Source organism: Erigeron canadensis, chromosome 3 (genome assembly GCF_010389155.1).
Source record: "Erigeron canadensis isolate Cc75 chromosome 3, C_canadensis_v1, whole genome shotgun sequence".
NCBI classification, from domain to species: Eukaryota; Viridiplantae; Streptophyta; class Magnoliopsida; order Asterales; family Asteraceae; genus Erigeron; species Erigeron canadensis.
This window is the reverse complement of record NC_057763.1, coordinates 41,415,928-41,664,765: the sequence shown is the minus strand read 5'-3', so window position 1 is coordinate 41,664,765 and position 248,838 is coordinate 41,415,928. Positions and strand designations below refer to the sequence as shown.

At 32.5% G+C, this 248,838-nt stretch overlaps 29 protein-coding genes, 2 long non-coding RNA genes, 1 other non-coding gene and 4 pseudogenes across 45 annotated transcripts; 21 read left to right on the top strand and 15 right to left on the bottom strand.

Moving 5' to 3' along the window:
* Positions 1-14,495: 14,495 nt before the first annotated feature.
* On the top strand, positions 14,496-15,979 carry LOC122590949 (F-box protein PP2-A13-like). Its single transcript, XM_043763123.1, has 3 exons — positions 14,496-14,898; positions 15,019-15,137; positions 15,367-15,979. The coding sequence occupies exons 1-3, from the start codon at positions 14,578-14,580 to the stop codon at positions 15,788-15,790; spliced, it is 864 nt and encodes a 287-aa protein (XP_043619058.1). The 5' UTR covers positions 14,496-14,577; the 3' UTR covers positions 15,791-15,979.
* A 918-nt stretch (positions 15,980-16,897) lies between these two features.
* On the bottom strand, positions 16,898-19,644 carry LOC122590950 (peroxisomal membrane protein 11D-like). The gene is made up of 8 exons (XM_043763124.1): positions 19,464-19,644; positions 18,306-18,517; positions 18,141-18,215; positions 17,987-18,061; positions 17,707-17,787; positions 17,550-17,624; positions 17,293-17,466; positions 16,898-17,124 (listed from the first exon to the last, which is right to left on the bottom strand). Exons 2-8 carry the CDS (start codon positions 18,495-18,497, stop codon positions 17,089-17,091), a joined length of 708 nt encoding a protein of 235 aa, XP_043619059.1. The 5' UTR covers positions 18,498-18,517; positions 19,464-19,644; the 3' UTR covers positions 16,898-17,088.
* Positions 19,645-21,847: 2,203 nt separating this feature from the next.
* LOC122590948 (F-box protein At1g10780-like) lies at positions 21,848-23,881 on the bottom strand. The gene is made up of 3 exons (XM_043763122.1): positions 23,118-23,881; positions 22,387-22,667; positions 21,848-22,234 (listed from the first exon to the last, which is right to left on the bottom strand). Exons 1-3 carry the CDS (start codon positions 23,857-23,859, stop codon positions 21,992-21,994), a joined length of 1,266 nt encoding a protein of 421 aa, XP_043619057.1. The 5' UTR covers positions 23,860-23,881; the 3' UTR covers positions 21,848-21,991.
* Positions 23,882-25,613: 1,732 nt separating this feature from the next.
* Positions 25,614-28,661, bottom strand: LOC122591212 (protein CELLULOSE SYNTHASE INTERACTIVE 1-like). 2 transcript variants are annotated; one of them, XM_043763438.1, is made up of 2 exons: positions 28,622-28,661; positions 25,614-27,459 (listed from the first exon to the last, which is right to left on the bottom strand). In XM_043763438.1, exon 2 carries the CDS (start codon positions 27,397-27,399, stop codon positions 25,759-25,761), a length of 1,641 nt encoding a protein of 546 aa, XP_043619373.1. In that variant the 5' UTR covers positions 27,400-27,459; positions 28,622-28,661; the 3' UTR covers positions 25,614-25,758. The 2 variants fall into 2 exon arrangements, with proteins under 2 accessions (XP_043619373.1, XP_043619372.1); XM_043763437.1 differs by lacking the exon at positions 28,622-28,661 and adding an exon at positions 27,859-27,896.
* Positions 28,662-36,607: 7,946 nt separating this feature from the next.
* Positions 36,608-37,698, bottom strand: LOC122594681 (ethylene-responsive transcription factor ERN2-like). Its single transcript, XM_043767106.1, has one exon. It carries the CDS (start codon positions 37,647-37,649, stop codon positions 36,780-36,782), a length of 870 nt encoding a protein of 289 aa, XP_043623041.1. The 5' UTR covers positions 37,650-37,698; the 3' UTR covers positions 36,608-36,779.
* Positions 37,699-47,207: 9,509 nt separating this feature from the next.
* TRNAF-GAA lies at positions 47,208-47,280 on the bottom strand. The gene has a single exon. It is a non-coding gene; the product is annotated as a tRNA-Phe (tRNA).
* A 2,006-nt stretch (positions 47,281-49,286) lies between these two features.
* Positions 49,287-51,597, top strand: LOC122591336 (RING-H2 finger protein ATL7-like). The gene is made up of 3 exons (XM_043763599.1): positions 49,287-50,036; positions 50,847-50,944; positions 51,078-51,597. Exons 1-3 carry the CDS (start codon positions 49,878-49,880, stop codon positions 51,379-51,381), a joined length of 561 nt encoding a protein of 186 aa, XP_043619534.1. The 5' UTR covers positions 49,287-49,877; the 3' UTR covers positions 51,382-51,597.
* Positions 51,598-51,931: 334 nt separating this feature from the next.
* Positions 51,932-55,986, top strand: LOC122592152 (annotated as a pseudogene).
* Positions 55,987-59,298: 3,312 nt separating this feature from the next.
* On the bottom strand, positions 59,299-63,563 carry LOC122593378 (annotated as a pseudogene).
* Positions 63,564-69,430: 5,867 nt separating this feature from the next.
* On the top strand, positions 69,431-72,549 carry LOC122592633 (protein-ribulosamine 3-kinase, chloroplastic). Its single transcript, XM_043764915.1, has 9 exons — positions 69,431-69,627; positions 70,412-70,565; positions 70,712-70,802; positions 70,982-71,056; positions 71,129-71,217; positions 71,371-71,489; positions 71,800-71,940; positions 72,046-72,122; positions 72,286-72,549. The coding sequence occupies exons 1-9, from the start codon at positions 69,531-69,533 to the stop codon at positions 72,430-72,432; spliced, it is 990 nt and encodes a 329-aa protein (XP_043620850.1). The 5' UTR covers positions 69,431-69,530; the 3' UTR covers positions 72,433-72,549.
* Positions 72,550-73,582: 1,033 nt separating this feature from the next.
* On the top strand, positions 73,583-74,243 carry LOC122594177. Its single transcript, XM_043766644.1, has one exon. It carries the CDS (start codon positions 73,700-73,702, stop codon positions 74,165-74,167), a length of 468 nt encoding a protein of 155 aa, XP_043622579.1. The 5' UTR covers positions 73,583-73,699; the 3' UTR covers positions 74,168-74,243.
* Positions 74,244-74,447: 204 nt separating this feature from the next.
* On the bottom strand, positions 74,448-77,267 carry LOC122593521 (ribosomal RNA small subunit methyltransferase, chloroplastic). 2 transcript variants are annotated; one of them, XM_043765940.1, is made up of 10 exons: positions 76,987-77,267; positions 76,745-76,861; positions 76,594-76,650; positions 76,192-76,284; positions 75,988-76,083; positions 75,726-75,810; positions 75,538-75,590; positions 75,066-75,149; positions 74,782-74,892; positions 74,448-74,676 (listed from the first exon to the last, which is right to left on the bottom strand). In XM_043765940.1, exons 1-10 carry the CDS (start codon positions 77,227-77,229, stop codon positions 74,611-74,613), a joined length of 1,005 nt encoding a protein of 334 aa, XP_043621875.1. In that variant the 5' UTR covers positions 77,230-77,267; the 3' UTR covers positions 74,448-74,610. The 2 variants fall into 2 exon arrangements, with proteins under 2 accessions (XP_043621875.1, XP_043621874.1); XM_043765939.1 differs by having other exon boundaries at positions 76,745-76,894; positions 76,987-77,260.
* Positions 77,268-78,796: 1,529 nt separating this feature from the next.
* On the bottom strand, positions 78,797-81,186 carry LOC122594567 (two-component response regulator ARR1-like). The gene is made up of 3 exons (XM_043767005.1): positions 80,991-81,186; positions 80,644-80,720; positions 78,797-79,893 (listed from the first exon to the last, which is right to left on the bottom strand). The coding sequence occupies exons 1-3, from the start codon at positions 81,181-81,183 to the stop codon at positions 78,955-78,957; spliced, it is 1,209 nt and encodes a 402-aa protein (XP_043622940.1). The 5' UTR covers positions 81,184-81,186; the 3' UTR covers positions 78,797-78,954.
* Positions 81,187-88,458: 7,272 nt separating this feature from the next.
* LOC122593283 lies at positions 88,459-90,296 on the top strand. Its single transcript, XM_043765674.1, has 3 exons — positions 88,459-89,149; positions 89,230-89,344; positions 89,484-90,296. Exons 1-3 carry the CDS (start codon positions 88,598-88,600, stop codon positions 89,996-89,998), a joined length of 1,182 nt encoding a protein of 393 aa, XP_043621609.1. The 5' UTR covers positions 88,459-88,597; the 3' UTR covers positions 89,999-90,296.
* A 3,414-nt stretch (positions 90,297-93,710) lies between these two features.
* On the top strand, positions 93,711-98,883 carry LOC122592571. Of its 3 annotated transcripts, none has more exons than XM_043764830.1 (16): positions 93,711-93,798; positions 93,931-94,021; positions 94,847-95,021; positions 95,105-95,210; positions 95,285-95,367; positions 95,498-95,524; positions 95,611-95,723; positions 95,866-95,970; positions 96,069-96,149; positions 96,459-96,523; positions 96,679-96,735; positions 96,874-96,945; positions 97,159-97,398; positions 97,493-97,608; positions 97,840-97,935; positions 98,465-98,883. In XM_043764830.1, the coding sequence occupies exons 1-16, from the start codon at positions 93,748-93,750 to the stop codon at positions 98,604-98,606; spliced, it is 1,620 nt and encodes a 539-aa protein (XP_043620765.1). In that variant the 5' UTR covers positions 93,711-93,747; the 3' UTR covers positions 98,607-98,883. The 3 variants fall into 3 exon arrangements, 2 of the variants coding, with proteins under 2 accessions (XP_043620765.1, XP_043620764.1); XM_043764829.1 differs by having other exon boundaries at positions 97,159-97,426; positions 97,506-97,608; XR_006322739.1 differs by lacking the exon at positions 98,465-98,883 and having other exon boundaries at positions 97,506-97,608.
* Positions 98,884-99,446: 563 nt separating this feature from the next.
* On the bottom strand, positions 99,447-103,853 carry LOC122593240 (UDP-galactose/UDP-glucose transporter 4-like). The gene is made up of 7 exons (XM_043765625.1): positions 103,401-103,853; positions 101,918-101,946; positions 101,604-101,805; positions 101,007-101,249; positions 100,803-100,904; positions 100,053-100,160; positions 99,447-99,849 (listed from the first exon to the last, which is right to left on the bottom strand). The coding sequence occupies exons 1-7, from the start codon at positions 103,527-103,529 to the stop codon at positions 99,616-99,618; spliced, it is 1,047 nt and encodes a 348-aa protein (XP_043621560.1). The 5' UTR covers positions 103,530-103,853; the 3' UTR covers positions 99,447-99,615.
* A 12,251-nt stretch (positions 103,854-116,104) lies between these two features.
* LOC122592151 lies at positions 116,105-117,663 on the top strand. Its single transcript, XM_043764356.1, has 3 exons — positions 116,105-116,312; positions 116,702-116,913; positions 117,283-117,663. The coding sequence occupies exons 1-3, from the start codon at positions 116,105-116,107 to the stop codon at positions 117,661-117,663; spliced, it is 801 nt and encodes a 266-aa protein (XP_043620291.1).
* Positions 117,664-124,587: 6,924 nt separating this feature from the next.
* LOC122592922 (SPX domain-containing membrane protein At4g22990-like) lies at positions 124,588-129,383 on the top strand. Its single transcript, XM_043765255.1, has 11 exons — positions 124,588-124,631; positions 124,943-125,046; positions 125,139-125,259; positions 125,372-125,686; positions 125,774-125,878; positions 125,984-126,441; positions 126,595-126,893; positions 127,313-127,485; positions 128,020-128,210; positions 128,432-128,565; positions 129,013-129,383. The coding sequence occupies exons 2-11, from the start codon at positions 124,994-124,996 to the stop codon at positions 129,249-129,251; spliced, it is 2,088 nt and encodes a 695-aa protein (XP_043621190.1). The 5' UTR covers positions 124,588-124,631; positions 124,943-124,993; the 3' UTR covers positions 129,252-129,383.
* Positions 129,384-129,894: 511 nt separating this feature from the next.
* Positions 129,895-134,619, top strand: LOC122594169 (ATPase GET3A). Its single transcript, XM_043766639.1, has 7 exons — positions 129,895-130,419; positions 131,264-131,385; positions 131,599-131,749; positions 132,410-132,520; positions 132,596-132,734; positions 133,364-133,479; positions 134,225-134,619. The coding sequence occupies exons 1-7, from the start codon at positions 130,159-130,161 to the stop codon at positions 134,399-134,401; spliced, it is 1,077 nt and encodes a 358-aa protein (XP_043622574.1). The 5' UTR covers positions 129,895-130,158; the 3' UTR covers positions 134,402-134,619.
* A 1,532-nt stretch (positions 134,620-136,151) lies between these two features.
* LOC122592634 (peroxisome biogenesis protein 16) lies at positions 136,152-140,637 on the top strand. Of its 2 annotated transcripts, XM_043764916.1 has the most exons (8): positions 136,152-136,440; positions 138,019-138,076; positions 138,347-138,572; positions 138,858-139,129; positions 139,220-139,473; positions 139,591-139,658; positions 139,753-139,814; positions 140,301-140,637. In XM_043764916.1, the coding sequence occupies exons 1-8, from the start codon at positions 136,372-136,374 to the stop codon at positions 140,360-140,362; spliced, it is 1,071 nt and encodes a 356-aa protein (XP_043620851.1). In that variant the 5' UTR covers positions 136,152-136,371; the 3' UTR covers positions 140,363-140,637. The 2 variants fall into 2 exon arrangements, with proteins under 2 accessions (XP_043620851.1, XP_043620852.1); XM_043764917.1 differs by lacking the exon at positions 136,152-136,440 and having other exon boundaries at positions 138,036-138,092.
* A 15,051-nt stretch (positions 140,638-155,688) lies between these two features.
* LOC122593214 (transcription factor TCP9-like) lies at positions 155,689-157,329 on the bottom strand. The gene has a single exon (XM_043765593.1). It carries the CDS (start codon positions 157,236-157,238, stop codon positions 156,405-156,407), a length of 834 nt encoding a protein of 277 aa, XP_043621528.1. The 5' UTR covers positions 157,239-157,329; the 3' UTR covers positions 155,689-156,404.
* A 581-nt stretch (positions 157,330-157,910) lies between these two features.
* LOC122594451 lies at positions 157,911-163,187 on the bottom strand. The gene is made up of 6 exons (XM_043766902.1): positions 163,011-163,187; positions 162,732-162,904; positions 161,830-161,953; positions 161,578-161,745; positions 159,425-159,694; positions 157,911-158,631 (listed from the first exon to the last, which is right to left on the bottom strand). Exons 1-6 carry the CDS (start codon positions 163,164-163,166, stop codon positions 158,080-158,082), a joined length of 1,443 nt encoding a protein of 480 aa, XP_043622837.1. The 5' UTR covers positions 163,167-163,187; the 3' UTR covers positions 157,911-158,079.
* Positions 163,188-168,009: 4,822 nt separating this feature from the next.
* LOC122593658 (ataxin-10) lies at positions 168,010-171,523 on the top strand. Its single transcript, XM_043766090.1, has 4 exons — positions 168,010-168,090; positions 168,457-169,109; positions 169,423-170,283; positions 170,939-171,523. The coding sequence occupies exons 2-3, from the start codon at positions 168,524-168,526 to the stop codon at positions 170,244-170,246; spliced, it is 1,410 nt and encodes a 469-aa protein (XP_043622025.1). The 5' UTR covers positions 168,010-168,090; positions 168,457-168,523; the 3' UTR covers positions 170,247-170,283; positions 170,939-171,523.
* Positions 171,524-173,551: 2,028 nt separating this feature from the next.
* On the top strand, positions 173,552-177,099 carry LOC122590577 (pentatricopeptide repeat-containing protein At5g65560). 2 transcript variants are annotated; one of them, XM_043762771.1, is made up of 2 exons: positions 173,552-176,637; positions 176,729-177,099. In XM_043762771.1, the coding sequence occupies exon 1, from the start codon at positions 173,691-173,693 to the stop codon at positions 176,433-176,435; it is 2,745 nt and encodes a 914-aa protein (XP_043618706.1). In that variant the 5' UTR covers positions 173,552-173,690; the 3' UTR covers positions 176,436-176,637; positions 176,729-177,099. The 2 variants fall into 2 exon arrangements, with proteins under 2 accessions (XP_043618706.1, XP_043618707.1); XM_043762772.1 differs by lacking the exon at positions 176,729-177,099 and having other exon boundaries at positions 173,552-176,021; positions 176,206-176,386.
* A 1,450-nt stretch (positions 177,100-178,549) lies between these two features.
* LOC122594473 lies at positions 178,550-179,745 on the top strand. Of its 2 annotated transcripts, XR_006323013.1 has the most exons (5): positions 178,550-178,614; positions 178,856-179,060; positions 179,207-179,285; positions 179,391-179,488; positions 179,629-179,745. It is a non-coding gene; the product is annotated as an uncharacterized LOC122594473 (long non-coding RNA). The 2 variants fall into 2 exon arrangements; XR_006323012.1 differs by lacking the exons at positions 178,550-178,614; positions 178,856-179,060 and having other exon boundaries at positions 179,067-179,285.
* A 95-nt stretch (positions 179,746-179,840) lies between these two features.
* On the top strand, positions 179,841-183,852 carry LOC122594472. 2 transcript variants are annotated; one of them, XR_006323011.1, is made up of 9 exons: positions 179,841-180,039; positions 180,151-180,257; positions 180,340-180,398; positions 180,719-181,025; positions 181,125-181,269; positions 181,464-182,172; positions 182,334-182,449; positions 182,964-183,048; positions 183,541-183,852. It is a non-coding gene; the product is annotated as an uncharacterized LOC122594472 (long non-coding RNA). The 2 variants fall into 2 exon arrangements; XR_006323010.1 differs by having other exon boundaries at positions 179,841-180,257; positions 180,881-181,025.
* Positions 183,853-185,027: 1,175 nt separating this feature from the next.
* LOC122592499 (phospholipase D beta 1-like) lies at positions 185,028-189,941 on the bottom strand. Its single transcript, XM_043764741.1, has 10 exons — positions 188,670-189,941; positions 188,470-188,586; positions 188,184-188,378; positions 187,853-188,098; positions 187,416-187,484; positions 187,006-187,153; positions 186,752-186,900; positions 186,456-186,629; positions 185,640-185,837; positions 185,028-185,537 (listed from the first exon to the last, which is right to left on the bottom strand). The coding sequence occupies exons 1-10, from the start codon at positions 189,831-189,833 to the stop codon at positions 185,244-185,246; spliced, it is 2,754 nt and encodes a 917-aa protein (XP_043620676.1). The 5' UTR covers positions 189,834-189,941; the 3' UTR covers positions 185,028-185,243.
* A 2,596-nt stretch (positions 189,942-192,537) lies between these two features.
* LOC122592500 (lysophospholipid acyltransferase LPEAT2) lies at positions 192,538-198,411 on the top strand. Its single transcript, XM_043764742.1, has 14 exons — positions 192,538-193,181; positions 193,763-193,943; positions 194,055-194,114; positions 194,964-195,127; positions 195,208-195,271; positions 195,374-195,442; positions 195,885-195,980; positions 196,515-196,559; positions 196,972-197,042; positions 197,194-197,260; positions 197,374-197,424; positions 197,578-197,688; positions 197,795-197,842; positions 197,909-198,411. The coding sequence occupies exons 1-14, from the start codon at positions 192,670-192,672 to the stop codon at positions 198,071-198,073; spliced, it is 1,704 nt and encodes a 567-aa protein (XP_043620677.1). The 5' UTR covers positions 192,538-192,669; the 3' UTR covers positions 198,074-198,411.
* Positions 198,412-207,851: 9,440 nt separating this feature from the next.
* On the top strand, positions 207,852-213,982 carry LOC122592584 (MADS-box protein SOC1). 5 transcript variants are annotated; one of them, XM_043764849.1, is made up of 8 exons: positions 207,852-208,063; positions 208,569-208,787; positions 212,372-212,450; positions 212,569-212,630; positions 212,830-212,929; positions 213,077-213,118; positions 213,287-213,328; positions 213,472-213,982. In XM_043764849.1, the coding sequence occupies exons 2-8, from the start codon at positions 208,606-208,608 to the stop codon at positions 213,619-213,621; spliced, it is 657 nt and encodes a 218-aa protein (XP_043620784.1). In that variant the 5' UTR covers positions 207,852-208,063; positions 208,569-208,605; the 3' UTR covers positions 213,622-213,982. The 5 variants fall into 5 exon arrangements, with proteins under 5 accessions (XP_043620784.1, XP_043620785.1, XP_043620781.1 ...); XM_043764850.1 differs by having other exon boundaries at positions 208,563-208,787; XM_043764846.1 differs by lacking the exon at positions 207,852-208,063 and adding an exon at positions 208,094-208,200.
* A 4,580-nt stretch (positions 213,983-218,562) lies between these two features.
* Positions 218,563-223,449, top strand: LOC122592910 (histone deacetylase complex subunit SAP18). The gene is made up of 6 exons (XM_043765240.1): positions 218,563-218,774; positions 220,334-220,366; positions 220,478-220,588; positions 221,263-221,358; positions 222,579-222,656; positions 223,278-223,449. Exons 1-6 carry the CDS (start codon positions 218,625-218,627, stop codon positions 223,308-223,310), a joined length of 501 nt encoding a protein of 166 aa, XP_043621175.1. The 5' UTR covers positions 218,563-218,624; the 3' UTR covers positions 223,311-223,449.
* Positions 223,450-225,350: 1,901 nt separating this feature from the next.
* On the top strand, positions 225,351-227,158 carry LOC122593845 (gibberellin 20 oxidase 2-like). Its single transcript, XM_043766293.1, has 3 exons — positions 225,351-225,895; positions 226,380-226,701; positions 226,895-227,158. Exons 1-3 carry the CDS (start codon positions 225,351-225,353, stop codon positions 227,156-227,158), a joined length of 1,131 nt encoding a protein of 376 aa, XP_043622228.1.
* Positions 227,159-235,015: 7,857 nt separating this feature from the next.
* LOC122594342 (glyoxylate/hydroxypyruvate reductase HPR3-like) lies at positions 235,016-238,457 on the bottom strand. Of its 2 annotated transcripts, XR_006322968.1 has the most exons (4): positions 238,369-238,457; positions 236,800-237,292; positions 236,068-236,706; positions 235,016-235,403 (listed from the first exon to the last, which is right to left on the bottom strand). XR_006322968.1 is itself a non-coding variant. In XM_043766814.1 (3 exons), the coding sequence occupies exons 2-3, from the start codon at positions 237,271-237,273 to the stop codon at positions 236,188-236,190; spliced, it is 993 nt and encodes a 330-aa protein (XP_043622749.1). In that variant the 5' UTR covers positions 237,274-237,292; positions 238,369-238,457; the 3' UTR covers positions 235,918-236,187. The 2 variants fall into 2 exon arrangements, 1 of the variants encoding a protein (XP_043622749.1); XM_043766814.1 differs by lacking the exon at positions 235,016-235,403 and having other exon boundaries at positions 235,918-236,706.
* LOC122594730 lies at positions 235,803-235,898 on the bottom strand (annotated as a pseudogene).
* Positions 238,458-240,527: 2,070 nt separating the features above from the next.
* Positions 240,528-242,197, top strand: LOC122594073 (annotated as a pseudogene).
* A 1,351-nt stretch (positions 242,198-243,548) lies between these two features.
* Positions 243,549-245,020, top strand: LOC122593091 (glyoxylate/hydroxypyruvate reductase HPR3-like). The gene is made up of 2 exons (XM_043765442.1): positions 243,549-244,191; positions 244,300-245,020. Exons 1-2 carry the CDS (start codon positions 243,718-243,720, stop codon positions 244,825-244,827), a joined length of 1,002 nt encoding a protein of 333 aa, XP_043621377.1. The 5' UTR covers positions 243,549-243,717; the 3' UTR covers positions 244,828-245,020.
* Positions 245,021-247,493: 2,473 nt separating this feature from the next.
* Positions 247,494-248,636, bottom strand: LOC122593424 (probable carboxylesterase 8). The gene has a single exon (XM_043765833.1). The coding sequence runs from the start codon at positions 248,583-248,585 to the stop codon at positions 247,587-247,589; it is 999 nt and encodes a 332-aa protein (XP_043621768.1). The 5' UTR covers positions 248,586-248,636; the 3' UTR covers positions 247,494-247,586.
* Positions 248,637-248,838: the final 202 nt, after the last annotated feature.

Genomic DNA, 248,838 nt, shown 5'->3' with positions numbered 1-248,838 from the left:
ATGACCTATCACACTTTATGACATGTTGACATATAACTCCCACTAGCTACCCCTTATTACAGTTTGTAAAGGCGAAGCCCGTACCATACCCTTATATGTATAGCTCATTAATTCGGGTTAGATTTTAATTATTTTTTTTTTATGGATTGAGTTAGTTAAAAGAATGATACTGAAACTGAGTCTGATTCCACTTCTTTATGGCACCTTTAGCAAGTAATTCATCTATCTATTTTACTCTTTGGGAGTGTTGACTGCAGAGCAGTATGGAATGGTAAGGGCGTTTATCATGGAGCGTGTACGTCCATCAAACTTCAATGAAGTTGAAATTGATCGGATTCGTACTTTCTATGGTGACGCTGCAGATTGCATGTTTTAAAGATTTTTGAAAGAAAGATGGATGGAGTATCATCTCCGATACCAAGATACCAAGTGAATTAAAAAAAAAAAAACTTAAAAAAATCAAAACCGAACCTTTTCTTTTTTCTCTTCTTAAGAATCTTCCCTACATATATATAGCGAAAAACAACCCAAACTAAACTGACAAACCGAATCCAATGGTTTCTGATTTAAAAAACCAAAAGCTTTGATTCATGTTTCGATTTTGGGTAAAAACCAGCCCTAGCTCATCCTTACTTTCTAAATAGAAAAATACAAGGGAAATTTATGGCTCTGATTAGTCTTTTACATTTCTATATAGCTCAATTTGTCACGGCTTATGAGGGTAATTAAGTAACTTCGTGAGGAAGTGACATTTTGGGACTGCACCACATACATGTTGGTCACGTTCTTACTGCCTTCAGATACGTTGGCTTTTTGCCCTTTGTTAGATAAGTCCATGGAAAGAGACTCTTTATGTCATTCACTCATTTGCGTTGCCTTTCATTCCTTTCCAAAAACATCAGGACATCTTTAGTTGTATAAATTTTTATTTTTATTTTCATTTTAAAAAAATAATAGGGGTTATTCTAAAAAACAAATGAGAATTTTGAAAATACTTTCAAATTAAGAGAATGTTATTTTAATTTTTTATATTAGAAAACTAGAATACATGGAGATGTGAGGGAAAGGAGAATGAAAATGAAAATAATATTTAAATGTTAGTTTTTCCAAATCAATGTTATAAAATGGGAAAATGGTGTTTTCCATTTTTTGGAAAATTTTTATTGAAAACTTTGATTTGATCATATTTTATGTTTTTCATGTTTCCTTAAAAAAAAAATTAAAAATAACAGGTTTTTTCCACAACTAAACATGTTTTTCCTGCCTCAATAGACTTAGATAGCTTCACTAGAGGGAACTTTAAAAACAATTTTCAAATTAGAAAATGTTTTGCTACCTATTATTTCTCTGTATAACAATCATGTAAAGTTAAACAAAGTTGACTATTTAAGTTAATACATTTTTAACCCTTATTAAAATGAAGGTTAGGATTTAAAAATCAAGTTTGAGTTTTAACTTTTGATTTTAACCCTGCTTAAAATGAAGATAATTCAACTTGAACTTTAAAGTTGAATCAGCTTTATTGGATCCTTATACAACTCTAAGACGTAAGAATGACAATGGGTCGGGTTCGGGGCGGGTAATGCTAAACCCGAACCCGACTCGATACCCATCGGGTACCTTATCGGGGACCCCATCGGGGATAAAATCAAGCCCAAAACCCGAAATCCGACCCGATATGGATAGTATTTTTCATAAGTATTTACAAAATCTTGTATGATTTGAGAAATGATACTACTTAATCTCGATGTTTTGAGAAATGGATATGTAAGTTATTGAACATAGATACAAATTTTGTTGATATTAGTGTGGAATATAGATTCAAAACTAATTACTTATAAATATATAGATATATGTATTGATATCGGGTCGGGTCGGGGTAGACATGCTCCAGTCCCTGCCCCGAACAGGTTCGGGTATCGGGTTTCGAGTTTCCCCGCCGGGTTGGTTTTTTTTGTCATCCCTAGTAAGACGTAGTTATGATACATTTAATGAAATAAACTTTTATTGAAGTATAAAAAAAATATATAAATATACTTAATTTTTAACTATATACAACAAATATCGTATTTTATTGGAAGGTGCATAACTATATTAGATATTAGAAATACGGATTGTTGTGAATAATTAATACTCTAGTGTTGTGGAATATTAGAAAGTCATATATTTGTAGTTTTATTTTACATTTATAAGTTAAAACTTTTAGTTACTTTGTCCAACATATATACTACCGAAATCTCTAGCGGCTAGCTCCATTTACAAATTTTAGCTACCGATCGACTCCAACTGCAAGCTAATAAGATCAACCTTGTAGTGTGCCTAGTAATTTCCAATTTTCCATAAAAGTTGTACACTTAACAACACTGCGATCATTTAGGTATACATGATGTCAACCAGTTAGGACGCAGCTAGTTACATGGGCACAACATGTATGAGTTTATGCAATGTATACTTGTACTGTGCCAAAATGATAGCACAACTGCACAAGTATGATCTTAAAGCTAGGTATAACCCTGCCTGGAATGGGCAGTTGAAAAAAGAACACTCAACATTTTTAAGAAAGAAACATTCCAAACAAGATTACTGGTCCCATGAGAGTGTTAGGATATTTTTGTTATAAGAAAGAAAAAGAAAAATGAGCGTTAGGTTAGAGACTTTGGGGATTTGATAAGTGTGAAATCATGTGTTTCTATGGACCATATACACTGATACTTTGGAGTTTTGTCACTCCATCTTTTTGTTGAACTAATTTACATTTTTAATGTTTGTTTGGATATATATATTGGAATACATCATGAGCAACTTGTTTTGTTGGTTGGAGACTTGGAGCTCACCAAAATATACCATTTTACTTAGCTTCTGAAATTTAGTTAAATTGGAATGACACAAAATAGAAAATGATAATAGAAATAATAAAATAATAATAATTAAAAAAAAAAATGTCCATGAACTGACCAAGACTACACTCAACCATACTTATATATATTTGTCATACGAAATATCCTTCTTATCCATCAAATATATCACTCACATTGTGAAGGATATTTATTTTACATGACTTTATCTTTATCTTTATTGTATTGTATGCATTGGCAATTAAATATTAGTAATAAATGTGTGGAGTACTTACTTGGTGACTTGGTGATATTATATCAAATAAAAATTAAAATATATATCACTATTTTTTTTTTTTAAGGTGTAGATCATTTGCTCGCAACAGGGGATTTAACTTATATTGTTTTAACTGGTTCTACGCTAGAGAGCCCCCACACCCTCAATACCTAGGAGGAGGAAAAACTCCCAACTAAACCGTCCGAACGCACGACATTTAATTGGGATAAAACATTGTCCCTTCTGCAAGAGTCAAACCTGCTTCACTGGAAGACTTTATTGTGAAATTCTTTTAAATGTCATTCCCAAGTTTCGAACCCGAGACCTTCAGCATATAAAGCTGGTGCTCAACCACTGAGCTATAATGTACAGAAGCGAATATTTTTGTCAAATTATGCACATAAGTAGAGTTTTGTATTTGATGAAAATCTAAAATATTTCAGGTGGTTTTACTTTTAGCTGATTTAAAAAGGTTTTTGATTTTGGGAGGATCCATCTTCGAGTCCCACTTTTCACATTTGTGATGGTGGATTAATAGGGGTTTTCGAGAGTCCAAGTTTTCGAGTATATGTGTAATTTAGAAGTATAATTATAATAGAATGCTGTTAAAAAAAAAATTTTTGTACGCTATACATTAGGAAGGAAAGTTGTAAAAATTCAAAGGTAAGCCGTACGTGTCCGACTGTCCGGTGGCGGTAGGCTTAGAAATTTCGTAAAAAGTTTCATGACCTTCTGCATTGATGGATTTAGTAGCAATCACTCCAATCAGTAAACACAATCTTTCATTGAATCTACTTGGAGCCCACATTTCAAAGAATAGTTCGAAGCCCAAATGATAACTTTTGGGTTGGACCGGACCAACATGCCAGCCCACAGTCGCACTCCCACACCACAATTCCTGTTTTGACCAGTTTGTTGCTCGTCCCAATTCCTATCCAAACCAAATTTGGAGAAAATAAATAAACAGCTAGCGGCACTTATATAAATACTATCAACATTTTGTTTAGCCATCATGCGCATGATGTGTCTTTTGTAGTCCTGTGTATATTTAATTCTTTTTGGGGTTCTGATGTATATTAGATTCTATTGTTCGACACTGGATATCACTTTTTAATAGATTTATCATGTGCGGAACTGTCTGGAAACATAAATAACAAAATATAAGAACTGATATTTATATTATTATTCATAATTTATAATATAAAAAACTATTTGATTACGACTGATATAAATAATAAAATTATACTGTATGAATATATGATACACGTCAAATATTTTAAAGCATGACTAATGAAACATAAATATTTATAAATCATAAAAATCTTTTTTATTACATATATATTTTAAATATAATATAATAAATACTTTTCAAAAAAATAAACATAATATAACAAACAATCTCATTTGGAAAAAAAAATTATCATTCAATTAATAAAAAAATAATATAATATATATAAATATCTTTATACTCATATAAAAAACATGAAAAAAATTAATGATTAAGATTATGATTGATAATTAAGATAAGAATCGATTGTTTTTTATTTTAAAATGTCCGGATTAAACCTAGGTTAATTAGCTAGTAACTATATAAAAAAACTATAAGACTAATTTTTTAAATGCCCGTGTGCATATTATTCAACAAAACATTAAAAATTCATTACAATCTATGAACTTTATTTACAATCTTTAAGTTTGAATTATTTAAATTTAGTCACCGTATTACATGTTGACAATCACTACCATCTATAATGTGAATTTAATTTATAAGTTTCCAAATTATGGGCCGAACTAAATATATATGATGATTAGGCTTAAAAAAAATGAGTTTGCATTACAAATAATATTAAAATAAAAGATTATATTGAGAATTTTTGACAAATAAGCAAATATCCTATATAGCTAATAGATAGTGATGCCAAATTGCCAACTAAAACAAAAATTATCCTATATTAGTTATATAGAGTAATAATAATAATAAAATGAAACTCAACAATATCGTATTCAAGTTTTTAAAACTATGTTCATTTGTTATTTTGTTCAGTTTGAACAACTTTGAAATTTGACATCTTCATCTATCAGGATACTCAAACTTAACATGCTAGCATATATATTAATTTTAGTATTAGTATTTAGTTAATCACTTAGGGAGGGTTCGTTTTGGGCATCGGCGGATCTAGGACTATAAATTCAATTGCGGCAACAAAACCAAAAAGAAAAAGGTTAAATCCATAAAAAAGTAACCTATTTACACGAATTTCCTATTAAAGGTAACCTATTTTGTTAACGTCTATTTAAAGTATCTTATTTTCAAAAAATTCCTAATAAAGGGTATCTCGTTATTTTTTTTACAGACGGGACTCGTTAAGTGTCACATCATTGATGTCACGTCATCAGTTTTGCTGACGTGACACTTAACTTTGACCGGTCAAAGTCAAGTGAAGTCAAGTGTCACGTCAAAGTCAAGTGTCACGTCAGCAAAACAGATGATGTGACATCGATGACGTGGCACTTAACGAGCTCCATCTGTCAAAAACTAATGAGATACTCTTTATTAGGATTTTTTTTTTAAAATATGATCCTTTAAATAGACGAAAATAAAATAGGTTAACTTTAATAGGAAATTCATCTAAATAGGTTACATTTTTATAAAATTTTCAATTAAGAAAAGAGAAGAACAAAACCTAGGTCCAAATGTTTGGATAACACGTATGATATATGTATCCGGTCACAATGTTGCTAACGCTTACTAAAATAATTTAAACTTAGATATTTGATGTTTGCTAGACCTCCACAATCTGTTGTGGCTGCCGGACAAGGGATCTCAAGCATTATATTACACGAGAGATAGTGCTCACGCGTCGCGATGGTGAGATGGTTGAGGTGATAGGTCAAGTCATAGAGTGTGACAGCCAAATTTTTTAGCCGTACGGGATCTGTCATCGGATTTAAAAATTCATCGAAGGTATATCGAATATCATCTCTAATGAAAGAACATGAAATTTTAAAAACACCCAAACAATTTTTATAATGTATCGACATACGGTTTTTGAGATAAAAGTTTTGAATGAATTAGAGGAATAAAATGATTTATGGAGGAGAGAAAAAAAATGAGTGGTTGAGATTTGAGGAGAGAAAAAAAAATGAGTGGTTAAGATTTAAGAGTATCATAGCTATATTAGGTAGAGATGTTTAAATTAGTGAATAAATAAGATAATTAATTTAGGTAGTACAAATTATCTTTTCTTAAAAAAAAAAATGGGGCAAAATGCTTTATAATATAGTAAAGTAATTAGATATTAGATATATGGTGATCTGGTTTGTATGTATGGAAAAGAAAAGTGGCATTCTATCTAGGGGTGTAAACGAGCCGAGTCGAGCCGATACAGTGCCAAGCTCGAGCTCGACTCGGCTACAAAACTCGAAGCTCGACTCGAGCACTACCGAGCTTTAATTTTCAAGCTCGAACCCGAGCTCGCCTTATGTATCAACACTTTCGAGCTCGACTTAGCTCGACTCGATTAAGTATTAAACTAAGTTTTAAGTCAAATTAGTCCTTTAAGCTTGACAATTTCAAGCTCGACTCGATTAAGCTCGGCTCGGTAGAATAGTAATTATGTAAAAATATATAATATTCAAGGGTATAATTGTAAATAAGCACAAGCTCGATTAAGCTCGTGAGCTTTTCGAGTAAGTTATTTTGAGGCAAGAGCTCGACTAGAAAGTCTACTCGAGTAGCTCGAGCTCGGCTCGACTCAGACCGAGTCGATTTCGAATAATTTGCGAGTCAATTTCGAGTAGCTCGCGAACTGTCTCGTCTCGTTTGCGCCCCTAATTCTATCACTTTATATCGTTCTTAAATAAGAATATCTTAAATACCAATACTCATCTTTTAATATATCAAAGGGATTATGGCACCGGAGTGTAACCAACTATGGCCAAATGGTTACGTAATGTAGTGACCTTTCAAAATGGCTATGTAATGTAAGAACCTTATGTTTTTGTTCTCTTTATGTATCTTACCGGGTAACATATTATATCTTACTGGGTAACATATTATTTCTAACCGGTAATGCCATGTGGACTTAAAAAATATATATATAAAACCCTAATTTGCACCCTTTTTACCCAATTTCAGTTCCCCGCTCTTTATTCCCTCCATTTTTCTCCCAACTTTCCCTCTACCTTCTTCCATGGCGTCGAGTTCATCATCTTCTTCAGGAATCGAAATTTTCGTTATATGAAGTGTCACTGCGGACCCAAGATGTATATATTTACATCATGGACCACCAAGAATCCAGGTTGTCGATTTGTCAAATGCCCTAACTTAAGAACCCTAATTTTTTTCTCATTTATTTCTGAAATTAGTTTAGGGTTTATGTTCCTTGTGATTAAAAGTAACAATATATATATATATATATTTTTATGTGACGCTTTATAATATGTAAAACTGATGACGTGGCGCATTAAATATAGTTCTACTTCTTGATGCTAGTTTGCTGATGTATGGTTGAATTTTAGTGTCGTTATTGTGAAATCACTTATCGAAATATTATGGCTAATATACATGGTCTGCTGAGTTGCTGATGTTACTGTTGGTGATGTTATAACTTGTTTAGGAGGAAATGGTAGATGGTGATACTGACTGGACACATTTGTATGATTTGGGTGAACCACGCTCAAGAGAAGTTAGTCCTCCAAGAGTAGCTGCCAATATATCAGAGAGTGGTGGTTAGGAAACTAAAGCTGATGGAAAACATTCATTTGACAAGAAAGATGGACCAAAACTTCTTCCGTTTGAGTTCATTGCACTAGAGGTGTGCCTTGAGTTAGCTTGCAATTCTTTAGATAATGAAGTAAGTGAGAGGTTTTTCGGCTATATTCTTGTTCCATCTAGCACTAGATAAGCTGACCTCAAAGATTAGTACTCTTAATTTGGAACGTGTCCGTCAAATTAAAAGTCGGTTGGTTGTTATGACAAGCAAAATCATCTTTTGCAAATGGGTGTTAACTACTGCAACTCTGGTGGTGAGTGCATTTATGGTGGTTGCTGGAATGTTTGGAATGAACATTACTGTTGAAATATTTGCCAGTGACACTCAGGCACAGAAGGATGTTGGTATACCGAAATTTTTATGGACTGTGGATTGTGGTACAATTGGCAGTATCATCTTATATGTTATTGCCATTTTTTGATGCAAAAGCAAACGAATTCTGGAGTATATGTCTCCAAAGTCTAAATAAATAGTATAGCCAGGGGAATGCGTAGTATATGGACACTCATAAGAAGATTGTTTATTGGATGCTAATTATAAGTGTTTTATCCAGTCAGCATGCCACATCGACACTTTTTAAAATAGAATAAGTTCTATTACCTGTTACCGGTATAACAAGTCAATCGCTACATGAAAGGAACAAAAACATAAGGTCCATACATTACATAGTCATTTTGAGAGATCACTACATTACATAACCATTTGACCATAGTTGGTTACACTCCGGTGCCATACTCCCTATATCAAAATAGCCAATGTCTTCTGTATCAAAGATGGCTTGGGTCTAATTGTCATTGAAGGCGATGTTTTTTCTTTTCTATTGTCTTTTGTAGCTTGATTATCAATGATTAGGTCAACTTTTGGAAGATTAGTCCAACACAACGTATCCTTGATTGTGTGGGAGTATAAAATCTAGCTTCTATGTATCAGTTACATTTTCCCTATAGCTTGTGACCCACTTGAATACTGAATATATGGCATCAGTTAGTTTTAGGGAGCTTGATCGATTATATGATTTTGCTGATGTTTTTATGGTTTCCGGGTAGTGCTAAATCGATCATATTTGAATGTAGTAGCACATCTATGAATCGTGAAGTATCGTGTTAGATTATCGATCCATCCAACATGATATCTTGTAGTATAATTGGGTGGTTAGCAATCTGTGTCCATCCTTCTAGGCTAATATTCTCTGATTGCGTTGGATAATTGGTAAACTTGGATAATTTTAATTGTTAGACATCTTGGAACAAGGTGGGTTGATCTGGAACACTAGTTGACTAATGTTTTAATATTTATTTTTGAACAAGATTCAATAGCAAATACAATTAAGGACTTTAAGGGCATTGTATTGAAGATAGTCTCATGTCTAATTAATTTATCCACTTGTAATGAGCATTATTAATTTCAAATAAGCACAAAGATAATTACTTCTCATATATTGCTATATTTATACATTTTTAACAAGTTATTCATTCAAATAAAATAATCATTTAGTTACAAACATGTGATACAATATAAAATTAAGAGTTTTTGCGGTTCTTATAAAAAAATTGTTCTTGATATAAAAAAGTCTTCATATATATATATATGAAAAAGGTTCATGTGAGAACCATTTGAATTAGGATAACTATGAGAACCTCTAGATTTTAACTTGATGTTCATATATTAATGTATATGTTAACGTATTTGTTCATATATGAACAAATCAGGTTATACTTAATATTATCTATGTTCATATGTGAGCAGTTCTCACATGAAACTTACCATATATATATATATACACACACACTAGATAGGTGCTCACGCGTTGCGGCGACATTAACAAATTACAACATGTTCTACGCTTACCGTTCAATTCAAAGGCCATTTATAGAAGAGTTTCGTTGTATGTGCATGTGTATGTGATGTCAGTTTTGGTGGTATTCTATTCTAATTGTGGATGTGATATATATACAAGATGTTAAAGAAATAGAGTAATATAGTCTCTTTAAGTTCTTAATTACTTAAAGATGAAGGGTTCAATTTGATTTATAAGAGATTATAGATATAAATAATTATTAATAGAAAATGTTAACACTATTTTACTATACACGTATAAAAAAATGATAAGTATCTTGAAATGTAATAAGTTTTGGATGAATGTCTGTAGTGTGAAATAACTAAAGTTGTGTTTATTGTATGCAATCATCTTTAAATTATGTGTATTGTATGTAAGAATGCATACGTGACAACCATATATAGCTGACACTTGTTAGTTTTTCATTTGTCAGATACATTTTCTTACATACAATACACATAATTTAAAGATGATTACATATAATGAACATAACTTTATTCATTTTACACTATAGACATTCGTTCAAATTTTGTTACATTTTAGGATACTGATAAAAAAAAATATATACTCGTACAATAACGCAATAATCTATTTACACCATTCTGATTCTGTCGACCCTTCGCCGGCCCAATGAACCATTTATGTTGTAATCAAATGCTTTAATGAATGCTTAATTTGTGGTCCAATGTACAAATATCTTAAGCTATAGTAATAGATCATTTTTGGATAGACATAAATGGCCTAAAAGCACTTTTTGATGACTCACTTCCACATTGGCAAGAATATGTTTTTGCCCTTTTTTCACACGTGTCAACTTTCCTTTGGCTGTCAATTAGTTTAATCAAAAAAACCTAAACCACAATTAATTTTAATCATATTTTAAACAACTTTCATCATATGAATATGAATAAAATGTCGACAAAAATTATTAGGTTGGCATATTTATGGACAACGGATAATTCGCCAAAATGACTCGGCATAGAAGTTGTATTGATCAAGAATAGTGTGTATTTTTAAGAGATAATTGTCTTGAAAAAATTTGTTGTTCATACATTTTTTTAACATCTTTTATTAAAACATTCAAGCAAGATGTTAGCATCACAATTACAATATATTAAGCAAAGGATCATGTAACATCCAACCCAATTACAATCCGACTTACTTCTAGTATTACATCAGTTATACGACAAAGACAAAATCTCATCGAACATAACTGCCTTAACAGGAAGCTGACCACAAAAGATAACCTGATTATGAACTCTCCAAATATAAGAAAATACCTTCCAATACTTCTTTTAGCATACACCGAATTTTGAGGCTCATATACCATGACATCAGGCCCGTGCCATAAATTTTGGGTGCCCAGCTCGATAATATATTAATGGTGCCCATTAAACGTCAAAATTTGTCATTAACGGCTGAAGTATAGTAAATATATATAAAAAGGTATCAAAACAACCATAACAATAATGTCGTTCGAAAATATCTTTTATTATACTAAAGCATAGTTGGTCTAATAACTTATCGACCAATCATAGCTCTCGGTTTCTTAATGTTGACTATAGCAAAGTTTTCTAACTTATTTTTAAATGCATCAATATTTAAGTTTTGATAATTAATATCATAAGTTGTTTAAGTCTCACATAAAAAAATTAATCAAAGTATATAAATCAATATATATGTTTGAACAATGAACACTTCCAGTTTGCGTATTTACTCTTTGCGACTATCTGCATATATTAACGTCAAAAAATATAGGATGAGATTATTATGTATGGTATAATAATAAAACAATAATATAATTCATAAGATAGTGAACTCTAATATATAAGATAACAACAACATCTTTTGCCTATAGATATATCTTTAGCAGCAAAATTAATTTAATATATCAATATATAGAGTGACTCAGTGACGTATTATATACAAAATTTGGTGCCCTTTACTTTTTGGTGGGAGCCTTTCACACTTGTCCAAGACCGGGCCTGCATGACATCACTCCTCAATTTGTTTTTTGTAAGTTACAATTTCTGTGCTTAAATGTGAAGCTCGATCAGTTGGTATTGGAGGATCGACTATGTGACTATAATCATGTTTTGAAGTACGAAAACTAAACTTAGATAATGAACGGACTAGTCCATCTCGAAATATTGATTTTCATGCATTGTTGTTAAGGCTCGACTAGTAATTTAGTAAACTTTATTGTTATCAACAGTTTTGTGTATCAGCATAATTTGTGGTCATAAGTTGAAACACTAACCTTTTACATATTATATTATATACCATAATGTTGCATATATGTGACGACTATATAACTCTATAATCACCTTCTTTAAAATCAAATCACTATCAGTGTTGATTATATTTAAAGCATAGAGAAAACAAAAGCCCAACTAATAGGATTTCTTTTTGCTAATTCTTTACTATTTTCCTCTCCCTCTTTTTTCTTTATTTATCCACTAGGATTGGTTAGAAAATTTAGAGGTGGTATTGTGGTAATAAAAGTGTTTAGTTGAAGAAAAAGAAATCATTTTGATAGTTGAATGAGTAAAAAGTGCAAGCAAGACAAACGGTGGGGTCTATAATTAAGAAACCTTTAACATAAAATAAGCAAATATTATCATTTCTTTGGATTATGTTTCATAGTCATGGACAATTGGATCAAATGTCTTTCCATTATATGTAACTCCGTATTTGGGAAGTGATTTATTAACTAATGCTTGTGCCTTGTCATCACGTGTTTAGAGCACCTTCAATGGGTGAATCTGATACTAACCAATACATTGTCACATTAGCGTCATATCAAAAAAAAAATATTTTCCAATACATTTCTCCAATTCACACCCAATACCCATTACCCAATACATTTCAATACCCACCATTTAAATAAATAAATACTAATTATTCGTCAGCTAAAAGAATAAAAAAAGACCCAATATGAAGCTACCAATTCCGTGGTCACCACCACATTTTTTCCAATACATTCTACATTGTGAATGCTCTTAAAGAAATCTTTTTTTAAATAAATAAATTATAGATACACTTATTTTATTTTTATTTTTTCATATTTTCACCTCTTAATCTCACATGACACGTATCATGATCCTATGATTAAGATGATTATTAAAAGGATCTAACATTTTTTAAAATTTTTTTATTAGTTTTGATTGACTAACAGAGGGTTGATATACATGGAGCTGCCGATTGAATTGGCCGAGAGGAGGTCATCATATATTCGAAAATATATTATGTTTGATTTATTCCTCTTATTTGTTTAATGAAACCTAAAATCATAGTTATTACCAACATATATTAAAAATATAAAACATAACTAAAATCAGATAGCAACCATCAACCGAAAAGAGATACAAATATCGTGAAGATATTTTCGATGGATGTATATCTTTATTGTGAATACTTGCTTTTGCATCATTGTCAAAATGGCGCGTGAAACGCTTTTTCTCTCTTTTAATATTTTGTAATATGCTATAATGACCCTTCAACTATTTTACATCATCCATTTCTTCGAAAGTTAATTTTTTAAAATTTCTCTATAATGTCATTTTCGTTACCCATTATTCATGATTGTATTTTAGGGTAATTGTCAAAAGCTCATAGAGTAAGTAAAGAAGAAAGAACTAATGTTATTTATAGTTATATTCATCATCCACTACCTTGATCATTGGTACGGTTACTATTAATAAAATGTCATTTTGATTGAACAATGTTTAAGGATTTTAAAAAATCCCAATTATTCTACATCATTTTTAAACTAAAATATATCACGTGACATTTTGGTCAATAGTTGTGTCATTTTAATTTTAAGAAATGATCCATACACAACATTTTTTAGCCATACACAACACTGTATGCATTATACAGTTGTACAGTGCAATCATATAATGAATATAATGTAAATATTTGAAAAGTTTTGTAAGACGCATGTAATTCTGTGTTTAAAAACTTTAACATGTTGGGGACATAAAGTATAATGCGATTAAAATTGGACCTTTAACATACACTGGAAACATAAAACGTTTATAGATTAAATAACTTTGGTGGTTCACTTCAAATTATTTAACCTGATACAATCAGTGATTAATAAGTTTCTGTATATCTAGTTTGAGAGAGAACCAGAGAAGAAGAAAATAACCAGAGGAAAATATGTAAGCAAATGAATATAGTTAATGTTTCTTAACTACCAAAAAGGTAGTTAATCTTATAGCTTTCTCAAGTTGGCAAATTCAACCCCTTAATTACTCCGCACGAGTAAGCGGCTTTGTCCCTTGGACCCTACTCCCCGTGTTGCTTCCGGACCGCCGTCCCTTATAGGCTCCTAAGACCATAATAATTTATATAAGCGTGCACTTCACATTAATTAACATACTTATGTCATTTCTTATGACTAGTTTAGTTAAAGAATTCAAATCAATTACATTAAAATATTCAATATTCAACATAACATATTCTGTTTATAAATTCTAATAATACAAATTTGTAAAACACGTAATTTGTGTAATTCATTAAAAAAATTCTATCCCTAAATCTTATTGTTAAAAATTTATTTAAAAAGATAAATAATTACCCTTTCAAATTATGATCCCTAGGTCTAAAAGTATCATAAACTCGAAAGAAAAAATTAGTGCGTGTAGTCCACACATATTCAAAAGTAGTATAAAGCCACCCAAGAGAGTGGGCAATAAAATAACAAAAATATCCACGTCACCCAACCAATTATAAACTGATAAACCCGCGTATTTCTATATCCATACACAAACACACACACATTTCTATATCTATATATATATTATATCTCCCAAACCCACCACCGTACAACCACCATAATCCACCACCATGGGTGCCAACTCATCACTCTTAACTTCAAATACTTCATTCGGGTCGGACCATCCGTCAAGACTCAAACTTGGTGACATCCCAGAATCGTGCGTGGCCTTAATTTTATCTCAATTAGACCCACCTGAAATTTGCAAATTAGCAACATTAAGTCGATCTTTTAGATCAGCTTCTTCTGCTGATTTCATCTGGGATACTAAATTGCCATCTAATTACCTTAACTTGGTTAATGATTACATCATTCATGACGCGGAAATTTTGGGGAAATATGAAATTTATGCCCGTTTGACCCGACCCGTTTCGTTTGATTCCGGAAACAAGGTATGAATTTGACTGTTGTTTTGAATTTTGTTGAATTTTTATCTGTTTGACTGGATTTTGTAAAAAAAGGAAAAAAAAAAAAGTCAAATTTGGACTAATTGTGTTTGATTTTTGTTACAGGAATTTTGGGTGGATAAGAGAAGTGGGGGTGTTTGTTTGTCGGTTTCGTCTAAGGCGTTGGCGATCACTGGAATTGATGATCGGAGATATTGGAATTACATTCCTACCCATGAATCAAGGTGAATTGTGTTTTAACTTTTATTGTTCTTGCTAGAAATATGTAAAATATTTGGCGAAAATATATTTGGGGAGTGATGATTAATAAGTATTTTTTATTTATATAGTAAGTTTAATCATTAGGTTAACAAGATTTATAAATAGAAGATTTACTAAAAATGCTTTCAGTTACAATATGACATATACTTTTCTGTTGCTACCTTTGTTTCTAACTTGTAACTTATTGTCCAGATTTCGTACAATTGCATACCTTCAACAAATATGGTGGTTAGAGGTAGAAGGAGACATTGACTTCCAGTTTCCACCCGGGACGTACTCCTTGTTGTTCAGACTACGTCTCGGGAGGTTTACAAAACGACCAGGACGTCGGATGCCAAACCAGGAGGGCGTCCATGGTTGGGACATAAAGCCGGTCCAGTTCCAGCTCACATTACCAGATGGTCAGCATAGTGTCTCAAAGTGTTTCTTGGAAAACACGGCGAACTGGGAGTACCACCACGTTGGAGATTTTGTGGTTGATGGTTCGAATGTGTCTACAAAGATTAAGTTTTCTTTGACACAAATCGACTGCACACACACGAAAGGTGGTCTTTCTGTAGACTCGGTTCTTATATGTCCTAGTAGTTTGGTTAAAGATTTTAGGGCTTTGTTATAATGATAATGATCCGTTTTTAATCACATTTTTTTAGTGGTTGTAGACGTTAGCGAAGGTAGGTAGTTCGTAGAGGAAGTATGCCGCTATGGGTGCCTGCTTGATGTTGTAAACATTGTATGACACTCTGTTTTGACAGTTCTGTTTTTGATTAGTGTTGTAAAAAACACTGTATGACACTCGATTTTGACAGTTTTCAGTTTTTATTTATGTTGTAAAAACATCGTATGAAATTCGGTTCAACAATTTTAGTGTTCGGCAAAAGTACTATTCATGGGCTCTATGTTACTGATGCCGGTGGTATTATTTTCTTGTTGAGCTGCTGACTGCTGTTATATGATACCAAACAATGTTTTTTACGGAACAGACGACACAAGGAGTATTATACTATATATTAATGATTTACTAATAAGACTATTAGTTTGTCCGTTTTATCATCCATCTACATACTACTATGAAATGATCTTTACAAGAATTTGTTCGTGGTTATTTACAGTTGGAACGATAATTAGTTCATCTTGTTTTGATTATGAAAGTTTATATTGTTCACGAGATTTCAAGAGTAACCAACACTGAGCTACCATAGTGGTGAAATGCGTCTTAATGTACTCACAAGAAGTTTAAGATTCAAATCTTCTCAAGTGAACATCTTAGGTGACGAGAGAAAGTGCTCAAAACAGTGATGGTCAGAGACCTCTCTCTAGATGGAAATGAAGATTGAAGAGTCGTGACAACTGATTGGAGTGTTTGGGTGTTCCCTCATCCATTTTGGTTTTGTTTCAAACAATAACGGGCTGCAGACTTTAAGCACCAGATTTTGTAGTTGTTTGACATCCGACATCCATTTATCTTCACACAAAATGAACCTTTATTAGTGCAGATTTAACTCATGGCGTTTAAGTTCATAACATTCGGTAAATCTCAGTATCATTGTCTCGTGTATTCAAGATAAAGCAGTCATGCTTTTTAAAAAGGTGAATAGAGATTGTTGCAAGAAGACCAGCCTAGCTGAACCCAAGTCAAGTCGCCTTGTTTATGGCTATTTATCTGACTTCAAACGAATGAACGATAAAGGTCATTAGAACCTTCTTAAAAACGCCTTAACACATCTTTTTCAACAATATAATATTTTCAAAAGCTTAGAAGAAAGTCATACACAGGAGTACTAATATGGTAGAAACAGGCACGACATACATTATTGCAATTGTTCACTGCATATAAAAAATCATACATGCCATATATCCAAATGATTGTTTAAAGATGCTGAAAGCATGGTTGGGTGGTACCCGCCATCATCTGCTTCAAGATGCCTTCGCCTTGGGCGCTGAAGGAAGTAACTGCATAAATCAACGCAAGGTTATATCAATTATAGTCAACTCATGAACCAAATTACAAGCCATTGTACCCATCTCCTCACTATTTTTAAATGGATCGTGGAGAAAAGCACACAATGGAAACAGAATACCCTTGTAAATATAAATTCAAACCCAAGGTTATAGAAGTACCTGATAACAAGATATGAGTGACGTGGTAAATCCAAAGGCTCCTGTAACACGGGGAGTGATCTTTTTTGGAGACAGTTGAAGTAGCCCGGCAGCAACCACAATATCCATGGCTGCTTTGATCAAGGCCAGGGACCTCTCATTTGATGATTTAACTTTAGCACGATACTGTTCATTCTGCATTTCAAAGAGGCAAAGTAACCCTATAATTATCACAAACTAAAAAAAATCATTCCAGAAAAAAAAGAAACTATACAAACCTTGTATTTATCAGTGCCCTTAAGTTCCTTATCCAATTTCTTCATTGATTTTGAAAGCCTCCCAATCTCTCCTATCTGAATATAACAAATAAAGCATTCATTGATGAGAAAATAGCGACAAATGACATCGTATAAATGACGTTGGCCAGCTATATACCTCAACTAAAGTGGTACAGATTGAAGAGCCCATCCAACAGAAAAGTGATACCCTGCCAAGTACTTCTGCACGATCTTTGTTCTGTCAAAACCAACAAAAATCTATTAACACAACACAACATTCTAGTCGTGAATACAATCGTCTGTTTTTGTAGGTCCCATCTACATTTAGTAAGATACCATGTAAATGGACATCATGAAACAAAAACGTTAACTGGTAAAAGCATGTAAAGCTTAACATTGCTCAGAAGTAACACTATCCAGTTAGAAATGATTTGTACCTTGTAAATGCCTGATCTATGGAGCCAAACAATTTGGTCGAGGAACAAGAAAGTAGACAACAATGCATTTTTTGACTGAAACAAAACAATGTGATCAGAAATACTAGAAAGAGTAATCTCTACAAAACTAACATAAGAACAAAAGGATATGTACCTTCCCCAGTAGAACAATTGGAAGGGGAGTTCCTGGAGCAGTCGGACTGATAAGAGCATGCAAATCATTGACAAACTGTGTACATTATTAAATAACAGATCAGATTCTATATTTCTAGTCTGATTCATTAAGCAGATTATTTAATTATTCCAACATATAGTATACCTTAAATAGACGGAAGACCTTCCTGGCCAAGCTTGTTGATTTGTCCACATTCTGAGCAGTGCCTGGCTCACCATTACTCACGAACTTGGAACCATACTGTATCGCTCTGCAAATCTTGTCCCTTGCTTCAGCTTTGTTCAAATAGAGAACAGCAAGGGCGAGTTCTGTCCTGGCAACGTCTAGTGTACTCATTTCTTTAGTTAGTATTGTACCTAGAAAGCACAGATGACAACCTCATCAATCCAGGGTCAAAAACTCAATAGTAGATCGACTAAAATCTTGTTTTCTAATTCAAAATCCGGGTAATGCAAAAGTAAACGGTGTCAGGTCTTCATTACAAAAAAAACCCTCATAACTAGCTTATGTTCTGTATTAGATTTTATATTAACAATTTGTAGTAAAAATGAAAACAAAGGAGCATCACTTAACGCCAGTCGGACAGTCTAATTTTTTATTAACGGCACCAAGAAACAACTCTCCCTACGAATGCAAAAACTTATGAATGGTAGAATGAAACTCCATTGAAGCATCATAAACATTGTGGAAGCAACAAAGGTTTCTTCTTTTTTTACCTCTAGAAAACCAACAGTAAACTAAAAAACGCGAATACTTGTCTTCATTTTCCAATTTTTAAAAAAAGCAAAAAGCTTCCTATTTCGAGATAACAAAATAGTAGAAAGAAACTATAAAAAAAATTTTTTTTTTTTTTAAAAAGAGTTTTCGAAAACTTTAGCCACTCTCCAATAATTTCCATTTCTCCATCATAAACTACCCATTAAAGAGCATCTATGTAGAATATTCTTCCTCCGAAAACCCATACTCCATATATTTTTTACACCAGCTCAACTAAACTTGTAAAAATCTGGTAATCTTTTTTCTAAGAAATTCTAAAACAGATCTAACAACCAGCAATCAAAATTCTAATCTTCAATAATACTAATCAAAATACAAGTATTTGACTAAAAGTCAATCGTATCACAAAAATATGAATTCATATACAGAATCAAAACAAGGCAACAGTTGCATGTGTATCTATTCAACTTCCTTAACAAAATCAATAAAATAACAACTACATATATCTAATAAAATAAAGTCAAAAAGATAGTAAAATCACTGAAAAAAATTTTTCAGAAAATAAGTTAGAGAAATTTCGTATACCTTTGTATAAGTTTAAGATAATGATTCGGAGAGAGTAGAGATTTTAGGGCTCAATTTATTTTCCCCCTTTTTATTTATTTATTTGCTTATAGATTTATATATCATATATACACGACACATATATGTAAGTAAGTGTGTATGGGTGTGTGAGAGAGAAACGATCGGATTTGTATTGGCGTGTGTGCCGAGCCGTCTGTCTTTGTATATCACAAAAATAAATGTATGTTAAATTTAGAAAATATTTATCTTTTTCTTCTTTTTTTGTCTTTAAAAGAAAAAAAAAAACTAACTAATGAGATATGATAAGGCCATGTTTGGTCCTCTATTTTCTGAAACTAAAAATGGATAATACTAAACTTAATATTTTTCGTTTGCCTTTTATTTTACTTAATTGTTTGCCTTGTTATTTTTTTTCTTAAACCTATTATTATAAAATGAAAATTTGAATCTATATAAAAATGTACATATCCCTTCATATGAATATATATTATTTATCAATAATTATGACAATAAAGTGAGATTTTAGTCCCAATGTAATATATAATTTACTTAAACTTACCAATGACTAGAACAACTATAAATCAAGTTGGGAATGAAAACATGTTAACAAGTCTACACTCTACAACCGTTAAACATATTATATTGTCTTATTTTCTTATCGACACTCGCATGACGCATATACCCTTTAGTATATTGATCATTGAAAAAGTATACAAGCCCCCAAATACAATGACTTGGATTTAAAATTTTGTGTTCATTGTTTACCTGATACAAAAATGAGATTTATCGTATACAGTTTTTTAAACCATTAGATAGCTTCTTTTTTTTTCTTTTTTTTTTTTTATTGTTTGTAATATATAGGTATGGTGCATTTAAGTTAATGAATATTCTATATATCCGTTGATTATATAAAAAATTTGGAGTACATAATTAGATACATCATACATGATAAAGTTTACAAAAATTTTTTTACAGTCAATATTAATGTTACAAGATATACTTAATCTATATTATATTATAAAAAGTAATAGCCCATTTTATTTATGGAAGTGTTGAAAATACGTAATATTTTCACTTAGCACCCCTTAAAATATTTCAACATACACTACCCCATAACATTAATGATTAATTTACACTACCAATCCTTTATTCTTTAATATATTTTCATTAACCATTTACATCAATTATCCACACCACTCGACGCCGTCTCCACCACCAACACTCGGCCCCATTACAACGGCATTGTCACGACCACCGCCGCATTGCGCGGGTAACATGCTATTAACAGATTAACAACGATAACCATAATGTCACAAGACAGCCCTGCATCTTATCTATTCATCCTTATTATCAACCGATATTTAATTTGGGTATTGATTATGTTTCTATCTAAACCAATGGGATTTGTTAATAACAAATCAGTACAAGAAAATGATTTGTTATCCATAAATGAGCAGTTTCTCAAAGGCATTAAATACAAAGCTCTATAAGGAAACTGCCTAACAACATACATGTGCTTGAGACCAGCGACCATTTATTTGACATAAACTAAAGCATATGTTCCATTTCTTATGTATTTTTTGAACCATGAGTTCTTTGTTAGACGGTACCACAAGCGGACATCGAACCGACGCTCCACATGTTATACTCGTTACTTCCTCCTAGGGAGATACACATGTAGATTTTCAAGTCCTCCTTTTCACGTTATGAATACGATTAAAAAAAAAAAAGAGAGAGAGAGTATATTAAGGTGAAGTTAACACATATTTTCTGTAAACATTTAAGAAACTTGGTAAGTTGGTATACTAGGAAGTATTTGTGCTAGCGCAAAAGCTTATTCATAAAATGCTAACCATTTAGAAAAAACTGCATCTCTTGGTCTTTTATAAGAGAATAAGGTAATGAAAGGGGATAATAAATTGTTTGAATGAACAAGAGTAACAAGGAGCCAAAACATATATTGTTGGGATTTAAAGAATTGAATTAGGCAAGGAGCCAAAAAAAAAAATATATATCTATATATTGTTTGGGCCCTACGGAATTGTATTAGCCAGCTCATATAATCAAATGTAAAACTTAACTTTTTGTATGAATCATCAATAAAAATTAATTTAGATACTCCAATGCAAACAATGTACTATCTCGATTGTATTTTTTATTTTGTAAAGAAATTTATAAGTTATTATAATCATAAGTCGTAACTCATACAAATATAGTAGTATAGCACATCTAATACATTAATCACCTGCATCGTTCAAAATGGACAAAAAGTGATAGCACCTATTTACCTCTTAGACCCGTAAAGCATACAAGCCAACCCACCCAAAATACGACGTGCAGACTCATCTTCTAGTACAGAATGACACTAGTAAGTCGTGACCAAATAGCAGATGAAATTGAATATGATTATGTCAAAAATCATACAAGAAGTTGATCAAAGTTCTAAAGTCCACAAAAAAATGATAACATCCAATAATGCAATGAATTGAACAAATTTAAAATAAAAAAAACATGGATTTTTGATCTTATTATTCTATTGAGATTAGCCTGTGATTCATGAATCTAAATCTGCATATCTCCTCAAAAAAATCATCAGCACTGCTATGACCACTTCTCATCTGGAGAATCCTGATCTTCATCTTCTTTAACTTCGCCCCATACTTCACCAACGCCTCGAGTGTGCTCATTTTCTGCTCAGCGTTCAATGGTGATCTCACCGTGATCACAACTTCTTCAAGGCACGGAATCACAAAACTCGGGTCTACTTCTACCTGAAGAAGATATAATAATAAGTCAAATATCAAGCTTTAGGCTTGAAATAGTTGTATGATAATCTGTTGTACAAAATATAATGCAGAACATAGTGTTTGGATGTGTCTAAGTTGTAATAAAAAGATAATTTATGACGTTATAAGAGCTTTACATTCTTCAGACTGTTCTTCTGGCATAGAGCAGCAAACATTGCACCATGAATGTCGAAAGATTTGAGCATGGGGTGAGTTTTGAAGAAGTCAACAAAATCGATTTCTGGAAAAGGAAGAAGAGTTTCAAAGTCTCCAGTGAATTCAATTTTCATATAAAGATGTTTCACTTCGGTTGCAAGTTGAAGCATCTTGCTAATTGCATCCCAACACCATTGAACACCTCTGATAGACAATGATTCAAGTGCCATGAGCTTACCAAAATCCACCATGTATATTCTCCCTGCAAGTTAATTAGCAAATAAGTTCCACAAAATCATATCTCTATATGTTGACATAATATGAATGAGAATGAAGGGGTGTTGGAAAATATTATTCTGAAGTAATTATTGGAACATAAACCCAAAAAAAGTCATCTGTATCTTGCCATAAGAGGAGAATGAAGGGAAAATTAGATGGGCTCTATTTGAGTCACTATGGCAACTTGAAAAATTAACACAAAATGATCATTCATTTCACGAAAATTGTACATTATCTCAGTAATTAGTTTCCTAAAGAAACTTCTAACCCGTGTTTCCAAACTTGGTTATCTTGTCTAAATAATTCGCTAGAACGAACTAAATCACTTTTAATATTGCGACTTTAGTTTGAACACATCCAAACACCAACTACTCACAAAACTAATGATGACAAACTTACCTCAAGATTGTAATAAAATTCCAGAAATATTTACCTGCATTGTTTGCAATGGATAGATTCTTTAGGCAACTTGTCTCACGAACTTTAATCCAACTACACCCTTGAATCTCAAGATACCCGATCTTTGGAGCTCTAAGTGTAAGCAAGCAACTCCCTAGACCATAAAAATCTAATTTACAATGCTCAAGCTCGAGAAGCTCAATCCAAATATTCCTCAAACCCTCGCATCCAAGAAGTACCAGTTGGGCAAGGTTAGGAGTTGACCGAAGAGCCTCAGTCAACACTGAATCCTCAAGTTTTGCTCCTACAATTTCAAGATTCCTTAGTTTTTGAAACACGCCCCACTTTGGTGTACTCACCATTAACACACCCCAAAGTCTTAATGACTCCAAGTTTCTAGCAGCTTGAATGCATTCAAGTTTAGAAAGGCTGTCATTAGATGAGCTTTGGTCAACAAGATTATCCATACGTAGTTCAAGATTTTTCAATGAAGATCCCGTATGCAATAGCCATGAAGCCAGCCCTATGCTTGTAAACGGGCAGTAAACTACAAGCTCCTGAAGTCGATAAGTTGCTGAGATTATCTTCATTATAACGACGTTGGGAGTTTGACCATGTGCAAGATGGTCAAAAATGCCACGAGGGAAGTAGAGGCTCTTAATGTATGGCATTGAGTCTTTCCATCTCTTTGACACACAATTGCAAGATGCCACATCTTTGGCATTGTTCAAGTTTGATAAAATGTATTGGACAACAGCTTCTGGTAATGAGTCCATTTTCTCTTAAAAAAACTTACAAAGTTGACATCTAGTTAGTTCCTATTTGAACACTATTCATAATCCAATGAACAGAACAACAAAATGCATAAAGTATATTGTAGCAAACTTAGAATTTATATTAAAAAGGTTAGAGTCCAACAGTTAGACACAAAGGGGAATTGATACAAAATTAAAACATATACCTCAAATTGACCGGCTATTTTAGAGATGCTCAAAGTCCTCTCGAAGCTATTGTTTCTGTAAGAACAATCACAAGGTTATTGGTAAGTTTGTTGACTTTGTTCTATATCATAATGAGCTTGTTTTGTATCAGCATTGCTCTGAATTTGAACATTTTTGAATTTGTTGTTTGAACAAAAGCAATTAGAAAGGTTTCTTATAGGATTTGAGAATGCCCACCAAAGATTACATCTTTTAACCTCTATATCGCTCCCAATAAGTACCAGAAATTTGAAAAGTGCCTAGCTAGATTTGCTAACAGAAAGAATTTCAAAGAAATGTCGGATTCTGAAATTTTCATCTTTTAGATCCTATCTCTTCCAAATTAAAGCATGAAAAATGGTGAAATACACACAAAAGGTCTAATCTTTTACTGTAAAACACAAATACATATCCCAAAATAGAAGCCATAGACAACCCACTTAGATTTCATGTTTCTTACATTATTTGGCAAAAGAAGCCCACCAAAGATTCAAACTTTAAAACACCCTTTTGTAAGATAAACTATAATCAAAAATATATTTAACCAAAAAACTGAGCAACATGTAATCTACGAAATACAATCTTTAACTATGCAATGCGCTTAAAATAAGCTTTAAAAATCAAATGAAGAACAATGCTAGCAAGAATATTCAAATTGATAAAAGCTAAGATTATGTTAAAACAAAAAAAGTTTAAAACTTTTACCAGCCATGAAGAACAGAATGATGAAACTTGAACTTGGGGTGTAAAATACCAAAATGTAAATGGAGCTGAAAGAGTTGCATTCAAATTTTGAAAACCAGAAGATCCACTTTATTCATTAAGATGTGTAGAGTACCAGAGCTAAGGAGGCTAAAAACAACACAGTGTACAAGTTTTCTTACATAATGTGCAAGATATTGTTGACTTAGGTTTCTGGTTATATGGTTTATGGATGTGAAGAAAGTAGTCATTTTAAATATACATGTGAAAAATTGCAAGCACTGAAAGACCCTTCTTTTTTAGTAAATTGTCACTTACTTAGTCACTGGCAGTCCTGATTAATCTATGATTAGCATAATTTATCTTGTTAGTTTACTCCATTATTTTAAACAACGGCAATAATCTTTAATACATGTATGTAAGATTGTAAGGTATGAAAAACAAATATAAATCGTTAGAAAATTTGTGTATGATCATTTTATTTATGAAGAAAAATTTTTAAGTTATGCATAAAAAAATTTAAGAAACAAAAGTGGTGATCTAAATTTCTAAACACCTTGTTATTCTTCAAGCAGTTAGAGGATGTCAAATAGGCACATTCAATTTATTTTTATTTTTTTTGATGCACAGTCATTAGATTCAAGATAAAGAAACAACAATGTTAAAAATAGTACTCGTAAAAGATTCATCACTGGGATATGAGCTAGTAAGTCATTAATATTTTATTGATAGAAAAAAAAAAAAGTTCAACAAAGGGCCTATAAATCTATAACCAGGTGAGATGAAATCATGAAAAAATAATATATTAATCTGAATGTTACGATGTTCAATCATATATGTACAAGGGATAAGCAAATAAAAAGTACTCCTTAATAACAAGTTATTATTATTCCTTTTTCTTTTCAGAAACTTATGAATACATCCCAACAAAAGTTGATACATTCATTCATACATATGGGGGACGATCATACAAGATAATGAAACAATTTAAACCTATTTTTTCCCAAACAAGATTCTCAATCTCCCCCTTTCCAATTTCTCAAGCAACTTGGCAGAACCCAGTATCTCGGATTCAGTAAGTTTCTTGAGGTACCCGATTGCCCCGTAGGAAACCATCAGTTTCCTACATCGTTTGCTTGACGATAGCAAACCCAAGCAACTAACCGCATACTTTTTAGCTGTGTTTTGTGGACTAGGCTCGAGCAACTGAACCAAACTTGGGACGCTCTTGTCGTCCCTTTTTACTTGTCGACGGTTTTGTTGAAGTGTCATTAGGCTCGCGACAGCTTGAGCTGCAACCTCTCGAACCCCATTTGATTTAGCTTCAAGTAAACTTATTAGTAATGGAATACACCCGCTTTCACCCACGAGCCTTTTCACCTCCACCGTGTTGCATATACGACATATGGATGATGTGGCAGCCTTTTGGGCCCCAAGTGATCCGGATTTTAGTACATGGACGATTCTCGGGAGTAGTCCTAGTGAAAACAAGACTTCCACCGAGACCAACCCAACCAAATTGCGTAGGGCTGCGACTGCAGGTTCTTGAGGTAACGGGCCATCAAGATAAGCCAATAGACTGCGAACCCCGCCTTCAGCTATGACGGCCCGTTTAAGCTCATCATTAACTGAGGTGAGATTTCGCAAGCATTCAGCTGCATACTCTTTCGATCCTAACAAAATCCCACTATCAAGTACATTAATCATAATTTTTACAATGCCTTCTTCTACCAAGGTTTGGCGGAGTTCAGGAATAACCGACAAGTTTTTTAAAGTACAAGCAGCTGAAGCTTGAGAAACCGAATCACCGTGTGCACATATGTCGATTAAGGGGGGAACTCCACCGTGTCCCACTATCGACCGCGCGGTTTCTTCTGCCATAGACAACCTTTGTAGGGCAATGGTAGATTTCTCTTTGCCTACGGAACTTCCAGACTCAAGCAGCCTAATTAGAGGTGGAAGAACACCTTCTGAAACTAGCCAACTTTCACAGCCACCTGATTCCGCCAACGAGCAGATTAAAGTAACAGTCTTTTCTCGGATTCTTGGAGAGGTTGCAGTAAGGAGCTGTACCAAAGCCCCAATATTGCTACGTCCCACGATAGACAAAACCGTCTTTTCATCTTCTTTCATCACATCAACTAGACTGTCAAGAGCTTTATGCTTAGCTTCTAAATGACCAATCTGCAACCTAGCAAGTAATTCCCGAATATCACTGTTCCGATGACTTGTGCCTTCAAGATCTGATGACATAGTAACCTCACCAAGAACCCCGGTTTTTATCAAAAGCCCACAATCTCTTAAATTCAAATCGAGTTTCCCTGATAACGCGTCAAGATTGCTTTGCATTTGAAGCTTCCCATCATACTTTCCCTTTGAACAAATTTCTGCCAGCTCAATTGATTCTTTCAATGTCTTGGAAACTGCTTCTAATTGCTCGTTGCATAACGTGTTCTTTGAGAAGCATGGATGACTTGATAGATCTGACAAACGAGACGGGATTTGCTCTAATCGACTAATGATCATTTTCCACCTTCCTGGAAATTCTTTGACTTCATGTGCCTTCTCCAAAGCCACTGGAACAAGATCTTTTGCATATCCAAGCCACTCTTCAGCTAACTTTAAGTCAGTCATTTTACTTATTCTTCTTAACACTGTAGTCTTTCGTTAACTGCAAATTCGAACAAGCCTAACCTGCAAAAATTCCAAAACCCAATATTCTTAGCCTGTTTTATACTGAAATGACCTATAGAACCAAGAACTCAAATTTAAATCTTTTAAGTTTGAAGAAACCAACATCAAATAATTCAATTTTGATTCTTGAAGCTTTAAGAAGCCAATATGTCTAAGTTAAGTGATCTGTTATGAAATTGAGAATTGAAAATATCACAACCTTTTTATACAAAAATCAAAGATAAGTTGGCAATGCCCAACTTTAAATTATCAAATGATTAAATAAATTACTAAAATAAATAAAGAAAAAGAAACCAAGACATAAACAATTCAAGAATCATGCATGATCATATATAATTAAGTTACTTTAAATAAGGAAGACAAAGCAATCACAATGAAAATGCAAAACCCCACATGTACCTAATGACCATCAAGTACTACATACAAATTATACACACACACACACACACATATATATATATATACAAAAATGTTTATCCACAGTTCTTTTCTATTTATTTTCACTTAGTTGTAGTGTAAAGATGATGAAAGTGAAAGGAAGAACTTTCCTAGGCCAAGAAATAGCCGCCCATTTAAGGCTATCATCAAGAAAGTTATCATTTTTTGAGTATGAAAATGACATGTTTCATGTATGCCTTCTTCTTTTTGTGAGTAAACTTAAAAGGCCAGTGATGTCTAGAAAAGTACCACAAACTTATCCTAATCTTAAAGTGTAGTTCAATTACATAAAGTCCAAACCAAACTTTTTTCAGTCTTTGTAGTCATGTTTTTTTTAGCTTTTGGCATTAACAAAACATCATAGTTTATTTTTTAATTTCGAACTCTAAACTTGAAAAATATACACTATATTGCAAAAATATTTCAAAATTTGAAAATTCAAAAAGTTGGAAATGTTAGAAGTAAATTATTCAAAAATAAAGAAATTTATGCAAGACTTTGCTTTAAAGTGAGGACTTGAGAGGTCTTCGTCTACCTTCACTACAATCCAAGTATTTTACAAAATTGAAATGTCACCAAACTATCCATCAATTTATACATTAGCTAATTCTTTTATAAGTTTATGGGGCCATAAGTATAATTTCTTTAATAACCATGTCTAGTAAGCAGACCCACAAAATGAAAATGAAATTCCAAGGCAATAAATACAAGATGAATTCCATACCTGAATGTGACTGGTTTCTTGCAATCATTTGATATGCTCAACATTCATTCAAAGGTATTGCTTCTGTAGTAATAAGCACAAATGATCAATGACTTACGTCCAAATTGTGTGCGATTTTTAACTCGGATGAGAAACTAAAGGTTAAACTAAAACAAAAATATTACATACTACGTGGCAAAAGTAAAGAGGGTTCTTGTAGAAAAAGAACTTCAAGCATAAACCTTTGACAAAGATTCTCATTAAACTCACATTCACTCAAAAAAAGATTTGATCTTTATATGAAAAACAAGACTTTCTCAATGAAGAAAGCACAATCTAAAGATTCAACAAGTAATGTCTAAGAAATTTCTGAAATACCTACAAAGGATTAAACTTTAGCTCTTTTTGGAAACCGAGTAATGTACAAGTTTTTATACAATGTATTTTTCAAGTATCTAGTTATTACTTTGGATTTCAAATTTGTTGCTTTGTACAAAAGCAATACCAGGTTAAAGCTTCAAAAACAAATTTTCCCACTTCACATATAGTACAATCAAACATTAAACAATTAACTTGCAATAAATTACAGCAATAGCCAATTAGCCACTAACAATTTGAAATTTGAAACATAAACTTCCAGATTTAGAAAGCACAAAAATGGGCTTAAGAGTAGATTATTTGACAATTTGACATATGCCCACCATGGATGTGACCTTAATAACAAATTTAACCAAAACTATATCTGAAAATATAATTAAAAACAAATTTTAGAAATACACATTAAAGGTTTGACGTTTCAAACATTATTTAGTTAACTTGTGATTAATAGTATCAAAAATTTTGTCTTCAAAAGTAAAAACCAAATTTTCTCAAGTTAAAGTAAGTGTCAAATCTCAGAAGGACATAAACTGTTGACATTGAGAAATAGTGAAATACCCACAAAAGATTTGATCATAAATCATCATTTCAATAGAAAAGCATACATCTTGTTGAAATTTAAGAACACCCACCAAAGATTTGACCATAAAAATACTAACTTTGACCAGGAAATGCTAAACAAGTACAGTAAAAAACTCAACGGTCAAATAAGAACAATAAATTTAAAGAATATTGAAATAATTAACCTAAATTTATGTAAAAAGGCTAAAATTAAGAGATTTACCACGCATGAAGAAGATGAATCTTGAAAGTGGAAGAGAAAGGCAATTTTATACATTCAAAAATAAAAATTGCTCCTGTGTTTATTCTGCTTCGAATTTCTCTCTATTGTCAGAACTTACAAGCTCCAAGATTTTCACTTTATGAAACAACTGTTGCAGAATATTCAGACCTCAGAAAACTAAATCCAATAAATGTACAAGTTTTGATGAAGATTGTACAAGTTGTTCATAAATGATTGTTTTGACTTTAATGGTTGTATATATGGAGAAAGTAATTTTCTTTAAAATATTATTACCATATAAGTGAAAGATGGAAGACATCCTTGCATTTTATAAACTATTACTATTAGTCCTTATATTTCATTTTTTTGCATTGTAGACCTACAGTTTACATTTGAAGAATCCAAATTCCAAAATTTGATACACATGCAATTAGAAAAGTCATTACTAAAACGACATAATGTCAGTTTTTGTAGACAATGAAGGGTTTAAAACGGTCACAGGTATATTTTTATGTTAGTTAGATCGCATAATCCTAATTAAAAGATAAAGATAAAAGATAAAGCCGTTATATTTAAATAACGTCAATAGAAATAGGGCTGTAAACGGTTCGGTTTGGTTCGGTTAACTAAAGATTTCAAACCGTTTTTCGGGTTTTGGCTCGGTTCGGTTAGTTAGAAATTTCAAACCGTTAATTTCGGTTACCCGTAAAAGCCGGTTAATTGTGGTTTTATTTTCGGTTAACCATTTATTAAAGTTATGTTACTATAACGTTTAAGTTTTTAATTATAATAGTCAACTTACATTGTATTAATTAATTTTTCTATGTAAAATAGTTATTTAACTACATTAATATTTTGATTTATAAATAAATATCTAATTTTGAATAACTTTTTTGTAAAATTATATTTATGCAATGCAAGTTTATATCAAAAAGTATTATGATTTATTACTTAAAATGTCTTCGATACGATGTTACTAATATTTTTGATAAATATATTTTAAACAAAGTTAACAACTTTTTATTAACAAAAGTGTGTATATATATATATATATATATATATAACAAAATTACTTAGAATATCCAAAACTAATCATAGATTGCGAAATAAACTTAATAAAATTGTTAATATTTGAGGCAAAAAATTAGTTAAATAGATATGTAAATGATGTATTCATGTAATACATATATATGTATATATACATATATATGGTTATATGTAGACATATATCAAAATTCGGTCCGGTTCGGTTAACCGCGTGTAATGAATATTGAAAACCGTAACCGAACCGTTACACATCGTTTTTTTTGTTTTTGGTTTTTTCGGGTTTCAGATCACGCCGTTCAAACCGGTTTTTCGGTTCACTTCTTACACCCCTAACAGAAACCCATTAAAATGTTTATTTCAGATGTAGCATGTTAATAAGCAACTTCGTAGACTTTCTACATCTGTGTCACAACCACGATGCTTTATAAACAAACAATGAGGTAGATTATGTCGATCATGTTTTTGGTTCTTTTTTCAAATAATGTGTTTTTATTTTTGATTCTACTAAAATTATGTGGTACTATCAACCATTGAATGAGAATCGATCAAACATTGGTCATTTACTCATTTTACATCAAGCAAATTAATATAAAATGACATAATCTCAACAACAATCTCCTGTCATCCGCAAATTTTTATAAAAATAAAAAAATCAATATATTTATTGAAGGGTATGGAGTGGTAGTAGTCGCTTGATGATGTTTTTTCTATAAAAACTTTTCAGGACCTATCTGAGCAACTTGTAGTTACTTTAGTGTGTGTATAGTAGTTGTTGATTAGTTTTGTGTTTAAAATGATCGTACGGTATATAATGATTGACGGACAGCAGATCAGACCGTTGAATTGATTGAATTTTCAAAATTTACTTGACGGTCTCACATCAACAGACTGGTCTGCATGGGACCAACTTTGAAATGATGAAGTCATTATTTAAATTTGAACAAAAGATATGTCTAATAATAAAACCTCATAACCATACTTTTTGTATCCCAATTAAAAAATGTGGGCCCCATGTCTATAATGGTATATATGATAGAGTAAAAAGCAGCCCTCTGTTATTAATAATCTGGTCGGGTTACCAAAATAATGGTCGGGATACCAGACGCCTAATAAAATGGTAATATGTGAAAAAATTAAAATACAAGGAGTTAAAATTTAGATTAATTTTTAAACATATAAGTTAAGTAGCTTAATCATTTTTTCTTGAATAATAATAACAAGAATTGATTTACAACTCTACAAGAGTACAAGCCAATGAGGCAATGAAGCCATGATTCGTATAAAAGTATCACAATAAAATATTATGAGTATTTAATTATAATTATACACTCCGTTATAAAAATATAAAAATTGTTTTAGCAAAATAAACCAAAACTTGTAATGACTTTATCGTTTTTTAGAGAAACTCGATAGAGTCAATTCATTCTTACGATATCATTATATGGCTGTATTATTAAGGGAGTGATATTTATACAAGTTTTAGTCATTTACAATAAAGATATAAAATTTAGGGTTATTTACATAAATGGTACATGGACTATCTGTCATATTACTGGTTTCATACCTAAAACTTTAAAATTACTCTCGTCATACCCAAACTTATCAATTCTTCACTCGGACGATACCTGAACCTGACGGGCGTCAGTTTGGCGTTAATTTGGGGTTTGACTACCGTAAATTTTAAACTATAGGTAGGTAATTAGTAATATGGTGCATTGTCTAGGTACCATTTATATAATTAACCATTATTATTATTATTATTATTATTATTATTATTATTATTATTATTATTATTATTATTATTATTATTATTATTATTATTATTATTATGGTGGTGGTGGTGGTTGTTGTTGTTGTTTTAATTACATAAAGTGTTATTTAGGAATAAATAATTTTAAAAAGTTTGTTGATACATGTTGTGAATATCTACTTTTTTACTTATTAAAAGAATTCTTTAATTTTATATAAAATTTATTTTATTAAAAATTATTAATATATCAAATTATAGATCCATGATGATTTTAATTGTGTATTTTCATATTTATTTATTTTTAGCAATAAATTCGAGTTTTATAAAAAAACATACTATTATTTATAAAATTTATTTTCTAATAAAATAATATTTTATTTTATAAAAGATCATTTTTAGTACAAAGTTTTTACTTTTAAAGGGGTAAACCAGAAAAAATATCTTAATTTCTTGTATTGCAATAATACATGTACAACTACCATGTAATTAAGGTTTGAATTAGCTCAAATCGAATTTAATTAACTCCATGTGGTGGTATCCATTCAAGACTTCAAGTACATTTATCAATGCTTTACATGAAATTAAATATTTACAATAATTTTTTTTTATAAAAATAAAGTATTCTTTTATAAAATAAAAGTAAATAATAATAATAATAATAATGATAATAATAATAATAATAATGGTTAATTACATAAATAGTAGTTGGACTATGCATATATTATTGATTACCTACCTATAATTTAAAATTTTTGGTAGTCATACCCCAAATTAACGGTCAAACTGACGCCCGTCAGGTTCAGGTATCGTCCGAGTGGGGAATTGATAAGTTGGGGTATGATGAGAGTAATTTTAAAGTTTTAGGTATGAAACCTGTAATATGGTGGATAATCCAGGTACCATTTCAGTAAAAAAAAACCTTAAAATTTATTACACTGTGTACAACTGTAACATGCAGTAATTGTTGTAGATGGCTAAAACTTGTTGTATAAATATCACTTTCTGTATCACTAATTTGAAGTTTATTTAACTATTTTACCTTACTTTGCAACCTTGTTTTTTTTAGGGGATTGACATTGCCGCATTGAATTTTGTTTTTAGAGAAACTCGATAGAGTCAATTCATACTTCATTTTCACATCTTTCTCACTTATTTATACCAACCATTTTATGAGAAAAAAGCTTAACAAAAAAAGTGTTGGTAAAATCTAAGAAATACGAAAGGACAAAAACTAACCTTTACCACACACTTTGCCATGTGGTAAACTTTATCACACTTCTTTTATCTCGCCGCGAAATATAGTGTAGGTGACAGTATTCTTATAAGGCAAACTCCCATACCACCCTCATGATTCATTTGATGCCGACACCTTTATAGTTTATGGGGGATATTAACTTAAAAAAAAAATAATAAATGTGATTAATTGAATTGGTACATTTACAAAAATGCTTAAATATTTGATATTATATATGACCGATTAGAGGTTTTGAATTATAATAATTAAGAGAAAAATAATGAGTATAAATCATATGTCAATATCATATCATAGAAAGATATATGAAATCTAATAAACTTGCAGGAGGTTTATATATGTTTTTAGGTAACAATGAAAAAAAAAAGTAGTGCGGATGTGGGATAATGTTTTAAATACTGATATGTATCGGCTGGTATTATCAGTATCGGAGGATATTCTAGTACTTTAAGCCCGGTATTTTCTTACCGGTCGGTATTTTTGGTATCGCCGTTCCGGTATTTTTATTTTTTCTTTTGAATTTTTTAAAAATTGTTATTTTGATATATTAATGTTATTTTTTGTTATTTGTGAACTTTAAAACTTATATTTTGTTATGAAATATCTATTTTGCATTATTTTTGAGTACATTATAATTGTACTTTGACTATTTTCGTTAATTTGTAACAAGTTTTGTAAGATTTTTATCAATAGATTAAAATGGTCGTATCGGCTGGTATTTCCGGTAATACCGATAATACTGGAAAATGTTTCCACACCGGTATGACTAAGATACCGTTTTTTAAAACATTGATGTTGGATTATTGTAACTCAGTCAACATTCAAATTAGCATGGTTAGATATGCAACATGTCTTAGGCCTTGTTTTTTTTTTACTTAATAAACTTAATAATTAAAACTTAATCATTCAGTCAGATTTTGTGTTTATTTTGACTTAATAAACAAAATTAATCGTCAATTACTTAGGTTTTACTTAATATATATAGACACTATTATGCATTCACCCAATTAATACATTCAACACTTGATAAATAAAAGAAAACGCAACTGTATAACACAATTAAAAACACTTTTTTTATACAAATAATATGCTGGTATGGATTTGATAAATAATTTTATGATAAAACGTACAACTATTTAATTTATTTACAATTAGCCAAGATTAACCCTTTGTTTAACAAAATCCTTAATTTTCAAATTATCAAAAACGTGGACCAGTGCCTAGTGTCCACTAATTTAGAATGTTAAATGGGTGTCTATGAAAGTGGACCAATGCGCGTGGATTGGACATCTGCATACATAAGCGAGTTTGGGCCTTTGGTTTTTGGGCGACGGTGCATAGACGCTGTCTTCTGTCGGCCTAATGCTGTGCACTCGCACGGACACTACTTTTATCAAAATGTTCTCAAACAACAATTAGTCACGTATTCTTTTTATCTACTAATATTTTTTTATTGGATTTTTCATAGTATCCAGGTTTTATATCCACGATAATTGGGAACAATTTGGTTAAAACAATGGGTTCCTGTGGTTTGAGAATTGGGTGTAGACGGCTTAACCATTTTGGTGGTTCTAAGCGGAACTAATTTGGAGGCCTTTCCTTAAAGTATTTTACAAAAACTCTCCTTAATCCGGGATTAGAATCGACAACAATAAACTAAAAAACCGATAAACAAATGAGTTTTAAAAGTTCATCTACTTTATGTCGGTGTAAAAATCTTTTATATACTCATATAAGGTTTCATGTTCTAGCTTTTTGGGAAGTGAATTCTTTAATCAAATCTTCAAAGATAATTTCTTCTAATGGACAATGGTTGTTCATATTCACATAGGGATACTGTTATTTTTGTGATGTCGTAGTTTTAATTGTTAGTCTTTTAATTGATAAGTAGCTGTAAAAAGAAAAGAGCAGGATAATATTTTTAACACAATATATGTAAAACTGGAAGACGTGACTATTTAGGGGGCTAAAACGCTTGACTACCTCCCCCCCCCCCCCCCCCCCCCGCGATAGGCGGCTATCACCTAGTGTTAACAATATGAGCAACATAACATTTCTTATTATTGAAGTTGAAACATAGTCGATTAAATTATTTAGAAACTCGACTATTGACATATGAATTATGTTTTATTTCTTCTTAGCTTCACCTAGAACTTTTTTCATGTATTTAAATCTTTTCTTTAGACCAGTTTATACTAATGAATTTTAGTTATATCTATCATTATTGTAACCTAAGACCATTCGTGACCATTTATCTATAATTTTTTTCGCTACATCACCTTCTTACCTTTTTCACCTTCTTTTTTCCCCTTAACTGTTCTTTTGGATTTTTCAATGTTAAAATAGCGCATCTATGTTTATTACTTTATTCGAATGAAGGATTGTTTTTGATAATTAGAAGATGGGTAATTTGGTTTAATTTGATAGAAAGGGAATAGATATGTTGGTTATAAGAACAAGAGGATCATATTGATTTTAGAAAAATGCTACTATTGTTTAGTAGGAACGTATAAGGAAGATTAATAACTAATATTTTAAAATAAAAGATGAAAAAACTGAATGAAGCTTATAAATTAACAACAAGATGCTGAACCAAGAAGGCAAAGAACGAATGGACAATATAATTTTTACAAGTATATTGATTAATTATTAAAACAATATTAAACATATGTCTTTGATTGATTTCAAATAATATTTACTGAGTTAAGGAATTAGTGGGTTTTGAAACAGTAATTACAATGTTCGATCATATTCTTTAAACTTCAAATAATTTACCAAGTAGATTGTTATCTGGTCTCATAAGCAAAAACTATGATTGTATATAATTTCTATTTTACAAGAATTAAAACGTGATAAAACAAGAGGGGGTGCATCTTGACTTTTCCAAAGTTTGAAGAGAAACGCTTTAAGCCCTTCAACTTCTTGTAAACTTGACAAGCTTCCACTCAGTTTTATTTTAATAATAATCTCACCATGGAAAATCAGACTCATTAGTTTGATCACCGAACTTTGGAGGAACCAAAACCGACGATGAAACCTTAAACCTTTTACTCCTTGAACCACCATCACTAACGTCCGGACTACTCATCCACCCTCCCATCATTTGATCACCAAAGTAACTACCTTCACATACATCAGAGCTATCTGATGAGTCCAACCCGTGTTGTAAGTTAGTGAAACTCGTCCATTCATTGCTACAATCAGACACATTACTTGAGCTTTCCCAAGATGAGTTATAAGTTGTAGCAACATCTTTATCTGTGGATGTTTGTGATGGCACGATCACACTAGGTTGCACCACTTTTTCCATGTCACCCACAACATTTTGGCATGGGTAGTTGCCTTTGAAGTTGAATATACTTGCAAAAGTGAAATGATCGCTAACCCTGCTTTTTGGTGACGACCTATTTTCATTATTTCGAGCCATGATGCTTTGTATGTTTTTGCTTAGCCTTGCTTTCAACGAAGAAAAGCTAAGCGCGCGTCTTGAGTCTGATTCAGATAACGAACCAGCTGATATTGAGTCGATATGATGACTAGTATTAGAATATACCATGGGTGCAAAGTTGGTTCTTGCATTTTCACCTCTCAAGGCTCGAGCCGCCTCATCATAAGCTCGGGCTGCTTCTTCAGGTGTGTCATAAGTACCGAGCCACAACCTTACCTTTTGTGACGAGTCTTTAATTTCGGCTACCCAACGCCCTGATGGTCTTTGACGAACCCCAACAAATTTTCTCATTGTGGATTTCGTTTTCGTTGTACTAATTGTGGGTGTGGTGGTTATGGAAGTAGTGGCCTTAGTTAAATTCTTAGTACTTTCAGATGCTGCCATCATCATCTATACTTTTAGAGCAAAAAAGAAACTTCTATCTTGGTTTTTTGTTGAAATGATCTTTTGGTAGGAGGAAAGTTGCTCCATGGTTGCATGTGGTGTACGACTATATATAATGGTGTTCCATAGGTGTTTACAAATACTATACTAATTTTAATATTCTTCCATTATTTCACTTACATTTCTATTATTATTTTTCTAACTTTTTGTAACCTGTTGCACATTCACCTTTTGGCTTGGATCCCAACAACTGGGAATATACCCAATTGAGCTACTTATAAAATTCAATACATATACCCATATAAATTGATAATATATTTCTCTACATAGAGCATTATAATTTATTATAAATACCATTGGCTTGAATTACCTGTATAATATATACCCCTATAGTACCATCCTTGTCTCAATTCATACCGAGTAAATATTTCCAATAAGTTATAAGAAACAAAGTTTTTCCTAACATTTTAAAAGAAAACAATAGATATAATAGAAAAAATTGTGCTGACAACTTGAAAGTAGTCATTAAAATATGACCTTCATTGATATTGGCAATTTGGCATGCCAATACATATGTGAAAGTTGTTCTACAATACTTTTCGAAAGGTATCAAATGTTATTACTGTATTCACAATGCGATTGAGGCGATTACATACATGGTTAATAATTGCTTATCGGTAACTTAGTCATTTGTTTTGGTTTTTAATAGCTTTATTCGCCTCTCGGTAACTTAGTCATTTGTTTTGGTTTTTAATAGCATTGCTGGTTATATAAACCCATATATATCACGTTAGAAAAAGAATAAATTCTAACCATGTATATATATCGATTTCTTTTTACCGAATGAAGTCCTATTGCATTTTGACCCGTTTTCAATTATAACACTTAAATCTCTTTATTATTTCACTAAATCGATCACTAGCATCTTAATAATAGCACCAACTCTTGCGCGCGATCGTCCAATATTTCAATTTTACACATAGACTTATTGTCAATAAACAAATTCTAAAATTTGTTGTTGTTGTTACTCATCCAGTGTCAAATTTCCAAGCCAAGTAAGCAATATACTAATGATAAAAAAAAAAAAAAAAAAAAAAAAAAAAAGAAAGAAAAAAAGAAAAGATAATATCAGAAGGAAGCCAACAAACAACAGGCGGTCTTCGTTTGTCGATTTATATATGATTTGACGGAATTGGAACGTTGAGTTGCCATTATAAAATCCTTCTTTATTAACTTAGGTGTTTCTTATGTTGTTTTTACCTCATTTCCCAAAATACCATTCGAACTCATCGAATTAACACCCTTGAAAGCAAAAGGTTAACCCAACCCTTAATCGGAAGTACATCTTGAAAGTTAGAAGTACAAATTTGAGAGTTAGACAAAGAACCACTCGTATAAGATTAAACGTTATGGGCATATATGGCGGAGCCAGAATCTACAGTTTGGGGTCGCCGAACAGTTTTATTAATACTAACAAGTATATAATTAAATTACAAACTTAAATTACACTGATATGAGGTTGTCAATTATCTTTAACTTAAATAAATACATATAAATAATAATCTAGAGTTTTGTAGACATGGTAAAGTTATCATAGTCATCATTGACCACCACATAGCATTAATTATATATATATGTATATATATACATATATATATATGGCTACATAGCATTAATTATATATATATACATGGCCACATATCATTAATTATATATATATATATATATATATATGATCACCATAACTAAGAGAAAAAAATAAGTCTAACATTTGATCTTGACCATTCAAATTAATCTCAACCTTTGAAACCAAAAGTCAAACATAGATATTTTAAACATAGTAGCTCTTTTATGTATTTATTATACCTTCTTTAATCATGGTAATTTTTTTCAAAACTTATTGTAATGGACACCAATTTGAGACTTGTATTTAACAACTTTTTATTTTAATTGTCAGCACACGAAGTAACACATTTATAGACTAAAGTACTAAACAATATTTAAAATATGAACTTAACAAATAGTATATAAGAAGTGTGGCTTACAGATTTTTTAAATGATAAAAAAAACATTCCCATTTAATTGGGAGATCACATGTCAAAAAGTAAATATTTAAAGTTGTTTGAATCCTACTGTGATAAATTATAACATAAAAGTTTAATTAAGAGTTTACATGTCAAGTAAAAATATTAAAAATATCTAAATAGAAAGTCATAAGAAATAATAATTATTTGAGTTTACATTTTAAAGCTTTCTATACAATAATATTTTTTTTTTTTGCCATTTTATGTCATGTTTATATCAAAAAAAACATATTAGTTCAGTACTATATGCGGTAACAGGGTAATAGTAACCAACTTTATCAATCATCCATTTTGAATTTTGATTGTTATTTAATAGTGAAATGTTTAAAAGAGAAATGGTTACGTTGAATAATTATATACAGATCAGTGGCGAAACTTGAAAATTTTTAGTGGGGGTCGGGATCTAATTTTCTTTTTTCCCCTAACGCTAAAATGGGGGTCGAAACTGAGTATATCAAAATTTTTCTACACGAAAACAATATACAACCTACATCGCAAAAAAAAATTAGGGAGGGGGGGGTGGTGGCTTAAAAGCTACGCCCTTGATACATATAATATAAATATTATAGCTATAAGGTAGAGACTTAATATGGTATAATGACTATACTTAACGGTTTAAAACTAAGACGAATCATATACTTTATAGTAGGCCTATTAATTGGGTTGATCTGCATACGGTTGACGGATTGAAACTTTATGACCCCAACTTAACCTAATAAAAGTTTGAATAGAGTAACTTCAACTCGAACTTGAGTCAGGATCTACCTAAACGATCTGATTCATATATTGATTTTAGGTGGGTTGGTGGGTTGATTTCAGGTCACATGGGTTAGTAAAGGTAGGTAGCAAGTTAAATGGGTTTGCGGTTTGATCCCAGGTCATGTGCGTTGGTGGGTTGACAAGTTAACTCCAAGTCAAATGGGTTGTAGGATAAAATGAGTTGGTGGTCGACCTTTAAAAAAAATTAATTACATCTAAATATTTTTTGGGTTTGCAGGTTGAATTATTAACCCCAAAAGTCAACATGACCTCAACCCAAAAAAATCAAGTTCAAGTCGGTTTTACAACCCTAACCCAATTTTGCGAGTCGATTTCAAGTCAAAATTCGGGTAAGATCGAGTATTGACAATTTTAATATATATCAAAATGATTAAATTTGGGTAATTCTCTAAGGAGGATCTGGTTAGAACAATTAAATTTAAATCAATTTGTAGATTTTACAATGCATCTTATACCAATGACGACTTTAATGTAAGATTATCTGTTTAAGTTTTTATGAGATAAAGTTGATCGTGTTTTATATACTTATCAATATACTTTGTTGTTTCTAACCCGGGTATAGATCTAGTTGTTATGAGCAAGGGTACTCTTGAATCATTTTATATCATCACGTTAGTTACATCTTTCATCATTCATCTTTAGTTAGAAGTACTAAACTAAATTGAAGTTAAATTGGCCCACAACCACCTCCTCTTTCCTATAGTGAACCTCACATAGCCACCCGGTGGCTGGCTGACACTCCTCTTTTGCGTCACTAATCGACATATTATTTCTACATTTTAGTTGAAGCGAGACTTTTCAAAGTTATCAACATGTCTTAGGAGTAAAAGTCACATGATGTTCTATTTTGAGTTAGCAATTGATAAATAAATCATCCGGAGTTTAATATAAATTGTTTCATTCGAATTCGAATGCGGCCATAAGATTCCTTGGCCTCTCATTCCTCTAGAGGTGGAAGTGAGAATTTAGTTTCATAGCTTTTAACTTTTCTAGCAAGAGGTATGTTATGAAAATGACATGTTACATGTTTTAGATCTTAGATTAAAATGACCTTATTATCGTGTTGGTATAAAACTTTTCTTTTATCACTCTATCTTTTTATCCTTTCTTTGTTTTTATAATACAATTGGGATGTCAAACGATGTGCCTGCCTTATTGCATATATAATTTATAATGGAACTAGTCACGTGTCCACGCGATGCAACAGTATGATAGTGGTGGCGGCGACGGGTGGTTGTGACGGCGCAACGGTTTGATTATTAAAATAAGAGCATTTGATGTCAAATGAGATAATACAGTTATTTTAAGGGTGAAGGAAAGTAGGAAGTTATTTCATTAAGGTTAATTATTATAAATACGAGAGCAAGTGCCCGCACGTTGCAGCGGTGAAATAGTGAGGATGATAGATCATAGATTGTAATAGATCATAGGAAGTTATATGTCATAGAGTGTCATAGTCAAATGCCTTAGCTGTACAGGTTCCGCCCTGGGATATTAAAAATTCGTTGAAAGTATATATCGAAATAACATCTCTAATAAAAGAGCATTAATATTTAAGATACCAATATAATTTTTATAATTTATTGATGTTCGGTTTTTGAGATAAACGATTTTGAAAGAATTAGAGGAATAAAATGATTTATGAAAAAGAGAAAAAGTTGTAGGCATTGATGTATGATACATCATGTATTATTATGTGTACATTGTTAAAATTGAAACCTTATTTGCTTTATAATATAGTATAGATTTTATATTAAGATATTTAAATTAGTAAATAAATGAAAAGAATTATTTGGATAAATCAAGTTCTTAATGAATCAAATATTTTATAAGATAGTATAATATGAATATAAGGGGGTGTTTGTTATTGTGATTACAAAAAAGATTTTGCGTTTTCAAAATAGATTATGCGTTTTCAAAACTGCGTTTTGAAAAAACAGGTAGGTACATGCTTCTTTAAAACTGTATATTCATAGCAAATAATCACTTTTTCACACAAACACTTTTTTAAATTATTTGTGTTTTACAAACATAATAATCATATAATCACTTCAAAACGTATTCCCAACTACCCTCAATAGATATAGATAATTACTTCTTTCATAACAATTATTGGCAATTTCAATTCAAGCCGCAATAATAAAATTTGACAACCTTCAAAGCACCCCCTAAATGAAAGTAATTTATTTGACCAATATTTTTGTGCCTTTTAGTTACAAAGATGGCGAGAATTTCGTGGTTGATAATCATATGTATACATGGTGTTTAGAGTAATAAAATTGGTGTCAATTATTAGTCTGAATGTCAATTAGATTCATCTACGCAACCACACCTTAAAAAGAATTGTTATGATTGTGACAATAACTACTAGAAATATATACTCCGTGTAAATTTAGTACTTTATAAATAAGAAGTGCACGTATGGCAAGAGATTTACAGATTCTATGATAATTCTGTGCAAGTTCAAACAAAATGGTTTTGTATTTACTGTTTGGGCGACTCTACTATTTGCCTACATCTGTAATGTACCAGAGTACAAACAAACAAAACTATTTCGATCCTTTTCAACTTCATTAACTCGATGCATAACTCAAAACATTCAATTCAATCCCGATCGATATCCCTTTAATTATATTCGCTAGACTTAACTTGTAGCACCACGTACGGTGATATACTAATTAAGGACGACACATACTATGATCAAAGTATGGTTCTTTCGATCAGCAAACATGTGCCGTCTTTCCATTGTGTGGTACTGTGATTCACGGTTTGTGTGAAAATTGTCTTAAACTCTTAATCATATCTAATGTACAATTTTCGTAAATTGAACAATAATTTTGTTGCCAACATATAACACCTCTTTAAACGAAAACCGTCTTAATCGGCAAACATACATCTTATAAATAAGTGTAGTACGAGACTACGAGTAGTAGTAACACTCACAGAGTCACAGTAGTAAACTAATTAGTAATAGTAAAGTACAAGTAAAGTAACACAATACAATAATCCAAGAACTAAAAGGTCTATAAATTTTATATTCACGCAAAACTTTAGTTGACCAAGCTATTAAACTTTAATATTGTATCAGTTTATAAAACTTTCTTGGATCCTTTTGAATTTAAATTTGTGCTATGTGTGCTTCCCAAAATACTATCTTCATGACATGATCAACCTTCACTCATATAATTGTCTTATTTGATATTCCCGATCGAAATTTAACTAGCATACAACAAAACAAAATATTTTGTTTTATACCATCCACTTATATATTAATTAGTTAAACTAATTAAAATGATGATCACTACGGAAATTCCAAAATGATGTGTAGAATTTTGTTTTCTTGTTCATTTAATTAAGTTAAGCATTTGATTAAATTAAACCTTTACTACTTTGTTTTGTTTTGCTTGATGCTTGCCTTTGTGGGAACAAATCATTTAAGTTTAAAATAACTTATTCTACAATAATGTTTCAATTATACATAAAACTACATAAATATTATTTACCTTAACGGTATACGATTCCTATAGAAAATAGAAGACTCGTAACTGGCTTTCATTGTCTGGTAACTATATTTTATTTTCAATAGACTTGACTAATTTTTTTTTAAAATCATCTTGAACAATTTAATATCTTTTACGTTTTAATCGAGAAAAAACTTATGCACAACCTAACATATGGTTAAAATCATAGTTGTCAAATTCGTACGAGTCGAGTCAAAATCAAGTGAAAACGAGGCGAATCGGTGGATGACTAGTTTTTGCTAGCTCCTGACTCGTAGCATGACTCGTGTTTTGTCTGCGAGTAGGTCCGAGTCGTGTTCCGAGTCACGAGTCACAGAATAATTTTTTATTTTTAATTTTTTTTCTTTTTTTTTAAAAACATAATATGCTTTTAAATCTGATTTTATTTCATAAAATGTTTACTATATTTAGCGTAATATATCAATACAAACTATATTTCTACAATAAAAACTTATATATAATTATAAACTTATATATTATTAAATATCCCGACTCTTACGATTCGAGTCACGTTTCGATTCACCTGTCAAAAAATCAGATTTCGAGTCAAGTCAAAAATACCGAGTCGATAACTATGGTTAAAATCATCTTGAACAATTTAATTTTTTTTACGTTTTAATTGAGAAAAAAACTTATGTACAACCTAACATCCCTACATTATATAAATCTCACTTCAAAATTTATTAGTTATTGCCTATGTGGCATGCTTAAAAATGCAAGAAAGCCCAAAAATCATTACAATATTGCTCATTGGAAGGTCTACTGATTAGTTACTTTTATAAGAAGTTCAAATTTTCGAAAACGGATTAGTTATGCTTTCAAGAAGTTTAAATTTTCGAAAATTTGAATATGTAACCGTTCGTGTATTGCTTGTGGCGGTTACTTCCTTGCATGTCTATGTCTATATAAGGCCACTTCCATTCAGTTTTAAGGCATTTCAAAACGTAAACACATAACAAATCAATTTTAGCATGGCTTCACTAAACCATGTTTCAATTAGAAATTTGCGTCCAAATAATAAGCCATGTACGATAACGGTTAGAATTTGCGGCTATGGAAGCAACCTCTATATGGAGATGTTAATAACATAGGTAGTATTGAGATGATCCTGATGGACGAACATGTAAGTATTCATTGTTTGTGAATTTTTCTTTTTTGATTAGATTATTTTTTAACATAACTTTCTTTCGAATTTATAACTAGCTTTTTAACATTCTAATGTATAAACATTTTCATTTTGACAGTTTGATAAAGTGGTTGTTGTTGCAACAATCAGTTTTATTCCAACCGACCAGTTATGGTATTCAATGGAATGTGTGAACTGTTCTCAAAAAGTTTAGTTGACCGATCTCTACATGGATGCAGTCGACATTATTGATGCTTTAAGGGACAACAAAATGTTGATTTGTTGTTCATGTAACAAGGAAGGAGTCCTCATCAATCCTAGGTATATATTTATATTTCATATTAAAACTCTATAATCATTAAGTTGTGTGGTAAAATTGTATCTCCGTTTTTTTTTTGGTAGGTTTAATGTGCAAGTTAGGATTGTAGATGTCACTGGTGCTATTGGAGTTAAAATGAATGACCAACAAATTTCAAATCTTATACAAAGAACAGCCTATCAAATTTGTGATGAAAATTATGAGGTATATTTGGTTTATTTTAGTGCTAAATAAGACTTTTCTATGCATTTTAAGTCATTAATTTTTTTTAAAATGATCATTAGTTGTAATAAGAGTACATTTACTTCGCTACATACATGATTGAACTGGTGTTAAAGAAATTATTTAAAGTTATAGCGCATCTACGTGAGTCTATATATCAAAGTGGGGGAAAATTCATAATCCTATCACATCTAGGTAACCAACATAATCCTTCTTATATGCGCCTACTATGAACAATCAATTTTATAATTTCTTTCCGGCGTGCAATGTACGCGTTTTAAGCCCTCGTGTATCATTAATAAATCCCAAGGTATATCTAGCATTCTTTTTCTTTAAATTAATCAACTCATAAGAATATTTTTATTATGTCCAACTCAGTTATATATATTCATTGATACAATCTTAAAATAAAATTAAAAAAAAATTATTTAGGGTTGTCCGTACATCACACGGAATCTAAGCACTATATGTTATAAATCAAACACTTAGTTATTCGGTTAAAGGTATCTTCCAAAAATATATAGTTAAATCACTTGACACATCAGCCTTACCACAAATATTTAACTTATCAAACCTTTTTCTCAATCTTGTCAATTTCAATAAAAACAAGTTACTTTAGTTAATAAAAAACTGTCAAAAGGTTGCCAATACATGTATATGCCAGACAAATTTTCTTTTGTCGTCTCCTAGCCACTTTTAACAGCAACGTAAATACGAGTATATATTTTAACCACCGCTAACTTTTGCTAACAATATCCTCAACTCTACACAACAAACAATAATATAAGCTACAGTAAAGATTACAGATATATATACTCAACTTTAAATAACTTTTGTAATGCTTTTTAAAAAAAAAAAATAAACACTTGATATAAGTCCAAGATAGTTAAACAAATTTTGTTTACGTATAAACAAATTTGAGGTGGCACTAAAATAGAGGGTTAGGCCTATAATTTGTTAGCGGCTTTCAGTTGGTTCCACGACATTATCCATGTACAATTTCAAACATGTTATATTTCACTGAACAATACTATGTTTTTATTTATGAATTAGAGTTAACTTCGTATCCAAAATAATACGAGTATGCTTTTATTGCTTAATTAACTGATAGTTGTTGCGTAACTATTTGTTAGGTGGCAGCGTAAAACTGCCTATAGCTATTTTAATATGATGGAACCATATAAATTTTGCTTCATGAATCATAAAATTAGCTTTGGAAAATGAGATGTCGCAATGTTTTTATTTGTAGCTCTATTAATCGTATATCTCGTTTGTTCATATTTACAATTATTTTGTGGATTATTTATTTTCTCAAAATCAACCTGTTGAACCAAAATTGATAATCTAACCAGAATAACATAAATGAAATGGGCTTAGAAAGTTGATTTTAAATGGATTGATGAATACAACATGAATAGTTAGTATTAAGAGAGTATTAAAATTTGTGTTCGCATAATCGCATTGCAAGATCTTTTTAACAAAAAGGGGGGATAAAATAAAAATCATAAACTATGCGGTGAACGTGGATCGAACACGTGACCTTCAGATCTTCAGTCTGACGCTCTCCCAACTGAGCTATCCCCGCATCCATTATTCAAATAATTATCGAAGATTAATAATTGAGCATTCGTTAACGCATAATTATAAAAGTCCAGCTTTTATGATCTAGGTAGCGGCGGGCTTTGGGCTTTTCTTGGGTCTACTTTACTTGGTCCAAGATCAACTAAATATTTCTTTAAAAAGGGTCTCATGAGTCATGATCACTCGATGAAAAAAATAGACAAAGTAGATATTCTAAGATTAAGAAAGGGTTAATCGTATGCAAAACTTGGAACGTAACCAAAGCAAAGGAGATTAAGTTAATCACATTCTACTTTTTGGTTGGTTTGTATTTTAAATTACTATAACACTTTGGTCACATATATACATAATTTTGCTTTTCTTTCATATTTTCTCATTTAACTTAATCGAACTTACCAAGAAGTTACTTTTGCGTATTTGATCATAAATTAAACATACAATATTGTTCATATTAATTAAGATACTAGTTAATAGTTTTGTTCAATGAGTGATCCTTGTCTTTTTATGATTGTTCTTATCAAGTTATCATACTTGTTCATAGCCGTTAAAAAGAAAAAAAAAAAAGTTATTAGACTTGTTAATGAATTATGGATAGACATTTTAAAAGATTGTTATATTTTTTGAGTGATAGTTCCACTACTTGTGACATAATGTGATTATCAAACTCTATTTCTGATAGTTCGTAAACTAAAAATAAAAAATAAACTACAGTCGTAATTTGATATGTTATACATATATACGTGTGTATAGGCACTTGCAAATTTGTCACTATCTAATTAATTTCAATATAGACGATACCTCCAAAATAAGTTAATTAAAGTAGGTTTTGGTCTATTTGGTGGTCCTATTTGTATGGAATCCCAAATGACAAAGTTATTACTAGTATAAGATAAAGATGATATGTTAAAAATCTCATTTTAATATAATCGGTCTTGTCAGTCTACATGAACATTGACTATCAATCGTTTGTAGGTGAGATTAATGACTTAATGAAATCTTGCAAGTAATTAAGCTACCTAAAGACATTTTCATATTGGTAATTTGTATGTGTACAACTATGCACACTTCACATGAACGTGTTCATTACTCATTTAACAAGATGATATTATTGAGGGCATAAATAAAATAATCGAACTTCAAGGACTCAATGTAGATGAACTAGAAACTCAAGGGAGTTTAACATATTGGGAAACAACCCGGGAGCATCAACATAAAGTTAGAGAATCAAAGAATGATCACTAAAAAGTCTCCATCTTTGCCTCACCAAGAGCTAATATTTTCTTTTCTCAAGTAAAAATAGTACGAGTACTATTATTAAACGATTTTAAGTATATTTTAATTTAATTATTAGTAATTCTTACGGAGAATACTTTATAATATTGATTCAATAGATTACATACATGTACAATAAAACATTACACTTGATATTAGAAACGATGATATCATTATTTTATTTATTTATTTATTTTTTAATGATCTGGATCATTTGGGATCTAGTTTACGTTGTTTTAACCGGGTCCGCGCTAGGGAGCCCCCTCACCCTCATTATCATTACTATTTATATTTATTTCGGATGATAATATTTGTATTATAAGGATTAATAAATTTAACGCAGGTTACAAATGAAATAACAGATTATATATATATATATGAGCAGGTTATTTAGAGTCCAACTTATTTAGAGTTAAAAGGGGTCTATATAACTTACACATGTGTAAGTCGTGGTGGAGGTAGTCGCCGTCGCCGGAAAATCATGATGGTGATCAGAGATGATGGTGACAGTGGTAGTAGGTGGTTAGGATTTGAGTAGACGAAAGAAAATCAATGGCCCATAGTTGGTACTGGTATTGTATAATCCAATAATTGTATTGTAGATTGGAAATCCAGGCAACACTTTAAAATATGTGGGTCCTATCCTGTAACTATTGAAGTGGACCCACATTAGATACAAAGTCCAAGGAGCAAGCCAAGAAGAAAATGGTCTCAAATTTCATCTCTTCTTATTGTCATCCATCTATCTATCCATCAATGGCCCTCACACTCTTTAACTTTGAGTCCACCCAAAGAGAAGTGGATTCCATTTATTGGCCAATATTTTTTTCTGTAAATTTCATCATATTGGAGTGAATCTTGATCTGGGGTTTGGTCAATTCTCAGTCTTTCTGTTACCTTTTGTTGAATTTTTCATAAAGTCCCTTTCTTGGTTTGTTTCTTGAAATCTTGTATAACACACTTATAATGTTATATTCTTGATTTTATAGCTATTCTTGTAAGTTAAACAGGTTCATAATGTTGTTTCTTGTGTCTTTTCAATAGGAGTTGTTTTTCATAATCTTGATTAAAGATTGTGCTAATTGTTAATCTTGGATCTTAATCTTAATTTGTTTCTTAATGGTCATACTCTGTAGCTAGGGTTCTAAGTTTAGTTTTATAACCTTTTTATTATGGAAATTGTGCTCATTGTTAAGCTGGGTTTTTTATCTTGAAGTTTAGCTTGTAATTAGGATTTGGTTAGCTCTTTGTGCTCATAGATAATCCGGGTCTTGAATTTTTCTAGTCATTTTTTATATACTTTTTGTAGGAAAATAAATTAGACATTAGATGTTTAGCAAAAGTACGAATTTGGTTACGACAGTTATAGGCTTTGCAATGAGTGCCACTTTCATTGTATTTGTCTGTGCTAGACTGGTTTGCGGGCGGTTTCGTCGATACGAATCACGCCAATTGTTTGAGATTGACTCAAGGGTTGACCTTGAGAGGGTATGTTTTCAATCCTTTAAAACTTTATGCTTTACAATTTTTCATGTGTATGTCAAATGTCAATACATGATTGCCAACAACCTTTGCATATATGTAGCATATAAGGTATTGCTTGAACTAAATGGTTTCTTGCTTTAGTTTTGAAGTGATTATTGAAGTTTGACGTTTGGTAAATAGGATAGAGCACACACTGAAGAAGGATAATACGATTAGAATGTATAAAATTACCCTTTGTGCGGCTTGATCTAGTCATACAGACTCAAGGATACGTTATGCTTGTATTTTAAGCATATGATGTTCGATGCTAGATATATACTTTGTGTGTTCCATTGTAGAAGTCGGAACATGTTATAACGTCTATGTGAAGTCAATAGCTGTTTTTGTGCATATACTTCCTTTGTGTTAGAAGTTTAATGCCACATTTTAGTGGAGCACATAGTTGGCAGAGTATTTAACAATCGTTTAATAACATACCATTCAAGAAGATGATATACTGTAATATCCAAATACTGTGGATAACAGATAACAGTACATAGTATAGGCAAATATGTAATGTACAAATATTAGGAGTGAAATGTTTTGTAGATTTATCTTTACAAATATTTATGTTTGCAGTTCTATTCGTTTGTACAACAGATGCTGCCCGAGTCAAGTTTGATGTTACATAGTTGTTGCAATAGAGTAACCATATTATAAATTGAAATTCGGCATGGTTTCCATAGATATATTTTTGGTTTTTGATGTAATTATGATATTATCTCCGCATTTCACTGATGATTACATTCTAATTGTCTTAAAACACAATTACAGCAAGAGCATAGGGTCGTAGGCCTTGAGCCAGCCATGGTTGCAGCCATTCCCACAATGAAGTTTGACCGTGAAGCCTTTGCTTCCATGGAGGATGCTCAGTAAGTTTATCCCCCGCCCCACCTTCTCTCTCACACCCACATACACGCTCCCAGGGGCTGACTTGCATCTTTATTCCGTACCCTGGAGCTCCGCAATTAGAATTCTTACTTGACTTCTACTGAAAAACCGCAGGTGCACGATATGCTTAGGTGAGTATCAAGAGAAAGAAGTACTAAGAATCATGCCGAAATGTGGGCATAGCTTTCATCTTTCTTGCATAGATTTGTGGCTAAGAAAGCAATCGACTTGTCCTGTGTGTCGTCTCTCTGTTATTGCCCCAAGCAGCCCCGAGATTTCAAGGGAGATATCGATGGAGCTGTCTCGTCAGTGGCTCCTACCACACACTGGTCAAGGAAGTAGTCAAAGTCAAAGTGAAAATCGAGCAGCTTCAGCTGCAGGAAATGTAGTAGAAGCAGGAACAGAAGCAGAAAGATGACAGATAGTGAAAAAGCTGAAATATTTAGGCTTGTCTATCCTTCTTGAATGCTTGGAGGGTGTACAAGATTTAAGAGTGTTGTATAAATGTATGGATTGCCTTTGGTTCTGTATTGGTTTTCTTTATTTATATCTGTCGAATTTAACACAGAATACATTAGTGGAAGCCTGTAATCAGTATTTCTGAAAATTCAAAGTCATTGATGGTTTTCTACTAGCTTATATTGTTTGGAGTTGTGATTTTGGCCTCAAAAGGCTATCTTTTATATTTATTTTAAGTAAATCATCAGAAGTCCATCAAAAATATAAAAACATAAGTAAATAAATCATACAGATAACATCTTTGATTAATTGTATTTAACAACAAAAAATACAAGTAAATAAATCATACAAATATAAAAGTGACCACTTTTTTTTTTTTTCTAAAAAAAACAATAAAATTTTGATGACCCATATCATGTTTGACTAGTTTAATTCGTTGTTTCCATCCCCACTTTCAAACCCTAAAAAGATTGGATCTTTATTAACTGGGTTGGATTATTTTTGATGGGTTTTGTAAATTCGGATAAGATGTTGAATGTTTGGGTGTTTTCTTGTTGCTTTATGTGTTTTGTTATGGCTTATAGTGGGGTGTTTGCTAATGTCGTTTTGATGGGAAATATTCTTAGTTTATCTTTTGATGATATTGAAGCTAATTTTGGTGAGTTTTGATATCTATTTATTGTTTGAACTATTTGTGTTATGATCTATAGCTATGTATGTATATGACTATTTAGGGTGTTTGGAAATTGGAAGGATAATCAATTTAGGGTTTTCTTTTTGGTGATTTTGGTTTTACGATTATTTAGGATAAACGTTTGAGGTTTCCCTTATCCGGGGAGGGCGAGCTTTTGACTTAGTTGTATGTCGAGTATCGATATGACTCTTTCCGAATCTTTCCTTAGCCAACTGCTCACTGTTTAGGATCAAAGTAATAACAAAAATCATAAGTGGAGTTATTGTAAGAAGTTTTGATGAGTTTGATAGATAAAAACTTGATTGTATCAAGAATAAAATTAAGAACTCTTAGCCAAGTTGCATTAGTTGGTTAGCTCACCATATAAGGCTCTGAGCTTTGGCCTACAGCAGTCCGACATTGGCGGATTGTGGTTTATAAAAATTCAACCTTTTTGAAAATTAGCTAGCTATTGCTAACTTTAAGCATTATTTGTTAATATGTTTCTGCTCTGATGAATAGTATGAATGCTAAATCAAAGCTTATATTTTTGTGTTGTAATTTGTTGTAATTTTTGTAGCTCCACCTATGAAAAGTTCTGGGGAATGTGGAACATTGTTTTTAGCAGAGCCACTGGATGGTTGTTGTTACATATCAAATGAGAGAACACAACCCAAAAGACTAGCCTAATGGGTGAGAGAACCCATTTGGTATATAAACCCCACATTGGTTTCCCTTACAACCGATGTGGGACAAGTCTCATACCTTGCAATGGTTTTAATCCGTAACAATCGTTCCCCCTTAGAGACCGACGTCCTCGTTGGTCACGGCTATGTTGGGCACTGTTGGCACCTTTTTCTTTTTGGGTCCAAACCACCACTCTATAGGCCACCACTCCGAGCTGGCTCTGATACCATTGTTACATACCAAATGAGAGAACACAACCCAAAAGACTAGCCTAATGGGTGAGAGAGCCCATTTGGTATATAAACTCCACATTGGTTTCCCATACAACCGATGTGGGACAAGTTTCATACCTTGCAATGGTTTCGATCCGTAACAGTTGTGGACCTTTGAAAAATAATTCGATTGAAGATAGGGTGAACCCACTTTTTGTATTAATGATTAGAGGGGGATGTAGTTTTGAGAATAAAGTTCGAAGAGCACAATCTGCTGGATACAAGGCTGAAGGCTGCCATCGTTTATAACAACGATGATAGCGATCTAGTTGCAAGTATGTCCTTTTCTCTATCTGCTTTTACATTACTATCACACATAACATGTTAGTTCTATGTAGTTACATGTAGCCGTATGGACATTTTGATGGTTTTTTGCATCTGCATTGTTAGAGACACGCACAATGTTTTTCAAAAACACATTATCAACTACTTGTGCGTCTATGTGGGTGTTTTAGGTCTGCTTTACAAATCGAGTGCTGGTGTCAAGGACTCAATGTGTACGTCTCAGTTTATTTTTGGCAAAGTAGATGAAGTGATTACTGATCTTGTATCGTTTTCAATTAATTTGCATGGCTCAACAATTTATATAATTCATCTTTTGAGTCTGAGGAGTTAATTAAAACATTCAAATTTCAAACTTATATATTCAGTAGTGATTGAGATATATCTCTGTTTTTGTAACATTCTTTTCCACCTCACTTTTATGTTCCATTTTGATCATTTGCTTGATATGACTATATTGAAAAAACACAATTGCAAGGAAGAAAAAACACAAGTGTCCATTGAGCACCTTTTTTATTTAATTTTTAACCTAATATGTTCTTTTGTCTATATAGAAACTGATGCCATTTCATTGTAGATGGATTATGAATTTACCCACTTGTTAGTCTTTATAGGTATCAGTTTAGAACAACAGACTTGGTACTTAACATGGTCATGCGAGGGTTAACAGAAAAATTTGCTCTAAATTTTATGTGTATTTTATGTTTTAATTAAGGTGATGTATCAAATCTACTTAATAAAATATTTTCCTTGCTCAGCCTTAGAGGTAAGACTTAAGAGGTGGCCACTTCTAACAGGTCAAAGGTGTAAATTGTACAGATGGTTAAAAAAAGGGGGCGTGTTCAAAGTTATCCGCAATGTAATTTTAGTTTATAGTCTATAAGGATCACTCTCCTTACAATATCAAATAATGAGTTATTCAAATAATATAAATTTTGCAGTTATATATGAAACAAGTTATATGTACATAAAATTTTTTGAAGTTTCTAGTTCTATACAAAATAAATACGAGTAATTAAGTTTTGGATTCAAACCGAAGCTATGTCAACAAGTTGCATGTTTTGACCTGCACCTGCTCTGACCCTCCCATTTTGATACCTCTAAGAGCATTACTCTGTAAAATTGGTACAACATACAGTGATTTGTATTTACTTGACATACAAACCTTTAATCTAGGCTTCTTAAAATTGAAGTGGCAGGAAATACAGCCGGTATAGTGATACATGCTGTATTTGTTTCAAAAGCATCTGGTTTAAAGCTTAGCAAATACGTTGGTGTAACTTCAATGGAGTTGTGGATTATTCCAAGTTATGAAAACTCAGCATGGTCAATTATGGCCATATCTTTCATTTCATTGCTGGCTATGTCTGCGGTTTTGGCAACATGTTTCCATGTCCGTAGGCATCGTATCAGACGAGAGCGCCCGCAAGCTTCTCGTGTTCGGGAATTCCACGGGATGAGTAGTCGGTTAGTTAAAGCCATGCCAAGCCTAATATTTACAGCAGTTTTGGAAGATAATTGTACTTCAGCTACATGTGCTATATGTCTTGAGGATTATAGTGTCGGGGATAAGCTCTGAATTCTGCCATGCCACCACAGTAAGTATTCAATATCATCTTGTTTCTAATCAGTGAAAGCTAGTACCATACATATGTTTATAGCACTTATTTTGCTCTTATTTATGACAACTTCTGAGGACCATAACTTGTAACCAGCAAGTTTTGATGCTCACATGTTGTAATAGATTGAAGGGCAAGGGAATAAAACTATTTAACCAAGGTAGTGATATGTAGGTGTTTAGGCACGTGATACAAGCATTTCAAAATAGGTTGGTGGATTGACCCGTCAACTCTTTCTTTTAAATATGATCAGAAAAGCCTATTATTAAATTATCAGTCAGATTGTTTGAGTAAAGCAATATGTAAACATATGTTGGTTGACTTTCCAAGCATATGAATGGGTCCATTTGGATCTTTCATCCAAACAGGCTGAAAGTCATCCAACATTTATTTTCAATGCATGAAGTTTCCTAATTGTTTTAGTGTTAAAAAATTGGATTGTATGTAATAGAGTTCTTGCAACTATAATCTGACCAGACCTATTTCAAGTTTTTAACCAAACCTGTTTTGACCCCTTGCCCTTCTGTCCATCCTGCATTCATTTCATTTGCGGTTTGTTACATTTTTTTTAATGTTGGATTTGTACAGAATTTCACAGAATTTGTGTGGATGCTTGGCTGACTTCCTGGAGAACATTTTGTCCTGTATGCAAACGCGATACAAGGACTGCCACGGGTGAGCCACCAGCCTCAGAGCGGACACCATTACTTTCATCCAACCCAGCTTCAATGGCTTCGTCAACTATATTATCTTCTGCATATTCATCATCTTACGCATCATCGAGAGCAATCCAAATAGGTCAAACATCGCGTACAAATTCTAACATTCATTCTGTATCCAGTACACCTTACAATCTCCATTCCCTACAAAGCCATAATCAATCCCCTTATATTACTCCATCAAGAAGCTCATTAGACATTAGAAACCTTGCATCTTCTTCTAATAGATCTCGTGCGCCTCATTTCATATCTTCAAACTATATTTTATTTATAAAAACTAAGATATTTGACACGCTTCGCGGCGTCGTTTAATTTTTTTAAATAAAGGCATCATATTTTACCTATAGTATGTGTTACAGAAACGCATTCAAACTTTAAGAAGTTCACCAAATTGAAAGTAGCAAATGCGAGTTTAGTTTTTTTACCTTATCTTTCTCTGTCATTGTATGTCTTTCTGTCGTGTCAAGTCTATTAGGAGCTGGTGATGTTTGTGTTGCTGATGGAATTACTGTATTTGCTTGACTTGAGTGCCTGTTTGTGTCAGTTAATCTCTTTACAATGGTTCATAGTCTATTAGTTATGCTTTCTTGTTGAGCTTCAATATGGAATATCACAGACCTTCCTTTATATGATCGGAGATCAAAACATTGAATCCCAATCACTGCAGTTGCTGGCTCGTGGTTTATTATGACCTGAAATTCTCTAGTGTTGTCTTCAATCGTGGAAGAAATTGACTTCGTTAGTTGACTTTGTTAACAGTGTCTTAGATGGTCAAACGATCTGTGTAGTTAAGAACTTCAGGAAGCGATTATAAATAAAGGGCAGGTTTTAAAATCATAAATCTATTTAGACACCTAGATTGAAACCAAAAATATATATATTTATGTTGAGAAGACTCAACCAAAATGTCATGGGCTCCTATACAGATTGGGTATATCTTTAAATGAAACCATGAAATACCTCTATTTCGTCAAGGGACGATGGAGTAACAACTCTAACCCCTTTCTGTTTTAAAAAGAGGATAAGCGTCTCTAGAATAGCTTTTGGACCCATTATATGGGAATGCTCTTGCTCATAACTCTTTATCTAGTGAATAAACACAATTCTTGCACACAATAGGATGCAATTCAGAAGGAGGCTTAAGGTTTCTGCAAGTAAAGAGTAATAACAAAGATAAGACAATAGCCTGGTGATGACACGAACAAATTAAATAGCTTATAAAGGGGGAAACAGATGTAGCATTACAAACATTTAAGTAGTTACGAACTTTATATAGGCAGGTCAAGAGTTTCGAAGATGACTAAGCAAGGCTGAGACTTGAGGTTCAGTTGCTGTAATATTACCTATACTCATTACACAATTTGTGCATAATAACACAATACTAGTTGCATTTGGAAAACAATAATGATGCAAATTACTCGATCGTAGTAAAGATGCTGCACACACTCAATTTGTGGAGATTTCACTTGGGTGATTCCTCTCCACTGTAGTCTTCATCTAATACTCCTTGTCTTTATATCGTTTCTAACATATAGAATATTGTATAATAAAAGAAAATTTTTTTTACCCATTTAACTCGATACTGTTTGTTTAAGAAGATTACCAATATGTACTTTATATGTTCCAAGGTAAGGAATACCCAGTTACAGTACTGTAAAATATAAATAAATTGACCACAGCATCATTCATTAGTTGAAATTGACAAATCAAATTCTCTAAAATGGGAGTTCTTCGTTTATGATAAAGTTACTGAATAAATTAATAATTAAACCTGGGGATTTTTATTAACTGAATAAACTCCTCTTTTACTACAAAAAAAATCAATGAATATGAAAGTAACATTAAACCAGAAATAACAATAATAATTGAAGTAAAATAACAAAGAGGGAAAGAAATTTTCAAGAAAAAAAATGGGGGTCAAAACATCAAGCAATAGATTGTGGTTTGTGTATCATTACATGATTTTTGGAAGACATGATCAGAATTGATTTTATGCGGGTGATATGTTGGGGAAATTCGTGAATAACGAACAGATAACCGGATATAATCAAACTCTGAAAGGCATGTAATCACTTTCAGATTGAATCAATTTGGCGGTTCACCCAAACTATTCAATCGGATACAATTCAGAGAATTAAGTACGTTCTGTGTGTTTATTATTTGAGAGAAAAAAACCAGAAAGAAGGAAGAAAAGAATGATCAGAAAGTTTGTTACGGGTTGTATAAATCCACCAGAAGGCAGTTATTTGCAAGGTTTCGAAATTGCCATTTTTAGTCCCTCAAGCCCCTTGGACCCCACCCAAACTACAGCTCGACCCCAGCCAGGGGCTCTGCCCCTTGGACCCCGCTCCCAGGGGCGCTGCCCCCGGACCCCGTTTCGCTCCTAAGGTCATAATACATTCAAATAGGCGTGCACTCCGCACCACCAATCCTATATGATGTATTATTATGACAATACTGATCAAACAAGTTAACCCAATTACACTAAAATATCCAACATGATATATGTTGGATAGAATCAACTGCCAGACGGTTATACAAATTCAATTTCAGATTCAGTGGCCTACATACAAAAACCGTCACTTAGGATGTGTAGTACATAAAATCCCAATCTCCTTAATTTCCTCATTCTACAATCTAGACATATACATATATATACATATATATATCACATAAATTAAAGGATTGTGTGTATCTTCATTTTTAGAATCAAATGACTTGGGTTGGTGAAAATTGATCATGAGACGTACTAGGCAGTAGAAAAACGACACAATTAAAGCTAGTATGTGTCTTCGGTTACATTTTGTTGTTACTACTATCTTGAAATAATTCACTCTATCTCAAGTGTATTCGCTTGTTATATATGTGCAGTGTTTTATTGAAAATTTTTGGACAACTTGTTGAAAATATAAGTCACGAGAGTCATATCTAGGACGACTAGACGATGGGGAATCCATTTGGGGCGTTAGTTTCAGGCGTAGGACATATCTTCGGAAGTATATTTGGTCATCCACTCGATTTTCTTTCCGGCAAGTCTTGCAGGTATACAATCATCCTATGCAATGATCAATCTTGTAGTTATATAATTTAGTACTCTAAGTTCGTATATATACATGTGTTATTATAGAATGCCTACTGATTTGTTATTGTTTTCGATACTCATGGGATTTGGGATGTTACATTGAAAATTTCTGCATTGAACATCTTATTAAGTTTTTTGCTGTTTCTTTTTTGTTCTATATGGGTAAGTCTGCTGGCTACTTCAATTTCAGTTCCATTAAATGCCATCAAAATCTGTGAACCAAATGCGACTAATTATCCATCTCACCTGACTAGCCCATTTTGTATCTGTATTAAGCACATAACTTTTATGATTAAGGGACGAGAAGTTGTTTGTGGGTTGGTCTGTTTCAACCTAAACCAGTTATCCATCATGCCTGACTAGCCCATGTTGCCTGACTAACTATTTATCTTGTTACTAACAACTTTGTATTCTTTTGCAGTTCTAGTGTTGTTGTATATTATATACAAATTAGGGGTATTCCACTGCATTTTCAAAGTTATATTCAGAATGATCTGGACTTGCTTTATGACCATTTTCTTATTCTGGGAGAATGTGTCATATGCTGTTTAACATCCTGCTTAACACAAGCCTTAGAAACAGACGACGCAGGAGAGATATGGCGATGGCAGACATGATGAGTAATAGTGGTGACCGGGAGGATCTAGACATAGAAGCAAGTGTATCTTACGATAGAGAACCCCATAACCGCAAAAGGAGGTTTTGGTCAAGAAAAGACCGTAAACGAGATCATATGAGAAAATCTTTAAGGCCAAAGAACCATCGCGCACATGTAGGTATTGACGGCGGCGATTCAGTTTATGTCACGAAAAGGAAACATATCAAGCATGATGATGTTCGAGTTATGCGGTCATCAAATCACAAGAGAGCAAAACACCTGCAGAAGAAGTCTTGATTAACCTAGCTTTGTATACTAATAGCAGTTCTCATTAGCCAGATCCCCTTACTAAAATTGCTATGCATATCCATATGTAGCATCTCTATGACTATATACTTTTTTCTCCTTTCTGAATATATTAACATGGGCTCTCAGATGGAACCATTGACCCATGTGGTTCATCTGGCCCAAGATTTTGACGTTTTCTTGCAAAATCCTTGGCACGATGTTCTTTTTTTAGCATAAGTCGTTGTATATCATCTTGTTTTTCCAGCAATTGCCTTAAATTCATAGCGAAGTTATTCATTGCTTTGGAGACTCGTTCTTGTGAAAAGCTTTTGATTTCCTGCTGCCAATCGTTGCAAATGATGAAAATTGGAGGAGCTCCTAACCAACCCGGGGAATAAGGAACCTCACCATCAATAGTCATCTCGGGTTCATGATCAATGCATTGTAGTAACCACCCATTTAAGGAATCCACGTACGATTTCTGAGCATTAATCCAGCTATTAAAATGCTGGGCCCAAGTTAGAAGTCCTGTTTCGAGCTCAAACGTGGTTCTCAAGCTTGAATCTCTTTCAATGTTGGTGTTTGCCCTTAAAGTCCGGCTTCTGCTCTCCATGATGGCTTCAAACTGCTTTCGGTGACATTTCACAATTGATTGCCACATTCTTATCAGTCTGTAGAGAGCACAATTAGAAATAAAGTCATTTAATTTGTAAATGAGGGTCTAACGCAGTTATAATAAAGGCAGGGTCTAATTTTAACAGTTTGAGGCACAAATTCAGTCTCAAATCTGAAATAGCAATAGCATATCAAAATTTTGAAATCTGCATATCAAAATCTTAAAATCTAAGATACAGACAAATAGAGAAACCCAATAAGGAGGTACAAATTTAATTTTTGGGAGAAACACGAAATCATACCCGTAGTTCAGCTCACTGACTTGTGGCTGAAGTTCCATGTCCCTCACTTTGTGTATCTCGCTAGATATGGCATCAATAGTTTTGATTGATAAATTAAGTTAAGTCATCAAGTTTTTTATAGAAGCCTGTGCAGCTTCGATCTTGCTAGTTTATGCCCCAGATTTATCCAACTGAGTCAACCTCTTGTACATTTTTTCATACATCACTCTTATCCTCTCTTCATCCTAAAACCAGACCAACCACCTGACGTATCAATTCCAAATTGGTAAAATGAAGTCTGTAACATAACTACTAAATACAGAACCGTGGTCATAGTGACCCAGTATGTTTCTTTTTGTAACATACAGAAATAATCAAATGTATATGTATAACTATTCACTATTACGTTGATTATGATGTCTTACCTTTACTTCCTTGTATAACTTCTTTTCCCACATATGTAGCTTCTCCAAAGTAGAAGAAAGTTTAACAGACCTATCTTCTGGGACATCATCCACCTTATAGGATCCTGCTAACTTTATAACTTGAGATCTGGAGCTGGCAGATTGTATGGGGTGGTATGAAGATGTCGAGGAAGACGCCGCCGGATAGAAAGTCTTGGATAATACGACTACAAAATGACAATTATAATTAATCTGTGATACATTTGAAAACCATAAAGCAAATATCTACAGCATCACATGATGGGAAGTACATACAGCACAAGAAAATACAGGATCACATATTTTGTGATAATAGCTATTTCACATGAATAAAAGTTGTCGATACAAATTATCTAACTTACAACAGTTTATTAGATCATGAAGATTAAAAGTCCATTCTTACAATGAGAAGAAATGATTGGAGATCATGCAAGGAACCTATGAGAATTAAACTGTTTATATTAAATGGAAGGCCTGAAACAAACTAAACATTGTGCAAATTGTATCATATATCATGTAGCTTATTAAAAAACATTTTCAAGATACATACTTTTCTGTGAAACAAAAGGTATAGAAACAAATGCAGCAAAAACATGATTAAGAAATATAACTAAGACTAGGAAAATAGTAATAGTAATAGTCAATTATTAGTAGTAACAGTAAAGCCTTGGATGTACTACATATAATGGTGATATTTATAAATGATCTTTACCCTTAAGAACAGCAAACCTTGATTGGTATGGCAACTTCCCAGCTTCAAGCATCAAGGCGACCTCTTTCCCGTAACTAAACGCAGTCTCAAACTCATCCTTGATTTCATTAACTACTTCATGAAGATCCCGAGAACCATGAGCAGATAATGTAGTTAAACTACTTAGCATAGAGGATTCATTCTCTGGTGTTGACCCCTCATCTATATCAAAACTTCCCCCTTTTTTACCCTTACAACCCTCATCCATGCTACGTAAAACAACCGTCTCAGGGCTATGTTTGTCTAATTCAGTGTTAACCGAATGTGCCCCTTCATTATTTTCTGATGGTACTGAAGTATAATTACCTTCACTATGTGATGTCTTTGCATTACTTTCGCTTTTCCCAGGCGGCATTCTTCTAGAACTACCCTCAGTACTACTGGAAGGCTCCCTCCATGAACTGCCTTCACTATCTTCTTTTCGTTCACCTAAACTTCTCGTTGTACTAGATGTGTGCCCCTTCACAGCATCTTCATAATGAGACTCGGTTTCTGTTTCTTCTTCCAAATCAGGAATTCCCTCCCGCCTCCTCACTATACTGGAATCGGGACTACTACCCACTGACTCCTCATACCCATATTTAAACCCGTATTCATTATCATACGCGTCAAAAAAGTTGAGATAATCAGATTCCATTGGTGGAGGAGGTGGTGGAGGACTTTTGGGTTTCTTAGGTTCTTGGGGAGCAGGTGGCATGGGTCCCCCACCATAAGAAAACCCATACCCATATGCACTTCCATATGGATCATAATGTGAAGGATCAACCCATTGAGATGTTTCCTGAAATCCCCTTGTTTCCCCGGGTTGAATCACAGTACGGCTAGCTGGGGCAGATTTTTTCATATAATTAACATACTGATTTGAATATGAAGTTAAACCCGGGTTCCCATTATATCCATTGTAAGAATCGAAATTCTCTTGATACGTACCCTAAGGAGGTTGATATTGCGACGCGGATGGGTTAATCATATACGGGTCATCCCCACCCCCACCCCAACCAGTTTGGTTTAATCCCCAAGGAGGCTGATATGGCAGTACAGACGGATTCACCCCATAAGGTTGATACAGCAATTGTCCTCTGCAATTTAGAAATGGGTCACTCCAATTAGCCTGCTCAGGTCCTCTATAAACCGGTATCTCTCTATTAATCAAATACGGGTCATTCATATCCATCTCATTATACTCACGCGGCCTGTTATACGACGAAAATCCCTGTGGCTTATGTTCAATTCCACCATCATGCTCATGCTCATGCTAATCATCATCATCATGTATATGAATATGACCATTGCCATGACCATGAAAATCTGAACTCAATTCAGAATCAGACCCAGAACCCTGATGACCATGACCCCTATCATGAACATGAGAAATCGAGATCGAGCCCGACCCATTATGCTTAGCATTCTTATGATTCTTACTACTACTTTTACCTAAATCAGATGGCAATGTAAGTACAGGTGATGAAGCTGATGATGACAATGAAGGGGAAGGTATAACAAGCTGTTCATCTACAAATTTTGAAAGTGCATAACCTATATCTTTAAGTGAATGAAAATAAGCTAAATGTGAATTCGATAAATCATACCGATAATCAGCTGCATTCTTTATCAGTCTTTTTCTTTCTCTACACCTTATTACCAATGGCAGATCATCAACTTTTGAAGCTCTGCACCCCATTTATCCAAACACGCACACACACACAAAAATATCATCAAAACCCTAATCCAAACCCTAATTCTAATTTCTGTATCTATATATATAGCTGTATATATACTGAAATTATATTGTGGGTATGTAAATTCATGCTAAAAAGATCAGATCTGTAACATAAAGTTCAAAACTTGTAATGGGTAATGTGTATATATATATATATATATATGGGAAAAAGGAATATAAGGTTGTCCGATACCTAAGCTTAGGTGTGGAATCCCTCACATACTAATATTTTATTATTTCTTGTTTAATGAATAAATGCATGGCCCCCGTGATTTTTATGGATTAAAAAAACAATATGTGAGTGTTCCACACCTAAGCTTAGATACCCGACAGCCTTATATTCTCATCCCCATATATATATATATATATATATATATAGGTATTGGGTATTGTAAAACAAATATTATGGTAAAACAAATAAGGTAAGATCTTAACCCTTAGATCATGGTTAAATTGATGCACGAAGAATCACAAAACAATTGATGTGCGATGATTTTTATGATGCACGGTGGTTATCGCTGTAGAAAAACCTATTGTTTTATTTGTTTTACATTAATGCTTGTTTTATTTTACCTAAAACCTATATATATATATATATATGAGTTTTGTTAATGACCGCCCTTAGAGCTGTCTTAATTTGATGCATTAAAATTTGTACTTTGGCTTTCGAAAATTCAGGGGGCGGTTATTGATATATAAAGTACTACTCTTTATGCATGTAATAAGCTGTTAATGACAACCCTTAGGGCTGTCATTATCATTTTCCTATATATATATATATATATATATATATATATATAGGGGAACAATCAAATAAGAACACACGGGTGAGAACACTTAAAAACTACATTTTGATGCATTAAAAGTCCATAAAACCAACATGGTGTATAAATAATTATCATTATTTAAGAGTTTAACAACACATTGGTCTATCAAAATCGAGAAAATTAAGTTTTTTGTTTTGTGCATCCATCTTGGATGCATATTCATCAAAATGATGCATCCAACAAAAAACGTGATTTATTCAATTTTGACGGATTAATGTCTTGTTAAACACTTAAACAATGACAATTAGTTATGCACTATACGAGTATTATTTAATACAATATATTTATTATATACTATTTAAATGGGATTAAAATAATAAGATATTGAGATGTGTGATAATGGTCATGTGCTTGAACAGAGATTTGTAGAGTAGAACAAAAAAGAAGAAGAAGAAAGATGATGATCTGATGTGCATGGTTTTTTTTTTTAAATTAAAAATAGTGGCAATTTATATAAGGCAAAAAGCAACCTTTTATCTCTACTTTTCGAAAGTTTTCCAAATAAAAAAGCCTTATCATATTGATATTTTATATAGAGAAAATGTCATAAATGGTCCCGGTGGTTATTGGTATTTGCATTTTGCCCTCTATATTTTTTTCGATGTAAACAGTCCCTTGGTTTTTTATTCTCGTTACAAACAGTCCATGTCACTAACTTCTGCCGTTAAATCCCTCACGTGATATGCACGTGAGGGCATTTTGGTCTTTTGACATCATAATAAGCCTTTCTTCTTTCTTGTTCTTTCTTCCTGCTTCTCTCTCTCACTATCCCACCCATCTTCTTGCTTCTCTCTCTCAGACCCATCTTCTTCATTCTCCCACTCATCTCAATCCATCAATCATTAACAAAAAACATCTAACCAGAAAATTTCTAAAACCATATCTAACAAATTCATTATAATATCAGTAAATCATTAAAATCTCATTCATTTTATAACATAAATAAATACATATTGATAAATATACAAATATGTTGTTGTTCGATGTCAACAGAGGGGATCATTTATATTGCAAAAAGATGCCATAAATTATTACCGCACTGCATAAAAATAAAACAAATAAAGCTAATAGCAAGTTTCATCTAAATCTATATCATATATAAATCATAAATAAAGTGTTTGCCTAAGATTCACCACTGCCGTTTCCTCGTCGGAAACAATAACCACCATTTTTAATTTTTCCAATTTCATTCCTTTATCACACAATCCCACAATCATAATCTACCTCATTAACAATTGGGTGTCCAAAAAATCAAACGAATCGATGTGAGAAAATATCGGCGATTCCACCCCCACCTTACGTGGCGGCGGTGATAATAAGAACCATTCACCACCATCATCATCATCTTCTTTTTCAGAAGAAACGTGGCAGCAGGAGCCACATCAACAGCCGACAACCTTCGATCGCTAGTCCGATGGTGGTGGTGGTGGTTGGTCGGCGGCAAGTGTTGGTGGTGATTTTAAGGTTTTGAACAGATATGTTTGAACAAAGATGGTGCACGTAGGGAACCAATATCTGTATCCTCAACACTAGTTGCACCTTTTCCCAGATCCGCAAGACCGGAAATTGCTCCGAAGACATGATGATTGTGGCGTTAAATTCTTTTGTTTTGTGGCTTAAGTATGAGAACCTGATCCTCACATCCCCCCATGACTATTCTTATCATATGTAGATCATAATCTCACACCCACACCCACACACATGTGGGGGGTGGGGGGTGATTGGATACTTTGAATACATACCAGGAAGATAGATAGATTTAGAAAAAGAGAAATAGGTAAACTGGTAATTGATATAGAATGATAAATATACACGTGGTTTTATCACAAATAGTCTCTATGATTATAAAATGGATTAAAATGTCCTCATGTGCATATCATGTGAGAGATTTAATGACTAAAATTATGAAACGCCCAACTTTTTTTTTTTTATTTATAAAAACATTTTTTAATAAGATAAACATATAGTATACAACAGGTCCCGACTCTTGAACAAACTAAATAGGGTTAGTCGACTCTAGTAACAGTCATATAACAACTTATAAGTCGAATTTAATTCTGATACAGACTTCAATTCTATGACCATTACAAATTAGACTTCTTCCTCTTTCTGTGGATAGCTCATTTGTTAAAAACAGATTTATAGTTTGAAAGTTATGACCCTTTTTAACTTCTCGACTTACTACCTAACTGCACCAAGTGGCTGTTTTAGGACTCAGTTTTTACCTACTTAGGTGCATCCATTTTGAGCAAATCTTGTATCTTTTGAAAAGCCTAACCCTATACTTTACAAACCTACTTTCAGAATTTTCTAAAACAAAAGACACACAAAGTTACAGGCCTTCAGAAACGACACAGACACATTTCTGGTTGCTGAAATACTTGGAAAAAGTTGCTGAAAGACAGAAAACACCCCTGACTGGTTGTTTTACGACCCACTTTGAACCACTTTTCTTTGGACAAACCCAAACATATCCTATACTGTTTCGAAGCTCTCGGGGTCTACTTTCCAACTCAATAAGCCACTGCTGCTAGAACAGAACCATTGTGAAAATACAGACCTCCAAAGTTGACCCAAAAGTCATTTTTAACATTTTTCTCCAAAATGGACGACTCCTAATTCGACCAAAACTGAATTTTAAAACACCAAAACTTCCAGAAATAGTTAAAGTAATATATGTGATATGATTGAACCTTTCGTTCCTGAATTTGAGCTTAAACGGGCCAACCGGGCCAACCGTGCATTTTATGATTAATAAGACTTTGACTAATCACATTTACATCAAACGATCACCACTATTCCAGAAAAATGCATATCATATCTACTCCATATTCAAGATACGTCTGACTCAAAGTTAACCTTTTAGCTCATGGGATGACATGAATGGGTCATTTACCCAATTAGGGTACAAAACGGGTAAAAGACGACACATTCTTTTTACAAACTATATATGCCCATTACTTTGACCATATTGATACATGTTCTTTTACAAAATTGACACATTAGTTTAAGCCCATACATTGGGTACACAACATGGTTGTTTCCCAACCATTTCCAACAAACCACAAAATGAGTCAATCAACACAATACTAGTTTATCTTTTCTTTTATGGGCGATTTACTTCAAGTGATGCATCAACTCGGCAATTTAAAGAAACTTACAATATGTATAATCCAAATAAATCCACACTAAGCTTTCTTGCCTCTTTTTTCTTTTTCTTTGATCTTTCTTAACATCCGACCCGTTTGCACCTATTAGAATAAAACAACTAAAGGAATAAGCACAAAGCTTAGTGAGCAATATAAGCATCAAACACGCAACTTAACATCTTAACCATGGCAAACATAGGGATTTACAACTCTTATCTTGCAACGGATCCGTGCATATGCAACACATATAACAACTTAGCACATAACAACTTTAATCTAGCAATAAAGCTAGAATATCCCTATGATGCAAGCAACTCTTATCGCATTACACGTAACATAACTATCAAAGAACTATATGACACCTCGGGGTCATATAGTCTAACTGTAACTATCACATGACTACATGACACCTCGGGGTCATGTGGTCATGTGACCCGTCTAATCCCCATATTACTCACCTTTTACGAACAATAACAATGATCACCAAAATTGCTTCCGACTTGTCACCTATACACATTATCACATAGAATCATCAATATAAACAAATTAAAAAGTTTTCTTAACCAGCTTAACTCATCTAGCTTAACAAGACTAGTTTGACTTTTAAAGTCAAATGGTCTCATACTAGTAATACTTTGTCTATAATCCATTTCATTGATTATTCAACTATCACCTTACTTAGTTCATCTTAATAACATCATAAGCAACTTCTTAACACCACTTTACCCATACCCATTTGACGAGTTTGATTTTTTAAAGTTAAACTTAGCTCAACATCATTAGTTTTATCAATAATCTTCTTTATAAATTTGTTATTCCAAATTTCATTTTAATCATATCTATTAACCTATAAACCTTCTACACTAACAAATTCATGGGTTATCTTTATTTCATAAAAATCATACTTTTCCATGATAGTTATCTTGAACATATATCAAAATTCCACTCATATCTTCACTTTACATCAAAGACAACACTTGTTATATTCATAATATCATCTAATAACAAAAACCCATGAATTAATTGACTTAATATCATCATCTTATCTTATAATCATGAAAAACCCTCACTTTTAGGACAAAAGAATAAAGATGGAAGCTTACCTTGTGTTAGGAATGATTGACCTAGCTTGATATCAATATATGAATGATTAATTCAATGACTTATAATTTGAAATCCTTTCTTTCTTCTCTTTCTCGATCTCTCCCTCCTTTTCTCCTGATGTCTCTCTTTCCCTCTCGATCTTTCTTTCTTTTCCTTATATTCTAAAGAGTGTGTATGATATGTATATACCAATAGGTCGGTAAACAGCTCTCAATGTATAACATAAGTCTTGATACTTAAAAAATTCAACTTTTACATAATACAATTTCCACCACATGGACAGTTACTACCTTTTCTAAAATAATAACACAATCATTTTATAATATTAACAGTAATATTACAACCATTATTATAATACCTTAAAATTATGGGGTGTTACAAATTAACAAAAGTTAGTGACAGAGACTGTTGGCAATGAGAATGAAAAACCAAGAGACTGTTTGCAACGAAAAAAAGCACAAGGGGCAAAATGCGAATACCGACAACTACAAGGACCATTTGTAACATTTTCTCTTTTATATATGTTTAACTAACTTATGTAATTTTCGTATTTTCATATTTGAAATGTGTTTAGGAAAAAAAACTAAGTTATGTAAAAACTCCTACTTTCCGTATCTATAGTTTGTTTTATATAATAGAGTTGTGAAAATTGTTAAACTAAACATTTTAATTTTATAGTTAATATTGTAAGCTTAATAATTAAGATATTAAGATTAAGTTAAGCTATATGGTAAAAATGCTATTCCAGAAAAAAAGCTACATGGTAAGAAAAGGTTATTTACAGGGAAAACATGTGAGAAAGAAAATGACATGTAGACTTTATGGGGTTGGAGTCCATATGTTTTGTACGATTGAAGAGGAGGGTTTATATCAAAAGATAAAGTGATAGACCAAACCAAAACCTCCACCAATTGTTACTCATAATGATCAGGGATTAAAAAGGAAAAAAAAAAACATACACACAGTGAGTGTGAAAGTGTGTGTTGAAGACATAAAGAATGGTGGCACATTTAGGTGTCATCTCTTTCTCTACTTCTTGTCAATTCCACCATTCTTCATACCAAATTTCTTTCCGTCTGCATAAGCCCATGGCTAGTAAGTATCTCTGTATATATCAAGATGCTGCTTTTCTTTTTCAACTGTAGTTGCATAAAGTTTCAATTTTTAGCTTTTTCAGACCAAAATAACTTCCAGTTTCATGTGTTTTTGTATCAATTTAGTGAAAAAGATGAAATCTTTATTCAAGATTAGCCTATAGTAGCCAAAAAAGTTTCAATTTTTGAGCTTTTTGAAATCAATCCCACTTATGGTAATTTTTTTCGCAAAGGTAAGGGGTTCAAATTCCGACCCATGTCTTTTTAACCAGTGTTATGTGATTGACCTCTTTCATTTGGTCGTGGGTCGGGTTGGTGGGGGCGGATAATGGGTCGGTTTTCCATTAGTATTTTTTACTAAAGGACTATTAGTTAGATACATTCTGAGGAGATTAGCATTACACTTGATTAATTCCTGAAGATTCATTCCATATTGTTTAAGGTTATGGTTATGCTATACAGTATGATATTAATTTCTGAAACTTGAATGTATGTTTCTTAATGCTATTTGTTTAATGAACTGTCTTGTAATCTGCTGTTATGTTAGAACAATTTATTGAATTTGCTGTCTAAGATAAAAGCTCTCTAAGAACTGCCCTCCATAGTTTTCATGTGTCCCGACCTGTTTCTCGTTGGAAAAAGTGACATAATGATCTTGTAAAAATGTGACATTTATTTGATAAATATCAGATCAATTTATTGATTCACTCTTAATTGTGAAGACCTCAAGATCTTGTAAAACAGTGAACCATCATGATTTATTTAAATCGTTCTCCATTTGGCAGTGGCAACAGTGAGTACGGATCCAGTGCGAGAATGGATTCTAACCGAAGGAAAAGCAACTCAGATAACGGGGATCAGGCCTGTTGGTGGTGGTTGCATAAATCTTGCCAGCAAATACATTACTGATGCTGGTTCGTTCTTCGTTAAGACAAACAGGTTTCTTCTTTAATCCAGCCATGTCATGATCATGAGTTACCTTTTTGTTGATAATTGTATTTTCACTAAAGGAACTTGTTTTAGTCATATTACTTCATTGACATTTGACACAAGAGTTGTACACTTCTGCACAATTTTTTTTTTAGGAGTATTGGACCGGAGATGTTTGAAGGGGAGGCTTTGGGGTTAAGGGCCATGTATGATACAAAATCAATCCGTGTTCCTCAACCTTTCAAGGTGAGATTCCTACAACTGGATTGCTGATAAACAGGAGGAAATTTTGTGATAGTTGGAAAGGGTTGCCTATACAAATTCACACGACACAAACTTTTATCTCCTTGTTCTTTGTGAAATGACTCTTCCCTTTAGAATGATCGAACGCTGTTTTAACTTTATACTTTTTTTGGTACCTGAAGGTCGGTGCACTGCCAACAGGTGGGTCATATATCATTATGGAATTCATTGAATTTGGTTCATCGAGAGGGGATCAGGTAAAAACAGTTTTTGCTTTCTCTCTTTTCAATCATGGTTCAAATTTTATATTTAACTTGCTTTTAGTCTAGTCTATACTAGGGAGGAAGCTTGCAGAGATGCACAAAGCTGCAAAATCAGAAAAAGGTTTCGGGTTTCATGTCGACAATACCATTGGCAGGTATGGTTATCCTTACACACCTTCTGTAGGTTTCTTTTAATATGGTTTCCTTCTGTTATGAATCTTTGTTTTAAGGCACTTACACATACATCTGTTTTGGTATTCTGGACTTAATTGCTCTTAGTTTTAATACACTTGAGTGCCAACATGTAGCACACCGCAGATAAACACATGGACATCAGATTGGATTGAGTTTTACTCTGAGCATCGACTGAATTTTCAACTTAAGCTAGCACAGCAACAATATGGTGATTCATCTATTTACCAAAAAGGTTTGTGATTCTAAACTACCCTCACGGTGTCCATAAAGGATTTCAGTTTCAATATTAACTTTCAAAGTCAAACTAGCAAAAGTTCAACCACCGATTCAAATTGGGTTCTTGGAGTTTTCGTTTTTCATAAAGGAGATGGATTCAGGTTAACTTATTGTCTTACAGTTGCGTTGAATCTGAGATTTTGGTATAACCAAAATGTGGTCAGTTTTTAAATCTAGAAGGTGCATTGTTTGACTTAAATGTCAAACTGTATCTTTTGTTTTGGAACAGTTAAGGTTTCATAATATTGGTTTTCATCTAAATACAGGACAAAGATTAGTGAAAAATATAGGGGTTTTGTTTGAAGATGTGACAATTGAGCCTTGTTTATTACATGGAGATTTATGGAGTGGGAATATTAGTTCTGACAAAAACGGGGAGCCTGTTATACTTGATCCAGCTTGTTACTGTAAGTCCCCTTTCTATAATAAATAAAATGTAAACGCACCTGAAGAAATATTTAAGCCTTTTTCCTTCATATTTAGAATTCTATGTTCTTAAATGTTATATCCAGATGGGCATAATGAAGCAGAATTTGGAATGTCATGGTGTGCTGGATTTGGAGGGTCTTTCTACAATGCATATTTTGAGGTACATGCTTACATTTGCTATATCATTGATTAGTATGTGATATATAACAAATTAGCTATTTAAGTCATTTATAATTACAACATTACAACATAAACAAATGTAACATTCATTATTTATACTTGTGGCGAATGGTGATGTGAACTTAATATGTGTCTTCTTTAAGGTGATGCCGAAACAACCAGGATTCGAGAAAAGAAGAGATCTATATTTGCTATATCATTACTTGAACCATTACAATCTATTTGGTTCTGGTTACCGATCGTCGGCTATGTCTATCATTGATGATTATCTTAGGGTGTTAAAAGCTTAAGGGACTAGAGTATGTACATATTCAACCATTGTACCGTTCTGTTTCTAAACATCGAAATGTATCTTTTGAAGATATATCTATGTAAAATTGAGGCAAGTTAAGCTTGTAATTATTGCATGGTTAGTCTAAGTTACAAGTAGTTTAGTAGTTACCTTAGAGTAAATTTGATCATATTATACAAATTACAAAACATGCAATTTATGCTTAAGCTGCAAATTTTGGATATTGACACATCTTTGATATGCTTTTATATTTTTACATCGCATACATGATTTTTTAGAAGCTAGTGAACATTTTTATTCCCAACTTGATGCAACTTTTTTTTTTTGGATATTTCTGGGTATGAAAAATAATAAATTGGTGATTATCAAGTTCATCACAAAAGCTTTTATTTAAAAGAAAATCCTTTTTGTTGGAAAGGACAAATTATTTTCCAAAAGAAAAATAGGGTGTTCAAAAGTATTAAGTATGTTAAAAAGAGAGGAAAATGATATTGTTACAACAAAAAATTGATTTCTATAACAATACCTGTATCGTTTAGTTATACGATGTGCATTAAAATTTATATGTTTGTCGTAGATGGCTAAAAAAAAAATAGAGGTACTTATTTCACATATTTGAAATTTAAGTAGTTGAACATCTCAAATACAGTACAATTTTTATATCTATACTTTCCTGTTGAATATTACTCTTACTTCTTTAGGGATATATAAATAATCCAAATTGTCTTTCATTAATAAATTATATAATCAATCTTTTATCTTCCAAAATCTCTTTTAAAGCAAATATCGACACTACTTCCACGGCATCGCTACCATTGACATTCTCCGCCATTACTACCAATGGGCTGCTATCAGCACAGGTCGTCACTACCATTACGCACGGCAATGTGTAAGTTGACATGTAAATAAATGTAATAAAGGTTTTTGATCATATGAAATTCTGCTTTTCTTTTTCTTTCCCTTAATAACTGAAATATTGTTAATATAAGATTATCTATTGGCCTAGATCAAAATGGTACATTTGCTAAGTTTTTCAAGATGAAAAAATATCAATTTTACCCTTAGTCCATTACCCTTATTTGTGCGAGATAAAAGATATATAGAAAAAGATGGAAAAGGTAATAGACGTGTCATTCAACTATGATTTATTGTAGTGCAAAAAGGAAAATCCATTCACAAACCTAGAATCATGTCATCAAATTGGAATTGGAGCACCGAACACTAAACTACACGAACACATACACCGACCGTCAAAACATAATAACATGGAGACTGAAATTGAGGCAGTCACAAACCTTGTGACGGCATTAGAAAACGCAAGTTTCATGGCAAAACACCTGCTAACCTCAACCACAACCACACAAGACTCGGCCATCATACACGCTTCCCTAGAAGCCGCACACCGGCACCTTTCTGTCTTCCTCCTCGCTCACAATCCACAACCACACACCTCTGCAGATGATGATGATGATGATTCACCTATGCAATTAGAGCAAGATGAGGATTCGAAAATGATTACTATCGAAAAGGTGGAAGAAGGAATCAAGGATTGTTATATTCACAACAATAAAAATAAGAGACTCAAACGGTCCTTGTCTCCAGCTTCTTTGGCTGCTGGGGAGCTGAGCCAGAGGCTGGAACCGGAGCTCCAAAGTGAATTTGGTAATTATGGTTATGATCCTCATGTAGAAAAGTTGAGAGCTTTGGATCTCATTTATCAGTTTCATTCTTGAATTATTTGATGATATGTTTTTACCTTTGTATTAGATTGTTTTTATCCGTTTATTATCTCCTTTTTCCGATTGTTTTTATGAGTTTAGAACATATACAAATCTTTGAATTTACACTAAAATCGTTCAAATATGAATAACAATATCCAATCCAGACATTAACAGGGTATATGACACAGGTAGGATGTAGAAAAATTTTTCTTCAGAGACTGCCACCCAGATTTCTAATAAAATATTACTCACTAGACATTGGACGAACATCAAATACATTTCCACACACTTGTCTCCTCAAATCTACACAAATACTTCTTACAAGTTTACAACATTTGTACCATACAAGTATACAACTTTGAATGTTGTAGTAGCTTACAAGGATGAGAGATCCATCAAGTACAATTTTCCTACCTATGCTCAATACAAAGGAGTATCTATAAATACAATTTGTGTTATGCATCTACAATCAAATTATGCAACTTTACAAAATCTTCTAGTGTCAGTTCTTCTGGCCTTGACTGCATCAATCAATACATAGGTTAATCAGCATTCAAGTTAATTATTAAGTTGTGCTTTAAGCTAAAGATTGAGATCAAGATTGCACAAATATTGTAGATACTTACAGTAGCATGAAGACCAATGTTTACAAGAGCTTCCTCAATCTTTAGAGAGGATGTTATGTGTTGGAGTGTTTTCCGCAGCATCTTACGTTTCCCATTAAATGCAGAGTGAACCTACACAAACCAGACAATGATTATTTACAGGTTTGAATCATATGATGGTTCCCATTTTAATTTGTTAAAGCTAATTCGAAAAATGAGAGTCATGATCACATCACATGGATAAGATGCAGTAAACGAATTATTTCAGAAGTAGTATACGGAACAGACTATGTTCAAGTACAAACCATTGAAAAGAAGCTCTTGGTTGATGACACTTGGGGGTAGTCTACTTCTTGCTTCAGTCTAAACACAACAACAGCTGCATCTACCTACAGAAACAAAGGAAACATCACTATAACATGAACAGATTTAGCAAGAAAGTTTTAATAATATTCGCAGCATATAAGATACAAAAAAAAAAAAATTAAAAAATTAAAAAAAAATCGGTCAACTGTTTATGCAAGATGTTAATTGCTTGTGAATTTTATTTTTTTTATTTGTTGAGTTACTATTGATTACATGCTTCTCATAAAAGATTATGTAAAACTACATTTAAAGCAATACATATACAACTAAACAAGTCATTTCAAAACTTTCAATAACAAGGATTCAAATCTAACAATGAAATAGTTCTGGATTGTACAAATCTGTGTAAATTATAGATTGGTTGTTTAGTATTATTATCGATAACTCTAAAGAAAATCACTGATCACTTACTTTAGGTTGAGGAAAGAAGTTTTCCCTTGGGACCTTGAATATGTATTCAGGATCTGCAAGAAAAGGTTTAACCCAAACAACAAAAAATTACAAAAGAAGAAGAAAGTCTATTCAACCCCAAAGATAACCAACAGGCAACAACGGGTCGATGTTTTCTTTCACATGAACATTTGATAATGCAGCATTACCTGAGTAAAAGTTAATGAAGATATTGATGGGCCGGTATTCATGAGTCCTCAAAGATGAGTCCACCATACGCAAAGCGGTTTCATCCTAAACAATTTCAATCACAAAGAACATGGTAACAATTTCATATCAGAAAACATCATCCCGAATATAATGTGAGATAGGAAGTATTCCACATTTACCTATTTCAACATTGACAAGAAAACAGTTAATAAGAAACACGAGATGCTTAACAAAAAAAAAAGAAGAAAAAAAGAATCAAACCTGGAGTAATAAGACTACATCCGAGAAGATATCACCCATTGGAAGAAGTTGTTTAACTATATCAGTACTTATATTGAACGGTATATTGGCAACTACCTGCAATCCAATTAGAACAAAACAAAACGCATTTTGTTTAGAACCACCCATGAGGTTATCTATCTTATATAGTTATATAGCACATAAAATATCAAAAATTTCCTCCACCTTTGCATATGGATTTGAATCTGAGGAATCACTTCCCATGTATGACGACAACTCAGATCGGAGATGGCATTTTGTAAAGTCGTCTTGTATCACCTACAAAATCGATCTACATGTTCATGTAATTTGTTATGCCTAAACATTCAATGGTAATAGCTTATTTTAGTGGTTTCAACTTTGGCCAGCCCTTACGTAGCTCAGACGCTCAGTTGGTTCCAGGAGGAACGACTTTGTGAAAACGGTCAGGTTTTTCAGAATAGGCAAAAACTCTCCTCATATGGCCTATAAAGAACATAAGCTTCACATTGACATTCCCTTGGGGCGGTGTGTATGGACTGGTCAGTGTTGCCAGTCATCAAAGTTTTACGAGTAACATATCTAAGGTAAAAACATATACAAGAGTACCTTCACACGATTAGTACTAGCGAAACGATCTGTAACAAGTGCAGCCATATAAGGATCCTACATACATCACAAAGAAAAACAACATTCACAATGCACGCTCAAAGATTCAGCAGAACCGTTATAGAAAAAAGAAAGACCGAAGCTTTAGAACCTTTTCAATAGCAAGAACATTTGCACCAGACTCAACAAGAACATTCGTAAGCGACCCAGTTCCAGGACCGATTTCAAGAACAATATCACCATTACCCACATTGGCAGCATCAACAAGCTGTTCATTTACTTCACCATTTAACATATAATGCTACATAACAACAACAAAAACAAAAAATAAATGTCACCTTTTTCACACCCACTAACTGTTTGACGAAATGCCTCAAAGACAAAAACGATTACCTGACCAAGGGCCTTTCGTGGGGTTCGGCCTTTGGAATTGAGGGCTTTGAGAGTGGCATGATAATCGTCTGGTTCTTTGATTTTGATTTTGGTTATTCTGGGTTTTATTTTTCTGGGTTTATCTGTATTACTATTATTATTATTGACAATACATACAAGTGTGTGTGATATTGAGGAGGTGTAGCGAATGGGTGTCAAAGATGAAGGAACTGGCGGGAGGTTTTGTAACAGGAAAGTCGTCATCTTCTTCTTGTGTGGAATTGCAATGAAATTCCAACAAGGATATATATATGTGACCTTCCATATACTAAAGTAACCATAAGGAGTGAGGGTAAGATATTTTTCTTAGAAAAATTTATCTATCTGAAAACTCAACATGGTAAATGATATTGCTGTCATACAATTTAGATTTCTACAACAATATTTATATCATAGTTGTATTATATGCATTATAATTCGTATTTTTTATTTTGCATCATTCAATTATACTATTTGTATTATAATTCGTATTTTTTTTATTGTAAACGACTAAATTTTATTGTATGAATATCACTTCCCAAAATGTAAATATCAGTGCTAAACTGCCAACGAATTTTGAGGTATTACTCTTCAAGGAATTTCAATCATAAGTTTTTCATTACTAATACCATCTAAAATATCTTTCACAACGTATGATAATATAACCATTATAAATGAGCCTTTTTTACGAAGGTTTCACTCAAAACTTTTATGGAGGTTTCATCAAAATTTTATACTGTATGATCTTTGTAAAAATTTATTTCATGAAATAGCCATGTGTATAGCATATAATCTAGTGGATATGTGGACTCATGTTGAAATTTTTCTTAGTTTTAGCTTTATTGTTTTACAAAACGTATTATAAATATAAATTTGAGTCCATTTATGTATAGCGTGCTCACAAGAAAATGGATCGGGGAGAGTATTGTCATAGCCATAAAACAAACTTTTATTTATAACTAGAATATGCCGACTATGTGACATTTTCTTTCATGTTTAAGAAACTTGAAACTTTTTTCAAAGGATGACCTTCTAACTTCTAAGAGCATTTCTTTCACTTTTCATGATTATATTGAGAGTGTATCTAAAACAACTTTTACTTTAACAAGTTGAAATATGTCAATAATGATAACAAACTTTTCAATAATTATTTTAGATGAAAAAGTCTTTCATAAACTGACTATTGCCCTAAAAGACACAAAAGGTTGTACTTTGCATAACCTTTTTCTCTTCTGTGTGAAGATCCTCACAAGTTGGAAATAACTTGAGGGGTCAAGTTAGAACAATCTTGACATTTGACTTTAAATCAAGAGTTAAGATTAAAATATATTAAAGGTCAAAATTTTACAAACTTAACTAGTTGAGTTGGGTAAGTTAAAGAATCACATCCCCTCCTCATGTAAACGTGTGGTCTTCTGAGTTTGAATCTTAAAGGGACTTGTTAGCTTTTTTTTTTTTTTTTTTTTTTTTTTTTTTTACTTTGAAGAGCGAGTTAGTAATTAGTAGTTTGTAGTTGGCATTCGAAATATCACAGTGACATCCAATTGGGCCGTATGCGGTGTTCAAACCACGTATGTCTGTGATGAAATTCAGGACTCTCGGAAACCCCTCTAATAATTCCCTTCTACAAATGTAGAAAGTGAGATTTAAACCTTGTGAATTTCTCGAAACCTTACTAAATGTAGGACTTGTTAGCTTATTGGTACATTTCAAAGTTTCATGGGTGATTTTATATATAACTCGACAATTGACACAAACAAATGATCAAATGTTTCGCCATTTGCCATCCGTCTATATATTATTTCATGTTATTATTAAATCTACAGTGACTTTCGTACTTTATTTCATAGCCCCCAAAATGTATAATATGAAATTTTGGGAATGATGATATAGTTACTTGTTACATGTTTGACCCCAAGAACTCAAAATCAAATTACGTATTCCTTTGATCTAAGTCAACTCTTGATGATCAAAGAGTAAATCATCAAAAACAGATATTGCACTTGTATCAACTCCATAGTCATCTACTACTGTCCCCAGTTCACAAATATCCGGAGGAAGAGACGTTGAGGAGAAATCGCTAAAGATTTCAGCATTTGTATTGGTATCATTTCCTGATGGTGGCAGCTGAGGAGAAAAGGCGGGTGACTCAGCCCAGTTGGTCCACTGAAGTCCTGTAGATTGTGGCTGAGCCATGATGCCCGAATGCTGCTGCTCCTGACAAGTGAAACCAAACGGCTCATCACAGTTGGTCCATGGTGTGGCTACAGATGATGGCTGCTCAGTGAAGTTACTTGACCCTAGGGGTGGCATGGGTTCATCAAGGTCTAGAAGAGCAGCTAACGAAGACAGCTGAGCGTTGAATTTAACTGGCCCGTTCCCTGGTGGTGCAGAGCTGACTGAAAGTGACTGGCAATGGCTAGAATCACCCGTTCCAATTTCAGGAACAGAAACTTGTTGATGAACCGATGAGAATTGGATGCAACTCTTGTTTAAATGATTGTTTTCTCCAAACATGACGGATTTCCCATCACGGGTCAATCTAAATCCAGCAAAACTTGTATTTGACTGCACCAACCTACTGTCTCCAATACTAAAAAGAACGTTTTTCTTTTGGTCGCCATACACTCTGAAGTTATGGTCGGGTTTTAGCTGGATTGTACTTAGAAGGGATGTATAGTTTTGTTGAGGCAACCTTGCTCTTGATTTGTAACTATTTAAATCAAAATGCCTTGTAGTAGTAGTAGTGTTTCTTGGTCCCATTTGAAAAGGGTTCCAATGAGATTGTTGAAGATTTTCTTGTGGAATATTGAACCCGAAAGGGTAAGTGAGATCATATAATGAACCTGTAAAGCCTTCTTGTGCTCGTTTCATACACATTCGGTACTTCTGCAACATATGAACCATGTCATCAGCCCATCCTTTTCTTCAAATTATGTTAATATACATAAAACCATATGAATATATGCAATATTTTAGAGTGTTATGTTTCTTGTTATAAATTATAATGGTCTGTTTGCTATTTCCTACAAACTGAAACAATGGGCAATGGATTATAGATTATTAATAGAGGAGATCACCATCTAATTAGTAAACAATCCTAATTAACTTTAATGACCAGACATGTGAGTTACTATACGCTCAAACTGACTAATAAACTGGAATTGCTACAAGATTTAAATCCACAACGAAAACGTTGTATAATACTGATAGGTGAAGAGCTTGTTAGTAACACTTATGGATTTATTATTTTTCAAGCTACATTGGTGAACATCAGGAGTTCCTCACAATGCTTGAGAGTTTATATGTTGTTTTAATTAGAAACATATCATGTACCATGTTTCTAAAATGCTCATCACTCTATGAATTATTACCTCATATCTTTATATTTAATGACTAATAAATGTGTATATTTCATGATTGTATAATTGGTAAACATGATCCTCTTAATTACTCAGATATTTAATTACTTGTTTAATTGCTCTTAAGAAGTTATCACTATGCAGCATGCTTAATTAAATTTCCTTTTTACTTCTTCACTATTCCATATAAATCCCAAAACAAAAAAAATGCCAAACAATGTATAAACTGTAAATATAATGCATTTAAAACAGAAATTTAAAGTAGCAAGTTAAAGACCTGCAGATGACTAGCCACATTTTCTCTTGTCAATCCTGGAACATTCATGAGCTCAACTATCTTCTTTGGAAAAGCCTCTGAATCCCAAAACAAAGAAAATAAATATAACTGAATTGAGACACAAATTAAGAGAAAATAAAACTAAAACAACTTCATCATGTATCGATCTATAATGAATACGAAATGTTTTTGATCAAAATGCGTTCAATATTCAGTGACTCGTTTGTCGTTAGTCAGAATCAACAGAGAATCATCCACTAAGGACAAACGAGTCGAATCGCTTTATTTTCTATGACAACCAAATAAGCTCTTTTCATAGAAGAAGCATATCAAGGATTATATCTTACTATCATGCCCTAACTTAGCAACAGCTTCTAAGAATTTTTGATGCATCTCCTTAGTCCACACAACCCTTGGTTTCTTTTCAACACTTCCATTTTGTTCATCGTTCTCTGTTGTTCTTTTACTACCTGCATTTTCCACACGTACCATATTTGCAGATAATGATCCTCTTTTTATCTTTTTCTCGTGCCAACGCATTTGCCCAAAGATTATTCATTTCACTCACACTCAGAGATTTCATAAAATACACCGTTACACCGCTAGTATCGCCTCTTGAACCATTCTTTATATCATCCGCATCTGGGGACATCACTACATCATATATATTAAGCAAGTTATCAACAAAAAAAAAAAAAAAAAAAAAAGTAAAAGAAAAGAGAACATGGGACTATGCAAGAAACATCAACTATTGAAAGAATTTAGCATATGAACACAAAAAATAAGGATGATCATGAAACTTACAAATAACTTTCAGGTTGAATTTCTTTTCTATATGTTCAATAATCCCATATCTACTGGCATACGTTCTGTGAACGTTTGTTAATAATAATTCTATTGTATCCGCCTTCTCCCTGATAATATTCACTGCATCCGTTTCTCTGTCGTAACTAAAAGCTGTTTAGACAAATGGTTAATCAAATTAGAGCATCCCTAAAGCTAGAACCAATCTCTATAAAAAGAGATTTCACAAGAAACAAGTGATGTGATCAATAAATATAAGAGCTCTTATGGGCATACCTTCATAACGACAATGGTCAAGCATATCGGAAACAATATCACGACAAACATAGTCATCGTTCACTAGCAATATGCATATATCTTTAGCTTGAATAGATTGAGTGTATCTTCCAAGTGAATTAGTTCTCATTTTCTTGATTGAAAGGGGGATCAGAAGTGAAACAAGAATTATGTTAATTTGGTGACTAAGGTGTAACATATAGGGCATGTCTTGTTAAAGATTAGGAAGACATGATTATTGAGATTTATTTCCATTGAGTTGGTTCTTATATATGTATATATATGCATATATTGCTAGGAAATAAGGTTGTTTCTCATGCATAAGAGTTGGCTCTGACATTAATAAGGGTAATTAAGGACAGGGAAAAAGAATTACACTTTAACCACGTGATTTACTAATCTCTGAGGATTGATGGGTGTCATAGACACATTTCCTGTACTCTTTTGTCATACACAAATAGTTTGATCTATTTTTACTGTGTCGTTTGACCCCAAGTCGATCATTTCAGCTTAATAGATACTATTTTGTAGTTTATATATATGTGATACCATATTACTATTTCTTAATTTTTACTTAGTGAGATTGTAAAAAAAAAAAATTCCAAATTGTACCCATGGTAAGTGGGTGATATGTACACCACCAGTTTTTGACGATACATCATCAAATGTGATTTACTATATTGTACAGTACAACAATGCAAAAACACATTTGGTGTACGTCTATGAAAAAGGTAGAGATCCTAATGCTTGATTATTTTATGGGTTACAACAGATTATAAATACGTTACCACATCATCGAACGAGTGATCATCCATAATTGCTTGTACAAAAGCTTTGGTTAACTTGTAGTGTATTTAGTTTCACCAAAAAGAATCAATTATGAAAGATAGAAAAATTGGAATGTACGGTAATAAGTCATGACAAAATTGACATATCTGCCAGAAGTACCAGAAAAGCATCAAACTAAATATTTATGCCATATATAGCCCATCTAATAATTTTCTCAATATTTTAGATAGACTGCTACTATAGCTTTTTAGAGCAAAATTGAATAAGTAACAAGCAATTAAATTATGTTAAACTTTGTGAAATTAAGCACCATTCTAAAAGCCATGTAACTACGAGTATAATGTAAGGGGTGTTTAGTTCAAGACAAGGAATGGGAAAGGTAATAGGAATAAAAAAATATAATGAGCATTATATAATATTATTTCACCATTGATGTTGCTTGGTTAATAAAACTATCAACTATCCACATAATAACACATACACACGAACACAACTAATAACAACAACAACAACAATAATCATGATTTTTGTGATTACTTTGTTATCATTTTATTAACGTACATAAGGATAAATATACAAATATTTTAAATATCTAGATTTGTTATTTTTGCTTTACTGGGTGCCTTTGAAACATTTTATAGTTAACGCATAAGAATATAATTAGATTGCATATTACGTTCTATAACATATATGTGGTAGTATAGATCAATCAGATTGTATAGTAAAAATTATTTATAATTTACTATTATCATTTTATCAATAAAATAAAAACATATAAAAATTATTGTTAAACTTTTTGTGTAAAATAGAAAAAAAAAATCAAATATAGTAACCGTCAAATCGTCAATTATATTGGAGAGAAATAAGAAAGCATGGGATAGTTGTCATTACCTAGTCTATTACCCCCAATTTTATAGGTAATGGGGTATTACTTAGTAATGGGCAATGATTAATTAGGTTAAATCTAAACATGCAATATTAATGACTATGATTACCATTACTTACCTCTTAATACCTCCAACCAAGTATAATTAGGATTGTTAGCGCATATATTTTCAAGAAACGGGGATTTTTTAAGTTATACAACGAGGTGACTAGCTATGATGGTTTAGATTCAACATCTTGCTCGACTTAATTAATAGAAAATTGACAAGTGCGTAGTAAACTATAAACGAAATTGTTGTCGCTTTGTTTGAATTCTTTTAAGCAATGGAAACACAAAATATCTAAGAGTACATTACTACGTTTACAGCGATTTGCTTGATCCGACAATGTGTTGAAATAAAGTCGTTTTGGAAAGGGTAAACGGGCCTAACTGTAATTTAGTTCACATGATCTTTGGGCTCTCGATTCTTGGATCTATTTTTTTAATATACTTTTACTTTTGGGCTATGTTATGGTCTCTTGCGGGCCTGTTTAATCCAATGAAAGACATGATCCTTTAATCGGATTATTAAACACAATAACACATCGATACGAGGATACGAATATAATTTTTTTGATTTTATTTAGTTTTAAATAGAATTTTGAGACACTATATAAATATTCAAATTTTATTTTTTATTTTATTATTGTAAAGGATTAAGAGGCCACGTTATCTCACGCACGTATCACACAAAAATTTACTTGTATATCTACTAGGGAACATCCTCATGTTCTATAATATTTTCTTGTCATTACATTATTATAGATTGAGTTTGTGATTTTTGGTTTCATGTATGATTCTCGGACTAAAAACATTGTATTCGAATCATGTGTTGTATGACATTCTTCAATACATGTATTGAAAATAATAAGGATCCAATGTTTGACCATGCTTTTATCGTTTCCTATAACATAAAAAAATACCATTTCTTTAATTTATATGTACATAGGCGAATACACACAATAAATTTAATATAAATATATATATACGAATATATGTATACTAATATTTATGGGAGAGGATTTCTCCAACTTGCCTAAACATGATATAACGGGTTTAACTTTGTTATGTTAATGATATTTTGTTAGTAGATACTTGTAGAGTGACGTTTCTCTACTTTGAAGTGTGTATCTAAAAATAGTGACACAAACAAACACATACAAAAATGAATAAGAATATAATAAGAGATTAAATGTATATGACATATATCAATCAAATAAACATGTTTGTAGTCTGTAGAGTGTAGACATATTAATCTTATAGTTTAATTTCTAGACAGAGTAACAGACCCAAGCCATACTAGCTAGCATTTAGTGAAGCTCAAGCATACTTCAAAACCCAAACAAACATATGACATCAATACCGTCACATAAAGCAAATCAACACAACTGCTATGGACGGATTTTTTGAGGGGAAGGGGTTCCAGCCATCCAAGTATGGAAAAGGGAATATAAGGTTATCCGGCTTAGGTGTGGAACCCCTCACATATTAACAGTGGCGAAGCCAACATTGTGATTTAGGAAGGGCCAAAAAAAAAAAAATGTAGTCACACTAGTCGAACAATAACACAATATGAATTTAGTTTATATATATATAGTAGACATATATATTGACAAATAATAACAATATAAGATCACTATAAAACTGTACCAAGACACAACATTACAATAGCTAAACACTATTATTACAACAACCTAGCTACACTCTTTAGAAATATCTTGAAACCATAGTTGTCGAAACCGTATGAGTCACGAGTCGACTCCTACGAGTCAAGTCAAAACCAAGTAAAAACGATACCACTTGGTGGATGACTCAACCTTGCTCTAGACTCTTAGCATTATTCGTATTTTTGTTGTGCGAGTTGGTTTGAGTTATGTTTCAAGTCACGAGTTATAAACTAAATATGTTTTTAATCAACTATTTAAAATAAATTGAAACATTCCAGGCCAATTCTAAATAAAAAATACAATAAAATAATACAACACAAACAGCTAGTAAAATAATGACATTTTTATGATAAAAACTATACATAATACTTAGGACAGTATTTATTAATTAGATTAACTCTAATAATTATATTTAATGGACGAGTTAAAGTCGTAAATTCATAAAAATGAAGGTTCAATTTGCATGAGGTTCTGCCTTTTAGCTTTTTTAACTTGCAACCTAGCTTCCTTTGATACTTATACAGAGATCAGACCACGTAAACATTTTGACCAATGATAACAAGTAGTCAAATAGGAATACTCAATTAAATGAGTTGCTTAGAGTTTTCAAAATGCTTACATAGGATGGACCAAGTGAGTTGATAGATCATAAAATATAACAAATCCCATATAACATATTATTGTAGCTTGTAACCTTGGGATGGGCCGTGGCCCATTCTATGTCAAAGGTGGCTCCGCCACTGCATATTAATATTTTATTATTTCTTTTTTAATAAATAAATGCATGGCCCTCATATTTTCATGGAATAAAAAAACAATATGTGAGTGTTTCACACCTAAGCTTAGATACCCGACAACCTTATATTCCCATCCTCATATATATATAATATATATATATATATATATTTCTTTTTATTTAAGGAAAATGATAAATTCTCCTAAAATAATAGCTTAAGAATACTCTTAATTATTAGATTGTAACATGTGGCAAATTTAGGGGGTAAGATTAATAAAGAGAATTAGTAGATAACACTTATCATGTTTTAAAGCTTTTAAGAGGATTAATTATTTTTCTTTTTTTTGACTGTAGTTTTTTAATTAGGTAGTAACAATTTATTCTAGTTAATTTTGTTTTTTCTTATATTGCACTTTAGCTCTGCTCTTCAATAATAACTGCTCAAGTCCCATCAATTAATATCTAAGACTTTATGTAAAAATAGATACACAAGGTTTTGATTATTATTCATACAATTGATGACATTTTGGCTACATATATATTTGCATACCCAAGTGAGTCAATACTTGGGTGTTTGATATGATGGAATGGAAGGGGGGAAAAGGAATGAGAAAGACTTCACTTGTTTGTTTGGAATGAATAAAGAGAATGAGAAAGAAAAATGTGAATCAATTTCATTCCCCCTATTCTTTACAAATTGTAGAGAATGGGTGAGAATGAAAAAAAAAATCTTTTTAAGATGTTATATGTAATAAATGTACTATTATTTAAAAAAATTATTTTTTTATATATTCATTCTCTGTGAGTATCAAACAACAGAATCCATTATCTTTCCAAATATTCATTATCTTTCACTATTTTTATTTTCTATTACATTTTCATTCTTTATGATTCCCTCTTACCGAATACCAGGAAGCAACCGGAGCTATTTGGGGTACTTAATTAATTAGGTTTAATTTTAATATTTATATATCTACAAACATACATGCTTGTATAATAATAATATAATCACACTCAGGTAATTAAAACAATATAAAAACTATGTACACGTTTTCACCCGGTACGTAGTCAAAACCTTCACTCTCATCTTCTCTAGTAATGTAATAATTAAATTAAATTAAATTAATTAGGCTTTAAAATATACAGTTGGCATCAAGTACTTACACGTGAAAATGAGTTGGAAGTTGATGGGAATGAAGTTACTTTGCGTCTTCTCCTTCAATTCTTTTAACCCATGTCCCTATTTATATCAACACTATCCGTATTTTTTTAATCCAAACCTCGATTTTTGTCATCTCAAATAGTATCAAATTACGTGGCACTTGGTTTACTTCGATTCGTTTTATACATTGTCTGACGTTTAATAATTTAATTAGGATGAATTCAATTATCAAATACCGGATCGAGTATATCTAAATTGCCCTGTAGAATAATGTATGAACCATTTCCAATATTACTAGGATATATGTGACAATTTAATGTTGCATCTTGTTCAACAAAAACGAATATTTATAGCTCACGAAATGTTTATGAGAAATGATATTCTTATAACACATTTTTACCATCTACAATAATACCTGCACCATACAGTTGTATTATGTGTATAAAAATTTATACATTTACAGACAAAATTCTTTTGTAAAAATATCACTTCCCAATGTTCATAATCTACGTGGGTTTGACAACTTTAATGTGATAACCTTCAAAACGTACGTCTTGTGTAGGAAAATGATTATATACTAGTACTTATTCTACTATAGAGTAAATTAGTATTCACTCAACGCTGTTTTTTGTCTGGTTTCTGAAGAGTCAAAGGGCAGCACAATGCTTGTCCCCCCACCCATACTCACACATCTACAAATGAGAGTTTTTTTTTTTTTTTTTTGCCTAATTCAATGTAACAAAAATAATTTTGCATGCTTAGATTCTAATCACTATTAGTTGGAAAACAAAGATCACCGTATTTTGAAAAATAAAAATTGAATTTATTGGTTATTGTCTATAGCATACGAGTTTTTTGATAAATACTCTAGAATTCATAAACTTGTAGCTCTCTTGATAAGTTAATTCAAGGACCTCTATATATTTTGAGATAAATGATAAAAATAATTTCTTCAAAATGACTAGAGAATTTTATGCAACATCTTACAATCTTGATGATATTAATTCTAGTTGGTTAATTAACCACCTAATTATCTACAGAATTAAGGTGTTGACTTTGGGTATAAGTCTTGTCATCAACATTATCTGTTCATTGATATAATGCTCAATGAAAAAAGATTGACAGGGTTTTTGGCCAGGGCTCGATCCCAAGGGTGACCAAGATTTTTGGGTGGGTGGAAAGGTTTTCCCCGGGACATGAAATTAAGTGGGCTGGGAGTTTTGTACGTTTAAATTGGGCCAATATGTGCTTATCTTTAAACATTGGCGTGTCGCGTACAATATATTGATTGTTCTAGTTGGTTAAAGGAAAAAAACTCAACATGATTATTACTCGTATTATTATTATTATAGCGAACTTATAATAATGAGTCAACAATAAGTCAGTTGAATATTTGCCTCACTGGATATAAATTTGTCGTCTCATTGGTTGCTTCATTACACCTTCACACCCCAATTAATGAAAGATGTGTGTGTATATATATAATTAATCCGATCATATATTGTCAATTTGTCATCCGATCCTCATCTGGATTCATAAATAATACCTCGATCACCCCATCATTACAATAACACTAGAAACACATAGAGAAATTCATGGAACCACAATCAGAATCATCTATAATTAGTATGATTCAGCCTCGGAGGCTCATAGACTTCCTTGAAGACCAAAACCTCCCCTTCCCTCGTCGTCCCAAATCCAAAATCTCCGTCTTTATCCACGCCTTTTCTCGTCGTTTCTCCAACAAATTAAACAAATCGTCTTCCTCTCGTTGTCCTGCAGCTGAGCCTTCAATGTCCAGAACAACTTCGGTGACTGTCAAGGATATCCTACGCTGGAAATCATTTCGTGATCTAAACGAACCAATATTACTAATAGATAACAATAATAATGTTCCTCTACCACCATCAATAATGTCTCCTAAATGTACTAGTATTATAAGCACAACGTCCAGTGGTTCGTCGCCGAATAGTAGCTGGAGTAGTGATTTTACAGTCGGTGATTCCCCTGTATGGTGTCGCGGATTGATTTCTTCTAGTGATGTTGTTGTTGATGATGAGGTCACTAGTTGTAAGAAACATTTCCATGTTAATGTTGGTTGTGCCGAAAACGCCCATAACAACATCACCAAGTTAGCTCATCCAAAGGTATATATACAACTTCTTAACATATTTATGTGTTTAATTCGATTCTTCTTTGATGGCCTAATTATATCATTTGTATACAGGATCGTATTGTACACGAAGAAGAAGAACAATTTAGTCCAATTTCGGTCCTTGATTTTACACAACAACATGAAGAAACATTTTCTTCATTTCATCAAAGCCTTGTCAATATGCAAAGTATATATGTTTTTCATTCCATATATATCCATTTCTAATTATTTTCTTAAAACGTATATATATTGTTGATTAGGAGTTTTTATTAGTTCCTTATAGAAATTGAATTGACCAATGATTTTTTTTTTTTGTTAATTCCTAGGACGAAACATAATGCTAAAGCAACGAATTCAAGACTTTGAGAATCTCATTGGGGATGAAGAAGATCATTTTTTAGAGAATAATGATAAGTACGAATTAAATGATGATATCGAATCATTTCAAATCGAAGAAAAGGCAATCCAATTAATAGATCATGTCTTCAAATTAACAACTACAAGCTCTGGTAGTAAGGAATGGGACATAAACATGGATTGTATGCTACTAGATTTCTTTAGGGATGAATTGATCACATCCAAAGAAACGAAAAGCAATAGCCGCGAAATTGAATCAAAGATTTTGAGGATGGCAAAATCTTGGGTTAAAGGCGAAGATCATGACGGATCTTTGGAGTGGGCATTGGAGGGTACTAGACAAGTGTGTATTCAAGGAATGGAAAAGAACGAGAATTGGAGAGATTTCGAACAAGAGCAACGAGATATTGCCATTGAAATCGAGGAAATCATGCTTAATGATTTGTTAGACGAGTTATCAATAGATCTTCTTCTTAACATTTAGAACTTTAGATCCAACGTACTCTCCTTTGAAGTAATTGCATTGGATAAATAGTACTAGACTACTAGTATTCATGAATCCACAAACATCATATCGATGAGAATTAAGGAATGTCAAATGGCCTTTGATTAGATAGTACGGGCCTTGTGACCTTATAGTAATTGCGTCATTGTATTTGACGTTAGGACAAAAGATTGTAAATTATATGTATTATTAAGTAGCTAGTAAGTATTTGAGGTTTTCCAATTAATAATTCATTGTAAACGTTCATATTAGTAATACCATATTACTATTCAGATTCTTTGGTACGTACGTGCGATATATATATCAGTCTCGCAAAAACCAATTTTTGTAACATTGCTCTGATACCACTTTGGAGATATTAGATGTTCGTTTTCCTCATCCTTTTAACATTGCAATTTCAATAACTAGAAAAACATTAATGCACGTTATACATCAGATGCGGCTAATTAACATATAATAATCGAAGAAAATGCAAAGAGAAGTTTGAAAATTTATACAAGTATTATAAGAAGACTAAATAAGGCAAAGTTGGCAAAAATGATGGTAAACACTATCGATTTTTTCGCCAACTTGAAGCTCCCTTTGGAGATCATCAACATACGGCGAATAACAATAATAATATCAATATTGTTGATCCAAGCAGCCAATCGAATTATTCATCCGAATATGGAACAACACCATCTTATGAAAAGAACAAAAGAATTAGTAGTAGTGATATTCATCATTATGAATTCAAAAACAAAAGAATTATAGCCGCAATTGAGGCGTCAATCGAATTGCACTTTACAGAACTATTGAGTAAACAAGAAGAATGGGGGTGGGGAAGCCTATAGCACAAATTTTTTTCGTTAACATTGTATCGATGTAAAGTAACGATAACGCTTAGATTGTTACGATTTTTGGCAGGTTTTAATAGTTTTTGGCACTTTTATTCGAATTCTTTACATATTTATTTGCAGAGTTAATTGATTTTTGGTCCCTGTGGTTTGTATGTTTTTGCAGGTTCATGACCTTTACAGGTTTCATTGCTTTTTTGGTACCTATTTCGGAATCTTTTGCAAATTTGGTACAAATTAACGGTGGTTGTTAAATGAAACTGTTAAGTGCTGTTAGACTTGAAAATGATGTTTAATTGTAAATTTCCAAAAGTATATCGGGTATTTATCTTAATAGTGTTGGTCAAAAAGTTTAACCAAACTCGAAACTGGTACTAATCAACTCAGAATTCCACCGCGCACAAGGTTTTAAATATCGGTTATCGGTTTATTATCGGCCGACCCCAGATAAGCGATAAATAGGATATATTGGATACCCTAAAATGTAAAAGAATTTATCTAAATTTATATATATACTAACAATATATACAATTTGTAATGCAATACATCAATAATCAATAATTAGAATATAAAACTGTAGAAAAGAAAATAGTTACAATTAAAGTTTCGAAATTTAAGTATTTATAGACTATATTCAAACGGAAAAACAGTAGTAAAGAAAGTAATTACAATTTACAACTAGAAATTAAAAGATTATTAAAGATTAACTCAAAAATTAAAGAATTAATTTAAATTAGCTAGAGAAAATTGAATTAAAGAAAGTAATAAACCCTAATATTTGATAAAAACCCTTGTTTTTTATAAAAACAAAAAAGAGTGGTCAAATTTTTTTTTTACCGATATTGACCGATAAGTGCCGATATTGCCCGATAAGTGCCGAGTTTGACCGAAATTTGACCAAAACGATAAATTGCCCGATAAGTCATTTTTCTTATCGGTGAAGGGCCGATAACTGATATATTGTCGATATATCAGCCGCTAAATCCGATATTTATAACACTGACCGCGCAAAAATCCTAACCAAAATGAACCTCAGGAACCATGGAAAACTTAATTTGCGATTTCTCCTTTGTTTTTACAAACTAAAACACGTAACCGATACCAAAATGCTCAAGTTTGCATTCCGCACAAACCTTAGCCTATTATTTTGCCAAAAAGCTTTTTCCGAAAATTTGTCGAAAAAGTAATTGTCAACGAATCTCGATGAATCTTAAAACTTAAAATATGAATATGACCGGAATCGGATCGTGAACAAAACCTGACGTTTTTTAGATCAATTTGACAAATCGCGAAAACATAATCGAAGAAAGAAGTTTGCAGAAAAAAATTCTTTTTCTTCTTTTAAAAAAAAAAAAAAAGAAATAGATATGAAAACAATAAAAAGAATAAAGTGTGTTAATAGGACAAACTTTTTGACTACACTATTAACACAAATACCCCTTACACTTTTAGAAATTTACAATTAAACACCATTTTTATTTCTAACAACGCTTAACGACTTCATTTAACAACCACCGTTAATTTGTACCAAATTTGCAAAAGGATTTTGAAATAGGGACCAAAAATGCAATGAAACCTAAAAAGATCATGTACCTATCAAAACATGCAAACCACAGGGATCAACAATGCAATTAACTCTTATTGGCACAAATACTTCTTTATAAGGTATATTTTTAATAAACTTTTTTAAAAGTTTAAAATTAGTTACATTGATCGATATTCTATATTTTTTGACCTGTAGTACCAATAAAAAATACATCGTTTTTTAGATAAATTTTACTACACGAATTTAGCGGGCTCGTATATCCGACTACCCTCCTTTATAAGTAGTTCCGCCTATGTAATAATAGACCCAAGTGTATTAGAATAATCTTTTAGCATTCTTGACTTTTAAATGGTAACAAAAGAAACGAAAGGGAAAGAAAACGTATATAAAAAATTATTTGCGAGTTAATAGTAAATAAAAAAAGAAATAGAAAATTAAGGAAAACTAAAAATAATTTGAAAAAAAATATAACATGTCAAAAAAAGGTATCGTGAGACCAAAAATACATACATTTGATTTAGATATGAGAAGGTTTTGGCTATATATTTGTGCAGTAAATTATACGTTTGTTGTGTATGACTAAAAAGTGTTGTAGAAATATACTACATAAAATAAAATTTTATTTCAATAGCTGCTAGTGATAGGTAGACAGATGCGTTAGCTTAATTTAAGTTGTTTATATTTGTTTGAAACGACTCTCCAGTCGACCTTTGTCTCCCGATCATTTCAATCAAACAGAGATGCTAGCATATCCATTGCTTGTATTTTAAATAAATAAATAAATTTTTTTTGTTGGATTTTAAGTTCCAGGTATGGATTTGTTGAGATATTTTGCATCTTGTATTTTGATTATAGATTATTATGTCGTATATTTGTATGTTTGTTATTAATTTTAATTTTATTATTAAGAAAATTTTTGTTAATGATATTATCGTGTATAAAATGGTATACTTTTTTTTTAATCAAAAGTTCATGGTGCTGGAATCTATAATTATTTAATATGTTATTAACATCCTCTAAAGTTATCATTAAACAAAATCATTTAACTCTGAAATAACAAATTTGCTCTTATGTGTAAGACATGCGAGAACATTTAACTGCTTTATTAAATGGCCGTTAAAATGAAGTTTTGTACGTGAGCAACTTAACGAAGCAAAATTAACTACTTTGGACGCGATGACCATAGGGAAAAAAGTGACAAACTTAATATATATTTTTTTTTATAATTTTTGAGTTTAGTATCTGAAAGTAAACATGTCAAATTCGGGGGGAAAAATGTAATTTACCGAAAAAACTAAAACCCCAAAACACAAAAATTAAAATAGACACTCAATTTTTTTGCAGCCATGGGAAGCTATGAAGAAACGAAGCTTCAGCTTTTTCTTGAATGGTTAAAGGTAAACCCCCTCGATATTCTAAATCTTGTTATATACATATACATATGTTTGTATATGTATATTGTTATTAATCATGTTCATCTGATGTTATATCTTGCATAATAAAGTTTGAATTTTATATGGAAACCCCAGTTAAATGGAGTGGAATTGCGAGGCTGTAACATCAAGTACAGTGATTTCAATAAAGGGCTTGGTGTATATTCATCTCATGGTGTTGCTGATGGTAAAAAGTTTCAAACTTTATGCATCTAATATATGTTTTTAGTGAAGTTTTTATGATATACAAAATGTTAAGATACACGAGTACAAAAGTTTAATGTGCTTGTTTAACATAAGAAAAATAGATACTTTAAGGGTGTTGATGTATGTAACAAGAGATGATCAGTCTTCGTAAAATTTGATTTTAAGGAGTTTATGCAACATAAGTGAGACTTCTAGTTGCTAAATACAAATCTACAGACTTTTATCAAATCTAAGGCTTTTGAGAACATGGCCCTTGGGGCTACGTTTGTATGTTCAAACACAGCATATAAGGAATGTACGTAAAAAGTAACCACCCCTAAAGGATAGTGGTCGGGTGTAATCATGTCGCGGTACAAACCGCTAAAGGTAATTTTTTGGAGGTTTCCAAAGGGTATGGAAATGATCATTTGTATACCCCAGTGAGGCTGTGTGCATGATACTGAGTCAAAAACTAGCCCTTTCGAGTAACCTCAAACCTCCCCCGTCTAACCATTTACCCTAGGAGTTATGTTTAGGAAAATCTTAAACTTAATCTCTTCATTATTACCAATTAAATATTATGTTGGCTAGTAAATGTCGCCGTGATCACTTTGAAAATGCACATCCAAATGCCCAATCATTGTTTTGAGTATTGGTCACCAGAAAACAGTAGTTCTTGCCTTCTTGGGGAAATGTGTGAAGAAGCTATACAATTATATGATGATGAAATTTTATATATAAATTCAACTATATAAATAATAGCGTCATAATAGAGTAATAGACTTTCTTTGGAGATCAATGGTTTCTTATCAAGAATTTATTTCAGGGATTCCGCTGGTGGTTCCTCTTAATTTGGCTATAACTCCAATGAGGGTCTTACAAGATCCAATACTTGGACCCGAATGCTCTGCGATGTATGAGGATGGAGATGTGGACGATAGATTATTGATATTGTTGTTTCTTACTTTTGAGTATAAAAGAAAGAACTCTTCATGGAAACCGTATGTAACTGAACTTTGATTAGTGCTATTTATATTTCATTTCTGTACTGCTTTTTGTAACTGAAGAAAAATGGGAATGATAGGTACCTTGATATACTTCCCACTTCTTTCGGAAGTCCACTTTGGTTCTCCGATGATGAGCTTTTGGAGCTAAAAGGAACCACATTGTTTAAGGCAACTGAATTGCAGGTGTGATTTATTCAAATAAAAATATATAAAGTTTTGGGGTTCTCATTAAGTTTCTTAACGGGATTCTGTTGCAGAAGAAAAGTTTGCGGTCATTGTATGATGAGAAAGTGAAAAACTTAGTGAAGAAGCTTTTGGTTCTTGATGGTGACTTACAAAGGTGCACATCGGCTTTTAGTTTTAATGTAAATATATGATTTTTAAATCTTTATTTCTGTGCCAATCTTATGAGCAACTAATTGTGATCTTGTACATAAACTAATGTCAAATATCTTTTTTCTGTCCTGTAGTGAAGTTTCTTTCAATGACTTTCTCTGGTATGCATATCTCTCTAAAAGCTATAATGTTAGTTTCTATTTTGCGTCAAGAATGTAATTAGTTTCCAACAAAATTTTTGTTATAGGGCTAATTCAATATTTTGGACCCGTGCTCTGAGTATACCTCTTCCTCGCGCCTCTGTATTCCCTCAAGTTCAAGAAGAACAACAAAATTATATGGATGGTGATAATGGCAAAAGTGAGCTCTTATTATATGTGTCCATCCACCTAAGATCTCAATAATGAGAAAATTGAGATTACTTTCCTACTTAGGTTTTTTTGACTGAATTCTTTTTTCCCCCTACTACAATTCCATATATTGCATTTTTTCTCCATTACAGAAAACGAGGTTGAAAGTAATGCTGATGGGGTCAATTCATATTTGGTACAAGAAGAGACTGTTTGGGTCGAAGGTCTTGTCCCTGGCATTGACTTTTGCAACCACGGTACTCCAGTTATCTTTAACTGTTATTTTCGATATAAAAGCAGAATTTTTGTATATATCATTAATTTTATTAGAATACGTGTTAATATTATGTTGCAGATTTGAAGGCTGCAGCAACATGGGAAGTTGATGGAACAGGAGCAGCAACCGGTGTTCCTTTGTCCATGTATCTTCTTTCTGGTAGACTCTTATCCCCGCATTGATATCTTCATATCCCATCTTATCCATGAAATTGTGATGTTTGATGACTTGATGTAAACTGTAAACACACAATTTCATCCTTGACTATTTTTCAAGTTCCTATAATATTTTCAATAATAACAAGTAAAGACATCTTGTGATTTTGTTGGACTTTTTTCGCAAAAGGAAATGTTTTAAGTGTTGTAATTTCCATGGGGTTCAAGTAAAGTATTTGTTCTTTTTATTATAAAATATTAATCAATAGTCTATTATACATTGATGCACTGTTTACCCTTAACGATAAATTAGTTGAAGAAGCTCATCATCAAATTGGAGAAGAGATATCAATTAGCTATGGTAACAAAGGAAATGAGGTACAGTAATCTCCATCATTATAATTCTTTGACTTCTCAAATAAAATCATTTTTCTTCTTGCAAGTTGCGACGCATATTTGTTCAAATGGACTTTTACAATGAAAGTGCACACACTTTTTTCTATTTACAATCTTGCCGTTGTTTATCATTTCAGGAACTTCTATACCTATACGGGTTTGTCACTGATAATAATCCGGATGATTATATCATGGTAAAGTTTTCTTGTTTCTTGTTATTCTGAACTATATTATATGAGTTTTGTTCTTGGTCCTTAATGTCATTGAATTGAAATTCTGTTCATTCTCGAGGCAATATGGTAAACTCACTGTAGCATGTTACTCTTTTGCAGATTCACTATCCGGCAGAAGCTATTAAGGATGTACCATCGTCGGAAACCAAACTACAACTTCTGGGAGCACATGTCAGTAATATTTATCATTACAAATGCTAGCCTATTATCATCATCATGAGTAGTTCATGTAGTTTGACATTAGTAAAGGGCACATGTTATAGACATTTAATTAATAGACAAACACTTCAAGAACTTTGTGTCTTAAATCTATGCAGATTTTATGGGATGTTAATGCCATAGTAATGTGGTTTAACTAATGATGTTAATGCTATTATTGATCAGAAAGCTGAAATGAGGTGTCTTTTATCAAAGAGTTTACTTGATCGTGGGTTCTTCTCAAATAAAGAAGAAACCGATGATAAAGGTGAAGGGACTGGAGTTCCTGACTATAGTTGGAGTGGTCAACGCAAGACACCATCTTACTTGAAGAAGCTCGTTTTTCCTGAAGAGTTCCTGACCTGCTTGAGGACAATAGCCATGCGGGAAGATGAGATATTCGTGGTTACATCATTGCTCCAAGGGGTGAACACCTATTCGCACGCTTGTTATTGTATATGCTTCTTTGGTTGGACATCGTTTTTGTGATTTTTTGGATAACCTACATTTGTGTTTAAAGCTTGTTGATTCAGATGGGGAAAGACAACCATCAGATTTAGAAGTTCGTGCAGCTATATGGGAAGCTTGTGGGGATTCAGGCGCCCTACAATTGCTTGTTGATCTTCTTAATACGAGGTATTCTACCCGCATGATCCATTAGCTACTTGCACGGTGAACATACATGGAAGCCATGCATACTCTACAACAAGTTTTGTAATTCAAAAAATAAAATAGAGTATCTGTGATAGCCCAAAAATCCTGGTTCTACCACTACTATCAGTAACTCTTACACAAGATACCCAATCGATCCTTATTGTCTTATTAAAACATTTGAAAATGATTATTGTGGTTTCTTGAAATTTGAAGGATGATGGATCTTGAAGAGGGTTCGGGAACTGAAGATTCGGACACTCAACTACTTGAAAAGTATGCTTACTGTAAAACAACTGAAGATACCAAAAGGTATGTCCAGATCCAAAAGAGTTTATGCTTGACTTTTGACTTTTATTTGACTAGAATAATTTACTTTCTAAGAAAGGATTAAGCATTAATTATCTATGTAAAATATATTAGTTTAAAGAGCATTTGTGTACAAATATCTAATTAATATTTTGTCAAAATTGATTTTGTAAGAAAAATGTTTTGAATCTTCTGAAGGCAGAAAAGTGTATTCTTCATGTGGGCGGCTTATGCGAGCTTGCCTGCCACTTAAGTCTATCATTTTGCTTAGAAGTTACATTTCTTTCTGGCTTTTTTGCATATTGTATTCAACTTTTTAATACTGAGAGCACAAAGTCAATAGTGTATATTTCTAGACAGGCCAAACATGGCTAAAGATTTAACCGATTCTATGTATTGTTTAAGTCAGAATTCATGGAATATCTTTGAAGGTTACTTAGCATATTTCCCATGTACTTTGCATATGTTGTGTACTAAAAGACCTCCAAATGTGCCTTTTCTAACATTATTTTTTTGGTATTCCTAATTGAAGCAATAGCATTGATAAGAAGCAAGAACTGAGTAGAAACAAATGGGCAAGCATAGTGTACAGGCGAGGTCAAAAGCAACTCACGCGACAGTTCCTGAAAGAAGCAGAACATGCGTTGCAATTAGCTTTAAGCGAAGGCAATTAATTCACAGCAGGGGAAACTAATTTCACCGGATTTCTAACTACTAAATTAAAGACTTGATCTCGAAAGTCAGTCCATGTAAACTGATTATTGGTTCATCACTTTCTAGGACCATGATTTTGTAAGATGCTCAATGATTCAAAGTTACCGGGATTCAAATGCATTAAGTTGCTTGTTTTGTCGTACCAAGGCTGATGTGCAGTTTGCACTCGGCAGTATATGTAACTATCTGGATCAAATGTCATTATCAATAAATTGGCATGGAGTTTTGTAGGTTGTACATCAACTCTAGTATCTTTACATGATTGAACCTTTTTTGTGGAATCTCTTCCTATAAATAGGAACTTCAAACGACCCATGTTCTGCCTATATTTTGTTATTCAGCTTATTTGATCTTTTTCATAAATCATGTAAGATGTCAAATCTTTAAAGTGTTATATTCTTTATTTCTGGCATTGCCGTATAATGATATGGTATATGAAACCTGTCAAAATGTCTAATTTATACTCAAGATTGTCACGGTACTTGTAAAAAAAAAAACCCAAAAATTTAATAAGAATTCAAGACTATAAAAAGATCTTATGATAGCGAAATTTAGATGAGAAGCGTCTACCACCTTTTTTTTACCGTTTCAGATATGGATAGCTATCTTGATCCGCTCATAGTGAATTCAACAAAAATCAGGACATCAAAAAACCTGACCATTATGACACCTAAGTGAACAAAAGAAACAGCAATGTGTTCAATAGCCTGTATCAAACTTTCTCCATTAAATACAAATCACCAATCAAAATCTATATTTCTTTTATAAATTTGCTAATTTTAATGAAACAAATGAAAAGATTGTAGAAGAATAACTATATATGGATTTATTGTTGTGGACATTTGTAAGTTGAATTTACCAAAGAAAACCTAAAATTATAGTTCATGCCCACAAACTACCTCAAAGCAAGGCAGCAAACTGAATATAACTTTCCTAGACACCAAAACCAAGTAAATAATTATATAATGATCAAACCAAAGGTCTCTTTTCTTCTTCCTCTTCATTTCTTTGGTTTTCATCTTTGCCCAAAGGCAATTCTTTCATTTTCTGAACTTTTCTTGGAGCTGGTTTGTTCTCTGGTATCATCTTCAACACGATTCCCATTGCTATCAAAATCAAACCAGTCCCATGTTGCTCCGTTAATGGCTTTGTAAAGATCAAATAAGATAGCAGCAATGTGACCGCCTTTCTGGCCGTTGTTATCTGTCAACCATCATTAAGAGTTTAGAAGCAGATTGTACAAAAGATGATGCATGATCATTCAATAATGATGACGTGATATACAACCATACTTCCAGTCTTCTATGTACCACAATTTATGTCCAAAACGGTGAAATGTGTGACAGGCATTAATTGAAACTTCAAAAAGTTCAAGATTTATAAAAAAGGGTGCAAGGAATATGTACCATTGCGGTAGTGGCAGCTCCAAATATGGCAATGAGTGAAAGTACAGAGACTTGACCGATAAATGTTGCCATTGCTTCAAAGACTAGTACACCATAGACGTAAGGATGCTGCACCACAACCCAGAACTTATAGATAACAACAATGAAATCTTGAAGCATCAATATTAAATTTAAAGGGTAAAATCAGCGTCAACTCATATCATCTTGATTTTGAAAGGTAACATAATTGACTCACACGGGTCAAAGTGCCAAAACTTATAGTTTTTGGATTCAACTAATCAAGGTATTTTTGATGTTATCATCCTCTCAGTACTTGTAAAAAAGAAGTGCCAATACTTGTAAAAAAGTAATCGTACATTATTAAACCTGAAAGCTGATAGGATCGAATTTTTTGGTCAAACTATAGTTTTATAGATATTCAAAATAAACAATATAATTGTTTGACAACTGCCATAAACATTGCAACACTTATGAGTTATGGCAATAAAAAGGAAAAATGATAAATTAACCTAAGTCAAATGCCTAAAAATCATGTTTTGAGGCAATAAAGAAACAAACTATCATGTTTGCATGCTTGACCTTTTAGGTCAAACTAATAAGTAGCGTAGTTGCAAATTTGACATACAATAACGACATTTAGCAATACTAACATTACCACGAGAAAATACCAAATATATTAGTATACAAAACTCGTGTCAATTTCGAACTTGCAAAAGCTAAGATTGACTAGAAAGGCAAAAGAAAGTTCACCTGCCAACATGAACTCCATGCTTTGAATAATTCCCCTGTCAAAAGCATTGGAGGAATCAAAAAAGGCAAACCCACTACAGTTGAGCAAAATAGCATCTCCATCTGCACAAGACATCAAAGATTTTTATACAACAATAAACAAGAAAAAGCCCGCTTATTCACAATTCTGGGAACACGAAATAGATTAAGTAACGTGCAAATCACCTGTGTTGTATCGGGATTCATGGTAAAGATAGCTTCTTGAAAGTTTCCTAGAAATGAATCCATGATAAGAGCACCAGAAACCATCACAACACCGAGAATGCTAAAATTTGGGGAGGTATTTGCATCCGCAAGAGTGAATAGTATTAGACCCACTACCAAAAGCAATGCGGAAACGTATTCATGGGGAGGGTATTTTCTTCTTAAACCAGGAATAAACGCTCCCATGACCATCACCGGAAGAACCTTACAAAGTTAAGATAAAAGAATTCAACCACTGTGACATATAGTGAGAGACTATATGATCCAACACACAACATTCAGGGTTGTAAAAATACAAGTAAACAATGCAAGGACAAAATCAAGATATCCGATTCTTGAATACAATAAACAATTTTAATGGTGTCAATAATTAAGCGAGCATTTCATTGAACAAATCCAGATCTAAACTTTGTGTCATGAGTTACAGCTTTGAGATCAAGATCCAGACTTTATCCAAGATGCAATGTTTGGGGTGACATGATACAGCAAAATATAAATATTGCAATGGAACTGCGCAGGAGTACAACCAAGCAGTGAACCAAGAATATAAAGATTTACCTTGGTGGATTTAAACATAAGTTGAGCAGGGTAATTAAGGAAAGCCAAAGACCCTTTGGTAAGCCCATGAGAACCCATGAGTACTGCCGAGAGCTTGACATACGTTTTCCACGGATTCACCATTTGCTTGGTGGTGAAACCTTGCAGGTAAATCAATGCAATGTAAACCCATCCTTGTATGAAGGTAAAATACCAGCCATAACTACAAAAAATTAAAAAATGACAATACTATCAAGCAGAATTATAACATAGTGAATACAAAGTATGCACTTAAGAATGGATGAAAAACAGGTAAGAATGGATGAAAAACAGACCTGAATTTAAGCCTATTATATACATATTCCTGAAACAGAACAAAAGTTTCTTGTTAACATTAATCAACATCTATGAAATGAACAATGCATTACTCCTAAAAAACAACAGCACTGTTTTGACTTTTTCCTGGTCAAATGATATAACTTTGAACTTCGAAACTAACAATAACTATTCAATGTAAATGCAGATAACTAACTTCCATTAATCTATATATATTTAGGTGGTGCCATCACACATTCACACAACAGGAACATCAAAAAAATAAATGTTGCTTACCAACAAAAATCAACATTCTCTTGGCATGCAAAAAATCAAACTAGTTGACCAGTTTAAAAAAGTTAAACAACATGTTGTAACTAATTTACTACAAATTCACCACAAAAAGATCATATTTAGCCTTTCATATATTCACCAATGCTAAAACAACGCAACTGATTCCGCTTACAGCATTGTTGCTTTCAACACTAGTATTCTTTAAACAACGTTTTTTAAATAAGAATCATCACCAAAAAAACAAAACTTATTATCCTATACAACATTATAACAACTTGTACTCCAAGCAGTATAACTTGTACATTTAACCGATTCATACCGAACCTGCTACCAAACAAATTAAACATTGTGCAAAGATTACTTTATACATGTAGAATAACTTTAGACTGCATCCAAAAATGCACATGACATTAGAAATTAGTGGCTTAAAATTAATTATACGATTAGTATTTGGAAAACTGAAAGTCATTAATATTAATATATTAATATAATATAAAAACTATAAAATAAAAAATATATATATAATAAAATTAAAAAATAAAATAAAAGAAAGATGATGATATCATAAAAACTCTCAAAGACTCAAATAACAAACCTTATGCACGGATTGTATATATTCTTTGGTACCAAATTGAGATAAGAACTATTCTGTTAACTTGAGTAGGACCCATTTTAGATACACCAAAAAAATCAGGCAATAATCTATCAAGTCTTTGACATTTTTTATTTACTAAAAAATAGGCACACAATTAGGAATAACAAATAAAATTAAGATAAAAGAAAGAGTCAGCAAAGCCAGATAATAATCCCAATTTCTACAGACTAATTGCTTTAAACAGTTAAACTATTGCATGCAAAGCCATCAAAGAACAATCTAAACCCCCTTAAAGTTATTATTAATTTCTCTAATATTTTACAATTTAAAAAAAAAACACAAATTTTATAGAAATTACAATTTAATCAATTATGGGTCTTTCCAGAAACATCAAATTCTTCGAAACTATCATCAAATCAGATATGGGTTTTTCAAGAAACACCCAATAACACACATACATACATACATATATATATACTCAATTCCTGAAAAATGTCAAATGAATGATGGGTTTATGAAATTATAACATAACAAACACAACTAGCTAAAAAAGACAAGATTTTTACATTAAATAAGAAAAGCCCTAAAAAACAGGGGTTTACAGAAAAAATTACCTCACAAACACCATTAACAAGATATCCAAAGAAAAAACCAGAAGAACAAATGAGAAATTGCTGCCATTTTGGTCTGTCAGATAATGAAATTCCAAACAGAGATCGAGACTGTTCTTCATTATTCTTCATTTTCTATTTCTAAATATTTTGAATTATGAATAATAAAGTGAATAGCTTTTAATCTTGAATAATAATGTGAAGAGAGAATGTTTATGTATTTTAACTGAATTTTAATAAAAATGGAATGATCATCAACTGGGTTTTGTGCATGTTGACTTTATATATAAAAAAAGAAATAAAAAAAGGTTGATTAAAGAGAGCGTATCGGCTCAATCACGTTAAACATGTATCGATCACACATGAAACATAAATGGTTTTTATTATTTTTTTTGTATTTACTTTTTCTTTTTGTTAAGAGAGAAGAGAGAGAAGTGTTGAAAAGAGTGTGTGTTTTACAGGGTCTGGTTTTTGGAGAGGTGGCGCATATAAGGAGACGTTTTGTTACAGATATTTATTTATTTATTTGAAAAGAGAAAGTAATATTAAACATTTGATTAAATATCTAAAATAAGTTAGAATTAGTAATTTCCATATCATCACGATGCAGCGGGGTGGGTGGAAGTAACAGCGATTGATGGTAGTAATTTACATATCAGCGTTAACAAAATTGTGGGTTACAAAAAAGGGACAGTGGTTAAAGCATGCCTGATTTTAGGGTAAATAAGATATTTCAAAGACATAAATAATTAATAGGGATGGATTTACTTTATTAGGTAATATAGATTATTATTACGTAATCAAAATGATTATGAAGACTAACTAAAAGGTACAAAGTAAAGTGTAAAACAAATATATTATATTCTGTACGTAGGCGTAGAAATTGAAGGAATAAATTTAATGGTCAATTTGTTGTGGCATGTGAGGATGTTGACCATTAGTAATGTCTTTCTCATTAATAGCGAAATATTTATAAAAAAAACAAAAACAAAAAAGGTAAGTCCAAGGATAAATAAGTAATTTTAAAGACAGAGGAAATTTATTAAAGGGAGGGATAATTTCTTTTATTAGGTAGTAGAGATTACTCGTATAAAAATTACAACCAAAGTGCCTTGCTCCATTTTGGAAGTTAGGAATCGCCATGGTTATACATGCAAGTATCCCATTAAAAAATTAAAAGTAAACTTTATTCACAAAACTATCCGTAAAATTTGCAAGAAAAAAAACATGTACAAAGGCTTATGTTATATCATGTGTACACCAATTTTTTCAATAAATCATGCAATGCTTTGTTCTACTTTTATACTCGTATCATAAAAATTCGTGGGCTTCATATTGATATTTCATGACGGCAATCTTCAAAGACTTGTAGTAATTGTTCCTTCCCTCCCATGAACACTAAAACATCACCATAATTACGTTGTTTAAGCTTGTCGAACCCTTACATTGTTCATGGATCTAAATGTTAAACAAACTCATTTCCTCATTCAATCATTCCGTATCTATCAATCAAACACATCTTTACTCACCAGGTATCTTGAGTTCTTTCAAAATGTTTGATGAACCTTAAAAATGAATATATTAAAAGTAGTCAGAAAAATAATCAAAAATCGGTTACATAATATTTCGATTGTCATTATGTTACTTGCATCCGAGTCTATATATTTTAAGATGGTTATGATAAAACTTGAAAACTTGTTTTCGAGATTTATTATTTTTTTTATTTTTTTGGCAAAGTGAGTTTCGATTCAGATGTGTTGGAGACATGTTTAACCAGAGAATTTTTGGACCTCCAACCCCCTCCTCATGAAAAATACCTTTAAGATGAGAACCCCAAGACTCGAACTTGAGACCTTGGGTAAACTCACCTCGGGACCCACATGGTGGATTTAGAAGATATCCCTGCCCACTGGATTAGGCATGTATATTTGATCTAAACAATTTAACTTTGTTTTTAATAATATAAAAGAACATCTTATTTGTTAAGCTATTTAAATAATTTTTTTATTTTATCCTTTCTATAAATTTTTATCATTGAAATTAGATGAAACAGTAAACATATTTATATTTGATTTGATGCTATGGTAGCGACTTAAGTGAAAAAAATAAAAAGCAAATGTAAATTAGTATAGGTATCTATGACTACTTCCATTTCAAAAATCTACAACAATTAATGGCCTAAAATCTGTTAGCACATGGGTAGGAGAAAACCAACCAACTTAAGATAATTTGTTATTTACTTATTTCTGATTGATGCATTTTAAAGACATTTTGTGAAAAGCCAATATTTCAATTGACAATTCTCTATGTCAAGTCGCATTGGGTTCAATACTTAAATGTGACGAAAACATAACAATAATGAAAACCAAAATCACATTACAAATCATAAAACGGTATTGGGAGGTTTAGGACAATGGTATAGTGTCAAAACATGCCAATTGACAAGTTTCGGCATACAAAATCGACCAATCACAACGCCATACTATACACAATAAAATTTACCAGAAGCCAAAGTGTGGTGCTAAAAGCTTCAAACCGGAAAATAAAAACATTACTGGATTATGTAAAACTAGAATATATTTTTGTAAACAAATTTGGGCTCAAAAGTCGAAAATTCGAAAGTCGGAGATATCATGTTTGTCACCCCCCCCCCCCCCCCCCCCACACACACACACAAAAAGGAGATGTGAACCCCCAAAAACAACAACATTGAAACCTTCTAAATAGAGAAAACAAGGTTCGCTGGAAAAATAGAAAGGGGTCTTAAACCTCTTCAGAAGAGTAAGGGTGTACGTTGAGGAATATTGGCAAATTGGTTCCGACAAGAAAAACACAATATTAGCCTCAAATCCATAACTCCAAATTATAAATTAAGTTTCAGGGGAAAACTTTATTGGCACTGCAACCGATAAAAAACGGTCACAAAGCACGCTTCCAACGTTTACAAGCATCGACTCCATAGAGGTGGTATATATAATTGATGCTATTTGTTGTGTTGTGCCAGAAAAGATGGTATATGGTAACCGAAGTGCCAAAATGTACCGATAAGGAACCGAGAGAAGAACCGATTACACCATTACCCTTTGCAAACTCTTATTAGTGCTTTTATTGATGATTTTCACCGTAAAGGTCACATCCCCGGAGGATGTAACTCATCATTCATTACCTTGATTCTTAAGGTTGATAGTTCACTACTTGTCTCGTAATTTTGTCCAATTAGTCTTATTGGTGTCCAATGCAAAATACAAAATCTTAGCAAAGCTTTTGGTTAACAGGTTTGCTAAAATGGTAAATAAGGTTATTGGTGATGTTCAATCAGTATATATTAAAGGGCGTTAATTCCTTGTTATTTATTAAATTCTAAAACGTTCTAAACTCTAAACACATAGTTTGATAGCTTCATGATCTGATTTTTACGATTAAACTTTAAATGTTAGCTTAATGGCTTGGAATCTTGGTTTCGAGGTTCTTTAACGTAGATTCAAGTTTGGACCCGATGACTAGTAGGATCAACCGCTAATTGTCCTTTTTGTCAATGTAAATTTATCTTCCTTTTCCAATTTGAACGAACACTTTCTTTAATAAGAGATGATCCTTACACATTTTTTTCAAAGATAAAAGCGTATAAATTATATAATTACACAATACAACTATATTAGAATCAATATACTTTTATGTATAATAATTAAAAAAAGTTAGCTTGCTTAAAAAAATCACCTAATGAGTATTAACATTGCATCCCAATTCCCACATGTTATGATTAAAATGTGACATGTGAACCTATAACAATAGTCGGTTAATGTTATGTTATTTCTGAATAGCTGAATATTACAACCAAATGTCACTTAGGCTCTTAAGAATAAGGCGTTACTTCCATGTGACACGCCAAAAAAGTACGTTGAATGCCTCGGGAACGCTCCGAGAACGCCTGCTACACCGCTCCAAGGGGCGTTCCGGGCAAAAAAAATCTCCGCCCCGTTCGATTTTGGGCGCTACTCACTTCCTCTTTTCTTTTGACTTTATAGTACAAGAAGCAATCAATCATGATTTGATGGGATGACATGTGGCAAAGTGGGGCCACGAAAATGGGGTATGGGGAACCACTTACTCCAAAGAGAACTACTATTACCAAAGGAACTTCATGTGTCAACCATATAGCAAAAATGAAGGTTCTAAGAACCCTCACTCCTCAAAGCCTTAGCAGTAACTAATTAGCTCATCAAACAATTTATTGTGAATTGACTTCTCATTAACACGATGTTTGATAATTATGCAAGTTGCAAATATTTCAAGATTACAACTTAATTCAATGTTTATCATCATAGATAAATAGACTTCATTAAAAATTGACTTGGCTAAACTACACAAGTTTTATATACAATATAACGAAAATCGACCACAACTAATAAAATAGCAACAAAAGATTAACAACCAACAACTAAGTGACATCAATAGCTACAAAACCTCTCAATTGGAATCGAATAACCACCCCCTAAAGACCAAATACATGACTTCCTGCCAATTAACGTATTCAGGCACATAATAAGTAAATTGATTGCAAATGGTGGAATTCCAAGATACAAGTGGTCAAGTGCCACGTCATAAGTTACAAATAGAGCGTCATATATTCCCGAGGTAGTACCGAATTTGACGCAACGGATTGTTTGACACGTGGCGTAATTAGAGAGCAAGTGTGTCAGAGATGAGAAGTCATGTGTAAGTGATGTATTTGTTTTTGTCCTACTTTCCCAATTTTTATTTATGCTCCAAAATATTAAATATTTATTTTGGTCCAATAGAAATTAAAATTCTCCAATATGCAAAATTGGCAAATTGACAAATGCTACAAGTGAAGGGTTTTTGTTAAATTGACGTCGATATAAATGACAACGAACTGGGAAAGCTACCAAAATCAAAACTAGAGACCAAACTAACTTTTTAAGCTTACCTTCACTTATCGTTTTTTGAATCAATCATTGACTAAAAAAAAAGAGCTAGACAAATTCTATTGTCATGTTACAAAGTAGCTAAACAACTTGTTACCAAATACCAATATGTGTATTGTTCATACTTGAACCAACTATGAACTTTTTTATTACACAAAAAATACATTACAATTTAATAATTTCATGATTTATTTCCTATACATGATTTCTATGTACATTATATGTTTTTTTTTATTAATATACGAAAAATAAAAAATTAACCTAATTTATATATTTTTTTATTAAAAATCACTCATTAAATTTGAAGGATATTATAGTAATTTAAATTATTCAGTTGGTTAATTCAGCACACATAACAAACAACAATTATTTATTTATCGTCTTACCCATCTTAGATACACTAAATTCAGACAGATATTTAATCCACACAACACTTAATGGGAAAAAAAAAACAAACAGACCCTAAGTCTTTTTCCTAGTCTAATCTCTCAATTATACTATTTGTCATTATCTTATGATTAAATTGATTTTAGGTATATAAGTTAAGTTGATTTATTATTAATCTTTATATTTATATATATATTAAGTTATAAAAAAAATTGATATAATAATTATTTGAACAGTGTATGAAGCTATGAAAGTAAAATAGAAGAAAAGAAAGAAAGAAATAAAATAGAAGGAAAGCATCAAATTAGCTCCGTCATCAGACTTTTTCCTTTCATTAGTTTTGTTTTCGTATAAATAAATAATATTCCATGAACCGAAGTAAGTGTAAGATAATAAAAAACTAAAAAAATTACACCCATCTCAAGTCTAAATCCACTTGGCACATCTACAAGTGTGCTTGGATTATAGCATGTTAGTAATATCTTCATGAGATGTGATGATGACAGGTGATAGCGACAGTAACAATGTTAATGGTGTTGGTAGTGACAACGATAACAATATCATTGTTAACATAAAAGTAATTGATATATAATGATAAAAAATACACATTAATTCAATCTGATATTTTATATTAAGACAATTTGACTTAATTAAATAGTTAACAAATCTTTTGATATATATGGATAACTCTTATTTTGAAAAACAGGATGGGGGTATGCTTCATATAATTAATTGCTGGTTATTATCGAAAAAAGTAACTTATATTACTCGTAAATTATACTCGCGAAGTAATTAATGGTGATAGAGTTATAGTATTGTATGGCCACGACCTGTTGTTTAATGTTTAGTAGTCTTACAAGTTACAACCTAACACTCAAAACCGTTTCGGAAAACAAACGTAATAATAAGAGGATACCAACTCACGTGACGAATACAAAATGTATCCCTATTTAGTACCATGTAACTAAACCACCAATTAAGTTGACTTTTAGTGGCTTACTAACATAATGTACCAATTAAGTCACATGTAAAGCACGTCATGAAATTTGTAAAGCTTAAAGAAGAAATTTGTTTACTTGACATGTTAATTTTTTTTTTTTTTATTCCTACATGATTATCAACTGTATAAGTAACATTAAAGAGAATACCAAATAAGAATATGGATTTTACCATGACCTATTTTATTGTTAAATGTACTTACGATATACATAGATGTAATAACTAACAAACTCTTGGCATCGTGGTAGAAATTAAAACCGGTTCATTCTATTACATCATAAGAGCTTGCAAATTGCAATATAGTGGAACGTAAAATATGTTGTTCCATCCCTAAAAAATATATCAGGTGACATCTTTGATATTCTTAATTCTAATCAAAATAAGTGTTCTTCCCTTGGAGGAAGACGAATAATTTTTATGGTTAGACAGGAAAAAAAACCACATACATCGATAATTCCACGTGAATATTTATTTTAAGAATAAAGAGTAAAGAACTGAGCTATTTATCGATTTGCTATATCAATTAATTGTATAATGTAGTACATTAATTAAAGAAAAATACAGTAATACCTATAAATAGGCTTTCATAACTTGTAGAATAGAACTTATTTACCGGGCTTATAAATGAATAATTTAAGAATGCTATTGGGCTTTATAAAAGGTTTAGCATATAGAAAAACATGAATTGGAAATACCCGTAGGCTGTAGCCCAGTTATTACTTTTAGAATTTAAAATGGATCACATCTTTTACATTTAAGTTATCGGAGTTTTTTTTCTAAATTAGTATAATGAGAAGACTTATTTACCAATTAGAATTTAAAATGGATCACATCTTTTACATTAACAATATTACTGCACCGCCACCACTACCACCGCTGACACTACCACAACCGCTACTGCGACCACCACCTCCCCTCGTCGCCCTTATTGCCGCCACCATACCAGTCGAGATCGCTGCCACCACTTTTAGACCGTCTTATTGTGCGGGCATGTGTCGTAATTTATAATAACTAATTTATTTCATATATAGATGTAACATTCGAGAAATTTGACTTTTGTTGACCCATTAGTTTTGTGTACATTTGATTAATAATGATCATTTACTCTATATATGATCGAGTTTGGCTATGATTTAATTGTGTTCAAGGTGAATATACATTTTATATATATATAATGATCATTTTTAATCAAGTTGTGTTTACATAATATTCAAGGTGTTTTATGAGATCGAATGGTCGTTAATGTAACGGTCGATTGCTAACTTGTGGTGTAACTAGATTGATTAAGTAAATGAACTATCCATGGGTCAACCCATATCCTAGACCCATACCCATGACCCAACCAAAGTCTTACACCTCTCTCCCTCTCATTCATTCATTTTCCTTATCTCTTTCTCTATTAAATGCAAGAGCATTTAACTCTCTTGCACTCTCATCCTTCTCTCTAAAATTAATACATCAAATTAAATGTTTCAAACAAGATTTTGTTAGGGTTATTCATCTATATCATCATCTTATCAACATATCAAAATTTGGGTTTATAAGTGCAAGAAATCATCCAATTCGGGTCATTTTCGGGTTTGACACTTTGGTAGAAGATTTGGTAAGTTAAAACTATCTCATATTCACCATTACATGTTTATAATCATGTTTCTAATCATATTCAAGTGTTTCCGGGTCACGAATTGAGCCAAAAGTCGAATTAGGGTTCTTGTTGATAAATGGGTCAAAAACAAATTTTTCTTGTTAATTTGATAATGGGTCGAAATGATGAAGTGGGTTATGCCCAACCATGTCTAAGAATACTTGTGTATACCTTAAGTGAGTCTTTTTCCCTTCAAAAATTGGTTTAGGTCGATTTAGGGTTTTGGTGTTCTTGGTGAAGTCTTGGCCGAAAATCAACATCTAATTGATGTTATGGAATGAAATTGTGGGTTGGGAATTGTTTACCCACGTCCATTTATGTGTGTTTGAGCTTCACAAAGTCGAATTTGAGGTTAAGTGTTAGTTTTGGGGGTTCATGGGTCGGTTTTGAAGGTCTTGGGGTAGTGTTTGGCTCATTTGGGGGCTGCTGGTCGACCAGGTGCAGACCTGGGCTTGCTGGGCAATAATTCCAGGCTGCGGCGCAGTGGCTGGGCAGGATCCTTGACTGCGGCGCAGTGAAGAAACACTGCTGCGCAGTGAAGAAACACTGCTGCGCAGTCTGTTACTGTGGCGCAGTTGGTGCCTTTATTTATTGAAACATTTCCTAGCTCGACTTTAGTTATCCTAGGATCGTCCCGACCTTTTCGAAATGTCCTCTTATGACCTTATTGGTGCTCTACACAAGACAAACCATTCGTTCAAAGTCGTGAGTCAGTTTTGGAACCAAAATTGAGATTTTAACTCAAACTATATACATATATATACATATATCTTTTGATCCGTAAGTCCGTTTTGTACGTATGACCTATCGTTGAAATCGTGGGAGAGTCTACTTTCTCATGGTATAATCCTTTTGAAGTAAATCCATTTCCATTTCTAAAAATGTCTTGTCAAAGTGTCTTGTTCTTACTCGGAAGTTGTTTAAGCGTTTGTGGGTTTGTGACTCGGTTTAAACTTACTAAATCAACTTGTTTAGGGTTATAGAGTTGACTTTGATGATATTATGATATACATTCATAGGTTGTGGACTCGTAGCGGTCGGTGAGCGTTAATAACCCTTTGTTAACTCGTTATTGTTGCTTGGAAACCAAGGTGAGTTCATAGCCCCTTTCTTTACATGATTTTGGGGTGAAAAGTGTACATCGTGTTCATAGTGTAGTTTGATCGTTATATGTTCCTTTATGTATGTCATCAAGGTTGTGTGGTTGTTTGGTTAGTTTATCAAGGTTATATGCTCGTTTGAATCATGAATCAAGGTTATATGATTGTTTGGCTAGTGTATCAAGGTTATGTGTTCGTTTGAATTGTGAATCAAGGTTGTGTGATTGTATATGTTTGTATCAAGGTTATGGGGTTCATTAAATGATCCAATCAAGGTTTCAAGGCTTGGTGATCGTTTAACGATCCCAATTATGAGATCATTTAATGACCCAATCAAGGTTTCAAGGTTGTGTGATCGTTTATCGATCCAAATCAAGGTTTCAAGGTTTTATGATCATTTAATTATATAATTATGTTCATATCAAGGTTAAACGGTTATTATCCCGACACTTGTTTCTTATAGTCAAAACCTACGAACTCACCAACTTTATGTTGACGCTTTTTAGTACGCTTTTCAGGTAATCAAGTGAATCAAAGACGTGATGGATGATTGAATTGCATGTGATAGGATTGAGCTTGGACTTTGTGGATCCGTGATTCATTGCACCCGTTTATGGGTTATGCCTAGGATCGTTAGCCATCATTTGGACTATCTCTTTTGTAAACTATTGATGGTGTTGTGCTCCTTGTGCATTATTTGATCCGTAACTTGTAATTGTACTTGAATTATGTATGGATTACTCAATCCTTGAATGCATTTAGCACCTCTACTTAATTTCCATGTCACGCTAAGCTTTTCTACTAATGCCTCAAGTTTCCGCCTTGTTGGGGTGTTACAATAGAAGCCTAGTTGTGTCATCATTTCCTTATTTTTCAATAGAGTATATTTAATATTTTAATCGTACATATGGTCACCAAATACATTAGTACGTGCATTACTATTTATTGATTACGAGCATTATGTGTTGCAGACTTGCAGCGGCTGTGGAGATGAAGGACAGTGGTGAGACGACAACATAGAGTGATAAAAGGTCGATGAAATAGTGTTATAATTAGAGAGAATGGAGAAATGATGATATATAATGGTTTTATGTTTAAATTGGGGTATTTTAAGAAGAAAAAATATGCTTAAGGGATATTATTATGAGAATACTGAAAAAACTGTTTACTTTCTAAAATAAAAGGCCAATATGTTTAAATTATAGAGGTTTATAGATATAGATATAGATATAGATTACCATATTATTTAGAACATAGCACTTTATGTATGGAAAGTGATATTTGTATCATTTCTTTTGATGGTTGTATAACAATTATGTATTATCATCTTAATTACATAGTTAGATATACAATTTGTATATGATGGACGTTACTAAATAGTGATGGTAGTCAATGATGACTAGTCCAACTGGTTAGAGTCATCTCAGGTTTTACCCAAGGTCTTGAGTTCGATCCCTAGGGATGACAAGTCTTGGGGTTTTTCCTCTGAATACTTGTAACGGCCCATGGTCAACATCTCGTTGTCTCGGGTATGTGCAAGACTTTACCATTATACGGTGAGGTTTCCCTGATGTCGCATACCGACTGAATGTTCGGAAAAAAAAATAGTGATGGTACAAATATAACTTTCGTTTATATATATAAAACATAACATTAGGATTCTTATAACGATAAGAAACAACTTTTTATGTTCAAATTGTTTTTAAATAATATCAACAGTAAGATTGATCGATCTTTATTTTTAGTCCATATGTATTCAAATTATCCTCAATTTTTAAAGTTAAACTTATCGGTCCTAGCGTGGGATCGAGGTCACAGAGAATTTAGCTATTCATAGAGTGATCCTATGATCGATACATGATATAGACTATCTCTTTCTTGAATAACTATGTATTCGGTACATGATCGAGGTCCAACTATGTATTCGGTCTCAACAAAGTCCAACAAAGTCCATTTAAATGAAGGTTTTTATATCACTATGATTTCTAAATAAGGTTTTATAAATTTGACAACTTCTTTGGGTTATGAACCGATCCGTTTTGTGATTGATAGCCAAGTCAAACTTGAATAACTCAACTATTTATATATGTCCAATTTCTAGAAATAATAACCAAGTTTGCATGTATTTAGTGTAGGAACTAAGCTGCTTATAACTCAACTTATAAATACTTCATAAGGTCACCAACTACGTATATAAGGAGAAGATGAACACTATAAGCTGCTTGTCTAGTACTTGAATTACATGCAATTAACCATATATATATAATACATATAAAGTTTTTAGTAAAATACCTATACAAAAATGTTGGAGTGACTCTCTTGAAGTTCTTTCCGACATGTGCAAATACTCGTCTAGTTGGTCGCTAGCCAAACCGTATGCGAGTTGTCGTATTGCGGACGTACATTTTTGTATCGTAGTGAATCCAAGCTTCCCGGCACCATTATATCTTTGTTGAAAATACCTATACTCCCTCTCCAAGTCACCAGTAATCCTTAAAAATAAAGGTTTATGCATACGAAAACGACGTCTAAATTGCCTCGGGTTGAATGTTGGTGCATCAACAAAATAGTCTTGCATCAACCGTTGTTCGGCCTCCTCCCGTCGCCTATCAATAACAACCCTACGATGAAATCCCCTCGGTGGTGGTTCTTCATCATCATTTTCGGCCACAACATGTGTAACTAAGTTAAAGGCTAAAACTACCGCACTTTCGACGGCGTCATCGTATTCGTTCGAGCCCATAGAATTAATAGAAGAAGATGATGATGAAGATGAGGAAGAAATACCATTATCCATGGATGAAAGGATGAAAAATTATAAATGGAATAAAAATTTGGAAGATAGATGCTCCTATCTTAATTTTACACACGATGGAGCATAAAAATGTTCTGATAATTGTAGTATTACCTTCTGCTAGGGGAATATGTGTATATATATAAGAAATAAAATTGGGTAAATTGAAAAAAAAAAAACATTAAAAAACATTTGTAGATAGCCGTTCGGATTCTCCAACGTCTATTTCTTCTCAAATTGAAGCCTTCAATTATTTCACGCCTACCAAAGTGATTTGACCAATAACGCCCCACAGGGCAATGTTCATGACGTTTCACGGGCGTTTCAGAAGGAAAAAGTGGAAAAATAGCCCCGTTTGGCGCCTTGTTCCCTTTAGCCTTATTCGATTCTTTTTTGGAAAAAAAATAGCCTCTTGTGTTATTTAGAAGAGAAACTACGCCAAGCTACTCGTATAATATTATACTCGATCGATCGTATCAAATTAATTTGAAAATTAAGGAGCGATAGGGGCTTGTGCACACCACAAGCTTTGGTTCGTATGTTGACCCACTGCCAACATAACAAGCGAATCACAATGCATCACTACGTGTACTTATGGCCGATTAACATAAGTCAAACTAATTTGCCACGTGCAAAAGCTAGTACTATACATGCAAGCTGCCACAACATCCATCATCTACTATACGTACTACTCACTATACAACCTTTTTCAGTTTTGTTTTCACGTACGTACGTACTCTATTTTTAATTTCACACCATCTATCCTTTACATATATATATATATATATATACATATTCTTCTTTTATTTATTTAAAAGAAAATCCACTAAAAAGAAATGGCAGAAAACGGCGGGGACAGTACTACCATCCCTCTAATTCAAGATGCGATGGCGGAGAAGATCAGTGGCGGAAGAGAGAGGCGGCGGCCAAAAGAACCATTATGGAAAGGAGAAGTAGTGAAAAGTATAGTTTATGCAGGACTAGATGCCATTGTTACTTCCTTTTCCCTCATTTCTTCCATCTCTGCCGGCCGTTTATCTTCTGGTACGTACGTAATTTATTATATATATGAATATACATCTTAATTGGCCTATAATATGTTTATTAATGTATTGTATATATATATAGTGTTGTGATTATTTAAAAACAAAACTTAATTAATTTGTGTGAAAGCGAGCCGTTAAACTGACCAAACAGTCAAACACGCAGTAATTTGACACTACTTAACATAAAAATAAATATGCATATGTACGTACGTGTATGGCCGGTGTTGTATCAAAAATTAAAATATTAGTATCTGATCGAGCAGATCGATACCTAAGCGCTCACGAGTCTCACGTTTCCTAATATTATTATTCATTATATATGGAGATCATATCGATTAATTAATTGGTGTTTGGACAAAATATAATGCATGTGTTTGGTGTATGTAGTTGATGTGTTGGTTTTGGGGTTTGCAAACTTGGTGGCCGATGGGATATCAATGGGGTTTGGAGACTATGTTTCGAGCAACACTGAGCGAGATGTGGCGGCAAAAGAGCGGCTTGTGGCGGAATGGGAAGTAACCAACCGCCGGAGGAGACAAGAACAAGACTTACTTCTTCGCTATCAGGCTCTTGGCATGAACACCCAAGATGCAACCACGGTATATATAGTACGAGTAATTAATTAAACACTACTGCAAATTAATTACTAGCTTATTTAGGGGACTAATATATATCCCATCCATGTAATGAAAGAATATAATGCCTTGTATAAAATCTCAAAATACTATTTAAAATCTCAAAATACGATTGTCGAATCGCGACTCGAAGCTTTCAGCAAAATTCAAACTTTTAAGAAAAAAAAAAAAAAAAAAAAACAGAATGAACTCTGAATATATATAGAAAACGGGCCGGCGTTAAAGGGGTCATTTATTCGTCTTAAAAAGTAATGATATATTCTTTTAAAATAATATCCTAATTAACAATCCTCTTAACTATATATAATAATAATTATCATGTTTTTTTTGAAGGTTGTGAACATCTTTTCAAAGTATAGCAACATAATGATAGATGAAAACATGGTCCAAAACGGAATCCTATCACCAGACGAGGGTGAAAAGCCATGGAAAAAAGGCCTAGTAACCTTTGGTGCATTTTTAGTGTTTGGGAGTGCTCCAATCCTTGCATTCATCATCCTTATCCCGTTCACACACAACGATACTCACAAATTCATCGGTGCATGTGTTATGTCTGCCCTTGCCTTGGCCACACTTGGAATCGCTAAGGCGAGGATTGCTGGTCAAAATTACGCAATGTCGATCGTCGGAACCCTCTTCAATGGCGCAATTGCTGGTTTTGCAGCTTATGGAATTGGTTGGGTGTTAAGGGATGTGGCTGGCTTAGAAGATTAATTAATTTCGATGTAATGCTAGCTCTTTTTCATTTATTGGGCTAGCTACTAGGATGTTTTAGGCCCATCAGAGCTTACAGAAACCCAAATACATTACGTATTATTATGTAGGGCTGCAGGCTTAGAGCTTAGTTTGTTACTACTTGTTTACTTGGCATTTGACAATACTAAAATAGTAGTTGTGAAATATTCTACTCCGTATGTAACTTACTTTTCTTATTTACCACTAAGTACTAGTCTTATTTGGTGGATTTGCTTAGCAAAATGGTGTCAAATTCTCATAGGTTTAACAAAAAGAAAAAAATAATAAAGGATGTCATATTGTCATTTGTCTTGTTGATATTCAAAAAGCATTAGCATAGTTCCATCCAACAAATACTTTAAAAATGGAGTTACATCATAGCTCTTATTAGTAACGCTAATTATTATGTTACCCAAATTGTATTTTTTATAATAACTTAGGGGGCGAAGAAGCAATGATGTCGAGAACAAATCGATTATATACAAACCGGATAATGTACTGATCTTGAGTGTCAATATTTTACTTATTTGCAGGGTAAGATCGACAAGATTGAAATTGCTATGTAAGAACTTGCTTGTATGATCATCACCTTGAACCATTTGATCATAACTGCCGAGACAGTTTATGAGATGAAGAAATGAGTGTTTAATATGTTGTAATGTTTTTCTAAATTATGTTCTTATTTTTTTAAGTTAAGTTGTAATGTTAAGTACTTTTAATTATTTATGATGGTTTAAGTAGTTTTATATATGTTGTAATGTACTTTTTTTAACAAATAAAATGGCATTTTAAGAATTAATATGAAGTGTGTGTTGTGTTTTTGGAAGTTTAAATGGGTATATATATGTGTGTGTATATATATATATATATTTTGAGTGGGGCTTGATGGTTTCCCGAACTTCTTCTTTCATTTGCGGTATATATATATATATAGGGTAACACTCCGGTGAGAACACTCTTAAAATAAGAACGGTGAGAACACCTTAAAAACATCGTTTTGATGCATTAAAAGTCCATAAAACTAACATAGTGCAGAATTAATTATCTTTATTTAAGTGTTTAACAACACATTCATCCGTCAAAATCGAAATAATCATGTTTTTTGTTTTGTGCATCCATCTTGGATGCATAATCATCAAAATGATGCATCCAACAAAAAACGTGATTTTTTCGATTTTGATGAATCAATGTGTTGTTAAACACTTAAATAATGATAATTAGTTATGCACTATGTCAGTTTTATAGACTTTTAATGCATCAAAGTGATGTTTTTAAGGTGTTCTCACCGTTCTTATTTTAAAACTGTTCTTATTTGATTGTCCCCCTATATATATATATATAAGAAAAAAAAACTTTCAGCACAATTGCCATTTTGGTCTTTGTAACAGTTACTTTAAGGTTTCCAAACATGTCACCTTTAGTCCTTGTCTCCACCCCACACCACCATCTTCCTGCGAGCTTCAAGCTCGCTCACTCCGACTCCTTCCGAGCTCGCGACTCTGGTAACCGAATCTCCCCCATCTCCCTCCTCATCTTTCCTTCGAATCCCTCCCCCTTATAGACGGGAATCCCTACAAATCTTAAATAGGAAATTACTACGAGTAATTAGTAACGCTAACTATTTATTTAATTTTTTGAAAAGTAGTAACACTAATTATTATGTTACCTAAATTGCATTATGCTGGCATATGATTCGTATTTTTAAATGTTTACATAATGTTGTGATTCGACAAGTAATATTAAACATGTGCAATAGTGAAGAGAGGGGATTCCCACAAGTTACCTTAACATAAGGTAATCTTGACCTTTAAATGAAAATCAAGAGACAAAGATACAAAGATGATTTTTAAATCTTGGCTTTTAATTTTTAAACAAAGATTTTTCCAACCTAACTCAAATTGAGGAATTAATTTGAAAGGAATTCTTTGTCAGAATTATTGTCTTTAATGTGACTGTGTGTAACCATAATATACATTCTGATGTTTAATTGTTGGATGTAATTACAATTAATTAACCACTAAAATATACTCATGCTTTCACCAGTGCGAATTAGGAGTGTTCATTTGGTCGGGTTTTGGGTGAATAGAGTTATTTGGTTTGGGGTAATCGGTTTTTTAAGAATGAGAAAACCACCCAATACCCAATCCATATATATGACCACCCAATCCAAACCACCCAAATAAAGTTCGGGTTATTTGGTCGGTTCTTGAATTACCCAAATAAAAAACGTTTTCAAATTTTTATTTAATATATTTGAATAATCATGCAATCTGAATTTCAATTTACACCATTTTATTTATCCATGTGAGGTTATTCAACTAACTATATGCTATTAGATGTGTAGAACAACGTATTTAAATAACTAGAGTCATATTAATACCATTTAAATTAAGTTATTATAGTTTTTATTAAATCTTAATCAGGTTTTGGTTGGGCCTCAATTAAAATTTTTTAAACCAAAACCAAACCGTTTAACAATTTCCTTATTCGGTTTCATTCAAACAGCAAACCAAATCCAAATAATCCAATCCAAATAATACAAATGTCAAATGAATTGGGTGGGTTATTTGGTTAATCCGAATAATGAACACCCCTAGTGCGAATCTTAACTTTATCCTTTGAAAGGTGACCTTTACCAAAAAAATTCACATGTTACATCATTAACTTTTGGCTTTACTGATAATAAAATCTAAATTATTATTTTAATTAGTGTTTTAACTTTAAATTAAATTCTTTAAATTTTTTTTACAATTTCCTACCTTATAAAACAAACTCAACTCTCTCTTTACTTAATTAAGATTTTAAAATACTTGAATTACCCTCACAAATTCAACTTTTTTCTCATTGTACCTAAAATACCTCTAGTAATTTCAACCCACACAAATATACGGTTAAACCCTAATATAACTATTTATCTACATCTATATATATATATATATATATATTATATTGTAAAGCAAATATATTATAAATCAAATATCATTTTGTTGAATTTTAACTTTCAATATTCCACAATTCATCAAAACCACATTACACAATAATTTACCCTACTTGTCGCCGCCACCACCACCTAACGTAAGCCGCCAACACCGTCGCCATCGCTACTGCCATTAGATTCGTTACTGTCACCGTTGTCGCCATTATATCGCCACCACCTCCACCACCGCCGCACGCCACCACCACCCGTCACTGCCACCACCGCCGCATCGCGCGGTAACCTTCTAGTTTAAAGCAACTATAGGCTTATCGACATTGCTTTTGATACCAAGACCTTAAATTCTCAAGTTCAACTTAACGATACGTTGGTTAGGCTAAGGGGCAGACTTCATGTCTTCTATTATCATCACTATACTTACTCCTTACATTTCTGCTGAGTCTCTGATAGTTTGATGAGCGTCCATTTTGTGATAAAAATCCCTATTGAAAGGCTTCATTTCAATGCTTAAATGAGTTAATATTCCGGAACTATTGGTACTTAATGAAATCGTATGTTTACGCAGGTTCACGGAAGATGCGAGAGAAGGTAAATGACATCAAGTAACTTAAGAAGGAAGCCTATAAAGTTACAAGACACAAGGAAGTGATTCGGGCGCCGAACGAAGAAGTACGAGTACAAACAACAGCAACCAGCGCCGCTGGCCCAAAAAAGCCCACAGCCAGCGCCGCTAATCGGCCCTGATCAGCAACCGACTTAAATCACTATTTAAGCCGAACTAACCCTCAAAACCCTAAGAGAGAGCCGATTCAACAGCCCTAGCCGCTCAGCAACAACCCTAGATCGATTTGCAGCCTTAACAATGTCAGACGCAATCCAGTGACTTGTAACCGAGCACTGTGGTCACCGGAGAGAATTATTATTTGGTCATGGCTTAAGAGCCGGGTAACTAAAAGATGAATTAGTACACAAACTTTAGGTCATTAATGCTTAAACAATGAATCTAGCGAGAATTTGTTTATAGGGTAGTGTGAGTCTAGCGACAATACTAGTAATTAGACAAAGTGAATCTAACGAGAATCTGAGCCGTGATTAAGTTTCCAACAGTCTAACAAACAAGTAGAATAATATTTGGTCGTACCATGAGATCAGAGATGCCAAACAAGTATTTTAATTTAATTAATGTTATTTGCTTTTTCAATATTTTACTTTGTGTCTTCTGACGCAGTCTGCCCTAGTAATACCGGATAGTTACTGTTAGGTAGTAGTTTATTAGGAGTTAGTGACAAACCCCCAAAAACAAACTAGAACTACACGTATTATTAGATTAGGTAGTGCAAGCGTCCCTGCGAATGATCCTGTAATTTACCACTAGACTATACTACACAAACCGGGTTCTCTGCTCGTAAGTGTGTTAGTTTTAGGATAAATTACTTGTACAACATTATAAATTTAAAAGCTAGAATCAATAATAAAAACACACATCAGTCTCACGAGGCTCAGACGCGAAGCCTTCCAATGTCATTGTGGACTGAGACTACGCAAAAGCACAAGATTAGTTGATCACATGTCTATGTCGGGTGGTGCTTGTGTAGGTTTTGTGCCACCAGAAATTGGACTTAAAGCTTTCATCTTATCAGTGAGTCGACAGTTGATGGTTGTTGGTCACAATTACTACAAAAAAAAAAATACAAGATAGTTGCACTGCATCAAATCCTGGCTTCGACTAACTTAGACAAAAAAGAACAAGCCAATTAACGAAAATTGTTCAACGATCTCATACTAACAATCTTCGTCACCGCCTCAAATCAAATATCAAGTTTGGAAGTTTCTAACAATTTATTAGTTATATGTTAACACTTCATAAACTATTTGTTACGAATAGTTTTAATTCAGATGTTCACGTCTTTAAAGACTTTTAAGTTTTTTTGGAAGCTTAAACATCGTTTCTTTGTCTATTTAGGTTTACAGTTTTACAATGTTCAAAGTTTTGAAGTTCCAATGAAATGCAAAAGCATCATTGAAAAACATATATAGTGAGATATGATAATCCCTGTACAACATTTTTTTGTCATATACAACAATATATGTATTATATGATTGTACTAGTATAAAGTTATGTAGGGATCATTTTCCATTTTTTTATTTTCTGAACAGTATGTTAAACACTTATGTTTAACATAATTACTGTCGATCGAAATATGTTTTCAGTTACCAATTATGTCAAGTCCAAAGACAAACATATGTAAAAAGATCGGGTACTCTCTTGTATGTCCATGCATACAAATATATTTTATAACTCATTAACTCATTGTATGAATTATATATATTCTTTGAACGTTACAATTTGACGTTATAAATATATTATATCATCATGTAATATATTTTTAAATATACAATAGTCCCACGATAGATGTTTTAGGTTCAAGCTAGAAACTAAAAGAAAAAAATGTTGATTTAAGTAATGACTACCACTACTTTAAGATCAAATCACGTTAATACTTAGTTTTCATCCAACTCTATGTAGTTCAATGACAAATGTAGAATAACACTTATTATTATGTTACGTGATTAAATTAAAAAAAATAATAAATTCGGTTCTAAAAACTGCATTTAATGTGATAAAAAATTTTTGTACCTTTTATATAAAAAATCTATGATAAATATATAACCTTAAGGCGCGTTTGGTTCACAGAATGTTTTTGGAAGGAATGAAATCTTTAGAAGGAATTGAAATCTGAAGGAATGGAATTTGACGGAATGTTTTTGATTTTTTTGAGAATTCAAGTAACGGAAGGAGTGAAATTCCTTCCTCCATCCTCATGGAATGGAGATTCCATCAAATGATGGAATGTTTACATTCCTACGGAATGAGATTCCTCATTCTTTGAACAACCAAATGCACTAAGGAATAAAATTCAATTCCAATTCCATTAGATTCCATCAAATTCTGTGAAACAAACGCGACCTAAAGGTTATGTTTATCAAAACCTATAACTAGTGTGATAGCCTCATTTTAAGTGTAGAACATTCACTCTTGCCTCCGCATAAATTTTCATACAATTAGTCCCCGCTATCTTTTCATTTTTATTCTTTTTTGATCAAAGATAAAGTGGATGAAAACAAATGAAGATTAACAACCACATAAAAAATGAAAGTGGAGGACTTTACATCAGACGAAGACATTTAACCGGAAAAGATCGAACGCTATGTTCAATTATAGAATATCTATTGCTATATGTATTATCAAGGATAGGAAAAATGTAAAAGGAATATCCACACACACTTATATATGACTTGTGCCTAGGGGTGCAATGAATTCTATCCTTTTTTTTCGGTCCACTTTGATGTTAAAAGCACTTTTTGTTATATTAGATTTTCCCCAACCAATCAAAAATAAAAAATAACAAACATTTTGGTTATGCCGATCGACAAGTCTCGAAATTGAGGTTGCATAATATACAGTATGTACCAGAACCACAAAGTTACATAAGCATAAGTCTGTGCGCCTGATACTTATGACCCATATATATTGACATAGTATTATTATATTGCATGTTACTCGTATCTACTTTTTCTCCGGATTTGATATTTTTTTTTTTAACTTGTTCCCGTTAAAGAAAACACGATGATATATATTATGGTTAAAAATCATTTGTGGACAACCTATAACTTACCCCCACCCACAACGCCATGTCGATATAAAGTATTATGTGTCGGAAACTTTATGTGTTTTTTGGCATGATTGATTTTCCACCAGTGACACACACGTTTGTATATTTCTGTGATGATCAGATCGATATTTGGAATATACTACTACTGCCACTCATAACTACCGTACAAAAATCCACTGTCTCTTCTATATCTTGTCATTTTTATAAATGTATATTCACTTCGAATCTCCACAAAAAATAATTTCAATTGCACAAATATATATATATATATATATATATCCTGGCAATTTTACACCATAATGCTTAGTGTTACATACTAATTATAGTACGCACGCTAGGTAAATAAGCTTAATTCTTGTTCTAAATTTCTTTCTATAAAATAAAAACATTTAAATTATGCGCATACAGCTCGTTTGTGTATGTTAAGTGGTTAGCATGGTTTACGATTAAACCCATTGTCACTAAACTCGTGACTTTATGCTTAAACCAAGTGTGATGGCTTTTCGAGATTTATTGTTGTTAGAAATCGACTTTTTCTTAAAAAAATGTCCAAGTTATTTTTTGTTTTCATAGAGTTTAAAAGTTGTTGTAGCATATGGACTAATTCATATATACTTTTTTTTTTTGTATATATTTTACTACGGAGTAGTATTTTACAGAAGTTTGTAAAGTATATGTGTATCCTGTCAACTTATTCACAATGGTTGCATTTGGGAAAAAGTTGAAGGAATTGCAGATCCATGAATGGAAAGAGTAAGTATACATGATATTATTCACGAATTAATTCGTATATTTTCAAGATATATAGATGAATCACAGCTTTGCTTCTTGTGCAAAATCTCCAGATATTATATTGATTACAAGTTACTTAAGAAGAAACTTAAGCAATATGCTCAGCAAAACGAGATTGTTGTCCAGGATCGCGATTTTGTTCTTCGTGATTTCTCTCAATTGCTTGATGAACAGGTAGGTTTTGTCGGACTTATTAGTCTGCAATTAGGCTGTATTTCATGTATAGTAAAGAAGGTTAAAAAAAAAGTATATGTCATTTACTGAGCATCTTGTTTTGTTTCATCAGATTGAGAAGATTGTGTTATTTCTATTGAAACGACAAGGCCAACTCGCGACCAGGTTATCAGGTCTTGCAGACCATTCTGACGAGCCTTTCTTACATGAAGCATGTTATAGTTCGATAGCAGAACTAAGAGAATCATATAGAGAAGTGGGAAGAGATCTTTTGAGGCTCTTTTTCTTTGTTGAATTGAATGCCATAGGCCTAAGGAAGATTCTTAAAAAGTTTGATAAGCGATTTGGATTGAGGTTTACTAATTACTATGTCAAAACCCGAGCAAACCATCCTTATTCACAACTCCGGCAAGTGTTTAAGCATGTGGTATGATGCTAAAACATATAATACCAATGACTTCTTATCTTATATAGTTGCTTATTTACGTTCATCATTGCCTATACGTACGTGCAGGGTATCTCAGCAGTTGTTGGATCCATAACTCGGAATCTTGCTGATCTGCAAGATAAGCGAAGACATTATGTATCAATTTATGATCATCCGACCCTCAGTATCTCGGTATCTATGTAACTTTTTCATTTTTTCAGTCTCATCTTGGTATTTTTAGTCATGTTACATTGGTTATGTTTATAACTTAGATTCATTTCCTACTACAAATTACAGGACCCCATCATTGAATCAATCAAAGAAGCAGAAAATCGACTAATGAACTCAACGGATTTCCTTCACTATTTGGGAAAACACGCCTTTATAATGCAAGACGAGTTTCCATCCCCTGCATCTGAAGAACTTGTTGTTGATGAACGATATCATTTTATGTCGCTTCTTTTAAACTTGGTGAATACATTTCTGTACATGGTCAACACGTACATCATTGTCCCGACAGCAGATGACTACTCTATGAGCCTTGGAGCTGCAGCCACGGTTTGTGGTGTTGTGATTGGGTCAATGGCGGTGGCTCAGGTTTTTTCTTCGGTTTATTTCAGTGCATGGTCAAATAAGTCATACATCAAACCTCTTATATTCAGCAGCATTGTTCTCCTTATGGGCAACACTATGTATGCTTTGGCTTATGATCTTAACTCGATATATGTTCTTCTCGTTGGACGTCTGTTCTGTGGGTAAGCTGTTTTTTTCTAGGAAGTTTGATTTGTTAAACAGATATGCTTTGACTTTAAAAGTTGACTTATTTCAGAACAAAATGAATCTATTTGACCATAGAAAGATCAAATATTTTTGAAGAGACTGACAAGCGGAATTGATTGTTGGGTTAGACTAGGATCAGCCAGGGCTGTTAACAGGCGTTATATTAGCGATTGTGTGCCGCCAAAGCTAAGAATGAAAGCATCTGCTGGGTTCGTGAGCGCTAGTGCCCTAGGAATGGCTTGTGGTCCGGCTCTTGCTTGCCTATTTCAAACACAATTCAAAATCTTTCAACTCACTTTCAACCAAGATACTTTACCTGGATGGTTCATGGCATTTGCATGGTTCATCTATTTAGTATGGTTATGGGTGTTTTTTAGAGAGCCTGCACTTAATAAAGAAGAGATTGTCGTGCAACATGAAGTATCTGGTATCTTATATAATCTTAAATCTTATAAACCTCCATTAGTAAAGGTGGCAACATCGACCTATTAACCTATCAATTGGTCGTTCATGGTTATGATTTATTTCAGATGGGTCATTAGAAACATTAGCTAATACAAGGAAGGATCAAAGAGTGGAAAGTTGCTCAAAGTCTCTTTTTAATAGATACAACCTTATTTTTTGTGTAATAATAATGTTTTTGTAATTATAACTAACACATTAACTATAAATGTATAGCTCTTGATAAAGACAACAAAATACTCATCCTGGATGGCTGGATCTTTTCGATTCATATTAAAAAAGACCCGTTTTAATCGATTACCCAACCCACCCATTTGGCCACATCCACCCTTAGATTTTAAACAAACATGAACATATTATCTGCTAATTATGTTATTCTCGTAGATACGATTGTAGAAACCGGTTTCTCTGAGCCATTACTTTTGGGGTCGGAGAAAATTCAACAAGATGAAGATGGACAAGAAGGTGATGATCCTAGTGAAGAATCATCCGAGGAGAGCCGTAAGCCTGTGACTTCTATTATGTCTGCCTACCGGCTGCTTACTCCATCTGTCAAGGTTTATTTCCATTTTTAGTTTTTTATGTGAGACTAGGTGGGTTCAAAATTAGATCATCTTTAGAGTATTACGTACGGACGTACCTGATGGGGTCAAATGCCAGCAACCTGAATGCTAAACGCCTAAACTTATAGTTAGAGGTGGCGTTTTATATAGATTTCTTGATAATGGGTCAGTCCAATTTTAATTTGGTTTTGACGAATAAAATGGGTATATGTTGTAAACAAAAAAAGCAAAATGTAAACAGGATGGATGTGTCAAGCAGGTCAAACGGGTCGCAAGTCACCAAAAGTGCATTCAAAATTCACAGGATATTGGACCACCTTTCGTGATTCGTATTCATTATATAGTTACAATATTATCATGAAAATATAACTTTCAAAAATTTTATCAATTTATCCACAAAACTTAAAGGAAGGGAAGTGTTTGCGGTTGGCCTGACCCATTTTGACCACTCAAACTTGCCCAACTCCATTTTGCCACCTATGACTGGGTTTATATAGATACACATATCGCCTTAATTTATGTCAACAGGTTCAATTGATCATATACTTCATGCTCAAATACGCAATGGAGATTTTGCTTGCTGAATCGAGTGTAATCACGGAGTACTACTTTATATGGTCAACGAACAAAGTCGCCATGTTTCTTGCTTGTCTTGGGCTGACTGTTCTTCCAGTTAGCATCTTTGTTGGGAGCTACATCAGCAACTTGTTTGAAGAAAGGTAAAAACTTAAATACTTGAGCTGCAACATAATTGGAATGTTATATGCAACATTTAAAGACCTGATCAACCAACAAATTTGTTACCAATGGGACTCAAACCTATAGTCCCTTGGTTGTTGGGCCAACTCGAATAACTATTGGTCCAAAAGCACTTTGGTAAAAGGTACTGTACTATGTTTGGCTATCACTATTTATGTATAATGGTTTTGTAAACTTACAGGCAAGTTTTGTTGGCTTCGGAGTTAATGGTATGCTTGGGTATCGTTTTAAGCTTTCAAGTGATCATCCCTTATTCAGCACCCCAATACATACTCTCGGCTCTTTTAACATTCGTGTCTGCTGAAGTTCTTGAAGGTGCGTATACATCTTAGAGATTAGAAGATGGGTGGGTCAGATTAGGTTGACCCATAAACACTTTTTTTTCTTTCCATTTTGCACCTTTTATCTCATTAATTACCCAATAGTCTAATAATCTAAATCCTTAAAGAAAATGATTAGGAAGGGTTATATACTTGTATAGTTGTATGTGCACTAAAATTAGACTCTGGGTGTCTTTAACCAACATTAACTGGTTTCCTTTCGGCTACATTTTTTTTATGACTCGTTCCACTTGTTTGAGACGATAAAAATCATAATCAGCCCATTCATAAGCAAACGTGTCAAACGGGCCACCTCTAATCTATCTTTTTATCATGAATTTTTTACATGCACGGTCATAAATTCCTAAAACAGATGTAATTATATGATATGTATGAGCATTTGGACTATATTAACATCATGTATTTCATGTTTTATCCTTAGGTGTGAACTTGTCGCTCTTATCAAGGGTCATGTCATCCCGCCTGTCTCGTGGGACCTACAATGGTGGGCTGCTGTCAACAGAAGCTGGAACACTAGCCCGGGTGGTTGCAGATGGAACAATTACGCTAGCAGGATACTGGGGCATGAATAAACTGCTGAATATCACCTTAGTTCCGTCGCTAGTTATCTGCATCTCCACCATTATAGCTACCTTTTTTACTTACAACTCTCTTTATTGACCATCAAACCTTAGTGCTAATAACGAGTTTGTAGCTTATGTATGTAAGCGTAAATAGTAAGATCAACTATGTAACAAAAACAAACTATATGTGTATATAAAAATCTCAACCCGTTACTTTGATCTTCTGACATATTGGATTTGTCGGATACAAGATTATGTATGTCATCTGATGCATATGTTATGGAGGACAGTGTTACTGGTAAAGTGGAAGTTATCAAGTTTCAACTATGAGCGCGTTTTTTGTGGAACACCGGTATGAAGTTTGAACTTTTAGTATCAGATTCTCAGTCTCTTAAAACCTGAACTAACTTGAATAGGAGCTGGAAATATAACAAACAACGATATAAAAACATGTTAGTTTATAGATTTTCGTGTTAATCTATTTGTTTGGTTCGCCATAAAAGAACGTACACGAACAATCCCTGTTCGTGTTCATAAAACCTCACCTTGGCGAGATGGATATGGATAGGGGGCATTAGAACCCTCTGCCTTGGAATAATACCATAGTTAACAATGATCTTTTATATTTTATACACAAAGTTCATATTATATTTTCTAATTTGGCGCTAAACTTATAGAATTCACAATTATATGACATTTTCATAAAACGATCAAACGACACTAACAAAAATCAAGCCAACAGAATTCTTTGTTTCCAAACCAAATCTCTTCAATCACCCTTTTTTCAAACAAGCCCTAAAATCACCCAATGTGATCAAACACATACAAAGAAATTTTAAAAAATAGAAAAGATCAAAACTTTATCTTAATTTTTCAATTCCATTGCTACCCAGATCTCAATCTTGAAAACCCCATTAAAATAAACACGCATTTTCATTCCCATTTTCAAAAAATATTAGGGTTCGATTTTGTGCGATTAGATAATTTGATGAAACAAGGGCAAGATGGGTGGCAGAGACGACATGCCAGAAGGGACGATGAAAAACGTGTTGGAACAACAATCTTTGAAGTGGGTTTTTGTTGGTGGGAAAGGAGGTGTTGGGAAAACAACATGTAGTTCTATAATTTCGATACTTTTGGCGTCTGCGAGATCATCTGTTCTTATAATATCAACTGACCCTGCTCATAATTTAAGTGATGCTTTCCAACAAAGATTTACTAAAGCTCCTACTTTGGTTAATGGCTTTACCAATTTGTATGCCATGGTTAGTTTTTTGTTTTGTTTGAAAGACGAATAAATGTATAGATAAATAAATAAAAAACTAGCAAGACGACGAAAATTAGGTCGGCATTAACATGACATTACGGACCAAATTGATTCTAAACTTATAATGACGACCACCCTAAAACGTACAACACCACCAGGACCAAACAGGGACATGAGACTATTAGTCTTTTTATTCATTACATTGATTCTTGGTATTTATGATTATTTGGGGTCAATATATATGGATTGGGTTGGCAAGTTGGTTAATATCTGAGAAATGTGTTACTTGTGTGGATAAATGATTTCATAAAGTATGGTTTGCATATTGTTTTTATTTTCGAAGGGTTTCTGCATTATTTTAGAGACATGTCACTTGGAGAAGAGGACTTCTGCATTATCTTATGTTCTCAGATGTTTGATTAGGGGGTGTTTAGTACTTGGGGTTCAGACAAGTTGCAAACTTTAGCATGAACATGATTTCCTGATATTTGTTCCTAAAAATAAGATATAGACTAGAAAAGGATGTAAGACGTTTCTTCCAGAAAACCGACATGTAAGTGGTAAACATAAAGTTACTTAACTATCTCTATCTTTCATTAAACAATTATCTGATTTGATTCTAATTCTAGAAAAAGTTCTTGTAGTCGATGTAATCATCATGAAAACCCGCGTCTCTCTTGGTCGTTATGTGGAATGGATTGGTCAATTTCCCAAAACCAACTAACTGGTTTAAAGGATTCATACAACAGGCTAACTGTCTATTTACCTGGGAATAATGCTTTCGTTTCAGGTTTTCTTTCCCATTTATGATGTGAACTTACAGATAGGGTTTTCTTATTTAGGAGGTTGATCCCAATGTAGAGGAAGGAGATGATGCGCAAGAAGGAATGGACGGTTTCCTGTCAGATTTAGCAAATTCAATACCTGGGATCGATGAGGCTATGAGTTTTGCAGAGATGCTAAAGTAAGATTCTTATCTTATTTATAATTCAGTTAACAAACTATTTGTTTTTTAGCATAAATGTCACACAAGTTCACTTGCAACGTGTCCTTTTTAGTATGACGCCCATATATGAGCCTTCGTTTCAAGATCCTTAAAATAGGTGCTAAGTTTAATTTTCAAGTCCTGTTTAGTTGTAGTATCAAACGTTTTGATTCTTGTACAATATAATTTAAGGTTGGTGCAAACAATGGATTACTCGGTGATAGTTTTTGATACTGCTCCCACTGGTCACACACTTCGGCTGTTGCAATTTCCATCAACCTTGGAGAAAGGTCTTTCCAGAATGATGAGCTTAAAGAGTAAATTTGGTGGCTTGTTGGGTCAGGTATTCCTATTCACATTTGTAGTAATAGTATTAGTATTATACATATCTTTTTTTTTTTTTTTTTAAAAAGGAAAAGATATGTATAATACTAATACTATTACTACAAATGTGAATAGTATTATACATATCTTGTTAATGTATATATATACAAGTATTTGTTAGCGGATGTGAAATAGGTACAAGTGTACAACTATTAAGAGTAAAAAGGTGGTCAAATTTAAAGATAGAAGTGCTGTTCGGATGTGCTTCTAGCTCTAAATTTTTTATTTTTATAAACTTTTTAAATTTAGATAATGCAGTATCACTTTCTTATCCTAATCAATTACTTCTGAATTTTGATTATTCAAGTTGCTATAATTGCTCAATACAGGCACACCCAAATGCCTTATTTGAAATGAAAGGTTGATAGCTAAAACAAATGAAAATTTAAGTTTCTTTATTGTGATTATTTAAGGAAGTAGTAGATAAAATAAGGCCGGGTACAATAAATAAATTTACTCGACTCTGTGATACTCAGTTTTGTTGCATACACTCATAGCAGAGGCTTAGGTTACTAGAACACTAGAAACTGATTAGTTATTTTGAAGCATAAGTCCATTTCCTCTACTCTCTTTTGGTTGCTTGTCTTTATTATTAATCATAGGTAAAACTTAATGGCAGATGAGTCGTTTGTTTGGAGTTGGAGATGAGTTAGGAGAGGATGCAATCCTTGGAAGGCTTGAGGGCATGAAGGATGTGATTGAGCAAGTGAACAGGCAATTTAAAGATCCGGTACCAGTTTGACTTTTTCTTTTTCATGTAAATTATAAATTAAAGGGTTTGACAAACTTTTTTTTTTTATCACAGGACTTGACGACTTTTGTATGTGTATGCATCCCAGAGTTCCTTTCGCTATACGAGACAGAGAGATTGGTTCAGGAGCTCACTAAATTCGAGATAGATACACATAATATCATTATCAATCAAGTGCTTTTTGATGAAGAAGGTATATATGAATGCAATTTTTAATCTGAGCAGTTTATGATGAATTAATCAGCATAGTTAACAATGAAAAGAAAATTAGTCACCCACGTTCACAAAGTATGGACAAATTGGAAATGTAAATGCTGAAAAATGATCATACATGATGCCTTTTGTCCACAATCATTTGCATTTTTCAGTGTTGGTTCTGCATTTGGCCAACAACCAGAGTTTGTTTGTAACAAGTCAAGTAACATAGTTAGGCTGTCACTTACTCTTTTGATGTACATAGAGGCGGCAATGTTGATTTGTTAATGGGTAATTTTCAATATGGATTGTACTTTTTAGTTTATACAGGTCAAAACAGGTAAAAATTCAAAAATTAGCTGAAGGTGGAACGAGTAAGGTCACCCAAAGCGCATTGAAAGTATATAAAATACTAGAGCTAGTTTATCATCTCATTAATATACTTGTAAGTTGTGACCCTATATAAACTTTATGATTTGTAAAGTCAAGAAAAGAAAACTCAAAGAAGTGCTTGGGCAACCCAATCCATACTACAATTTTACATATTTTGAGCCTATTATGGGATACCTACCATTTTACTGCATCTTTGTTTTTCCCTAACAAGCCATTTTTCTAATGGTATTTTAGGTGTTGAATCCAAGTTGCTCAAAGCTAGAATGAAAATGCAACAAAAATATCTAGATCAGTTCTACATGTTATACGATGACTTCCATATTACAAAGTTGCCCTTGCTGCCAGAAGAGGTATGATTTCATTCTCTTCTAGCGCTGCCATTACCTTTTCATATCCATGGCGTTTGATGGTGAGTGTCAAATGTAATTTAGGAAAGAAATAGACGTGCTCCTATTTTACCAAAAATGAGTGCTACTCTCTTCTTTATGGGTTATCCAAAAGTAAATGATACGTTAGTATGTTACCAATTTGAAAGCGTTACTGTAAACAGTGACTTATTTTATAAATCTGAAGGAAACAATGATTTCATTGCAGCACAATTGCAAGATATTGGAGGTAAGAACATGGGTAGATTGTAATCTCACTCATAACCATTTTGGAGAAAGTTATTATTGTTGCCTGCATTGTACATCCGACTCAAGATATTGACCTTTTGGAAAGCCATGGCTAATACTAATCTTTTATAACTTGGATTTTCCCTAAGTCGTGAACTTAGTAACCAAAAATGACTAATCTACCTTAGAGGTTGATCCCTTATAATGAAATCAAAGTCTAAAATGCATGCACTTTCCATTTTTTTTGACGCTCGATGCTCTTTTCCTTATGGGACAGCTCAAGGTAAGCTGCCATGGTCCTGAATCATATTGACAAATCTATCCTTTGTATATGTCGCTGTTAAGTGTTGACCTTCGTCAAAATCATCAATCTCTTTATTTGTTGATCTCTATGAAAGACACTCATCTCAGGATGAAACTGCATACAATTTGGATGCTTGTATATTAGTTGTTCGATTATCTGACCTGATTTATCCAACAGGTTTGTGGAGTTGAAGCACTAAAAGCATTTTCAAAGCACTTCAGAAAACCATATGAATCTTCTATCACTCGAGGGACAGTAGAAGAGCTAGAACTGAGAGTTTCAAGGCTACAAGGACAACTTAGAGAAGTGGTATCAGAACTAGAAAAGGCCAGAAAAGGCAAACAAGTACTCTAAATATTTCCTTTAAATTTATTTCTCACATTATTTTTTTCCCCCAATAATCCAAATTATTCTTGTAAGATTGTTATCATTCTACACTGAACGTCGGTATGTAGTACATACAATTGCATAAAACATGTTTCATGTTCGTATTCAACAATCAACATACATATCTATGTATATGCATTTGTTGTATTATTACATTTGTATTTAAATAAATACATTTGTTGTAATTATTATCAGCGATATACTAATGTATATATATCACTACGATATAAACAAACATATTAATGAACGTTCACAAGTAAATTTTTATCAATGTTTTGAACCTATTTTTTACAATAATTTATTTATTAACCAATCAATCTAAAACAGTAACATAGTTTACGAACTAAACGGTATCATGACTCTACGAATGACGATAACACAAGTAATGAAAGATGTTAATTAAAAATCCTAATGATAAATGTTAGGTTACCATCGAGGAAATTAAATACAAGTAATAGATTGCTGTTAAAAAAATTATCACAAGTACAACAATCTGTCTATTATTTTATTTTTGTACGTATGTATTTGAAAACCATGGTTTGCTAAACAAAGCCATAAGGACTTTCGTTAAGGTGCATTAAATAGTTGTATACTTACCATAAAATTCAGGGTGAGTTTTTAATATGAAAATGTACGATTATTTCATGTATGTTAAGTGAAGCCCTAAAAGCTTCATTTAGCATTTTTCAATATATCTATATATCTAATAAAACAGTAGCTATCCTAGCATTCTAAAGTCATCCAACTCAACTTAAAACTATCTTTATACATTGCCACATAAGATTTTTTCTATGTGTCATCTCCATGAATTTTTCCATTTAATATATACTACATTCCTTTTTCGTTACAATATCAATAAAATAAAATAACAATATATTAAATAAAATAGTCAACTTTTTATTTGTTTCCAAATAAATAATTGTTAGCACCTTTTTTCAATATATAAGTTTGTTAATTACTAACCTATAAATACGTCTATATCAATATGTGTTTTGTACGAAGTGTCTAAGTTAGTATATCAAGTTTATTTCACAAAATTGTTATTACTAAATGTATGTATGTATTCTAATAGTTTGTTTTTTCACTCATTAATGTAGTGGATCTGATATTAAGAAAATTTTGAATATTAGATTTTTAAATACTTTCAATTAATTTTATATAATTTTTTATTTAAATGTTGTTTATTAGAAATTTTATTGATTAAATACTAAAAGTTTTGAAAATATAATTCAAGAACCGTGTATCGCACGAGATAAAAATCCTAATATATATATATATATATATATATATATATATATAGTTGGTTTCTACATCGTATAGGAGTTTAATTATATTTTTTCTTCTTATATCAATTCCGTTACTCCACAAAATTATATAGTTTGATCTTAACTTCTTAAGTATAAATAATAGACAAATGGTAAACTCCTTAAATAAATGATGATGACATATGTAAAACTCAAAAATTAAAAAAATTTTTTTTAATGAAATACATATGTTATCATGTTAAATTTTTTAGTTAAATATCTTTCCCTAAATAATACGAGTAATAATTACTCGTAAATCTTTTATCCTTTTCTATACGGATTGTCCGGCTAAAGCGGCTGGCTGATTTATCATCTCAAGGCTTCAATCCATCTCTTATGCATACGTCATAAATCTAATTTTAAATCATCAAAAATATAAATAAACTACCCACAAGTGTTTAATCCAAAATTGACCAAAAATACAAAAAAGCTTCAACCTTTATTGCTTTCATTCTTGTGGGTATTTTGCAAAAATAATTTCTTGATTGATTATCCAAAGATTCACTAGAAAGATTTGAACTTTTTACTTCTTGTTCGATTTGGGGAAAATCCTATTAAAGATTTATGCAAGAATTGAGTTTTAAGCGACTCAGTGAGTGAAGATTTTGACTTTTAGATACAGTCTTTGTATCTATGGAAGCTTACAAGATATGGGTTAGGAAGAACAAGGAGTATGTTCATTCTTTAGAGTCTCTTGCTAATGTAAGTTTACTTAACAAAAAAAAAAAATATATTATATTTTTGATAAAGTTGTTTTCTTTATGCTGATTTATTGCTAGTTGTGATTAAAGTTCAATGCTTGATTGACAAATTTGGTCATATTTGTGATCTTCTGATTATCTTGCTATGGTTATTGAGCTCACAGTTATCATCATTTGTATCGTTATTGTATTTTAAACTTGCGGAATCTACATTTCAATATGTCAATTATAGCTGGTAACATGTCTTATTTGACCATGAAAGTTAAAAATGTATACTGAATCTTTTTTAGAGGGTGGCTCTTTTTCTGATTCTTATTTGATTGTTTTGCATCCGAGGCAGTATTCTCACAAACAGAGTTGATATAAGCATATGCAAGGAGTGGGTACTGTTGTTGTTGTTGTAGAGTTGATAAATGCATATAAGAAGAGATGCTGTTGTTTATGTTTTTTAGTGTTAATGCTAGTTGAATGTCAATTTTATATGCTGTTAATTTTAGTTCATAATGCCTTAGTATATAGTGAGTTGGTATACATGATGTACTTTAAGTTGATGTTAAGACTAAGTAATGCTTATTAAAGCTCCAACGTTCTAATTGGATATGCTCCTTTGCCCTTTTTATGATCATTTGTTACTTTGTATGGATCATACGCATAAACACCATGCTCATCAGTTTGAAACTTCCCTTGTTAAATGCACAATGTGTGGACATTGCCTTTGGACCTGAATGACCCTTCCGCATGGACCAGCCCCTGGCATTGTCTAGTTAGGTATCACCCTGTGGAGAGGGAATGGTTTCGTACCAGTGACCATTTTCTAGCAAAGTTCTTCATACAGTAGTAAAATAAAGAAAAAAGCATCGTGTAGCTTTATAAGCCTGAATGCTTACGTTCCCACCAGTAAAAACCTCATTTTCCAGTTGGCATAATGTTTCAGTGTCGATTTTGAATAATATGTGTGATTCTAGTTTGTATTGTTTCAAGAACCTAGATAACATACTAATGTAAATGAGTGATACGCCAAACCATTCTGGAATGTAAATGTTTTAGATTATGCCATGATAAATACATATAATATCAAATGTATTTTTATACCAAATGTGTGGTATATTTTTTCGATATGATAGACTAAAAGTTACACCATAATAGTAGATTGATCTAGATGAGCAATTTGACTCTCTTTAGCCTTGTTTCTCTTATAGATTAAGCTCCTACTAGGGCCTAACTATATTCTTCTTTCAGAGATTTCCTTAACAAGTGAGGGATTACATTATTATGTTGAGCTCTCAAATGGCATAGTTTTCCTCCTATTCGGTCATGCCATTTATTTAAATCTGAATTCCTCTAGGTTTACAATAATCCTGCCTTAGTTTTAGTCCCAGCTTTTCACTATCACAAATTGATACCGACTATCCAAGCGTACACTACTTGTTCAGGTCTGCCCAATACTATGATTGCCTGTTTTTGTACTTGTTTCTCATGGACTCATTTTTTCCGCATTTTACCCCTAAAATACTTGTTAAGATAAATATTTCTTGCAATTGGTAAGGTTACTCCTATTTATATGTTTTTGATTGTTTAGGGGTTGACATGGCTTCTTCCTGAGAGATTTTCTGAGTCGGAAATCGTACCAGAAGCAGGTTTTGTGATGTTTTGGTAACATTTTTCTTCTTTTTTACACCTAAAAACCCATATCCGTTCAAGTGACAAAATGTTTTTCCTCGAGTAAAAGTTAATATCCAAATGTGAAAGGTAATACCTTTACTGGGAACTGAAATTATTTGCACAAATGCTACAGATCTGTCAAATATAAAAGATTTCATTTTTGATCCTCAAAAGTCATAAACAAATATTTGAAAGTCGAAATGGATTCTTTTTTATCATCTAATTATGAGTTTTTTATAATGCAGTAACATCAATATTGGGTATAGTGACTTCCATCAATGACCATATAATTGAAACAACTCCATCGACTCCATCCCATATGCATACAACACCCCCACAACCATCTTCGTTTCCGTATTCTTTGTGTCTGACTCTGATGAAAGACGTGGAAACGTTGGTTGAAGTAATGGCACAACATTTCTATGGTGACGATAATAAATGGAATTTCATTGCCGTTACAGAAGCTACAAAGTAAGCATGCCTTTTAATAACCATCTTCTTTATATACTCTCTTCTCTTCTAAAGATCTAAGAATTGCATTTTGAGAGTCAATTTGTCTTCTTCTGAGACTCAAAATGTGTGGCATTCATAATTTTAGCGTCAGTATCTTTCCATGTGTTGAAGTCCTTGTCAGTATTTACTTGAAAATCTACAAAGTTGATTTTAGATAATAATAATATTAAAAAGCAGACGCTTCATTTGTCCTGTCAAACATGTGAAAGATGACCCTCTTAAGTATGGTTGAACTGAAATCAGGGTACTCGCTAGACTAGCTTTATTACGAAATAGTGGATACAAGATGCTATTACATGGAGGGGAGACAATGAATGATGGAAAAGATCCAAAGGATGCAAACCAACAGCAGAAACGTGGACGTTTGTTACAGCAGGGACGAAATGGTATATTCACTCCTGAAGGACGAGCTCTTTCTGCAATGAATAGCTTTGGAGAAAATGCAAGGAAACTTTCTGATCCAACATGGTTTCGCAGAGCTGAACATCATCAACGTGCGATTATGGAGCTCCCGGGTAATTAGAAACTTCCCGGTTTTTTGTGATTTTTATTTGCTTATTTTTTGTGTAAAGATATCGAAGAAGCTGTCCCTGTGTGGTTTACAGAAACCAAGAGACCTACCCTCTCAACTTTCTTGTCTAAAAATGGTCTTCCCGGGAAATTACTTCTAATGGGAGAGCTAATGTTCATTGCAAGACCACTTATTTATGTTTTACTGATAAGAAAATACGGATCCCGATCATGGCTTCCATGGTTCACGTCTTTGACTATTGACCTCATTGGGATGAGTTCATCAATGATTTCGTCAATCTGTCAAAAAGACCGGCAGCTTCATCTAACTGATCCGGAGAAAGATGAGGTAATCTTTGTTTATATTTTATGAAATATGAATTTGTTAAGTTCCAAAGCTACAATGCCCATTTGCCCATTGCCCTAAAGGTATTGAACAGTAGTTACTTTGGTTAAATAAACACAGCTGAGAAGGCGAAAATTGTTGTTGGCACTTTACCTCATGAGAGATCCGTGCTTTGGAAGATATACAAGGTATAGTTTCTAAAGTCGTTTTCTTATGTTTTCTGGTTTACAAATTGGGAAACTAGAGAATTTTTAACTCATTGGTTGGCTTTGAATATTTCAGGCAAAAACTTGAAAGTACAGAGAAAACGCTGGAATATGTCCCCGTTTTCGGGTTTCTTGCAGGTTTGTTTGTAGTAGGATTTAATCTAGTTACTTTGGGATAATTTAATCATTTTTTGGCTTAACCTTAATATAACAGATATTCATTCCCATTCCACTAACAATTCCTTTTTTAATATGCCTGAAACACCAAAACATTAGATTTATCTTATTATTTCTACTTGAAACAGCATAAACACATTCAATCAGCTCTTCTTCAGCTTTTTGGCAAAAAAATGAGCTCACTTTTCAACCAAGTTGAAGATAAAACACATGATTTTGTATAAGAACTCAATTTTGTTGTGAAGTAATATTGATAATCCAATATCACGTAATCAATTTCAAAAGGCACATGCATATGACACCCTATAAGTTGAGTGTAAATTTACTTGATCTGATAGCTTCTTTACTAAATATCCAAGCTGCACTTAATCTTCTCTTTATAAGTTTATATAATTTTCTTTTTCCTGCCCTTGTTCCTTATATAGTGTCATCTTCTTGCTTTTGCAGCTAAGCTAATTGAGCTTTTGGTCGGAGCCCAAACACGTTACACATATATGTCGGGTTCATGATTGAGATGTATATGAAATGAGATAGTCATAAAGTTACTTTGAAAAGTTTGAAATGTATGTATAAGCAGCATTCATATCCAGGTTCTTGTGTTAGATTTTGTTATAATTTATGAAAATAGATGATTATGGGATAATGTTGTTGCTTAACTTATTCGAGGTAATTCTTGGATGTTTTAGATCTTTTATGTATTTAAAAAATAGACCTCGTCCCCAAGGGTTTTTCCTTTTTGTATTTGAACGGTAAGAAGTATAAAATATCCTGACGATTATTCGAACATTTGTATCTAACTAGTTATGTACTTGGGCGTTGCTTCGGGAGACATAACATTGCTTTCAGAAACTTTATACGAACAGGGGATACAATTGTTTGTTGTTTATTAAAACGTGTGTATGAAAATAAAATGTCGTGTACAAGTCGATATTATAATGGCAGAATGGTATTTAAATGGTCAAAGTGGGTGACAAGGAAATGCAATATCTTCATGTGGAGGGCCTGTCTTCATCGGCTTCCCACTCTGTTGTTGGCTTTGCAAAATCGTAATTGCAGTTTTGGAAATGTTTAATGTGGACTGTGCAATAAAGAACCTGAAGCAATTGATCACCTCTTGGTGACATGCGAGACTGCAAGGAAGATCTGGAAACATATCAGCCGCTGGTGCAAGGTACGAACATGGGGTGTTAATTGTATTAATGACTTGACAATTATCCATAAACCAATTGGGCCTCGGAAAAAAAGCTAAAAAGATTTTTAAAGGGATCGTTATAGTGGCCTGTTGGAATTTATAGAAGGCAAGGAACGACTACAAGTCTACAAGTTCTCAGAGACGGAAATTAATGTTGGGAAAATCATCCTTTGTGTTAGGTCGATGAGTTTCTTGTGGTATAATAATAGAACAAAAAGTGGTATAATAGATTGGGAAAAGTAGTGTAAATTCGATGTAAATTAATAGTTTCCTTGAATTGTTTTTAACCCCGTGATGTTCGTTTTTATTTCTGCTTTTAAATTTATAATAATGTTGTACAAGTAACTATCTTAAAACACACGAACACTTACGAGCAGAGAACCCCGTCAGTGCAGTATAGTCTAGTGATAAGCTACAGGATCATTCGCAAGGACGTTTGCACTACCTAATCTAATAATACGTGTAATTCTAGCGGTTGTGGGGTTATCACGATTTGCTGTTATACTAATGCAATAAAAAGTAAATAAAAGTCGCAACCGCTTATTCAGCGAGAGGCTCAGTCTGAAAATAGTTTGAAAAAGAGAATAAGAGTAATAAAATTAAAATACTTGTTTGGCATCTCCGATCTCATGCTACGACCAAATACTATCCTACCCATTTGTTGGACTGTTGAAAACTTAATCACGGCTCAGATTCTCGTTAGATTCACTTTGCCTAATTACTAGTGTTGTCATTAGGCTCACACTAACCTATAAACAAATTCTCGTTAGATTCATTGTTTAAGCATTAATGACCTAAAGTTTGTGTTACTAGTTCATCTTTTAGTTACCCGGCTCTTAAGCCATGACCAGATAATAATTCTCTCCGGTGACCACAGTGCTCGGTTACAAGTCACTGGATTGCGTCTGACATTGTTAAGCATCATGTTCAATTCATTCTAATTATTATGGTTCTGGATCCATCGGTTACAAGTGAAACACCTTTTACATCTAGTTATAGACCAACTAGTGTTTTCCATCCTAGCATATTAATCCTAGTGTATGATCGTAGACAACCATCAGAATTAAACTAATATATTCGGATATAGAACCTATAACAATATGAATTACTAATAAACATGGATCTACGATAAACAGTAAAACACACTCCAACATATTCCAACAAACAAAGTAAAACAATAAACGTCTACATGATCACATTGATCCAGACAAGTATTCAACATACTAGCCTAGCATTATTAAAGGAATAATAAAGTCTGAAAAGATGAAAGACATTGTTTACCAAACTGAAAGTAAAATAAAAAGATAAATATAGACCACGGATGAAGATCGGAAGGCGTTAGAAGCTCCAAAACCTTCTGGAAATCTGCAACTACGAACTAGGGTTGATAGTGGGCGGCTAGGGCTTCTGAATTGGCTCTCTCTTAGGGTTTTGAGGGTTAGTTCGACTTAAATAGAGCTGAAAGTCAGTTGCTGAACTGGGCCGCCCAGCGGCGCTGGTTGGGCCTGCCAGCGGCGCTGGTTGGTCCTGCTGCAGTTCGTTCTTCTTCGGTCGGCTCTTAAATTGACTCCTTGTGTCTTCTAACTTCATAGGACTTCATCTTGAGTTACTTGATGTCATTTACCCTCTCTCGCATCTTCCATGAACCTGCATAAACATACGATTCCATTAAGTACCAATAGTTCCGGAATATTAACTCATTTAGACATTGAAATGAAGCCTTTCGATAGGAGTTTTTATCACAAAATGGACGCTCATCACCCCGCATGTTTGGCGGGTTGTGTGAATAAAAGTTACCTTTCAAAAAAAAAAATTTACATGATCAATTCTATGAATAGTCAAAAGGAAAAAAAAGAAATGTTAATCATGTAGCAACTATATGATTAATCGAAAAAAGTGTGACAAAACGGGGTAAAAATAATGAGAACGCACTAAAATTATAATATTATATGTGAAATACAAAAAGAAATGGGAAGTACCATGTAAATAATTGTAGAAGTTAAAAGACAAATAAACGAGGATATCATATTAAATTTGTACAATAAATTGCAAAAAAAAAAAAAAAGAAAAGGTTAAAAGTATAAGGCTAAAATAGTATCTAACGATCATCAACACCTGTTAAAGTAAAGGAGCTAACTGTCTGTTAGAGAAAAGGACCTAATTTGCAGCCGTTATTATGGCTCCTCTTAAACATCCAAAATAAACTTAATGACTACTATTGCAAAGTATTAAACAACAGGGACTGATGTTGCTAAAAAGGAGTGACGCACGGAAACCATCGCACGGTATATATATATATATAGGGGGAAGGGAATATGAGGTTGTTAGGCACCTAAGTTGGGTGAAAAACCCCTCACATACCTTTTTTTAAACCATAAAAATCATGAGGGGCAAGCATTTATTCAAAATGTTAAGATATTGGTATGTAAGGGGTTTTTCACCCAAGTTGGGTGCATAATAGCCCCATACTCACTTTTTCTCTCTCTCTCTCTCTGAGAGAGAGAGAGAGAGAGAATGAGGCTCAAAACAAGATGGATCACCTTGAATACTCCAAAGCTCCTTTGATAGAAGAAGTGCAATGTGTAACTCTTAGGGTGAAGGGTGTCTTTGTTGATTTGCCAAGATTTGCCATGGCCACACTCGATGATTGCTTGTCATGCGGTCTTGTCAATCCATGTCAGGTTGAAAGGGGTGGTTGGCACCGGCATGTTTAGAAAATTAGTAAGCGTTCATCCTTTCTACCTACACTTTTTCTTACCATTTCAGTTTCACTTTCTAACCTCATTCATCTTTTTTTCCCTCGTATCATTCACCTTCAAATTCAATACCCACTATACCCCACAATATACCTATCAAAATTAAAAACATACAAGATAAAATAAACAAAAAATGAACTCACACTTACTCTTTCACCTTAGGTAAATAGGTGAATGGTTTCACCTATTTACCTTCACCATTGTCTTTCACCTACCTTTAGTTCATCCGTTTTCTTATCATATCTCTTCACTAACCCATTCCACCATCCCCTTAAGAATGGTCCAATATGAAGAGAGAGACGTGACTTGTGAGAGTGAATGATGATAGAAGTGAGACACACATGCATGCTCTCAATGTTCACTAGCATTTGCGTGACCACACTAATTATATCCTACCATGTCGCTTACCGGTGCACACTAATTCAATGGTATGGGGACACCGAATATCGATTGCCAATACTAATGAACCTTGTCGCCTTCACCCTTAATGTACCTGTTACAATTCAGATAATCTTATCTTCGAGCATGGTTTGATACTTTGTGTTTTGCCGTGGACTTGTATTTTTGGATATAACACAAAGAAAAAGAATTCAAGGGGCAAAAAACAAAATTAGATAAATTAGTAAAAAACTAGTTTAGGGTTTAAAATAAAATGTCGACCAAAGTCAGGGTACTAAACACAAAGTACTAAGATCTGGAGGGCTACTATAGTCGATACAATTGAAATTTGAAAGGTGCAAAATGAATTTGCCCAAATGAACGACACTATTCATATAAATTATGGAAGGGAGTTCCCTCAAGTTCCTCCAACTTGACTAGGGAGGATCTTGGCCCTTGATTTCCTTTGATTGAAAATCAAGGGCAAAGATTCAATGATAATAATTGAATCTTGGCAAAGATTCAATGATAATAATTGAATCAAGGGTCAAGATCCTCCCAACTTGACTTGGGGGAACTTGAGGGAATCCCCTTCCATAAATCATATGATGATGATTTTGGATTATTGTCACAAAGTGATGAATGTTTTTAGTTTTAAAACTGGGTTTTACAGTAACAAAACCTGAATGTTACACGAGTAATGAATATGTATGTAGAAAATCCTCAATAGTTTTTCAATAGTTTATTATTTTAGCTTTTGCTTTGTTAAAAGTTATTTATATACCTTTTTATTGTAAAAGATGTATCAAATGTTGTTTTTATAAGGAATCCATTGTGTTCAAAGGCTTAAAAAAAGGTAAATAACATTCAATGTCGTCTTATACGAGTTTTGGGTTCAATATCGTTTTTGGCAGTATAGGGAGGTTGAGATATAAACAATCTTACCCCTATCTCTATCAGTACTACCGAAAATAGAAAATGACCTCCAATATTGATGGACATGAGGATCAAACCCTTAACCTCTATCAGTCGCTTAAAACGATCTTAAAAACTGATGGTAATGGAAGTCATGAAAAAGTCTTGGTCTAAAATATTCTCAAGAAAACTCTTCATCTAGAATACTCATACAAATAATCTGCAAACAAATTTGTGATACTTATTTACATGAGTACTTTGACTAAAATGAATGCAATCTAATTAAGATATCTTGTGATCATATTTGAAATTCTTTTCATGCCTTTGTGATGATATTAAATCGTCTGACCATTTAAACTAATTTTGATACCCATTGTGACTTCTAATGATTAAAAAAAATTGAGAAAAATAAGTAAGTGTTGTAAAAGTAATAATGAGAGAATAACAAGAGAGATCAAGAGAAGAGAATTATCATTCATTATCATTATAGGAGAGATATATATACATATATACAGGCTTGGAGTAGGTTCCAAGTAATGGTAATATTGGAAATTGTATCTCCATATAAACATTCATGATTCACTAATATATTTATCTATAATACTCCCCCTTGGATGTTTATTGTATAATACGCTTAGAGTTGTTGCCTCATTAAAAACCTTGCCAAGAAAACCCAGTGGGACAAAACCATGGTCAAGGGAAAAAGAGTGCAACGCGTATTTTGTCTCCCCCTGATGACGATATCACTTCAAATCTTTAAGTTGATGCAATCCAATATCTTGTACTAACTTCTTGAATGATATGGCTCGAAGTGCCTTTATAAACAAATCTGCATATCTCTATTCTTCTTTGATGTATCATTCTTTAGGTTGAATAATACAAGCTGCATCACCTTTATACAAAATTGTTGGAGCGTTGTTTCTTGAAGAAATACTGCAAGATCCACAAACATGTATGACATTCCCTTTTAGATGTTCTTTAGAAAGATTATGCCTCGTTAAAACCTTATTAGATAAAAACCCAATGGGACAAAAAATCTAATGAAGGGAAAAGAGTACATAACTCATTTGATACGCAGGGATATTGTCTTGTTAAAAACCTTACCAGAAAAACCCATTGGGACAAAAACATGGCTAAGGGAAAAAGAGTGCAATGCGTATCTTCTCCCCCTCATGATCACATTAGTTAAACTCATTGGTTAACACAAATCAATATCACTAACCAAAGTCTCAAGTTATCGTAATAAGTGTCTCGATAAATCAATTTGATTTTCTCATGAACCAACTTGCTATATGTTGTTTACTCCACATATGACTCACATATCCAATTTAAGCTTTCAACATGCATCAAACATTTCATTTAAGTACATACCCGTAGTTCATAAGCTAAGCTCTATCAACAACTTCAATTTAAATGACGCATAATAAGAAATCGATAATTATCAATGCTTTAACAACACTTTTGAACCAACATTGTGATCATTGTCTTTGAAATTCGAGGGAGTTCTTTCAACATCATGTGACCTCATAACCATGAGCGTCACTTGTCAACAAAAAGTATAGCTTCCTCTTTTAGCTATTATGATGTTCAATAATATTGTCCTTAACATAGTAAATTCGTAAATCAAGACAGACTTTGTTTTTTATCTCACATTCATTTTCTAATAATTCAATTTGTATTGGACACTCTCTCGGAGTTCCATTAAAACTCATATCATATTTAAATCCAAATTTCTTTATGAAGTTTCATGAGCAAACATAGTAATTTCTATGGCACATCATAATAAATACGCACTAAGGCGATTCCATCACATACCAATTTCACATAGATTTTTAAGCTTTTCAAATCACGAAACATGTTTCAGTCTTTTGATATCTCTCATTAAATCTTAAAACCAAATGAGCTCTGTTCGTATTCTTTAGACGCAAATCAAATATCTTATTTTGCCAGACTTTCAATATATCAATAGTTGTTTCCACCATATGACATTTCTTGCCCATAATTAATACAAGACCTATCCAACAATCTATGTGCCATATTTTCAGTTTTTCTCATTCAATATCCGAACACAGATCATCATCATATAATTTACGCACTTTCAAGTGCTTGGACTTCATGTCTTAAAATACTAGCGTCTTTTCATTTTTGGCCAATCATCCATATCATGTCATATCAATTTTCTGTACATGTATGCTTTCAAGATCCTCACAATTTTACATACTTTTAGCGCTATCATATTCAATCAATCTCGACGTCGTTTTTATTTATTTTCAATTCCAAAAGTATCTAGACATGTCACAATTCATTGAGATCTCATTATTTTCAGGAACCTGGGTTTCTCAAAACCTTCATGTCTAGTTTCTCATCACCAATCTCTTATGGGGTCTTTATTCCTCGACTTTGACCATCTTATTTTTATGCTCTTTCTTTCGAGGCTTTTTATTTGGAATTGACTTTTCTACTACTTTCAAATGTTCATAAACTTATTACCAATAGGAGCATTAGCAGCTTTTTGGTCAATTTACATTAGCTTTTTGGTCAGTTTACATTGCTGACAATTACTAAATCATGTAAATGAATTATCCCACAAACTTTAAGTTTATATTAATTGATGTGAGGATCTTTGATAATTCATTCTTACTCATTTCAACAGCTGCTTTCCATCTTTCCCTAATGTTAGGAATATCTCCCCCTAATGTTGGGAAAACTAAATCATGTCAATGAAAAACTTAAGCCATAAACAAATATTCCGATGATGGCTTTATTGAATACGTACACCTCATTCATGTTCCAACTCATACCCAAAACAGTCATACTAATGTCTAGTTTAATCAGACAGTTTCGAACTGAATCAAAGCATAAGCCTACACATTTCCAAGGCACGCCTATTTTCCCAACATTATTTGCAACATTCTTTAAGGTCTCATATTTATGCGTTGTGGTGGAGCAACTTTAACATATAACGCACAACAAAGCAAAAACTCTTATATGAGACATACATGGTTTCTGACCATAAACCAATTTCAATGGGAAGGAACACTATTGGCATGATGCAAGTTCATTTTATTGCATGTTAAATAACATGACCCCAAATTATAAGTCATTCAGTTTGCTCTTAAATGATCATTGCTTAGAAATATTTAATAAGTATTTCAACAAAGCAAAAATCCAATGATCATTATAATATTAATCATTATTGCCAATGATATTCAAATATGGAACTTGCTCGCAATCTTATAAGATGAGCAATCAATCATGCAAACTTCATGTTGCGACTTTAGTGACCCATTTAGACGATGCATCGATTTAAAACACTAAATGGTCTTTTGGACGATGTATTATATACTTACATATCCTTTGCATATGTTCCAACAAATTAAAATGAATCAATCCTTATCGTTCTTGGCATATAGTTTCTTATAGAGCAAATGTTCTCAATTCAAATAATCACTTTAAGAATCTCTTGATTTTTTCACACATTTTGCATCAATCATTGACCCGGGATGGTCCATCCGGTCATGCCAATCAATCATGTAATCTTGATTCATAAACCTCTAGTCTATGACCACATGTGCTTCAATTACACTTAGACATTTTAAATCATATTGAAGAATATATTACATCGGTACTATGAAGCTTTAATTCTCGTTAAAATTGATATAAACTCTTTTGAGTTTTCACACAATTCGATATAATATTGATATTAAGCCTCTAACTATATCAAACAAGAAAAAAATGTATTATAACGGTAAAATAACAAAATTTGCTAAGCACGTATATGCCATTAATCATTCAACGATGTGTCATATAAGCATATATAACCATGTAACTTACACATATATACAAAAGTCAAACATTCTAAGTCAATTAAGATATATGTTTCTTTTATTTCATATATATGTCATATTTAGCAACCTTCACATGTATCTTTTTTTTTTGTCCACAATCCAACATTTAAACAAATGTGATTTTTATGACCATAATGTAATCTCATTTAATTACACATTTATCTTTTATACATTGTCACTACTCATTTATCTTTTCATAGCTAGTGACATATTGTCTTGTCATTTTAACCAAGTCATTAATCAAATAATCAAAATCCATAAAATATAATATTATGGACATATAAATGTGTCTCGGTATCAACCATAATACCAAAAATTTAATTCCTCAATTATCTTTAAATATTGTCGGGACAATTCATAGTAGCTTCCCTACAACTTCTAAATAATTTAGTAAACTCAAAATAGCTCGAATAACATCATAGATGAAAAGACATTTCATCATTCTATTTTGACGAGATACCACGCTATAAAATCACATATGAAAGATAATCTATCAATATCACAATATATATAATAAATCTTATTCAATCTAGCCAATATTCAGTTAAGAAATCATTAGTTATGTCTGAATAGTAAATATTCTATATATATACACAACAAATGATTATCTTTTCAGTTTTCACACGGTTTAAAACATCAACCAAATACGTAATGTATGACATTTTCAAATGAAAAAATCTATGATGAAGTTTAAAAAGGCTCTAATATTTTGGTGTCATATTTATGTTTATCTCAAATAAACAACTCTAATATCATTTACAATAATAATGTCATCTATGACTAGTCACATCTAAAATGAAAGATATAAGTGTTATTATTCGCATGTTGATATATATCATTAATAATAATCTCTTAATTAAAGCTTATAACAATTTGACCTTCATGACTTTTTGACGATTGTAAAACATTCTGATCTTAATATTTTTAAAAGTTTTTTACAAGCTTTCTGAAAATCGAACATATACATATTGATTAAGTGAACTAGCATATATATATCAAACAACTTATGGAAACCAAAATCCATTCCAAGAACAAAATAGTTCTTCCATGATTCATAAATAAAATCGTATAATAATAAAATTATTTAGCAAAGTGCATACATCTCTTCACATTAACAAAATTAAAACATAAAACGTTATCATGTAAGTCATGAGTACGAAAATATATATATATATATTTAGTGCTATCAAAAACACTTTTAAGTTTGATTCTCAAATATATGGCTATCAAAACCAGCATCATATACTCCAAAATTTTATGATACAATCACCAAGTATGATAATTTATATACGCATATACGAAATTGAATATCCAGATGAACATGGATTAAAATTTATTGCATAATATAACTCATAATAGATTTCAAACCAAATTATAAAACTTCCATGAAAACAATATGGTTTAAAGTTATCGTAAAAAATGAGTCGAAGTCATGCAGATTTAACCACCGGTTGAACTAAACATGACAATAACAATCATCATCGAATGGGTGGCTTAGGGTTAAAAAAAATCTAATATATAATGGACTAAAACATTTGTTAACTAGATCTAATTTATCACCTATGCCATTAAACACGTCTTAACTAAATTCACGAGAAGTTACAATATCCGATACATCTAAAATATCAAAAATAAAGAAAACTGATGGTGATTTTTATTTGAGGGATATTAATAAATTGAAGACATAGATAATTAACCTTGAAAAATCATTACATGTTTTATGTTTTTAGCAAAACATGAAAATTATAATTCCATTACTCTGAAACAAGATTTCGCGTAATAATATATAGTCGATTCGTAAACCCTTATACGGATCGATGACAGCCAATGTATATATATGAAATCAGTATATTATATGTTGAATATTAAAACTTTTCAAATATCAATTCGTATCAATGCAACCACACTTACATAAACTTTCAAATATAATTCCAACTTCATAATGTATAGCACTTAACTTCATAATCAACTATTATTGGTACGTAAAGGCACGAGTAAATCTTTTTCGATGATCGACTCATCAAGATTAGCTAATATTAGTAAGAAAAATATTGAAAATATTAAATCATACCATATGCAAGCATAACCTTAAAAACCGATTTTACATATACCTTTTGCGTAACATAAGATTTTAATGAAAATCCCAAATTCTCAAATCAAATATTTATATTTTTAGTCTAATGTTAATAATCATTAATTTCAATAGGTGAAGGTTTTTTCTTTTTCATGTGAATTCAACCACACCACACATATTTAGCATGATCCATTAAAAAAATAGAACAAGCAGTTGTTTCAGATGATATAAAATAGGTCCACCAATCTACCATGTATCAAATTAAATAATATAAAATATGTAAAAAGGGTTTAGGCTTACTTTTGCAATTCGATCGACCGCAACTCAAAACCGTACCCTCAGATGGCCGTAAACTCAGATTAACCGTAGAACAAAAGTATTGATAATGTGTTGTAAAAGTAATAATGAGAGAATAACAAAAGAGATGAAGAGAAGAGAATTATCATTCATTATCATTATAGAAGAGATATATATACACATATACAGGCTTGGAGTAGGTTCCAAGTAATGGTAATATTAGAAATTGTATCTCCATATAAACATTCATGATTCACTCATATATTTATTAAGAAATTTATCTTGTTTATTATAGGTACATAATGCAATTTATTAAGTCTGTTTGTAAAAGAAAAAGAAAGTGTAGGTAATTTTTCTCAAGAATATTAACATATTTTTCTGAAGTCTTTATCTCCCGGATGATAGACCACCTTGGGTCTTGGAGGCCTGGACCCATGATGAGACCCACATACAGTTGTTATATGGCCCTATACAGATGATACAACCTTATCAATCATATCCCCACTACAACTTAAAATACGCAAAGTATTTTATACCAGGTCTTAAACAAATAGTATATCTTCTGATAAGATTTACACATTTGCAGTTACTAACAAAATGGTTTGTGAATATTGAAATGTCAAAAATTGACCATCTATACTATAGATAATAATTAAAATTCATTTGTAACTGTATTTAATAGGGATAAAGGCATGAGAATGTACCCGACTATGACAAAAAGGCTATATAATGTACCCTACTACTCGACTTGCTATTCAGTGTAACCAACTACGTTTTTTGGGTTATTCAACGCAAGCAGCCTGCTACAATAGATTTTCATCCGGTTTCCATCATCATCATCATCACTAGTCCAACACTCGCCGGAAAAATTAAAATTGCGATTACTTTGTTGTTTCTTCGAATTAAGACTTGAAGCTACCACCAATCGACTCAAAAATTGATCCCGCACAAACCCTGATCAAAATTCTTCGAATCCAACTCTTGCCGGAAAAATGGTGATTCGCCGGAAAAATTAAAATCATGATAACTTTGTTGTTTCTTCGAATTAAGACTTGAAACTACCACCAATCGACTCATATATTGATCCCGCACAAACCTGGACCAAAAGTTTTCAAATCCAACACTCGCCGGAAAAATGGTGATTCGCCGAAAAAAATGGTGTTTTGTTCGATTCCAGGTTACTTTTGATACCATTTTTTGAGACAAACTAGCAACATGTACAGTTTGATGTTTGAGGAGAAACTTGTAGGATTTAGGATGAAGCTTTAACCTTGTTTGGTGGCAGCTTTTTTAATTTAAAAAAAAAATTTGGAAGATGTAACCAGTAACTTGTTTGTTAGCCGGTAGCATGCACTTCATAACCCAAAAACCAAAGTTGGTTATACTAGATAACAAGTCGAGTAGATGGATACATTACATAGCCTTTTGGTGGTACACTCTCATGCCTTTATTCCTATTTAATATAGTCAAATATGTGGTTCTAACTTGATAAGGTAGGTTCTTTCTCTAAGAAATTTATTGCAATATATTCATGTATGTGTCTACTGTTTACTTACAAGTGCATTTTGTAAAACAGGATAATTTATATATTACACGAGTAAAAAAATGATGGTTTTTCTTATTTAGGTTCTCGTAAAAGATGAATATTTTGAATCACATGTATATGGTGTGACCGGTATATCATATGTTTGCTTCTAACATTTACCAAGTCACCCTTATAATTGTATAAAATAGAGTTGAATTTTGACATTTGTAAATCTCATATCATCTTGAATATGATCAGGTGAACGTATCGATTATAACTTTTTTCTTATTACAAAAGATAGCCCTATCTTTACTCACAAGGAGTTTCTCTAGTGCTTTCTTTTATGTTGTGTAAATAAGTGGATATGTATCTATAATACATCATTATTCTGTTAGAGGTAATTTATATTGCATAAAGTAATTTGCTTTGTAAAAAAGTAAAAACCTTAAGTGACATGGTACAAAAATATCCTGTAAAATAAAAATATGTACGAACAAAACCTTATGTTCACTTGTTGAGTTGTTCTTGTATGTTTAGAATTTGGGTCTGCCTGTCTGTACGGGTCCCCTGGTCACTGTTATCCAAATATCTATGGCCCATAATTTTATTCACTTTATTTACCTATTTAAAAATTAGGGGCAAGGGTGTAGTCGTCAAGTTTTATTGGTAAAAAATATTGGCTATCATTGGCTCTTTGTATAGCACATGCATCGACTAGTATCGGCAAGTTACATCGGCTAGTTTTGGCCGATGCTAGTGAACGTTGGGCAAATGCAACGTGGCCAGTTTTGGCATAAAAAGTGAACGTGAGAGGGTGTTTAATTTTTTGGCAAGGATCACCTAGTATTGATAAGTTTTTGGCACTATACCATGGAATTTGGCAATGATCGACTAGTATTGACAAGTTTTTAGCTATTAACATGTGTCATCTTGGTATTGGTTAGTTTTTTTCCCAAAACTTGCCAAAAAGTCAAAAACTGGCACTACACCCTTGTCCCTTAAAGATTAACTGTAAAAAGAAAATGAAAATATGCATGTAAGCCTCGTTTGGTTGTAGAAAATGTTTTCTATTTTTTATTTTTTATAAAATAAAAGGGGTTTTTTATTTTCTAGAAAACAAATAAAAATTTTAAAAACGCGTTCAAATTAAAAATAAAAAAACAAGTTTGATATGTGAGGGGAGGGGGAAAGAGGAAATATAAACAAAAAAAAATATGTTTTCAAGTTTTCTATTGAAAAGTGGAAAACATTGTTTTTTGTTTTCCTGAAAAACATTCTTTGAAAACTATGATTAGAACGAGTTTTCTGTTTTTCATGTTTTCTTTGAAAACAAAAATTGAAAATAAGAGGTATTTTTGAAACCAAACGTGCCTGTGATATATTTAAAAAATAACTTCAGAAGATTAGCTTTATTTGTGGTCCATATAATACCCATAACCATTTGTTTTAACATTGTATTTTTGTTGTATTTGCTCTAAAATTTTGAACATTTTGCATCAATAACGACAAGGGAAATTAGCATAAAACTTTGTTGTAGTAGATACCGAAACAACTTGTAATAAGTAATCACAACTTGTAATAAGTAATCGAGACCTACAAGTCTCGAAAAGCAGCCTAACTGGTCCCACTTTCGCAAATGGGTGCAACAACATTCAATTGGAAGAATGTATAGACATGAAGCTTGGTACAAACGAGATGTAATAGTTAACAAACTCCATGTGGGTTCATAGCTTATCTTTATCAATTTTGCAACCAAACACTCAATGTTAACTTAACTTAGTACGGAGTAATTAAAATCTGATTACAACTAATAACCACTTCATAACACTTTTTACTACACAATTACTTTTCTTTTTAAAATATAACTCTCAGGATCATTATTTAAAGTGTAATTCAATTCAAAGCACATACGTCATCTAATATTCTAATATAACACTCAATAGTCAATATGAAAGTAATTACTTGTAATTAAATATATTACACAGGAAAAACATCCATCAAATAATTTATACAACATTAATTCTTATAACATATATTGTTGATAAGTAAAAGTAATAATGATATATTGTGGATAGTGGACAAAGATAAAAAAAATAAAAATAAAAAATTGTAACTTTGTAAGTATTTGTCTATAGTAATTTATAAGACATTTTTATGAGACATTTTAATCTTCAAGTATCCATATCATATTATTATAAATTTTTAAAATCTTTATAAATCATTAAAATCCTTAAATTACTTCAAATTATATTAACATCTTTATATATCCTTATATTTTTCATATCGTCACACATTTTCATATACAAACAAAATACAAAGTGCAAAGGATTTCCTAAAATCATATACTTAGATAAGAATTTCTTTAAAAGAATTTGTAAGGATGTATATGCTCCAATAGTAGAGAAACAAATCTCTAACTAATAATTCCTAAAGATTTTGAAAAACTAAACCATTGGAGATGGTTTGATGTTTCTATCTCACACAACATGTGCGTACACAGAAATAACTTAGGTATTATTGTTTTTTATTTATTTGACATAATGTATAGTTTGTGGGCTAAAATCAAAATCCAAAGCGCTTCGTTCAATTTTGAAACTAAAAGCTTTTGCATTCGGTTTTTATTTGGTTTGTCTTTTTTATTTGGTTTTGGTTTGATTTGGCTTGGCTTTAGTACCTATATCACCTCCCAAAAGGAAAATAATATTTGTTTGAAATAGTCTCTCAACCCCCCATCATATCATATCGGGGTTTAATCTATAAGATGTCACACTCAAATGTTAATTTACCAGGAAGTGTTAAATTTCGTGTGATAGGTTGTAGGGAAATTAAGATGAAACTTTACACGATATATATGTAATATACGAAATTAATTTATTAACTTCTTGTTATTTCGACCCGTAGTACGTACTTTATTGTATAGATTACAGCTGTTAATACATGGAAGCACAAAAACAAGGTGGGTGGACGACCACCGAACTTACCAGCGTGCATTATGTTTCATCTAAACACATTGAACCATCAAAAGTTACACATTACAAAAGTAAATTTAAATCTATGTTTAAATAAAAAAGGAAAATAAAATAAATATAAAAATCCCCAATGAGGAAAAAACACGTGTCAAAACCCTACAAACTATCATATAAGCCCATCCGGAAAAAGACACGTGGCGGACTCCTTGCCGTATGCTACGCAGGTCCAGGTCATCTGGGCCCGTGGGTCATAAAAATCAACGGTTTTCAATATGAAAAGGGCCCACACTTTAAATGGACCTACCATCCCACCAAAAAGTGGTCCATTAAACTCAGGGGGTCCACTTATGCACCCAATGTCTTTTGGCCCCCACCGCATTTACCTTACCCTACACCAAAGAAGGCCTGCCCACCTTGTAGACCCCACTTTTACACATACTCTAATCTTCACTCACGTGCTCACGTTCATCACCATAATAATTTTATTATTATTATTGTTTTTATTACTATTATTTTTTTATCCAACCAAAATGTAAAAAACTAAAAACACAAAAACTTAAGAGTAAAACATAAAACTCACTTTTGTTGTTATTATTCTTAATGGGTTTTTGCATCAATGAAAACAAATTCTTTTGTTTCATTGTCATTAGTAGTAGTAGTAGTATTTGACATAGTAGTTGGCCCGGATATTATAGAAGTTGGTTTTTGATCTATAGTAGTGAAAAATGATATGGGTGTAGTGGCAATATTTAAATATGGTGGTGTTGTGGACGGTTGCAACGCGTAAAACGCGGCAGATGTCCCGTTATGGGCTATCGGAATAGCCCATACCGGGACAAAAGAATGAGGGAATGTTTGTGGTTGTTGTATTTGTGGTGGTGTTGTTGGGTTTGTTGTCATGAGTGGAGCCATGACACTACTTGTGGTTGTGTTATTTTGAATGTTATTTTCGTTTCGGTTTATATCAAAATCAGGTGGAAGTTTTCTTTTGGTGGTTGGTGGTGTGGTGGGGATTTTGAGGGTGCCGTTAACTGACATAGCGATAGCTGGGATAGTACCGGTACCTGTAGCTGAAATGATTGATGGTTCAGCTTGTTGTAACAGCCATTGAATTGTTTCTCCATCTGATTTGTGGCCCAGCTCTCTAGTGAGCTGGAATATCCGTGCGGCACATGTGGCCGGCATTCGGATTCGTCTGCCCCGTCCTTCTACTTTTGTGTGGCGGTCCTTTGTTGAGTACCGCCTGGATGGCTGTGACGCCCGTGCAGGAATAGGAATGGGCGTCACAGCCACACGAGGAATTGGTTTTTCTTCATTTTCTTCTAAAAAAGGTTCTTTCTTTAAGAAATCTAAAGAGAACCCAGGTGCGGAAAGCGCTTTAGATGGCGGTGATGGTTGGGTTGTTTGTGGTGGTGATGAGGGTGAGTTCATGGTGGTGGTGGTGGTGAGGGAGAGAAAGTTTTAGAGAAGAAATGGGAAAGGTTGTGTGTGACTTGATTCACTGAATTCTAGAAAGAAGGGTGGGGGGGATTGGGTAAATGAAGCGTGGATGAATAAAGGGGACCCAGGATATGGATTTGGACCACTATACAAATGAAAGAATGGCCAAATTTTTTTAATTTTTGTGGCGTGTGGGGGGGCATATAGTACCAAAGGTGTTCGACCCCAACACAATTTTCACTCTCATTAAGTTTGTGTCTGTTTCTTTGAAAATGAAGAAAATCAAATAAGCCTTTGAATGAACAAAATTCTAAAGAGAAGTTCTAAAGTCATAAGTAAATTTACCAGCAGTTTTTACAAATTGATCGTTGATGTAACAACTCTATACAGTACAATTAAAACCTTCATTCTGTTCCCTCAAGTTTTTTTTTTGTTTTTTATCCCCTCAAATTAAATCATATTTGTAAAGTTGTAACATGTGATTATCTATGTTGATGATCACACATGTTACCTGGTAATTCATCAAAATGTTTACATACTTAAATACGAGTATTTTTCAAACATATAAGAAAGAAAACTAGTAATAATGGTAATATCTATGCATTGAAAAAAATAAAAAATTTAACCATCATTGGACACTAGTAATGGTGATAACTAATGAGATAGAAAACCTTGATTCATAATCATGTCAAAAGATGAATGTCGAAAAATCAAATCCCAGCGAATTTGGAATGGCTGTATGAATAAAAACTAACCTTTTTTCTTTAATGAAAGATAGAATTTCACCTCTTCCCCAAAATTGTGGTGAATCTAAAATAATGATTTGATCAGCCTATATAATGGGCTGTTTTAACCATGAATCAGCTCCAGCTTTATGTTCCAAGACGGAGTCATTTAGCTTCGTTTCAACAAGATCAAGAACTTTCGCACACCTTTGAGCCTTTATGAATCGTTCTTGTGCAACTAGGAACTTTGCATATCTTTCTTTTTCATCCACTTGAGCGGATTTTTTAACCAACGCAGTCTTTGATTTAATTTCCATAAGCTTTTTCATGGCCTTCTTCCTTTTCTGAAGAGGTGCCAAGTGAGCCCAAAGCCACGACACATTAATGTTTGCGGCCTCTGCATCCGACACATGTCTCTCTATTTCTTCCAGCTTAGTAATTATTGTGGTGACATTACTAGTTTGAATTTGCTTGACAACTTTACAAACAACCTTGAGGAAAGATGATCTCACAGATAATGTTTGGAATATACATTCAGCTGCAATGTCGCCGTATTTTGTCAATATGGCTGTAAGAGTTGGTGCAAGGCTGCTCCTTATCTTGTAGCCGTGAACACAACACATTCCAGATTTAGGAGATGAAACATTTTCAGGAATTGCCTGACCAAAAATATAAAATGTATATAATTTAAAAATGTGTCAAAATGGACATGTGGGTTGGGTACCATTGACTGATTGAGTGATTGACCTCTTAGTTTTTCTATCTTCTAGTTTTTACAATAACCAATAAATGAAACTTTACAACATGTTATGTAATACTTATACTAATACATTGTGGCATCATCATTATAATTGAATTGCTTTGTTATGGGTTAAAATATTGCATGCTTAAAGCTTTCATGTATCGGTTTGAATAATTTTGGAGGTTTTTCTGGAAGCAGTCTCTCTAGCATTGGGTAGGGGTATGACCGTCTGGCCTCTACATTATACCTTCTCATACCCCACACACCAGTAGGATTGGGTATGTTTCACAAATTTTTCACCAGGTTGTTCATGTTTGTTTTCAGAGAAGGAAAAATATTATACGTGGGATATGAAACCATTTTCGGGTAAACAAGTCAATATAGGTTGTCCTTGCCTATAACAAGTTTGATAGAGTTCATGTTGAACGTGTCTAGTAGGTCAAACAGGTCAAAGGTCACCCAAAAATGCATAAAAGCTCCACATAGTCAAATTTTCAAAAATTAGATTATCATTAAAACAATATATTTTTAATCAAATTTTAAACACTAATCATTAGTAAAAATACAGGAAAAGAAAGACAAAGCAGTGTTTACATTGAGCCAGCCCATTTTGACCTGTTCTGAAAATGTCTGTCAAAGTGTCAAGCAATCTGCCTGACCGCCTCATTTGCCACCTCTAACAAAATTAGTTTACAGACATATGACATTACCTTTTGCTTCAACTGAGTGCTATTTCTTTTGCGTTTTCGCTTCCCCTGTGGTACAGATTTGGATGGAACTGGTGGGTCATCAGAAAGCGGAAGTGTTCCCTTTTCATGGTTCTCTTTATCTCCAGAGTGAATCCCTTGCGGGCTTACAGTGTCTGTTGTTCCAAGTTGACAGTGCACATTCATATTTATGATTCCTTCCTCTAGATCCTCAAGTTTTACCTTTTGTAATGGAATAGTTTCTCCTAAAGAATTGCCAACTTCTGCAACCTGCTGGAAAAATATATGATTCAATTGCTGATATTAGATATGACTGATGTTATTTACAAGTAAGAAGAATTCCACAATGAAACCACAATGAATGCCTATAAGTAAATAAAAGGTGTATTCTATATATATTCACAAAGACACATATAGGTACCAGCATGAGCAACTAACACCATAATGCCATTTCCCGATGCAGTTTACAAATACGTGTAACCCTTATCGTCGCAAGCAATGCTCATATCTCATCCCTTAGACAAAATTACAAACTACTTGAGTGAAGGCCTAAACTTAAGCCAAGATCCTTACATTCCTCTACAATCATGGTCACAAGTTCCTTAATCTTGAAAACAGCAGCAACGGAGTACAGGCTTAAAAGCCATAACATAAAAGAATAAACTTAGAACTAGGTTGTGATGAAAAGCCTTCCACTAAATGACATAAGCTACTAGAAGAATATCACTTCATTCTATAACACAAGATCTATCATGACAGCATGGAGTTTTATGCTAGGGTTCGAAATTGAAAAAATGCAGTTCTCTATGTTCCACTATAAAATTAAAATGTCCAATATTAGTCAACAACGGCAAGGATTTAGTCTCTGTAATGTCATTTTGTATCTTATTGGCTTTCTGTATGATAGGTCAAGTAGTTTAGTATGCTTAGCAAAGTCTTTGACTTTTTGTTTTTCTTAACAAGTTTGTTAATTATGAGGCCCATTTAACAAGAGTATCTAGCTTTTCTTTACAAGTCTATTGACATTCTTAAATTTACTTAATAGAAGTGAGGAGTCCATCGGTGTTAATGAATGGTTTCAATTGACGTACGTAGGTTTAGTGGATGTTTGTCTTTATGATAGTAGCATAAGTTGATCAGTAATATAAACTTCTCGTATTGTCTACTGAATTCTAAATATTCTTGTATTAAAGCAAAAGTCAGGTTTTTATAAATTTTTACCTTGAATATGTCATTTTTCCGTACGCTGTATCAAATTATAACATCCACTAAACCTACGTACGTCAATTGAATATGTCTACTGTGCAATATTTTACCAATTGAAGTACCTCGTATAAAGTGTAATAACACAGTAGCACATAACAGATTAACAGAGAATAAAAAACACAAGTACGGGCGGGGAAAAGGGGGGCAGTTCATAGCAATTAGCAAATACATGTGTAGCTGTGTGGGGGGGGGGGGGGGGGGGGAACCCTCTTGTCCCATGTACCGTTTTGGTACCCAGAACGCACACCGCATAGAACTCATGCCCGGTAACTCACCATTCTCACACATGGAACACAAGATATAGTTTCCCCCCTGCCTTTGGCAAGGTTTGAACCTGTGGCTTGCAGCCTTTATCTATTAACTGTGTAAGAACACCTAAAAACTAAATAGGTAAGACTTACTATCTCAATATATGGATTCGTTATGCTAAAACTGACAACCTTATTTATGAGTTGATCCATGAATTTCCTAGTGACTACGCTGGCTTAAGCCGTCATTAAGCTCAATTATGTTTCTGTCAGGCGGTATTCGACCTGAACTGAAGCACTTGGTCTCAAATTATGCTATATTTCTGCCCTATTTCTGTGCTGCTTGTGAAAGATATGCTCCTCTAAGTATATTAACCAGATTAGCTGCAATATACAAAGAGTTAGTTACACTAGCATCACCAACAAGGTACCTTAGTCATTTCAACTTTCCTTGAGAGTATAAAAAGACCAGACTCAAAGTAATGTCAGCTCATTGGTAGACATAATCACATGTCCCAATATACAATAATCTTGGGATAGGTTGTATCAGTATATGACCAATGTTTTTCATATATAATAAGTTTTCCTAAAGTCGAGACAAATATCTAGATATATACAAGTAGGAGTAAGCGTGATACACACCATAGCTTCACTTACTGGTCTGCCATTACATATACAAGCAACCATTTCAGAATAATCATGATGATCAATGCCCATATTCCGTACTATATTTGGAAGATGCGGCTTGATATGATCAGCACAGTTCGTGAGAATTTTAACCCCTAATTGCCAACAAACAGGTGAAGCAATCTGCAAGAGACACGACACTTAGTGATGATGTAAAGTGATAAATATAAAAATTCTTTGTTAAAAAGTCGGGAACATAATGATCACCTGATTATCCTTTTTCACACTTGTAACTAGAAGAGCCACAAGCTCTGGGGCGAGGCACTTACTTTCCTCTATGATCATGGTCATAATTTTCTCCATCTTGAGTACGATAGCAGAGGAATTGGAGCTTAAAAGAAAATGAATTAAAAACTCAAACGAAGTTACAAGAAGTTCAACAAAAAGGCAAAAAGTTTCATTTTGATATCATTTTATTCTTCACTTTCAGTTATGGTGATGTACCATCCTTAATCCTCCGGATTACCTATATTGGTGAATGACTAAAGCCTTCACTAAAGTGAGGTCCGGAACCTAAGTTACAATAATCTAAGCCAAAAGCCTGGCTACGAAGGCTGCGGCTAGCCAACAGACAAACAGTACAATTTAGAACGTGCACTAGTACGTACGACTTGTACATGCACCCTTAGGCCAAAGATCATTACACATCTGTCCAACGATAACGGCTATGTGTTAACGTTACTGTTACCGTTAACCTCTAGATTCTGGATCCTTCCCAAGAGTAAATATCCCTTAAGGATCCACCTAAAACCCTAATGAAAACACACACACTTACTCTCATATTTTACACTTGGTGGCGTGAAGCTATATGTTTCTTCACACCATTAGGGAACCGCCAACAAGTACAAAGTCATCTATTAACACCCCCTTAATCATCCATTATCGTTTGCTCATACAAGATTAAACCCCTTTAATTTAAGAGTAACTTTACCCTTAAACAAGTTATAACAAAAGATCTTTCATAACAGCACTAGCCATTAAACAAACAAATAGCCAAATACTTCAAAAATGAAAAATGCAGCGTTTTAGCACAAAAATGGCTGCATTCTGCTAAATCAATTTGCAAATAAGAACCACTATAGCTGCAAGCAAAAGAATAGAGTTCTTACTCGGCAACAGTTAGAAACTGTTTAAATAGTCGAATGTGTGCCTCCGGGTCCAACAACAGTACAGGCAATCTGATATTGCTAAATATATTAAGAACTTTAGTCATCGTAGCATAGCATCTACCAGGTACAGAAGATAACTTCTCGAATGTGCTTACAACCATTTCAAAGAAATCCTGTGCACCAACAACATGGAAACGACAAATACTCAGGATTAAGGCTAATTGTTTTATAAGGATGCTTCATCATTTAAAATTAAAAGCTTATTCAGATGTTTCGTACCTTAAACTGTTCATCATTGCTGGGAGTTTCTGGTGCCATAATTCTCATGATTTCACAAACGCAACACGCAACTGAGATATTCACTTGCATATCAGGATGTCTTACCAGTTGTTTAGCCATCAGTGCCTCAATCATCGGATCCAGTGCATGTCTCATAGAATCTGTTTGCACGCTGTGTAGAAGTTGCTCCGTGTGCTATCACAGAAACACAAAACAGAGATTAACTAAATGTTAACCATACGAACCAAATATGAGCAGGCATTAAAACATTGTTCGGTGAAGACATCACTCATGATATAAATTAACAGCAACAAAACAAGGAAACATATAGTGGAAATAGATTAAATATTTCTGATGCGAGTTGAAGTCATCAAAAAGTAACAGACTTTACAAAAAAAAAATCACCTTTTTAGAATCCAACGAACCTATCCATAAAATTACAATAAACCAAGTGACAATCTTTGTATGCATACCTACACACACACACATATAAATATATATGTACATATTATACAGTTATTTATATAGTACATTGAACTTTGGGATACAATTAACCGAGTCTAGGGGTAAAACTACCCATTCAAACAGGTTGGAATGGATTCATGTCGAAACTAAGAAAAATAAAATACAACAAACTTAAATATTAAAAACAAAAGAAGAGAAAAAGAAAAAGAATACCAGAAGAAGATTAAGAAGGCCGGCATTTGAAGATGGAGGGTCTAATAAATCTATCCCAGTGTTAATCAGTTCAGTTTCTAGTTTTTCTTTTTCTGACAAATTTGACATCAGGAATTCAAACACTAGGATTTAAATGAATGTATTTTTTTTAATAGGATGTTTACGTATACATATACAGAGGAAGAAGAAGTACAAAGTGATTATATACTCGTACTGAAGTTAAACCCTAACAAAGGCGCTGACTGGTTTAAAACATTCAAAAGGGCGGTTGCTATTACGAGTGTTTATTTCTTCATTTTATTCATTTATCTATGTTTTTTTGGAGTAAAAGATAAGTTTAAAACAATTATTCGTCAAAGCATAATATATTGCAGCATTACACATAGGTGGTATCTGATTTGGATCTTAGTTAAAATAATAGGTCACTTAATCAAAAATATTTAATCCATATGATTTGTATAAAAAAGTAATAAAATAATTTTCATTTAGAAAAATAAAATAACTTTCATGATGTTCAAAAAAAAAAAAATTTATTTCATATCCAAAAGCTACAACGTTTAGAAAATGAGCTTTTCCTCAAACTTTTAAAGCTCTTTTAATCAAATAAAGTTTTTTGTCATATATAAGTTTCTTCTTAAAAGCTTTAAATGTGAAGCTCCTAAAAGTTAACTATACCCTATGTCTTCAAAAGGTTTTTTTTTTATATATGAAAAACTATATTAACCAAATTTGTATAAACATTGTATATCCATTCAGTTACTTTATCAATTAAGTCACTTAATTGTTTTTATAAAAAAAAAACATGTTTATGTGATGATTTTGATGAAATAGTTTTTATACGTATGTTTGCGATTCATTTTATGGTTTCTTATAATTTAGTATTGATTTATGCTAAACACATGTCTAGTACCGGTGATTGGTAGCAACGGTGTTAGTGGTAGGCGGTGGCGCCGGTATTAGAGGTGTGATGTTAAATGTAAAGCTAATTAATGTAAAATTAGTAATCAACTTGTTTTAGGAGTTTATGGATTTATGTTGTAAATTATTGATTATTGATATAAGGAGTATAATGAGAAGGTTGAGGAACTCGGGAATTAGGGAAGCTAGAATTATTAAAGGTAACATGTTCTCCTAAAATTTGTAAAAAGACTAACGTATTTATATTTTGATTATTAAAGGGATTATGTTTTCAAATTGTATGCAATAAAGGTAACATCGTCGGTTTTTAACGTTAAACATTTGTTAAGTTTCAACGTGACATGTCATATCAATAAAGAAAAAGTCACGTCATCAAAGAAAATGATCGCCCTCAACAGTTTACACGACAACATCGTCATTAACAATCGGGGGTATCATTTACATGTGAAATAAATATAAATCGGTGATGGTATAAAAATGATGGAAGAACAATCAGTGATTGGTGATAGATATGAAATGGGGCTTGCTATGTGCATTGAAATGAGCCATGCATAACAAAGATAAGTGTCATATAAAACTTTCAATGATCATGTTAACACTTAACAAATATCTAACATTAAAAATAAACAATATTACTTTTATTATTTACATATCGAAAAACATAAAAAGGTAATATATTACCTAAATATGTAACATAATGAAAAGGTTAAAAAAGAAAGGTAATTAAACATGTCAAGAGAAAAGATTAAAGAAGTTACGTAGTATATACTATAATAAAAAGCTTAGTTATTCAAATGAAAAAAATATGGCCCGCAAGACGAATTCCAACCACGGACTATATATGGTGTTTGTCATGCGTCCAAAACAAACGAACTAAATAAGGCTAATTACTTGAAAAGTCTCTCAATTTGTCATTAAAACCTTTTATGGGGTTCGAACAAAAAAAGTTATATTTGAATCAAGGAAAAACGGCTAAAATACCTATTTTGGGCCCGCGACCGATTTATACTTATGTGAACAGTTATTAGCCGGTTACACTCCTAATTTTTAACAAAATTTCACGTGTACATCATCAACATATCATCTCATTAGGGCCGACCCTGGTGCCGGGCCAAGTGGGCGACAGCCCGTAGCATCAAAATATCACCGGGCATAAAATTTTCAGGCGAAGTTATGTTATACTAGGCTCAGCAGACATCAAAACTTAGTTATACATTGTTTATTTAGACATGGAAAGAATGTTATGCAGTTATGAAACTATGAAAGCTAATTTTGAAAAGAAAAAAAACTCAGTTTTAATGGTGGAAACGATTTTTCGGGAGAGATGTGTGAGGAAGACAAAGATAGCTATGAGCCTATGATGCCTTTTTTCTGTCAATTGTTTAATTAGAACCTTGAGTTTTTTAATTCAACAAAGTTAACCCCTTTAAGTTTAAAAGCTTTTCTATTTTAACCTCACAGTCATGTGGTTTTATAATAAATCTTCACCATTTTCGGTTTTTAATAAAAAAAGAAAAAACAAAAGCTAATGATAACTGCTAGTTAACTTCAATATGGTCATTTAAAGTTTATATTGTAGTTTGATGACATATGGCAACTAAGTTGATGATACAAAAGCTTCTTATATTTTGATTTATTTATTACTATTACTATTAATCTTATGTAGTAAAGATAAATATAATAAATAGATAAATACACAATATTTTTAGATAATTAATTATGTAATATAAGTTAGATTTAATGTTTGTATCTTTCAATTGCATAAATCGATTAAAAATTTATAGTGTTCAAATTTTTTTTTTTTTTAACGACAGTGGTAATTGGACTCAGCGACATGCCTCTTCATCATCCGGTAGAGATTGACCACGTCACCAGCACAGTCAATCCGAGTGCATGAATGGAGGTGGAAGTCCCACTACCTGTTATGGAGGAAACTAGCTAATGCTATAGAATATTTTGAGTGTGTTTTATTATTAAAATTTTTGACAAGGGCATATATTTGATCATCTAGCCCATAGCATTCAAATCTTCAGGACCGGCCCTGCATCTCATCATCAACATCTTTCCCTCAATTACATATTATCAACATCAGATCCAAAATATATCATCAAGTTTTTATTTATTTTTTTAAAAAAACATCACTTCCACATTAAGGGGCAAATCTTCAAATTCAGAATCCGAGATATCGACAAAAGCATAATACTTCGTTCTCCATATGGGATTTGCATTCCCACACCCACTGAAATTCCGGTATAACTTCTATCTTTCCGCCTACCCAATTCCGGTATAACTTCTGTCAAGTTTTTTTTTTTTTATGGATTTATTATCTATGGATTATATTAAGATGATAATGATGATCGATGTTGGTTGTTTATGATGTTGAAGATAAAAATAGATGATATATATATACTAGCCTTGTACCCGCGCGATGCAGCGGGACATAGGAAAAAACCGCTGGTTAAATAGTTGTACCGTGTTATTACATGAATGTATGATTTAACTCAAGTGTTTCTTACCACCATTATTATTTTAGAGTAAACGTTTTTTATGTTGGTTGATTATTAAATTCGGTAACGCATGTGTGTTTTTTTGGTATACTATATGAGCAACTTAAGGGAAGGGAAGGAACACGCGTAAGGGTTTTTTAAGGGTATTTTTGGAATTCCAGAAATAAAGTGTTTTATGGTAATATAGATTAAAAGGGTAAATTGGAGATTTTAAAGGTAGAGTGTTAAATTTTAGGGAGGATAGTTTGTTTATATAGATAATATATATATATATATATATATATATGATATAGATATTTCAAGTAACTAGCCCTTTTTATATATATATAAGAAAACGTTAATGGGATCTGATATGTAATTTTTTTAAAGGAAAATGACATGGAAATATCATGTAATCAAAAACAATAATAAAAATAAATAGAAAAAACATTCAAAATATTTTTTTACCGGCTACTTATTCGAATCCCCATAATATTTTAGCTGTTTTTCTTGTTTCAAATAGAACTTTTTTCTGTTCGAGTCTCAGAAAAAGTTTCAGTCACACGTTAGAAGGACTAATTAGCCAACTAAATAATGTCTTTGGTTAACTTTATCCTACAGATATGTTATTTATATATAAATATAATGTCTTTGGTTAATTTTATCCTACAGATATGTTATTTATATATAAATATTTACTAATGAATTTAAAAAAGGAACCTGCTTTCACAAACATCTCACTGATTTTCCGAGGTGATAAACAAATCATCCTTTCAATGTGAGGTCAACAACAGCTAGGTAGATTTTCAAATAAAAAAAGGCACGAATAGTAATAGTAACATGCAAATTAATTTTTTTTTTATATTTTTATATAATATAATAAATATTTAATAACGCATGTCATAAACCCTATTTCACAAAACCCCTAATTCCATCGATTTCCCCATCAAGTTATTTCATCCTGAAAACCCAATTTGGAATTCATCACTTTATCACAGGTAATTACAAATTAGTATTCTTTTTATTTTGCATAACAAATAGTAATATATTAATATTAATAATTGTATTGTATTGTGTATGAACAAGATTCTTGAATATTTAGTTAGTTAATCAGTTATAAATATTAAAATTATACTAATATGTAGTCATATATGTACTGTCGCTATATATAAATGTTATATCAAGCTAATGTTAGAAATGGTATTCGGATAGTCAACTGTTTTGACCCAGAACCTGTCTTGACCTGTTGCTCAACCCACCCATATTGACACACTCTGAGATTCGCCTCCGATTTGGTTTGTTATTTGTTTTTGTGTGATTATTCTGTTAGAAACCTTAAAACTGTTTGCTAAAACTTTTTGCAGGCTGAATAAGTGTGTGATCTTTATAAGATATCTCTATCATTTTCGTATACTTTCGTTAGTTGCTGATATGGATGTTGTACCGGAAAGCATCCTTCAGCCTTTATTTGCTGCTGCAAATTGCTCTACGTTAGATAAAGCGTTGGAGAAACTTATCGAATTGGCTAGAACGACTGATGGTCGGTCGGATCTTGCTTCGAATAATATGCTCATTACAACCCTTCACCTCTGCCAATCGTCTCCGTATCCTTCTTGTAGTGACACTCTTTTATTAGCTCTTAAGCTCGTCAGGAACTTATGTGCAGGAGAACTGCGAAATCAGGATTCGTTTATTGAACTAAACGGTGTTGATATTATTTCAAATATAATTGGTTCTAAAGTAGTGGTTAATGATTCAAATTATGGTATCATTCGAATGGGGTTGCAAGTTTTGGCTAATGTGTCGTTGGCTGGGGAGGAACATCAAATTGTCATTTGGAATCGTGTTTGTTCTTTAGAGTTTACTGAGATTGCAAAGCTAAGAAGAAAAGAGATTTGTGACCCTTTGTGTATGATTATTTATGCTTGTATTGAAGAGAATGACGAGTTGCTTGACCAGTTGTGTTCAGATCATGCTTTGCCTCTTTTAGTTGAAATCATCTGTACTGCTTCCGCTGGTAAGTTTCTTTCCACTTTACTATTAACTTAGCACAATAATTAGTTTGCAACAAAAAGATAAGTCTGCAAGTCATTATATCAAAATATTATATTATGTCTGGTTTTACAGATACCCTTCAGTCTGTAAATGTAGTCGTTTAATTTTTGGTAGAAGTGGGAAAAAAAAACGTGTAGTCATCTGCGTAAACCTCTTTCAGATAATTAAGCTATAGATAATTGTTCAAGTGTGTAACACCTTTTAAGTTATTGTACTGTAAACCCTTATAAATGTCTTATCTGTTGTTTATGTTTTCATTTTTTTGGTACCACCAGTTAGGTTTGGTGAAAATTGGCTGAAGTTGATTCTTGCTAGAACCTGTGCTGAAAAATCTTACTTCAGTGTTGTCTTCTCAAAGCTGCTGTATGCTCCTATTGACTGTACGTTCACACAAGATCAATCGTTTTTGTTGACCACACTATCCGAGATGATAAACGAGCAAATAGAACATATTACTGTTTCCAAGGTTTTTGCTTTTGATGTTTTCAAGATACTGAAAACTGCTTTGGGGGTTCTTAATTGTGTGTCACGGCCAAAGTCAGGCCTTCCCACCGGTTCTACTGCCATTGATGTTATTGGCTATTCTCTATGCATATTGAGAGATATCTGTGCATTTGATGGTCATGCAGATATCATCGATTCATTACTATCCCTAGGGCTTATCCAAATGCTTTTAGATCTTCTCCGTGACCTTGAACCTCCCTCAGTTATTAGGAAAACACTGAATCGTGGTGAGTCTCAAGATTCTACAGCATATTCAGGCAAACTATGCCCTTATAAAGGATTTCGTAGTGACATTGTTGCAATAATTGGGAATTGTGCTTACAAAAGGAGGCTTGTTCAAAATGAAATAAGAGAGAAAAACGGGATTCTCTTAATGTTGCAGCAATGTGTCACGGATGATGAAAACCCATTCTTGCGTGAATGGGGTATATGGGGTGTGAGGAATTTATTGGAAGGGAATTTAGATAATCAAAGAGTAGTTAGTGAGTTGGAAGTACAAGGATCGGTGAATTTACCAGAGCTGGCTGAGCTTGGGCTACGGGTAGATGTGGATCAGCAAACTCGACGTGCAAAGCTTGTAAACACTAGTGGTTGAAGGTCACTGGACTCAACATGATTGCATCTTTGTTCAGGTGCTGTACTACATGATCCATTGTTTTTCTTTATGATTTATGAATGATGATGTTCTTTTAAACGTCTTATTGCATATAATGTTGCCTTTAATTTTAAGTTTATGTATCTGGTAACCTGGAAAAACCAAATAAAGTTTCAAATGTTTTCTTTTAGGTAACTAAATTTCATTTTTTCTAATGTATCTGACTTCTACTGACTAGTAAAAATGATGATGGAACACCTAACGTGGCATCTGGAAGTCTGTCATTTTGACTACGTTGAATTGTTTTTGTAGTGACACTTGACCTAAAAACAGTTGGTTATCTGAAATAGAAATTTGATGAAAGTTCTACACCAAAAACAGTGTGATCACATAGGACCTGTAGGCTGTAGCCCTTGAGTGGTTGTGGAACTTCATGGTTATCTCATGTGCATACCCTACAAAAAGTTATCAATAGCACTATTATGGATTCTTAAAACTATTATATAGTTAACAAATATATACTAGGATGTGAAATTCGCAAAAGTTGTCTTCTTTTGTTTCATCAACCAGTTTAATGTTAAATTTTTTCACCTTTTACCGTTTCTTTTATCTGTGAAATTTCTCGTTTGGCTGCTTGGACTGCAGTGTTATTTTCTTATACCATTTTCCCTTTTGTCTTTATCGAATTGCAGGTCACTTGAGTACCAGTTTTAATTGCGTGAAAAGTGTGAGACAATTTATACAAGGAAATTTTGATATTCGTTCCAATCATTAAGATCTAACATATTAATTTAGTTATGTATAACGTGATGAGAAACAAAGATATGAGGTTGTATCCTATTACTTGACACACGGCTTTTTGAGATGAGACACTTAGAAAACAGAGATTACAAATAGCAAATTTGGAACAGGTGGCTTTATGATTAGTTACCGAGTCAAGAAGGTGTTCATATGTACAGGTGACTGATGCCACAAATTTCTTGTGACGAGCGAAGTTGCTTGCACCTTTTCCAAGATGCCAAGAACTTTCCATCTGTCAAGGCCAATTCTGGTGCACCAATAGTTCGTGATTTACGAGGGCTGTTTTAGAAGGTCTTGATATTGGTTTCTTGTGTATTCTATTAGGATAATCTCTTCATTAGGTTACATTTTGCGGTTTTCCTTTATTAAAAGTATGTGTTCCATGCGTCAAAATCGAAATGGGTATTGCGGTTGTCCTGAGTTTTGGATTGTATCACTATAAAGCATATAATAGTGAATGGTTTACATTTTTGTTCTCCCGTCTTATGTTGACTAGTTATGTTAGTTACTTCGATTAAAGATTGGGTTAAACGTCTTATAACTGATATGATTATATTATATGATGGCATACAATTGAAAAGGAGTATGAAAGTAGAGGACTCCCCCAATTTATCTTGCATGTATTCATGTGGCGCGAATTTCTTCAGAATTTCAGATGCAAAACTATGGCAGCAGACTGCTTCTTTTGCTGCGACTGCAATTATTTACCCATCATGAAATGTTAACATGAAAGACATAACTTTTACATGTTATATGTGAAGTGATATTTACACTGCAATTGTCATTTCAACATGTTAGTATAATATACTGTCATTAGCCGTATATAACAATATAGTAACATATGTGTATAGTAGTTTAGCGTAATAGTTGTGCATAATGTTATACATCTATGCTAATGCTAATTGTTTTCAATTGGGAACCTCTATGTCTGAACGTTTTAGGACTTAATTTAAATCCATCATATGTGACATTGATGTCTGAGACTATGACAGCATCTTAAATGATCACATCCATTATTACATAATAAAAGTTACATTAGTGCCTCACTAATATCAAATTAAAATACGAAGACAATGATGGGTCGGTCCATTTTATCTACATCTATATATGACTTACTCACTGTACTACATTATAAATTTATAATTGAGATGCGCATTGTCATTATTTTAAAAAGAGGTAGTGATCGTTGGACTCAACGATATTGTCTGTTCAACAGATAGAGATCGACCATGTTACTAACATATTTAATCTAAAGGCATGACTAGAATGGAAATCCTACTACCAAAAGCCATAACTGATCACCAACGTCGTTTAAACATTAGGTAGAGATCGACCATGTTACTAGCACATTTAATCTGAAGGCATGACTATAATGGAAATCCCAATACCAAAAGCCATAACTGATAACTAAGGTTCAAACATCAGGTAGAGATCGACCATATTACTATCACATTTAATCTGAATGCATGACTAGAATGGAAATTCCACTACCAAAACTAATGTTCATAACAATAATAAGTTGCATTAAATATTTTATAAATTTACAATAAGATATATTTTACAAATTAACAATATGCATAATAAATTATACATTTATAAATCAAAAGCTCATTCTATAAATATTATGATCAATGTATTAACTATTTAATGCAACTTAATAAAAGTTCTTAAAAGTTCATTTAGCAAAACCTTAGAGAAAATAATTGAAAAAATTAACTAGAATAAGGCTATCGGCTTAATTCTCCACCAATTTTAACCCAAAACAATTATTAAGGGGAGGGTGTTATAATATACCAATCGACACAAGTCCAAACCAACCACCAATAACATGTTGCCAAATATTTTAGCTCATCAAACCCAAAATTCATTTTTTGTTACAAGGTATCATGATATATCAACCTATTTTTTTAATATTTTTTAATTATATAAACAATTTTTAACTATATAAACAATTATACTCGTATAAAACATATAATTTCATTAAAAATTATAGAAAATAGTATTGCATAACAATTGAAAAAACCAATCGCAATTAGAGATCCAAAAGTTACGTCCATCTATACTTTGTCCTTATTTCATGTTTTTTTTTTCTTCCTAGAATCAACGCTAACATCGATGGATTGGTGATTTGATCATGCGGTTGGAGGAAAAAACACATGGTCATGATACATGCTTCTTTTTTCAAAATCACGAACGTTTTCATCAAGTATAAAAAATATAGCGATTGGATGTTGTTGTTGTCGTGTTTCGGGTAAAAATTCATATTTTTGTTTAAAATATGTATGGAAATAGTTGTATAAAATGTGAATTTGGTGGTAAAAGACATAATGTATTTTTGTAGTTGAAAATTAAAAATATTAATCTTTTCAACTCAATGCATACAAACGGTAAATTCACATTTTCCAATACAAAGCAACGTCTGTCAAAGTCGCGTTTATGAAACCAATTACTGTGAAACCGAGTTGCGGTGGAGTTTTTATTCTCAAACCAACCCAAAGCCCATACCCACCCCCTAAGCCACAGCCCACATCCAAGATCCCCCTTTCCTTCTTCTTGGCGCTGCAAATTACAGTACCACATTTCATTCTCTGTCAAAAATATGTATCATTAAATCAGACGTAAAAATTATCAACACATACATGGATGATGATGATACAATCAACATCCGTCCTCAAAAAACCTCCAAACAACAGCAACTTCAAAATTTTAACATCTTTTTTTATCCATTCCTCTGTTTCCCCTTCACAATCTTTACCCCACAGTAAAAAAACCCAAGATTTCACATCTTATTTACTGACCCTTTTATCTTTACCCAATTGGGAAAAAAACCCCAAGTTCAAAACAATTATTCCTTCAATTTCTTCATCTCAAGTTACAAGCTTTTTTAAACATAACCCTAATTTGAGCCCACAAAAAGCTCTCACCTTTTTCAATCTTTTGTCACAAAGATCCACTTTTAAGCCAAGCGTTGAATCTTTTGCATCATTGTTAACAATCTTGGTCAAGAATCAGTTGCTAAATGTGGCCGAAAAGACTCGTATTTCCATGTTGAAAGCCTGCGAAAATGATGAGGATGCAAGGTTTGTTTTGAGTTTTTTGAGAAAAATGAATGTTGGTGGTAATGATAGAATTATTTTTAAGATTAGTGTTAGATGTTATAATACATTGTTGATGTGTTTATCGAGGTTCTTAATGGTTGATGATATGAAATGTGTGTTTTTAGAAATGTTGGATGATGAAATTATGCCGAATATATACACGTATAATACTATGGTGAATGGGTATTGTAAGTTAGGCAAAGTTGATGTGGCTGGTTTATATGTGAGTAAGATTGTTCAAGCTGGGCTTAAACCTGACACACATACTTATACGTCGTTGATTTTAGGGCATTGTAGGAATAAAGATGTTGATAGTGCGTGTAAGGTTTTTGATGTGATGCCTAAGAAAGGGTGTCAGAGAAACGAGGTTTCGTATACGACCTTAATTCATGGGCTTTGTGAAGAAATGCGTATTAATGAAGCGTTAGAGTTGTTTCGTCAAATGGGTGATGATAAGTGTTTTCCGACAGTTCGTACATTTACTGTTTTGATTTCTGCTTTAAGTAAGTTAGATAGAACGGCAGAAGCATGGGATTTGTTTAAAGAGATGAGTGTGAAAGGTTGTGAGCCGAATGCTCACACATACACTGTTTTGATTGATGGATTGTGTAAAGAGAGAAAGATGCATGAAGCGAGAAAATTGTTAGATGTGATGGAAGAGAAAAGGGTGGTTGGGACGGTTGTGACATACAATGCTTTGATTGATGGGTATTGTAAAGAAGGAAAGTTCGAGAATGCAATAGAGATGCTTGAAAAGATGGAAAAGAAAGGATTAAAACCGAATGTCCGTACTTACAATGAGTTAATAGGTGGGTACTGTAAAAGCAATGACGTTCACAAAGCTTTGGTTTTACTTGATAAGATGATTAAGATGAAACTATCACCAACTGTTTTGACTTACAATTTGCTAATTAATGGTCAATGTAAACATGATGACGTTGATAATGCTTTTAGGTTGATCAGTCTGATGAAAGAGAATGGTGTTGTTCCTGATGAGTGGACCTATAGTTCCATTGTAGAGGCTTTATGCAGACGAGGCAGTGCTGAAGAAGCTCATGAATTGTTGAATTCTCTCAAGTTGAAGGGCATAAAAGTTAATGAAGTAATCTATACGACTCTGATAGGCGGATATTTCCAAATCGGTAAAACTGATATTGGGATGACTCTATTCAGTGAAATGCTTATTAGTGAAATGCTTATTAACGAGTGCTTACCAAATTCTTGGACATATAATGTGCTCATTCATGGCTTGTGTAAAGAAGATAGGATTCAAGAGGCGTTTATTATAACGGGGAAGATGATAAAGATCGGCTTTGAACCTGAAATCACCACATATACTATTTTCATTGAGAGTTTACTAAAGAGATTTGACTTCGTTGATGCTCGTAAGCTATTCATTCAAGTGAGTTCTTTTGGATTGAAACCTGATGTCTGTACATACACTTCATTTATCCTTGCATATTGCAGTCAAGGAATGGTAAAAGAAGCAGAAGCTATGATGTATGAAATGCTGGAAAAAGGCGTGGAACCGGATACAGCAACATATACTGTTTTCATTGATACATATGGACGTGCCGGTAAGATAAAGTCTGCATTTGATTTTTTAAAATGTATGATCAACGCGCAATGTGAACCTTCCTACCATACATATGCCGTGATAGTGAAGAATCTCTTAATCTCACAACAAAGAAACAACCTCAAGTTTCAAGGTTTTGATCTCAATATCAGTAATGTGTGGAAAGTGATGGATTTAGAGACTGCTATGGAGTTGTTTTCTGAAATGAGTAAAAGAGGATGTGGACCAAATGTTAAGACCTTTGAAGCAATAACTGTTGGTCTGTGTAGAGAAGGGAGGCTTGAAGAAGCCTGTAGGCTGGTAAGTGAGATGCTAACTATTGGGCTCATTCCGAGTGAACATATATACACCTCTTTAGTAAATTCTTCGTGTTACTTGCAAATGTTTGACCAAGCATTGGAGTTACTTAATACTATGGTTGATAATAGGATTTTACCGCATCTTGACTCGTACAAGTTGCTTATTTGTGGTTTATATAATGAAGGAAAGCATGAAGAAGGCAAAGAAGTCTTTTGTAGTCTACTTGAGGGGTATAATTCGGATGAAGTTGCTTGGAAGATTTTTCTTGATGGCATGTTGAAACAAGGGTTGGTTAATGAGTGCTCCGAGCTCGTTGATGTCATGGAGGAGAAGGGTTGTCATTTGAATCCACATACATCTGAAACATTGGACGACCATATTAGTGCTAAACTCTTGTTAGACACGAAATTATGAATTTTGATAAATGCACTTCCAATAAGATCTGTTTGGTATCTTCAAGGAGAGAACCGTCATTTAAGGAGAAACAATTTTTTTTTTTTTGGGTTCGTGTTATGAGAAGTATGAGGCCCATAAACTGGAGGGGCTAGTCAAACCAGATCTGGCTGAAAGCTTATTCTGCTTCGCTGAGGTATCTTGAAGCACATAATGTATACAGGTATGACGTTTTCTACTTGTGAAGTAATAACATGTCTGTATTTTGTTTTTTGTTGGTCATTTGCGTAATGAACTTGTTTCTTCCGATTCAGCGATGAAGGTGCAGTTTGCCATAGCAGTTTGCTGATTTGAAGTTTTTTAGCAACATGAGAGACGCGGGATCCTTATTCCAATCTTGACAAGACTTTTTGAGGTTAGAGTTTGTTAGACACATTTATACCTACCTTTGTAATCAAGTATCAATTTTGTGAATCAGTTTGAGAATCATTCATTAACACTAACTCAGATGTAGGTTTGCTTCATCTGTTTCAAAAACATTTTACCCATATGATGTATAGAAGTAAATCGCAAAACCTGAGCAATTTTTAGTCATGTTTAATCAAATACTACTTCAGAAGTTCTTGGGTATCAACATAATCCGTACAGAACCTCAATTTTATATTATTCTTTCATGTTGCAAGAACTAGCATACAAGCTAAACATCTGTAGTTGCAGCTTTATTGGTTTCGTTGTTGCACACATGTAGAAATATGTAATTATGTATGTGTCCACATTGGGAATTGAAGTGATACCACAGCTTATACTGTATTAGTAGTTTATACATTGCTTGTTGCTTTTGAGAATGAATATGTATTAGTAGTTTTTACTTAATTTAGTTTTATGGATTCATCTTACATATATACATAGCTTATCATACATTTACCAGTTATCTCTTCAAAGCCTGGCACCAACTTACTTTCTTTTTTGTTTAACTAGAGAATAAAGACTACTAAATGAGTGGCACATGCAGTTTCTGTAATATATCAAAACGAGTTTATGCGGAAAGAAAATTAAATTTTGCTTTTCTGACAGGTTTGGTAAATGAAAAAACTTTAAAAATAGACCATAGAGTTGAGTTCTCAACAATTTAACAATTATTGAGAAATAAACTGCCTGCATGAAAGGGTTTTTTAATCCTCTGTCTTACTGTATATACTATAAAGAGGACACATTTTGCTGAATCAGCTACTCCTTGATGCATTCTGGGTGATCCTGATATTCGCATTAAATCACCCATGGCGTCTCATTCTTTTCAAACGCTTCTTGGAATATAACACAAATCTTTCCCTTTTTTCTTCACAGTAGTTTGTTAGTTCCAAATTTATGGAGATTCCTTTCTTTGTTAATCCATCATGTGCAGTGTAATACTTTGCTTGTTCAAAACTCTTGTTTTCATGTTGAGTTGTGCTAGCATACCAACTGCACAATAAGGTCAGGATACTAAAATGGATGGCCTTGATGATGTTGTTCTTCATTCGTTAGTCGTTATTGTTGGGGAATTTGATCTATGCCGAGAATTCCAGTAAAGCTTGTATTATAGCATCATTTTCATCAGTAGCAGGGTTGGGTGAGAATACTTATTAGAATGAACATGGTATGGGATCCTTTCTGTTCACACATAGGTTGTAATTGTGATGGTTAACAAGTTGGATAGTGATGAAGACTAATATGATCCATGTTGTCCTGAATCCTGATATAGCAGCAACTTCTTCAAAAAGGTCAAAAATCTCCCTTTTCATACTAAAGAAGGGTGAGGAAGATTTTAAAAAAAGCTTAGTTGTCAAGCTCACAACCTCGCCACATCGGATCTATGACGTCAAGGCCGATGATTTTCGTGTGTTTTTTGAGGTGTAAGTAGTGTGTGTTGGAGGTGGATTGGGCGGGATATAAGGGGGATTGATTTTTGAAATTGAAGATGAAAATGGGCGGGATAGTGAACTTCTGACACAGAAGAGAGAGAATGCGGAAAGAAAGAGGAGTAGGGGAGAATGGAGAGAGAAAGAGAACACTATCTATCTATCAGATAATACATTTTCATATTTCTAAATAATTTTTTATCTCTCTCCTTACACTAAAAAACAGATTCATAAATCATAATCAAAATATGCAGCAATCGGTGGATGGAGATCTATCTTTGTGAACTCAAAAGGATATGCAGGTTTGTTTATGTATATATATGTATAGATCTAATACGGTTTTGTATAGATTTGAGTGTTATGATTTGGTTTTTGTATATATGTATATATATTAGTTCTGGGTTTGGATCATCATCGATAATTACCGTTTATAGATATGTGGGTTACCATTTTTTTAAGTTTATATTTATTTATTAGACATCTGGCTTTTAATTTTTATTTTTAAAAGATTTAAATTTTGTTTATACTTCTTTTATTTTGCAGGTTTAAAGGACATGGATTTTTGTGTCAGAATTTCCAAGTTTCAATTAGTTCACAAGTTGGAGGATGAACTTGATGGATGGCTGCTTAGGGATTGTGGTTTAACCAAGTAAATTTTACTTGGATGGTTATGTTAATTCTTGTGAAAGGTTGTAGATTGCATATAGAATGTGAAGAGTACAAGGTCTGATGCACATTAAGAGATGAGGTTTGTGACTTTTAAATTTATTTTTTGCAATTATAAAGTTGTGGGTTGTGTTAGATGCATCATAAACTTCATATTGGACAGAATTAAAAATTGGACAGAATTTATGGTTGAGCCTCTTCACTAATGTTGTGTGTAATTTTTGTGAGGTTGAGTGGGTCATTGAAGTTCTGGTTCGGGATGATGTTAAAATATACCTCACCAAGCTTGAAGGTTGCTTTGAGATTAGTAAGTTTTCAATATATTATTCTCAAATAAATGAGTTTATAAATGAAAATGGGCGGTTTATAAGTTTTCAATATAGATTCTAATGTTATTGTTTGTTGTTTGTAGTTGTTATCTCTGTCACTAAGGAAGGTGTGAAGTTCTGAACCAGGGGTGATATTGGAACTGCAAATGTTGTTTGCAGACAGAACACAACAGTCAACAAGGTTTGTTGAAACATGAAAGTTATTAACTACCAGGGAACTACTACTTTTAGAAGGATGAATATTTCAGATTTGTTTGACAAAATGCGGATTTATTAAGTTTGGTGATTTGAGTGTCATTTGTTTGATTATATGTTTTTTAGGTGTTCAATGATGCTCAAAGAAATGCTTGTATGTGGATGAGAGAATATGAAACTTCAAAAAGAGATTGCAGCTTCGAAAAGAGAAACTAGAAATGAAGCTCAATTTGACTGTAGATTCTCAAGTGAGTAGCTTTTCTATAATCAATATACTATGGTTCGATTGTATATGCTATATGTTTTTGTTATCCAACTAGATTATTTACTTTTCAAGAACCGGTTATGACTCTTCACGCCAAGAAGACGATGGGTCAACAATTGAAGATAAAGAAATGGGCCCTGGTGTGTTGTCAAGCTAAAGAACTTCTTGCTCATCTTTAGAGAGTGCTCGCCAATGAGTCCGTTAGAGTAAAAAGAGGGCAGAGTAGTGCGATGTTAAAATTAAATGACAAATAATGTGAGGTCAATCCACAGGTATGACTTTGTTCAGTCCATGTGTTTGGTTGGCATATAATGGTCCATGTGTTTGGTTGGCATATAATGGACTGGAATTGCAATTGGAATTGTGTATTTTATGGCATGCAGGGGGGTAAGCAAGGGACTTGTGGGAAAACGACTATTAACGGCGATGCAAGAGAGAGTAATGATTCCAAAACGGTGATGCAAGGAAGACTATTGAGTGGCTGGCTGCGGTGAGTACGAAAGTCGATAAGTCGACAAACACCAGTTTTGTGAGATTACTGTTGTACTTAATTTTCCTATGTTTTGGTGTAGTTAATGTTATTTTCAATATTTTCCATATGATGAGATGAGCTGGTCGACAAGCACACCAGGTTAGTAGATTAAAAAGGTTACATGGTTAGTAGATTTTTATCCCGCGGAAAACCGCGAGTAAGTTTAATAAAATCATTTTTAGTAAATTGGATAAGAATTAAGTAAGATCATCATCTTGGTTTCTGTACAAAAGGAGGAAATGTGGATTATTGGATTTTGTGTTATTTTGGGACTTTTAGACATTGGTGAAATAGGTATCTGGTGTGGGGTGGGGTGCATTAATATTGATGAAAAAATCTTGAATGTACTTTATAAGAGTTTGGGATGGAGTGAAATAGACAGGGGTTACACTCAAAGGTTTGCAGAATTTGATTTTTAGATATAAAGAGTCTGGACTTACAGAGCCTGAATTCTGTTTGATAACCCTTCTTCATGGTTTCCTAAAGTGAGCTCCTCAAATTGGTAGCATATACGATGGAACATTTTAATGGTATTTCTACTTCTACTTTTTTGCTATGGATATTGTTTTTGTTTCTTGAAGCCATGAATCAAGTCAAAAGGCAAACTCATTTAAGTGCAATTCCCTTTAATATATGCACATGGTCTTCAAACTTGAGAGGCAAGGCCAAATGGTGGAAGGTGATAAAGGACTGTCTTTCAAAAGTGACATTAAAGCTCATAAAAAGGTATTCCTTCTCTTTGACTCATAAACTCATCGTTTTTCCAAACATCGACTTATAAAAAGGTGTTTTCATAACCTATGATATTGTTTTTGTTTCTTGAAGCCATGAATCAAGTCAAAAGGCAAACTCATTTAAGTGCAATTTCCTTTAATATATGCACATGGTCTTCAAACTTGAGAGGCAAGGCCAAATGGTGGAAGGTGATAAAGGACTATCTTTCGAAAGTGACATTAAAGCTCATAAAAAGGTATTCCTTCTCTTTGCCTCATAAACTCATCGTTTTTCCAAACATCGACTTATAAAAAGGTGTTTTCATAACCTATGTGAAAAGCCTGTGTTTAGTTATGCCATTCTAATACCTTTGAACTGAAATTTATTTTTGCTTGAAGATTTGGAATCTTTGAAAAATATAGTCATATTTGGTTCTTGCATTTTTCCAAGTGGCTATGGAGTTCTTGAAGAAGTGCTTGAAGACATCACATGGGCGCATTTGCTGAATGTAGAGGGTTACCAGAACCCATTTGCTGTATTTTATAGATAAAGTTGTTGGTGAAGGCTTTATCTCCCCATTTGCTTGATGGATTATTGTCTCTCCTCCAAATGCCAAAGAGTTGGTGTGACAACTTGAAGTTTATTTTTATGAATTGTAATAAGAAATATAAATGAGTTGACGATTTTCTCTTCTGGACAACTAAATGGATTCATTTTATGTTATTGGGTTGTGTTGATATATTGGGTTGAAATGGTATTGTTATTCTGCGATAATGCAATGTGGATTTGCAAATTGCAAGTGGGTCTTATGGTGTTGGTCAAAGAGATTTACTAGCAGAAGTCTTATAGATATACGAATATACTTAGAACAATTTTTTTTTTTTTTTTGAAAAACTCGAGTTTTCTGCCCCTGTTGAACTTGGCAGCTGCATTTCACTTACCCCATTAGACCTTGGTAATAAAGTGTTTAACGGGTTACTTCCTGAGGAAATATCAGGTTCACCCGAGATGCAATGCTTGGTTCAAAAGGGATAGCTTGACATCTTAAGTTCTGAATTTTTTTCTTTTGCAGCTATTCCGAGTTCAAAAGAGGCGGCCTCCATCAGCAAACAAAGACCTGAAAGGAATGATGAAGACTATTAAGATTCGAGACATTGAGGTTAGTATATCGGGATATTATGTATTTCGGATATTTCTTGCTTGATGGAACTCAGCTGGATAGATCTTGATGTATTTCTTTGCAAATTGTTAACGAGTAATGATTTTCATTTGTATTAATTGAATTTGTTGGTTGTCTATCATGGGTCATGGAAGCTGCAGCCATTATAGCAAGCTTTAGATGCCACACGGTCTAGGAAAACTACAGATTATTGTGCTATGAGTTCGGGTGAGTCTACCATTGGAATGAGGTGGCCTGGGTACATTAGAGATATCAGGTATGATTAAAAAAAAAAAAGAAAAAATGAAGTTTGGAAGTCATAGTTATTGTTAGATTTTTGGATTGGCGATATATTGATAATGTTTGATAACTTATAGTGGTGTGTTTATAAATCTAATTGTCCGATCACTCACATGTGGTGGTATAGACTATGGACCAGTAAATGCTATTGGGCTTTATGTTATATTAATTGTTGTTTGGTATTTTGTGTAAAAGGGTGAACTGGTTTCGTTAGAAAGGCAATTGAAAATGGTTAGAAAGGGCTGCGTTGTCCTTGTGTCAAGAAAGGGCTGCGTTGTCCTTGTGTCAAACCAGTGAAGCTTACCAGTTTTATATGACACTTACCTAGCAAATATAGTTTCGTTATTTGGGATGTACACCGATAGTGTTTTAAATTGTACTCTCTTACGGGTATGCCCATAGCGATTTTGTACACTATACTTTTTTCTATTGTTTATATTTCCATTAAACAAACAATGTTTCTTTCTATTGATTGAAGGTCTTCTACATAGTGTATGATTTGCAGAAAACTGCTGGTTGGAGCTGTGGGCTAACTTTCCAGCATCCTAAATGACTTTTGGCAGCTTTTGAGAATCTGTAAGTGCATGTGTATAATGTTTTGGTAAAAACTGAAAATAGGTATCGAAAGTAGTATGGGCGTATGTCTTTCAAATGGAATAACATTTGCTGAAAACGGGGTTCTTAAAGTGGGTCAAATGTTGAGTCTAAAAACGTTGGTTAGAGTTTCAACATAATTTTCAACTTGATTATTGCACTTTAAAGAGTCAGAATAGATAATTATTTGCTAAGGCTATGGAGTTATTAGAATAATACTTCAGTTGACACCCATATATTACAATCATACTCCAGCTGACATTCACATGGAATTGTTAGTCATTTTTTCTAAAAAGTTCTTTTTGGCATAATTTGAATGAGGTCAAAATATTTAATTTTGTGTAAAAGGTATGTATGGGGGTGGAATATTGTGTAAATGGCAAGTGATGTCTTGGTCTTCCTTGGAAGAGATTATATATGGTGCAAGTGGATTACACATTAATGTAGAGGAGTCACTGTTGGGTACACTTGCAGGTTACAAAAACCCGGAAAGGCACAAGTCAATCATTAGACCCGATGCACATGACACGACCCTAATGAATGTGGTGCACCATTTCCATTTACAGAAAGGGTTCACATTCACGGATTTGCCTCAAAGTACTGCAGTGATTAATCATTACAAGTATCAAGTGTGGGAAGCTTTTACAGATGTTTGTTTGTGATTTGGTAACAGATGTAATATAGTGTTCTTTTTCTTTTGTATTATTGGAAAATATGTTTGTAAATTGACTATTGATTATAAAGTAGAGACATATGATGATAATGATCATCTTCAAACTTCGTAAATACAATAGTTTTGTCAAAATTGATCAAAATTTCAAAAGTTCTTGCAAATTTGAATATACCTTTTTAAAATGTAATTACTAATTATGTAATTATTAGGTCTCATTAATCGCTTTTTATCTAAAATACCAAACTTTTAAACTAACTACTTTCTTTCTCAAATTTAATTTTATATTAATTTATTAAAAAAGATTTTGTATAATTTACCCGCGTTTTTTGCGGGATAAAAATCTAGTTACTATAATGTTGTTGTAGTTGTGATGGTCAGTAGTATGAACCATGTCAACTTGTTCTAGCACGGCAGAAGCTTCATTAGTAAGGTTGGAAAACTCGTAAAAGGGATGTATTGGTCGTTGCTCATACGTGGCTGGTAGTTGCGACTGTTGTTGAGTTTGTTAATGATAATGGTCATTAGCATGTTCCATGTCGAGTGCATACAGTATACAAACTTCGCCAAATAGCTATTAGGGTCATAAAAGTTATGATGATATTGCTGTTCATGCTTAGGAGGTTGTGGTTGTGGATTTGTGATAGCCGCTGAGACATACATCGATTGTTGACGAGTTTTATTAGTGTTGGAAGACATTGCAGAAACGGAATTACAGAAGTCAGAGAGGTTAAAAACTGTGGTTCAATTGCTTTTATGGTTCCTTAATTTGTTCACTGTAGTTATAATATTGTAACTAAAACTTTATTGGTCTTTGATCGGATAAGATTACAAGAATGACATTGTTATTTGGAAAACATAGTGTCATATATTAGAAGTTTAAAGATTATTTTCAAAATTTGAGTTTAACCAGTGGTCAACGTCTAAACTCAGATTATTCGATCATTTTTTTGGAAACGAAGGAGCCAAACACGGAGTCATACCATGTTGATTGTTGAACACTGCATTGAGGTTCACCATGTTAGGACCACGTGGCCATGGTATGGCACCACGGTGTAGTCAGAGGTAAAGTTTGCATCATGCGACCTATAAATCTTTTATCTTTGTATTTTAAGAGTCTATTATCTTAGTATTAAATAGTAAATATTTGGGTGTATTTGATAACGTTTTGCATAAACTTCGTGGATAGATGAGATCTACTGATCTAGTGGTCTTTAAAAAAGACAAAAGAAAGTTAACAAATTAGTCTCACTAATGCAGGATTGAAAGTTCATTTAACAAGTACTTAACATTTGAGTAAAACCGAAAGTTTTTGTATATATTGAAGTAACCTGAAGAGAGGAAACCGCAGTACAATTCATCATTATACAAATTAACAGTCAATTTTTTGCATAACTATACTGCAACAAAATAATCTATACACTAAAGTTGCTTCATTAACAACATATACCCTTGATCAAAACTGGGATTCAAGAAAACTAATCTTTACAGAACCAAAACTCATGAATCAAATAGTCAAATTCTCTTGAATGCCAAGAAATGACCCGGTTATCTGACCTCCTACATCCGGAAAGTTTTCGAATCCAGGCAGAGATCTTACCTTACCAGTTCTAACAACCTCAACGGGATACTTCAAAAGATGACCATTCATGTCGGTAATTTCATCGGATGCAAATTGGTTCCAGTTAGCTTCAGCCATGGATCTAACTTGTCTTACACATTCTATTGACTCGGGCTTTGTAAAGGAGTCGCAGACAGTGCCAAGATGCTCGGCCCAAAGAGACATTCTATATCCATATATCTTCAGGAAGAAAAGAAAAACCAACATACCAAAGAAACATGTCAATGTAACTTATATAGTAATGTTGTCTATTTGCAGCATTTACGTATTATTATAGATTACCTGTCCTCGTGGGTCTGTAATATTTTTGGCCCAAGTATGATGAGGTTGGTAGGCTCCCATTGCAATTTCCGTGTCTCGAGTTCCCTCCATAGAACGTTGATTTATATTTGCAGAGCCTATAAGTACATACTCGTCGTCCACTATCATGCCTTTTGAGTGAACATAGATCATGAATCGCCGATTCTTACGAGCAAACCCCTACAGGTTACCAGAATATGTGCAACAATTGTGCATGATGTTAAAAACAACAAACTTTCTTCAAGTTTGAGAAATGATAGACCTACCAAGTAGTGGGTCAATAATAGGTGACATCAAGGTAGAGGTTGGAATTTCAACCGGTTTACTTATTAATGGGTTGATTTGGTGTGTTTTATCTCAAATGGGTCAAATGAAAATATAGCTAAAAGATAACCAGGTTACAAATTGAAAGTCTCCCAAAGTCTACTTTCAATGCATAAAACCTTCTACCTTGGTCTTTTCAAAGAATTAGATTATCATTGTCACGATACTCTATTATTTTTCTAGTAATAATTTAGTCATTACAAATGTATTAGAAATGGATAAAAATTGGGCGAAAAAGTGTTTGCAGTTCAACCAAACCTAACACATTTCGGCATCTCAATCCTACTAAAGCATGATATGTTTTGACATGTTACCCAACCCGCCCATCTTGCCATCTCCTACTCATTAGTCATTACGGGGATTTATGATCTATTAATATCAAAATATCAAATATAATGCGAAGTAAAACAGTTTTTTTACAGTTTAAAGAAGTGTAACTAAAAAGTATACACATAACGACAGTGGAAGGCTAACCTGAGGAGTACTTCCATCAGGACCATGGTTAGGTGAACCATCATTAGGGTCGATGGCCTCACGGTTCCCCAAACAAAAGAAATTTAAGTAATCTTGTGGTGAAAATGCCTCCTCAAGACCAACCTCCACCAAAGCATTGTAGATGGTTTGATACATCATTTGCATTGTCTTGTTCTGCAAAGTTACAAGCAATATACCGACTTGTTAAGTGAAAACGTAAAATTTTTAGCATCAAAAAGCAATTGATTTCGGTTTTACAGGCATAAGTCAAGACTTGAAGAAGCTTACGAACGTACCTGCCAAAACAAAATCCGTTGAGTTGCAGAACCCGTGGGGACACCCTCTGGCCACATGGGGATGATGATATACACAGCAAACCTTTCATGTGCTCTAATTTTACTAGCAACCTTAAGTGCAATTTCCATTGGAATTAAGTTGTTGGCACCTAAAAAATGGCACAAGATAACCAAATATTATAGTTTATATAAAGTTATAAACTTATCAAATAGTTGCAACCCGTTATCAATACATCTAAAGAAATGTCCCTTACCCAAATCTCTGTAAGACTTCCAATTGTATGACGATCCAATGAAGTACTGATTTTCAATATAGATGAAATGTTGTGCAGAGCGGATAGCCTTTACATATGCTGAATGTATGCTCATATCAATGAGCACGTTCTTCCCACACACCAGATTCTGCTAAAATAGATTTTATTACACACATATTCACCGAAAAAGTTTTTCATACAATCTCTAAAACAATAGCTGTAATCTTTCATTAAAAAGCTATACCACGTAAAAGATGTCTTCTACCCTCTATAGCCTACATATTGGGTGTTAACTGTTGAAAACTTACGTAGTGACTGCTTCTGATGTTACTGTATTAACTTTTTTTTCTTTTGGAATATAAGAACAGGTCTCTAGAAAAATAACAGAAAATGCTTTTTTATCACATTACCTTGGATGTAGCTTCTTGTGGTTCCTTTGGAAATCCTTTAACAGAGTTTGAATCAATTGAACGAAATATCTGTATCAGACAAGACAGATTTTTATTATATAAAAAAGAATGAGTGCTTGACTTTCTGAACCATCTTATTAGGCTTTTAATTTCAGATTAACCATTTACCATGTGAAAATGTCAAATAAAACATAATTTTTCAACAGTGATCAACCATTTGGATAAATGATGGGAATTAAGTGCAAGGAAGACAATCGCAGTAGGGCAGTAGGCACTTTTCTGTAAGGAAAAAAATCCCTGCAATTCTTGAAATGGAAATTGTAAGGTAACTTTCAATGTATTTGACAGTTTGAACTGTTATATTTTCCCCTTTTATCTAAATTTTACTAACTTGACCCGTTTAAATGGGCGAAACTGCCACCAAATTTCTTATTTACCTGTACATGCCACTCCTCAGGGTCGTCATCACTAACACAAGGTTCATCATCTGCCCTCAAAAGTTCCGGAAACTTTTCTAATTTCAGTAAAGCATCATTTGAAGCCTTTAGTTTTTTTATGCCCCTAGGTTTTGAAGCCTTTAGCCATCGCTCCTCAAAGTTGGTCATAACATCATAAGCTGCTGGCCCATCAATTCTGCTATGCAAATCATGCCATGGTTCTCTTGGACAACCAGTAACACTCCCCTGTTAGAATCAGTAAGCACATATCATATATCAATTTTTTTACGTAGTTTACTTTTTGGTTCTTGCATTTCTAGCATTCAATTACCGTGAAGGTTGGATTATGATAATCCTCTGCATGAAAGGTCTGTAAAGTCCTAAATATGGGATGTTGTGGATTATCATATCTCCCATTGCAAAGGTCAAGTCCCCCTACAAAAGATACAATTTTCCTTTTACCATTTCCAGCGTCCGCATCTATAATAACAGTTTTCTGATGGTGCGTGTAGATTGTTCCAACTTCCTTAAAAAAACAGATATAAGCGTAAAATGGTTAAGAAAAGAAAACTAATAATATTAGAAAAATCCTTCTGGTTTGTTGAATTGTAAAGTACCTTCTTCTTGACCCAACTATGTTTTTTTCCAGCCATACGAGGACAAAGCAGAACTTGCACTGCAGAGTGTTTAAAAAAACGCCGAGTCTCTTCATCATGGGTGGCCATTAATCCATCCTGAAGATATTAAGGTTTCACTTGTTTACACTAGTTATCTAATTGGTTGCTGACGCGTTCAAGAAGCAAAAAAAGTAACTTACTGTTTTGTAGCCCATAATGCTTCTTGAAGTAGGATCATCCCAAACAAGAAGCAAAACTCTAACACCTTCTTGTGCTTTGCGTTTCAGAAGATCTCCTAATGAGTGCATTGGTGAATCCGGCTGGTCACGGACCAATCTCACTTTATGCCAAACCGACCATCCAGTGATGTAAACAAGATATTTTGCATTACTAATTGCATTGAATATATCAATCCAGCAAGTCCCATGAACATAATCCACGTCTTCACTTAACTTAAAATCCGGAAGGCTTTCATGAGGCACATGTGCATCTTGATAAAGAGTAACCCTCCCACCTTTCCTTAAAGGAAAATAAGTTCCTGGAACCCCGCCATACAGTGGGCCTGCTCCTACTCCATTGTTATAAAAATTTAACCTTGCCATTGGAATGTATTGCATTGAGAGTGCTAAACCAGCTCCATTTTTACATGGCCTTCCATTTCCATTAATTAAGGGAAAGAATCCTTCGATTTTGGATCCTGTATATATATGTTCAACCGGGATTGCCACAGCTCCTATAAGCTGAGACCCCACAATGTCCCTATCTTTAACAAGAAAATGTATTTCTGCGGTATGATGTGCAACAGGCACATTAAAGTGTTGATTCCAAACGGGGTTGACACTGTTGGGAAGCACGTAAGTTCTTCCAATCACTGCGCTTGTGATAGCAATGGATACATACGGGTCACTAGTTTGCTTTCCGGGGAATCTGCTAAAAACATCCCCCATTGTTTTATGAAACACATCCATGTTTGGAAGGTTCTTCGCCTCATAAACCCATATATCAAGATTCCCGTGTAAGAGCAATACTTTCAAAGCCTTTTTAGGAGTCCCAAAAGGTACAATTTGGTAATTTTGACTATTTGCTAAATCTAAAGAAGCGTGTTGTTGTATGGCAAGAAGTTGTGTTTGGCAAGGAAACGGCATAAAAGCACTCGGATAAGAAGCACTATGATGATGCCCAATAAAAAGATTATGTGCAAGTTTTTGGTTTATAGGATGGTCACTAGAAGTGTTATTTGGGGTAAAGTTGCCCGAAATGTCATCATCACCGTCATCCACATCCAAAGGATAGTTAGTTACATTAGTAGTCCCACTAATACTGCTTTCCGCGCTATCTTGAAAACGATTTGGTTGAGTTTCCATAGGTGGTGTAGGAAATGGAAGTCCGTATCCGGGGTATGGGTAAGGAAAGGGTTGTGGAGTGTATCCGGGTGATTGATATTGATACGGGTAAGGGTAAGGAGAAATTGGTGGTTGATGAAATTGGACCAAATTATTATTATTATTAGGGTTATTATATGAAGATGACTGATTGTTGTTATTATTAGCCATTCAAAAACACTAATGCATATATGCATCCATTATTATATACACACACATCCAATATAAGGTTCATATGAATCAATACCTATAATCATGTTCAATCTGTAAAACGGCTCGAAAATTCAAGAATATCAAATGGGAATTTCTACATTTGTGGTCTAACAAGACTTGAGCTATATTAATACAGATTTCTCCTAAACTTTGTTGGGATAACGAAGAATGAAAATTGATATACCTTTGATTTAATTAGAAGATGCTGATGGGAATGATTAAAGATTTGAAAGAAAATGGAAATGGAGGAAAATGCAAAGGACCCCCCCAGGCCAGGTGAAAACATTTGCGATTCTAACGCAAAATCTTCACCATTTTTGTTACAAAATTTCGAGTTATATTTGTACAATAAAATATGCGGGTGATGTGTCGAATGAACATGACATGTTTAAAATTTTGAGGGAAATCCCAAGTACCCCCTAACGGTATTTCAAGTTATTAAACAATAACTTTTTTTTTTTTTTTTGAAAAGTTATTAAACAATACCTCATTTTGTCGATTGGGCTTTAAGTTCTGCTACAAGGCCCATTTACTTCTCTTTTTAGTAACATCGAACTTCTGAGTTTTTTTTTTTTTTAAATAAATTCTCACAATTGCGCATATCTAGCACATATTTTTAGCTATCGTTTCAGTTTTGTAGTTGTGCTTTTTTAGTTGGTTGATAATTTATTCTTTATTTTATATGTATTGAATGGTCTACTTTTATTTATTTTTGTTTTTTTTTAAAAAAATAATTAATCAATATCATACATTTTACATATATCTATAGAGTATAGAATGTCCACAATGAAAATGGTCCTATAGTTTTTGTTCTTGGTATGCAAAGTGGTATATGTACTTTAAGTCCCTCTCATTACATTACTTTAAACAACCACGTATATGATATAAATAGTGTGGTCAATGATTGAATAAAATGGTTATGTCATTTCCCTTTAATTATAAATTCAACAAAAAATAAATAAAAATAGATAAACTTATTTGATGAAACAGTGCAATGGGACTATATTAATTAACACTAATACGAGTACTATATTAATTAGGATATGATGTCAGGCTCTGCCTATGTAAATAACGTGTACATTTGGTGTTATTATTGTTATATAAATTTAGTTAAAAAGTAATAGTTTTATTATAATTTATATATGATATATACTATATTATTATATACCTGGTTGTTTCCATGCGTGACACAAAAGTCAAATTTAAATACTCGCTAGTTGTTCTCAAAATGAAATCCCCAACTAACTCACTATCAAAGCATCACGCACGTATGCTTCCCTATTTCACATCTGATTTATTTGTCCCATTCATTATTTGTCTTATGAATATGTTACCATAATGGAATCAACAAAAAGTAACGTCTGCATTTGGGAAAAAAACAACAACCATGAAGACAAATTAATGCAACATATGTAGAAATCACACTAAAAAAAAAAAAAAAGAAGTAAAGTCTGTAATTGAAAAAAGAATAACTAACGATAATGAGAAGACAAGTGCAACATATCGTTTTATTTAATGGAAACCTTGCAACTTGCAAGCATTCGAGATTCAGCCATGCCCATGATGTTAATGATGTTGATTCAAGATTCAGCTAGCCATTAAATTATTTTCACAAATACATATACAAGTAAGTATACCTTTTTTGTATGTCTTTTTTTTTTAATAATCGTAAGTTAAAGGCTTTGAATTCTAAAATTTGACTACAATTAAGTCATATCGATCATTTTGATATACAATGAGAAAGAAATCACATACTATGTCACAATCATATGAGTTAAATCCACGTCATAATGATTATAAAATTTTTCTTATCAACAAAATAATCATTTATATTTTTGTTTGTTTCTTTTCAAAGAGGATTAGTTATTCGATTTGGCCCAACCAGTTAAATTATGAAACGATCGCTTGGTTGGTTTGATGACCGATCCAATTATGAAAGCAGTGATACTATCACTATGTGGTCTTACAATCATATCTTAATCTAATACATTATACTCACGCCAATACTTTTTACGTTATATCCCTATATATAATGGTAATTTAAAAAACCAAAAGAATATATAAAAGTGTTACTAGCTATCACAATACGTATTCAGACACAAAAAAAAAAAAAAACTCTACATATACCTAATTAATTTTAAAACTCCGGATATTCATGTATGACATGACACATTTTGTTACATGACTTGATTTTTGTGAAATGTATTTTCAAGCATACCAAGTTAATCATACAAATAATTCTTTTTAATTAAAAAATAATCCAAACTCAAAATGTATCTTCAAACAAATAGCCAAAACTTCATAACAACTTTTGTAACTTTAAAATATTGACAATGACACCAAAATATCAAATGGAATAAAGATTCTTTCTATTGGAGATGCGATTAATGAAAATAATATTCAAAAAAAGAAATTAAAAAAGAAAAAACTACCAAAAACACCACAACCATTAAACACAATTTAAAGACCTCCAAAAAACACTCGATGGTGTCCAATATGTAGCCAAATTTTCCCTCTTTGTTTTTCCATTCATTCCCTTTTCAACTTTTTAACCACAACAAAATTTAAATAAAAAAGTATCCCACCATTTGATGTTCTTCCAACAATGTCTCCGGTCACCGATCTCCGCCGTCCTCTAATAGTTTCCGGCGGCACCGGACTAACACACACTACCATTGATGAAAACTCACCTTCCCATCACATCTTAACGATAAATGATCATCTGGGTATCTCTAATTCTCCACAATTTCAAACACCCACAAATCAAGATTCAATCTTTACACAATTTATTGATGATGGCTCATCAAGAAATCAAGAAAACCCGTATGGGGTTATCGGGTCAGATGGGTTTGACCCACCAGGTCCGACCACTGTTGACCCATTTAGAAACCAAACACCAAAGATTGTTGGGGTTTATGAATGGGCCAAAATGGTGATTATTGTGCCTATAGCTTTGGTTAGGCTTGTTTTGTTTGGGTTGTGTTTGGTTATTGGTTATGCTGCTACTAAAATTGCTTTGTGTGGTTGGAAAGATCAAGAACATCCAATGCCAAGATGGAGATGTAGAGTTATGTGGATTACAAGATTCTGTTCAAGAGGGATTCTATTTTCATTTGGGTAAATATTTGATCAGTTTTTTTTTTTTAATTATTCAAATTCAGATATAATATGGTCATTGTATTATTTTTTTAAATTTATTTCTTGTAATTGTTATTAATCTCTATGCATATCCGACCCATTATCGCCAACGGATATGTAAACTCTGTAACTCTATGGTTAAAGAGACTTTGGGCCAAGATTTGAACCTCCTACCTCCTCTCTTTTATCGTGGAGTTTCTTATTAATTTTTATGGGCATTTTAAAGATGTGTTCTTATGTTTTTTAGTTTTTTCTAAAGACATTTAGTTTGTTTTCAGACCAAATATTTGAATAAAAATGTGTAAGATATTATAAATATAGATACGATGTTGATTGGTCGCTAGCCAATTTGTAACTTTCGAGAAATCAAGTAAAATGTATGCTTAGGATATAATTAAGATGGAATGAATTGAAGTATAGGTGGTGTGTGTTAGAAATTTCATATATTTGAATTTGCCTTTGCCTTTAAAAGAAAGATGGGTATGAAATGTGTTGAAAAGAAAACATAATTTGTTGTTTTGGTCCAAGTTGATGGTTACATGTTCTTTTAAATGATGCAGCTACCATTGGATTAAACGAAAAGGGAAGCCTGCGCCAAGGGACACTGCTCCTATTGTTGTATCTAATCATGTATCATACATTGATCCAATATTCTTTTTCTATGAATCATCTCCAACCATTGTTGCATCCGAGTCCCATGATTCCATGCCCTTTGTTGGAGTTATAATTAGAGCTATGCAGGTAAACCACAGCTAAGCTGGTTTATATGTTTTATTGTTCAGCAGTTTTATGGTCCATGTTTTGACTTTGTTCCATTTAATTTTGATTTTCATATATATGTTCATTATTCAGGTGATATATGTGAATCGATTCTCATATCAATCCCGGAAGCATGTTGTAAATGAAATAAAGGTAACAAGCCTTCGTTTCTTAGCTTTCTTTGTTTATTTATCTTTGCTATTCTATATTTTTGCTATTCAAATTGTATTTTACCAGCTTCAAGCTTTCTTCTTTAAGTTACTACAGTGTAAATGTTACAATGGTCAAATGATAAATTACTAAAGTACCACTCATCAACTAATGGTATTAAATGCAAGTACTGATGCCCATCTTTTATGAATTGTTGCATATTTCTAACCTCTTATTCGTTAACAAAAATAAAGAAACATATGACATCTTTTGGCTTTTTGATGGTCAATCGTTTTATTTTTCTTATAATACTATGAGGAAAATAGATAAAATAAAATGATGTAAACATGCTTGCTAAGTATTTTTCTTATTGACCATGTAATTTACATTTTACTCCTTTTCCATTGAAAAATGCAATTATGAGAGCTCCAAAGTTGCCCATATGCCCATTATCATAATTACAAACAAACCGTTGGCATTGATCTGGTCCAAATTATTCATTTTTTTGGCCTTAGTTATATTCCAACATATATGATATGCTAGGTATTCACATGCATAGACCATAGCATATAAATAGCTTTGTAATGCTTAAACAATATTTAAAATTTTGTTGCTGCTAATACAGTGGTCAAAAATCCTGGATCACAAGCTAGGAAAGTGTATCACTTTCTAGCATGCATTTAAGATAGTAGTCCCGAATTATCTCTTAAGACTAAATGAAATCAAGTAAAAAAAAAGTTATTAAAATCAATAAGTTTTGCTGGTCAAAGTTCTTTGGGAAAAAAATACTTGCATTCTATCAATGCATAAGCAATTTGATACAGATGTATATTTACAAGGATCTACAAACAGAGAAAGGCCTCAAGTGACATGTATCCTAGGGTACTTCTGTTTCCGGAGGGAACCACAACCAACGGAAGGCAGCTTATTTCTTTCCAACTCGGTGCATTTATTCCCGGTTTTCCTATACAACCAGTGGTCATCCGCTATCCTCATGTACATTTTGATCAATCATGGTAAATCCGGCTCTCATTTAGGATTTCATTTCGGGTTTATTTTTAATATAATTTATAAGTTTAAATGGTGCATTGTATAGGGGTCATATTGCTTTGGCGTCGCTCATGTTTAGAATGTTCATGCAGATCCACAATTTCATGGAGGTTGCTTTATTGTAACTTACTTATGTATATGAAACATGAAGATAATTTAATATTTTAAGCTTTTATTAATGGATACTTTTTCTATTGTTTGAACTAAATCAGGTTGAATATCTTCCAGTTATCGCACCTTCACAACATCACAAGGAAAGTGCGGCTCGTTTTGCTGAGAGGGTTAGTTTTTGCATCCAAGTTTACCTTCATTTTTCTTTGTCCGAGATGATTCATTATGATTTGCAATATTTGTTAATAATGTTTCACAGATTTTGTAGTTTTTACCTTATTGTTAGATGTATGTTTAAACCATGATTTTGAACCAACCTGGTTAACCACATCGAAGTTGATGAAATTTTTTTAGTTTAGTTGAATAAGTTTTGATCCCTTTGTTTTTAAAAGAAATGCTGCAGTTCTGCTTACAGGGCGGTTGTGTAATAATTTTAGCCAACCCCTTCCTCATCGCTAACTAGTACAAAATATTAGTATCGTTTGGAGCATACACTTGCTGCTTGGTGTCATTATTTAGGGGTATTTAGATATTAGGCTAGTATTCAACTAATTTCATCATGAAAGTGCAACGCATAAAAAGAAAATCTATCTAATATTTGTAATCATGCAGACTGGGAGAGCCATGGCTTCTGCTCTTAATGTTGTACAAACATACCATTCCTTCGCAGATTATGCGCTTCTTTCAAAGGCAGCCGAGGCTGGAAAGGTATATCAAATAATGAAGATTTGTCATGGAACCTATTTACACTATTGACCGTAAACCATGTCAAAATTCATGCTATCAATGACAACAATCCTATATACAAGTTTAGATATTTTGTATTTCTTTTGAGTGCAAATGCGTAGCTAAAAAAACTGTATGCTATTATATTCAATCCAAAAATTTCTATATTTGTATTTCGTTTTTTAAGGATAGTTTGGATATTTCACAATTAGTAGGGACCTTTCTCAGTTTCTATAGAACTAATAGAACAATATTTTGGATTAAACATTATTATTTTTCTAACCTAGAGGTAGTATTTTGATAGTTTTCGTCACTTCCAAACCAAAGTGTAGGCTGTTTAAAAGAACATTGGAAAGATACAAATGCCTCACAAAATCACTTTATGATTCACACAAATTCTTTTTGGTTATAAATGATCTTAGGGAGGGTTCTTCTTTTTTCAGGTTGGTTAGTCTTGTTAGCGAATTTATGTTCTCCTTGTTATTATGCGCTTACTGTACATTGTTTCTTTTGCAGGAAAATTTTTCACCCTTTATGGTTGAAATGGCAAAAATGCAAAAAGTGAGTTCGTATTGTGTTTTTTTTTAAAAAAAAAAAAGAAAACATAAAGCACTACATATCTTGTATTGAGCCCCATGTCCCTTGAAATTGCAAACCATGACCATCACCATAGATTGGTGAAGTGTTTGACATACAACCAGTTTTCTTAAATACCCTTTAATTATTACTAAGATTCTTTTTTGATGAAGCATGACATAATCAGCATTGTGTAATGCTGAAGTTAATGGGCAAGTTAAAAAGTCACAATTTCTATTGGATGGATTGGGAAACGTTGTGATCTTCATAGGGCAAAAGGAGTGAACATGATAATACTTTCTGGTTTTCAATTTATTTTTCAAACTTTGACGATTCTGTGTATCATGAGTATAACATTACTATATTGAGATGAGTTTTGTTTTCATGGTGTTCTCAGTTGTGTCAATTAAGCTCATCAGAAGCTGTAGACTTCTTGGAAAGATTTCTTGGCATGAATCCAGATAGCAGGTATATTGGCATATTGCTATGAAATCATCATTATTAATACATCTATATTTCTAAGCATAATAAAGGCAAATCATGTGTTAAATCCAATTACTTGCGTTTTAGTAAGGAATATGAACAATCTTTATCAACTATAGTTGCATATTGTTTGCAGTGGATGTGTTACATATCAAGATTTCATTAGGGTTCTAAGATTGAAGTCATCTAGCCTTTCCGAAAATGTCTGTAAGAAAACCAGTTTTTAGTTTCGTGTAATTTCATTAAATTGTTATTTTTGATAATATTATGGTACTTTCCTGTCATGGGTGACTTCAAGTATTCTTCTCTATGACAGATTTTTCGTCTTATTGATGATGATAAGGATGGAGTTATAACCTTCAAAGAGGTAACGTTGGTGCATATCTCCATTTATCCTTCTTTGTGTCTCATTTCTGTTTATACTAAAACAAAGAAGAGGATCTACTTATATGAATCTTATATGGGCGTTCTCTGTGGGTTATATGAATCTTACAGGGTCGTTTTTGTTTTGCTTATGCAGTTCTTGGTTGCATCTGCTCATGTTATGAAGCTGCCATTATTCCGGCGAGCATGTGAAGTGGCCTTTAACGAAAGTGACGAAGATAAAGATCACCACATTTCATTTATTGAAGTAATAATAATTAATATATTTGAATAATTTTCATCCAAAGTGGTTGGTTTCTTGAAATCTTGGACACTTAGATATTATCTAACTTGTTCTCATGCACAATCAACAGTTTGGAGGTTCCATAAGCCCAGCCATTTCATCCTTATCCACGAGCGAGGTTAGTGTAACGAGCATTACTTCTATTGTCAATTTTCTATATTCTAATTTGTTGAGTTCTATACAGATACACAAACTATTCGACCTTTTTGACACCGATGGTGATGGTAAGATCAGCAAGGAAGATTTTAGCACCTGCTTAAGAAGAAATCCTTTGCTCATAGCACTTTTCAATCACCATTTAAAGCATAAAGATTTGAATACAGCAACAAGTTTGGAAGAAACGGTTTGATGGGTTGGATATAGTTTTATTTTTTTAACACTTTATATTTTACTGTTTCTATATACTTGGCCCTTTTTTTAGTGCTAAAAGGCTAGAGTCAATTTTCATTGCATGGGATGGGAGTGCTAGTCATTATTGCTTTGGAAAAGCATAGTTGTTTGTTGGCTGCTATTGGTTACAACAGGGGGAAAGAGGGATTGGAAGAGTTTTCTCTTTGTGGTATATTTTGGTTGTGAAATGTCTATTTAGTGAATATTTTTTGTCTTCTATGTTTTCACTTTGATTTGTAGATTGATAGAAAATATGGTGATAAAAAGTATTCCTGTAGTTATGTTGATTAAATATCATATGTTTTCTTGCCTCTTTCTACTCAGTTTCACATAGGAGGTAATCGAGTCAAGCTGATTGATGTAGTTACCAAATTCATGATCTTCATTCGATCTTAATAATGAGTAAATCTGATACACAAAGATTTTCAGAACGCAAATATATATAACTGACACTTTAGAGATAAAATTGATTAATCCTGATGACTGTTATCATTTGCCATTGTACATGATGCATAATGATTTTTGATTACGTTAGATTTTTTTTATTTGTTATTATCTTTTAATAATATTATTAAGTATATGTGCGTGTTTATTAAAATAGAATAGAAGATCATGTTATGAGAGTGAAAAGTAATTATATATATGATATATTTTGTCCTTATTTGTCATAAAAAATAAAATGTACGAAAGTCATTTTTTTTTGTCAATGTGAGACACTGAGACTCGTCAAATAATTTCACACCAAAAAGTAAGTGGATATTTGGGTGAACGTAAAACTGGAAGGGGGCTAGGAAGAAGGATAACTTTTTTCATCTGTCGATTTTCTTTTTTTTTTTATTTAATTTTATTGTTGTAGGGGGTTTAACTATTCATTTTTTAAATTGTAGGGGGTTTAATAATATAAAAATTTATACAACTTGTTATATGTGTTAAACTTCAATAAATTATAAAACAATGTTAAAGTATTTTTTTTAAGAATAATTTAAATTATAAATAGTATGATAACATTCTATGTTTATTTTAAATTATGAAAATTACAATTATTTTCATAAAACATGTTTTTTATGTCATTTTTATAATTAAAATTGAAAAAATGTTTGATGGCCAACATTTTATGTTATTTTGAATAAATCTAATGACTTATAAAGCAATGCTATTAAACATTTCTCTTGAGATGCTTTATTGCTGTCTTAAAAACTTATTAACAAATCAAAAATTAAAAACTTTATCAAATTATCATTTATTTACATAATATAGTAATTATTAAACCCACTAAAAATGAGAATTAGCATATACTTTGTTAGTTTTACCATGTATATAGGAAAAAAGTGAAATTTTGGCGTGGTAATTCAACAACTTTATGCGCATATCGTATATTTATTGATACCTTGATGAGAATATAACTAATCTATAAGAAAATAATGTCCCCATCCCCGTATGTAACAGTGATTCTGGATCCTAATCAAGGAATTTGGTACATTATGTATAAACTTTTTGCAAAGGGGGAGTAAGCTCTAAATTTTTAGTTTAGATAACTAAAAAATGACTATATATATTGTATATAATCATTAAGAACGAAGCTAATGAACAGTGTCATCGTCATGTGGCACTGTTATATTAGTTCACCTACACTCCATGTTATTATTTTGATTTTACCATATCGCATCTCATTCGAGTTTTTTTTTTCCTTTTGGTTTTTCTTGGTTTCTTCACATTTTTTTTGCTTTTGTGTTCTTTTCTATTGATTCATCTTATAACCCATCAATATATGGATTTTGCCATATCGGATCTCGTTTGAGGGTTTTTTTTTTTTGTTTCGGATTTTATCATATCGGATCTCGTTCATTTTTTTTTCTTTCGGTTTTTCTTGCTTTCTTAAACAGTTTTTTGCTTTTGTATTATCTTCTATTGGTTCATCTTATACTCAGCATCACTATTTGGATTTTGGCATATCGGATCCCGTTTGGAGTTTTCTTTTTTGGTTTTTCCTTGGTTTTTATATAGTTTTTTTTTTGCTTTTGTGTTCTCGCCACCGCCACGTGACACAGTTTTATTGGTCTATCTACACCACGCGTTACTTCTAGCATTTTACCACAGCAGATCCCGTTGGGTTTTTTTCTTTCGGTTCTTCATGGTTTGTTGCACGATTTTTTTGCTTTTGTGTTCCCTTCTATCGATTCATCTTATACCCCACATTACTATTTGAAATTTTCCGATTGGATCCCGTTTGGGGTTTTTTCTTTCGATTTTTTCTTGTTTTTTTTAATAAATTTTTGCTTTTGTGTTCTCAACTACCATAACGAACCTACATCAACACAACAATTGGAGCCTGCAAAGCGGGGCACAAACCTCACTAGTTTATATTATGTACCAAGCTAGAATCAAAGTAAAATGCGAATAAAAGTTGCCTTTAGATTAGTTGGATCATCAATGGGGTTAGTGAACTATTGATAAGGTTTTTGAACTTGTGTTATTACACATCTCACTTCCTATATTTATAGGGGTAGATTATTGAGATATTATATATATATAAAAATATATCAAGTTAACCACGGTAAAACTTTTACCCAAAAAATAGATTAGTTGGGTCACAAAATAGGTAGGATGCATAAACTAAAAAAATAAATAAATCTGCAAATCTTGAGATAATTAAGTAACATAATGATGCCAAAAATAAAAAATAGATTAGTTGGGTCATAAAATAGGTCGGATGCATAAACTCTAGTTAGCTCAAGTGGTTGAGCACTTGCCTTACAAGCAAGAGGTCTTGGGTTCAAGACTTGGGAAGTACATAGGAAGTCTTCCTATGAAGGCTTGGCTTGGGTATACCCAGGTTCAAGTCTGAGGGGGCAGGGTTTATCCCTATTGATCGTCGTGCCTTCGGGCTGATTAGTAAGGGGTTTTCCCCCCATCGGGTATTTGAAATAGGCATTTCTACTTCGAGGGAGCTCTCTAGCGCGGACCCGGTTAAAACAACGTATGCTAGACCTCCCGCTGTCGAATCGCGACACGAAGTTCTCAAGCGAAATTCACCTTTCAATATATATATATATATATATATATATATATATATATATATATATAAATCTGGAAGTCTTTGAGATAAGTAAACATAACGATGCCAAGAAATTGGGCAAGATGTGATATTTGTAGAAGTAAAACAGAGAAGTCTTGGTAGCTTTATTTTCTCAGGAATGTAATTGTAATATAACTTTCAACTTTTTATAAACTAAGTTATGTAAAGCTTTATACATTATTTTGGAATCTATAATAAAAAAGGATTATATTGTAGTATTTATGTAAGGAGTTGGTGTGTAATAAGAGTCAGTACGTGTGATGCACCATGAACTTATTTTTGAAGAAACAAAAATTGTGTTTGTGCCATGTGTTTCAATACGGTAAATACCGGTCGATATTACCGGTATTAAATGATACTCTGTTATTTTAAGTTTGGTATTTTTTGGGTATTTCTATTATTTAATAACGGCCGGTATTTTCCGGTATTATCGTTTCGGTATTTCCGGTATTTTTTTGAATTTTTTAAAATTATTTTTATGATACTTTAATGTTATTTTTTGTTATTTGTGAACTTTAGAACTTACATTTTGTTGTGAAATACCTATTTAATATTACTTTTTAATGGATTATAATTGTATTATGACTAGTTTGTTAAATTGTAACAACTTTTGTGGGATTTTTATGGAAAAAAAAAATAGTCGTGTCGACCGGTATTTTCAGTAATATCATAAATTTTGTTCACACCTGTATTACTAAAATACCGGTTTTTAAAATATTGTTCTTACCTTCAAAAAATAACATGTACTGATATGTTAATTAATAACAATAATAATAATTAACATGACAATATTATTTATTTATGAAATCATGTCGGTTTTTTTTATATAAAAGCAAATGATGTCATAAAACAAGGCTTTTATAGGTCATAAGTAAGCACCTGATAGATGCGTTTTTTTTATAGGTTTTTGGGTCTTAATATTTTAATGATGTATGAGATGACAAGATGTAGAGATTTATCATTACCACGACGACGGTGTAGAGATTTACTTCCGGAGTCTATCTAAGATAGAAAATAACCTACAACCTGAAGATGGAACTCTCGATCTCTGTCTTTAAAGGCAAAAGTATTAACTACTTATATAACTAATTTGCTGGTTAAAATAAGGCTTTGATATATATAACAAAAGATAAACTAAATGTCTTAAGTGATATACAAACTAACCATTTAATTGTCTGATTATTGATATATTTTCGAATTCGGATAGAGATAAGAGATTTAGACTTGGACTTTAAATTCATTATATTATTGAAGGTTTTTGAGAATAACAAATTTAAAAGATGTCATCAATATGTCATTGTATTTATAAAAATTAGTATTTTATATATTGCCTAATCTTATTTTTTTTTCAAAAAATATGAAAACTTTTATGTGTCTAAATATTCCTCAATGACCGTCTCAAGCAAAACCCATTACTAAAATAAGCATTAGTATAGGTTCAAAAAATTTTGAAAATATTTTAATATAACAATTAATAATAGTATTATTTTTATTATTAATATTATTATTTTTGCAGTTGCTAGGGGTGTAAGAAAATGAACCGGAAAACCGAAAAATCGATCCGAACCGCGTGATCCGAATCCGAAAAAAACAAAACCGAAAAAAACCGAAACCCGAAAACAAAAAAAACGATGTGTAACGGTTCGGTTACGGTTTTCAATATGCATTACCCGCGGTTAACCGAACCGAACCGAATTTTGTTATATATCTACATATAATCATATATATATATATATGTATATTTACACATATATGTATTACATAATTACATCATTTACATATCTATTTAGTTAAATTTTTGTATTTGTTGCCTAAAATATTAACAATTTTACTAACTTTTTTTCAAAATTTATGATTAATTTTGATATTCTAAGTAATTTTCTTATATATATACTCTTTTTACAAAAAGTTGTTAACTTTGTTTAAAAAATTTATCTAAACTATTAATAAAATCATATAAAATACATTTTAAGTAGTAAATTATGATATTTTTAAATAAAAACTTGCATTGAATCAATATAACGTGTTAGAAAAAAGTAATTCAAAATTAGATGTTATGTATATTTATTTATAAAACAAAAAATTAATGTAGTTAAATGTCTATTATACATAGAAAAATTAGTTAATACAATGTAAATTGATCATTATAATTGAAAACTTAAACTTTATATTAGCATAATTTTAATAAATGGTTAATCGAAAATAAATGACTTTTTTGGGTAACCGATTTTCGGGTAACCGAAATTAACGGTTCAAAATTTCTAGCTAACCGAACTGAAACCCGAAAAACAGTTTGAAATTTCTTGCTAACCGAACCGAACCGTTTACAGCCCTAGCAGTTACAAACATTATATACGGAAAAGCTTAACTGGGCAGATGATGTAATATAATTGGATGGTAAGTGCTATACTTAATTGGGCATTTGGGCGGATGATATAAGTTTTCCCTCTACTTTCTCGGTATGATTCAATGTTGTAATCCTTACAACAATTTGGATCATTTGGAAGAATATAAATGAAGCCATCTTCAACAATTTCAAAGGAAAATCAGAAAAGCTTTTTGATGACATCGTTGTTTTTTCATTTAAATAGATTAGTGTTAGAAGCAAGAAATATCGACGTGGTTTGAATGGATTACAAATCCAAAAATTGTAACTCAATTACCTTGTAACACCCTAGCATCTTGCTAGCTAGTTGTTTAATGAATATTTGTTGTACAAAAAAAAAAAAAAAATTTTCTATGCAGAATCATGACGTTTGGGTCACATATATACATATACTTTTGAACAACAAATATTACAATTATATATATATATATCTTAAATAATTCTAAACTATCCCATTGTAAAAGATTGAGTATTGATCTTTTACACCAAGGGGGAGAGAGTGGTCACCCATCCTCCTCAACACTAACCAATCAAATCTTTACACCTCAATTTTCTCCAATCTTTCCCAAACCACTGACGTTACTTTCCCCCATCTCCACCTCATCATTATAAATTAATTAAAAAATACATACATATTTTATGTTAAGAAAATGAGGAACGGTCAAAAGTTTTACCTTTAATGGGCCCCACCACTAACATCTCCACCAATTACTCTCCTGCGGTGAACTGCCGACGGCGCATTTGGTTCACATAATATTCTTGGAATGAATGAAATCTTTCAAAGGAATTGAAAAATCTGAAGGAATGAAATTTGACGGAATGTTTTAGATTTTTTGAGAATTCAAGTTCATTCCTTCCTCCTTCCTCAAGGAATGGAGTTTCCATAAACTGATGATATATATACATTCCTACAGAATGAGATTCTTCCTTATTTGAACAACCAAACACATTAAAGAATGAAATTCAATTCTAATTTCATTAGATTCCATCAAACTCTGTAAAACAAACACAACCTAAGAGGTCAGGCCTCTACTACCACCACTTCATATATATGATATAAAAATTGTTGAACCAACCACACAGTTTTTTGGAACTCAATACTTGTTTATGTGTACTTCTTAGTTAGCTCAAGTGGTTGAGCATTTGCCTTACAAGCAGAAGGTCTTGGGTTCAAGACTTAGGAAGTACATAGGAAGTCTTTCTATGAAGACTTGACTTGGGTATACCCAGGTTCAAGTCTGAGGAGGCAGAGTTTACCCCTATTGATCGTCGTGCCTTTGGGCGGATTAGTAGGGGGTTTTTCTCCCATCGGGTATTTGAAATAGGCATTTATACTTCAAGGGAGCTCTCTAACGCGGACTCGTTTAAGACAACGTATGTTAAACCTCTCGTTGTCAAATCGCGACACAAAATTATCAAGCAAAATTCACCTTTAAAAAAAAATACTTCTTTTATGTGACATCAAAATCACTCTAACAAACACTTTCGATAAAAAGCAAAAAAGTTAATGTCCAGATGATAATATAGTAGACTCAATAAATAGAAAAATAAACGAATGGTTTAAAAATGACCTGTACCCAGCCTACTGTTTCAAGGGTGGCAAAAAACTTAACCTGGTAGGTAGGGTCCAGAATAAAGAAAGGCCTGCTTTATGAATGAAAATCATAGGCTCCCTATGCGTTTTCGATCTCTCATTGGTTTAAACTCTTTTTATCATCGTACAATTGATTGCGACACCTTTTAATACTATGTACAATTTACATGAACATGGTCCAACCACTTATGCACTTAAATGTATTCTTGGTACAAATGGCTTTAAAAATACGGTAACATTTTCTTCTCACATTAATAAAACTTTTTAACGCTTTTTAGGTTTATCATCATTTATATCGTTAAAAAGTTATTAAAAAACATTTATAAATATATATGTCATGTGTTATAGTTATTTTGTAATATATAAAGTTAAATAAAAAATATTTTATTCTAGCAAGATGTATCATTAATACTAGGATTATGACACGAAAGTGTAAGAAACTATGTCATTTTGTCTATGTTATGTAGTGTACTATACATTTATCTATTGTATGTAAGAAATTTGTTATTTTGGTCAAAACCATGTAAGCCACCGGTTTTCAGCCAGTTATCTATAGTATACTATTATTACTTTATAGTACACTACATAACATAGTACATTGTTAGATTCTTACACTTTAAATGACATAATATAGACAAAATGTATGTTACACTACATAACATAAACAAAATGACATAGTTTCTTACACTTTCGTGTCATAATCTCTTAATACTATTATTATAATTATTTATCAAGTAATAATTACTTTATCGTTTGATTTGGACGTAGTCCTGTTACATTGTTAGATCCAAATTCAAATTTGGAAGGTAATATATGTGAAACTTATTTGACTTTAAAGTTGGAGCTAGCTAGCTAGCATGCTAGTAATTAATAAAATTTTTAGAATAAAGGTTCTTATAAAAATAAGGATTGTTACGTCTAAATGTTGATCGAAAGATTTGATAAAGACATACAGTTTGATCAATAGTGATGGTAAGAGAAACAAATTCCATATTTTATTTCTCAATATAATTTAATATATTAGGTTTATTTTAAATATAGTTTTATTGGGTCTACTTATTTATTTATCCTTTACAGGGAAAAAAACAAGTTTTGCTAATAAGGTTTATACCCTTAATGCTATGTTTTCTTTCTAATCAAATGAAACATAAGTACATTTTAAAAGTGGTATTCTTTATTATGTAAAGACCTTCTCAAGCTTATTCATACAGTAAAACTATAGTGTGTGTTTCATAATCTTTTGTTCATTGGATCAAGGTGTTATATTGCAACCTATAGGAGTTCCTCTTTCTTCCTTTTATAATATTATAATAATAATAATGTATGCGGAAATTGTACCACTTTCTTCTTTTGGGGTGTGAATTTTATATCTATCTACTCAAATAAGAAAAAGGTATTGTTATTCCAACATAATAATTGTCACCCCAAATTTATTACTGCCAGCAGAATTTATTTTTTTTACACAATTTAGGAATTATCTTTTTATAGAAGAAATTCCATCAATTTTATCTATACCGCCAATCGACTATTTTTGTGCTTCCAAGATATATCAATATAATATTGATTGCGATGTAATTCATCTTTCTTTTGTGGAGGAAAGTGAGGTGTGGGATGGGGGTGTATCACATATTCACATGGTACCAAATGCTACATCATCCGTTTTCTCTCTCTCTCTCTCTTTTTATTTTATTTTTTTATTTTAATATAAGATGAAGCAAAATGAGTAAAATGAGAATGAAGGAAATTGATATGAGGATCACACATTTGATCTTGCACTCATACTTTCTTTATATTTTTTTGTTTATTAAATTAGAAAAAGGATAAGATCGATTGGTGATAAGAAAAAATGACCATTCTCTATAAAATGAGATCGGAAAAGATATAATGTGAAAAAAAAAAAAGAAAAAGTGAGAGATACCGAATTCCCTCAACCCTTACTTTTATTACATTTAGCATTAATATTCATAACTTAAATCTTCTTTTAAATATTATATACATATTCATATATGTATAAACTTTCGTATAAAGTTTATCTATTTTATATTATAGATTTTGACTCTACAAAAAATTATATACATCATATAATAGATTACAAAGATATGTTGTGATTCAAAAGTGATCTCTGATGTTTATTTGGGTTTGGTTTCTTGCTACAGGAGGAGAGACGTGTTTAGTTATTATTATGTGTAAGAGAAAAAACGGGTTTAATTAATAAATCACGTGTTTGATTGAGTTGATCAGGGGTATCTTCTAAATCCACTATGTGGGTCTCGGATGTGAGTTTTTCCCAAGGTATCGGGTTTGAGTCTTGGGTTTCTCATATCTAGGTATTTTTCATGAGGAGAGGGTTGACGATCCATGGATTTGTTAGTTAAAATTGCTTACAGCACGTCTGAATCGAAATTAACTTTACAAAACTTTACAATACAATCATATGATTCACATATATATATATTTGTGTTCTTTGTCATGTGTAAAGATCACTTCCAAATTATAAAACATGTACTTTTTTTTAATAACTTGTAACATTTATTTTGACTTCTTCCAAACATATACCAAAAAGAAAAAAACAATAACCTATACATGGGGAACTATTGAGTAACAAATCTGGTTACTATAAAAAAGGAAAGTGGTTAATTCGGGTGACTTTAGTTTCCACTTTCTTTACTCTTTTGTGGTACTACACACATAAAAGAGGACTCAAGCACCAATCAATCACTTCAACCTACCTCAACCATTGGCAATTTTAGGCCAATCCCTATCTCTCTAGGGTTCCTTGTGGGCTAATTTTAAGGTTACCTCTTTTCCAATTTTAAAATCCACATACTCACCACAAAGTACAAGCCCCATTGCATATTATACAGCTTATCAAAGAACCACATTTCTTGAAAAGGTAATTAACAAAATTTCTCCAATGTTTCACTACTCTATCTTTTGATTTTTTTAATACACATCTCTCCTTTCTTTTTCTTTCTCTCTCTCTCTTGAAAGAAAGAACAGCCTTTTCTGGGTTTTTGCCTCTTTTGTAAGGTTACCTTTCTTTCTTCTACTTATATGTATATATATATATGATATGATATGAACACAAAAAACCATATTTATTTCTATATCAAGATCATTATTGTACATCTACTATCTATAAAAGAAAAAGATATTGAAAAAGTACATAAATTTTGAGCTATATATGTAGTGTTTGTTCAATCCATGGATCTTGAATCTTGATCGCTTAAAAAAGGGTTCTCTTCTATTCCTATATATCTTCCTTTTCTTGAACATATGAGACCTTACCATGACCCCAAAAAATCACTGAAAACCAGTACTTAATTTACTATTTTATTAACTGATGCATGTTAACCTTTATTATTATTATATATCTAATAACCTTTTCATAGTTATAGGGTAAATTAATAAAGGTAATAAAAGTCTAGCTACAAGATGGTGAGAGGGAAGACACAAATGAGGAGGATTGAGAATGCTACAAGTAGGCAAGTGACCTTCTCCAAAAGGAGGAATGGGTTGCTAAAAAAGGCTTTTGAACTTTCTGTGCTTTGTGATGCTGAAGTTGCTTTGGTCATCTTCTCCCCTAGAGGCAAACTTTATGAATTTGCTAGCTCCAGGTCCCATTTTTCTTACCCAATCATCTCCTGATTGATTTTACTTTATATTGGTTTTTTCCCCCCTTTTCTACATACTAATTCTGGGTTTTTTTCTTTCTTTTTATATATCCTACTCATTGCATTTATTTATACACATATATATACATAGTTGAATACACGTACATACATACAAATACATAGTGTATTTGATCTGTCCGGGTTTCAGTAGTCCCTTTGATATTTTCTATCCGTACATGGGTAAATTTATGAATGTGATTTTATATTAGATATATATTTGAGACAAATAACATAAAATTAAAATTAAAATTAAAGAAATCCAGATAAACATGTATTTTTTAATTTTAATGTTTCATTATACTTTTTTTTTTCCCCCATTATATATATTATAATACTGTTACACAAAAATCATGGGAAATCAGGTTCACTACTGTTGTTGTTGACCTTTGTGTTATACTCTTGGTCATGTGTATATCAACAACAAGAACAAAAAAAACATACATAAATATAGCAACTTAATATGTTGAAGTAATTCAATATAATATAGTAACTGAAGTTTAAAGGTTAGGCCATTATGACCCTTAAAATTGGTTGATTCATTGTCTGGCCTATTTTGATCATTTAACTTGAAATGGTTATTTGTTTCATACTCATGAACAACGTCACAGCTTTTGCCTTTCTGAAATTTACCATAAAAAGTATCCATTCGCAGTTACTCCTATTATTATTATTATTATTTTATTATACATATAGTAATATTTTACTTGTATTTTGATTTTGTCTTTTCATGAATATTAATATTTTATTTATTTGTTTTGTTTTGTATATAACGTACGGAAACCAAACAATATATAAAGCCAAAATATTTTATTTAGGCTGGTATTATACACTACAATATATAAATGATCGATTATAAAAATGTGTTCACCATGCTTCAAGATCTTTAGGCTGGTATTATGCACTACAACCAAAAAACACTCTTTTTTATCACGCTTGAAATTGTGTATACAACTTTAAGAAAGTTACGATCGAGTGTGAAGAATATAATTAACAAATCATAATTATTCTCACACTTAGACCATCTTTGACCCAATACATCAAAACTCAGTGTATTGGTAACACGTCATCAATACACTGACTTACCACACTGAATCACTTTTATTATTAACCCTCACTATGAAATCTCAGTTTATTGGTTGCCACATCATCATTTATATCAATATTAAATATCATATCATATTTAATTAGAAAAACACTAATTACAAATTTATTATATTAACATTAAACATAATACAAAACTTTTTAATAAAATAATATATCTTGTATAAGCATAGGGTTTAAAATAAAAATATACGATACTATTATAACTAGATTAGGGGTAAAAATGAAACATGTAATAGTTTAGGGGTAAAAATGAAACTTAATAATAAATATATTCCGTATGAAATACTATTATCATATCTGGTCGTCTTCTTCATTCAGGCATTCAGCCGCCACCTACAAACGATTGAAACAAAAAAAAAATAATCTCCAATACGCTAATTCTCAACTCCAATGCACCAAGAAATTAACAAAGAAAATAAAAGAAGAAAAAAAAAAACACATTCAATAATACGCCTACTTTTCAGCGCGATGGCCACCACTTCGAGCAAATACGCCGATGAATACGCCAGCTCCCTTAACTGAATACGCCGGCGTATTCATCCTAATACACTGAGAATACTTAAAGACGGTCTTATAGTTGTAAAAAAACGGTGATACTTATAAGTGTATAACCACTATAAAAAATATTCACACTCGAATGCATAGAGATAAATTTGTAATACTAGATTTATATCTGTGATATACAATTTGTAAATGTGAAAAACTTTTATACATGTTTTTGGATGTAAATAATTAACTGATAAAAATTTTCATACTTTTTAAAGTATGCAAAAAGTGATATGAACAAACGGCCGGTATTATTGTTTGTAGTGTATCAATTTATTTCTTTATCGTCGCCTAAGGATAAGCTTTTCAAATTTCAGAAAGGATTTGTTTTGAACATTAATTTGTACGTCTTGTTGAAAAACTACTACTTATAATAAAATTGATTTAGAAGTGTCGTCGCGATTTCAGGAAACAATTGGTTTAAAAATCCTCATCTATTTATTTATGTAAGTAAATTTTTATACTTCTGCTCCAGTTAATTCTTTAATTAATCTTTGTGGATGGTACATTAGAAAGACGTGAATTGAATTAAGCAATAAAAAGGATTATATAATATGCAACTTGTAGCATCGTAGTATCTTTTCGATAGCTAACCTTTGTTAATTAATTACTTAATTACTATTAAATAACCATATATATATATAGTCTCTTTTTAGGTATGAACTGTTTAAAATAATAAGATGATCGATCACTTGATTCATACATTCAATGACTTTAACTTTTTCGCACACTCAGCTATCGTCTCCTTTATAAATGACTTGTTGCAAGTTGACCATACAAGGAACCATATATATAATTAATACGGACTAATAATAATTGTAGAGAATCAAGGAGACATAGTTCGTTTTAGAATTTCTTGAAACACTTGTAGATTAATTATATTAAGTTTTTCTGCTTTTAATAATTGTAGCAACTTAGCTAGAATATCATATTAATTCATTTAATCACAAGTAAATATATATATATATATATATATATGAACATAAAGAATAAGCTAAGAGAACTGTTCACATATGAACATAGCTAATTATAAGTATAACATGATAGTTCATATGTGAATGAATATATATATTCACATATATCATTCACATACGAACATCAAGTTATAATATAGAAATCCTAATGCTTCTTCCAAATCAACCACACGAACCTTTTCTCGAATATATATGTGTGTGTTCAATAGGAGTTTATTTGTAGACATAAAAACATTTATACACACACAAATATATACAACAAATTTTATATGCATGGTATGCATGAAGTAATAATTCCTAATTATTAAATCATATAACTATGAAAAATACTAGAGCTCCACTTTTATCTTATTTGGCTTGATTTTCTTATTTAAAAAAAAAACACACATATATATATAATATCAATTAACATCCCATGTATAAGAATTCACATATATTTTCACAATGAGATTAATTTGAACTCACAACCTTTTGGTTCATAGACCAACACACATACATAGTGCTTCTTACCCGCATTGACCTAATACTCTCTCCATCTCAATTTAAATGTCCTATTTTGACTTTCGAAGTCTTTCTTTCGCAACTTTGACCATAAATTATTTTGTGTGCATTATACACTAACTAATGTTGTGGTGTGCGCTCTGAGTACCAAAATGGAACATGAGACCTGAGGGTTAGCACCCATTTACCCTTTTTTTTTACAATAACTAATGTAAAATATATGAATAAATTAAGTTTTAAATATATTATTCATTGATAGTTATTTCATTAGGTATCATATTATCTAAACAAAAATATTTACGGTCAAATTTGGACATTTAAATTGAGATGGAGGGAGTAACTGTTTGTATCAGTGCCGCAATGATATTTGATGATAACAAGGTTTTCCTTGGGGTATATCAGCATGCAGGAGACAATTGAACGATATAGAGCTCATGTAAAAGATGTTCAAACAGATACTTCAAGTGTAGAAGATGTTCAGGTTCATAAAGTTTCGAGAATGAACTTAATTATCATTTTTTTCGTACTTAGTTAATTAATTAATCATCAGCTTTTAATTAGGAGTAACTTATAACTGATGTACTACTATACTTTTGCAGCATTTGAAGGATGAAACAGCTAGCATGGCAAAGAAGGTAGAGCTCCTAGAAGTAGCAAAAAGGTGCAATTCTTCTTCCATATAAATATATATATATTACGAGTAATTAATTGGCACGCTACTACTGATAATTACATTACAGTCAGTGAATGAAACAACGCAACATTAATTTTGTGTTTTTGAATCTTATACATAAAAACGGCGCTACTGGATATCTCGATCGATCTTAAATATGTATATGTAATGGAATAATTAATTGCAGGAAACTTTTGGGGGAAGGATTGGGAACAACCAGCATGGAAGAACTACTGCAGATTGAACAGCAGCTAGAAAGGAGTGTACGCATAATTCGAGCACAAAAGGTACGTACGTACGTACGTGATCGATCTTTCAGTTATTTTCATCTGCCGATTTTAGGGTAGGTTTATTAGTTGTGGAATCGATCTTTACAAATTAATACTTTTTTGGTTGCTGATCGAATATTATTATTTGATATTTACATGTTTTAGATGCAAGTGTACAATGAACAGATCCAGCAACTACGCTCAAAGGTAATTAATTACTAGTCTATATATAATATCCTAGCTAGCTAGCGCACAAAATCCCCAAATCTTGAGCAATGTTGTATCTATACGCTGTCAATGTATGTAGCTACATTGCTCAATTAATTAATTATTCGATTTCTATTGACGATGAATTAAATGGAATTATATATCCAGGAGAAAATGCTAGCAGATGAAAATGCAATACTTACGGAGAAGGTCAGTACGTTTTTTTTTTTAAAAAATTCTTTTTTATATATACTCGTATTTACAATCTAAATCAATAACTAGGGTCGACAATTGGCAAGAACAATTTCTTAAAACTTTTCTGGGAGATATATAAATGTCTTGCCTTTTTTCAGTGTCAAAACCAAAAGGATCAAGTGATCATCACAGAAGAAACGAGATCAGTAGACTTGCGTGTTTTAGAAAATGGGGAGAACTCGGATGTGGAAACCGAATTATTCATTGGACCACCGGAGACGAGAATCAAGCAAAGGTGGCTCAAGTAACCTCATCCATCTATCTATCTATGCATGGTAGATATATATACGCACATATATCTTTAATTAATTAATCATTAATATATATATCAATCATCATATCGATCAATATCACTTTTCATGTTACCAATATGCTATATTATGATGCATGTACATGCTTCAAAAGCATGCAATGTTAGTTGTTGTATTGCAACAAAAATTTTCAATTATTGAACGATTTGAAGTCCTCTAAAAACATGTATCAGACTTTATTAATTAGCTGGAACTCGTAATTAGCTAGTTCTTTTAATTGCCGCTATAAAGAATGATTATTGTACATATATATATATGACCATTTATAACGTGTTCATGCAAACTTTTTGTATTCCAATAGTTGCGTATTGGGTTTTTAGTTTGATGTTTAAAGCATATAATACTCCTATTGTACTAGCATTATTCTTTTTAGAGGGTAGTTTAGGACTTCAGGTTATATCTTGTATTATTGTTGGAATTTTTTTTCTTTTCCAAAAGGACACTTTAGTTTTGTTTTGGTTCGTACATTCTAGTTTTGTTTTGGTTCGTACATTAAGATACAGTAACACCTCTATAAATTAATAATCTTGGGACTCAGATACTTTATTAATTTAATGAGATATTATTATATCAATAAATTAATAAAAATATTAATTTAAAAAAGTTTATGTATGACATTTAAAATTTTTATGTCCAATGTACATTTATACAATAAAAAACTTGTCAAATTCATCGTTTTAAATTAAAGATAGTTTAATGAGCAATATCTTAAATTGATCACTATAAAATGTACATGGATAAGTTTTAAAATTACATCAATCATAGCATCTAAATCAAAAGACGACAACTGCTATGTGAATATAAGAGAGATCACCACGGATGCAATAAACAAGATTTGGTGTAGTAGATTGACAAAACTTTCAACTTGAAATTAGTCAAGGAAAAATATTATTGCAATACGAGAAGACAATTGTGTCGGATCCAGTTCAAAATTTGGTCGTGACAAAGTTGAGGATGATTAGATAGCTTTAATTGGAACCGGTCACTCGGAAATAAACATTGTAAACGACAACAATTCTTCACAACTTATTGTTGTAATACAAGAATACAATACTTCAACTTTAATTGCAATGAGAAGATTTAAAGATGAACTCAATATAGATTTGAAGCTAAAAAAAAACAAGTGATTATAGTTCATTTTTAACTTCAAATTTTGGAATAATTTAGGATTTATTAATTTATAGTTTCGTTGGGACCGATATGTTTATATTGGGATTTCAAAAAAAGTTATATCTTATTATTTTATTGATTGATCGAGGTACAATTTTGTATTGGTCCCAAGTTGGGACTAGATAAATTATTAATATTATCGAAGTTATTAATTTATCGAGTATTAATTTATAGAGGTTCCACTGTATAAGGTATATGTTTTTTTGAGTGAGTTACAGTACTATCTGTGTAATGCGCCGGATATAAATATTTTCATTGATTGTCGCAGATAGCTTAATGCTGGAAAAAATAACGCAACTTGTTTCATAAATCATGTGCTTCTTTTAGTGTAGAAAAGTTATATATGAGTAGCATTTATAAGTTTAATTTCTTTAAAGACAACTTGTGTTATAAATAACTTATATAATACTTTACATGTGATTAAAATTACAATAATCTTCACTTTTTTCTTTTTTGTATAATACATGTTTATATGAATTTAATTTGTAATTGTAATTTTCATAAACATTATATATATTAATGGCTACCACAACTAAGAGAAAAAAATAATTTTAACTATTGATCTAAGCCATTAAAATTCATAATAAAAACAATCTTAACCCTTAAAATTCAAGAGTCAATCTATTTTTATACGGAGTAACTTAAAAGTTTATTGATTTCTACAATCAATTTTGCTAGTCTTGCTTCTTTGAAGTTATAGTGGAGGTATTCTTTTTACTAATAGTCATATCCTTTTCTCAATAGTTTTATTTTTTTATTTTTTTGATTTCTAGGGTGTATATTTTAGTGTTGTATTATTTCGTGTTATAGCTGCTTGATGTTTGTGATTTCTTTATGTATCTGATTTTATATTTGGTTTGGTTATTTTAGGGTTCATGATTTCTTTTTAGGGATTTTTTTTGTTTTGTTTTGTTTTATTTGTTAGTTTAATTTTGAAGATATAAAAGGTATTTATTAACAATTCAAGAGGGTTGAAAAATGAAGATGAAGATTTGACGATTACAAAAACCCATTGTTATGATCCTAATTTTTTGAATTTCATATTTGTCAAAAAATTCAAACGATCCTTCAAAGGAAGCATTCATTATTTTAAGATATGTTATATATGTTTCTTTTTCTATCTTCTTCTTTAGGTAAATATGGTACTTTACGTGTGTGCGCCTTATTTTTCTTTGTAGGAACATTGCATTTCGGTCCTACATTCCTGTTATTTCCTTCAACAAACACACTTTTTGGAGGTATGTAAACAAGAGTATTGGCTTTAATTTACATAGATCGTGTATTCTTCGTGGTTACTTTTTGTAGCTTTCTTTAATTACATATATGTTGTGACATTATATGTCAAAAGAGACTCTCTTAGATCAATTCATTTTTTTTATTTAAGTGTTGAAATTGCCACCTCTGCTTAGATTTATGATGTACATCAATGCACATATTAGATATGAAGATTGCTGAGCTGATGAAGCAATACTGTCATTTGTAACAACTTAAAATAAGTTCGAGGGGCAGGTTAGTGTTATTCTCTAGCAACATGTTTTACATTGAGTCATTGACTTCAGTTTCATGAGAAGATAGAGGCTTTATTTGAAGTGTTTGAAAACACCATATTAGGTAGTGAGTATGTAGTTTTTTCCATGTTGTTGTCCAATACTATCTCTATATGGTGTTATATTCTTGAATTTAAATTAAATATTTAATAGTGACATAGTGGTACATTTTGATATTTTGTGGGGCAACCTCTTTTAAATATTGCTTGATTTGTTTTCTATGATAGAATTTTCATTGATTTTTTGTCAAAATATAATATTAACATGGTTTATAACAGATTTAAGTTCAACAAATATCTGGAGTTCTAAGTATATATCATTTAGTTACAATGGTGCAAATACTATGTAATTTATGTGTTTACAAAGTAACTTTATTATAAATGTAGTAATGCAATAATGATACTAATTTGTTGTTGACTTTTATAGTTTGGGAGTGAAAAAGATGTGAGTGGTTGCTTAGACAAGTGAAGCTCATTTAAGGTACAAGATGGGAGGTGTTTAAGACTTTAAAGTATTACTTATATACATCATGCTTATTAAGCAACAGTGGTTAGAGTATTTTTCACAAAGTGCTTTCCTTTTAGGGTTCTCAAGTTCAAATCGCATTACATGTGATGATGGAGCCTTAGCAACGTTATATCCATCTAACACATGGGGCAAACCTTTAGGGCATTACGAGGAGTCGAAATGACATGGCGCATTCACATGGCGGGTATCAGCCATTTATCCAATGCTGCTTTTCAAAAAAGTACATGTCTTCGATCGTTTAGCCCTTGCTATATATGTCTGCTATGAATCATCACATCATCGTATTGCAAAACTATTTGGTTTTGCACATTGGATTTGGAAGTGCCTTACAAGCAAAATTGCATAATCCAAATGGACCAACCACGATTATTTATCATATTGGTTTTAAAATTGTAATTTTATCTTCTTTTAGCTTAAGTGATTGCAACACATGAGTTGTAATTTGGTTTATGGACGACCAAATGGTAGGCAGACAAAGCCTTAAAGGGTTAGTATTGATATATGTAGTTATTTCAATCTAGCATGATTGGACTCGAGAATCGAAGCATGTTAAATACAATCTATTTCATTTGGGTTTTTATGTAGTCTTTCTTTTATATGGATTTCTATGTTGTCTTATAAATAAAAATTGAATGTTTATACTTTTGTTATAAATAAACATGTTGCGTGTGCTTATAAGTGTGTATATATTATTTGTAACCCGGTCAATGACCGGGTATTGATCTAGTTAACTTTAACCAAGGCTGAAATAAATCATTAACTTACATTTAAGTATCAAATATTACAACATCGAAATTTAACATCTTATCGAATGGCATATTGGGAATGGGAAAAACACATCGCTTGATTGCTAGCAACACCTAGCAACTTTTTTCCGACTAGAGTCCAATGCATAATTAGACTCTGAGTTGTGGTTAAGGGTCAAAGCTAGGGCTAGCTAGGAATCGAGACTTTTTTTTCAACTTTGTTTACTAAAGTTTTGATTTAAAGATCGTGAAGGGATTTTAAGGGTGCGTTTAGTTGTAAAAATATTTTTTAGTTTTCCATTTCTAATTTTCTAAAAAATAAAAACAAGTGAAAAATGCGTTCAAAACTATAATATGAAAAACAATCCGTGGTTCTCAAAATTTAGAAAATAGAAAATGAAAAGTGAAAAACAATAAAAAAAAATGTTTTCTAATTTTCCATAGAATAATGGAAAACAGTGTTTTCTGTTTTCATGGAAATTTTTTTAAGACCTATGATTTGAACGCTCTTTTTTATGTTTTTCTTGGAAAATAAAAATATAAAATAAGAGGTGTTTTTCCCAACTAAACACCTCCTAAGATTTTTCCAATGTTGGAGTTCGTTTTCTTAAATATCATATACAAAATTACAATTATAGTTTTTAAAGGGGTTAACAAGTATGCATCTAGCTGGATTATATTAGCGGGGGAATGTTAGAAGCCTATAGCATCATGTTTGTTTTTCTATTTTTAAAACGCCTTCCAAACAAAAATACGTTTAGATTATGGGCTTGTGGCCCATATTATAAATCAAAACAAATAAACCCAAATTGTACATTAGGTCCAAAACGACGACAACAAACCTTTATATTTGTTTCCACTTTTTTCTACATAAATTGATAAAGGGGGGAGAGTTAGTTTTACTAGAATTTTATCATCATCATCATCATCATCATCAAAGGAGAGAAGAATGGCAGCTCGAGGTGACGGTCAAAGAAGAGGAGGCGGCGGCGGCGGCGGCGGCGGTGGTGGCGGTGGCGGTGGACGACCATTTGTTCATCATCAAAGAGGAGGTCCTCCTATTCATACTAAACCCGCTCCCCCTGTCGATCGCGAAAAGGTCTAGGGTTTTCCTTTAATATATATATATATATACATATTTGTGTTTGTGTGATGATTTATTGTAAAGTATTAGAAATTGATAAGTTAGTAGTATTCTTAATAATTGTCTGGAAATTTTTCTAGGGCATGTATGAAATTCATTATTACTTTGTTAGCTGTTTTAGCTCATTGTTCGGCCGGAATGTATACAAATTGTTTGTTAGAATGACTTGTTTTTGTAATTTAATTATCGGTTTGAAAGATAAAAATAGATATAATTATATTAGTGATTTAGCATTTTGTGAGATAAATGAAATAATGGATGTGATAACCCTAAGCATTTAGGAAGGAAGGTTCTAGTCGAAGCACAAGATTATCTCGACTGGTGATTGATCCTTACCTCGTCTACGGTCTATAGAATACTTTATGAGCTTTATAGCCTTGTAGTTGGCATTCGGAGTCTTTCTTAAATGTCATTGGTAGGGTAACTAGGGCTTATAATTGTAAGAAATGAAATAAAATCACAAACAAATAAGACATAAAGTGTGATGTATACAATTAGTTAAGAGGTATTTACTTTAGTTTTTGATGAGCTTAACCTATGTTTAAAAGCTACTTTAAGTACCGTTTGTTTTAGGAGCTTATATTTTTGATAAGATTCTAAAACTGTAGCGCTCAAACAAACCTTGACAGCTTTTGACTATGTGTAAGCGCTTATAACCTCCTGGAAGCATTGCATTCAGCACACCCTCTGTTAAAGATTTTCAGGGTTTATAAGAAGGTGGACATTCATAGGTTTTGACACATCTTTCCGTTTTTGAAGATGGTCATGACCAAAGGTCAGCGGAAAGTTGTGACCATTTCAGATAATCCCAGGCTAACAGATGACATCGTAAACTTCTTGAAGTCTCACTTAGACGCCAAGTGTGCCCACTTTTTTTTAATTTAGTAACTCTTAGTATAGTGCTTTCAAGGAATTAACCCTCGTTTCTTAATTTGATTGCCAATCAATCTTTGTCAACTATGTTAACGTTTCCAATCCTTTCTGAGTATTTTTTGTTGGGCATAATGGATTTGATCACTTAGAAATTTACTAGTGGATGGTGATCTGTTGATTGTTGGGGCATATACTTTAAAACAGAGGTGTGGAAATGTAATATTCATGATGCATTTCATTTTGTTTTACTGAAGGATTTAGATGACATTGGTAATGAGAAAACTCAACAAAAAATGACGTGTTGCCATATTTGTGTATAGGATTTAGACGGTGATATGTCGGCTATAGGTTTGTAATGATAGAACATCTAGTCCAGTTTTGTTGTTTCTGTCAAATCTGCGGTTAGCGTGTTAAAGGATCTGATTGGCTTGTACTCCCAACTATTGCATACCTGTTAGATTATTCAAATCATCATCTTAGTAGTTTGTTCCTTATGTGGAAGTTGTAGATAGGTATTTGAGGAAATATTGAACAATTATGTAGTGCCTAAACCATTTAATGTCACCATTTATCAGTCATTATCTTGACATGTCATTGCGATGCTCTTAAAAGTGTTATTAATGTGTTTTTTTGACATGCAGACCTGTCCGTTGCTACTTCGTGTTTTCACTAAGGTAATAGTTGTATTTGAGACTTTGGAGTCTTTTTTTTATCCTTGCTTGCTCAAGATGATGTTTAACTGGTGCATCTAACAGTAGGTTAATATTTTTCTTGATTTTAAACAGGTTGGTGGTCATCACAGCCAGGCAGACTTTGCAGTCAGAGGCAAGGAGCCTAAAGATGAAGTCCAAATATATACTTGGATGGATGCTACGCTTCGTGAGCTAACCGATCTGGTATGTCAAGTGATATTCGTTGATGTCTGACCATCTAAGTTTGAAATTAGTTTAATTTTGTTATGTGTTAGTAGTTTATCACATGCTCATTTGACTACCTGGACATACATATCAGTTCAAATTTGTCACAAATTCTCAAAATTTTTCTGAAATTAAGGTAAGTTCGAGGCCCTACCTTGACCTTATATGGCTGTGGTTGCAAACAGAGGTGTGCAAAGACAAAACTGAAAAAACAAACCGGATTTGAACAGTGACTGCAACTGGCTATTTGTTTTGGTTCGCAGGTGTAAAGTTTTTAGAAATCTGGTTTTTGAGCTTGGTTCTTCGCTCTACAGTTTTGTTTAAAATGGTTTTCTGTCCAGAACATGATCTAATCTGAACCGGTCTTCTTCAGAGTTACTAAGTATTATGTTAAAATGTCGGGCGAATAACCCAAAGTTTTTATTTGTTATATATTTTCATGCCAAACCTAAACTGGAACTGAATTAGTCTAGGTCGGATCCAGTTCTTTGTTCTCTTATCTTGTAGTTTTAGTGTCAGCGCATCCCCGTCCTGTTTTGACCCAAAGAAAACCTCTGTTTTTGCATAATACCTTTTTTACTTTCATGCTGACCTCTTAGTAAATGTACTCGTGGTATTGGTTTTTGGTGCTCATTTATGAATATTTTTTCCAGGTAAAGGAGGTAGCTCCAGAAGCTAGAAGAAGAGATGCTTGGCTGTCGTTTGCTTTTGTATATCCTACTAAAACTGGTCATTTTACTGTCAAAGAGGTACTACCTTCCTTTGTTAAAATATATCTATCAAATGCATGTTTTAACAAAACTAGTTTACTCCCTTATGACTTATGAGGAACATGATAATGACCAGGACCTTTGATGTACATCTTACAATAGTAAAGGATTCACTTAATATAGCTTGACAGTTCTGAAAGCATTACTTAGATGTGGTTTGTAGGTATAAAACATTATTGGAAGATTTAGGATTGATGCCAACAATAAGATTTTTGGTCATTGAGACTACTAATATGTTAAGTAATTGGTAGATATAAACTTCTAGTTATATTTATTTATTCTTTCAGGTCATATTTATAAAATAATGAAGTAATCTAAGTTAGTTAAATGAGTATTTATGACAAGCTTCATATTTCATGTGAACATTTCTGTGTATTTTGTATGAGAAAAAGATACATACTTATTTTATATTAAAATTGTTCTCCTTACGTTGTTGTCGGAGATGGGGTAAGGTAGGTGCGGGTGGAATCTGTTCCCTCTATTTGAGGCTCTAAATTGGTACCATACAAATCTTCGAACAATCTATTGGGTTTTTTGTAGTTTTGTGGTTCTGCATACAAACTTGACTTCACAAGTCACACCAACATTGTAGATAGAAGAACGTGCTAGATGCATATGTCTTTACCCTTACATCCAAAACCAACTTCTAATCATATTTATCATATTCATTTTCCTTTATATTACGGGTCCCATATATGCTTCACCCTGAGTGAATGATTTTCACGTTATCTTTTTTACTCTTTTCCTTAATTAGTATTGACAACATTGAATTTTTTTTTTTCACTTAAAATAAATGAAACTTGAGCTATTATTTGGGCAAGATGATGAGAGCAAAACATAAATAAGTTCAGTTGTTTCACTTTAGCAGTTTATGCTGCTTTGTAACTCAGTGATCACTTTTTGAACCATGGTATTTGGCTTTTTAGAGCAGACTAATAATTCACTATTTATGGGCCTGGAGGAATAAACGCAGATCTGCAATAATGAGCAATTTCGATTAATGTTTGAAATAAATATGTGTAAATTCACATTGTACTGTTGTACTCAACACGTTTGTTCTAAAGTAGTTTATACTCGAGGAATATAGTTTTTCTTGTTTACATTTTTGAAAATGAGGGTTTTTTCTCTATGTTTATTATTACACTAACTTATAACAAATATATTCTTACTATCTACTATTTTTTTATTTTCCCTCAAAGGTCGGGAAAACCTTGTCCTATCCAAATGCAAGAAGACCAGATGATGGCACCAAGGCCCTCGGTAACCTTAGCTTTGAGGTAATTAACCATCTCACATTCTCAAGGTTGTAAAACTCAGCTGCCTCAGCTGATAACTCGGCCACCAAGCGAGTCGCTACTGACCAAATCGGACTAGAAACTTGGTCAATGGGGTAAAGTTGGGTCACAGACAGACACGGTCAAACTCTGGTCAATTTTTATTTAAATGATTTTTTTTGATAAAATCCTAAATATGGGCCGCTCCACAGTCCACACAAATTAAGTATTCTGTTTATCTTTCTAAGCAATTGAGTTTGAACTTTGAAGTAATTTGTTAATATAGTTTAAAAATTACTCAGTACTATTTATTTATATAGATTCAAATCCTGATCTGAGTCCGGGTACCCAATAACTTGTGACTCGCCCCTTCTCTTAGCTTAGTCCGAGTTGCGATTTCCCAACCTTGCAGAGTCTATATGTACAATGTGTTTTTTTGGAAAAAGACCTAGTTTTGTAAAAAAAATTTTTTTTTTTTAAATGGTGTTTCCTTTTAAAAGTATTCTCTTAACGTTGTTCTCTCGTTATCTCATCTCTTACTTAGTTTAAGCAGGATATACCATGTTTAGTATTTTCTAAATTTGATTTTGTGAATGCATCTCTAACAAGTAGGCCAATGTGCAGATCGGAGATTATCTGGATGTGGCTATTCTGTAGATCCCTATATAATCTACTGATCCCCAAGGTCGTAGTTGTATCTTGTGATTTCGGCTTTGTTAAACAATATGGTCTGCTAGACTTTGTATTGAATCGTGGATTAGTTTAGTTATTGTGTGGAGACTCGCCCTTAATTTTATTTGTTGCCATCTTACATTATATTGTTTTGTTTAACAGAGTCTAGATCTGAGCAAGGATAGTTTTATGTGCAATAGTTTTAATGATCCGGTTTACAGTTTTTCTCGTTTCCTCGATTTTAGATTTTCTTGAAGCCCAATATGAGTAAATCAAACCTAATTAATCTAGAAGAAACCAAGTAAAATATGATTTGAAGTGGATTATTTACCAACATTTTTTTTTATTGATCAAATAAAAAAAATGCTATGTATTTATAAACTTTAATGTTTACCTGACGTATACCAAGTTATTTTAAGCTTGTATGTATACTTGTTCGTTCTATTTTGATTGGCTACCACTTTTCCTTACCGTTTGTTCTAAAATCCATTCTAGTTTTTCTCTTCTGAACATTCATTGTCCTTAACAAAAGACGTTTAATTACTTGTTAAGTTATTATACTCTAAATTAATTGTTATCATTAGACTATCCAAGTCAGTTTAACTAGATAGAATGGATAAACATTGCAATTTATTGGTTAAGTAGTATTGTTTACACAAAAGTTTTACGCTTAAATTGATTTTGGATTTGGTTTGGTTTGAAAATAAAAATTTGCAAACCATGTTTGGAATCGTTTTGGTCAAAAACTAAACAAAAATAAATAAAATTAGGAAACCAAATCAAATTCAAAAATTCGACTTCAGTTTGGTTTGATTTTTGATTTATTTGACTTGAACCCATATTAGCTAGCCAAAACTTGTACATTGCCGGGCAGGGTAGAACCGAATCAAACAAAAATAGTTTAATCTAACGATTTGGACTAGTTTCATTTTTAGTATATTGTTTCCGACATATTCACGCCATCAATTATGAAGAAGTTAAATCAAATACTTGTAGTAGAAGTACAAGGTCATTATTGTGTCATTGTTGCCTCTCAATTACTGTGTCACGCTTTTTTAGTTTGGCTGCAATCCTTTTGGCATCAATCATATCCACAAGTTGCAATTAGATATGTACTATTTGCTATAGTCAATCAACATTTCCTCTTCTAGTCAAAAGTCAAATCAAGTACAATCGGTTTTATAAAAGTCCAGTTTAGTAAAATAAACAGTCATTACCTGTACCTCAAATCAATCTGGATCCTCTTTTAGATTGTTCTCTTAAGTTGCTCAAACTTTAAGATAATTGAATTCGAGTTAACTGGAACCAAATGATGTGTGTACTGTGATATAAAGTTGCATGCCAATTAAGAAGTTATGGATTTTGATTATTTGCAGCGATTGCTGACATGGGACCCGCTATTATTTTTTGTCAGATTTGTCACTACAGACAGGGGGGCCTCGCACTATTTGCAGCGACTATCGCTGCAAATAGTAGGTGTGGTCTAGATACCAAAAAAGCTTGGTTGGGATATGAATTCCTTTATGGAACCTTAAAACTTACTATTAATACAGGAAAAAACTATGATTAACATGTGCAAATATAATGTATATAACATTTTTTCTCCCATTATATATGTCTCAAAAGTGATGCCATTGGCACCACCACCTCAGTTGCTTTGTCAGTTTTGGTGGGTTACTTAGCCGACGAATTAAGGACCAGTGTACGTCGGTTTCCCCGTTCAATCCATATCTGTTTTCTGTTATTTAATTTTTTAACTGATAAATGGTCGAACAATGGTAAAAAATAAAGTAATGAGAAAGTGATTTAGTAGAGGCTTGTTAGTTGGTTCGTGTGTGGATATAGGGTCTTGAATAACCCAATTAAGTATATTATGTACTTCAATTAATAACAACAAGTAGCATGTATAAATATATTACCCCGGTATAATTAATGTTCCCAAATTGTGTCCTTAGTATAAGCCCATGTATATAAATAAACTCTCCTATACACAATGATATAATACCATTTGCTCCTTGATTAGCAATGCCACATGTTATTCTCAATTCACCATCATTAGTTTCACCCTCAAAAGAAACAACAAGCCCTTTAGTCTTTGATGCATCCATCCTTCAAAAAGAAACTAAAATACCCTCACAGTTTGTGTGGCCGGACCATGAAAAGCCATGCCTTGAACCACCATCACCACCACTTGATGTTCCTTCTATTGACCTAAAAGCCTTCTTTTCTGGAGAGCCACTAGCAGTCTCTAATGCAATTGCTCTTGTTAGCTCTGCATGCAAAGACCATGGCTTCTTCCAAGTTTGCAATCATGGCGTTGATCAAAACTTGATCAATGAATGCCACAATATGATGAACACTTTCTTTGGAATGCCACTTTTGGAGAAGCGAAAAGTTGAAAGGAAGTTTGGGGAATACTGTGGATATGCAAGTAGTTTTACTAACCGATTCTCCTCTAAGCTTCCGTGGAAAGAAACACTTTCTTTTCGTTATTCTGCAGATCCTAATTGCTCGAGCATAGTTCAAGATTACTTCTTGAATGTGATGGGAAAAGAATTTCATGATTTCGGGTACAAAAATTGATATCTTGAAAGTTTCTTGTTAGACCACCTTCAAAGATGGAAAATAATATGGAAATTTTCTTTTTACATATAAACCAAGATTCACATATGTGTTATACTAATTCAACTGCTTAATTTCACTTTGATTTGGTTTTCTTAAGTGGGTGTACGAAATACCATAACTACCCCCTTCGTCCTAAAAAAAATGTCTTGGCTGACTTTTTGAAGTTTTCAGTTTCAACTTTGACTTTATATATTTTTGTTTGTATTATATAATACTTGGTAAAATCATACCCATGAAAATGCATTCAAAATCCTATTATTTATATACTTCACTTAAAAAAATATTTAAGGTCAAAGTTGTAAAAACTACTTGAAGAAAAAAAAGTCAAAATAAGCCATATATTTTGGTAAGGAGAGAGTTCTATGATCAGTTGAATTATATGCAAACTATTTTGGCATGATATCATGTTTTTGCTTCATATATATGTAGGACGGTTTGTCAAGAATATTCTGAAGCAATGAGCAAGCTTTCTCTTGATATCATGGAACTACTAGGAATGAGCCTTGGAATTGAGCGATCCCTTTTAAGGGATTTCTACAAAGAAAATGATTCAATCTTGCGATTAAACTACTACCCACCTTGCCAAAAGCCCGACCTCACACTTGGAACCGGCCCTCATTGTGATCCAACATCTTTAACCATTCTACATCAAGATAACGTTGCCGGGCTTGAAGTTTTTGTCGATGAAAAGTGGCACTCCGTTACTCCTTGCTCCGGAGCTTTTGTTGTCAACATTGGAGACACATTCATGGTAATAATTGGTACCCAAAACCAACATTGAGTAAATTTGGTTAGTGCTAATGAGAGTTTAATTTCCCAGATGACAATATTCTTTTGTACTAGCTAATTAAATATACCAAATTGATCTTGAAATTGTGTAATTATCGTTCACTAGCCTCAAATTTCTTGCTACTAACAAATTTGTTAATTTGTTCTTTAATTAGGCACTATCAAATGGACTATACAAGAGTTGCTTACATAGAGCGGTGGTGAATACCGAAAATCCAAGGAAATCTATCGCGTTCTTTCTCTCGCCTAGAATGGACAAAGTCGTGAGGCCTCCAAAGGCGTTGGTTGAGGACAATAATAGGCGAAGGATGTATCCTGATTTTAAGTGGTCCACTTTGCTTGAGTTTACTCAAAAGCATTACAGAGCAGACATGAAAACCCTAGATGCATTCTCAAATTGGCTTCAAACGATTCCATAATTAAATAAGACTTCTATATTAGTTTAAAATTTGTAATGATATATAGCTGCGACCTTTTGTTAACATAGGTAGTTGTAATTATGATGTCATGATTTGATCCTAGTTTTCAATTGTAACTAATTAAGAAAGATTCCAAAGCAAATTTCCATCTTATTTCAGTTTATGAAAGAAACCAAAGATGAAAACATATAAATTTAAAATCCCTCGTTTCAAATGGTAAAAATTACGGATAAAAATAATCCAAACAGGCGGTGAGAACATATAAATTTAATAGGGATTAGTTCCTTATAATGTAGGAAACTTTGAATGAATGTCTATAGTAGAAAATAACTAAAGTTGTGTGTATTGTATGTAAACAACTTTGAAATAATATTTATTGTATGTAAGAATTTCGTTTCAACCAATAACAATCTGACAAGTGGCACATGTATATGGTTGCCACGTATGTAGTCTTACATACAATAAACATTTTTTCAAGTTGCTTACATACAATACACATAACTCTAGTTTTTTCCTACTATAGACATTCGGGCAAAGATAGTTACATTCCAGGAAACTAATCCCAATTTAATATGTAAAATTAACTTATTTTGAAATGATATTTCTAATGACAGACTTACCGTGGACAAATGGGGTGTGACAAAATAATTATGAAAGTTCACACTAAAAAGTGTGAACTTTTATTTCTACACACTTTTTAGTGTGTAGAAATTTCCATACACTTTTAATTCAATATATTTCTATACACTAAAAAGCATGACAAATTTTTTAATTTGTTCACACTCACCTAAAAGTGTGAACAAATGAAATATTGTTTGTAGTGTTAAGAGTTATAATAAACAATTAAACATGTATAAATTTTTTTAAAAAAAGCTTACTTCTAAGTTTATGGTAAATAATGAACAATTCATTTATGTACATCAATGACTGCAAATATTATTTTGAAAATAGAAACCTAGTATTGTTGCTCATTTCGTCATTGTTCACCATGACATATCTGGCAAAGTCCTAATGACGTATATAAAATATATAAAAAATGTATTGTGTGTATGATAGTCGTATCGTAGCTGTTACTAATTTTGAAGGTAATGTGCAAACATTTTTTTACGACCTGAGATCTTAGAAAATTGAAAATAACTTCATAAGTAAAGTTGAGAGATTTTAAAGGTCAAAGTTTAAAAATAGTCTTTAAATTTTAATATTTAATTTTAACCCAAAGGTTAATATCATTCAACTTTACTTTTCAAGTTGTATTTAACTTTAGAAGATTTCTATCTTATTTTGATAGTGTATATGTAATGAAAATCAAGAATCCAAGACCCATGTCTCCACCTATTCATTCAATCCGGAATTCTTAAAGAATTATGGAAAGATATCTAGTTGTAACATTTTAAGTTTTGAACCATGGGTTATTAAATTGGTCTGTTCGATCAGTAAGACGGATTTTTACAAAATGTTCAATTAACGGGTTGTGATTTTTGAACTGATTTTGAACTAGATCAAACAAGAACAATCTTGCTAAACCGGACCAAATTTATATACCGTGTTGATTTGAACATGTCAAAGCTCGTTAATTCTTGTATAGTTATTATTACTAGATTTTAAACTTGTGTCCAACACTGGACACAAGATTTACAATATTATCAATATTAGATCTTCATACATTTAAGTCATAAAGGTTTATAATTTTGAAGAAATAAGGTTTTAAGTGTTATATTTTGCAAGTTGTAGTACAATAATAATAGGTTCATCACTGTTATTATTAGTCTAAACATATTGATGGAAGTGTTTGCTGTAGTCATTCCACAAGGCACAAGCTATATATAATAATTTCTCCGTTATAGAATATTTTGAAACCAGATGTACTCATAATGTGATATTATTATGAAAGATAATCAAAAAATTTAAATATAAACATATTTGTGATCCTTTACTTGACATTCAAGTATATGTATTTAATCATATCACGATGCGCGTTCATAACACGCATAGGTTTATTTTCAATCACTTGTTTTATGATAATATGATAACAAATAGGATTGTTTTTTATATTCTTTGATAAAAATTAGGACTCTTGATTTGAGTGACAACTGTAACTTTAAACATTAAAATGCAAAATTAATATACAAAAGAAGAAAATTATGTACCTTTTTTATTAAGAGATAAAATGAATCTTGAATGAAGTTTATATTGATTTGGATTTAAGATTCAAGTAACCTTTTGTTGTAAATTATGTTTGGTTCTATGATCATCTCATCTCATGTGATTCCTATTGTGTTTAGGATAATGATGTTGTATATCGTTATCTGTTATTATGTTTGAGATATGTATCTATAGTTCACATTGTATTTATATCTAATATTAAACTAAATATTTATATTTATAATTATAAAAATCTAATATAATATTTGTTAATAAGTCATTAGGTTTTTAAATATTTTTTTGTATAATATATTTCATATGTTAAAATATTTTTTATGTTATTAAATGATTGTAAAATTTAAAAAATTCTCTCAATTTAATGGCTAAAAATATATATAAATTAAGTATTCAGGGTTAAAAAGTGTAAATTATTGATGGAAACAAAAAAATGTAAATTAATGAGACTTTTTCTATAGATTAATATAAATATTAATATAATAATATATCTGAATAATGATTATTAAGATTTTTAATTTGTAGTTTATCTAAATGATGACATCATCAAAAGTCAATTTGATGAAATTGAACGATGTGATTGGTTAATAAGTCATTAGTTCAACTGTCTTATAGTATATACTAGATTTTAGACCCTAGACACGGGATTTACGATATTATCAATATTAGATTTTCATACATTTAAGTCATAAAAACTTATAATTTTAAAGAAACACAGTTTTAAGTGTTATATTTTGCAAGTTGTAGTACAATAATCATAGGTTCGTCACTGTCATTATTAGCTTAGACATATTGATGGTGTAGGATCACAAATAATTTTTTTCATATGTTAAATTTTTTTTTATTTAATTAAATGATTGTAAATTTTAAAAAATTCTTTTAAGTTTATGGCAAAAAATAAATACAAATTAAATATTTAGGGCTAAAAAGTGTAAATTATTGATGGAAAACAAAAAAGTGTAAATTAATGAGACTTTTTTTACAAATTAATATAAATTTTAATATAATAATATATTTGGATAATGATTATTAGGATTTTTAGTTTGTAGTTTATCTAAATGATGACATCATCAAAAGTTAATTTGATGAAATCGAACGATGTGATTGGTTAATTAGTCATTAGTTCAACTGTCTTGTAGTATATATTAAGATTAAGATTAAGATTAAAATTGAAAATTTATTTTAAAGCATCACTTTTATTATAATTTCATAATTACTAGCTATTATATGAAATCAAAGGAAGTCACGATATTTAAACCTTCACTCTTCCACCTATAGCAAAATTGATCCCATGAAATATATGGGTAGAAACACATGGATAACCTTGCTATAGGCCACTTTAGGTGTATGTTTTCTTGTTTAATGAAGGTATTTTTTTCATATTCTTTTTACTGATCAAAAGTCAAGAAAAGAAAAAAGTGGAATTAATTGGTGAAGCATAAAATGCAAAATTTCGATTGCTTAAAGAATAAGAGCGGTTTTCTTACGGACATTTTAGTCGACCAATATCTTAAGATGTTATTAGTTTTGTGTTAAATTAAAGTAATTTATATTTTCCTATTTTATTTCTCTTTAAAACAAGAGTGGGGACTTTTTTTTTCTTTTTTGTTACTTTTGTATTGATAATTTTCTAACAAAATCAAAATATTTCTTAGTTTCCCAACCAAAAAAAATATTTGTTCGATTTTATTTTTATTCTTAAAAATCTTTTTCTTGAAAGGTTGTTCGATTTTATATAACATTTTATCTTAACCTGATTTTTGTTCAAAAATTAACCATTTTTTCTGGTTTTTTCTCCAAAACCGAACCAATCCGACTTGTACTTGATCTCTATTCGATTTGGAAACTCAAAACCGAAACCGGTTTTAAACCGTCGGTCTTTCAATAACAAACCCTGTTCAGTTTCGGGTGTTCGAAACCGGTTTCTCAAAAACCAATTTTCATGCCCACCACTAGATATATAAATTTTGAGGAAAAGTTAAGTAAATCATGTGGTACTTATCTAAGGTAAAGCAGTGGGGAGATTATATAAAATTCAGGGGGACTATGTATGTTTATTAAATTCAAAGGTTTAATTTGTAGCTTTTTTTTTAAAGTGACAGTACCTAAACTTAGGTAAAGTATGTCGTATGTATCATTTTCCAATAAATTTTTCTACTCCCTCCGTCCCATATTAAGTGTCATAATTTGACATTTTGAGTATTTTTCTTTCAACTTTGACCGTAAATATTTTTGTTTGTATTATATAACAAATGATATAACATATATGAATTGATTGAGTTTTAATTGTACTCTTAATTGGTATAACTTTCATCAACTAATATATAACACAAACAAAAATATTTACGGTTAAAGTCAGAAGAAAGAAACTTAACGAGTCAAAAAAATGACAATTAAAATGGGACGGAAATGACAATTAAAATTGGACGGATGGAGTATTAAACTTGAGATATTTAGAATTTAAAATTATTAAAGTACACACTACTACACTAGTGTTTCAGTAGAATGAAAAGGTCAGAGAATATATAGGACAGCATGTACATATTAAAAAGGACCCAAAACAAAAATCTTCGGGACTTTAAATATAAAAAAATTTCCGACCTCTAAAACAACTAATATTAAACAAATGCAATGGGACAAGCTACAGTTTAGCTAAACAGACAATTTTAAACAGCACCTAAATATATAATATTTGTATATGTATCGCATTGTATAAGTTATTCATATTCTTCGAATATTAGAAAACTAGTTTTAATACTTGAACCTTTAAATCCTGGATGAAAAATTCAGTTTTAATTATAGCCATTAAATAAAATGATGATATCATATAACTTTAATTAACTTTTTTTTATATTTAATTTTAATTTAGTAAATAAATAAATGTGGTTATTACTTATAAAAAGTACTTTCTACATTTTATAATAAATACTCTAATGATATAATTATTGAAAATAACTTCTTAAATTATATATTATCTTTTTTATAACCATTTGTTTATAATTATAGAAAATAATTAATTTAATATATAATTATAAACAAGCACCAAATCTTTATTAACACTTTTATATATATTGGTCCGATGTTGTTTTTGAAAGCCCGGTCATGGAGAATGTGCTATCATTTTTTAAGTGGCTGAATTTTTATTTTATTTTTCATATATATTTTAACTTATATATTTTGTTTATAATAGTATATACTTTACATACATTTAAAATTAGAAAAATAGGTCTTTACTAAAAGCATAAATTTTGACTCATTTTTGTTAAACATTTTCTTTTATTTTATGTCGTATATATAAAATTTTTATCTCTTGTCATCGATGTATTGCCATTTGTGTCACTATTTAATTATGGACTTACGCTGATATTATTGCCGTTGGTGTTGATATTTAGGGTATTGTTTTATATGTCAACTCTGTTCATAAACAACAAAAACAAACTCTCTACCTATTTATGGGACTTATACTATATTCTCTACTTCAGGTAGAAAAATGTCATTGTTATTCCAGGTCACAAAAACTTATTCAACTAAAATAAATATAATACAAATTATCATCCAATTGGTCGATTCAGAAGTGCCATGTTCGAACTAACGATAACCTGTGTAAATTGTTTTGTTTGTGTAGGTGTCATGTTTGGACTTACCCAAATGTATTTTAAAGTATATTTCTTTTCTGTTTAAAACGGCAAATTATATTATTCATACTCTTAAACTACACAAATGATTAGGTGTCCCAAAGCTTTTGGAAAATCCCCTACTGGTGGTCCTCCTATATGTAAAAAGTGAGATTTGAACCCAAGTTGAACACATTAATTAAATCAAAGACTTTACTAAAATAACAATAAACCACCAAGTCACCAACTGCTAACAATAATCGCCGCCACCACAACCATCTGTCACTACTACCCATCGACGTCATTACCACCAGTTGCCGTCACCACTACACTGGATACCGTGCTAGTAATACTAATAATTTCGTTTCACATCTACAACTATTCATTTTGACACACCTTGATAATGGAAGATTAATCAATACTCCTTTATAATTTGAATGCAAACAACGTTATAAAGGGAAAATCATGTATTCATAACACACTAAAAAACAAGAGGACAAATCAAACAACCATGCGTACGTGATGATTATCACTAATGGACAGATATTAACTTGTTCTGAATTAGACTAATACAAAAAATTTGAGCAATACTATGAATACTCAGGAAAACACTCTACACATGTCCGTTGTTTTCTACTTTTTTTTTTTTTTTTACCTTTTTTTTACTTTCTTTTTTGTTTCTTATGAATTCATAACTAATTGACGATGGTGTAATATGTAGTAATAGATGACCAAACCACTACAGAATATATCAAATTTCGAACCGCATGAAATAGTCTGGAGAAAATTACAATTTTGGTCCCTCAAGTTGGCAGGATTTTTAGTTATTACCCTTGAGTGAATTAATTGCAGAAAAAATCCTGAATTTGATCAATTTTTTCACTTTTTACTCTGTGACTAACAACCGTCTATTAGGTTCGTTAAGTGAGTGGTAGATTCGTCATTTCACCATGATTCTTTCTTCTTAATCTTCCCAACTAAAACACAAACCCAGATTCGTCAAATTTTTGCAGAAAATGAAATGTCAACTGAATCACGGCGACCTAAAATTTGAAAATCACCTCGAAAAAATTAAAATTTAGATTTATCTCTTGTTTCTTCGAATCAGAACACGAAACATGTTGCAATAGACTCAGAAATCAATCGCACACGAGCCCTAGCCAAAATAAATCCGATCTAGACTTTGCCGGAAAAACTTGTTTGAATCGAAAAAAAAGACGAATCAAAACAATTGCATTTCGAATCCAACCAAATCTAGCCAAAACGGATCCCGATCCAAGCAATTCTGAATCCAAAAACCCTTGTTTCTGATCTCAGATGTGTGTGTTTCAAGTGTGCGTTTGTATGTGTTTCTTAATATGTGTGTGCTCGGTGTGTGTTTTCAGTTGACAATTTGTTTCTGGCCTCCGTGATTTTCAAAATCTGGGTTTGTGTTTGAGTTTGGAAGAAAAAGAATAAGGGATCATGGTGAAATGATGAATCTACCCCTCACTTAACGGACCTAATAGACGGTTGTTAGTCACAAAGTGAAAAATGAAAAATTTAAACAACTTTAGGGTTTTTTTGTAATTAATTCATTTTAAAGACAATAACTAAAAACTCTGTCAACTTTAGAAACCAAAAATATAATTTTCTCAATAGTCTTGATTACAGCTGATTACTTCTTGGTTCTCTTCATGCATACCTCATATGACGTACTATACCTATATCAAAACTTCTTTAAACACACAAACACATAATAAAAACTAATAATAGATAGATTACAATTTACAATAGCAACGGTCACTCCATGGTGAGCTCCATTTTACATCTTCCATAAGCACATTTCCTTTCTATAAGGTGTCTGCGTAATAATGAATGTATTAAAAACATGACCGGACTATATTGTCTTTTTCCAACATTTATCAATATTTATTCAACTGGTTGACAAGTTCTATTTATGTTAATTAGTTAAATATTAGTGTGAAATCAAGAACCATGTGATTAGCTCACGGTTGAGGATCCACACACCGAAGCATAGACATGTTGGTACATAGGGGTCAAGTTTATAAAGTGATGCGGCTATACACCTTATTTTTTACTATAATTTTTTGAAGGGCCAAAGATTTTATTGGTGAATAATAATTAAAAACAGCAATAATACATATTTAGACACATTGAAGTAGTTAAAGCTTAAAATGCACATAATGACTAACTAAAACCACAAAAAACTGCAGGTAAGTCCAACCCACAGTTGTAATCACTGCCAAGTGCCAAACAACCAGGAAACAAAAGAACCTCCAGAGTGTGTAAAGGACAGACCACAGGCCAGAGGCTTGAGCCTCATAGTTGCGGCTATTGATGCTTTCAGGCCCAGTCCCAGGGTCCATGGTGGAGAAACTGAAGAACACATCCTGACCAAGCCAGTCATAGACTCGTTTTAACCCAGGGGACTTCTACCTATCTATATACGCAAGCATAATGCACCAACTCACCTACAATTCAGCATCACACCTTATCAAGTTTCATGAAAAGCCGAGTGTTTAGTCTTAGATGCAATATGAAGACCACTAGCAATATGCTTATTTCCGAATTATAAAGTTAAAAGATAAAATGTATATACGAGAATGATGTGACAACAAATAATATAGCTTGATACAATCTAAAACATTTTTACAACTATTGAACCTAAGGTTGGAAAGTGGAATAAACAAAACCACAATGGAACCCATATTTTTCAACAAAATATATGGACAAAACTGACAAAAGCATAAATGATATTATGATTATATTTTTGATGACTAACATAAACAAAGACCTAATTTGCAGCAAATATAGTTGTAAATTTTCATTAGGTGGGACTGTGGGAGACATTCACCGTGTCCAGCATGGGAAACAATATAGACTTATTCAATCTAGACATCCTTGTGTAGGGTCCATGCGAATCTTCTCGGCATGGTTCCATTTTTAGCAGATTTCTTCGAAGTGATGCTAATATGACCGTGAATAAGTTGATTGAAACTGATTCAAATCCATGTCAAATTTATTTTCTTAAAACTTAGAGTTTTTCTTTACAATATCTCAAATGCAAAATCCAAACAATAATATTAATCCAAACAATAATTTTAAAACTGGCAGGATAAGGTGGGATAACTGTACCAAAAGCTGCATCTCTGAAAGCAGGAATGAAGAACCAATTTGAGGAACCTTACTGCAGTAATGTACAATACTTGAGTGTCTCCAAAATCAGATATGTTTCCTGAATTGATACATTCACACCTACACGACCTGGAACATCAATGGTTTGTTTGAAAAGAAAGCATCCAAATTCCCAACCACAAGTTCATAAAGATCTCTCATAGACTCTGCTGTCATCACCGCGTGATGAGGGGTCATGACAACACTATCTAATCGAAAGAGTTCTTCGGGTACATCAGGCTCATTTTCAAAAACATCCAAACCAGCACCAGCAATCTCCCCTTTTAACAAACACTCAACCAAATCCTTTTCATTAATGGTTGCTCCTCGTGCAATGTTTACTATGATTCCATCTTTTCCTAACGCCAACATGACACTCCTGTCAATCATGTGACGGGTTTGGTCCGTTAATGCACAGCAGATTACCAGGACCTCACAATTTGCTGCAAGTTCGTGAATATCGGTACAAAAAGGGAATGTAACATGTGGTTTTTTGTTTCTAGAGGTGTATGAGATGATGCAACCTAAGGCGTTTAGCCTCTTTGCAACATCAAGCCCAATGCTTCCCATTCCAACAATCCCAACTCGCCGGCCACCCAACTGAATTCATAAATACCAATATACAATAAGTATTTATTTATACATTCATACATACATATATTTGTATCAGCCAGAAAGGCAGATGAAAATAACCTTGTGACCAAGAGGGTAATCTCCATTCTGGTGCCAAAGTCCAGCCTTAACGAACCGATTAGCAGCAGTAATTTTTCTTAGGACATCAACCAACAAGCCCACGGCCAAATCAGCAACATCTTCTGAGAAAATCGTTCCAGCATTAGAGACTTTAACCCCACGTCGTCTGCACTCATGAAGGTCAATATGATCAAGACCAGCACTACTGGTCATGATAAAATGAAGCTCAGGTAGACTCTGCAAGATATCAGAGGTAATTGAGTGTGAACCAGAGCAGAACACAGCTTGTACAAAACCTGCTTGAGTAGAAAAGAATTGGTGGAGAGGCATTAAAGATTCCCAGGGTTTCAGGAAGCGGAATTTCTCAGAAAACTGACTCTCATACGTTTTGAATATAACTGGTGGCCCAAGAAGCAAAACAACTGGAAGGTCATTAAGAATGTTCTCATTATTAGAAGAATCTTGTATTTCCATATGTTTATAGAACTTGGACCTGCACGGTTGCACAATTGTTACTTTCTAAACGGATCGAATGTTCATTAAGTGGATAAATTTGAAGTAAAACAATCCTGTATATAGATGAGAAGACTACCTAAAATATGCAAACAGCATCACCTGAAATCCACTAATTGACTAACACTTACAAAACATTAACTAAAGCTGTGAAAGAAGTGAGAACTAAACCATGATTGATGCTCAATAGCTACGATACCATATGTTTCAAGTAAGCAATCATGAGAAATTCTTTCATTTTATTTCCTGATATAGTTATTCCTTCTAAAGAACCGTTGGCTGTCCCGCATGTACGCTCCTCCCTCATTTTTGTTGTGTTTAAAATTCTCATATTATTAAAACAAACAACTCTTAAGGAATAAATACCTTAGAAATTCTCCGGACCCTTTGATTTTCTAATGTCATTCACATCAAACCACAACCCAAAATCCTCAATTTTTTGAGCATTTTAGATAGAAACCCTCATTATATTTGTCAGTAGAACAAACATTGGATCTCAATACAAACATAATTAAAGATAGCTAGAGACTATTCTAATTAAAATCTAGCATATTGCTTTTTGTTCCTTCACATCTAGTTAAACAAGCAATTAATCTACTACCAAAAAAAACTTAACGAAAAGAGCCCGATTTCCAGTTCTCTTTGCAGATCAGAATTTGGACAAATGCATCACAATTCATCATATAAGATTGGCATAAACCTTCTCCAAGGCGCCCTCAAACTCTCATAAAACCCACCTAGATCGTGAATTATGATCAACGGTAACAGTTTAATTCATTTTTTTTATATACTTTAGAATTGTTAAATCTCTAGATAGTAGTTAGGTAGAATTAGAAAGATAAAGAGTATAATTTTCCTGAACGTAAGATGTTAAAAATCAAGATAAGGTTCATATGCTTTAATTATTAACTAGTATATACATATAAGATAGATATAGATAGATGTATAGATATTACACATATTTCCATATTTGGAGTACCAGCATAGATTTAGATGATACAATGAAATCAAATACAATAATAAGTAGTAAATAGTAATATTAAATGAAGAAAGTACCAGCGATAATGAATAATTCCACTGTTCCAGCAATGCAGGAACCTACAGGTCAACTGTGGGTGGTGTTAAACGGAAGAAAGAAATTTTAATTAGGATAAAATGAATTCTGTAAAAGTAAAATAATTCAACCACTATTTTTACATGATAAATGCTAAGTAAGAGAATTGGATTTTGGTTAACATGCATAAAATTTTTTTATCTTATATATTAAACGTTTATATTTGAGTAATCTTATGATAATTATACACCTATAATGGTTTGTAATTTAATAAAAATAAAATAAAATAAAAAAAACATCTAAATTATAGCATGTAACCAAGTTTTTTTCAAAGTTTTTATACACAATTAATAAAATTGTAATAAGAAGCTTGAAATTTAAGTCCACAATCTCAAATTTTTTCGGCAAAATCATAAACAACTTAAGACCATTACCATCGGTGATAATCTATGGTTCGGTCGGCCATAAAGTAAATTAATCCTTTATTATTAAACAAATACAAAGCCAACCAACTCAGGTATCCACCCAACATTGTTTGTGTCATAAATTTTTGGACGTGGCTCATGCTTAATATGACACATCATTTGTAAGACTTTATATATATGCTAAGGGAAAAGTGAGTGTGAAATTGTCACTCACCTAACTTAGGTGAAAAACCCCTCACATAATATTTTTTTAATTATTTTTTGTATATTGGTCAAATGATGGGGCCCCCATGATTTTAGTGAAATAAAAAACAAGATGTGAGGGGTTTTCACTCAAGTTGGATGTGGGACAACTCCACCTCCACTTCCCCCATATACTAAAAACTTATGCAGATGTACAAGTACTTTATACGTGAAATGTACAAACATTTAAAGCACATATTAACTTTAACCAAATTTCGTTTTAACCCTTAAGATTTTTATTTTTTAACTTTTATCTCACTTCAAAGTTTTCACTTTCATTTTCGTGACACTAAACTTTTAGCTTCTTATGTTTTTTATCAAACAACTTTCACATAGTTCCGAGTTTACTTTTAAACATTTGGTCTTTGATTATTTTCATTTAAGTACTTTATGCGTGGAATATACAAGTTTTAACGTTATGCGTAGATTGTACAAGTTCTTACAACACATAATAATTTTTACCATTTTTCATTTTAACCTTCTAAACTTTCTATCTTTTAACTTTTACCCCATATTAAAGTTTTCTTTTTTATTTTCTTAACACTAAATTTTTGGGTTCTCATGTTTTCATCAATTAACTTTCACCATTTGGTTTTGACTATTTTTATTCGTCTTTTTATATACATAACGTTTTTAAATTTGCCACGCATCAAAGTTTTTGTTTTTATTTTCTTGACACTGATTTTTTGGGTTCTAATGTTTTCATCAAATAACTTTTACATGGTTACGAGTTTACTTTTTAAACATTTGGTTTGACTATTTTCATCCATTTATATATATATATATATAACGTTTTTAAATTTGTCCCACATCAAAGTTTTAATTTTTATTTTCTTGACACTAAATGTTTGGATTCTCATTAATAGTATACTAAAAGCTATATGAATGTACAAGTACGTTATGCGTAAAATGTACAAGTTTAATATATCTTTTAACTTTTGCCCCACATTAAAGTTTTCGATTTTATTTTCTTGACATTAAATGTTTGGATTCTCATTTATAATATACTAAAAAGCTATATAAATGTACAAGTTATGCGTGGAATGTATAAGTTTTCTATCTTTTAACTTTTGACCCACATTAAAGTTTTCGATTTTATTTTCTTGACACTAAATTTTTGGGTTCTCATGTTTTAATCAAATAACTTTCATCTGATTACGATTTTACTTTTAAACATTTGGTTTTGACTATTTTTATTCGTCTTTTTATAGACATAGCATTTTTACATTTGCCCCACATTAAAATTTTATTTTTAATTTGTTGCTATTAAATTTTTGAGTTTTCATGTTTTCATTAAATAACAGATAACTATATCAAAAGTTGCTCATACGATTATTGATAAGAAATAAACATTTTTAAATTAATAAACAGAATATTTATTTGTTTCTTTTAACAAAAGAAACTTATAGATATACAATCCTAATTGTTCAAGTTAATTTATTATGTAAAACGAGCAGTGGTTGTTGGTTCAAGTAAAAAACAAATTAAATTAGTACGAGTAGTTTGTATGAAGAATATTCGATCCACTTTCTGCGTTGGAACATTAACACAAACCAAATTGCATTCTCACACAACCTGTCTCGTAAGTTCAATTATATTTTTCAAAAATGGATCAACAACAACACCACCAATCTCCGACATCACAATCGAAAGATCTCCCACAAGTACTCGTCATCCGACCACCACCCGTCTTCAAGGTCTACGAACAATACATTTCAAGCAAATTCAAAATCCTTAAAGCATATGAATCACCATTACCTACACAAGACTTCCTTCGTTCCTATGGGCAGTCGGTCCAAGCTGTCTTATGCTCGGCTAATAGTCCGATCACAGTGGACGTGTTACGTGAACTTCCTGCACTCCAACTAGTTGTTACATCGACCACGGGTGTCAACCATATCGATATGGTTGAGTGTCACAAGCGCAACATTAAAGTTACTAACGTACAAGATGTGTTTTCTGATGATGTTGCCGACGGGGCTGTGGGACTTTTGATTGATGTCATGAGAAGAGTTACTGCCGGTGATAGGTTTGTTCGTAGTGGACGTTGGCCCGAAAAACAACAGTATCCGCTTGGTTCGAAGGTTAGTAATATTAGGTCAACTATATATGTGTAGCTCGAGAACAAATTAATGGTTAATTGTTTAATTTTATCTTAGAAGAATTTCAAATGCATATTTTCAATGCTCACATTGAAAAAAAAGTTTGTTGTTCATATCAGCCTTTTGAGAAATTTATGAAAGGGTTGACAAATTTAATTATGCTGGGCTCGACTTTGCCCGATTTGTATACAGCCCTACCTACGAATAGTTGCTATGATTTGTACAAAGTAAACACTTTAGCTTCTTGCCACTTTTTGATCACTTAATTCTGCTCAATTATTTTCAACAAAATAAAAGTACATTGTTGCGCATATAATCATATGGATAGTAATATTAACCAGAATATGGCTTGTTTATTTATATCTATACAAGGAAAAAATGAAATAAATGAGTATATATACCTTTGTTTAGCGTTATTAAGTTACTCGTGAGTTTTTATAATGTGTTTGGATGTATTTCAGTTAGGAGGCAAGAAAATTGGAATTGTTGGGCTTGGAAAAATTGGGTCAAAAGTAGCCATAAGACTAGAAGCCATGGGTTGCATAGTCTCGTACACCTCAAAGCACAAAAAGCTCTCCACACCCTTTACTTTCTACCCAAATGTCCTTCAACTGGCTTCGGAATCTGATGCTCTCATTCTATGCTGTGCCTTGACCAACGACACATGCCACATGATCAACAAAGACGTCATGAGAGCATTGGGAAAAACAGGAGTTATCGTGAACGTGGCTCGTGGAGCCATCATTGACGAGGTGGAGTTAGTCAAGTGTCTGGTCAATGGTGAGATAGGCGGCGCTGGCTTGGATGTTTTTGAAAACGAACCAAACGTACCTAAAGAATTGTTTGGATTGGATAATGTCGTGCTTTTATCTCATAGTACTGCTTGCACAAGGGATTGTTTCCACGATGCTGCCCAAGTTGTGGTGAGTAACTTAGAAGCGTTTTTCGCAAACAAAGACTCCAATTTACAATGATTGATTTTCAGTCTTACAGGTCATTTAACCTTAGATAATTGTCATTTTGAGATCGGAAAACAGATGATATAAAATGTACTTCCAATACGTTGTCCAAGTAGCTAATTCAGAAAACATTGTTTACATGACCACTCATAATTAATGTAAACAAATACTTGACCCTAGAATCCTACATTATGTTAATTCAATGACTCGAATACATGTGAAACTTAAGATGGTGCCAGTACTCACAATGAGAAAGATTGTAATATGTTAAACTATGATATGATATATTAAGACTCAAATTATATCATTTTTTGTGTATATCAGAACACATTGATTTATAATACTTCATATAAAGATTCATTCACAGGAGAGGCCCTGATGGGGTAAACCCGACCCCTAGCCTGTGTGGTTGTGTCCAGTTTTGGACCACAAATTTGTAAAATGCATAATGGGTTCTATCACTATCCGTATGGTTTGATTTTACTTGACTAGAATGTGTTTTTAGTACTAAGATTCTATGTTTACAATTTTAGTGTTATGATGTTAATCAAAATTTATAAAAAAAAGTTATTTATATATTTGAACTTGTTAAACGTTTTGGTCTTTTTTCTCGCCTTGATGTTGCTACTTAAATTTTGAGGACTGGTCTCTCACAATGACTAAAGCCAGAATTTTTAGTCTAGGATTGCCGAATAATTTTCAAGATATTAACAAGGCAAAAATTGAGTTAATGAGATTTTAAATATATATTTTGTTGAGTTGTCAATTACCTTTAAGATAATTAAATCCATATTCGTCTCTTAAGGGGAGAGGAGTGGAAGACGGCATCCAAACGGCATGGCCATGCCACCGAGGGAACTCCGGCGCCAACAAAATGGCATGAAGCCGGCATGAAGGCTGTTGAAGCCCTGCGAGGGTTGAAGAAATCCGAACGTTGGGGAGTGCGAGGTGGGGACCAGCTAGCTCTTTTGACCATTAACATCTTTAAAAAAAAAAAATTTCCCTAAAAAGAAAAAGGAGTGGATCGGAGAAGACAATGGCTGCACACAGAGATCTACAATCTAATTTATGTATAGTAGTATCTTTTTTTTATTATACAAAGTTTCATATTTCACCCTTAAACTATTGCAATGTTTACAAATTTATATATTATTTTTGATAATTGGTAATTTTTATCCCTAAGTTATTACTTAATGTATTTTGTAAACTATATATTATGTTTGTTTAATATTTAGTAATGTTTAGTTTATTTTAGTGAAATGTTTAAGTTATTATTATAAATATTTGATTAAATTAAATGAAAAGGAAAAAAAATAAAATTTGAGAGAATTGAGAAAGTGATGAATGCCATTAAAACGGTTGAGAGTGATGGTTGGGAGGGTTAAAAAAAAATTGAGTTAGAGGTATTTAATTGGTAGAATTTAGGAAGGATGAAATTTTGGGAGGCAACTCGTCTCCCCCTTATCATTCACATCTGCTCAAGGTGTGGTACCACACTGAAAAGTTAATATGCTCGGCCGCATGATTCTTTTCGGAAAAGAATCCACTCCGACCGACCACAAAACAAATTGCATTCTTCAACACCATTCACCAATAACTTTTAATTTGTAATCTTTTTCTTCATGGATCAACAAGACCACCAATCTCCACCATCACAACCGCAAGATCTCCATCAAGTACTCGTCATTCGTCCATCACCCGTTTTCAAGGTCCACGAACAATACATTTCAAGCAAATTCAAGATCCTTAAAGCATACGAATCACCATTACCTACACACGGTTTTCTTCGTCAATATGGGCAGTCGGTCCAAGCTGTCTTATGCTCGGCTATAAGTCCAATCACAGTCGACGTGTTACGCGACCTCCCAGCTCTTCAACTAGTTGTCACCGCATCCACGGGGGTCAACCATATTGATATGGTTGAGTGTCACAAGCGCAACATTAGAGTGGCCAACGTAGGAGATGTGATTTCTGATGATGTTGCTGATGGGGCTGTAGGACTTTTGATTGACGTCATGAGGAGAATTACTGCTGGTGATAGGTTTGTTCGTGCCAGATGTTGGCCCGAAACTCAACAGTATCCTCTGGGTTCAAAGGTTAGTAAACTTTTTTTTTTATATAAAAAAGGTTTATATGTAATTCACTTATTGATTTACTTACTTAGAGTTTTAGCTACTAATTAATGTGTTGGACTTGGAATTCAGGTAGGAGACAAGAAAATTGGTATTGTTGGACTTGGAAACATTGGGTTAAGAGTAGCCAGAAGACTAGAAGTCATGGGGTGCATAGTCTCATATACCTCAAGACAGGAAAAACGTTCCGCCCCTTTCACTTTCTACCCAAATGTCGTAGAACTTGCTTCTGATTCCGATGCTCTTGTTCTGTGTTGTGCCTTAACCAACGACACGCGTCATATGATCAACAACAATGTCATGAGAGCATTGGGAAGTACAGGAGTCATTGTGAACGTGGCTCGGGGAGCCGTCATCGACGAGGTGGAGTTGGTCAAGTGTTTAGTCAATGGTGAGATTGGGGGCGCTGGTTTGGATGTATTTGAAAACGAACCAGATGTGCCCAAGGAGTTGTTTGGGTTGGAAAATGTGGTGATCTCACCTCATATTACTGCTATGACAAGGGAGAGTTTCCAAGATGCTGCCCAGGTTGTGGTAAGTAACTTAGAAGCGTTTTTCGCAAACAAACCTTTGCTAAATCCCGTTTACAACGATTTCTAGTCACCCGGGTCATGTAACCTGCGCTTGTTCTGTATCATTGTGACTTGGACTGTTGAGATCCAAATATAGCTGAAATTAAACATACGCGATATCTGGTAGAGTTATGTTTTCAACAACAAGATGTATTATTAATTTGTAGCTATTCAAATGTATTATTGATCAATATTTAATCAAACACAATATTATAAGAAAACCCACAACCTCAACTTCCAAAGTTGGCCTTTTCTAATCAAAAGACAAAATGAAACTCTTGACATCATTATACTAAGGCTCTTGCCTTTGTGGATCAAAGACCTCTAATAGCCGGTCCTGTATATAGGCAGTCAGGGATATTGCCCTTAGCATCATATTTAAGAGGGGCAGAGTATTTATACTCTTATCAAATGTGGCCTGTATAATGTAAAATTTTTGAACTGATAGCATGAATTTTGGGAGAGAAAAAACATAAACTAATGAAAAAATATAGCTTATTCCACCTCCTATCCTTTAATATATACGCATACGGTGTGTTAATTTAAACCCCTTAAAATTTTAAATTAACATTTTATTGTGATTTGTAAGTATTAAATCTAATTTAATGTAATGAAATATCATGAAAATTGAATTCCTGTTGGAATTAATATGATTTGTATTGTAAATATAAAGAAAATATGATGATAATAATAATACCTGACGATCTAGAGGACCTTGTAAGAGCAAGAATGTTTACCATGGATGTCGGTTTCCCAAAACGAGATGATTATATTTAGATGGGGATTAGAATTAGGGAGAGCACACACACAAAATTATGGTGGAAGATTAGTCTTGGGAAATGTTGTACATGCCTCTCTATTTATAGAGAGAGCATTTACAACTTTAGCCCCTGGTGTTTAGTATGTGCAATATAAGTCTCCGTAGTTCTAATCATCTAATGAGAAACCCTATAATATGTCTTTAAGAGTAAATATGTCCATCGTATATTTACTAGACATAGGGATTTCAGTCATCGTCAATTATCATATCACAAATGATAAACTATCAGTAACGGTCACATTTAACGTGGTTCCAACAATTCCACCTAATATTAATTAGTTAATTAATTAATGACCAATTAATAATTGATTATGAATAACTATAATCAATTGTCTCTCGCAAAATATCTATGCTATTAATATACCTAAGAATATATTTAAAAATGAGATTTCTTATAGTTTCAGATATTAAGTATATTGTTTGTTTACAAAACTTAGTAAGAGGTTTTTTAAATCGTCTAGCCCTGAGCATTAAAAAGCTCAGGACCGGCACCCCATGGTAATTAACCATCATCATCATATTTATTATCTACACCCGAAAGCATGAGTCTTCAATATATCACCAAACTCTTTTTGTTTTATCCAAAAATGGATCCTCAACAGTCTGACCCCTAACAAGACTACTTGGTAGTAGTTTAATTAATCTTTTCAATCTTCATCACCCTGTAACGGGTTCGGTATTTTGTAGTCTCTTTCACAACTTTCGGATAATGCCTATGACCACATGAGATCATTAGCCATCAGAGTGACAAAATCGTCATTCATTCTTCTGAAAAGGTTGGTCCAACATCGGCCCCACGATCTTGATCATTACAAAATGCATGGTTTCAAGGTTGTAAAGCCTTAGGATACGATTTTCACCGAATTATCATTACAAAGTTGGTATTTTCACTATTTTCCCAATGATTTTTATAGATAAGAGAGATGATTGTTACTTTGGGGAGATCTTTTAGTTGATACAAGAAATATATTTTTTTAAGGTTAATGTTAAACCTTACAGGTAGTTAAAGTGCATAAAAAATTTTAAAAATATTAAATGAAATTATCAGGGCATGATTTATCGTGTATAAAAAAATTTCATATCAAAAACCCCACTGAAACTAATGGTAAATATACAACTATTTAATGTACTTTAACAAAGCCTTATTAGTTGCGTCTTCTTTTTTTAGATGGTTGAGTTACATGAGTGCTAAAGGATGAGGGCAATATAAAATGTTGTTATTAAATTAAAACCAAAAACATTGTTAAACTTAATATATATATAAAATAAGTTTATAAATATTAACTCTATTTTTTCACATTTATAATATTTAATTACTTGTATAACTTTTTTGTGCTTGTTCTCCGTTTCTCTAATTATTTTTTAAATCTCCAACTCCGGGCTACACATATAGAAAGCCAAAATAAAGATAAGAAAAATGCGTTGTTTTTATCCTCGAACTCTTGCTGAATATGAATATAAATATTAATCAATTAATAACGATTGCGACTTTCAACCAAACATATGCCCCACAAATTTATTTAATCAAACAGACTCATATATAATACCATTACCAGAATTGTCTTGGACCATCTCGCTTTATAAGACAGTCACAGAACATGATAGAACAAGAAAAACTACAAAAGATAAAAACTACCTAACACATATTACTAATTATCATTATATTATATAGACTACAAAACTTGACAACAAAACTTAAAAGACATAAGCCAAAACTCAAAGCAGGAAACAATACCAAATTAGATGTCAACTTAAATTCGACACTTTATATTGGAAATAACTAGAATAAAATCAAATTGTATTTTGTTAATTATTGAAATTTTATACTAGGCATATATAATTTGTCATAACTTCATACAATATATCAACTCTTATTAGAAAAAAAGATAAATCTCATTAGAAATATAACTTTAATTTCTCTTTATTCGACATGATAATGTGAAAAGCTTATAAATCATAAGGTTGGCTTATAACTTATTAATAACAGATGACCAAATGAAACTCTTGACATCATCATACAACACTTGTGCCATTTTAGGATCAAACACCTCTACACCATGGTACCCTTGATCATCAAACTTCTTTATCACTTGCACACCTTGTTTCTCCAACATATCAGCAAACTCCTTTTGTCTATCAACAAATGGATCCCCACCATAACCCCTAACTAGAGATCTTGGCAACCGTCTAATTTTATCGTTACGGGATACATATTCATCTCGTAACGGATTACAGTACTCGTGGTCTCTGTCACTGCCTTCTGGCAGCGCAAGAGACCACATGAGATCATTCGCAACTAAAGGGGCAATACGGTCATTTTTGAATCGAAGCTCCGATTCAGTACGCTCAACCCCACCAAAGAAAGGTTGGTTTAATATCAGCCCCACGATCTTGATTGGATCAAGATCAAGATCAAGTGCACGTAAACCCGCGTTGTAGACTATATTTGCTCCTGCACTACTTCCCATTAAATACACTTTAGAAAAATCAGCAAGTTCAGCCAACCATTCATCACAGCCGTTGATTCCCAACGCTTGATCACGGACCCACAACACTGCCTCAGTAGCGTCATCATATGCCGCAGGGAGGCGGTGTTCTGGGGCCAGTCGATACTCGACTGAAATCATGATTGCAGGAGATTGAGCCGATATGCATGCGCATGAATCGTGGAAGGGAAACGACGTGGCGCTAAAAAGGACGAAACCACCACCGTGGAAGTAGATTACAACGGGTAGTTTTTGGGAGGTGGGTGGTGGCGAGGCAGGGCGGAAGAGGCGGAGGAAGGTGTTGTTGGAAGGGTTTAGTGGTATGTCTTTGGAGAGAGACGGTTGATGATGAGAATTGGATGTGAGTTCGGGTGTCGCTGGTAAAGATGGTAATGGGGCGAGACGGGTTAATGACCCATCTGGGTTTAGTTTGATTTTGAGGAACTCGTAAGGATCCAAAATTTGTTGTGAATCAGCCATATATGGTTCAATTAGCTAGTGAACAAGCCACTGAAGCTAGATATATATATAGAGAGATTAATTTGGTAATTAATGTCTGTATATATATAGGAAAAAAAACTAACTCACCGACTCACGTACGTAGGTTTGTTTTAAGGTAGGGTCGGTTAAAAGAAGTTTTACTTTTTCAAATCTTAAGTTTGAGTTTTTACCATTGGTGTGAATGACAGTGCGTGTTTTTACTACGGATGACTGAAAAGTTGGATCTGATCCT

Excerpts from the sequence above, each read along its gene's own strand:
- LOC122592910 (XM_043765240.1), top strand. The coding sequence starts at position 218,625 with ATGGCAGCTCGAGGTGACGGTCAAAGAAGAGGAGGCGGCGGCGGCGGC. Across the intron at positions 221,359-222,578 it reads GTCATTTTACTGTCAAAGAG|GTCGGGAAAACCTTGTCCTA; the intron begins GTACTACCTTCC and ends TTTCCCTCAAAG. Across the intron at positions 222,657-223,277 it reads TCGGTAACCTTAGCTTTGAG|ATCGGAGATTATCTGGATGT; the intron begins GTAATTAACCAT and ends GCCAATGTGCAG.
- LOC122591336 (XM_043763599.1), top strand. The coding sequence starts at position 49,878 with ATGTTTAGCAAAAGTACGAATTTGGTTACGACAGTTATAGGCTTTGCA. Across the intron at positions 50,037-50,846 it reads CAAGGGTTGACCTTGAGAGG|CAAGAGCATAGGGTCGTAGG; the intron begins GTATGTTTTCAA and ends ACACAATTACAG. Across the intron at positions 50,945-51,077 it reads GCTTCCATGGAGGATGCTCA|GTGCACGATATGCTTAGGTG; the intron begins GTAAGTTTATCC and ends GAAAAACCGCAG.
- LOC122593424 (XM_043765833.1), bottom strand. The coding sequence starts at position 248,585 with ATGGCTGATTCACAACAAATTTTGGATCCTTACGAGTTCCTCAAAATC.
- LOC122593845 (XM_043766293.1), top strand. The coding sequence starts at position 225,351 with ATGCCACATGTTATTCTCAATTCACCATCATTAGTTTCACCCTCAAAA. Across the intron at positions 225,896-226,379 it reads AAAGAATTTCATGATTTCGG|GACGGTTTGTCAAGAATATT; the intron begins GTACAAAAATTG and ends ATATATATGTAG. Across the intron at positions 226,702-226,894 it reads ACATTGGAGACACATTCATG|GCACTATCAAATGGACTATA; the intron begins GTAATAATTGGT and ends TTCTTTAATTAG.
- LOC122594177 (XM_043766644.1), top strand. The coding sequence starts at position 73,700 with ATGGAGACTGAAATTGAGGCAGTCACAAACCTTGTGACGGCATTAGAA.
- LOC122592571 (XM_043764829.1), top strand. The coding sequence starts at position 93,748 with ATGGGAAGCTATGAAGAAACGAAGCTTCAGCTTTTTCTTGAATGGTTA. Across the intron at positions 94,022-94,846 it reads ATCTCATGGTGTTGCTGATG|GGATTCCGCTGGTGGTTCCT; the intron begins GTAAAAAGTTTC and ends AATTTATTTCAG. Across the intron at positions 96,946-97,158 it reads TACAACTTCTGGGAGCACAT|AAAGCTGAAATGAGGTGTCT; the intron begins GTCAGTAATATT and ends ATTATTGATCAG.
- LOC122592499 (XM_043764741.1), bottom strand. The coding sequence starts at position 189,833 with ATGGAAACTCAACCAAATCGTTTTCAAGATAGCGCGGAAAGCAGTATT. Across the intron at positions 187,154-187,415 it reads CACAAGAAGCTACATCCAAG|AATCTGGTGTGTGGGAAGAA; the intron begins GTAATGTGATAA and ends CTATTTTAGCAG. Across the intron at positions 185,538-185,639 it reads TTACAGACCCACGAGGACAG|ATATATGGATATAGAATGTC; the intron begins GTAATCTATAAT and ends TTCTTCCTGAAG.
- LOC122590949 (XM_043763123.1), top strand. The coding sequence starts at position 14,578 with ATGGGTGCCAACTCATCACTCTTAACTTCAAATACTTCATTCGGGTCG. Across the intron at positions 14,899-15,018 it reads CGTTTGATTCCGGAAACAAG|GAATTTTGGGTGGATAAGAG; the intron begins GTATGAATTTGA and ends TTTTTGTTACAG. Across the intron at positions 15,138-15,366 it reads ATTCCTACCCATGAATCAAG|ATTTCGTACAATTGCATACC; the intron begins GTGAATTGTGTT and ends CTTATTGTCCAG.
- LOC122590948 (XM_043763122.1), bottom strand. The coding sequence starts at position 23,859 with ATGGACTCATTACCAGAAGCTGTTGTCCAATACATTTTATCAAACTTG. Across the intron at positions 22,668-23,117 it reads ATCCATTGCAAACAATGCAG|GGAGAATATACATGGTGGAT; the intron begins GTAAATATTTCT and ends ATTAACTTGCAG. Across the intron at positions 22,235-22,386 it reads AGAAGAACAGTCTGAAGAAT|GTAGAAGTAGACCCGAGTTT; the intron begins GTAAAGCTCTTA and ends TATCTTCTTCAG.
- LOC122592500 (XM_043764742.1), top strand. The coding sequence starts at position 192,670 with ATGTCTCCGGTCACCGATCTCCGCCGTCCTCTAATAGTTTCCGGCGGC. Across the intron at positions 195,128-195,207 it reads GTACATTTTGATCAATCATG|GGGTCATATTGCTTTGGCGT; the intron begins GTAAATCCGGCT and ends TGCATTGTATAG. Across the intron at positions 196,560-196,971 it reads AAATGGCAAAAATGCAAAAA|TTGTGTCAATTAAGCTCATC; the intron begins GTGAGTTCGTAT and ends TGGTGTTCTCAG.
- LOC122592151 (XM_043764356.1), top strand. The coding sequence starts at position 116,105 with ATGGCAGAAAACGGCGGGGACAGTACTACCATCCCTCTAATTCAAGAT. Across the intron at positions 116,313-116,701 it reads TGCCGGCCGTTTATCTTCTG|TTGATGTGTTGGTTTTGGGG; the intron begins GTACGTACGTAA and ends TGGTGTATGTAG. Across the intron at positions 116,914-117,282 it reads ACACCCAAGATGCAACCACG|GTTGTGAACATCTTTTCAAA; the intron begins GTATATATAGTA and ends TTTTTTTTGAAG.
- LOC122590577 (XM_043762771.1), top strand. The coding sequence starts at position 173,691 with ATGATGATGATACAATCAACATCCGTCCTCAAAAAACCTCCAAACAAC.
- LOC122593521 (XM_043765939.1), bottom strand. The coding sequence starts at position 77,229 with ATGACGACTTTCCTGTTACAAAACCTCCCGCCAGTTCCTTCATCTTTG. Across the intron at positions 75,150-75,537 it reads ACTTCTTTCCTCAACCTAAA|GTAGATGCAGCTGTTGTTGT; the intron begins GTAAGTGATCAG and ends TTGTTTCTGTAG. Across the intron at positions 74,677-74,781 it reads ACATTGGTCTTCATGCTACT|TCAAGGCCAGAAGAACTGAC; the intron begins GTAAGTATCTAC and ends TGATTGATGCAG.
- LOC122594169 (XM_043766639.1), top strand. The coding sequence starts at position 130,159 with ATGGGTGGCAGAGACGACATGCCAGAAGGGACGATGAAAAACGTGTTG. Across the intron at positions 130,420-131,263 it reads TTACCAATTTGTATGCCATG|GAGGTTGATCCCAATGTAGA; the intron begins GTTAGTTTTTTG and ends TTTCTTATTTAG. Across the intron at positions 133,480-134,224 it reads TGCCCTTGCTGCCAGAAGAG|GTTTGTGGAGTTGAAGCACT; the intron begins GTATGATTTCAT and ends TTTATCCAACAG.
- LOC122592633 (XM_043764915.1), top strand. The coding sequence starts at position 69,531 with ATGGTGGCACATTTAGGTGTCATCTCTTTCTCTACTTCTTGTCAATTC. Across the intron at positions 71,057-71,128 it reads GTTCATCGAGAGGGGATCAG|TCTATACTAGGGAGGAAGCT; the intron begins GTAAAAACAGTT and ends CTTTTAGTCTAG. Across the intron at positions 71,218-71,370 it reads GTCGACAATACCATTGGCAG|CACACCGCAGATAAACACAT; the intron begins GTATGGTTATCC and ends GCCAACATGTAG.
- LOC122593283 (XM_043765674.1), top strand. The coding sequence starts at position 88,598 with ATGGAACCACAATCAGAATCATCTATAATTAGTATGATTCAGCCTCGG. Across the intron at positions 89,150-89,229 it reads CCAAGTTAGCTCATCCAAAG|GATCGTATTGTACACGAAGA; the intron begins GTATATATACAA and ends ATTTGTATACAG. Across the intron at positions 89,345-89,483 it reads AAGCCTTGTCAATATGCAAA|GACGAAACATAATGCTAAAG; the intron begins GTATATATGTTT and ends GTTAATTCCTAG.
- LOC122592922 (XM_043765255.1), top strand. The coding sequence starts at position 124,994 with ATGGTTGCATTTGGGAAAAAGTTGAAGGAATTGCAGATCCATGAATGG. Across the intron at positions 125,879-125,983 it reads ATCCGACCCTCAGTATCTCG|GACCCCATCATTGAATCAAT; the intron begins GTATCTATGTAA and ends TACAAATTACAG. Across the intron at positions 126,894-127,312 it reads CGTGCAACATGAAGTATCTG|ATACGATTGTAGAAACCGGT; the intron begins GTATCTTATATA and ends TTATTCTCGTAG.
- LOC122593240 (XM_043765625.1), bottom strand. The coding sequence starts at position 103,529 with ATGAAGAATAATGAAGAACAGTCTCGATCTCTGTTTGGAATTTCATTA. Across the intron at positions 100,905-101,006 it reads TGAATCCCGATACAACACAG|ATGGAGATGCTATTTTGCTC; the intron begins GTGATTTGCACG and ends TGTCTTGTGCAG. Across the intron at positions 100,161-100,802 it reads CATGGAGTTCATGTTGGCAG|CATCCTTACGTCTATGGTGT; the intron begins GTGAACTTTCTT and ends GTTGTGGTGCAG.
- LOC122594681 (XM_043767106.1), bottom strand. The coding sequence starts at position 37,649 with ATGATGATGGCAGCATCTGAAAGTACTAAGAATTTAACTAAGGCCACT.
- LOC122593214 (XM_043765593.1), bottom strand. The coding sequence starts at position 157,238 with ATGAACTCACCCTCATCACCACCACAAACAACCCAACCATCACCGCCA.
- LOC122593091 (XM_043765442.1), top strand. The coding sequence starts at position 243,718 with ATGGATCAACAAGACCACCAATCTCCACCATCACAACCGCAAGATCTC. Across the intron at positions 244,192-244,299 it reads AGTATCCTCTGGGTTCAAAG|GTAGGAGACAAGAAAATTGG; the intron begins GTTAGTAAACTT and ends CTTGGAATTCAG.
- LOC122593658 (XM_043766090.1), top strand. The coding sequence starts at position 168,524 with ATGGATGTTGTACCGGAAAGCATCCTTCAGCCTTTATTTGCTGCTGCA. Across the intron at positions 169,110-169,422 it reads CATCTGTACTGCTTCCGCTG|TTAGGTTTGGTGAAAATTGG; the intron begins GTAAGTTTCTTT and ends TGGTACCACCAG.
- LOC122594567 (XM_043767005.1), bottom strand. The coding sequence starts at position 81,183 with ATGCGTTGGCACGAGAAAAAGATAAAAAGAGGATCATTATCTGCAAAT. Across the intron at positions 80,721-80,990 it reads TGCTAAGTTAGGGCATGATA|AGGCTTTTCCAAAGAAGATA; the intron begins GTAAGATATAAT and ends TTTGGGATTCAG. Across the intron at positions 79,894-80,643 it reads ATGTGGCTAGTCATCTGCAG|AAGTACCGAATGTGTATGAA; the intron begins GTCTTTAACTTG and ends CATATGTTGCAG.
- LOC122590950 (XM_043763124.1), bottom strand. The coding sequence starts at position 18,497 with ATGAGTACACTAGACGTTGCCAGGACAGAACTCGCCCTTGCTGTTCTC. Across the intron at positions 17,625-17,706 it reads TCTGTACCACTTTAGTTGAG|ATAGGAGAGATTGGGAGGCT; the intron begins GTATATAGCTGG and ends TGTTATATTCAG. Across the intron at positions 17,467-17,549 it reads AGGGCACTGATAAATACAAG|AATGAACAGTATCGTGCTAA; the intron begins GTTTGTATAGTT and ends TTTGAAATGCAG.
- LOC122592584 (XM_043764849.1), top strand. The coding sequence starts at position 208,606 with ATGGTGAGAGGGAAGACACAAATGAGGAGGATTGAGAATGCTACAAGT. Across the intron at positions 212,451-212,568 it reads CAAGTGTAGAAGATGTTCAG|CATTTGAAGGATGAAACAGC; the intron begins GTTCATAAAGTT and ends ATACTTTTGCAG. Across the intron at positions 213,329-213,471 it reads ATGCAATACTTACGGAGAAG|TGTCAAAACCAAAAGGATCA; the intron begins GTCAGTACGTTT and ends GCCTTTTTTCAG.
- LOC122591212 (XM_043763438.1), bottom strand. The coding sequence starts at position 27,399 with ATGACTGACTTAAAGTTAGCTGAAGAGTGGCTTGGATATGCAAAAGAT.
- LOC122594342 (XM_043766814.1), bottom strand. The coding sequence starts at position 237,273 with ATGGAAATACAAGATTCTTCTAATAATGAGAACATTCTTAATGACCTT. Across the intron at positions 236,707-236,799 it reads ATTACCCTCTTGGTCACAAG|TTGGGTGGCCGGCGAGTTGG; the intron begins GTTATTTTCATC and ends TTATGAATTCAG.
- LOC122594451 (XM_043766902.1), bottom strand. The coding sequence starts at position 163,166 with ATGAGACATGCACTGGATCCGATGATTGAGGCACTGATGGCTAAACAA. Across the intron at positions 161,746-161,829 it reads GTGTGAAAAAGGATAATCAG|ATTGCTTCACCTGTTTGTTG; the intron begins GTGATCATTATG and ends TGTCTCTTGCAG. Across the intron at positions 158,632-159,424 it reads GCACTCAGTTGAAGCAAAAG|GCAATTCCTGAAAATGTTTC; the intron begins GTAATGTCATAT and ends ATTTTTGGTCAG.
- LOC122592634 (XM_043764916.1), top strand. The coding sequence starts at position 136,372 with ATGGAAGCTTACAAGATATGGGTTAGGAAGAACAAGGAGTATGTTCAT. Across the intron at positions 139,474-139,590 it reads CTGATCCGGAGAAAGATGAG|CTGAGAAGGCGAAAATTGTT; the intron begins GTAATCTTTGTT and ends AAATAAACACAG. Across the intron at positions 139,659-139,752 it reads TGCTTTGGAAGATATACAAG|GCAAAAACTTGAAAGTACAG; the intron begins GTATAGTTTCTA and ends TGAATATTTCAG.